This window comes from Rhinopithecus roxellana, chromosome 11 (genome assembly GCF_007565055.1).
Source record: "Rhinopithecus roxellana isolate Shanxi Qingling chromosome 11, ASM756505v1, whole genome shotgun sequence".
In the NCBI taxonomy this organism is placed as follows: domain Eukaryota; kingdom Metazoa; phylum Chordata; class Mammalia; order Primates; family Cercopithecidae; genus Rhinopithecus; species Rhinopithecus roxellana.
The window spans coordinates 76,923,314-77,166,828 of NC_044559.1; the positions used below are offsets into that span (position 1 = coordinate 76,923,314).

General features: G+C 44.8%; 3 protein-coding genes and 1 long non-coding RNA gene across 8 annotated transcripts; 3 read left to right on the plus strand and 1 right to left on the minus strand.

The window, feature by feature from the left end:
• The first annotated feature begins 231 nt into the window (after positions 1–231).
• On the plus strand, positions 232–148,877 carry TLL2 (tolloid like 2). Its single transcript, XM_010389582.2, has 21 exons — positions 232–649; positions 33,670–33,780; positions 69,101–69,178; positions 83,215–83,370; positions 87,460–87,577; positions 93,889–94,067; positions 95,402–95,507; positions 103,016–103,140; positions 105,864–105,979; positions 111,308–111,410; positions 118,327–118,443; positions 119,571–119,716; positions 120,208–120,403; positions 128,542–128,667; positions 129,411–129,571; positions 130,850–131,030; positions 136,290–136,415; positions 138,544–138,671; positions 141,577–141,790; positions 145,089–145,339; positions 147,161–148,877. The coding sequence occupies exons 1-21, from the start codon at positions 475–477 to the stop codon at positions 147,293–147,295; spliced, it is 3,048 nt and encodes a 1,015-aa protein (XP_010387884.2). The 5' UTR covers positions 232–474; the 3' UTR covers positions 147,296–148,877.
• A 7,587-nt stretch (positions 148,878–156,464) lies between these two features.
• OPALIN (oligodendrocytic myelin paranodal and inner loop protein) lies at positions 156,465–170,527 on the plus strand. 4 transcript variants are annotated; one of them, XM_010389583.2, is made up of 7 exons: positions 156,505–156,579; positions 160,222–160,257; positions 162,051–162,089; positions 164,114–164,146; positions 165,701–165,820; positions 167,212–167,268; positions 169,422–169,968. In XM_010389583.2, exons 1-7 carry the CDS (start codon positions 156,577–156,579, stop codon positions 169,596–169,598), a joined length of 465 nt encoding a protein of 154 aa, XP_010387885.1. In that variant the 5' UTR covers positions 156,505–156,576; the 3' UTR covers positions 169,599–169,968. The 4 variants fall into 4 exon arrangements, with proteins under 4 accessions (XP_010387886.1, XP_010387891.1, XP_010387885.1 ...); XM_010389587.2 differs by lacking the exon at positions 156,505–156,579 and adding an exon at positions 158,354–158,496 and having other exon boundaries at positions 169,422–170,036; XM_010389584.2 differs by lacking the exon at positions 162,051–162,089 and having other exon boundaries at positions 156,465–156,579; positions 169,422–170,308.
• Positions 170,528–175,791: 5,264 nt separating this feature from the next.
• On the minus strand, positions 175,792–211,292 carry DNTT (DNA nucleotidylexotransferase). Of its 2 annotated transcripts, none has more exons than XM_010389595.2 (11): positions 210,922–211,292; positions 197,830–198,004; positions 196,977–197,105; positions 195,575–195,745; positions 193,583–193,654; positions 191,903–192,026; positions 188,190–188,322; positions 186,952–187,060; positions 181,723–181,965; positions 178,386–178,466; positions 175,792–176,218 (listed from the first exon to the last, which is right to left on the minus strand). In XM_010389595.2, exons 1-11 carry the CDS (start codon positions 211,143–211,145, stop codon positions 176,132–176,134), a joined length of 1,548 nt encoding a protein of 515 aa, XP_010387897.2. In that variant the 5' UTR covers positions 211,146–211,292; the 3' UTR covers positions 175,792–176,131. The 2 variants fall into 2 exon arrangements, with proteins under 2 accessions (XP_010387897.2, XP_010387896.2); XM_010389594.2 differs by having other exon boundaries at positions 178,386–178,469.
• Positions 208,855–224,341, plus strand: LOC115900462. The gene is made up of 3 exons (XR_004060142.1): positions 208,855–209,027; positions 216,507–216,682; positions 223,706–224,341. It is a non-coding gene; the product is annotated as an uncharacterized LOC115900462 (long non-coding RNA).
• The last annotated feature ends 19,174 nt before the right edge of the window (positions 224,342–243,515 follow it).

Consider the following 243,515-nt stretch of genomic DNA (forward strand, 5'->3'; position numbering starts at 1 on the left):
GCCCTGGGCAGGCGCCTTTGGCTGGGTGGGCGTGGAGCTGGCCCCCGGCCCTTGGCTTCAGCATCTTCACCTCGCTCGCCTTCCTCCGAAGTTGCGGAGGTGCCGGGAGGAGGAGGGGCCTCGCCTCGGGCGCCCGAGTGATTGGCTGCCCAGGGCTCCTGGCGAAGGCTGTGTCGTCCAGCCCTAGTGGAGAGGGGCGGAGCGGCCACTGCTCCAACCACCGCCGCCACTGCCACAGTCGCAGCCGCCGCAGCCTCGGCCGCCGGGCAAGTAGCTCCGAGCAGCTGCTTCCCGGAGCCTCGACGAAGACAGGGGGCGCCGCGCTCCACTTGCTCCGCGCCCGAGCCATGCCCGGCAGCCCTGTGTAACCACGGAGTCCCAGCCGCAGCCGACCGACCTAGTGTGCGCCGTCCTTCGGCCGAGCTGAGCTTTCGTGCACGCAACTCCCTCTGCCCCCGCCGGCCCCGCGCCACCATGCCCCAGGCAACTGCACTTGGGGCCCTGGTGTCACTGCTGCTGCTGCTGCCGCTGCCTCGCGGCGCCGGGGAACTCGGGGAGCGCCCGGACGCCACCGCAGACTACTCGGCGCTGGACGGCGAGGAGGGCACGGAGCAGCAGCTGGAGCATTACCACGACCCTTGCAAAGCCGGTAGGTGCCACCGCCGCCGCCAGGGAAGTCCCGCAGAAGTTTGCCTTTGAAATGCAAATGAGGTGGTGGGCAAGCCTGCGCTACCGTCTGTGGGGCGGGTCTCCTCTCCCCTCCCCTGAGATCCCCGGCTCCCCGGGAAGACAATGCCTGCGAGGAATTGCTTAAAAACCACTCCGAGGCTGGGACGTCCCGGCCCCAGGTTTGCGGTGCGCACCGGGGGGTCGGCAGCCGGCGCGTTCCCGAAGCTAATCAGGGCGAGTGCCCGAGGCCGAGAGGGCGCTCAGGGGCAGGGTGGGTGCCAGGGCCGCCTGGCAGCGAGTGGGCAGCACTGGCCACCGCCGGACGCTCCGGGCGGTAGCAGAAGAGCCGGGCTGGGCGCGGCGCTCCCAGGCTCAGATGGAGTTCCTGGCTCCGATTTCACAGCATTTGTAAGTTTCGCGCAAAGTTTCCCAAGATCAGTGGTTACTCTTGTGAAGAGATTTTAAAAAGAAAAGCGTCACAGCGGGCAAAAGGAAAGGGGTCGCCGAGGAAGAATGAGCAAAACTTCCCTGTAGCGGTCCCGGCCTGAGGGTCGCCCTGGGCGGGTGGAGATGGAAGCCGGCAGGTGCTCTAATCCCGCCAGGAAGCGGCGCCCGGGGCGTACGGGCCTTTCGGGCGCAGTTGCCGCCCGGGTGCTGCAGCTCCCGCTTCCCCGGGCCACCGACCGGCTCGTGAGTGCCGAGGGGAGCGGCTTCCGAGCTGGAGTCGTTGAAGCCTTAGCCTCCGAAGGGCCCCGAGCGCATGTTCCAGCAAGCTGATGAGTGTGGGGCGGTTCCAGCACTGACAGAGGGGTGCTCACGCTCCCAGGGAGAGGCTGAGCTCAGAGGCTCGCACAGACGCTCCTGGCCCATGGCCAGTGGCCCGCGGGTAGTGGTGTTTATCTTTGGCTTTGTGCGGCCCCGTTTCCCTTGGCGGTCGGCAGAGAAGAATGGGGAGGGAAGAGTGCGACCTCCACCCTCGGAGGGGCAGGTGCTCCTTCCCGGGGCTGTGGCTGGCCAGGTCTATGCGGGGCCTGTGGGCCGGTGATCGCCCCTTCAAGCCCTGGAAGCCTCTATCAGTTCCAGGTTCCTCATCTCTAAACTGGTGGCAGTAATTATAGGAGGACTCAGGTGATTTATGGGAAAATTCTCTGCAAGTGAAATGATGGCATTGTCGTTATTTTTTATTGTTACTATCACTGCAGTGGCTCGGGTCTAGGCTGGGGGTTGGGAGAGTCAGGACTGGGTAAAGTCTGGGGAAGACCAGGTTACTAGGAGGCAGGAGGAGTTTGTGAGACTTGAGAATCTTGTGAAGGTTTAAGATCAAACTAGTCTTGAGGGGCCTGATCTTAGTAAGGGAAGTTTCCTGCAGTATATCCACCTACTGCTGTACCTCATGGGGCTTCTGAGTTAGGAAGGTGGGCAGAGGAGTTGGTTCCTGGACAACTGGAGAAAACCTCAGCAGGTAGCATGCCTGGCCCAGGTACCATGAGTTCCTCATGGGACCTAATTCAAGGCCAGGGAGAAGAGGCTCCAGAGCACTGTTGGAACGGCAGCCTGGGCCTGAAAAGAGGGCCACTGAAGCTGGGAAAATAGATGTGGGATAAAAGGAGTGGCTGGACCACCTCCCACACTTGTCAGACCCTAGTCCCTGCTGGGTGTGAGCTGGGGCCTCTGGGAGGCAGTGTGGGCAGCTGGAGTGGGTGAAGTGATTGATTTGCTCAGGAATGTATTGTGCATCTCCAGTATGCTGGGTGCTGGTCTGGGCATTGTGAATCCAGGTGTGAAAGAGATATCCCAGCTTCCGGTCTCAGCCTTGGAGAATAACCCTGAGGCAGGCTTGCCTGTTACAGCCTCATTTTCCCCAGTAATTTTAGAGAAAATACAAGATAACCAGGGGCATGCATATTCTGTGATTCTTCACAGACAGGATGGGATGTGCAGGCAGGGCTGGAAGGCAGAGAATCTGGCCAGTGTAGCTTCAGCCAACTTCAGGCACCCTCCTCAGACTCCTTGAAATCTCCCAACCCATTGGCCTCTCCCTGGGCTACATTGATGCTAAGAGTGGCCAGAAGAGGGCGATAATAAGGACAACCTGGGGGAAAAGGTAACATCTCAAGTCAGCCCATCCTCTCGGAAGTTGCCTGAGGTGGAGCCAAAGCTAGGTCTGGAAGCCCAGCAAGCAGTTCATCAGTGTACTGAAGTTTCAGAGAAAGGACTTGCCTCTTGGCTAGGGGGACACTGCATTTCTTGGTTGCATATTTAATGCAAACCTTTAGGGGCAGCCTCCCATTCTATCTCAGTGAAATCCTAACTCCCTGACTCTTCTGGCCAGAAGCTCTCCTTTTAGGACCTGCCTCAGGGCTGCAAAACTAAAACGCCTCCCACTCTCCCTTCTTGGTGTGGGTCTCCATCCTACTGTGGACTCAGAATGCAGAGGGGAGGATCTTGAATCTATTCCTGGCTTCTCAGGAGCTGTGTTACCTGGACGATTCCCCTCCTCTCTGGGCCCCAGTTCCTTACCTGCAGAATGAAAATGTCTGCCTTGTTAGAATTGCAAAGTGACATGTCCAGAGAGCTTGCGCTCTTGGTCCACATCAACCGTCTTGCTGTGGGCCTACTTCATACCTTGCAGGCACTTCAGTGTGAGCCTGCTGGCTGCTTCCTATCCAGTGTTCTATGAGTCTATGATCTTTGGTTCTAGCCCAGCCTCTTAGAAGCTGAACAAACTGGTAATTTTACCATTTCTAATTTTATCATTTCACTACTTTTGCAATTTTTTAATACCATTTTTACCATTTACTCTGCCACTGACAAGCTATGTATCCTTGGGTAAATCACTTCATTTCTCTGGGCATTAGCTTCCTCATTTATAAATGGGGATGATTCCTGATAAAGTACTTAGAACAGTGGTGAAATACAGTTAGATACTTTTTATAAACGGATTTTCTAGAAACTGATGGAAAGAATATATTCATGCTGACCTTAAGGCAGGTTTTAAGCTGGAAAATTTAAATTTACTAATAGACAATCTATTTGATGCTGTAAAAGGGATGACTTTTAAATCAAATGACTGGGGAGTGGGAGTTAGTCTATGAAGCCCTCCTGGCCTGGGGCTGGTGAGGGGCCTGGGGCTTCTGGGGGATGTTCTCTGTCTGGTCATCCATAGCTCTGCCAATTGTTTTTCTTCTGATACTGTTAATAGAGCTAAGGGTTCAACTGGCAGTAAATCACAAGGCATTCTTCCAACCACCGTGCCTCTGAGAGCAAAGCTTGGGAGGACTGTTCCTGCCTGCCTGCCCTCACCCACAGGTTTTAAGCTGATTTCAAGTCAGAAGGCCTAGGTTCTTATCTTGACCCTGCCCCCCTTACTCACTGTGTGGCCTTGAGCAAGTCATTTTTACCTTTCCATGTCTCAATCTCCTCATCTACAAAATGGGAGTGGGAGCAAAAATGCTTGCTTTGCAGGGTAGACAAAAGGCCAGTTTTAGTTGGATTCTTCGGAAAGAAGAGCCTTAGACAAGGACTTTGGTGTAGATAGTTCATGTGGAAGGTGATCCCAGGAAGCAGGGTTGAGGGAGCAGGAATGAGACAGGGAGGAAGGAAATCCAATGAAGGGAGTGGAATCAAGGGAGCTGCTTTAGGCAATGGGCCCCTGACCCCACTGGGAGCTCCTTTGAGGAGCTTACAGAATGCCTCCCAAATTATCTGCCCAGAGAATAGGAGGCTGCAGCATTTATCCAAAGGCTGCTGCCCTTCACTGTCTGCTCCTTGCTATAGTTTCTATTCCCATGTAAGAAAGTATTCCAGACCAGTGGGGTAGAACAACCTCTGTTTTATTATGTTCATGATTCTGTTGATTAGGAATTTAGAAAAGACACAGCAGGGGAGGCTTGTCTTTGTTCCATGATGGCTGAGCCTCAGCTAGGAAGACTTACAGGCTGGGGTGACTCAACAAGTGGGTTCTGAAGTTATCTGAAGGCTCATTCACTCACATGTCTGGCTGTTGAGGCCGTCTGTTGCCTGGGACCAGTTGGCCAGAACTCTTACAGGTGGCTTCTCCATGTGGTCTATGTGGGCTTCCTTGAAGCATGGCAGCTGGATTCTAAGTGCAGGCATCCCAAGAGAACCAAATGGAAGCTGTGTTCCCTTTGATGGCTTTGCCTCAGAATCACACATTGTCACTTCCATCACGGCCACAAGCCCTCCCAGGTTCAAGGTGGGAGAGCATAGACCCACCTCTCCCGTGGGAGGCATGTCAATATCACATTGTTAAAAGGGCACATGAAATGAGAGATGTGGTTGCAGCCAGTTTTGGAAAAGATGACTTGCCACATTCCCTGAGGCATTAACTTCCCTGAGTATCCGGGAATAGAGGGCTCTACAGATTTAGAAAAAGTTCTCGAGCAGAAAGGTGGGGAGACATGCGGCAGAAATATGGAACTGCCCAGAGGTGAGCTGAGGGTATGTGACTCAAAAACTGTCTACATGAGGCTCAAATGATATGAAAATGCTGCACAGCCTTTTGGGTTTATTAAATCTAAGGGAACTGCCTGATAGCCAGCTTCACTTTTCAGGGGATGGCTTGGTAAATACCAGGGCCTTATTCACCGCTCTGGGTCCCATGTTCGGATAGGATAAATATAGCTGGTGGTCCCTCGTGTCTTATGGCTCAGGAACCAGTAGCCCACACTTTCAGACTTCTGCCTGGAAGTTGGTGTTTCACCTCACTCTGCCATTCTCTCCAAGACATCTTACCAATCAAGTTTCATTTGGGAGCTCACCAAGAGCCCTCTCTCGGGCAGCTATTGCCAGCAGCCCTCATGGTACTGTCGGCCTAGAAACTGAAGCAGCCCTGGGCCAGTGTGCTGGGGACTCCTAAAAGTGCCCAGAGTGGCATTGGGAAGATTGTAGAGTCATGGATAGTGCTCCTCTGGAGTTGCCAGCCTTCATGGCAGGACGGGCATCCTGGTTTTTAAGCAGAGATGAGGCTCACATGGTGCCTCCTGGAAGCTTGTCTCCCTGGCATGACGCATCTCTAGAAGGTGAGCTACCATCTCTCTGGTACTCCACCTGCCCTCCATCAGACTCCCACACCATGGACCACACCTAGGTAAGGGTGGCTGATATTTTTACATCTTTATTTTCATTCTAACTTGTTATGATGTCATTGCTGATAGGCAGGTGCTGATTTGATGGAATTAAAATATTTCAGGGCCATACTGGAGTTAAGTGTTTGTCTTCTCTGTTTCTCCAGATGATACAGGAGCAGAATCTAGTCTACTTTCTCTCCACAATTTCACACTCCGCTGTGCAATGGGGCAGGGTGTGAGCCAGTTAAGAACACGGGCTCTGATGTCTGACAGACCTAGATTCCAAATCTGCCACCTAGGCAAGGCTGTGTGACCTTGAGTATGTTACTCAACTTCCCTGAGCCTCAGGGAAAAAAAGAACTAGTAATATCCACTTTTTAGGATTGCTATAAGGATTAAATAATACAATGTTTGTCAAGTGCTGAGCACAGTATCTGGCACAAGGCAAGTATATAATGATATTTACATTATCAGAGTACAGAGCAGGCGCTCACAGCACTTCTTGAACTCTTGTTGAAATGCTGTAGAGGAAATTGAATTTTTGCAATAAACAAATAATTTATTTCATCTAGTGTAGTTAGGGTTAGAGATTCTTAATTTCAGACCTGATCATTGTGGTTAAACAGAGTCTCAAAAGTAAGTGAAGGGTGAATTTTATGGCATGTGAGTTATATCTCAATAAAGATTTTAAGGAAATGCAGATGAGGACAGGGCCAGGGGCAGAGCTGGGGGAGGAAGCTCATGGCCTTACCCCCTGAGGAACAGTTGGCTGACTGGCACAGCTGCTCGAGCTGAGAATTCAGCTCAGCCAAGCACGTGTGGAGTGTGTGACCATCCAATGCCAAGCAGAACCTAGAGTTCTCAACAGTGGCCAGGTCTCACACTGGGGTGCCAGAGTCTGGGAAAGGGGGGACCGGGAAGGAAGACACATCCGGCCCCTCTTGGAGGGGGCTGCTCTGGGAGCTGAATGACAGCAAGAACACCACCCACTGACCCTCAGCACAGCCCCCAGAGCAGACAAGCTGCTGTGATGGCTGCCATTTGTATATGAGGAAACTGAGCTTCAGGCCTAGACTTTCTGCCTGACCTTGCTGGTCCTTCGATGCCTCTGTGGACAGAGCCCATATTTGGTAGACAGAAAAGTCCACAACAACATAATAAAGGTAGGTCTCCAAGTCACATCATGGAACCCATTTTTTCCTTTTCTCTCCCACCCAGTAGTGTAGTGATCAGTGTGGCACACCCTTTCCTCAGGGGAGTATGTGTTTTTGGAGAGCGTGTTTTCCTCTGCTGTCCTGCACAGTGAGAGGAGAGGAGTGGGGACAGGCATGATGCCACTGAGCCATCCACATAGCCCCAGATATGCAGTGCACCAGGCATGCGGGCCTGGCATGAGTGCTGAGGGTCTAAGTGCTGATTAGACTCAACCCTGCCCTTGGGGAGCCTCCTACCCAGGGCTGGACTCAGCCTGCACAGCAGAAGAGGCTCCCAGATGGAAGCTGATTGTAGACAGGTCAGCAGGGCATCTCAGCTCTGGCCGTCCAACTGACCACTGCTTCTCCGGTCATTCTCAGGGCACTCCCCAGCCTGGACTATGGTTGTTTGAGCACCTGGCCCCTCCCCAGACTGTAGAGAACAAAGATCTTGCTGACATGTTGTGGTTCTGTACCCATGCTTTGGAATTGGGCTGACTTAAATTTTTCTTCTCAGCTTTGTCACTTTCCTTTTTCTTCTTTTTTTTTGAGACGCGGTCACGCTCTGTCATCTAGGCCTGAGTGCAGTGGCACGATCTCAGCTTACTACAACCCCCACTTCCCACATTCAATTGATTGTCCTGCCTCAGCCTCCCTAGTAGCTGGGATTACAGATGCCCGCCACCATGCCCGGCTAATTTTTGTATTTTTAGTAGAGACAGGATTTCGCCAGGTTGGCTAAGCTGGTCTCAAACTCCTGACCTCGTGATCCACTTGCCTCAGCCTCCCAAAGTGTTAGGATTACAGGCATGAGCCACCACGCCCAGCCTCAGCTCTATCACTTTCTAGTGGTGAGACCTGGAGCAAGTCCCTCAGCCTTCAAAGCCTCAGTGTCCGAGTGTATATCATGCTGTTAACAGAAACTCTGATTAACAGGCACTTGGTACCTGATGTGAAGGCACTTGGTACTGTGCTTAGAAACAGAAGCACTCTATAAATATGAAATACACAGTGCTAGAGTTATGTCGCCCTTGAAGAACCTGTTATGCCCCAGCAAGTGTGTGGAGTGAACTGAATTGTATGAACAGCACTGTTTTCCGTACTTCTGAGACAGCCTTGGGCAAAGCAGCAGGTGCTAGAAGCAAATTTCCTGGGTTCAAATACCGGCTCTGCCACTTCACGGCTGTGGGTAAACCTGCTTAGGCTTGCTGGGACTCTGTCCTTATCTATGAATGTGGTTACTAATATCTACCCACATAGGGTTATTATGAGGATTTAATGATTAAAATAGAGGAAGCACTTAGAATCATGTCTGAACATGGTAAGCATCCAGTAAATACTATTTTTAAAATTATTATCATCCTACAGAAATCCAGCAAGGTTTCCAAGTGGTAGGAAACTAAATATCTGAACAATCAAAGTGATATGGTCTGGCTTTGTGTCCCTTCCCAAATCTCATCTGGAATTGCAATCCCCATGCATCAAGGGAGAGACCTGGTGGGAGGTGATTGAATCACGGGGGCGGTTTCCCTCATGCTGTTCTTGTGATAGTGAGTGAGCTTTCACGACACCTGATGGTTTAAAAGTGACCGTTTCCCCTGTGCACTTTTTCTCTTCTGTTGCCATGTAAGATGTGCCTGTTTCCCCTTTCTTTACCTTCCACCATGATTGTAAGTTTCCTGAGGCTTCTCCATCCATGCAGAACCGTGAGTCAATTAAACCTCTTTTGCTTATAAATTACCCTGTCTCAGGTAGTATCTTTATTGCAGTGTGAGAATGGACTAATACACACAGCCAGGTGATGTTCTAAGGGATTTATGTTTTCTGATGGTGCCAATTCTGATAGCTCCTCTATACTCAGAGATTGTGTGTGTGTGTGTGTGTGTGTGTGTGTGTGTGTGTGTGTGTGCAGTGGTGGGATCCCAGCTCACTGCAACCTCTGCCTCCTGGGTTCAAGTGATTTCTGTGCCTCAGCCTCCTGAGTAGCTGGGATTACAGTGCATGCGCCACCACACCGGGGTAATTTTTGTATTTTTAGTAGAGATGGAGTTTCGCCATATCGGCCAGGCTGGTGTCGAACTCCTGGCCTCAAGTGATCTGCCTGCCTCAGCCTTCCAGAGTGCTGGGATTACAGGCCTGAGCCACCATGCCTGGCTACACCCAGAGACTTTGACCTAAAACTTAAATCTTCCATGAATCTCAATGGCCTCACTGAGGATGGCATTAGGCTAAGGCATTTGGTGCCTGCAAGCCAACCAGATGTCTGAGCCCCACCGAAGAAACCAGTCCCTGGCTATTTGGAGACATATAAATGGCTTTGGGCCTGAGCCTCCATTCAGCTGATGGCTTCTCCCATCATTTAAAAGTGCTGATGGCCGCTTGTAAACCATCAGGTCTCGCGAAAGCTCGCTCAGTATCACGAGAAGAGCATGAGGGAAACCGCCCCCGTGATCCAATCACCTCCCACCAGGTCTCTCCCTTGACACGTGGAGATGAGATTTGGGTGGGGACACAAAGCCAGACCCTATCACTTTGGTTGTTCAGATATTTACTTTCCTGCCACTTAGAAACCTTGCTGGATTTCTGTGGGATGATAATAATTTTAAAAATAATATTTACTGGATGCTTACCATGTTCAGACATGATTCTAATGTAATGTCATCTCAGCTCTAATTAGGAGTTGATGTGAGCACTCGCAGGAGATAGCCTGGGCTCACATGATCTCAGGGGCATTACAGGCCATGGTCAGGGTGCTTGCACAGGGGAGAGCCTGGGCTAGGACCAGCACAGGATATTGAGACCTCTAATCCCTGTTTTCCCCTCTATGCCATGTGACCTCTTCAACCCTGGGGCCTCCAGCTTTGCCTGGCTGCCTCCACCCCCAGTGAATGAGCTTCTCCTTGCTGCCCAGTCTGAAGGCCACATTTGTGTATTTGTTCCCTGAGCACCAAAGCCCATGACCGTCTCCCTATCTTTTTCTTTACCCTTGTCTAGGAATCTGACAAGGATGAGAGAATTCTGGCTTTCCAAGTACTCTCTGTCCTAAAGCATGGGGAAGAATAAATGAATAATACCAGGTGTCAAAATGCAGCTGTCCCCGTCTCTGTTCCTCTACTACTCTTCCATAAGGCCCAGGGTCAGTGCATGGGTGTCAGGTCAGTTGAGGGCGATGGGTCCAGTCACTGTCCTCATCTCCAGAGGGAGAAGACTTCGATGGCCAGTCTTTCCCAAGGATGCTCAGGCTGATAAAGAGCAGAAGCAGTGAGCATCGAGTTGTAGAGATTGTTTTTGGCATCACGCAGCCCATGGCTTTAAATCTGCCTCTGCCAAGTCTCTTAATCTCTTTGAGCCTCAGTTTCCTCATTTGGAAAATAATGATATTGAAACTCATCATATAATCTTGTTTGAGGATTAAATGAGGCAGTGAACATGAAGTGTTTAGCAAGCAGTCATTAATTGTTGGCCCCTCTTGCTATTATTATTGTTACTCATAGTATTATTCCCTATTTTAGAATTTCCCTATAAGTAGCAACTTCACTGGCCTGTGAATGCCAATCTCTCCATCTCAGGGCTGCCAAGAGTTCTCCTGGGATACATAGCATGTGGCAAGTGATAATTAATTGCTCCACAGCTCACTTGCTCTCACCCATGAAGCAGGGAGAGGATGACAGATAAACCAAATGTGTAGAAGCAGGTTTCTCATGGTACCCACTCAGCCTGCTCATAATATGGTTCTGCCTGGATGCAAACATAGCAACAGGAACAGAGCTTTCCTGCTGATTGGTTACAGACCTATCTGTGATCACGCCACCTCTAACCACTTCTGCCAATTACCAATAAATATTCTCAAGCTCGCCTGCATGAGCACTTGAGTGGAGATGTTCAGCCCTGAGTCTTTGCCTGCTCTGCCAGCTGGGCCACTTATCTTCCGTCTCATCCTGCAACTTGCACCCAGCCTCTTTCCCTGCCTCTCACCCGTGTTACTGGCCTGGAGTCGATGTGAGTCCTGTGAGCTGGCTTCCCACAGCAATAGCCTCAAGCTACCTTCCTTCTTAACTCTTTTTCAGGTCTCAGGGTCGCCTCTCCTCCCTGTGAAGTCAATACTGGTTTCCTGTCCTCTCCTCCTTGGCTCACTAAGGACTGGACCCCATGGGTGCAGATACCACACTGGTACCAGAGTCCACCCAGGTGCCTAAAACAGAAACCCAGTTGCTACCTGGACACCTGACTTCCCTCCTCTTCTCACTCAGCCCAACCCAAGTGCTGTCAATTCTATTTCCAAATTGAGCCCATCCACTTCTCTCCATCCTCACTACCACTGGTCCAAGTTCACACTTGGGCTGCTGCAGTAGTGGCTGAACTGGTCTCCTGGACGCTGCTCTTGCCTCCCAAAATCTGTTTTCCGCGTTGCAGAGTGATCTTTCTCAAACTCATGTGTGATCATGTTTGCAAGATCAGACCTGCTTAGAATCCTTTAATGTCACCCCATTGCACTTGGGATAAGAGCAATCAGCAGGCCCCGGGGTGCTCTCGTCATTGCTTGTTCCTCTGACTCAGCTTCCCTTCCCTTACCTGCCAGGCTCCAGCTCACATCAGTTCTTCTTCCTGCCTGAAATGTCTCTGGACTTTATATGTGGTCAACTCTGACTCATCCTCCGGGACTGAGCTTACATTTCATTTCCCCAGTGAGGTCTTCCCAGCCCCCAATCTCAATCAGGTCCCCTTTCAGGTTTCTCATCACCTTTGTTTTTCTGGAAAGCACTCTTTACAGTTTATAACTTGGTCTATTACTGATGTATTATTGTTCAATGACTGTCTCTGCATTGGACAATGAGCTCCAAGGAGTATAAATGCGACTGATTTTGCTTCACAGTCACCAGCACAGTGCCAGCATGTGGTGGGTGCCCAACCAGTATTTGTCAAATGGAAAACTGAGTCAATGAGATACCAGAGGGACTCAGAAAGGGTAGCAGTCAACTCAAGGGAGACTTCCTGGTGAGGGAGTTGGTAAGCTCTGAGGTGGGCCTGGAAGGATGTCTTGGATTTGCGGAAGCTGAGATGTGAGATAAGCTATTTCAGGTAGAATGAACAGCGTCAGCAAAGGTGAGGAATGTTTGTGATGTGTCTGGAGTTGGAAGTTTACTCTGGTTTACTTTGCAGAATAGTAATGACAGGATTGAAATAAGCTTGGAACAGTGGAAGTCAAGCTGAGGCATTTGAAACATATGCCTAAGGAAATGGGGAGCTATTGATGGTTTCTCAGCAGAGGACTGTTACAGTGAAGACCTGTGATGCTTAGGATCTGTAGAAGCAGGAAGCAGGGGGACCTCCCAGAGTTCGAGGCCTGCAGCATGAGGATGCAGGCTATGGCCTTGGGAATGGGAAGGGAGGGAAGGTGGGAAGAGATAGTGGCTCTGTGGTTTGGCAGGGGGGTCCTGAGCTGAGTTGTGCCCCAAGGTCAGCATTGAAACGTGTGTGAGTTCATTCAAACATATTCAGCAGGCACTGGGGTGCCCTTGAAGTGGTGGAAAGGGAGATAATGGTTTAACATGAAATGTTTTCCTTAACTACACAGCTAATTCCCATCCACTGGAAAACATTTAGAAAATGTATACAGGAAGTAGAAGTAAAAATGTCCAGTAATCCCATTACCTGGAAGTAATTTTTGTGAACATTCTGTTGTATGATATTCCCACACCTTTTCTAGGCATGTTTGTAACATTTTTCTTCTCCTGAAAATGCTGTACATACTGGTTTGAACCTGCTTCTATTTCAGTTTCACTTAGTACCATGAACCTCTTTCTATGACAATAAAGATGCTTATGTAATAAACATTCTTGATACAAAACCAATTTAAGTTGTTTTATACACTGTTGTATAGATGCACCATAATTTATTTAAGCAATCTCCTATTGTTGGACATACAGATTTTTTTCTCAGTCTCTCCCCTCCCACCCTCCCTCCCTTCCTCCCTTCCTCCCTTCCTTCCTCCCTTCCTTCCTTCCTTATCTTGCTTTGTCACCCAGGCTGGAGTGCAATGGCACAATCACTACTCCCTGCAGCCTCCGCCTCCCGGGCTCAGGTGATCCTCCCACTTAACCTCCTGAGTACCTGGGACTATAGGTGCATGCACCACGTGATTTTTGTATGTTTCGTAGAGACAGGGTTTCGCCATTTTGCCCAGGCTGGACCCGAACTCCTGACCTCAGGTGATCCGCCTGCCTCGGCCTCCCAATGTGCTGGGATTACAGGCATGAACCACTGCACCTGGCCTCAATCTTTTTGTTTTGCTTTTATAAACAATGATGCTGGAGTCATCTCTGTAGCTAGATGTTTATATACATCACGAATTATCTCTTTAGAATAAATTTTTACAAGTAGAATTGCTGGGTCAAAAGTACCAATGAGTTTAGGCTTTCTGATTCTCCTTTCCAAACAACCCTTCAAAAGTTTTTTTGTTCATTTTTTGTTTTTGTGTTTTGAGACAGGGTCTCACTCTGTCACCCAGGCTAAAGTGCAGTGGTGCAATCACAGCTCACTGCAGCCTCGAACCGCAGCGCTCAAGAGATCCTCCCACCTCGGCCTTCTGAGTAGCTGGAACTATAGGTGTGCACCAGAACACCCGGCTAATTTTTTTTTTTTGTCATGTTGGCCAGGCTGGTCTCAAACTCCTGGGCTCAAGTGACCTACCTACCTCAGCCTCCCAAAGTGCTGGGATTATAGGTGTGAGGCATCGTGCCCAGCTAAAAGTCTTTTGTTCCTTTACACTCCCATTAGGATTAATAGTTTATATATTCTAGTTTTAAAAAACCGTTGCTGGTTAGAGAAAAGTATTTTTCTATTTCTTCAACTTGCACTTGTAATTTGTATTTTTTTCAGTAATTTTGAATGTTTTAAAACACATTTTGATCATTTGTATTTCTTCTGCTAATTGCAATTCCTATTCACGCACCTTTTCTTCTGTTCATGCTCATTTTTCTAATTAAATAGTTTTAAAAAACATTTAGTGGGAACCCTTTTCCTACTAAATTAAGGACTTTAATTATCTTTCTGTCATATTTGCCACAAAAAATTTTTGGAGAGAGTATTTTTAAAAAGCAGAGGGCTTATTCTGCACCATATCATTGACTTTCCCATAGAGATGTTTGTGTGGTTGTATCAGTTCAGATCAAGTTAAATTGCTAGGAACAGACCCAAGTTAATTTGCTGTGTCCATCAGGGTCCAGTTAGGAGACTGAAACCACACCAGTAATTTGAACAGTAATTAGAAAATGTAATATAATTATCAACTAGGAAAAGGGGGTTGACGACCAAATGGGGTAAAGAGAACACTGAAGAAAACAAAAATAGCAGATGCAAGGAGCAACTACTAGGGAAGGAGGAGGCCACCCCCACCTCCACCCATCCCGGGCTGAAATTCTAGCTTCTTAAGAGAGAGTAGCTCTGGCCCGCTGGAATCGGGGAGTTCACTGAAATATTGACCAACAGGGAATTACCCAGTGGAAACTGGCAAAACTCTGGAGGGTTGGTGCCAACGGTTTTCCTGAACACTGCTGGCAGCCCCTCCCATGGGTACAATGTGAGACTGCTGGAACCAGGAATAGCATGCCCCCTTCTATTTGCAGTGTCCTTCCAGTGTCTTCTACTGATAAAGCCTGACATGGTGTCAACAGGTGAAGGAGCAATGTTTATAGGGTCCAGCTGCAGCAAGTAAAGGAACAAAAGACTTTTAGCTGGGCACGATGCCTCACACCTATAATCCCAGCACTTTGGGAGGCTGAGGTAGGTAGGTCACTTGAGCCCAGGAGTTTGAGACCAGCCTGGCCAACATGACAAAAAAAAAAAAATTAGCCGGGTGTTCTGGTGCACACCTATAGTTCCAGCTACTCTTGCTTTGTCACAAAGCAAGACAAAGAAGGATAGATTTGGAGCCAAGAGGCAATATATTGATATCTGGGACATTGGCTTAAACAAGCTAGAAGTCTATTCTTTTCTCACATCAAAATCTGGAGGTCTCCATTCAGGGCTGATATGGCAGTTCTGCTTCAGGAAGTCCTTCAAGATCTAAGATCAAAGCTCCTTCCAGTCTGCCACTCCACTCTCCCTCAGTTGAGGTCCTTGTCCTCATGGTCAAGATGGTATGCAGAACTCAAACCATCACGGGCATGGTTTGGATACAGGAGGGGTGGAAAAGAAAAAAGGGACAAAGAATGTGGGAGAACCAGCTTCTTGGGAGCTGCCATTTGTTGCTTCTGCTTCATCTCCTTGGACAGAACTTAGTCACTTGGCCACAGGTAGCTATTTGGGAGTCTGGAAAAGCTTTATTTTGGAGGACCTGGAGCTAAAAATCAGAGGTTCTCTTAAAATGAAAGAAGGTAGAGAAGTATTCATGGACAATGAGCAATCTCTGCCACAATAAGCTAAATTGGCTGGACCTTTATGAAGAAAATGTAGTCAAAATGGCAACAGGCCCACTACCATGACTGAAAGTTAGCCAGCTACACCAAGCAAGGTCTTTGAGTCAAATCTTCTAGAACGTTAAAGCTGGAAGGAACCTAAAGGATTATTTATTCTAAGCTTTTAATGTTTCCTGTGAGAACCCTGAAGGCCTGGGAGGGGCAGTAACTTGTCCAAGGCCATCTGAATACCTCTTGGCATGGCCGGAGGTAGATCCCAGTCCTCCTTCCCTCTCCACCTAGTGTATCTTTCCATCCTCTGTGAGTTAGGGTCTCCCATGGCCATTGTCTTCAGAATGAGTACTGCATAATTACATTGCAACTTATGGCTCTACAAAAGATCATTTCACAGTGAAGATATTAGGGCTTATGAGATGTGCCTGGTCCTCAAATCAAGCACATAAGATGTAAAATTAGAGCCCAAGAAGCTTTGGCTTATTAGGACCTAAACTGCATCCTCTCTCCATTACCTAATGGAGTCCGTGTGAGCTCATGCTGTGAGAACGCAGCAGGCATGAGATAACAGTAAGTCATATTCTGCCCAATTAAGCAGTGAAAGGTGTCGGCATAGGCCAACGTAGTCATCTCCATTACCAGCCAGAATCCCATCTTCCTATTTGGCTATGGAAATAATGGAAAGATTTTCTTAGAAAAGCTCTATAAGTCAGAGTCCCAGCAAGAAACAGAATTTATCCCAGCTGTTTCAGATGAAGAGACCTTCACGAAGGGGCTAATTAGAGATGCAGGGTTAAGGGAACAAACAGGAGAGGTGAGACACCCAGAGATGAGCCCGTTATCCCTGTGGTGAGGGGCAGGGGAGGGAGCAGTGCTACTGGAGCTGGAACTGGGTAGGAGGGGAAGTTGTGGATGGATGTGTCTATGGCTAGACCTGTAGCATCCAGCAGGGAAGAAATGCATGGCCTCTCTCCTCTTCCCTAGGGTCTGCCAGGATCCCTTCCTAGTTGAAAGCAACCAGAAGTTGGAGGAAACCTGAGGGGAAACTGGAGGATGCCATCCACAGAAGCAGGCTTCCTGGACACAGAGCAGAGTGGAGAGGGTGAAGAATAGGTATACAAACAATGATGTTAATCTTGGTTCAAGCCTTGCCCCAGCTATTACCTGGACTGAAATATTTTTAGTATCTGTATTTTTGTTGTTGTTGTTGTTTTGTTTTTGTTTTTTGAGACAGAGTCTCACTCTGTTGCCGAGACTGGAGTGCAATCTCAGCTTACTGCAATCTCTGCCTCCCAGGTTCAAACAATTCTCCTGCCTCAGCTTCCCGAGTAGCTGGGATTACAGGCGTGCACCATGATGCCGGGCTAATTTTTGTATTTTTTTTAGTAGAAACAGGGTTTTGCTATGTTTCTCAGGCTAATCTTAAACTCCTGACCTCAAGTGATCTACCGGCCTCGGCCTCCCAAAGTGCCAGGATTACAGACATGAGCCATCGCACCCGGCCATTTTTAGTGTCCTTACAATGTAATTTGTGACTGGCAAATGTGTGGCACATGCGACCCCCTCCCCACTCCACACCCCCTGCCAATGGCATATATTACTAATTGATCATGCCTCTCTTTCCTATGGGTCCAAGAAGTCACCTTACACTGCTCAAAGAAACACCACCCATTGAGTGGGGTGGCATGTGAGATGAAACCTAGTTGGAGCTGTAAAACTTAAACAGCCTTACAGATATGGCCTGCCTGGCCAAACCAATTTGTGGCTAATTTTTCTTTTTTGGAAATTAGCTGAGCAGGTGTGTTTGTTGATTCAACTGAGCCCTGCTGGGAAAGCCAAGCTGTGACATTTCTGAAATGTAGTGGTGTAACCATATTATGATATAGATGAGGAGGCGAGGCCAGAGACTGTATCTGCTGTAAGCAAGGTGGTCGCCAGCCCAGGCACCAGCCAGATCCTCTTGGCTCATCTGTTAAGTAGGATGATGCCAGCCAAGGCAGAGGGCAGGGCTGTGTGTTCTCTTGAAGAACAGTCAGCTTTCAGAGCGGCTGTAGAGGACCTAGCTGTGTAGGGCGCTCTCCTAGGTCCTGACTGACCTTTAACATGGAGAGTTAGAAAATGGAAAATCCTTAGCTGGAAAAAATGGGTAACGGATTATGAATGTTGCCAGCATGCTGTAGGGCATAGGTGGCAAACAGGTCTCAACTCATGCGCCATATCTGTCCATTTCTGTTGGCCCTCTGTAGCACTGTGTTGAGATGGATTCAGAGACTGTGTCCAGGCTCAATGGACAGGAGAGATGTGATCAATTAGGAATATCTGTCCTGAGCAAGAGTGGGTAAGGGGAGGCACATGCTTGTCTCTTATATGCCATTTCTGGTGTAGGGAAAGCACATGGTCGAGAGTCCCAGACGTGGCTTCTAGATGCAATATTTTAAGCAAGTCATTTGACCTTCTTGGACCCCAGTTTCCTCATATGGAAAACAAGGACATCGCTTAGATGACTTTCAAATTCTCTGTCTTAGAAATTCCTCAGTTTTAAAGTTTTCCAAGTCTTCATTGTAAAACTTGCACCAAATCTGTTTGATCCTGTTAAAACATTTACAGCTCTCAACTCCTCTCTGCCATATGCTTGAGCAACTGAGCCATCTATTCCTGGAGAAGGCCATCTCCCCAGGCAGGAGCAGCTGGGGACCCTGGAGACAGGACGCTTCTCACACTAAACAGACCCTACCCTTTAATCTCAACCAAAAGATCCAGGAGGCGTGATTCACATCTCGCCTGTTTCCTCTCCTCCGAGAGCCCGAACCTCTCCCCTCCTGTTCTGCAAACGCGCCTGAATGCGGAGTCCTGAAATTTAGGGTCATGGTTTCAAAGTTCATGGTCCTGAGAATAAACAAAAAAACTATTGTGGTTGCATAGAGCTGTGGACCCCATTAACACCGTCCCATGAATATTTATAGCGTGGAACTACAAAAGAACATAGAGGCCATATTGTATTTCCTAGAACTTTCTTTCTAGGGGTCCTTTCTCTGTGGGTCACTTTAATGTAAGCTTTGCTTATTTAGTTGCACACTTTAAGCCGATTAACTTTTTACTAAAAAAACCCTCCCTGTTTGTTTGTACATACACTCCCTTAACAAAGATTCACAGAAAACTTCTTTAAACCTGTTAAATCCCTCCGCTGGAAACTTGCAATGAACTAAATGCATCTGTGGGTAGGATTTCCCTGTGACGCTCCCTGCCTCTGGCCCCTCCAGCCCACCTCAGCCTGTTTCCTGAGAGGAATTCCAATGGTTTGAATTCTACATATTTAGTTCCTCTAATAACCTGGGCTTATCTCTAGGTGACTATCTTATGGAACATCTATGAAGTCTTCCTCACTTCCTGAGTGAGGAAGTTATTGGAGTGGACAAACAGCAGGCCCCAGACAAATACCCTATATTTCTCTAAAAGAAAGTGTAGTGAAATCAAAGATTAGGTCAGAGACCATGGACTCTGTTGGTTTCCAAACTGTAGTGTCCATCTGAGTCACCTGAGTGGGTGGGGCAGGGCATGAATTAAAATGCATGTTCCTGGGTGCTGACTTCAGAGATTCTGATTTCATAGATCTGGGTTGGGGCCTGGGGATCCACGTGACAGCACTCTCCTTTGACACTTCTGATATAAGTGGTTTCTGGGTCATGCCTCCAGAAACACTGAGCTGGTTCAGCTGTCTCATTGTGTGAGTGAAGAAAACGCCTCAAAGGGGAAACACACAGCTTCCAGTACAGACCATGGAGATGCAGACCACATCTCTTCCCGTGTAGACCATGCTTCATTTCCCAAGATACAGAGCCACTGCAGAGTATTTGTGATTAGGTCCATGGGTAGGAAGCTGACTGAACAATAAACCATGCCCTAGTGTAGCCCCAAGATCTAAGTATACAAATGAAAATCAGGAAGTGTCCTGGTTGATGAGGGTGAGTTGAGGTAAGGTGGGTATCTCCTGCAGGCCACTCTCCTCGGATAAGACCCAGGTCCTCGTTGGTTTGGAGCAAGCCCTGGGACAGGGCAGGGCATATGGCCAGGATGAACCAGGAAGGTCAAGGGGCTGCCCTGGGCCTGCAATTCTCTGGGGGCCAGGGAACAGAGTCTTGGGGATAGTGCAGTTGGTGATAGAAGGTGGCAGTGGAGTGGAAGGGGTCTCCCTCCAACTGGCTGGCTGCTGCCTGGCTTGAAGTCTCCCCAGCTCTGTAGACCCCAACTCAGGGGCCATTCACCACCCATAAAATCCCCCCACCAGACTTTTGGAATCTTCAGTGTGGAGGGGTGTGAGGACTCCTCCAGGCCCAATCCCTCCTGCACTCTGTCCCTTGAAAGCAGCTGCCCGGGCTGCCCCCGGCTGGCCAGGCTGGTGGCTCCTCTGTTGGCAGAGCACTTCCTGCTGACCCTGAGGTCAGTCCCCACCTTGAATCCCAATGCTGGGACCAGTGTCCTGTTCAGGGCAGTGAACCGAGCTCTGAGTCTTGGAGCCAAAAGGTCTGAGTTCAAGCCCTGTCCCCTTCTTACGGATTGTCAATTTGGGCTGGTCATTAACTTTCCCAAGTCTCTCTTTCCCCTGTAAGATTTGGTGGCCTTCCTGCCTTCCTCTAGGACTTCTGCAAGGGGGCATTTATTTACTCACTGATTCAGGAATGAGAATGTTCTGAAGATCAGTGCCAGACCCTGTGCTGGAAGCTGGGGTTTCAGGCATGGGGAGTGTTTGCAGGAGAGAAGGATGTGTGCATGGAAGGGGTGGCATACTGTAAAGTGCTATACCGGAATGACGGACTCCTGATTACCCTCTCCACCCTGGGTGCTTTACCAGCTATAGGATCCTGTTCCCAATTCTCAGCCTCCCTTTCTGCCCCTGCTCAGCCTGTCAGATCCCCTGGCCTCCTGTCCTGCCTTACCCTTACTGTCTGCAACAGTCCGCATGGCTGGGCCCCCCGCTGTAGCTGGCTTACCCTCACTGCACCCCTCCTGCTCCTGCCCTGACAGTGCCTTGCTCTTTCTCACCCCAGGGCCTTTGCACATGCTGTCCTTTTAGCCAGCATGCCCTTTCCTCTTGCTATCCACCTGCCAAACTGCGGGTCACTCATCATCCTCCCACTCATCCCCTTTGTGAGGCTTTCCTAATTCTACATTTCCAAGGCTGTAAATTAGTCATTCCTCCTCTCCATGCTTCCATCTTACTAAGGGAGCCAAAGATACATGGCAGTTAAGAGTTAGAATTGAGAGGGGGCCTGGAGGAAGCTGCCTAAATCTCTCTGTGCCTACAGTCCTCATCTGACACTGGGTATGATGATGCTCATTGCACAGGTTTGCTGTCCTGAGGGCTAGGGGAGTGAGAGGAGCCTGCACGGTGTGGGTTCTGCAGAACCATCAGTCCCTTTCTCTTCAGCACTGGTCCTGAGAGGAGATCTAAAACACCAGATTTGGAAGAAATAGAGATTGCTGTTCAAAGATCAATGGGGTCATGATGGAAGGGCATGAGCTCCCTGTCTCTGGATGGAGTATTGGACCCGATGACCTGTATGGCCCCTACCAGTCCTAGAAGTCTGTCATTCCTGGAGGACTGTGGAACAGTACAACAGTCTCCAAAATGTGTTCCTGAGGTCAGGAGACCCAGTGAAAGGAGAGCTCAGAGGCAACTATGTTGGGAAATGCTGCATTCCCAGTCTTTCTCTTGGAGAGCCGTGATATTTGTTAGAATTTTTAAGGCTCTGGGAAGTCCTGCAGTAAACAACATGGTTTAACAGCATTTCTTAGTAACTTTTTAGAATGTGGAACTTTGGGGAAAATTGGATAAGAGATCTGATGTTTATTTGTTTGTTTGTTTAAGATGGAGTTTCACTCTTGTTGCCCAGGCTGGAGTGCAGTGGAGCCATCTTGGCTCACTGCAACCTCTGCCTCCTGGGCTCAAGCGATTTTACTGCCTCAGCCTCCTGAATAGCTGGGATTACAGGTGCTTGCCACCATGCCCAGCTAATTTTTGTATTTTTAGTAGAGACGGGTTTTCACCATGTTGGTCAGTCTAGTCTCAAACCCCTGACCTGAGGTGACCCACCCCCCTCGGTCTCCCAAAGTGCTGGGATTACAGGCATGAGCCACGGCGCCTAGCAGGGATCTGATTTTGGAATCAGAGAGACTTGTGTTGACTCAGAAAACCTGTGCAGCTTCTTCCTGCCTGCATGACCTTGGCCAATTCCTACCTCCCTCATGGCCTTTTTTTCTCTCCTTTCTATAAAAAGGAAACAAGAATGGCTTCCCCTTGAAACTGGTGAGAGGACAGATTGTGGTAGTATGTAGAGGACATTCAACCTGGTCCCAGGGACACAGTGAGTGCTGCATGCTTCTGCTGTCAATGGGGATAAGACAGCCAGGGCAAGATCTGTGCTGTGCAAATCCTGGATGGGAGCTGCAGGAATGAGCCTTTCCCTGCAAAGCTCAGATCATGGTCATCTTTTGCAGCCCCCAAAGTCAGGCACACACATGACATCAGATGGGGAACATAACAGAACTTCAGAAACTGTGAGGCACTTTACAGGCACTTACTGTCATTACTGCAGTGGCCTGGAGCTGGCTGCTACCTCCTTGTGACGCCCAACTGTGCCCACCTTTTCCCAACTCCATGTTCAGTGACCTGAAATCAGTCACAGTGGGAGCATTTACACAAGGAAATCAGCAAACAGCACAAACCAAGGCTCTCCCCAACCCCAGCCAATTATTAAATAGCAGCACATCACTGATGTCATTAGAAAGCGTGTCTTTAATAGATATCATTAGAAAGCGTGTCTTTAATGCTAGTCCTTTTACATTTCCAAATTTATTACATAACAGCTTTAAAACTGTATTTGACTAATTTATAAAGATTTCAATTTTTTGATTTCCGAAAAACATTTTTCCTATTATACTTCATAATTTATTCCTGAAACATTTACTAGCCAGAGCTTCATAAGGAAACACTACCACCTGGTGTTGAGTCCCTCAATTGCAGGTTGAAGCTCCGGTGGGGTCAGCCAAGACTGGAGCTAAGGGCATTTTCATGGATGTGCCTTTTTTTCTTTTTCTTTTTTTTTTTTAAAAAAAAAACAGAGTTTTGCTTTTGTTGCCCAGGCTAGAGTGCAATGGTGCAATCTTGGCTCACTGCAACCTCCGCCTCCCGGATTCAAGCGATTTTCCTGCCTCAGCCTCCCGAGTAGCTGGGATTACAGATGCCCACCACCACGCCCAGCTAATTTTTTGTATTTTTAGTAGAGATAAAGTTTCACCATGTTGGCCACGCTGATCTTGAACTCCTGACCTCAGGTGATCCGCCTGCCCCGGCCTCCCAAAGTGCTGGGATTACAAGCGAGAGCCACCGCGCCCAGCTGGATGTGCATTTTAAATGTTTCCTGCAGCCCACATGTTCAAGTTCTACATCCCTGTAAAGAATTGCCCTGCCTTCCCTCTTCACTACGGTCATGTCGAACAGAGAGGCGGAGGGGAGCCCATGACTCCAGGGTCATAGTTGGAAACAGAGTCCCTGGTGCCTTGGGTCAGTGCTTCTCCAACTCCAGGGTGCACCCGATTCCCTTGAGGAATGTTAACATGCAGATTTTGACTGAGCAGGTCTGAGGTGGGCTCTGAGATTCTGTATTTCTGTCCAGCTCCAAGATAATGTTGACACTGCTGGTCTATGGATTACACCTTGAATAGCTGGGATTGGTAGTGGAAGAGGTGATGGGAATACTTTGAAAGTTTTCTCTTTGCCTTTTGGTAAGAATTCAATAACTTTGTGTGTTGAATCCATAGACATAACTCATTTGCTTCTAAGTATTGTTCACTCCACTTGTTGATTTAATTTTTTATTTATTTGGCGTTAATTTTGGTGTACAGTATAAGGTTCAAAGCCAACTGATTTTTCCTCAAAGGGGTAACCCGTTTGCTTCAACATCATTGATTGCTTAGTTCCCTACTTTTCAGAAATGTGCAGGACCTGTTTTATCCCATATAAGTTTTATTAGATATAATCTAGGAACTGCTTTCAAATGATTCTCCATTGCAGACTGTCTAATGAAGCCAGTCCTCCTTTGGTACTCTTTTTCTCAGCTGTTCTCACCTGATTGTGCAGATTAACATTAATATCATCTTGCCAGTAATAAAAAAAAATTGGGATTTTGATCTAAGTGTATTAAACGCACACATTCATTTGGAAAGAGTTAATGGTTCTTTAATGGTCTTTCTTACCAGAAACATGTCTCAACTTTCATGTCAGTCACTTTTTATAGCTTTTAGTAGGATTTTACATTTCTTGACTTAGTAACACATTTTTGTCAGCAAGGTTGTTCCTAGCTATGTTATTTTAATTTTTTTTCCAATTGTTTTCATTTTTTTTGAGACAGAGTCTTACTCTGTCACCCAGGCTGGAGTGCAGTGGTACAATCTCAGCTCACTGTAACCTCCACCTCCTGGGTTCAAGTGATTCTCCTGCCTCAACCTCCCAAGTAGCTGGGACTACAGGTGCGTGCAACCACGCCTGGCTAATTTTTGTATTTTTAGTAGAGACAGGGTGTCACCATGTTGACCAGGCTGGTCTTGAACACCTGACCTCAATTGATTCGCCCACCTTGGCCTCCCAAAGTGCTAGGATTACAGGTGTGAGCCACCGTGCCCTGCTTAGATATGTTATTTTAAATAGAATTTTTATATGATTTTATTTTATAAGTAATATATAGTGGTTTGTATTGTATCATTTATAATTTATATTATTTATATTATGTTTATAATATAGCTAGCCACATGTGACAATTTAAAGTTAAATTAATTAAAAGGAAATAAAATGTAAAATTCAGTTCCTCAATCATATTAATCACATTTCAATGCCCAATAACAACATGTGGTTAGCAGGTACCATGTTGATGGGATCGCTCCCTCCCTCCCTCCCTCCTTTCTTTTCTTTTCTTTTCTTTTCTTTCTCTTTCTTTCTTTCTTTCTTCTTTCTTTCTTTCTTTTTATCTTTCTTTTTCTTTCTTTCCTTCCTTCCTTCCTTCCTTCCTTCTTTCTTTCTCTCTCTCTCTCTTTCTTTCTTTTTTTCCTTCCTTCCTTCCTTCCCTCCTTCCTTCCTTCCTTCCTTCCTTCCTTCCTTCCTTCCTTCCTTCCTTCCTTCCTTCCTTCCTTCTTTTCCCTTCCCTCCCCTTCCCTCCCCTCCCCTCCCCTCCCCTCCCCTCTTCTGACAGGGTTTCGCTCTGTTGCCCAGGCTGGAGTGCAGAGACATCATCATGGCCCACTGCAGCCTCGACCTCCTGGATTCAAGTGATCCTCCTGCCTCAGCCTCCCATGTAGCTGGGGCCACCTGTATGTGCCACCATGCCCAGCTAATGTTTTGAGTTTTTGGTAGAGACAGGGATCTCACTTCGTTGCCCAGGCTGGTCTCAAACTCCTGTGCTCAGGTGATCTTCCCACCTTGGCCTCCCAAAGTGTTGGGATTACAGGTGAGCCACTGCACCTGGCTTGGGATCACTTCAGTTTATTCTTTTAGGTTTTCTAGGAGAGCAGCTGCTTTGATACCAAACTACTGGTTTCTTTCCTGCAGCAGCATTACCCTGATTTCCTTCTTAATGAGGAAGGCAAGGATGGCAAATGTGTGCCATGAAGGTTGCCCTCTGCACTCATGCCCATGGTGCACATCATAATTAGTCACAGCGCTCTTTGCTGTTCCTGGGCTATGTTGGTTTTGAACTTACACCTTAGTGCCCTGCTCTTCTCTCTGAAAACACACATTTCACGTCATGGAAGGACCTCTGTTATGAAGAACGCATTGTGTCAGGAGTCTAGGTTCCCTCGGCAGCCTTTGGCTTATTTAGAGTATCAAGGGCAGTTTCTTCTTCCTTCCACACAGCGGTTTCCATCCTTGGCTCCCAGATGCATGTGGGCCCTTCTGGTTCAGACCCCATTGTTATGAGTGGTCCTGGACTTGAGTCTTCACTCTGCCAAATGACTCACTATGTGACCTTGAATGAATCACTCAGACCCCCTGCAGAACATGCTGCTGTCTATGGAAGGCGGTGGTGGCTTGGAGACTCCAGCTGACATTCTAGACCTGTGTCCTGGGGTGCAGCCACCACTCTGGCTTGAAGGCTGTATCTGTGAGCCTAAGGGGCAGCGCTGAGGACTCATGCCATGGGCTGTGCCCCCTCTGAGTGAAGAGCAGGTGACCTTCTTGGACTGGCTTTGAGCGGGATCTACAGGAACTGTCTGTGGGATCCCGGGGTAGGATCTGTAGAACACAAAGGAAGAGTCTGCAGGACCGCAGCATGGGAGCCTGGGCTGGCATGGGAAGGGGCTCTCTGAGCCTTGAGGTGGGCTAGGATCCCGTCCCACACCATGGGGGCTTCCTGTGGGTGCTGCAGAAGGGCCAGGCCACGCCCTCTTGCAGCTGTTGTGGGTAAGGGCTGTCCTGGGCTGGGCACGCAAGCACTAAGTCGGTGCGTCCCGAGGGGATCAAACCTGTAAAAACGTCTCTTAGTTCACTGCATATCACGTTGATGTGGGCCATGGCTGGCCACCTCAGTGGCTGCAGGGTGCAGATCTTCCATCTCATATTTGCTGAGTGGGGCCTGGTGCCAGTTCTGTGCTGAGCACGGATCCACATTATCTCAGTTGATGCTTGCAACAACCCCACGTGGAAGGTACTATGACTCTTTATTCCCACTTGGAAGATGAAGAAACTGAGACTCAGAGAGGTGAAGTTATTTGTCCAAGGCTTCCCAGGCAGGACGTGAGCTGGGGGCTATCTGATTAGGTTCTTTTACCATCAGCCGCTAGGCCCATACAGCACCGTATGATGGCTTTCCTTGGCAAGTATAAAATGGGATTTCACAAGTGAAATGTACGTGGGAGCCTGTCGTCATGGGGTTTAGAGTCTGGCACAATCTGGGAAGTTGAGTAGATGCTAAGAGTTGAGGGAGCCGCTGGGGGACTGGGAAGAACCCTGGCTTGGGGGTCCTGGCTCTGCTGCTTGCTGGCCCTTTGACCCCAAGCAAGTCCTTCTCTTTTCTGAGTCTCAGGTTCTTAACCGGTAAAACTGGAAGGAGACCAATATAGGTTGATGCAAAAACTAAAAGAAGCGATGCCTATGTATAATCCAGTGTTAACTGTAAAGCATTACAGAAAACGTGATCTCCTCTCCCTCCCCCAGCTCCACCTACTCCAACCTCCACCCCATCCCTGCCAATGCCTGGCGTGTGCTGCCTCATTAAGTGTTAGGTGAGTATAGTAGCATGATTTAGCACCCACTGTCTGGTTAATATTGTCTGGTTGAGACCATTTGTCCTAAAGGAATACAGAGAAAGGAAAGAGTGTGTCGGGGTGGGAGGGCAAATACTGATGATGGAAGCTGAGTTGAGTTTTGCAGGGTGGGGTCTTCTGGATGAGGACAGGTGGGGGAGGGGGAGAGACAGGAACCAGGAGGAGCAAAGTAGAGGTTGGAGTGGCACCACTGTTCACTGAGTGCTTGCCACAGGCCAGGCCTGGCACCAGCTGCTTAACAGACCTCATATCATTTAATTCGCTCACACTTCTACTAGCTAGGCACCTCTATTTCCAGATGAGGAAACCATGGCTCAGAGAGACCAAGTGAATTACCCGAGGTCACACAGCTCTTCAATGATGGCATTGGGATTGGAACCCCGGTCTTTCTGACTTAGAAGTACATGCTTTTAATGAGCCTGCCTCCCCAGGTGAACAATATGAAGACTGCAGGCAGAAAGTGCCTTTGTGGAGGATTCCCCTGCAAGGGAATCAGCCTGGGGCTCCCACCCTTTGGTGTCAGGAGGATGCCTGAGCACTGGGCATGAGGAGGTGGAGACCAAGCAGGCTGAGCAGGCCCAGGGGACAGTGTGGGAGGAGTTTCCCAGCAGCCCTTTGACTTTGGGAAGGGGCTGCTGCAGAGCGGCCCCCACTGCTCTGCCTTGCTTGGCCCCTCTGCCATGCTCCGCCTGCCTTCAAACTACGGTGTGCAGGGGCATTGGACTTCGCAGGGGTGCTGTCTACAGATGGTTCAAGGGAGTGAACTTCTGGGTTCTGAAGCATACATCTAGAATTCTATACTAAGACAGGTGGAGGATGCTGGCACGTGGCCCTTCCTGCACTTCACGGAAGAGAGGCTTACCTGTCACCCATCTGGAATCCCACTGTGTACAAAACCCCCAAGTGTCAAAGGAAAAATGAGAAATGGTTGGTTATAGAGCAGCCTTCTTCGATGAGGAGCCAGAGTATCTTAGACCTGCAGCTCTTCTGTCTCTTCTCATCTATAGGAATTTCTATTAAGGGAAATGCTTGAGGCAGGGGGGAATATTTTGAATTCAGAACAACTGAAGTCAGGTAGTTAATGATAGTGATTCTCTTAAGTATAACTAGAATGCTCCCTGGACCTCTAAATTTTTCAAGCTATGTGGATAAAACCCAGGATTAACATTTTTCTTGTTTTCTTTCAGTTTCAGCATGCTATTCCATGAGGTAGTTAAACCTATTTACCAAACCATATCATGAAACATTTATTCCACATATAGTCAATCCTCATCTTATAAAATATTTATTATTTTCTTCTCGTGAGCAAAATAAGTATTTAAACTTATTGTGAAAAATCTGAAGTGTCAGGTTAACAAAGGGATATGTAGCTTTTCAAAATGATTTAGGAACAGGTGAACACGGAAGTTGGAAGACCACAATATTACTTCCTCGACTTGGGTGCTTTTCCCAGTGCCTGTTCATCTGTTCCCTTCTCCCACCCTCTTGCTTCTGTCTTCTCTCAGAATGTTTGAGAAGTATTCCTGATTGCCTCCATTGCCATTGCCGTAATTGACATCGGACACTTTTTCTATGGGGGAAAAATGGTGTTGCATTGTGGACTGTCTTGTGCCAAATCTTCAGGAAAGTGGGAAGCCGAAGGGTTCAGTGCAGGCAGCTGGAAATCATCTTTGACGTAGCCAACCTTCCCACACATTTCAAGGGAGTTCTAGATGGCAGTCAGAATTCAAGGAATTGTCAGATAGACTGCCTTGTACAAAGTTTGACTCTCCAAGAAAAGCTTTAAATTGAGAGACATTTATTGCATTCAGTCAACACTTCTTATTTTCTAATTTTTATTCTAGCCATGCGAATGGCTGTGAAGTGGTACTTCATTGTGATTTTGATTTGCATATCCCTAATGACTGATGCTTTTGAGCATCTTTTCATGTGTTGGCCATTTATATCTTTTCCTTACAGGCGTGTTTTTTCAGATCCTTTGCTTATTTTTAATTGGGTTGCCTTTTTGTTGTTGAATTGTAAGAGTTCATTTTATATTCTGGATTCTAGGCTCTTATAAGATATATGACTTCCACAAATTTTCTCCCATTCTGTAAGTTGTCTTTTCACATTCTTGATAATGTCCTCCTTTTATGATAATGTCACAATGCACAAAAATTTATAAATTTGATTAAATCTAGTTTATTTTTTCTTTTGTTGCTCATGCTTTTGATGTTATATCTACGCCATTGCCAAATTAAGATAATGAAGATTTATGCCGATGTTTCTTTCTAATAGTTTTATGCTTTTAGCTCCTACATTTAGGTCATTGATTCACTTTGAGTTAAATTTTGTATATGGTGCGAAGTAGGAATTCAACTTTATTCTTTTGCACATTTGTTTCTTTTAAAAGCCTCTGGTGGCTTGTAACTAAACAAGAAAGGGGGATGGAGAGCTGGGAAACTCCGACCTAGAAATATAAAAATGAGTGCTGTGAGGAGCATGAGTCTCAATTCATAGATTTCACAGTATGGACAGCGTGGATGGATGACGCGGGTTTCAAAGTTTCGAAAGTTATATTTGGCCTCTGTGGGGAAATCCCCTACTATGTGCCAAGTACAGGGAGAAGCGTGAGCCAGTTTATAGATTTTGTAATATGGACAGCTTGGATGGATTACTTGGGTTTCAAATTTCAAGTTATGTTTGATCTCTGCAGGGAAAGCATCAATGTGTCAAGTACACATTGGTTCTTCATTGCTCCACAAATTTTATTTTTCTTCCTTCAATAGATTACATCTACTGAAGTAAGATTATATCTATTGAAGAAAAAAAGAAAGCCATGGTATGTGTGTGTGTTTACTTATGGGTATGATCTCATTCAATTTTCTCAACAGGTTTCCAGAATAGGCAATATTATCTCTATTTATAGATGAATCATTTGTGGCTCAGTGAGGTTGAGTAACATGTGCGAGGTTGCAGAGCTAATAAGTTTCAGAGCCAGAATATGAATACAGATCATTTTGCAAAGGCTGTATGTGTCAATCGTTATAATCTAAATTATGATACAGTAATAAATAATCCCTAAGTATCCGTGCTTTATAACCACAGAAGTTTTTGTCTCATGTTACATGTTCAGCCTGGATCATACCATCTTCACTCTGTGTCTCAGCCTGATAGAGCAGCCTGTTTCTGGAATATTCTTTGTCTTACGGCTTTGGGAAAAGAGAACATGGCAAACCATGTGCTGGGTCTTACAGGTTCTGCTTGGAAGTGACACATGTCACTTCCCCTCACTTTCATTAGCCAGAAAAAAATCATGGTGGGCCAGGTGCAGTGGCTCATGCCTGTAATCCCAGCACTTTGGGAGGCCGAGGCAGGAGGATCACTTGAGGTCAGGAGTTCCAGACCAGCCTGGCCAACATGGTGAAACCCCAACTCTACTAAAAATACAAAAATATTAGCCAGCATGGTGGTGCATGCCTGTAATCCCAGCTACACGGGAGGTAGAGGAATGAGAATCGCTTGAATCTGGGAGGCGGAGATTGCAGTGAGCTGAGAACATGCCATTGCACTCCAGCCTGGGCAACAGAGAGAGACTCTATCTCAAAAAATAAATAAATAAAATAAATCACATGGTGAAGCCTGACATCTGAGACAGGGGAAAGTATAATTTGTACCCAGGAGAAGCAGCAAAAATGATGAACAATAATAGACTCTGTCACAGGTCTCCTCCCCTCTTGTAACAAATACTTGCTTCCCTTCTCCTCCCATATATACAACATACTTACCTTTCCCCAAAGTCCAGTCCAGTCATGGTACCAGGCTCCAAGTCCAAGATCTTGTGATCGTCTCTATACTAAGTCAGGATGTGACTCCTCTTCATCCAGAGACTTGTGAACTTTAAAACAATCATATACTTCCCCACCCCACCCCCAAATACATACTCAATATACAATGATAGATAAGGGACAGGATAACTGAAACGAACACTTGCATTTGGAAACAGGAAGATTGGTAGGCACAACAGTCACTGATCCATAACAATTCTGAAATCAGGCTGGACACATGTTGCAAGGGGCCCCTAGGATAGGGAAGGTTCCTTCACGAGGCCCTGATGCCACCTCCTGCGAGCAGCTCTCCTTTCACTTTCCCTCCGTGGCTTTGAGCTCCACACTCTGGGAGGTCCTGCCCTTCCTTTTCCCTTATTCTTATTGACCACATCTGAAGAGGGCATCAGAGAATATGCCTTTCATGGGGGCAGCTTTTTCAGCCTGTTTCTTTCCCATACAAGGATGGGGGCCCAAGGGTCATTTTGTGTCATTTTAAGTGTCAAACATTGGCAGCCTCTTATAGGCCATGCTAATGACTTTTTTTGGTTCTATGCTTTTCTACAACATTAATCATCTTCTTATCTGTTTGGTTCAGCTGTGTGTGCCATAGCCACATACAATTATTTTCTAAACATGTCTATCCCTCTCCAGACTTAATTATTGCTACCTTGCACTTATGAAGCTTCTGAGAGAAACATATTCTTAGTTTTCTTTATCTGAACAATTCTTTCCCAACTGAAAGGATTTACCAGGTACCATCTTGGTTGGTTCTTGCTACAAGGTTGAATTTTTTTTCTTTAACAGACATCTTGAGTATAATTTACATGCTGTGTAATTCGCTTATCGTAAGTGTACATGTGATTTTAGTAGATTTATAATTGTGTAACCATAGCTACAATCCAGTTCTAGAGCATTTCCAGCAACCTCCAAATTTCTGCATGTTCAAGTCAATCCTTATTTCTGCCCCCAGTCCTAAGCAATTACAAATATTTCTACTTCTTTTTTTTTTTTTTTTTTTTTTGAGACGAAGTCTCGCTCTGTTGCCCAGGCTGGAGTGCAGTGGCACGATCTCAGCTCACTGCAAGCTCCGCCTCCTGGGTTCATGCCATTTTCCTGCCTCAGCCTCCTGAGTAGCTGGGACCACAGGAGCCCACCAACACGCCCAGCTAATTTTTTGTATTTTTAGTAGAGACGGGGTTTCACCGTGTTAGCCAGGATGGTCTCGATCTCCTGACCCCGTGATCTGCCTGCCTTGGCCTCTCAAAGTGCTGGGATTATAGGCGTGAGCCACCGCGCCCGGCCAAATATTTCTACTTCTATAAATTAGCCTTTTGTAGACATTTCATATCAAATGAATCATATAATATGCAATGATTGGCAACAGTTATTTCATTTCGCATGATGTTTTTGAGATTCATACATGTTGGAGCCTGTGTCTATAGTTTTTTCCTTTTAATTGCTACATAGTTCCGTTGTATAGATATGCCACATTGTGTTTGTCCATTTCAATAGCTAATGGACATTTAAGTTGTTTCAAGATTAGGGCTATTAGAAAGAAGGCCGCCATAAACATTTGAACATGTCTTTGTATGAACATGTTTTCATTTCTCTTGGGAAGATCCCTAAGAGTTGAATTGCTGGGTCTCATGACAAATTTAAGTTACTTTTTAGAGAACCTTCCGGTTTTCCATAAAGGCTGTTCTTGACACTACAATGCTGAATTTTCATCAACCTCTGTTACTCGAGGTTCTCAGCTTTCTTTTTTTCTGTAGTTATGAGAATAGGTTAGCTCTTCCAACTCTCTAAGACCCTGAAGTTTTGGACTCTCTATTCTTTGTCATTCTTACAAAAATTGTCATTTTTTTGAGCCCGTTTCTTTCTTGTAGTGCCTTGTCAAACATAGTTAATAACAACCAAGGCACGCTATCAACATTCTTACTCCATGTCTTCATTTGAAACCATAGCACATTCCGTTCATAATCTGCCTTCTGAGTGAAGGCAGGCAACACTTTGACTGAATGCTTCGTCACTGTCACCGCATAACATAGAGATGACTTCCTTTCAGCCTCTGGTAACAGTTTTCTTGACACCTGGCCCAAAGACAATGGATTTTTGTTACACAACATACTATTTCTGATAGCAATTTCTGTATTAGTGAGGATAAAGAGATTGTGTTCCAGTAATGAATACCCGTGAATCTCAGAAGATTATGAAAACAGCATCACACCTGTAATCCCAGTGTTTTGAGAGGCTGAGGCAGGAGAATTATTCAAGACTGCACAACATAGTGAGACCCTGTCTCTACAAAAAAATTTTAAAAATTAGCCAGGCGTGGTGTCCCATGCCTGGAGTCTTAGCTACTCAGGCAGCTGCGGTGGGAGAATTGCTTGAGCCCAGGCTTCCAAGGTTGCAGTGAGCTATGATCGTGACACTGCACTCCAGACTGGGCTACAGAGCAAGACTCTGTCTCTTTTAAAAAAAAAAAAAAAATTCCATCCTCTCCCCCAACAATAAAACAGTGTTTTCATTTTTTAATCCATGCTACATCTCTATCCTGATAAGCCACACTGTGCTATACATTATCTTTACTCCAGAACTTAGGGAGATCCTCATGAACCCAGATGAACCCCATCTGGAACACTGCTTGTCTTCTGGGACAGGGCGAAGAGGACGCAGTAAATCATATACTAGATCTTAAAGCTTCTGCTCATACTGAATTAGAGCAGGCTGTGTGGCCAATCCTGACACCAATAAGGCAGGGAACTGTCTCCCCAGGGAAGGGCAACAAAAATTATGGACAACAGTGTAATTTATCACATTATTTGTTTTCTTCTATATCCTGGGGACCATAAAGAAGAAAGAAGCAGTTGTCTTTTTGTGGTAGTTTTGCTCAGAGCTGCCTAGAGCGAGGACAAGACAGGTGACCTTTCAAAATACCTTGCAGACTTAGGATGTGGATTTTCATGGTGGTTGGCCCAGCCCCAGGGCTCTGATGCACAGAACTAATACCTGCTGTTCCTCTGCCTCCACCAGCCCTATCTCTTTGGCTCAAGGAGAAATTTTATTGGATGGGTTGTCTTTTCCAAAGTTTACTACCCAACACCCAGTGCTCTTTGGGGCATTAGAGAATCCATTTTTCTTGACTTCCAGCATAAATTCACCCACTTATGTGTTTTCTTCCCAGCTGTCTTTTGGGGAGACATTGCCTTAGATGAAGATGACCTGAAGCTATTTCACATTGACAAAGCCAGAGACTGGACCAAGCAGACAGTGGGGGCAACTGGACACAGCACAGGTAGGTACTACATCCTCCCTTCTTCTGCCCATACGGGAGGGACGAGGGACTCCAGCAGGGGGAGATGTGGACCACGAGTCATCGGTATTTGACCTGCTGGTCCAATGCCCCCCTATTTGTGGAAAATCAGAGGGGTCACTTCTCCTCCACTGGAGCCAGTGGAGCTGGGGCTTCCAAGTTTGCTGATTCTTCTAAGAAAATCTCCATTTGCCTCTTTATCAGAAGGTTCAGGCTGGAGCTTGGTGTTGGTTCTTAGGACTCTGGCCTCAGGGTTCAGCACTTTCCAGATTGGAGAGTCAAGTGAAATGGAAACAGATAACCACAACACCTCATAGCAAGTGTGTGAGAAACCACGAGCAGTGGGAAAACAGAGAGTGAGTGGAGAAGCCTGCCTGGTGTCATGTGAATGGGCACTCGTGTGTGTTGTCTTGAAGGGTGAGTAGGAGTCCTGAGTGGGAAAAAGGGCATTTCAGGTGGAATGAGAGCCTTTTGCAAAGGCAGGAAGTATGAGGGGACTCTATTTGAGGAACAGAGGTAAGGTGCAAGTCACTGGAGGGCAGCCCTTTGGGGTGGGCTGTGGCAGGAGATGCATCTGGAGAAGTTAGCTGGGGTAGACGGTGAAGGGCTTATCTGTCGAGCTTATGAGCTTGGGCTTTGCCCACTGGGTAGTAGGGGTTCTGGTGAACAGGAGCATGACTGGCTCATCTTGAAATCAGGGGTGTCTGGGTGGAGGCCCATCTCCCACTGCTCTTTGCAGCCCACCAGGTGCCGTTGGGGTGCTGGGTTCCTGGCTGGCTGCTTGGGCAGCCTCACTATGCCGATTACAGTGGGGATGGTGCTGGGGGGAGGGTTGTATCAGGCAATTCCTCTCCCAGGCTGCTCATGTACGTGGTGACATCTAGGAAGATCTCTGGAACCTGGAGGGAAGTAGGTGGGCATGTGCCTGGGGCACCTCCCACGGTTCATGAGGAACCCACGCAGCTACAGGGACCTGCCTTCAAAGCTCCCTGCAGGGGTTGGTGGATGAGGGCTGACATTGCCAAGAGGGACCTATCGCCAGTGGCTGGGAGGAAGGTGGAGCGGTTATGTACTTTAGGATTTCTTTTTGGTGTCTTGTTTCATGAGTGTCATTTCTTAGGATTTTTGAGGTCTCGTATAAGGTTTGAAAGTCTATTCACATTGTAAATGGAGTTTTCAATTATTTTTAATACCAATGTATCCAGAACTTTACTTAAACCCTAACCAAAGGAAGCATCTTTGCATAATTCTACCACTCCGTCTAATCACACTTTTCTCCCCAGTTCTTACCTGGAGGCCTAGAGAAACTGACTTGACTGTAACCTTGTGTGTGTAGTTAAAATATTTTTAAAATATTTTTGATGGTGTTACTTAAAAATAGTGAACTTCATGTATCTCAAACATACAGCGTGATGAACTTTTACATATGTACACACCCATGGGACCACCACCCAGACCAAGATAAGGAATATTCCAGACCCCAGAGACTCCTCACACCCCTCCCAGTCAATATGCAACCCAAAGTAGCCACTGGTCTGACCTCTATCACCACAGATTCCTTTTGCCTGCATGGAGTCGTACAGTCTGTATTACTCTGTGTCTGGTTTCTTTTATGCAGCCTGTGACTGAAATTCACTCATGTTGTTGTGTTGCGCTTTTTCATTGTTGTGCAGTATTCTATTGTGTGAACGGACCCTGGTTTATTTGTTCTTCAGTTGACAGACATGTGGGGAGTTTGTGGTTTGGGTTACGATAAATAAAGCTGCTGCTGTCATTCTTAGACATAGTGTTTTGGTGAACACGAGCACTCATTTCCACTGGGCCTGTGCCCAGGAGTGGGGTCGCTGGGTCATAGGGCACACACAGTTCAGCTTTAGTAGGTACTGTCGGAGAGTTCTCCAAAGTGGTTGTACCACTTTACGCTGTAAGTGGATGCATACTCATTTAGAAAACAGGAGTGGTATCTGGACAGGATCCAGTAAGGCCTTTGAGTCTTGGTCTCCCCAGTTTGGGTCTCACTGAGTTGACGCCTGCCCACCATCAAGAATGCTCAGGGTTGTCTCTCTCAGCTCTCCTGCTGTCCTTGGGGGCCTAAGGTTGGCAGATGGGAGAGAGAGACCCCAAAGAGAGGCGGGGCAATGGCCAGCCACCACGCCAGCTGCATGCCTAGCTCCTAGAGGGTTGTGTTGAGGGAAGGCTGCCTGAGGATGCTGTGGTGGAGGAAGCCCAGCAGCCCTGCCTTCTCCCTCATGCCACTTGCTCAAGGTGGACATGACCTAAGAACTCAGAGGCCTGTCTTCTCCCTTCTCTCCTGTGAGCTGATAGAGCACAGAGCTTACATCCTGCCTGGATTTAGATCCCCCAGAATCTGGGCTAGGACCTTGTACCCAGAAGGTGCTAGCCAACATCACCAGAGAGGAGGTGGAGGCAGATGAAGATGGCAGACCCTGGAGCCGTCTCCCAGGGCCTTAGAGATCCAGAGCCTCAGCAGGGCTTTGCTCCCAGAAGGGTGGTGAGAGCGTTGACCATGGTCACAGGGTTTGGGGTCAGACTGCCTGGGCTTGCATTCTTGAACTGGGCCTCAGTTTCTCCATCTGTCAAATGCAAATAGCAATAATAGTTACCTCAGAGTAACGCCGTGAGGATGAAAAGAAAGAATATGTGCAAAGTGCTTAGCACAGTGCCTGGCACATAACAAGTGCTTATAAATTTCATCTGCTTCCTCCTCATTATGATTAATATTTGCAGAGAGAAGACTGACCTGGGAGGGTTTATGATTAAAGTGGAGAGTGGGGAGCTGGGCATGTCACCTCTGTGGTCCCAGCTACTTGAGAGGCTGAAGCAGGAGGATCACTTGAGCCTGGGAGGTCGAGGCTGCGGTGAGCAATATCACACCACTGCACTCCAGCCTGGGCGACAGAGTGAAACCTTGTCTCTAAAAAAATTAAAATTAGGCCGGGCGCGGTGGCTCAAGCCTGTAATCCCAGCACTTTGGGAGGCTGAGACAGGCGGATCATGAGGTCAGGAGATCGAGTCCATCCCGGCTAACACGGTGAAACCCCGTCTCTACTAAAAAATACAAAAAACTAGCCGGGCGATGTGGCGGGCGCCTGTAGTCCCAGCTACGTGGGAGGCTGAGGCAGGAGAATGGCGTGAACCCAGGAGGCGGAGCTTGCAGTGAGCTGAGATCCGGCCACTGCACTCCAGCCTGGGCGACAGAGCGAGACTCCGTCTCAAAAAAAAAAAAAAAAAAAAATTAAAATTAAAATTAAAACAAGTGGAGAATGAGGGAAATTTGCTGGGTACAGAGGGAATGTGGGGGCTTAGGAATGAGGCCTTTGAAATATATAATACTTGGTGTTTCCTCCTTCCCAAGCTTGAAACACACTTCTCTAGTGTGTTTTTATGGCAAAGTGATTTTTATCCTGATCATTTTTCTCTGGGGGCCAATAGTACTTTGCATCTACCTAGAATAGTAGGAATAGTTATTTTATCATCAGAATGGGAATATTTTTTTATTGTTTTTGTTGATTAAACTAGTGCTGCTTGTTGTTAAAAAAAAAAAGAAAGTCCAATAGCTCATAATTGTATAAAGTGGAAAGTGAAAATCCCCTGTTATCTGAGCCCCAAAGATCCCCGGCATTACTAGTTTGCTGGATTCTTTCCAGACGTAATGTGCTCGGGCTGTGTGTGTGCATGTGTGTGTATGGGTGTGTATGTGTGTCTGTGTGTGTGTAACATAAAAGGGATTAGGGATTTTACTCAATGTGTTTTGGCGTTGTCTGTGTTTTTTACTTACCACTCTATCACGGACATCTTTTTATGCAGTACGTTGTGGTCTCTCTTATTTTAATGGCATTAGTGGTCCAATGTGCAACTCTGCCATGATTTACCTAACTAAGCCCTTATAGATAAATGTGAAGGTTGTTTCCCTTTTTTTTCTGTATTTTTTTTCCTCTTAGAAGAAATGTTTCTATAAATAACTTTCTGCATATATTTTTAAACATTTGTTTTAATTTTAAAAATCATTAAAAAGGAATCACACCTTTACCCTCTTTTCCTACATCCAAATGTGTGGGAAGATGTATTCTTAGATGCAAGTTAATCTCATTTCCAAGCTTTGGTAAGTGCCTCTGTGTATTAGTCTATTTTCACCCTGCTGATAAAGCTGTACCCGAGATTGGGCAATTTACAAAAGAGAGAGGGTTAATTGGACTCACCGTTCCACATGGCTGGGGAGTCCTCACAATCATGGCGGAAGGCAAGGAGGAACAAGTCACATCTTGTGTGGATGGGGGCAGGCAAGGAGAGCTTGTGTAGGGAAACTCCCGTTTTTAAAGCCGTCAGATCTCGTGAGACTCATTTACCATTGCAAGAACAGCATGGGAAAGACCCGCCCTATAATTCAATCATCTCGCTTTGGGTCCCTCCCACAACACTTGGAATTATAGGAGCTACAAGATGAGATTTGGGTGGGGACACAGAGCCAAACTATCATTCTGTTTCTTTTGTTGGAGGGTAGAGAGAGGGCTCAAAGGGAGAGGTCTGAGATCCCTGGAGGGGGACATGGGGGGAAGGGTCCAGAACCCTGCAGTGCAGCCCCAGAGGCCTCCTTTGCCTGTTTATTCTGTGATCTTGGAACTGCTTTTTCGGCTGCAGAAGGAAACCATGTCAGTTGCCCTAGAGGTGACCTAATCAGCCTCATTTGCTAGATGTGCCCAAATTTAGTCAGTAGCAGAATCAGAACTAGAACCCCAGTTTCTCAACTCCAAGGTTGCTGTGTCTTCTACTTTACCAACCTGCCTGTCACATTGCCAGCTAGAGGAGCTGAGAACAAGAGTGCAGGTGGTCATTCCTTTGCTGTCACTTGGAAAGCAGGCTGGAGTCTTTCTGTGCCAATGCTGAGCCAAGACCTTATGCCTGGATTGGCTTAAGAGCGCACTTCGGGTACTGCAGTGTCCACAAAAAGTCACTGACAGCTTTAGGATTCACAGCAGGGAGCATGTCTTCTGTTCATTTGGGGCCATGAGCTGTGTCAATGTCATGCCAATTTGTCTCCCTGCCTCTAGACTCTCTTACTCCATTCAGCTTCTATCTTCCTGGCAACCTTGTGACCACTGTAGTGAGTCCTCCCAAAACCCATATCTACCTGCAACCTCAGAATGTAATCTTATTTGCAAATAGAATCTTTGCAGATCTAATTAGTTAAGGATCTTGAGGTGAGATCATCCTGGATTTAGGGTAGATCCTAAATCCACTGACTGATGTGCTTATAGGAAAAGAAGAGGACACAGAGAGAAGGCCATGTGAAGACAGAGGCAGAGATTGAAGTGATGTAGCCACAAGCCAAGAACACCAGGGTTGTCAGGAGCCACCACAAGCTAAGCAGAAAACAAAGTTGGATTCTCCCTTCAAGCATTCGGGGAGAATGCTGCCAACACCTGGACTTCAGGCTTCTAGCCTCCAGGATTGTGAGAGAATAGAGTTCTGTTGTAAGCCACCCAGCTGTAATTTGTATGGCAGTCCTAGGAAACTAATACAGCTGTGCTCTTTAGAACCTTCAATAGCTCCCCCTTGCTTCTTAGAAACATTCCTTGGTCGGACTCTTAAGACCCTTCACGCTATGTCCACAATCTATCTATCCAACCTCTCTTCCCACTCCTGGTCCTCCAGCCAAATTCTATGATGTGTGCCTGTGCAGGCCCCCAGTTTCCTTCCTGACAGCCTCTGTTCTAGCTGCTCCCTCTGCTCAAAGTTCCCATTCTACACGTAAAGAAATGAAGGCCCCCAGAAAGGCTGGACGACCCATTTAAGCCTCTTTATCCATCTCTACCCAGCTGCATTCATGACGCCTCTTTACTCTGCACACCTCCCAGCTTGGGGAGATCGCCTGGGTAGATGGTGCTGTTAAAATTGGCCTCATTTTGTGCTTGGGATGGAGAGAACTGCTCTTTCTCCCCCGTTCTCCGATGGGCCCATTCCCTTGCCATGGGGCTGCTGGAGGATATGGCAGCCACATTTTGTATGTGTGTGGGGGCAAGGCGGCAAGACTGGATTCTTCAGGGAGAGAAAGTCCTTCTGTGTGCATTTTATTTGCAGTGAGAAGAATGGGAGTCCTGGGCAGGCATTGGCAATCTGTTCTATGAATGGGGCCCTTGAATTAACATTGCAGAGTTTCCTAAAGCTGCTAATCGGATTAGCTGTGTAGTGAAGGAAGTACTTAGCGGGAGACACACACAGACGCGCACACAGACGCGCACAAACTTTCTGACCCTCTTGCACCCTCTTCGATGGGACAGTGGCCGAACCTGACAGACCCATTCCTGAGTTCTTAGACACCTCTCCTGTTAGCCACGTGAGATGTGGAGGAGAAGCCTGTGTGACTGATGCTTTCAACTTTGTTTGTTCCCTTAAGAGTCCAGGAAGTCTGTGTTGGACACGTCCATCTTTGCAAAGAGGACACGTCCTCTTTGTACCTGAAGAGGAAATCTGGATCTGATTTCTTGATGTTTGTAATGAAGACTTTGAAAGGGGAAATGGCTTTAATTACTTATTGGCTCAGATGGAAGTTGATGTTTCCCGCCTCATCTATTCTGAGCCACTGGGCCATGTCCATCTCTATTTAAGAAATCAACCTTGCTCTAAATCCTCACTTCCTAAACACCTGCTGTCTGTGTAGGATGTCTGCATAACCCCAATGGTTTGGGCATCAGGTTCAAGATAATACATTAGCAAGAGAGACTCTGAGACATGTCCCCTCTCTGGGCCCTGTCTCTGAATCATGGGGATGCTTTCTTTTTTTCATTTTATTTTATTTTTTTGAGACAGAGTCTCTCTCTGTTGCCCAGGCTGGAATGCAGTGGCATGATCTCGGGTTCAAGTGATTCTCCCGCCTCAGCCTCTCGAGTAGCTGGGATTACAGGCGCCCACCACCATGCCCAGCTAATTTTTGTATTTTTAGTAGAGATGGAGTTTCACCATGTTGACCAGGCTGGTCTTGAACTCCTGATCTCAAGTGATTCACCCGCCTCAGCCTCCCAAAGTGCTGGGATTATAAGCGTGAGCCACCACGCCCAGCCTTGGATTCTTTCTTTACCCACAGACCCTTTGGTTCCTAGAGTTCCTTTCTGTATGCTGTCCATGACTTTGAGTGGCACACATTACTCTCACCTGGTCTCAGTGTTCCTATCTGATCAGCGGGGCTGATGGAACCACATTCTGACTTCCTTCAAGCCAGTTTGAGCTCTGGATTTGAGTGCTGGTGTTTCCGGCTAAAGAAAAGAGGGGAACCAAAGGCTATCAGGCATTACAGGGCTAAAGGTAGGTATTGAACACCAATGCATACCCAAGAGATACCCAATGTCCAGAATCAGAGAACTTGGATTTAGGGTTTCTGGGCTCTGCTTTCTAAGGTTTGAGGCTCTAAAAATAGATCCAACATGTTTCTGTTCCCAAAATATTTTTAACTTTGAATTTTTTTTTTTTTTTTTTTTTTTTTTTTTGGAGACAGAGTTTTGCTCTGTCACTCAGTCTGGGGTGCAGCGGTGCACTGCAGCCTCTACCTCCTGGGTTCCAACCATCTTCTCACCTCAGCCTCCTGAGTAGCTGGAACCACAGGCACACACCACCATGCCTGGCTAATTTTTGTATTTTTTGTGGAGATAAGGTGTCATGTTGTTTCCCAGGCTGGTCTTGAACTCCTGGGCTCAAGCAATCCTCCTGCCTCAGCCTCCCAAAGTATTGGGATTATAAGTGTGAGCCACTGCACTCGGCCCAACTTTGAGGCTCTTGAGAGAACTTACAGGTGGGGCTGTGGTTTTTCAGCCTCTAACCCTGTGGAAACATTCCCCAAGCTTTGTAGACATGGCTTCATCATTTCACTAGTTTCTTTGTTGGGGTAGGAGTGCTACTGACTGCCGAGTGTCCATATGAGAATGGATCAGTGGGGGGCTCCCTGTGATATCCTACAGAAGGGACAATGTCTCGATTTTGTGAATGAACGTCGGGCTGAACTCTTGCTGGGCCAGTTCATTGGATTCAACACTGTCTTCTCTCACATCGTGCACTGCCAAGTGCCATCTCTGAGAAATCGCGGGGGCCTCTGCTGCCACAGCCACAGGTTTGGAAATCTGGAGAGTCACAGGGGCCCATCAGGGAGCTCTCTTACACATCCCTATCTTTCCACTGTCTCCTTAAAAGCTAGGTGAGGAGGGGTCCAGAGAAGAAGGTCCTGGTGACTTCTTTTCTCTAAGTATGTTGTGCTTGACATTTTGAGATTCACAGACTCCTTTGAGAATCTGATGAACATTATGAACCTTCTCATAGGTAGACACACACACACACAGACACACACACACAGTTGTGCTTGCAATTTTCAGATTGAGATCCATGGATCTCAAGTTATGAAATTCTGACCCCAGTTCTGTCTTTGGTGTGCCTCCCCACTGTTGGAGCTGTGCCCATGGGCCTCAGGACCTTGGAGGGCTGCCGTGCGGGAAGACGTGGGTGTCGGAGCCCAGCAGGCCTGAGTTTGCGCCCCTGGCTCTGTACTGATTAGCTGTGGGACTTAGAGCAACTCAATCCTTATTTGTAAGATGGAATAATAATACCTGCCTCACAGCGGGGATTAAATAAATGTGATAGGTAAAGCACTTATTCCAGGGTCTGACACCAAAAATAATAACGGTAATACCCACAGGGTTGGCCCTTTGCTGGCTCTCTTGTCTTCTCTTCTCTCTGCGACCCCCAACTTCTGTCTCCCAAACCCCATGCTCCCTGAATGCCCAAGTCTCTTGGAGTTCTTCATTTTGGCGCTCTTCCGGAACCTGCAGGGGATTCTGGAGCTGGGCCTGCATCAGTATACTCTATCAGACGCTTGGATTTGGATTCCAACCAGCACAAGGGAAATCTCTGAATCAATCTCCAACATAAAGACTTCGCAAGTGGCCAGGCGCGGTGGCTCACGCCTGTAATCCTAGCACTTTGGGAGGCCAAGGCGGGTGGATTGCTTGAGGTCAGGCGTTCCAGACCAGCCTGACCAACATAGTGAAACCCCATCTCTACTGAAAATACAAGAAAAATTAGCCAGGTGTGGTGGCACACACCTGTAATCCCAGCTACTTGGGAGGCTGAGGCAGGAGAATCACTAGAACCCAGGAGGCAGAGGCTGCAGTGAGCCGAGATCACACCACTGCCCTCCAACCTGGGCAACAGAACAAGATTTCATCTCAAAAAAAAAAAAAAAAAAAAAAAAAAAAAGACTTCCCGAGTTGTCCTGAGCCACACTCTGGGGTCATCACAAAGTTGGCCTGACAAGGATCTGAGAATGGTTTCAGTGCTGATTCCTTTAGTAGTAACAATAAAAGAATGAGAACAACTACCATTTGTTGTGTCAATTATGGGCTAAATGCTTTATAGACATGATTTTATTTAATCTTCACACAACAGTTCTATGTGGTAGGTACTATTAGTACGTGTAGGTGTGGAAATGAATTTTCAGAGAGGTAAGTAAGCTGTCGGTGAGCACACAGCTAATCATTGGCAGAGCCAAGATTAGGACTTTAGTCTTTGAAGTGTCAGAGGTCCTGCTTTTAGCTCCTACACTCCATTGCTTCTAGAAACAGCCACTGGCATCACTTCTAACCCTGCTTCCTTGAGCTGCTGAAGACTTAGGCTCTCCATCACTCCCCTTGAGAGGTGCTGGGGGTGCACAAGATGTGTTCTGTAGGCTTAGGGAGGCTAAACCTCATCCTGCCTGCTATTATTTATTCAGCATCTGCCCGACCCATCAACCAGACTATCAACAGCAGTGACAGTCTGGCCCTCCTTCTTTTGTTCCAGCATCAGGCTGGGTACATCAGTGGTGCCAGACAAACACGTGTGAACTGTGGATGGGGCCAGGAGGCTCAAGACTGCCTGTTGGCCTCGCCTGCTCTCCTGCTCCCCCATGAGGCTGTCAGGGGTAGGATGGATTGTTTGAATGTGTGATGCCTCCCACCCCCTGCTGGGGATGGGTACCAGCAGCAAGAGAAACTCTCGGGCTCAGGAATGGAGCTGGGCAGGCCCACATCACCTTGCAGGGAGTGTCTGGAAAGGACACCCTTTAGCTACTTGGTCATTAGCTTCCCTTTACAGGACCCTTTGTACAGATTCTCAGATGGAAAATGTGGTCCTTATGTCTGCAAGCCAAGGAGAGCTTGCTAGGGTTCCCATGCACTTTCAGCCTTTCTTTCTCAGACCTTCGGGAGTGTCCAGCTTGCCCTCATCGTCACCCTGCCCCGCCCACAAGACTTCTTGGCCCCCACAGGTCAGAACTTGATCTTCACATGATGCCCTCCTAGCCTGTCATTCCTCACACTCTTCCCTGGAATTGACCCCACAGCTCTGCTGCCTCTCTGATGCCAATTTCATGATTATGATTGCTTTCTCTCTGTCTCTCCTTCCTTCATGTAAAATATGCTAATTGAGGACCTCTTTTGTGCTCAGCACCAAGGATACAGCAGTAACTGCTTTTTCTCCCACCATTAAGGAGATTGTGTTTTTAAGATGGGAGTGATGATTGTTGTGCTCTGGGGGCACTGGAGGGTGGGATCTGGGATCAAAGCCCCACTGGGGTGGGGGAACCACTGCCCTCCCAAGGCAGGCAGAACCCACACCTACAAGAAAGGCCCCAGGTGACAGCTGTCACCCAGGCAGGAGGCTGGTGGTGGGGGTCCAGCCTGGATGCACAGGGCCCTACCAGAGGCAGAGCAGAGGCACAGGCACAGGGAGGCTGGGGTGTGTGGGCCCGAGACCCAGGCAAATCCCATCAGAGAGGCTGTAAGCAGGCTTCTTCTTCCATGCTGGGAGCTCAGAAGAACAAGGCAAGAGCCACTGGTTCTTGCAGGAAATAAGGATTAGGGAGGAAAGCAGAGAGCTGGCCTGAGAGAACAAGATGGCAGCAAGAGTTAGAAATAACACAGAAATCCGGCCGGGCGCGGTGGCTCAAGCCTGTAATCCCAGCACTTTGGGAGGCCGAGACGGGCGGATCACGAGGTCAGGAGATCGAGACCATCCTGGCTAACACGGTGAAACCCCGTCTCTACTAAAAATACAAAAAAAAAACTAGCTGGGCGAGGTGGCGGGCGCCTCTAGTCCCAGCTACTCGGGAGGCTGAGGTAGGAGAATGGCATAAACCCGGGAGGCGGAGCTTGCAGTGAACTGAGATCCGGCCACTGCACTCCAGCCCGGGCAACACAGCGAGACTCCGCCTCAAAAAAAAAAAAAAAAAAAAAAAAAGAAATAACACAGAAATCCACAAGTCAACATTGGAGCCCAGGTCAGAGTCAGACTGGAGGGAAGGGTGGTGTGCTGCTGAGACTCTCGTGTGTTGAGTCCAAACCCCTGAAATCCCTCTGACAGAGCACAGGGTTGACCCCAGAGCCAGGGCTGGGCTCAGCCTGCAGAGAGCAATCAGCAGGTGCTAGCTGGAAAGGAGGGGGATGTCAGCACAGGAATCAGGCACAGCCTGGCAGTTATTTCACCCATAAAGTTTTGAATTTAGTAAGATGATTTGAGATGATAAGGAGGCATCTGATAACGTGCACATCTGCTCTTGGGGAAGGAAAAAGAATGCAGCATAAGGAGTTGATCATCTCATCCTCCAGGGCCTCATTCAGGGGCTGACTTATACCTTGGATTGAAGCCAGAGTTCACTGAGAACTTGAAGTGTTTGGAAAAGCAAATTCACCTTTAAGTTAATTTTTATTATGAGCGCGTTTGTCAGGATTTGGAGAAGCTGAGCTGGGAGTCCACCTGGGGCCACGATGGGGTGCAGGGCTAGGTGGGGCAGGGGTGGTGCCTCCTCTTGAGTGTCCATCCAGGGAGTGGGCATCCTCATGGGCCATGAATCTGAGAGCCTGAATCAAAACTGGGAGACGAGCTTAAGAAATTGGGACAAACAAGAGTTTAGTACCTGACGTTCTAACCAAGGCTCTTTTAGTTGTGAGATACAGAATCCCACTCAAGATAGCTCAAATAGAAGACCGTCTTTTAAGAGTATATTCTCAGCCGAGTGCAGTGAGTCACGCCTGTAATCCCAGCACTTTGGGAGGCCGAGACGGGTGGATCACGAGGTCAGGAGATCGAGACCATCCTGGCTAACACGGTGAAACCCTGTCTCTACTAAAAATACAAAAAATTAGCTGGGCGTGGTGGCGGGTGCCTGTAATCCCAGCTACTCGGGAGGCTGCGGCAGAGAATGGTGTGAGGAGGAGGAGTTTGCAGTGAGCTGAGATGGCGCCACTGCACTCCAGCCTGCGCGACAGAGCAAGACTTCATCTCCAAAAAAAAAAAAAAAAAGTATATTCTCATGGCCCTCTAAAAACAGAGTAGAATTGGCCTCTTGGGGACTGGACTAGGAATTGGAGAGAAAGGAGCAAGGCTGATCTCTCTTCTTAGGGGCCACGAAGTACCTCTCATTTTTGTTTTGTCTCCTTTTCTTGCACCTGCCCCCCATGGCCAGTCTGCTGGAGCCCCGTCATGATCCCTCGGCTGCAGTGTCCCCTACTGAATGCCTCCGGCAGCTACCTGTGTAAGGCACTGTGGGAGTTCTGAGAATGGAAGAGATCTCTAAGGGAGGGGGTTATAAAATGAGCCAAGCAGAAGGCTGACAAGGAGTGCTGGGGAGGGAGGATGTGGAAATGAAGTACTAATGAGAACAGATGGTAGCTCCATATCTGTGGCCCAAGAGAATGAATGAATGAAGGAGAAGCTTCTGGTATGGGGAGGTGATGGACGAGTGAATTGACCCCCAGGGGTAGCCCAGCTTCCTTTTGAGTTCACCTGGTTTTAAGGACCAAGCCTGGGAGTACCACCCCCACATGGCCATTTATAATGCCGTTGTCATGGGAAAATACTTTGAGTTCTCACCAGCCATCTTAATACATGGAACTTGGGGACACAGTCTCATGAGTGTTGGGGATCACGTGTATCATATGTATCGGTTGAGGATTCAGTCTTTGGCTTCTCAGCTTTGACCAACAGAAAGACTGTGTCTCAGCCTCTCAAGCGTCCCTCTTTTGGTTTTTCTTAATCTGATTCCACTCTTCCTTTTTTTAACTGTGTATATATTTTTGTTTGTATTTATTGAATGGAATTCTGTGTTTCTTATTCTTAAATAGTAGTTGATATCTAAAGCAGAACGAAATGAAATAAACCCTACTAAAGGCTTTTTACTTATGTAGCCTCCAATACATTTTTCCAGTATAGTGTCATATGTAGAAAAAATGTTTCCACCATGACATATAAGAACATTGTGGTGAATTCTTTTTGACAAAATAAAGGATCTTTTATGGCCAGGCATGGTGGCTCACAGCTGTAATCACTTTGGGAGGCTGAGGCAGAAGGATCACTTGAGTCCAGGAGTTTGAGACCAGCCTGGGGAGCATAGCAAGACTCTGTCTCCAGAAAAAGTAAAAGTAAAAATAAAAATAAATAGCCAGGTATGGTGGCATATACCTGTAATTCCAGCTACTTGAGAGGCTGAGGTGGGAGGATTGCTTGAGCCCAGGATTTCCAGGCTATGGTGAGCTATGACTGTGCTTGAGCCCGGGATTTCCAGGCTGTGGTGAGCCACTGCTCTGCAGCCTGGGTGACAGAGCAAGACCCTGTTTCTTAAAAAGAAAAAAAAAAAAAAAAAAAAAAAAAAACTTCCCTCAAATCCCTAAATTTTTAAACCTAGCATCTTAGTTTTTGTAAAGCTATATATATTTGCTCTTGTATTTCCTAGCCTCTTTTTAGATGGGTCTACTTTGTTATAGCTGGAAACTGATCTTTGTTGCAAATGCATTTGCTACTCAAACATGTTCTTACTGGGCATGATAATGAACTAATGTTTTATAAAACCAGTGCCACCATTCTTAGAGTTATCTATGACATGACAGACCTTGAAGATGTTACTTCACCTTGGGGAACCTCGATTTCCTCATCTATAAAATGGGGTGCTGGACTCTAAGCTTCCTGAGGTCCAAGAATGAGTCCTTGGGTTCTTTTGCCAAATTCCCTGAGTGTAATGGGGACTGGATACATGGCCTCTGCTGCATGCATTACTGATTAGATAACCACAGTGTCTTGGTTCTCCTTCCTTTGATGCCTTGTGGAACTTCAGAATAGTCTGCTTAGATCATATCTAACCAGGAGCCTTGCAGAGCCCCACTAGTGGGCTCCCAGAGGTGTTGGCAGTGATGTGGCTGTGAGCTTCCTTTATCCCTTCTTAGAAAACAACAGACAACAGTGGGCTGGAGAGAGGAGGTGCAGAAAGACCAGGCTGCCTGCATGAGGGTTGTGAAACTGACCACCCGACAAGTGCATCCGGCCATGAGGGCTGAGGACACAGCCTGAGGAGCCTCAGTGGGACCCTGCTGATGTGAGTCTGGGATGAGGCTCCCCTTCCTGGTACCCAGTGCATGATGGCCCAGACAAAGCTGCATTTCTGCTGAAGCTGTTTATACCAAGGTCTGTAGGTCATTATTTCTGTGGTTTCCAAAGAGATCAAGAGAGAGAAGGTGATGGTGGTAAAGTTGCCATTGGAATCTTCTTCTGTGTTCTGGTCATCCTATTTCTCTTTGGTACTCTTTAAGGAGCCTTGTTTGCCCACAAACACTGAGGAAAGGCCCAGCTGGCCTTGGCTCTGAGCTGGTGAACTTGGTCCCACCCACCTCTAGCTCCCGCCGCTCCTTGCTTTCTGCTTCCCAGGTTCTCTGTCTCCTCTTTCATCCCTGGACCTTGGCTGCCATTGCCCAAGGACTCCCTCTCTCTTCTGACATTGGCATCACCTATAGGCATGACTTTCCCATTCACCTTCAAGTGAGAGGTCCTGCGTGGTCAGCTTGCCAGCCAAATCTCGTCTGCAGATGTGTTTTGTTTGTTTTGTAGTGCTTGCATCTTTCTAATTTACTGCCAACACTTAAAAATCAGATTTCTCATAAAAATCCAGAACTCTGGCTTCTCCTGAAAAGCTGGAACATTTGGCCACACTGGTCCAGCAATCCCACATGGCAACAATCAACAGAGTTGCATAACAATGGCTTGCACTCCATGGTGAGCCGAAGTCCCCACCACTTCCTATTCATCTTCACACCCAACCCCTTTCACTCCCATGCTCCCTGCTGCCTCTCCCCCTGCCAACTCTAGGTATTTAGGTGTGTATACTGGGCCAGTGGGTAAGAGGCACCACCTTGGGTCCTAATTCAGGTCCCATGACATTGGTCAAGGCCGCTTTTTCCTTCTTCATTAAAGAAGGAGGATCCTAGAGCTTCAGCTATTGCCAGGTAGTCTGGAAGAAGATTCTTCTTCTGGAGCTTCTTTTCTTCCTTTTCTTGAGGGTTCAGTCTCTGTAACCTGTTGTAATACAGATGCTCATGTCCTGGGCACTAGATGGCACTGGGGTAGGATGGGACACAGAAAAGACAAACAGAACACACTCAGTGTTTTGCATGGGATGGTTTATGGCCCTGTACATGTGCTAGCATCAGACAGATTCTTCCTGCCCCAGTCAATCAGTGAGGGGGGACTACGTTAGTAGGTATTAACTTCTCTAAAACAAAGGGACCATTGCATTTTACTGACAAATGCCATCCCCCAAGAACGCACTGGTTACCTTAACCTCAATTTACCGACATTCTCTCTTAAAGTTAAGGTCACTGCTCTGCAGTTCTTCTTGAACAGAGCCGACATCTGTCCCACAAAGGTCGAGGACAGGGGGTGGAGTTCCTTGCTACTCTTTCTGCCCTTCTCTTCCAGTTCCCTGAGACAGGGCTGGAGTTGGTCTCTTCCTTTCTTTGACCTCCTGAGTTCCTTGCTACTCTATGACCTAATGAGTCTGGCTTGCCTTCTGAGACATCTGTAAATCTTCATTGGATCTATTGCATTTATGCAAAGACCATGTGATAAAATCCTAAGATTTTTTTGTAAGGATAAATCAGGTAGTGAGAAAGATTTAATCCCTGAGTGTAGGCAACCCTTTCTGCTTTTCAGAGCTCAGATTTAAATTCAGTGTTCAGTCCTCAAACTGCATTAACTTTGTTTTGGGGTATATTTATTTGCATTTCTGTTTACATTTAAGAATTTTTTATTTCTATTTGAAAACATGTATTATGGATATGTCTTCTCTTAAAAGGAATTGCAAGCCTGTTTGAAAGCAGGTGATGTAGACACTATTGATACAGAAGCAGTATCATGTTAAGCACTGTGCAAGTCCCTTGGTGGAATACACCATTTCTGCCTCCAGGGAGCTTAGAGTTGTTGGATTGATTGCCATCTGGCCACTCTGCTTCCTGCCCTGGGCTTGCGTGCGCTAAGTGAGCAATCCATCCCTGCCTGCACTGCTGCCGTTCACAAGGCCAACATTCTAGGGTGTAGGGGAGCTGGAGTTGTGACAGCTCACAGGTTGAATCTTTCCATGTTCTGGCAGGTGCTGCTGCTTCTTCTCCTTCTTCTCCTTCTTCTCCTTCTTCCTCCTCCTCCTCCTCTTCTTCTTCTCCTTCTTCTTCTCCTTCTTCCTATTCTCCTTCTCATTCTTCTTTTTCTCCGTCTCCTTCTCCTCCTCCTCTTATTCCTCCTCCTCCTCCTCCTCCTCCTCCTTCTTCTTCTTCTTCTTTCTTCTTCTTCTTCTTCTTTCTTCTTCTTCTTCTCCTTCTCCTTCTCCTTCTCCTCCTCCTCCTCCTCCTCCTCCTCCTCCTCCTCCTCCTCCTCCCTCTCCCTCTCCCTCTCCCTCTCCCTCTCCCACTCCCTCTCCTCCTCCTCCTCCTCCTCCTCCTCCTCCTCCTCCTCCTTCTTCCTCTTCCTCTCCTTCTCCCTCTCCTTCTCCTTCTCCTTCTTCCTCTCCTTCTTCTTATTTATTTATTTATTTTTGAGTTGGAATCTGGCTCTGTCACCCAGGCTGGAGTGCAGTGGCACAATCTCGGCTCACTGCAAACTTCACCTCCCAGGATCACATGATTCTCTTGTTCCAGCTTCCCAAGTAGCTGGGATTACAGGTGCCTACCACCACACCTGGCTAATTTTTGTATTTTTAGTGCAGATGGGGCTTCACAATGTTGGCCAGGCTGGTCTTGAACTCCTGACTCAAGCAATCCTACTCTTGACTCAAGCAATCCTCGTGCCTTGGCCTCCCAAAGTGTTGGGATTACAGGCGTCAGCCGCCGTACCTGGCCTGTTCTGGCAGCTTCTACAGAAAAGGTCTCCATTCAGCAGGCTCTGGGCTCCTGCCTCAAAGCTCTGGGCTCCTCTAGTGCCCTGAGAGAGGGCTTGGATGTTCATTTCTTTCTTTGAGTTCCTGGTTGGCTCTTCACTGCCCTGGTTCAGCCCTGACAGAACTCAGTTCTGCTGCCCTGGCTAGTCCACTTATTAGTAGATGACTGTTTTCCATCTATTAGTTTTAACTCATTTGGTCCAACTGACAAACTAATGAGGCCAGGTGACAGGTTCACTTCCCACGTGGGGCCGTGAGCTGTGCCTGCCCTGCTCGATGGCATCCTGTATGTGTAGACCAAGGTCCTGAGGGAACTGGGTGCACTGGTGGCTCAGCATGCACTTGTCACAGCCACTGAGCCTGGCAAAGGCATTTTACATTTGGGTGGTGCTTGAAGCCCCCTCACAACTCTAATTTGTGTCAGTTGTGGAACTAAACAGGCTCCTTCTGCCGTTTCACAGTTGAGGACACGGAGACCCAGAGGAGTCCTTGGCTTGCCTGAGGTCCCGAAGTCTGGTCCGTCATGCTGGGAGAACACAGGTCATGAATCTCAGCTTCAGGTTCTTTCCAGTGCCTGACTACCTGCTGCTGACGGGCTAGCACTGGCCTCTTTCTCAGGGGCTCTCCTTTATTACTCTGAAGTGAACATTGGGTCATGAGAGCTGGCTTCATTTGCTGAGTTCGTTTGCTTTCCTGCTCTGATGCAGTGGGAAGCTGCAGGCTCAATGCCTCAGATGCCATGGCCACAATGAGCACATCAGTGCTGGCTTCGGGAACTACATGGGGGTCCTTGGACCCATTAAATCGAACGCCTCTCCCTTCTGTCTTCTCTAGTGAGGTACAGTTGATCCTCACATATTTCATATTCGAGAATTTGCCTATTGCAAACATTTATTTGTAACCCTAAAAATCAATATTCATGGCACTTTTTTGGTTATTCACAGACATGTGCAAAGCAAGGAAAAATCTGAGTCTCCCAATTTGCATGTTCCCAGCTGAGTCTGGATGATCTGCCTTCTTGTTTCAACTCACATACTGTAAACAAGTGTCCCTCTTCTGCTATATTTAGTGCCATATTTTAAGCATTGTTGTGCTTTTTGTTGGTGATTTTGCTATTTAGCATGGCCCCCAAGTGTAGTGCTGAAGTGCTGACTAGCGGTGTTCCTAATTGCAAGATGGCTGTGATGTGCCTTATGGAGAAAGTCCCTCTGTTAGATAAAATTCATTCAGGCATGAGTTATAAATACCATGCTGTTGGCTGGAAATCCAATGTTAATGACCTAATGATAGATATTAAATTAGATGTCTTTAAACAGAAACACACTTAAAACAAGGTTATGTATCTATCAGTTGATGAAAATGTTGTGACCAGTGTAGTATAGAGTACTATATGTTGTGCAGTATATAGTAGACAGTACTATATTTTATACTAGATTTTATATTGATCCCCTGGGAGCAGTGGTTAGGTGTTCACTAGTTCAGTGAATTTGGACTTCCCAGCCTCCAGAACTATGAGAAATCAATTTCTGTCATTTATCATCCACTGATCTTTATTCACAGCAACTTTAGAGAACATAACTACTGCAAGTAACAATAATTGACAGTGTCTTATTTCTGCAGAACAAAAGTACCTCACTGAATATTCTGCACTGTCTGGAGGTTTTCGTTCTCCATCTCTGCTCCTATGACAACACTAGGGGAAGGAGCAATGAGGCAAAGGGCTGGGCAGGGAGGCAGACCCTCTCAGCTGTGCTCACCACCACAGTGACCACAGGCCAAGGACTACCTCACTGAGCCTCAGTCTCCTCATTTGTAAAATGGGGATAATAATAACTTACAGATAATAATACCTCACAATAACAATGGCCCACACAAATGCAGTGAGAATTAACTGAGATAATATATGCAAGTACTGGTCAATCCAATTCAGTCCACTTCACCTGGGCATATTTTGTCTGCTGTGAACACCATGTGGGTGGAGATGCAGAGGATGTTGCTCCAGTTCTTAAGAAGTAGAGCATCTCATAGAGGTGATAGATGGGGTCACAGAGAATTATACTCTGGGCCTGATATGGTGAGCATCAGGAGCTCCTTGGGGGTGATGACTGTATCTGATTTGCTTTTGTCTGTCTGGTGCCTGGGATGGTGGCTGGCACACAGAGATGCCCTATAGAAGCTTGTCAAATGAGGGAATTAATGCATGAGCACAAGGCCATGGAAGAGATGTAAAAGAAGCACAGAGGACAGAAATGGCTTCATGGAAGAGATTGAGGTGGACCTTGAAGGATTTTCATCAGGGTTGCAGTGCAGGAGGATCATTGCAGGTGGAGGGCAGAGGCTGAACAAAGGCATGGAGGTGAGAACTTGGCAGTGAGAACTGAGCAGCACAGGAAGTGTAGAGTCCAGAGTGGTTGGCAGGAGGGTGGGACATGGGAGTTGGGGAGAGAAGTTGGAAAAGCATGCTAGGATCAGACTCAGGCAGAGCTTGGGCTGAGGCCTTGTGCCTCCCCTCTGTAGGTTGCCCTCATCTCTACTTCCATGTGTGGAAGGTCTTTGCCACTCCCCTCCTGTCTTTCCATCCAGATCAGTCAACCCTTCTCCAGGCAGCCTCCGGATGCCCACATTGCTTCCTCTTTCTCCCACACTGGACCACAGGCTCTGCCTGAGGTATGTGAATTCTCATGTATTGGTGCATTCCCAGTGCCTAGTCCTGCAATGGGCACATTTTAGATGCATAACAAACTTGGTGAATAAATGACTGCTCACACAATGAAAAGTCTACTTCTACTAGACTCTTCATGATTGAGCCACACCATTAAATTTTTTATTTTGCTAATTTAACAGCTGGAAAGTGGTACCTTGTTTTTGCTTTTATCTTCATCTCCCAAGGCTAAATGTCTTCTACATGATTATCTACTCCCTTAGTTGGCTAGGGCTGCCATAATAGCATGTCATAGACTGGGTGACTGATAAATGACAGAAATTGATTTCTCACAGTTCTGGAGGCTGGGAAGTCCAAGATCAAGGTGCTGGCAGGTTCAATGTCTGTGGAGCGCCTGCTTCCTGGTTCATAGATGGTATCTTCTTGTGGTACCATGGAAGAAGGGACGAGAGAGTTCTCTGGGATCTCTTTTATAAGGGCACTGTATTAGTCTGTTCTCACATTGCTATAAGGAACTACCTGAGACTGGGTGATTTATGAAGAAAAGAGGTTTAATTGACTCATAGTTCCACAGGCTGTACAGGAAGTATGGCTGGGGAGTCCTCAGGAAACTTATAAGGAAGGCAAAGAGAAAACAGGCACATCTTCACATGGTGGCAGGAGAGAGCGAAAGAAGGTGGAAGTGCTACACACTTTTAAACAACCAGATCTTGTGAGAACTCACTCACTATCATGAGAACAGCAAGGGGGAAGTCTGCCCCCATGACCCAATCACCCCCACCAGGCCCTTCCTCCAACACTGGACATTACAATTTGACATGAGATTTGGGAAGGGACACAAAGCCAAAACATATCAGGCATGAGCCCATTCATGAGGACTGATCCCTCGTGACCTCTCAAAGGTCCCATCTCCAGATACTGTCACATTGGAGGGTTACAATTTCAACATATGAATTTTGAGGGGGCACAAAAACATTCAGTCTATATATAGCATCTACTAAATTAGAATTTCTTCTGTGATATGTTTACCAATTTCCCCTGTACATGTGTCTATTTGATACAAAGTTTTTCTCCTTGATTTGCATGGGCAAATTATATAATATGGATAGTAACCATTTATTATCTTCAACACAGATATTTTCCCTTGTATGAGTGTTTGTTTTCATTTTGGGAAATTACTCAACACATACAAAGGTTTTGAAATATTATACAAACTTTTAAGGCTTTTGAAGTTAAATATGTCAAACCAAATTTTCTTAAACTTCTAAACTTAAAAAATTATTCATACTGTAGCTTTGGGAAATAACTTATTTTTTGGTAGGGTTTTTCCATATGGTTTGTTTGTACTTGAAATTTCTTTCTTATACTTTCAATCCATTTGGGTTTTACTTTGGGGTAGGATTGACACCCCCCAGTTTCTAAATAATAATCTCAATGCCATCTATTTCATATTTTACCTGTGTCTGTGATGTCTCCCCTATCACGTGTGTGTTTGTTTTGTTTTGTTTTGAGATGGAGTCTTGCTCTGTTGCCTAGGCAGGAGTGCAGTGGTATGATTTCCGCTCACTGCAAGCTCCGCCTCCCTGGTTCACACCATTCTCCTGCTTCAGCCTCCCAAGTAGCTGGCACTACAGGTGCCTGCCACCACGCCTGGCTAATTTTTTTTGTATTTTTGGTAGAGATAGGGTTTCACCATGTTCGCCAGGATGGTCTCGATCTCCTGGCCTCGTGATCCACCTGCCTCGGCTTCCCAAAGTGCTGGGATTACAGGCATGAGCCACTGTGCCCGGCCCCCACAGTGTGTTTTTATATATAGGGTTGGCATTTATATCCAGCCATCCATGTGTTTTTTCATTTTAGCTGCTATATATTTTATATATGTATATGTATATATATATATATATATATATATATATATATATATATATTTTTTTTTTTTTTTTTTTTTTTTTTTTTTTTTTGTGACAGGATCTTGCTCTGTCACTCAGGCTGGAGTGAAGTGGCACAATTTTGGCTCACTGCAACCTCCACCTCACAGATTCAAGTGATTCTTCTTTGCCTCAGCCTCCTGAGTAGCTGGGATTACAGGGGTGTGCCGCCACGCCCAGCTGATTTTTGTATTTTCAGTGGAGACGGGGTTTCACTGTGTTGGCCAGACTGGGCTCAAACTCCTGATCTCAAGTGAGCCACCTGCCTTGACCTCCCAAAGTTCTGGGATTACAAGTGTGAGCCACTGCACCCGGCCTTGTGTGTTTTAATATTTGGTGGGTACATCCTTCTTCATTGCCCTTGCTCTTGATTTTTTGAAATTTCTTGAGGAGTCTCACTATTTATTCTTCTTGATGAATTTAAGGAACACTTTCTACAAAAACATGAGAGGATTCCAGCAAAATCCTCTTAGAATGTAGGTCATGATTGCATTAAACCCATAACTTCATTTGGGGAAAATGACACATTCATAGCATTTACCCCTTCCATTGAGGAACATGGAATCTCTCTCTGTTACTTATTTATCACTTTCATAAATTGCAATAAAAATGCATAATTCTCCTCTTGCAGTTATACACATTTCCTACTAAAGTTATTCCAAGTCTCTTATGTTGATCACTGTGACTGGGCTCTCTTTTGTCCTTGTTTTTTCCTTGTTTTTAAATTTTTTTGCAGAGACAAGGGTCTTGCAATGTTGCTCAGGCTGGTGTTGAACTCTTGGCCTCAAGTAATCCTCCCACCTTGCCCTCCCAAAGTGCTGGAATTATAGGTGTGAGCCACCGCTCCTGGCCAAATTTTCCTTTCTATTGACAGATTTCTTTTTTCTTTTTTATTCTTTGACAGAATCTTGCTGTGTTGCCCAGGCTGGAGTGCAGTAACATGATTTTGGCTCACTGCAACCTCCGCCTCCTGGGTTCAAGCAATTCTTCCACCTCAGACTCCCTAGTAGCTGGGACTACAGGTGTGTGCCACCACGCCTGGCTAATGCTTTTTTGTTGTTGTTGTTGTTTTAGACTAAGTCTCATTCTTGTCCCTCAGGCTGGAGTGCAATGCTGCAATCTCGACTCGCTGCAACCTCCTCCTCCTCCGAGGTTCAAGTGATTCTCCTGCCTCAGCCTCCTGAGTAGCTGGGATTACAGGTGCACACCACCATGCCCAGCTAATTTTTGTATTTTTAGTAGTGACCTTGTTTCTCCATGTTGGGCAGGCTGGTCTCGAACTCGTGACCTCAGGTGACCCACTCGCCTTGGCCTCCCAAAGTGCTGGGATTATAGATGTGAGCCACCATGCCTGGCGGACACATTTTAGTGTGAAGAATGGCCAAGTGGGTGCCTTTGTCAGGTCTCTGAGAGCGAAGCAAGGCTTTCCCTTCATCTCCTCCCATCCAGGAGGATAGTGGTCGTCTCATCACCTGAGCAGCTCTCCTCCCCCTCCCCACAGTGCTGCCAAACCTCGGAACATCATGGTTTCTTGCCTGGCGAGCAGCATCCACGTCCTGCTGGCCTCACATCCTATAGCCTCCCTTTTCCCCATTCCCCCATCCCCAGTACTCCCACCCCAATCCCCAGCAGCCACCACCTCCTGTAGGCCAGGCACCAGGCACCGTCCGAGAGCTGGGGAAGCACCAGCAAAGGAGATGGAGCTTGCATTTTAGAAGGTGTGGGCGAGGCAGACAATAAAAATGTAAGCAAATAAATGAGATCATGGCTGATGATGCCCAGTGGGCATGAAGGAAACAAATGGAGGCTGAGAAGTTTATTCTAGAATCTTCCTCCTAGGCTTTTAGCCTCCAGTCCAATTTTTGGCCTTCAGCATCTCTGGGAAGAATTTAACTAGTGTCCCGCTGTGTGCCCAGATCCCTGCTGCCCCTTCCTCTTCACCCTCAGCTGTGAAGGCTGTGGTCTGATCTCCCCACCCTACCCCCAAGCATTTCTATGGCTCCACAGCCACCATACCCAACTCCTTCCTGCTTCAGAAAGCACCCCACTTAGAAACTTCTGGAAGTCTACATGAACTAGAGGCCCCTTAAGAATCCCCTGAGAACCCTTGAGGAAAAGGAGTTTCCCTCTACATTTTCACTGAACCAAAAAGAGCCAGGCCCCAGTGGCTGTTCAGCTGACAGTTGTTTCTGTGAAGGAAGGAGCAGCTACTTCCTTCCTGTCTGGCTTCCCTTCCCTCTCCCTTTTCTCCGACTAAATGAAACCAGAATGTGCTCTGAACACCCTGCTAAAGTCTGGACCATGGGGTAGGACAGAGACAAGCTGTCATTCAGCCAGGTGAGTTCCGGGCAGTCCTGCATAGAGGGAGGCTGGGGTGCAGCAGGCTGGGGCCTGGGAAAAGCTTTCCCTGAGGAGGCAGGGAGGCTGGTTTCAGCTGTGGTCCTGCCCACAGCCTAGGCTGCAGTGTGGTCACCAAGATACAGGAGGTTGAGGCTTGGACAGGCGACCCAAAGAATAATCATCAGTAAGGCCATGTCTGGGTCCCTCAATGTACCAGACATAGCATCAGGTGCTGCTCACAACCTGAAAAGTTAGCACCTATTATACCGATTTGTATGGATGAGAAGATTGAGGCTCAGAGAAATTAGGTATTATGCCAAAACTACTGGGGTCAGAAAGGCTGTGCTACCAAATTGGACGTGTTGTTTCCCTTCTGTGTTCTATCCTAAATGACTCCCTCCCATCTCTGTTTGTTGAAAACCTTCTTCTCCTTAATGCTGCCTCCAGCAAGCTCCCCTGGGGACCAGGTTGGGAGTATGAGTTCCTTCACCAGGTTGCTTGCACTGTTCTTTGTGCCTTGTGGCTCCTGCAGGCGGGCAGTGCCTGGGTCACAGCTGTGTCTCTCACATACCCTGGCACATTGTGGATCTGATTTGATTTGAGGCAGGTGGTGAGCCCTGGCCAGAGGTCTGCACCTTGGATGGCTCCGAGGGCGTCCAGTGGTTCTGAGCTCAGCGGGAACTGAAGGGACCCTCCTTTATGTCTGGAGGGGACAGCTTTCTATTCCTGAGGAAGGACCTGCTCAGTCTTCAAGGACTTCTGGTCTGATTCCTGGTTTGGGGGCTGAGAGGTCTGACTGTCCGTACCCTTAGGGCAGCCCCCTGGTGGAATGGGGTTACCCTGGGGAGGCAGAGAGCGGGTTACCAGGGACAGCTTCCCTGGGGACTCAGGCCTCATTTGTCATCTGCCTTCTTCTCCTTGCCAGCTCCTCTCTTCTCTTCCTTAGAGGCCCTGCCCCGTCTCCTGGGAACTTCACACCTCAGAATACACACATGTGTCTGTGAGCCTTCAGAATCATCCCTGAGATATGCACTCTGAAAGATCTCCTTGTGAAGGTGACCTTTTGTCTTGCCCAGGGAACAAGGAGCTAGGATTTTCCTGACCTTTCCTATTGGGATATTTGCTATCGAGGATTGAGGCTGGAATCTCTAGCCTTGTATTATAAAGGCTATCGGTAGAGTCAGATGGGCCTGGGATTGAATCTGGGTTTTGCCTCTTACTACCTGTGTGCCTATTGGTGAGTTATTTAATGTTTTCTAATCCTCACTTCTCTCATTTGTAACTAAAGCTAGTGATAGACTCTACCTCACAGGACTGTGCTTAAGAACTAAATGAGGAAATGCTCATAAGGTAGCAAGCACAGTCCTTGGCACATACAAAATAACCAATAAACACGATCAGTTTCCTCAGTGAAGCCCTAGCCTGCAATTTGGAAGCCATTATGTTACTGAAAAGGGGTCCCGATCCAGACCCCAAGAGAGGGTTCTTGGATCTTGCACAAGAAAGAATTTGAGGTGAATCCGTAAAGTGAAAGCAAGTTTATTTGTAAAGTAAAGGAATAAAAGGCAGAGAAGCCCAAAAGGGTTGCTGGTTGCCCGTTCTTATGATTATTTCTTGATAATATTCTAAACAAGGGGTGGATAATCCATGCCTCCCCGTTTTAGACCATATAGGGTAACTTCCTGACGTTGCCATGGCATTTGTAAACTGTCACGGTACTGGTGGGAGTGTAGCAGTGAGGATGACCAGAGGTCACTTTCATGGCCATCTTGGTTTTGGTAGGTTTGGGCTGGCTTCTTTACCACAACCTGTTTTATCAACAAGGTCTTTATGACCTGTATCTTGTGCTGACCTCCTATCTCATCCTGTGACTAAGAATGCCTTCACCTCCTGGGAATGCAGCCAGTAGGTCTCAGCCTTATTTTACCCATCCCCTATTTGAGATGCAGTTGCTGTGATTCAAACACCTCTGACAATTACCCAGTATATCTTGGCCAATCAGCTTCACTGTCCCAGGGATAACAGGATGACTCCATATAACCTAGTCACTTGAGTCCTTTCTTAGAGTATATCTTTAATAAATTATTTATTTATTTATTTATTTATTTATTATTTTTTTGAGATGGAGTCTAGCTCTGTCACCCAGGCTGGAGTGCAGTGGCATGATCTCGGCTCACTGCAAGCTCTGCCTCCTGGGTTCACGCCATTCTCCTGCTTCAGCCTCCCGAGTAGCTGAGACTATAGGTGCCCACCACCACGCCTGGCTAATTTATCATTAGTTAATTTTTTTACTGCTATTTGATATCTCACATTGTTATGGGCAAGCACCATATGGAGAAAGGTTTACAGAAATACCATGCCTGGGGAACAGTGGGAAGCCTTCCTTTCACTATCAATGACTGTCCATGGGTTCTCAGCCTAAACTTGGTTTTGTTAAATCTGCTTTAAGAAGAACTTGAACTTCTTCCTCAGCTTGTGGTGCTTCAGGTATAAAATATGGCTTATTGTTTCAATCTATACTGCTCCTTCAGACTTCAGAACAGTTAGAGTCAATAAGGAGAATAATAATAGCTATGATCACTAACTCAATGAGTGCTGATTACAGGCCAGGCATTGTTTTCCGCCTCGGATGTATTCTGTCTCTCAATCCTCATAACAACCCTATAAGGAGGGATGGTTTGATATACAGCAATAAATAATGGGCACAGCCAAGAAGCCAAGGCCATAAAAGATGTAATAGATAATGGACCAGGTAGACAAGGATACCTGGAGTCCAGGGGCCAGGGGAGAACTGGAGGTTTGATGCCAGGTGAGCAACAGAGGTACTCTAAGAGATGCCTAAGGGGAAGGTCTGGCAGTCACTCATCCAACAACCAGAGAACAGGGAGAATGCAGATGCAGGCATGCAGGAGGAGAGGAGGGTCCAACACCAAGCAAAATGGACTTCTGGCTGAAGGCACTGGAAACAGCTCAAATTTGCATGAGGGCCTCTGCCTGGGGGCAGGAACAAATTCCCAGACCTCATCAGCCAGTGCCAGGACCCAGGCAGGAGCCAGTGATCTTGACTAGAGAATGGGAGATGGGATCTCAGAAGAGCCCTCCCAGCACTGTCTGAGAGAAAGCACCGGCAGATTCCATCTCATTCCCCCTCAAAAGCTTATCTTTCCTCCATCTTGCCAAGGTGTGGACTCGGTATTTTTTTCCAGTGATCAGAGCAGAAAAGCAGGAAAAAAAAAAGATTGGACTACAACTTTTCCATCTGCATAAACACAACTATGTTTCTTTACCATCAGAAAAAGGTTTCCCTGACAACTGTGTGTGTGTGTGTGTGTGTGTGTGTGTGTGTGTGTATGTGTGTGTGTGTGTGCAGGCGCACACTACAAAGTGCAGGCATAGCGTATAATGTAATCTAGTTCTTTTAAAAAATAAGCCTCTATTTCCCGATTATAAAGTAATATGTTGAACAAAATTTGGAAATTACAAAAGTATATAAGAAAATAAAATTCACCCCAGAGTCACGAACCAGAGATAATCACAGTGGACAGTGTGGTGATTTCCATCCAGCATTTTTTCCATATTTTTGTTGCATTTTTTTTTAAAGAAAAGATGGAATCATACTGGATTCTATTGAATTTATACTGAATTTATATTGAATTATATTACCTAACCTGTTTTTTGACTTATAATCTGAGCACTTTCCCACCTAGTAAACTTTCTTCTAAAACACTTTAAAAGGTTACATAGTGTTCTATTATATCATAATTTATTTTACCACCCCCACTGGGGGTGTGGTTGCTATAGCCTTTTTTATTATACAAAATGTTGAGATGAACATCCTTTGACTTCATTGCCAATTAATTCTTTAATACAGGTATCTAGAAGTCATGTTATTGCCTGTTTTATTTATTTTCATTTTATTTTTTTGAGACAGAGTCTCATTTTATCATCCAGGCTGGAGTGCAGTGGCGTGATCTCAGCTCACTGCCACTTTCACCTCCTGGGCTCAAATGTTTCTTGTGCCTCAGCCTCCTGAGTAGCTGTAATTACAGGTGAGCACCACCGCGCCTGGCTAATTTTTGTATTCTTAGTAGAGACTGGGTTTCGCCATGTTGGGCAGGCTGGTCTTGAACTCCTGACCTCACGTGATCCACCCACCTCAGTCTCCCAAAGTGCTGGGATTATAGACCTGAGCCACTGCACCCAGCCTTATTGCCTGTTTTAAAAGATTTTGATTAGTCCTGTGAAATTACCTCATGAAGTGTTACCAATTTATAGCCCTCCTTCACCAGAAGTGTATAAGCATTCCCATTTTATTATACACTTGCCAATATTAAATCATTTCATAAACAAAATATGGCAATGATCTTTTAACTCATTTTCCCTTTCCCTCCTGCAGCATATGAAATTTGGCGTGGATATGGAAGTTACTTGGCATTGAACTGCTTAAGATTACACATTGATTGCTTTAGTGCTGTAGTGATTGTCTTGTTCATTCCTGAATCAGCCTTTTAAAAGGGCTTTGCCTTTTCATTTTTTTTCTAATGAATAATGAAAACCTCACCTGATTGATGTGCCTTTCAGGTAATTTTCCCACAAAGTTGTGCAGATGTTTCATTCATTCATTCATTGGCCTTCCCTGGGATGCTTGCTCCCGCCACACCTGTACCCGTCTAGGGTAGAGGGCAGGCTTTGTGAGCATGGATTCTGGAGTCAGACGGACCCGCCTTGAAATGCACATTCAATCGTCGACTACCTGGGTGACCTTGAACAACTTATTCATGAGCCTCGGTTTTCTCCTCCTTAGAAGAGGAATAACAGTAATTATTTACAGGATCGCTGTGCAGATTACATGTGACCTAAGGGCCCAGCAAATTAAGAAGGCCTAAGACATGGTCAGAAAGCTAAGACTCAAGGGCCTTGCTCCAGCTGGCCCTGAGCTGGACCCATGTCCCTCTTGCTCGCAAGCCCCAGCTCCAGCCGCATTGAACTCTTACTTTCCCTCCTCAGGATTTTTTCCTTGCAGTTTTCATTTGTTTGTTTTTTGCTAGAATACTGTCCCCAGATGGATATCCACCTCTCATCACTTAGCTCAAATGTCACCGACTCTGAGAAACCCTCCCAGGACTCCCATCCATCCCCCACTGCTCTGACATACAACTGTGTTTTAGTTTCCTCAAAGTGCTTAATCCCACGAAATGATCTCATTTTTTAATTGTTAATTTCCACCCCCTCCATCAGAATGCAGGCACCAAGAGGGCAGGCACTGCCTGCAGGAACCCAGCACGGTGCTGCCCAAAGCAGGTGCTCCACCAAGGCGTACTGAATGAATGGAGTAGGAATAAAGCGATTTTTAGGATCTTGTGCTGGATATATATTTTTTCTTTTTCTTAAAGTAAAGCACTGCAGTTTTATGATAGATTTAGCTCTCATGGGTCAAAGTTGTAAATAAAGTATTAAAAAGTGAGTAAACATGAGAGCTAAGGCTGCCATCCTGCAAGGTTTCTTTAGTATGTAATGTCTATGAAGGTCTTTGATATCAGACTGATATGGAGAGAATCTCAGCTTCTCCACCCAATGGCAGTGTGTCCCTAGTGATATCTTAACTGCTCTAAGCCTCAGTTACCCTGCATATAAAATGGGAATAATACCCACCTTAGAAGGTTGGCTTGGGGATTAAATAGAGAACATATGTGAGGTACCCGCAAAGAATTGGCATTTAAAGTTAAATGCTGGCAGTTAAAAATTGGTAGGTATTCTTGTGTACAAGAGAACCAAGGACCAAGTAATGTTAGTCTTTAAGAATAAGAGATGAAAGGAATAATTAATATAGAGTTTTGGTTATGAATTATATTAATGAATATGAATTCACAGTCACTGTTGTTCAGATGGGCAATATTGATCTAATGGTACAAGGCTTTGCCCCTCGGGCTTTGGAAAAGCCCATCTCTTTCTGCCTAGATGTCTTTGGGTGTATACAGTTAATATTTCATTAATTATGGTGGAGGGGCGTTGTGTGTACATCAATGTCTCATATGATGCATCTAATTAAGGCACTTTTTGTTGAGAGCGGAAGAAAATTGGGCTTTCCCAAAGAAAAGCAGCTTGCTCCCAAAGTTGCTAACAGATTGCTTCTTAATTGAACTTGGGAGGTGAATTATATGGTGAATTAGAAAAAAGAACAACTCTGAATTTAGTGAATTGTTCCATAAAGGAAACTGTGGGATTGAATTGCAAATGCTGGACAGAAACATTTCAGCCTGGCCCATGCATCACGGGCTGCTGACCTCTGCTGTGTTTCAGTGAGAGCTTGAACAGGCCCAGAGCTCTCTTTTCAAGGCCTGGAGGGCATTCTTTCCCAGAGACCAGCTGTAAGCCTGGGTTTCTTATGCAAAGGAGACGTTTGAATAAACCTCTGTGACTAATGAAATCTGCAAGGTCTTTGCATATCCTCTCACTGAAGAGGTAATTAAGCAAAGATCAAATATGGGGATATATACGTATTTTTTTTAAGCATTTTTTTTTGTCTTGCAATCACACCCAAGGAAAAATACATCCCCATACCCTGAAAGCTCTCCCCTCCTTGCCCTCAGTCTTTGTCTGCCTCAGGCTGTTTCTGTCTTCCTCATTCTATGGTGCCTGCAGCTGCAGTTATAGCCAGAGCCACACCTGTCGTACTCGTTTGCCAGTTTTTATTGAAACAGAGAAACACTTTTCATCGATTTCGATGTGTGACATGGCTTTTCCTAGTGTTCAAAGTATGTATCTCCAAGTCCATGTCTTCCATTCCTGGTGAGCTCAGGAGGAGAGAGGTGGGGAGTAAGAAAATAGCACAAGGTGAGGCTTCCTCTTACAGGGTGCTCTGAGTGGCAAATCTAAACCTTGGCTGCACCTTAGAATCACCTGGGGAGCTCTTTAAACTTCCATTCCCAGGCCATGCCCCAGACCAATTAAATAAGAACCTTCCGGGGGGGGTGGGACCCAGGCACTAGTATTTTTTTAAAGGCTTCCCAGGTGATTCAAATTGCAGCCAAAGTTGAGAGCCATTGTTCCAAGAATAGCTGCCTCCTTCTCTCCGTAAAAGCTGATAAAGACAATTTTTTTCCAACAGTTAAGCTGAGTTAGAAATGATTGATTTCTCTTTTTAAACACTGCCTATGTGACTCGTATGTCCATCCATCCATCCATCCATCCATCCATCCATCCATCCATCCATCCATCCATCCATGCATTCATTCACCCACCTACCCATCCATCCATCCCTTCATCTATCCATTCCATATTTTACTCACTACCTGCCATGTGCCAGGCCTGGTGCTGGGTATTCATTGTCAGACAAAGCAAAATCCCTTCCTTCAAGATGTGAAAAGTTAAATCATGGGGAACTGAGTAAATGGATCCCAGTACCTTGTGGAGAGGGTGGTGAATAAGTCCAGAGGCTGTGGGAACAGAGAGAATGACTTTTACCCCAAGAGAAGCAGGGGGGCAGACGCTCAGAGGAAGTGATGTCTACATGGAGACTTGAAGGACCAGTAGGGTTTGGCCAGATGAAGAGGTGGGTGTGGTTAAGGAAGGTGTGCAATAAGAGGAAAATAGAAAGCCAAGGCACTCTAAGTCACTTAATGCAGCTGAGCACAGAGTGGCAGTGGAGGGAGTAGGAGAGGAGGCTTGAGGCACCAGGTGGAGGAGGCTGGCAGGGCCATATCACTAAGGGCCTCATCAGTGGTGTTAGGAGGTGGAATCTATCCCAAGGGCAGCAGGGAGCCATGGAAGGGTTTTCACCAGGAGAGTGGCCAAGCCACACTAACTCCAGGTAGGTCCCCGGTAGACAGTGCTAGAAGCACTGTTGATAAGGACAGAGGAGGGCTCTATATTCTTAACTGCCATGGCTCCAACCTCATCTCAAGCTGAGCTAGACCCATGACTTCATATGTCTTCTTACAGACCTCCTGGATGGGCAATCCCTTGTATCCCCTGGGAATAAGCAGCCTCTACCAGGCACCTCCCTTGTTCTCTTCGTTCTTTCTATGACTGAGGCTGGGGAGAAGGAGTACAAGCTTGGGGGTCAGACAGGACCCACCTCCAGCCATCATCTTTGCTAACTCTCTCTGCTTCCTCAAGACAAGCAAGTCATTTCACCTCTTGGAGCCTTGTTTCCTCATCTGTTCATGGTCCTTTTGTTGCTAGGTCTTCATGAGACTACAAATATAAAACTGAAGGTGAGGAAAAGCACTTGGCACTGTTCCTGGCACATGGTTTGCACCGTAATTGGGACTTAGTAAACACTAATTCTTTCCCCCCTCCATCACTGGGGGGCACTTGGTCTCCCCACTCCTATTCACTACTTATTATCCCTGGCATATACAAAACCAGTGCAGTTACAAAGCCCTTTCATGTCCTCTGGTTCCCATCTAGTTCACTCAGAATAAAAGCCAAAATTCTGAATGGCCTGCAAGGCCCCACATGAGCAGATCCTCCAAACCCTCCACTGCCTGCTGATCTCATCATCTCCTTCTCTCTTCCTCACTCATTCCATTCCGGTCGTACCCACCTCCCCCTACCAAGCACACTCCCACCCCGGGGCCTTTGCACTTGCTGTTCACATAGTTTGAAATGCTTCTCTCCAGATATCCACCTACGTCCTCCAGACCTAAATATCTGGTTCACTATTTGTTTGTCATTTGCTCCCCTACCCTTCATCAAAATATAATTTCCGTGAGGTCAGGGTACAGTTTCTTCTGCATTGTATCCCAAGCAGTAGACACAGCGTCTGGCCTGTAGCAGGTGTTGGATAAATATTTGTTGAATGAACAAATGCCTAAACAAACCATTATCTCATTTGGTCCTCGCAATAGCCCATTTGACAGATGGAAAATACTAACACCCAAGTTCCTCACCGCAGTTGCACAGCTGAGTGAAGCTGAGCTAGACCCAGAGCATCGGCCCCAGCTGGCCTCCACGCCACAGGTGGTACATTCCTCTGCTGCTGAGCGATTTCATACCATCAGGATTTCCCCTGACCTTTAGCCTGAGAGGAAATGATATCGCCGCAACTGGATGAATACCCAAAGGGCCAGGAGCTGGCAGCGAACACCCGGCAGCTGCAGGGAGTGTGTGAGTGGATTCCAGGTTGGCCCGGAGGCAGCGGAACGAGCAGGATGCAGGCGTGGAGCCTCCCATCTCCACCTGGCTGTAGCGGGACCTTCTCTACAGGAGACCTGGCAGTTGCACCCACTGCCCAGGTCACGGTCACAGAGAGGGAAAGTGGTGGCCTGCATGTGAGGAGTTGGGAGCAGGATCACGTGGCTGTCTGCAGGGTCATCCAGGCCCAGGGGTTGGGCTCGTGGTGCCACGTGAGCCTTGGTTGAGTAGTGCGGGAAGCCTTTATCTGTGGGGACAGGGAAGACCACTGGGTGTCTGAGCAGGAGACTGTGTCCTGAGCCCTCAGCTTCCCTGATGGGCTGGGCAACCCTGGGCTAAACATTTTGTGTCTCAGTTCTCTCCTCTGCAAAATGGGATTACACATGAAGTGTTCTAATCAGGGTTAAAGGGGAGACTGGGAAACTGACTTGTAAGCTATAAGTTTCTAAATAAATGCAAGGAATAATTGTTTTGTTTAAACATATTCAGTTGTTTTGATGTAGTTTTGTGTGTGTAATAGTCTCTCCTGGACATAGTCTTTGTCCTCAAATCTGCTGCCTGGTGTCACTACCCACCCAGTTATTCGAACTCCAAGGACAGGTGGCATTGGTGGCCCCTCTCTTTCCTCAGATCGAATCCACCAGCCCTACCTGCAAGCTCTGCCTATGACTCTTCCCTAATACGACAGGTCTCAGCACCTCCACTGCAGTGTCCGGCCCACACCACCACCCTGTCTCACCTGGACCCTTGCAAGGCTCCTGACTGTTCAGCCTGCTTCTGCGTTTGTCTGCCTGTGTCCCAGAGCAATCTTGGTAAAACACAGATAAAAACACATTCCTCTCCTGCTTTAAACCCTCTGCAGGGTTCCTGTGACAAAGAGAATAAAGTCACAAAACACAGCCTGGTTGGCAAGGCCCCGTGGACCTGCCTCCCTCTCTAGCCCTGTTTCTACTTGCCCACCGCGGCTGTGCCTCTCATGACAAGCTCAATCCCCATCTAGGCTCCTTCTGGATCCTTCCCCTGTGGAGGATGCTCTGGCCAGATCTCCCCATGGCCAGATCCTTCCTGCCTTTCAGATCTCACTGCCATCCCACCTCCCCGAGGCCCCTCTCCAACTATCAGATAAGCAGCTCCTCCCATCACATTCTATCACATACTGGATTTGATCTTCTTCAGAGCATTTTCCAAACCTGCAATGATCTCATTCATGAATTTACTTACCTGTGGTTTATGGTCCAACTTTACATTTAGAATGGACATGTCTTGATAGCAGGAACTCACCTGCCTCATTCACTGCTGGATCCATGGTGCCTGGAACTGCCCCTGGCCCATAGTAGGTCAAATGTATTTGGTGATTGGCCACATTCCTGGTAGAGACAAATGTTAACACAGTTTATAAATGATGGCTACTGGCAAACATGTACAAGCATCATTGTCCTTCGTGAACAGAGTGTCTATGGAGTCTAATTTATAAGGTCAACACAGTAGGTTCCTACACGGAGACTTACCCAACAGAGGAAACCCGAACGCCAAGAGAGTGCACAGGGTAACAAAGGCAGCAGTCACGGGACACATCGAGTATTCAGCAGCACTGGGCACATCTCCCTGCGTTCTGCACCACACAGACTCCAGGCCCAGAGAGGATGCTATTTGCATTTGGCCTTTCTTATGGAGGTTGAGGGGGTGAGGAAGCTGATTTTGGGGTTGCCTGGTAACTTTGTAAATTTGATTCTGGGTGCCCTTGAGCTGATCCAGCAGAGTTATTCTTTTATTAATTTGTGAATGATGTGTGTGGTTATTTAAAAAAGCAGGTTTGTTTTTGCTCTCACATCTAGAATAGTGTGGGGCCATGTGGTAAGGGCTCAGTTGATTTGTGGAACGAAGCTTACGGATCCACAGTGATTCTGCTCATCCCCAGGTGACCAGGTTTGCTCCCTCATCCCTTGGTGCTCATGCAGAGAAGGCTGATGTGTCCTCACGCCTCTTTCTTCTCCATTCCTCTAGGTGGGTTTGAAGAGCAGGCATCTGAGAGCAGCCCAAACGCCACAGCCACGGACACTGGCACCAAGAAAGCTGGAAAGGGTAATGTGAGCCCTCACCAGGTCTTTGGGTACCTTGTTTTCTCTCAGTTGTGGAAAAATACATGTGACATAAGACTTACTATTTTAAAGCATAGCCTTTAATGGCATTAAGTACATTCACAATGCTATGTAATCATTACCCCTATTGAGTTCCAGAACGTTTTCATCACCCCTAAAGCAGACTCTGTACTCATTAAGCAGTCACTCCCATTCTCCCTTCCCTAGTGCCTGGCCTTGGATAGCTCTTATGGAATCTTTTCCTATCTCAGTGGCTGAAATGGACTAGAAGCACTGAAGTCTGTGGATGTAAGCGGGGCTGGCATGCTGCCAGTGACAGGGATGGAAGGGCAGCATTTAGTGGTCAGGAACAGTATGGCTCTCAGATAAACTCTGCTCTCTTGGCTGGACTTTTCTGCCTTGTGCATGGCTCGTGAGTCGAAGCCCCTGAAGACCTGGGAGGGGCCGATTATGTGGCTTTGGGAACTGAGTGTCTGAGAGAATGAATGGGTGAGGGAGGCAAAGAAGAAAAATAAAACTGGAGTGGGGATTGCGAGGGAGGTGTAGACTAGAGACCCCATGGGCTACTAAGTGGAAAGCAGGTGAGGTGCTGGTTGACTGTGGGCAGAGAGCCAGGAGCCTGCCCGGAAGCACCGCTACTGCCTGTCTGTATGCAGATGCTCAGACCTGAGTGTGGTCTGCTGGTTGTTTAAGAGTTTCTAGCTTGGAGATCACTGGACACATCTCCTATTTTGGAGAAGCTTCTTCTGTTCAGAAGCAGTGCTGGAGGAGAGGGGCTTCTGGACTTCTGTCTGGCCTGCACCCTGTAGGAATCATGATTCACCATCAGCAGTGGTATTTCTTTCTTTTTTTTTTGAGACGGAGTCTCGCTCTGTCGCCCAGGCTGGAGTGCAGTGGCCGGATCTCAGCTCACTGCAAGCTCCGCCTCCCGGGTTTACGCCATTCTCCTGCCTCAGCCTCCCGAGAAGCTGGGACTACAGGCGGCCGCCACCTCGCCCAGCTAGTTTTTTGTATTTTTTGGTAGAGACGGGGTTTCACCATGTTAGCCAGGATGGTCTCGATCTCCTGACCTCGTGATCCGCCCGTCTCGGCCTCCCAAAGTGCTGGGATTACAGGCTTGAGCCACCGCGCCCGGCCAGCAGTGGTATTTCTTCTACACAAACTTCACAGCAAAGCAAAAGGAATAATTTTTAAATGCCAGAATCTTATGTCTCAGGGACGTCTTTGTAGGAATGAAATAGAAATCATAATTTATTTTGTGTTTCAGCTTTCATGCTATTTTACATTTTTACATATATACTTGCATATATGTAATTTTACACAAATGCATAAATGTGATAATATCATCATACTTTTAAAAGTGTTATCTTGTTTTTCTTTTCCCTTTAATGTGGCCACCTCCTTTCGGGTTCTTTTTCCACATATCAACCCTCTACGCTTTCCCAGGTTATGCATGCTAGTGACTTTGTATACAGCCTTCATATTTTTCTCCATGCACATACATTGATATATATACAGGGATAGAGGCATATAAGCATACATCTAAACATAAATACAGATACAGGCCTTGTCATCGTTTTAAAACATAGAATCACATTTGATACACACTTTTTCTGCATCATGCTTTTGTCATCAATACTTCATGGGCACAACCCCTCCAAGGCACTTGTTATAACTTAAATGTATTCTTTTGAGTAGATATTCCTGGTATGGACGGATCATAATTTATTCAGTGTTTTCCTTATCAATTAGCATTCAGTTCACTTCAAGCTTTTGCCATCATGAACAATGACTGCAGTAAACGTTTCTGAACATATATCCTTACATATTTAGTATGCTTATAATAGATGTTGCTAGGTTGTGTTTCAAAAGGTGTAACAATTCACATTTCCATAGCAACTTATAAATGTACTCCTTACCCCTTATTCTTACTAGCAGGAGGGAGAACTCATTATCAGTGTTTTAACAAGTAAGCTGTGGCTTATTGATATTTAATTTGTACTCCTCTGACGGCTGGTGACTTTGAACATTTTTTCCTATGTTTGTCAGTGGGACTCGCCTCTTCCTGTCCTGTGCCCATTTTCCTATTGGGTTGCTGATCCTCCTCTTCAATTTGACTTCTTTTAGAGAGAGGCAGATCCTTTAGTCACCCATTTGACTTATCTGCATTTGTTTCTTAGCATATATATAGGTTGCTGTTTGGACTACGTGCAGGGCTTGCTTTCAGATCCGTGTTTTTCTGCTTTGCTTATTTAAGGGTATTTTGACTTATAAATTTTTGGGTTCCCCAGACATCTGGTACTCAATGGTCCTTCTTCACTTGGCCACAAATGATCAGCACTTAGTGGTAAAAATGGAGCATGCATGAATGAATCCAGCAGGGTTTGTCATCACACTGCAGTGACAAAGATGCCACACTCATTTTTTCTTCCTTATTTATGTGATTTATTATTGCATAAAGACCACACCCAAACTTAGTGACTTCAAACAATGGTTTGTTATTTTCATGATTCTGGGGGTTGACTGGGCTCAGTGGGGTGGTTCTTTGGCTGATGCCATCTGGGTTCACTCACTTGATTGAATTTATCTAGTAGGTGGACTGGACTGGAAGGTCCAAAAAAACTTTAGCTACACCTCTGGTGCCCCAGTGTACCTCCTTGTGGCCCTGCTCTCCATGTGGACTGTCACCATTCAGTTGTCTAATCGAAACTTTTCATAGCATGGTGATTGGCTTCCCAGAGGGAGGGAGCAGAAGCTGCCAGTCCATTTAAGGCCTGGACTCGAAACATCAAGAATGCTACTTCTGCTACATTCTATTAACAAAATAAGCCAGAAGACCAGACCAGATTCAAGGAGAGAGAAATAGATTCTACTTCTTCATGGGAGAAGCAGCATGACCTCACAGGGATAAGGGGACTTGGCGGCCATATTTGGAGAATATTTGGAGACCACATTCTCCCCTTGCCTCTGCTCCCCAGCAATAGATATTGTCAGAGTTTTTGATATTTACTGGTTTGTTGGGTGTAAAATGATCCAACTATAAACTTGGACAGTCAGACACACTAGGATTTGAATCCCAGCTCACCCGCTTAGTAGCTATGACTTTGGATAAGTTGTTTAACTGCTTGTATGAGGTTTAGAGGGAATTAGAAATAATATTTATGTAAAGCACATAGCCAGGTGTCTGGAACTTAAAAGAGGCTCAAGGAATGTAGCTCTTCCATTTCCTTCTCCCCACTTCCACCTCCAGGAATGATATTATCCAGCATTGAAAGTGCATCATCTACCTCTGGACTGGGATTCCACAGCTGTGCAACAGCTGCATGGAAACACAGAGGACAGGAAGGAATACGGCTGTGGCCCATTAAAATTCTGCCTCTAGTGGGGTTGTGCACAGCACCCACACTGCAACAGAAGATCTTGGGCTTTTCGGGGATGGTGATGATAGCAGTCCCCCAGTCTGCAATTCCCCCAAATGGCCCTGGTTTGTTCGAAGAGGATAAGGAATGTGCAGGCTAGGCCAGTCCCTCCACTCTGCATTACAGCAGCAGACAAGCATGTCTTTAAGCATCCGGGGCAGTCCTGAGGAGGAAGGAGACCTCGAAGTGAGGTGAGGGCAGGCTGTTCTAGCCAGTCCCTCCATCTTTCCCATCCCATCCCATCCCTCAGGATGCTGTTGGCACCAACCCTGGATGCCTCTTGCTTTCATTTGAATGAAAGATAAGACACGTTGTGTCAATCTCGGGTTCCCTTTAATCACAACTTGCCCCCCTTCCACCACCCCCAGGAAAAGAGACCGCCCAGCCAGGAGAAAGGATCTGAGGGAAGCCCCCAGTTTCGGCAGCAGGTTTATTTCCTGGCATTATGTGGCTCCCCTCAGCCCTGACGGTGGGGATTTGTGCCTCCAGCTTTGGGGAGGGGGAAAAGGCTGAAATACTCACTCAGATCCCCTCCGGCAGACCCTTTGGTCAGAAGGCTGTCCCTCCTCTGGAGATGAGAGCTCAGCATGCATTTCAGGGCTGATAATGGGATTAATGAAATGGAGTGTGCAACGGCTCCATGAATGAAGCTGTGACTGTTTTGATAGAGCCTGATTTCCAGAACCATTTTCATGAAAGAGAATGGATCTTTCACTTTCAGTAACATTTCCTAAGGGCTTTGTGTGAAAGCAAATAATAATGGAATCTGGTTGAACCAGAGGACAGGCATCCCACAAACTTGGGTGCAAAACAGCGCTCGATGCTGGAATTCCTGACATCACTTATGTCAGTTTACTTGGGTGTAACAACTGAGCCCCACGAACTTCAGGCCCTCCTTTTTAGCCCGTCTCAAATGCAGACTTTCATAGCCGTTGTGGCAGCTCACACTGAGCCCTTACTCACTGCAGGCATTTGACATTCATTACCTGGGTCACCACCACCCTGCAGCAGGAAGTGAGGCTCCGAAGGGGAAGTGATTTGTCCAAAGCCACATAGGTAGCAAATGGCAGCATTTATCTTGAGCTTAAGTCCCCCTGACCCCAAACCCCTTGATCTTAACCTTTGGGCTGTATCAGTGGTTCCCAAACTTCACTGAGCTTTGTAATCACCTGGGGAGCTTTAGAAACTGCAGGTGCCTTGACTCCACTCTAAGGCCAATTGATTCTCAGTCTCAGAGCAGGGAGGCAGACACCAGAATTTTTTAAAAGCTCCCCAGTTGAATCTAATGTGCAGCCAGGTTTGAGAACCACTGTGCAGAATGATCTAGTCTCCCATTTACTAAGGGACCTTCAGCCTTTCGAGACTGCTGCAGGTGAGGTGCAAATTCACCCGTCACCTTTGGAGTGAGGGTTATGCAGATGGCCGGGCTGTCAGCGTGTTTACTTCCAGTGTGGGAATGACCAATTGCCTAATCTAAAAATTGCACTTCCTCACTGGAGAAGGCTGGCTCAGGCCTGGCTCTGTTTATGACACGGCTGTGCCTTCAGCTGGAAATAGAATATTGAAAAGCAGCAACCGCTCTGCTCTTTCAGAGAGGACAGGGCTCGCTCCCGGAGCCAGAGAATTTAAATGGGCTTTATCCCCCCTCAACCCCACCCCAGTGTGTTAAATCCTGTCAGACGCCCTGAGCTCCTCTTCAAATGCAGGACTCTTGGCCATAATAAATAATTACATCCTTCTATTTGGACTCCGATTCCAGATAGTAGTAATCCAAGAAAATCCAATAATGACAGTTGCATTAAGATCCTTCTTCCAGGCTCAGCAGAACATCTGTTTAGACATATTTTTAATCGGCGAATGCTTCCTGTGTTGAGTCCTTAGCAAATTAAATTTCTCACTGGACCAAAGGGGAAGCTGTCATTCAATAACCCATTTCTGGAAATTACACCCTAGCTTCTTTCCAGGTGCACTTAAGATTTTCCCATGCTGACTTGGCTGCATAAAAGCGACCCTTACAATACCAGGTCACATGTATATACAGCACAGGTTGTCAGAGAAACATGGAATATCTTAGTGTTATTTCCTTGAATAGAGAAGTATTTTTGCCCATTCTCCAAAGGAGAGTTGGCGACAGAGGAAAATTAAGAGACTTGTTGAAAACCATATGGGAAATGAGTAACAGACTTCTACTTGCTACATTGCTGCCTGTGATTACTTAAGACTGGATGATTCTCAGGATGTAAACATTAAGGGCTTCAGTGTTGCCAACATTTTGGAGAGGTTTCCAACACAGAGTTGTTTGGACTGTTGGGCTGTTTATTTTTAGAATAGCTCATCCCTTCTTTAATTCATTCATTCAAAATATAAAAATATTGAATGCTCACCACCAGTCAGGCACTGTGCAGGGTGTGGAGAATAAAGTGGGGAACAAGCTGGCAACAGTTCTTGCCCTCATGGAGCTTCCAGTCTACAAGAACAATTCACATTTGACATCTTGATGCAATTTGTAGTTTAGGGCTAGAATAGCAAATTAGAGTATCTTCCGTAGAGGGCAGGCAGGTCATCTAAAAGGTAAAGTAAGCTGAATAGGACAATGTGAGGGGGGAGAGAGATTCCAGCAAACAGAACATATGCTCTGACTATGAAGAGCAGGTGCTCCTAAACTCCAGTGGGTTGTACTATGATGGAAGATGGGCTGCTTTTGCCAAATCTTTCAGTTTTTAAAGAAAAACTAGAAAATCTGGATTCTTATGTGAAATCCCTTGATATTTAAAAGTTGGCTCCTACAGTGAGATTTTTTAAAAAACATAGTGTGGGCCAAAAGTATCCAGGCCAAACAAAAACACATCTGCGGGTTGTGTTCATCCCAACATTGCAAGTGTATGACTTCTGTTCTAGAAATTCTGGTGGTAAGACAATTATTTTCAGGTTTAACAATGTATTACATACCAACTTTCTGGGTCTGGAAATATGACCAACTAGATGAGTAGGAACCCCTTATACAAGCAGAGGAGCACTGAAAAACATACTACATTTTTCTGACCCCAAATGGAAAATATGGAGTTGAGTTCAAAGGAAAGAAAGGTGAATGGCCATGATCAGAAGAGAATAAGGAACATAAGTCACAGAAGGAAGCCTCAGATGCTGTCGATGTTAGCAGCAGCAAATCCGTACAGGTCTGCAGCAATTTGATTCTTGCCTCCTTGGAGGAAAGAATTCAGCCAAGGGGCATAAGGCAGAGTGAGAGACCCAGGAAAACTTTAGAGCAGGAGTGAAAGTTTATTGAAAAGTTTTAGACACCTGTAATCCCAGCACTTTGGGAGGCCAAATGGGGTGGATCACTTGAGGCCAGGAGTTCGAAACCAGCCTGGCCAACATAGTGAAACCCCATCTCTACTGAAAACAAAAATTAGCTGGACATGGTTGCACATGTCTGTAACCCCAGCTACTTGGGAGGCTGAGGCAGGAGAATCTCTTGAACTTGGGAGGTGGAGGTTACAATGAGCCGAGATTGCACTGCACTCCAGCCTGAGCAACAGTGTAAGACTAAAAAGCATTTCCAGGAGGGAGAAGTGAGATGTAAGAAATAGCAGTAAGCAAGGGAATGGTTGAACATGAAGGCAGATATCAATCTGTATTGCAAACAAACACAAATAAGTCATTGATAATGGTGACTAATTTGGAGTCTTGAAAGCAAGCAAATAATAACATGAAAAATTGGAGGGTATCTTACAAATGAAAATAATTTAAAAACCCTGCATTTCTTAGAATGAGGCTGTGGTTTCTGGTTGCTTCAGATCTGTCTTCTTTTTTTTTTATTTTTTTGAGATGGAGTCTCCCTCTGTGGCCCAGGCTGGAGTGCAGTGGCGCAATCTAGGCTCACTGTGAGCTCTGCCTCCCCTCCCGGGTTCACACCATTCTCCTACCTCAGCCTCCGGAGGAGCTGGGACTACAGGCACCCACCACTATGCCTGGCTAATTTTTTGTATTTTTTAGTAGAGACGGGGTTTCACCATGTTAGCCAGGATGGTCTTAGTCTCCTGACCTTGTGATCCTCCTGCCTTGGCCTCCCAAAGTGCTGGGATTACATGTGTGAGTCACCATGCCTGGCTGCCCAGATCTGTCTTCTTAGTTCACTAATTCTTTATACTTTAAAAAGTCAAGTATGAATGTGAAACATGAAAGGCAATATTAAAGAATAGAAAGCACATAATGGAAATAAAAAGTAAATATAGAAAAATCTCTTAATCTAATAGAAAGCAGGAAAGGAGAATAAAAGGAGGAAAAGAAAATAAACAAACAAAAAAGAAAGCATAAAACAAAAGGAAGGTAATAAGTCCAGATATATCAGTGATAAAATAAATGTAATTCACCTGTTAGAAGATTCTCAGGTTGAACAAGAAAAAAATCTAGCTGTTTGCTGCTTACAAGAGACACCCCTAAGGTTGGGCATGGTGGCTCATGCCTGTAATCCCAGCACTTTGGGAGGCTGAGGCGGGCAGATCACAAGGTCAGGAGATCAAGACCATCCTGGCTTACACAGTGAAACCCTGTCTTTACTAAAAATACAAAAAATTAGCAGGGCATGGTGGCGGGTGCCTGTAGTCCCAGCTATTCAGGAGGCTGAGGCAGGAGAATGGTGTGAACCTGGGAGGTGGAGCTTGCAGTGAGCTGAGATCACGCTATTGCACTCCAGCCTGGGTGACAGAGTGAAACTCCATCTCAAAAAAAAAAAAAAAAAAAAAGAGAAATCCCTAAAACCTAATTAAACTTACATGTAGAAATCCTTTAAAAAAATTCACAAATGAAATCCAACAATGTATAAAAAAGAATTATACAGTATAACCCAGTGGGATTTATTCCAGGTATGCGAGACTGATTCAACATTTGAAAATCAATCTATAGAACCTGCTACATCAACGAGCTAATAAAGAAGAATCCTGTTATCACAGCAATTGATTAAGAAAATACATTTAACAAAATCTAACACCTATTCATGATAAAACTCAATAAATTAGGAATAGAGAAGAATTATCTTAACTTGATACAGAGTGTCTAGAAAAAACCCTACAGCTTACATTATACTCAATGGTTGAAAGACCAAACACCTTTTCCCAAGACCCAGAACAAGGCAAGAATGTCCGCTCTCATACTCTCATTCAGCATAGTTCTGGAAGTTCCAGACACTGCAGTAAAGCATGAAAAACAAAGAAAAGGCAAACAAGTTGGAAAGGAAAAAATGAAACTGTCCCTATTTGTAAATGACATGTTTGTCTACATAGAAGATCCTAAGAAATCTATTAAGAAAAAAGAAAAGCCCAAAAACCTCCTAGAACCAATCAATGAGCTCAACAAAATTTCAGAAATTCAAGGTCAGCACATTTCTATATTGGAAATATAAAATTCTATAATGGCTCACATTTCTATATTCTAACAATGAACATGCAGAAACCAAAATTAAAAACGCAATGGCGTATACACAATCACTCCAAAGAAGATGAAATACTTGGATACACAGTTAACAAAATTTCTACAGGATTTGTGTGATGAAAATTAAACAATGCTGATGAAAAAAATCCAGACAGACCTAAATCAGTGGAAAGATATGCTGCATTCCTGGATTGGAAGACACATATAGTAAGAGTACCAGTTCTCTCCAGATTGTTCTATAGGTTTATTGCAATTTCTATCTCAACATAGTTTTTTTATTTTCATTTTTTGCAGGCATAGACAAGCTTATTCTAAAATTTATATGGAAAGATAACTAAAACAATTATGAAAAAGAAGACTGAAGGGGAGTAATCACTCTACCCCATATAAGGCTTACTCTATAGCTACAGTAATCAAGCCGGTATGGCACTGGCAGAGTGATAAACATGTAGACCAATGTAACAGAGAACCCAAAAATAGACCCAATTACTGTATGACCCAGTAATTCCACTCTTGGATATTTGTCCTGGATAAATGAAAACTTACCTTTATACGAAAATCTGTACATGAATGTTCATAATGGCTTTATTTGTAATAGCAGGAAACAATCCAGATATCCTTCAACAGGTGAATGGGTAAACAAACTGTGGTGCATCCATACCATGGACTACTACTCAGCAATAAAAATAAACTATTCATACAGGCAACAACTTAGATGAATCTCCAGGGAATTATGCTGAGTGAGAAGAGCATAATTATTATCCCTATTATATGCTGTATGCTTCTATTTATATAATATTCATCAAATGACAGAATTTTAGAAATGGAAACAGACTGGTAGTTGCCAGAATTTTGCTATGGATGGAGGAAAGGGGAAAGCGGGGTAGATATTGTTACAAAATAACAGTATGAGGGATACTTATGGTGTTGAAACTGTTCAGTATCATGAATGTGGTGGTGGATACATAAAACTGTAAGTGTGATAAAATTGTCTTACAGGCATACACACACAAATTAGTACAAGTAATGCTGGAGTTATCTTAGTGAAATCAGTGGTTTGTATCAATGCCCATATCCTAGTTGTGTTATTGTACTGTAGTTTTACAAAATGTTACCATTAGAGGAAATGAAATCTCTGAAAGGAAGGTACTTGAAATCTCTCTATTATTTACTACAGCTGCATGTGAATCTACAACTATCTCAATAAAAATTTCAATTTACAAAAAGCTACTTTAGATACCAAAAAAGATAATATTGAACCTCAATATTATGATAATTGCAAAGCTTATTGTATTGTTTGTTGTGGGAAATGTAATTAACTCAGAGAATAACACCCATTCAATGACTCACTAAAAAAAAGTAATTATACAAACAGATTGAAAATGGATAGAAAAAAGCTATATGAGGCAAACACTAACCAAAATAAAAAAATGTGTAGCAGGCCAGGCGTGGTGGTGCATGCCTGTAATCCCAGCATTTTGGGAGGCCAAGGTGGGCAGATCGCTTGAGCTCAGGAGTTTGAGACCAGTCTGGGCAACATGATGAAACCATGTCCCTACAAAAAATAAAAAAGTTAGCCAGAGTGGTGGTGCATGCCTGTGGTCCCAGCTACTTGGGAGGGTGAGGTGGGAGGATGGCTTGAACCCAGGAGGCAGAGGTTGCAGTGAGCTGAGATCGTGCCACTGCACTCCAGCCTGGGTGACAGAGCCAGACTCTGACTCAGAAAAAAAAAATGTATAGCAATATTTATATCAGACAAAACAATCATTATTATGAATGAATGTTATTATAAAAAGGATTATTAATGATAAAAGAAAAATTTATCTGGAATTAACAATTCTAAACTTGTCTTACTTAACCAACATAGTCTTGAACAATCTAGAGCAAAAATTAAGGATAGAGAAAATAACAATTCATAATCTTAGTTCTGGAGGTTTTGCTTAAAGCATCTTTCTTAGTAACTGATACACTAAGAAGCCAAAAATCTGTGTAAGTAGAATATTTGAACAATATATGAAACCCATCAATTAGACATCACACATTATTGTAAGAAAACATGGAACATTTATAAAAATCAGTCTTGTATTAGCTTACCAAGGAAGGCCTAAATACCAAAGAATCAATACTTTAGAGCAAGGACCAGCCATCTATGATCAGTAGGCCAAATCCAACCTCCTGTTTTGCAAATAAAGTTTTATTGGCACACAGCCATATCCATTTATTGACATATTATCTATGGCTGCTTTCACACTTCAATGGCAGAGTTAAGTAGTTGTAACAAAGAATATATGACCCACAAAGCTTAAAATATTTACTATCTGGTCTTTTATAGAAAAATTGCTGACCTCTGCCATGAAGAATAGGTTATTAGAACACAGTGCAGTGTTAGAAATCAATAATACACACACAGACAAATTTTTAGAAATTAAAACCCATACTTTGAAATAATTCAGAGGTCAAAGAAGAAAGTCTAAATGGAACTTAAAGAATGTATCAATATCTAACATTGAAAATATACATTTCAAAATGTGAGACGCAGGAAAAGAAGACATCAGAGAGAAATTTAGCCCTGAAAATTTAATATTTATAAGAAAGATATAAAATTAATGTGCCAAGTATTCAACTCAAGAAGCTAGGAAAGGATTGCCAACTGATTTTGGACAAGAGTGCCAGACAATTCCATGGAGAAAAACTAGTCTTTTCTACAAATGGTCTTAGAACAGTTAGATGTTTACATACTAAAGAGTGAAGTTGGAGCCCTACCTCACACCATATACAAATATTAACTAAAAATGGATCAAAGACCTAGATATAAGAGCTAATACTATAGAATTCTTAGAATAAAACATAGGTATAAATGTTTGTGATCTTGAATTAGGGTATGGTTTCTTAGATATGACACCAAAAGCACAAGCAACATAAGAAGATCATAGATACATTGGACTTCATTAAAAACAGCTGTGCTTCAAAGGACATTATTATAAAATTGCAAAGACAACCTACAGAATGGAAGAAAGATTTGGAAATTATATATCTGACTAGAGCCTGGTATACAGAATATATAAAGACTAATTATAACACAACAATAAAAGACAAACCAATTAAGAAATGAATAAATAATTTGAATAGATATTTCTCTGAAGAAGATATACAAATTACCACCAAGTACATGGAAGAGATGTTCAACATCATTAGTCATTGGGGAAATGAAAATCAAAACCAAAATGAGATTCTGCTTCACACCATTAGGATGACTATAATAAAAAAGATTGACAATCACAAGTGTTGATGAGGATGTGGAGACATTGGAACCCTAGTGTATTGCTGGTGGGAATGTAAAATGGTGCCACTGCTTTGAAAAACAGTCTGGTAGTTTCTCAAAATATTCAACATAGAGTTACCATATGACCCAGCAATTCCACCCCAGGCATGTACCCAAGAGAAATGAAAACACTATGTCCACAAAAATGTGTACATGAATGTTCATAGAAGCACTATTCCTAACAGCCAAAAAGTGGAAATAACCTAAATGTCCACCAACTGAAGAACAGATAAACAAACTGTGGTATGTGCATACAATGGAATATTACTCAGCCATAAAATGAAGAACTGATTCATACTACAACATGGGTGATCCTTGAAAACATGCCAAGTGAAAGAAGCCAGACACAAAAGGCCACATGTGGTCTGATTCCATCTCTAGGAAATGTCCAGAATAGGCAAATTCATAGAAACAAAGGTGATTACTGGTTGCCAAGGACTCGGGGAAGGGAGAAATAGGGAGTGACTGTTAATGGGTACATAGTTTCTCTTTGGAGTGATGAAAATACTGTAGAATTAGATAATGGTGGTGGTTTCACAACTTGGTGAAAATACTAAAAGTCACTGAATGGTACACTTTAAAAGGGTAAATATGGTGTGTGAATTCTATCTCAATTTTTTTAAATAAGAAAGAAAAGAAGCTAGAAATGAAACGTCAGGATAAAACAAATGAAAATAGAAGGAAGTAATAAAGTAAATAACATTAATGTAATAAAGAAAAGTTAAAAGAATTGACCAGGCGCGGTAGCTCATGCCTGTAATCCCAGCACTTTGGGAGGCCTAGGTGGGCGGATCACTTGAGGTCAGGAGTTCGAGACCAGCCTGGCCAACATGGTGAAACCCCATCTCTAGTAAAATACAAAAATTAGCCGGACATGGTGGCACATGCCTATAATACCAGCTACTCAGGCGGCTGAGGCAGGAGAATCACCTGAACCCAGGAGGTGGAGGTTGCAGTGAGCTGAGATCGTGCCACTGCAACCAGGGTGACAGAGTGAGACTCCATCTCAAAAAATAAATATATAAATAAACAAAAACAAAGAAAAGAGTCGGCAAAAACAAAACCTGATTTTTAGGGGAAAAAGTATAAAAACTAGAGCGAAAATGCTCCAAGTTAGAATAATGAGGGATTCTAAGCAAGCCAACTGAAAACAAAATTTTAAATTATCTGACTGGTGAATGAAATGCATGTGGATTCAGTGACTGGTGTCCATGGGTTTCAGCGTTCTGTTCCACCCACCTACCTCTGCCACTGGGGGAGGCCTAACGTGTGGACTCAGAACCTTCCATCGAACCTCCTTGTGTTTCCCACACTACTGTCTTAAGGGTCCAGATGCCAAGAGTTGGGAGTTTTCTGAGGGTCTGCTTTTTCCAGGGTTTTTCTTACAAATAATTTTTCCAGTGTCACAATCTGATCCACTCTCCTTGTTGTACTGGCCAAATTATTTCAAAATATGCAACACTGACCATATTGGATCAAGGCAAGGGATTGACCCAGTTTGTTCCCCAAATGCTTACGGCTCTGAGCAGAAAGTCCACCCCAACCTCAGCCCCACCCAAAGAGCTGTGAGGTATCCTCACCCATTTGATTCTGTGGCCCCATGTGACCTCTTTCAAGGCCTCAGACAAGCCAAACCCACTCCCATCATAGCCCTGTACGTCTATTACACGTACTCTTCCCTCATCTGGAAAACTACCACCCAGGGCTTCCAAACCCTGAACTGATGAAATAGCCCCTTTAGAACATGTTTTAACACCCCCTTTTTGGAATCGTGGATAATACAACCTCAGCCATAATTCACAGGAGGAATCAAAGGGCAAAGTCAATAGTAACCCAACTGTCTTGCAGATGGCCAGGAGAATACCACACTCCTGCACAGCCCTGGGACCTCGCATGCCACAGCTGAGACCTTCTCTCCCCGGGTCCGAAGAGCCACAACCTCAAGGACAGAGAGGATATGGCCTGGCGGAGTCATCCCCTACGTCATTGGAGGGAACTTCACTGGTCAGTAGCCACAGACAAGGCCTGCTTTGGGTCAGGGTGCTTTGTCTCCCTGGGTTGAGAGAGTCCTTCTAGGAAGGACCTGGGTGGGATGGAGCAGATGTTCAGGACCACAGCAGACCTACAGATGGTGCCCCCCTCTTGCTGGCAAGGCCTGGCCCACCAGTCCTGGGGAAATTGCAATCTCTGTTGGGGCTATGTCCTCAAAGTTGGTTACCTTGCTCCTGATGCTTCGTGTGGGGAGTGACTTGGAAGGATCTTGAAGGATAAGCGGGGTTTGCATGATGACTGTTTGAGGACAAGCCCTCCGCATAGAAGAAAGTCCATGAGCAACTGCACGTGTTGGCTTCCCTGTCCTCTGCCTGGATGAGCATCCTGGACTCAGAGGTCCCCTGCCACCACCCACAAGCAGTGTTCCACTCAGTGACCAAAGCGACCAGTGGACATGGCTCGACTCCCTGGGTCCAAATCTCAGCTCCAGTACTTGCCAGCAAAATGCCCTGAGGAAATTAGCCTCTCTGTGCCTCAGTTCCCCCTTCTGTAAATGGGGATGATAATATCTTCTACCCCATCTGGTTGTTTTGAGAATCAGATGGATTACTATAGATAAAGCACTTAGAGTGGTGCCTGGTGCACAGTAATGAGTAAGTATCTGATATTAGTATTCCCTTTAAAATATGTGAATCATTCGTGGCTTCCTGTTGCCACTAGAATGAAATTCCTGACCACGGACCTGTAAGGCCCTCCCTCAAGTACCCCGCCATCCCTCTCCTGCCTGGCCTTTGACCCTCTCTCCCCTTCTCCCATCCTTCATCCCTATGCTCTGGCCTCACCAGCCATGTGCCTATCCCAAGACATGCCCACCTCATAGGCCCCTGTGCACTCACACTTGAACTTGCCTTCTGTCTCCCTTGGATGCCCTTTCCCCAGGTCTTTGCATGGCTGTCTTCTTCTTATCATTTGAGTCTTATGTCAAGGGACACCTCACAGGAAGGCCTTCCGCCCTGCCCCCGCCAGCACCTCCCTGTCCCCAGACCCTGCTTTATAACCTTGGCAGCACTTACCATGACCTGAACTCACTTTACTTCTATTTCTGTTTCATTTATTTTTGTCTCTGCCTCAGCTCTGTGGGAGCAGCAGTCTTTTTTCTGTCTCATTTCCGCTTCCGTATCTCCAACATGGAGACCAGGGCCCGGGACATCCTAGGCAGGTAGTAAATATGCCCACTGCGTACCTGCGGCCAATGTCAGTGGAATGCCTGAGTGACAAGCCGCACTGAGAGACTTTCCCAGGCTCTCAGTGTCACTTACAAGTCCTTCCCCTCCCTGTGGCTCTGTGACCTCTACTCTGAGAGGTGGCTGATGAAGGCAGATTCCCTGAGGATTTGCCAAAGCCACTGAGAACCGCTGATGAGTAAGTTAGGGAATGGTGAAGACCTCAGCAGCAGGGCAGCGGAATTCCTGCAGTTCCCTTTTGCTCCCACAGCATTAAACCACGGCTTCCTAGTGCCAGGTGCTTAACTAGGGATTGGTGGTAAAAAAGATGACTAAGATTTCATCCTGCCCTCAAGGAGGTCTGTTCTCACAGCAGAGAGAGGTGAGTGCCTAAAGAAAAAAAAATAGAAATGATAAACCGCTACAAACTTTTGTTCCTTGGTATCCTAACTGTGTTCTTTCAGATCTGGTGTGCTTTTCTGACCAAAGATTTATATTCCTTTCATCAAAGTGAACTAATTTTATATATAAGAATTTTGTTGACACAAGTATTTCATGTTATTAGGTAATTAGTAGGGTTGCTATTTTTGGTAAGTGATTGAGCTATAAACAATTTGAGCCAAAAATGTCAAGATGTCAGAAAAGAAATGCACAGCTAAGTTAGTCTACTTTTTGTTGTTGTTTGTTTTTTCTTGCTTTCTTTTATTTTTTTTGAGACAGGGTCTTGCTCTGTTGCCCAGGCTGCAGTGCAGCGGCATGATCACGCCTCACTGCAGCCTTAACCTTTCGGGCTCAAGTGATCCTCCCACCTCAGCCTCCTGAGTAGCTGAGACTACAGGCATGTGCCACCAAGCCCCGCTAATTTTTTTTTTCTTAATTGTTTGTAGAGACAGGGTTTCACCACGTTGCCCAGGCTGGTCTCAAACTCCTGAGCTTAAGGGATCCACCTGCCTTGGCCTTCCAAAATGCTGGGATTACAGGCATGAATCACCATGCCCAGCTGTATTCTTTATTCTATATGAATGTTTTTGGGGACAACAATGTGATACTATCCCCACATCCTGTAGGCAATGATGGGAGCCTCCCTGAGTGCTGTTGCGCTAGTCCATTTGTGTTGCTCTAAAGGAATACCTGAGGCTGGGTAGTTTCTAAGGAAAAGAAGTCTGTTTAGGCTCACGGCTCTGCAGGCTATCTGAGAAGCATGGTGGCAGCATCTGCTCCTGGTGAGGCCTCAGGAAGCTTGCAATCATGGTGGAAGGCAACAGGAAACCAGAACATCACATGGTGGGAGGGAGGAAGAGAGAGGTCGGGGAGGTGCCACACACTTTTAAACAACCAAATCTCACATGAACTCAGAGCGAGAGTTCACTCACCAAGGGAATGGTGCTAAGCCCTTCTTGAGGGATCCACTCCCATGACCCAGACATCTCCCACCAGGCCCACTCCAACACTGGGAATTACGTTTCAAAATGAGATTTGAAGGGGACAAACATCCAAGTGATGTCAGCTGTTTTGTTTTGCTTGTAATTTTTGTTTTTGTTTTGCAATGAGGGCCCTGGAGAACTCATACCTCCGACTCCCACCATCCTTCGTACTTCCCAGACAACTGTTTTTTCCTAGATCCTTCTCATTGCTTCTAGGAAAATTTAAACAGTCTTCCTTCTAGATTTTGAAAAGAACTGATTGACTATACATAACTGTCAGCCTGGAGTTTTACTATTTAGCAAATTTCCACTCAAGGAAATACCAAGACAGGTTCAGAGAAAGTATGAAATTCACCTATTTTCAAAGGCCTGGAAGAAAAATTAGGCTCAAGGATTCCCCACAAGACACTGAAACTCCGTGCAAAAACACACAGATGTATATGCAAATAGAAATTTTAGAGTGCATAGGAGCACCCTCCTACAAGTCTAAAAGAAAAGGAGGGGGTGAAGTGCAGCGCTGGTGAGCTGGAGTTGACTCCCCCACTACTTCAAAAGCCTGCAGTTTCCAAATGGAAAAACCTGGATAAGGTTTTGTAAAAGTTTGGAAAATACTTTCAATACAAAGGAAAATTTGGGAAGCCCAGGATATTTTGAAAATCTATTTTTACCCTCCCCTCCAATCCACAGACTCCTACTCTCTAGGTTTTGGCAACTGAGAAAAGTTATGTTGTGTTTTCAGCAAGGGAAATCCTGATTCCTGGAAATTCCTGGAATATTTCTATTCTGGGTCACCAGAACAAGCTTTTTTTTTCTCTCTCTCTGTCTTTTTTTTTTTGAAAATATTTAATTGACAAATAAAAATTGTATATATTCAAGGTATACAACATGAAGATTTGATATATTATGTCTTGATCACCATAATCAAATTAATTAACACATCCATCACCACTCATGCTTACACTGGAGGGCTGGTGAGAACACAAAATCTGTTCTTTTATCAAATTCCAAGTAAACGATACAGTATTATTAACAATCTCTCTCTTTTTTTTAATTGTTGGAACATCCTTTGTCTTAACTCAGCATGCTTTAAAGCATCTAAGGAGGCTGGGTGCCGTGGCTCACGCCTGTAATCCCAATACTTTGGGAGGCCAAGGCTGGTGGATCACCCAAGGTCAGGAGTTGAGACCAACCTGACCAACATGGAGAAACCCCGTCTCTACTAAAAATACAAAATTAGCTGGACGTGGTGGCGCATGTCTGTAATCCCAGCTACTCGGGAGGCCGAGGCAGGAGAATCGCTTGAACCCGGGAGGCAGAAGTTGCAGTGAGCCGAGATCGTGCCATTGCACTCCAGCCTGGGCAACAAAGGCAAAACTCCATCTCAAAAAAAAAAAAAGCATCTAAAGAAAGTATGGACCCATCATTGAAGCTGAGTGCTTGCCCTGTTGTTTCAGGGAGCCAGAGGGCCATTTTTAAGCAGGCCATGAGACACTGGGAGAAGCACACCTGTGTGACCTTCATAGAAAGGACCGACGAGGAAAGCTTTATTGTATTCAGTTACAGAACCTGTGGGTAAGTAAGCGAAAGTGAGGCCACCTCTGCAGAATCAGTCAGATGGCTCATGAGTCTTGAGTTTTCTCTGTAGACCTAAGTATTTCCAATGAGCTGTTATTTAGAGGAGTCCAGGGTTTGCTAGAAACTTTCTGCCCTTGGTGAAATTACAATCCATTGGCAAAGCTGGTGGGTCAAGAGGAAGATTCCAGGAGACTCCATGAAGACCAGGGGTCCTGCCACTAGGAGAGCAACAGAAGGAAACTGGTGGTGTGTCACATGAAGACTTAAGGCAGTGGTTCTTAACCTCTTGGGTTTGGTGTCCCCATTTAGAATCTTATGAGCCGGTGCGCTTTCCTTCTTCAAGAACAGATGAATATGTATGTAAAATTTTGCATTTAATTTGAGGGACTCTACAGATTTACAGACTTCCTTCAGAAAACAATATATAATAAATGACTGGCTTATGACTGAAGTTATCTGTTATGTCAATAAATATGTGTGATATACTTTCCTAGTGAAAGAAAAAGGTTCTCATGTTGGATCAAAAACCCAAACCCGGCTGGGAGTGGTGGCTCATGCCTGTAATCCCAGCAGTTTGGGAGGCTGAGGTGGGAGGATCACCTGAGGTCGGGAGTTCCAGACCAGCCTGGTGGTCCAGACCATGGTGAAACCCTGTCTCTACTAAAAATACAAAATTAGCCAGGTGTGGTGGCACATGCCTGTAATCCCAGCTACTTGGGAGGCTGAGGCAGGAGAATCACTCGGAGCTGGGAGGCAGAAGTTGCAGTGAGCCGAGATCCTGCCATTGCACTTCAGCCTGGGCAACAAAGCAAAACTCCATCTCAGAACAAAACAAAACAAAACAAACAACAAAACAAAACAAAACCCAACTACGTGTTCTATACCTAAGACGATTACTGAAGAAAACAACCTAGAGAGATTTAAAAGTAAAAGGAAAGAAGCCATACAGGTAAATGCTAACAAAGAGAAAGCTGGGATCACAATTGTAGTCATTGACTACGTTTTCACTGTTTTGTTGTTTTTAAAAGTCAGAAAATGTTAAACAAAACCAAAGCCGAGACACTTTATAATGAGAAAGGGCATAAGCGACGGTGAGAATATAACTGTCATAAATCTTCATGCACCAAATAGCATAGCATCAAGACTCATAAAACAAGCCCCAGGGAATTCAAGGGGAAATTGACAGCAATGCTCAGTAGCACAAGACTTAATTTATTTCTGTCAACCCAAGTAAGTCAGTGTCACGTTGACCAAAACATAAGTAGAGATTCACAGAGGATTTGAAAAATACAGTTAATAGAGTTGATTCTACAGGTCTATCAGATTCTATAACCTCATAACACATTTTTTTAAATGGCCCATCTATTAAGCATTAAGAACATAGTAACGAATTCTAAAAGGCAGAAATAGCACCAAGATATTTTCGGATTGCAAAGCAGTGAAACTGGACATAATATAATAACAAAAATAGAATAAACATTAGCTGGTAAGTTGAAAGTCCCCCCATGCTTCCCTTTTTATGGCTCTTAGATCATAAAAACAGCAAGATTAAAATTGCAGAATGTCTAGATGATGAAAGTCCTATGGTTCAAAATAAAAGATATAGCTAAAGCTATATCCAGACAAAAACCCACAGACTTAAATATCCACATCACCCATTGACAATAGTGACAATGAAACATTCAATTTAAGGAAGCTAGCAAAAATAAATACTTACAACCCACCACCATCACCACAACAAAATAAACTTAAGGAGAGCACAAGGAAACAGACAAGGTGAAATATTACAGGGCTAACAAATTCAAGAGTAAATTATTTGAATAAACAAGCAGAAAACAGTAGACAAACCACTTGTTAGTTTAACTGAGACAAAATATGATCATACAGAAATACATAGAGTTAGAAATGAAAATGGGAGAAATAGCCACAGATTCAGCAGAGTCACAAAAGAGTAGTTTGCAAAACTGTAGGGCAAAGAGTGTGAAAATGTGGATAATGTGAAAGTCTTCAAGATAAATATAAAGTACTGGTACAGACCAAGAACTATGAATGAAGTTGAAGAACGGAGGGAAAAAGCCATCTCCCACAAAGCACCAGACCCAGAGTTTCACAAGTGAATTCTTTCAAAACTTCAAAAACAGATTATTCTGGTATACTAAAACTTTTTAGAGCATGTAGAAAGATGAATGCTTTCAAATTACTTTTGAGGAACTGTTATGACATTACTACCTTGAAATGAAAAGGATGGCACCAAATAAATAGAGAAAGAAAGGAAAACATGATAAAAAAAAGATAAGAAAGAAAAAATTATAGACTCATCTCACATGTGAATAGCCATGCAAAATCCTAAATAAAATGTTAGCACATAGAATTCAGCAGCAGAAGAAAAGAAGAGGAGGCTGCCAAATACATTTATCTAGGGAATACAAGATTAGTTCAACAGTAGGAAATCTATTCTCAAGTTTGATTGGTCAAAGAAGAGAAGCTATATTCACATCTCAATAGATGCTAAAAGGCACCTGTACAATACAACATGCAGTTTTTATTTTTAAAAAGTAACCAAGGTAGCACAGAAATAGATGTCAAGGATAGGTTCTTGCATTACAAACATATACATATATAAAAATATACATTTATATAAATAACTTCCAACCAAAAGCCAATATCATGTTTATCGATGATACTTCTAGAAGCATTTAATTTTAGTTAAAATCAGGAACCAGTTTAAGATGTTTAGGGATACCACAATTATTTAGCATTGTTTTAGAAATACTAATTAATATAAATTAGACAAGAGAAAGAAAGAAACACTGTGAATATTGGCAGGAACAAAGAGGCAATGTTTGCACTGATGGGAGGTAATGTGATTGTGTTTCTAGAAACCCCAGAATATCAGTTGAAAAGCTGTTAGAAACACAAGGAGACTCTATTAAGTGACCACAAAATTAATTAATTAACAAAACTAGGTGACTGATTTTCTTTATACATGAAATAGTTGGATACATTTTTATCATGGAAAAAAAATCACAACTTTAATAGAAACATAATAGATACTATATCTAAGATTAAACATAAATGTGCCAGACCTATAGGAAGAAAATGCTAACACTCCCAGGAACCTAACAAAAAAAAGTAAAAATAGAAAACATATTGCTTCCTGGTATAGGAATACTCAACATAGTAAAGATGTCAGAACTCCCTAAAATAAGCTGTAAATTCATGCCTTTCTGATTTAAACACCAACATATATATATATATATATATATATATATGTACATGTGTATGTATGCATACATATTTTTAGAGCTTGAACGAATGATACTAGAGTTTATCTGGAGGAACAACCATGTGGAAATAACTAGAGAGAGAGAGGAGAGAGAGAGAGAGAGGAGAGAGAGAGAGAGAGAGAGAGAGAGAAAACAGTAATGACAGAGGTAGCTATCTAATGGTCTAACCAAACATGCAGAATATTAAAATGCAAAGGGAAGATAATAACAAAACAAAAATAGATTTCCCTTAAAATCTATTTTTAAGGGAAAAATAGATATATAGAAAAAAGGGTCCAAAATGAATATACCTATACACAAATTTGGGTAACAGTTTAAATGAGTGAGAGAAAGTCAATAGTGATATTTGAATATTGGGATAATTTAGATAGCTCTCTGTGAAAAAAAGAAAAAAAGCTGGACTCCTACCTCACTTCCTTATACCAAAAACTATTCTAGCTAGATCAAAGATGTAAGTATTGAAGAAAAAGAAATGGAAGAAAGAAAGAAAAAATCCAAAAGAGTATAAGAAGGAAACAAGAGTAGATTTTATTTGTAATCTTGAAATATGGATGACCTTTCTAAGCAGCACATAAGAAAATGAAGACATTTTATAATACTAACATTAAAAACTCTTATAATGCAAAAAGAAAACAAAACAATACATAAACAAAAACAAAGTCAAATGAGAACTCACAAAGTGAGCAAAATACTTGCAACACTCTTGACTAGTTTCTCTAATTTACAAAGGGTTCTTAAATATCAATCGTGGCCGGGCCCGGTGACTCAAGCCTGTAATCCCAGCACTTTGGGAGGCCGAGACGGGCGGATCACAAGGTCAGGAGATCGAGACCATCTTGGCTAACATGGTGAAACCCCGTCTCTACTAAAAAATACAAAAAAAAACTAGCCGGGCGAGGTGGCGGGCGCCTGTAGTCCCAGCTACTCGGGAGGCTGAGGCAGGAGAATGGCATAAACCAGGGAGGCAGAGCTTGCAGTGAGCTGAGATCCAGCCACTGCACTCCAGCCTGGGCGACAGAGCGAGACTCCGTCTCAAAAAAAAAAAATAAATAAATAAATAAATAAATAAATAAGTATCAATCGTAAGAAAATGGACAACCCGAAAGAAAACAGGGGTAAGAGGTGCTCACATAGTTCACAGAAAAAAAAAAAAGAGTCACATAAAATATGTGAAAAACTATCCAGCCTCAATGCAGTGAAATCCCATTTTTTACCTATCCAATTGGCAAAAATAGTTTGATAAAACCAGTGTTGGCCAGGATAAGGGAAATAGGACTTAAATATTTTTTAAGCTTCTGTGAGTAAACAGTAGGTGTATATATTTGTTGGGTACCCGAGATGTTTTGATACAGGCATGCAATGTGAAATAATCACATCATGGAGAATGGGGTATCCTCCCCTCCAGCATTTATCCTTTGTGTTACAAACAATTCAGTTACACTCTTTTAGTTATTTTTAAATGTACAATTAAGTTATTATTAACTATAGTCACCCTGTTTTTTTGTCAAATAGTATATCTTATTCATGCTTTCATTTTTTTTTTTTTTTACCCATTAACCATCTCCACCTTCCCCACCAGTCCCCTACTACCCTTCCAGCCTCCTAGTAACCATCCTTCTAGTCTCTATCTGCATGAGTTCAATTGTTTTAATTTTTAGCTCCCACAAATAAGTGAGAACATATGATGTTTGTCTTTCCGTGCCTGGCTTATTTTAATTAACATAATGATCTTCAGTTCCATTCCTGTTGTTGAAAATGACAGGATCTCATTCTTTTTTATGGCTGAATAGTACTTCATTGTGTACTTGTACATATGTTCTGTGCATACACATTTTCTTTATCCATTCATCTGCTGATGGACACCTAGGTTGCTTCCAAATCTTAGCTATCATGAACAGTGCTGCAACAAACACGAGAGTGCAGATATCTCTTCAATAGACTGATTTCCTTTCTTTCAGGTAAAGAGAAAGGGGCTTTTAATATCTTATTAGTGAGTATATAAACAGACAACATTTTGGGAGTGCAATTTGACAGTATCTGTTAAAATTTCAAATGTACATATCCTTTTATCCATGAATCCCATTGGTAGAAATGGACCCTACCATTTCTTCGTTTCATTTGCTGTTGTTTTTGTTTGTTTTGCTTGTCATCCTCTCCCCCGAGGCCTTGTTAAAATAGCAAAAACTGGAGTTACAGCCCAGATGTACATTAATGGAAGACTGATGAAATAAATTTTAGTATTACGAAAATGTATATAAATATTATTTGAAAAAAAATGATTGTGCCCAGAAGGGAGTCATCTCTAAGCCTCCTCTGATAATGACACCAAGTTGCATGCATTATAGACATTCATCTGCCTCCTTCCCCTGACTCCTCCTTTTCATTAAAAATGGCCCAGCAGGGACTCAAGCACCTTGCGGGTGGAGGGCGGAGTATGGTATACACTTTATGTCAGGCAGAGACCATATCTTTCGTCAGCTTTTCAAGACGATTCATAACCACAAAAAGGTTAAGAACCATTTTTGGAGGGAATTTCTGCATTGGGTCATTGGGTGGGAAGTCGGACACTGAAATTCTGTTTCTTTTCTTTTCTTTTTGAGACGGTGTTAAGCTCTTGTTTCCTAGGCTGGAGTGCAGTGGCGTGATCTTGGCTCACTGCAACCTCTGCCTCCTGGGTTCAAGCAATTCTCCTGCCTCAACCTCCCAAGTAGCTGGGATTACAGGCACACACCACCACACCTGGCTAATTTTTGTATTTTCAGTAGAGACAGGATTTCACCATGTTGGCCAGGCAGGTCTCAAACTCCTGACCTCAGGTGATCCTCCCACCTCAGCCTCCCAAAGTTCTGGGATTACAGGCGTAAGCCACTGCACCCAGCCTGAAATTCTGTTTCTTTTACATGCACACACACGCACACACACATGCACACACGCGCACACATACAGAGTGGGAGGGGGGACTTGCCTCTTGCTCTGAATGTCTTCTGACCTGCTGACCTGGGTATTCCCGCAATTGTCCAGCTGTTGCTCCTATGTTGGGCGCCGAGGAGGAGGACCACAGGCCATATCCATTGGGAAGAACTGTGACAAGTTTGGCATTGTGGCTCACGAGCTGGGCCATGTGGTTGGGTTTTGGCATGAACACACCCGGCCAGACAGAGACCAACATGTCACGATCATCAGGGAAAACATCCAGCCAGGTAAGGAGGCCTGTGTGCAGTCTGGAAGGCACTAGTCGAGAAGGTGGCAACCTCAGGGACAGGAGGGAGGGAAGGAGAGGACTTGCCAGGAGCTGAGCAATGCTAATTGCTGAATATGGAGCAATGACTCTGTTGTGCAGGCCCTTCTCACCAGTATGACCACTGTCCATCTGTGGCTTCCTGGGAGATCATCTGCTATAGCTTGGAGGTTGGAGCAGAAGCAAAATTATTTTCTATGTTTTATAGGATAATGAAATCAAACTCCATTTCCTGAAAGGAACACAGTCGACCAGAACACTGTTGCAGCATCAGAGCTGATAAGCAAAAAAAAAAAAAAAAAAAAAAAAGAGTTCTCCTGGCTGCTTTTATGAGTTATTTTTGCTGACTTAGGCAACATGTTTTCTGAAACTGAAATACAATTAGGACATGAACACATGTAAAAACAGTGTTACTGCCTAGAAACATTCTGCCCCAAGGCAGATAAAGTGTCTAGAATTTAAAAAAAAAAAAACCTTTCTTATGTCAAATAATTTTATATGGAAGTTAATAGTAAGCATGAAAGTAGCTAGTTGAAGAATGTGATCGCCTTACAAATACTTCAGAGAATCTGAATTGTGAGCTATTTAGGATTGAACTTCACTTTCTGATTCGTTTTCTTTCGTTTCTTCAAATTGCAAGATCAGGTTTTTGTTTGATTATTTGTCTTGTTTTTTGTTTGTTTGTTTTTTTGAGACAGAGTCTCGCTCTCGCTGCCCACACTGGAGTGCAGTGGCGTGATCTTGGCTCACTGTAACTTCCGCCTCCCGGGTTCAAACGATTCTCCTGCCTCAGCCTCCTGAGTAGCTGGGATTACAGGTGCCCGCCACCACGCCTGGCTAATTTTTGTACTTTTAGTAGAGATGGGGTTTCGCTATGTTGGCCAGGCTGGTCTCGAACACCTGACCTCAGGTGATCCACCCGCCTCAGCCTCCCAAAGTGCTGGGATTACAGGCGTGAGCCACAGCACCCGGCCCAGAGCTTTTTATTTTTACTTTTTATTTTTTTGCAGGGGCAAGTGAGTTGATAACTAATCTGTCTGCAAACTTACTTTAAGAGGTTTGAGTGGCATTTGGGGATAGGTCTCGGGTGGTGGAGTTGGGAGAACACAGGGCTTGCTGGAAGTTTCAAATATCTAATTATTCAAAACAACAAGAACCACTACAAGCCCTGTTATTTGACTGATTGGGCCAAGAGAGCCCTGGGAAGTTGCTATGGGCCCTCCTTCTCCTTCCTCTGCCTCCTTTCAGGTGTCCTGACTTGGTTTTCCAAGGCCTTAACACAGTGTTGTGTCACAGGTCAGGAGTATAATTTCTTAAAAATGGAAGCTGGGGAAGTGAGCTCTCTGGGAGAGACATACGACTTTGACAGCATCATGCACTACGCCCGGAACACCTTCTCAAGGTCGGAATCTATGCTTATGCCTCGTCTGTGTTTCACTGTGCCTGCCGCAGGCTTGGGTCGGATTCCTGGAGGTCTGCGGAGAGTGGGTCTCTGCATGCTCCTAGCATGGCTGGCCTGTCTGTCCTTGAAATACAGTGGCCTCTGGGCTGCAGTGAAATATAATCTAATCAGGTTCCCGTTAATAAGATTGAATCCCATTGTGAAGCTGACATTCCATCATGCCCTAATGTCACAAGCAGCAAACTGGAAAAGGGAAATTATCGAGAGGTTGGCTGGGATAATAACTTAGAGGCTCTGTGTCAAATTTCCAGTGGGTGGGGGGAGTCTTTTGTAGAAGCATGGTGGTGCTCACCAATTCTCCTAGTAGAGGTTTGGTTTATTGGAAACTAGGCAGTGTCAGGGCTGGGAGGGCTGTAAATCATCGATTCATTTTAGAGGTGAAGACAATGAGGTTCCAGCCGGCTCTCAGATGCACAGGTAACTGAGGACTGGAGTGAGAGCAAGGACCCAGGTTCCCACCTGCAGGTCACAGATGATGGAAGCTGCTGTATTCAAATAGGGCTGGGCCGTTTATTTATGGCTGGCATGGCAGGGTCTGTTCTGATGAGCTGTTCCGATGTGCTGTGCCTGGCAGACGTTTAAAGATTTTCAGTATTGTCCTTGCTTCTAGACCCTGTAAGTGCTTTGCGTGCAGAAGTTTTTCCCTACTTGTCCCAGTTTTGTAGGTCTTTCTACCCTTGAGTTAAAGGAGGCACAGAGAACAAATATTTTCTCTCTTGGTGTTTTCTCTTCAGTCTCCTGTTAAAACCAGTTGTTTGCTTTTTTATTTATTTATTTCCCCCAAAATGGGGGAAATAAAACACAGGTTTATTTATTTATTTCCCCCAAAAAGATCTGTGGTAACTTCCAATATACACATGGGATAACAAAGATAAATAATAGGTGAGAAAACGGGGGGAAAGGAGAAGGAAAAAATAAGGCTAGAAAGCTAAGTTGAGTCCCAGAATAAGTTTAGTGCTCAGAATATATGCTGTGAGGTCATGTACACTTGGTTAAAGTTGACAGCAAATACTGCCCTGTGCTCCCTAGCAGTCACAGCAAAGAGGGAAATAATCCATTCCGTGAGTCTCCATGTCCATAAAGATTTGCTCAGAAAACATATGGCTCTTGGGAGTGAAAGGGAAACTGTTTGCAAAGGGCTCCTTGGCTCTTGGGTAAGGCTGCCAAAAGCATCCTGTTGATGAGTTTGTTGTTAGGACTATGGGAGAAATCATCTAAATCTCAGCATCCCAAGTTCTCAGGGGGCGCTATTCCTCTGGCCACACAGCTGCTTTAGTCATGATCTCTATCCTGCACCCAGACATGAGATCTAATGGGTGGAGTTGTGTTGAAGCTGGCATCTTTGACAGCACTTGGGAGTGGCATGAAATTGAGCCTTCCTGGCCTCTTTGATCTTCTCCTGGCTCTTTTCCAAAGATAGTAGAAGAAACGCGGTGTGATGAAGAGACCACCGAACTGAGAGGCAGAAGCTGGGTTCTAGTCCTAGTTCTCATGTGACCCTTGCCTTTGAGGGAGGCAGACAGTAATTAGGGGCAGCTGTGTGATGGTTAAATCTCCACCTCCATGGGCCTTGGTTTCCTTGTGAGAGGGTTGGACTAGATGTTCTCTGAGCCCCTTCCAGCTCCAACCTTTCATGTTGCAGTTTCTCAGTCTGGTGCAGATGGGTGAGGGGTTGACAGATATGATCTCATTTACTGCCATACAGGAAATCTGAAGCTGGAAGGGCCTCCTCTTCCAGATTGGGAAGCTGAGACATTGAGGGATCCACCCTGAGGCTGTGTGCAGGGAGTCTCAGGATGCCAGTGCAGTGTGCAGATATCCATGGGGGAGGCGATGCTTGGGTCTTGGGGTGGGCTGATTCACCTGTTTGGGAAATGGTGCAGGGAATACCCAAAGGCCAAGCCCATCATCCAGGAGTTACAGGCTGCTACTAGAGACCAAGTATCAATTTTGTCAGGGAATCTATGTCAAGTGGGCCCAAGGGAGAAGCTTTTTCCTTGGGTCTTGTTTCTGTAGCTGCCATAACTCTTCATATTGCTTTTTAATTTATCTATTACTAATTATTAATTTATATATTCATATTTATCTGTTGTATTCCCTTCTCTGGCAGTAGACTGAGATCCTTGAGGACAGAGACTATCTCATTCTCTTCTAGTCCCCAACACCCAACATAGTGCCTGCCACTTAGTAGGTATTCAATAGATATTTGCTAAATGAATAAATTAATGAATGAGTTCAAAGGGGCCAGGGGGACCTGGCAATGTTGGGGAATAGGTGAGGGTAGAAATTTCCATTATGCTCTTTGCAGTTTTTCCATGTGCTCACCAATGCGATGGCTACTTTATTAAGGTGAATCTACAAGTCTGTACCATGTAGGGCATTTGTGTGCTGTGGGAACTGCACTGCCTTCTCACCGCCTGCTCCATGCCAGGCGCCGCACAAGCCCTGGACCCAGAGGCCAGGACAGGATGCAGGCAGAGGATCTTCCAGTCCCGGCATTTCTTTTCTTGTCTTTCTTTTTGAAATATATATATATAGTTTTCTAGGATTGCTAGCTCATAATGCCATGCCTGTTGTACCTCAGGGGATAACCATTTCTAACGCCCTTGTCAATGTGAACCATCAGCCCAGACCAGTGGAAATCCATGGGCCAAACCCATGAAATAAAAATTCCTCATCAAAAGTCCCCAGAGTATCTAGGAGGGAGATCAGCAGGGCCAGCACACGGGAGGATGGGCAGCTAGGAGCAGAGCAGCTCGCCGAGGGCAGGTGGATCCTCCTGCTACTGTTACATTAGCTACTGCTGCAGAGCAATTGACCCCCAAGCTTAGTGACTTAAAACAGCAGCTTATTATTTTTGATGATACTGTGGGTTAGTTAGTCAGGCTTGTTCTTTTCTGGTCTTTCCTGGGATCACTCACAGCAGCAGTCATCTGACAGACTGGGCTGGGGAGTCCAGGATGACCAGTCACATGCCTGGCACTTGGTGCTGCTTGTTCATGCCCCTCCGTTCTCTCTGGGAGCCCCTTGGTTCTCCTTCACATGGCCTCTCATCCTCCAGTAGGCTAGACCAGACTTTTCACTGCATGGGGACTCAGAGTTCCAAGAGGGCAAGCAGGGAAGCTGCAAGCCTCTTAAGGCCCCAGCTCTGGAACTTGCATGACATCACTTCTGCCACATTCTATTGGTAAAAGCAAGCCACAAGGCCAGCCCCAAACTCAAGCGAGTGGAGAAATAGACTCCACCTCTTACTGGGAGGTATGGCAGCTTCACGTTGCAGTAGGATATGCCTATTAGGAGGAGTGACTTTTTATTTAACAATCTGCCACTGCTACCCTCTCACCTCTGCCCCAGAGTTGAGAATGGTTTCAGCAAATCTGTTTTGTTGCAGGTGGATAACTGCATTGTCCTTTCTGCCAACGTTTTACACGGATTTTCAGAAAACGATCTTGTTCAGTGGGTTTTTACTGGGGGCTTTTCTATTGGCATTTTGTCAATAGTTTCCCCACTCCCAACTCCATGGCATTATTTCTGGTCACAAAGACCCTGAAGCTGGCCTGTACCTCATGTTGGATTCTGTAAAAGAGCAGAATAGAGCCCGTAGAACATATGCTGATCTGGGGAGGCGGGCAAATGCTATACCCTGCTGATGGGAAACTCAATCTTTGTGTCTCTTTACGATTGAGCTGTCTCCTTCCAACTTTATTCCCTCTAGTTTATTGCAGTTCTTCTCCCCTCCCCTTTGGTTGGACCCAGGCTGAGGGGAGCAGTCTCTTTGGAGGTTTTGCTGGGCAAAGATCCAGGAGATGAGGAGACAGTTCTCTTGTACAGGGGCCTCTTTGTTTCAGAACTCAGAGCTGACAGTTTTATTCCCTGAGGCATCTGCTGAACTCTGTCTTAGTTTAGCAGAATGTCAATGCTTAGTCCTACATGAAAGAGGGAAGGAACGTCACTGCTGTGGTTTACACAGGGGACGGCTCTTGTAGTAAACATCTTCCAGAGCTGGAAGCTCTTGCTGGCAGCTTAGGATATGCAAGGGAGGACGTCCAGCACCAAAGAGCGGTCTGAGTGTGAGCCAATGTTGTTCCTGATGTTTTGGTTTTTGAAGTCTGCAATGTTCTTAGCTCTATAATTTAATGCATCGTAAGGCCTACTGTTCCTTGGGCAGCAGGAAACACTGGTTGGAAGGAGGAGGATTCCCAGAGGTGAGCTCCAGGCCCGCCTCTCCATGACCAGCTCTGTGCCCTGGGAAAGTCACTTAAGCTCTGCAGGCTCAGTCTTCTCCCCTGTAGAGTGAGAGCTCTTGTGATAATGGCACCTGACTCCTAGGGTGTTATGAAGATGAAATGAGGTGGTGCAGGGAAAGGGCCCAGTGCAGGGCCTGGCACATCGGAAAGTCCTATGAACGATGAGTAAGTGCAAGAACATGGCCTCTATGCACCAGGCCCACTGGAGAAGTCATCTACGTGATGTGGCCAGGTAGCGTGGGGTGCTTAGAGACTGTAGTGATCCTTATGTTTGTGCTGCAGAATTCCTTTCTGCAAGGGAACCAAGAAAATAATTACAAAAGGACACACCTTTCATTAGGGCAGAAGTGGCTGTTTCTGGAGTAGCTGATGATTGAATTTAGGATTTTCCGCGGAGTCAACACTTGTGGTTTAAAATGTAGTAAAGTCAGTGAGTGAGGCCACGGATTCCACTAAACTTTCTCTACAGGAGTCCAGACCCAGAGATGAGGCTATGGGCACTAGAGAAAGACAGGTCAAGGGTTACATATTGGGTACGGAGATGCTGAAAAGGAAATCAGCAGATGATCTAGACTCCCACAGGCTAAGATTGGAAAGTGAGCTTAAAATCTGCTTTAGGAAAAAAAAGAAAAGTCTACACAAAAACAAAAAGATAACAAAGTGATGTAACCAGGAAGAACCAGGAATAATAGTTATTTTCCAACGTGTTACAGAATTTAGGGAAATAGAAACAGTGCTTAAAAGAGACAGAGAGAGAAAGAGAGAGAGCACGAGCATGCACAGCTAATAGCTAGGTGACATGTACATTTTCGCTTCCATTTGGAATGTAAATAACTATTTTGCAAAGTTTTTAAAAGACAGTGCTTTATCCTGGTTGCATAATTTAATTCAAGAAGCGTTTTTTGAGGCCTGCTGTGCTCTAGTTTCTAAGGACAGAGATAAAACACCCAGTCTCTCTGCTTGAGGAACTTACTTTTAGCAAGGAAGACGAATACCACCACTCCTTAAAAAAGAATACAGTATGATAAGAAGAGACTACACAAATGATTAAGACCTAGAGCAGGGAATGATAAACTCCAGATGGGGGGAGTAGAAAAGGCTTGGGGAAGTCTTTTAATAGAGAAAGACATCTGATGGGGTTTTGGAGAATGAATAGGAGTTTACAAGTAGACAAAAAAATAGAGGGCATGGGCAGCCTAGGGAGCGGATAGTATGTGCGAGGACATATTTGGGGCCTACAAGGAGCTTAGTGTTGCTTAAAATAATGACATATGCTTTATTCTTGTTGAGTATTATTTTGGTTATGGGATTAACGAGTCAGGCTGGAGAGGAAGGCAGAAGTCAGTGAGCAAACAGCCTAGAGATCCGAGTGGTGACTGGAAGTTGGTGAAGGGTTCTAAGCGAAGAAGGCACGTGCTTCCCCTTGCATTTTGGGATGATTCCATTGCAGCATTGTGGCCAAGGGGAGCAGTAGAGTAGAAGTGGCTGAGTCTACAGGGAGGGAGGCCAGTTAAGAAGCTACTGTAAAGAGTTCAGGAAGGGGATATTGATCACTTGAGCTATGGCAATAGTCTGGGAACAAGGCGGAGGGTATGAGTTCCAGGGGTGGAAAAAAGGTATAGTGGACAGGACCTGGCTCCTGGTTTGGTAGGAGAGTATGAGGGAAAGGGAGGAGCTGAGAATGCCCTCAGATTCTGGCTCAGAAGACGAGGATCATGGAGTGAGCAGAAGGATGGAACTGTGATAAATTTGGTTTTGAGCATGTTGGATATAAGAGGCCCATAGGACAGCCCAGGGGAGGTGTTACGAGGCATCTGGGGCTCAGCAGAGCATCCTGGGCTGGAAACAGAGGATTAGCTGTGAGGCTGCAGATGTTGGTTAAAAGCCATAGGAGTAGATGGAACATGGAGAGAGAGGACAGAGGGAGAGGGCAGAAACCCAAGGGACATCATTGAAGGGGAAGCAGAAGTGGTTCTTGTCTCACTGCTCAGAGAGAGCTGTGGCCTGCACCCAGGGAGAAGACAGTGAGGAGGGAGGGGGCATCGGAGGTCCCAGTGCTGGAGAGAGGGCAGACAGAGATTGGAAGGTGTCCACTGGCAGACGAGTGGTGACAGTTGCTGATGGGGTCAGATCATCGTTGGACTGAGGAGTGAAAGAGAGTCGAGTACTCGGGGAATGGAGACAATACTTTCTAGAAACTTGGTTAAGAAGGGAAGAAAAAAAACAAGGTGGTGACTGGAGGAGGCGTGGATTCAAGGACAGGCCTAACATCCAGGAGAGGCCCCAGGTCTGGAAGCAGAGGAGGAGGCTCAGAGCTTGCAGCAGACAAGGCAGCAGGCGGGGTGTAAACCATGCCTACAACAGGGCCAGCACTCAGCTGGCAACCTGGTTTCCACTTGTCTAGTTTAGAAATGAAGCTGTCATTTTAGATTTCAGTCAAGTAGGAGTAGAATAAATGTTAGAGATAAAAGGGACTGCCATGACCATCTCAGCAAATTTCTTATTGTTTAGTAGGGTAAACTGATGCTTAGAGAGGCTCAGAGAGGGGAATGATCTTGTCCAAGCACACACAGGCCTAGTGTAGAAATGTCTAGTCCAGGGCTCTTTTCACTACTTCTTGTTCTCTGCCTTTATCTCATTTTCCATCTGATTTCCCTCTTACCAGCAGGGCCTCCAAACTCTGACCACTCATTCACCAACCTGCACTTGCTGACCAGCCCCTGAGAGTCTCACACTGGACCAGTTCCCAAGCTCTCCCGGGGTGGCTCCAGGACTTAACTACACACAGTACTTCCTAATGCACAGCTGCAGGGGGCGCCACTCACGCCGCGGTCTCTCTGAGTGGAGCTCCCTGCAGTTGTGCAGCAGGGTGGCTCTGGGGCCTGGACCTGTCGGGGCTTCATGGAAATGCTCAGGACACATTCCTAAGGAAGCCCCTGGGCTACTGCACTAGGGCATATTTTTACACTTGGCAGAGTCATCTTCCCACTGGAAAGCAAGTAGGCAGCTGATGAGATGGAATGTGAAATTGCCAGCACGAGCGAAGGAAACCTCTTCAGTCATGCCAGCCCGGGACAGGCAGGCCCGGAGGCAGGAATGTTGATGGGGTTGTGGGCAAGGGAATAAAGCCCGGAAATCCCAGCACGGACAGACTGATGGCCTTGACTTTTCTTTCTCTCTCCCTTTTTTTCCTTCTTGTAGAGGAGTTTTCTTGGACACCATCCTCCCCCGTCGAGATGACAATGGCGTCAGGCCAACCATTGGCCAGCGCGTGCGGCTCAGTCAGGGAGACATAGCTCAAGCCCGGAAGCTGTACAAATGCCCAGGTAACTATGAGCCGAGGGGACTGCCAGCACCTCCCTAGCATCTCCAAAGCACAGTCTCTGTGCTGGGAAAACAACTTGGGGGACCTAAAGGGACTATTCCTTGGCAGCTTTAATTATTTCTGGTGTCCTTCTGGTAGGAGGTGCTAGGCAGTATAGAAAGGCGAAATGTATGGTGACATGGTGGCAGGCAGTGAAGAGAATAATAGGTCTTAGAGTTCATAGGCAATTTCATGAGAGGCTTCAGACTTCTCTGGCAAAGCCTTTGTGTCCAGAAGGGGAAGAAGGCATAACAGAACAACAGTAAATAGGGGCACACTGCAGTGTGTGCCCCATAACAGTAAGAGCACCTCTCCTTTCTGTGGAACTAGGGGATGTGGGTTTGGAAAAACAAGAACCAAGCAGAATTTTGCAGGAAGACAAAGAGTGAGGGAGAATGCTTTTGGGAGTATGGGGGTCAGTTTCCCAAATGCTACAAGGTGGAGGGAGTCTCAGTGCTATTAATGAGCTTGTTGCTTTGGTCTTGGGGCTTTCCCGGCCATCCAAGGTGCTGGTCAGTGGCCAGGAGTCTGCCATTGAAGATGGGACAATACACGGGGATTGGAGCAAATGCCTGTTCCCTGGCCCATTTGGAAGCGTTCCTTCCCCTTGGATTTGTCCCGTTTGTCTTCCATCCCCTTGGCATCATCATCATACACACACCGTCTGAGTTCTTCTAGACCCCTTTCAGCTCTTGAGCCTCAACATAAAGCATTGGTTGTGGCAGCTGAGTTTTTACCACTGATGGGTGAGAATCCATTTCAGTGGTTTTAGAAGGATAGAAGGAAGTTCCATTACCAATAGCCTTTCCCAGACTTTCAAACCAGACACAGAGTTTGATCATGAGATGAAGTATTTGAAGTGAGGACCATCTTAGAAAATCTGAGCTGTCACATTACCTTACTAAGCAGGACCCCAGGGCATGCAAAGTGCTGTGTGGGGCTTGCTTCCTCAAGAAACTCTAGAAAATATGTCCATCCAGCTATTAGTCATCTGGGGGCATGTTAGGGCTGAAATGCAGGACACACATATCATATAACCTTGCTGAATTGAACGGGAAACCTTACAGCATTCCCTGGGAAATGCCATTGTATTTATTCAGTTATAATATTTATGCTGCTTACTTCCCAAAATGATTTGCAGCAAAATACCGTGGAGCCACACAGTAATGTATTTGTTCTTGCAGAATGTTTATGATTATTCTAAGATAATTTCCATGGAACCCTTGGGGGGTGTTGACTGCCAGGCGTAATCCTCATGATGCCTGGCAGTTGTTCAGTAATGTGATATTGAAGCCCCGACATCCAGGATTTCCTGAGGCCGATAATGGGCGGTTCTCCACATATCTCTTCCTGCAGCTCCAAAAAATATGGAGCTTCCAGTAGTTCCGAGTAGTAACTGAAAGCTCAGTCAGTCGCCATGCAGAGGTTGAACTGCATGTAAGGAAAAGATGCCTAAGGATGCTGGATCTCCACATGTTAGGGTTGGCCACGTAAGAGGAGGGGGTCTCAGCAAACCAGTGTCTTTGTCTTTGGAGTCTGAATCCCCAGGCATTAGAGAAATGCAAAACCTGTAGTTTCCAAAGATTCATACAGGTACCCTTCTTTTGTGAGGACAAATTAGGGGAAATACTTTTCACGTACATAAAGACTAGGTTCTAGACTCATAACCAACCCTGAAACATTCAAGGGCAGAATAGCCTGCTATAGAAGATTCCAGCTCCCTGTGCCCCTGCATTTTTTTGTTTTCTTGACTGCTTGATAGTTCTTTCAGAAGTGAGTAGCAGAAAAAGAAGAGGAAAGATTTAAACTAACAACTGAAATAAGTTTCAAAGCATTTTTTTCTTTTTGTCTTACCTACTTGCACTTTCTTTCTTTTCTTTTCCTTTTTTTTTTTTTTTTTTTTTTTTTTTTTTTTTTGAGACAGGGTCTCACTCTGTCACCCAGACTGGAGTGCAGTGGTGCAATCTTAGCACACTGCAATCTCTGCCTCCAAAGCTCAAGCGATTCTCCTGCCTCAACCTCCCAAGTAGCTGGGATTACAGGTGCACACCACTACCACCCAACTAATTTTTCTTTTTTTAGTAGAGATGGGATTTCACCATGTTGGTCAGGCTGGTCTCGAACTCCTGACCTCAAATAATCCACCCACCTTGGCCTCCCAAAGTGCTGAGATTACAGGTGTGAGCCACCGTGCCTGGCCCCTACTTGCACTTTCATGTTCTCTCTGCCACCGATATTATTATTAGCAATAATAATGTCTATTATATATGAAGCACTCACTGTGTTCCAAGCACTGAGCTGATCCATTTCATATAATGCACACAATTTCACTAGCCCTCTCAGGTAGGTCCTGACCATTTTACAAATAAGAAAACTAAGGTCCAGCAAGTCTAGGAAACTTGCCCAAGCCACACAGCTGGCCAGAGAGCTGAGATTCATGAGCTCTAGGCCATGCTCAGTCCTGAGAGCCTCAGAAGAAATTCCTGGGCATTCCTTTTTGGCTCCCAGATCCTACTTGTGCTTTTGTTAGCCAGAAAGCGTCAATCTGCTTGCTACACTCTCACCAACCTGTTCCGAGGGCTTTGGCTGGTAAAGGGGTATGTTTGCTCTGCTGCCCTGTGTGGGAGCTGCTTGGGCGGGGAGAGGTGCATATGCCACATCACAGTTGTGATTTTGCTTGTGCAGCATGTGGGGAGACCCTGCAGGACACAACGGGAAACTTTTCTGCACCTGGTTTCCCAAATGGGTACCCATCTTACTCCCACTGCGTCTGGAGGATCTCAGTCACCCCAGGGGAAAAGGTAGGTGGGAAACTCCCTTGGCAAATGGGATGGCACTCCTTGAGTTGGGTGAGGTGGGAGGAATTCTTATTGTTAATAGTAAAAATAACAGCTGTTTTGTTATGAGCACCCACCGTGTGCTAGGCATGGTGCTGCTTGCTCTACGTGCATTATTTCTGGACTTCTCAACCAGTCTCACCCATACAAATGAAGGCTGGCATGTACTAAATATCCGCTTAGTTGTAAATCAAGCTCACAGTTCCCCCCAACTTTAATAAATACACTATTATAATATCCTGGAATTTAGAATTCTGTGACACCTCGGATTGCTGCTCTGGAAGATGGTGACACGGGAAGCCCACAGCTGTCTTTTCTTCCCTCCAACCTCCGTCTCACTATTTGGGCTTAAAGAACATCCCTGTTGACAACCCAGTCCACTTCCCTAGGCATCTTCCACTCCTCTTTTGCAAACAGCCACTCCTTGGCTGCCCCTCCAGTGGGATGGACTGGCCAGGCGTGTAGTCTACACTCAAGAAGATGGATCCAGGGAAGAGACCCTTGCATGTCCTGGCAGTGGGCTCAGAGCTGTGAGGACAGGGAATTCCTGGGTTCCTGGAGTGTGGCGTAGGAGCTAGGCAAGCCCTGGGTGGACACATTCCTTTGGTCTTAAAGATTCCATGGCCCCCTAGAGCTGAACCCAGGGCAAGGATCTCTTTCACTCTGGTCTAAGGGTGGGATGTTTTCAACCCTACTGCATGGCACATACTCTTGTATCCATTATATGGATGAGGAATTTGAGGCTTGAACATTAAGGAAAGTGCCAAAAGTCAAGGTAAGTTACAGAACTAGGAACTGAGAACTGAGGTTTTGCACTCCAAAGTTTATCTTTTTGCTACATATCTCTACAAATCTGAGTGTTCTTCAAGTTGTCTCAGACTAGATACAACTATCTTGGAGAAACTCTGTTCCCTAGGTCTAGGTTAGGGGATACCCCCAGTGTCCCCAGAGCTGTCTACAATCGTACCTGTTGTAGCATGTCTCATGGTATTGTTACTACTGGTTTATCTGTCCCACTTCCAAATCTTAAGCTTTTTAAGGTTGGAGATGGTTCACCCCCAGGGCCCCGGCACTCCACACAGTCTGTGGCACAGACTGGTCACATGATAAGTATTTGTTGAATGGATGTGTAGACGGATGAGGGGCTGAGTGAAAAACCTGCAGCTAGGGGTGGCAGTGGGGTGTGATGGAATTTTTCAGGCACCTGTAGCCAACCTTCAGGTATTTCTAATTCATAACTTTTTAAAATGTCCATCTAAATGTCAAGTTAAGCATAGTGTGCTAACTAGAGACAAATGGCTAGGAACCATTGTGAGCATTTTCTGTGGACTAGATACTATCCTTAGCATATCATGTGGATCATCTAATTTAGTCCTCACATCGACTTCGTGAAATAGGTGCTGTTGCCATACTTATTTACAGGTAAGGAATTAGACTTGCCCAAGGCTTCTAAGTTTGTTGCAGAGTTGGGATTTGAACCCAGGCAACTGGACTCTAAGAGCCTGAATGCTTGACCATCATCTTATATTATTACACAAAGGGGCCAGGCTAGTAGATAGACATTTGAACATGCATTTATACACATACATGAATGCACATGTGTGCGCACACATGTATGCATACTTCCTTTGGCTCTAAGCATCTAAGACATTAAGTATGGCTGTCATCTTGTGTCTGAGACCCCAGACCTGTCTGCCTTAGGTAGATGTGAAAACTATGTGCTTGCTGGAGGCTAACAGGAGGGAGGCAGAAAGGGGGAAGAGGAAGAGGTCTGATAATTTCCAAATTATTGAATTGCCCTGCACAGCAGAGAGTGTGTGATATGTTTGAACTGTGTAAACTTCATCAAGCCTTAATTATTAGTGCTAACTGGGGACAGAGAATATACATCATTGAAATTTCTGCACCAATTATTTCCATTTCTGCTTTACCCAGCCTTCCCTAGAGCTGCTAGTAATTAGCAAACTTGATTGATTTGAGTATCACCTCTTGTTCCCCACCTCTTTCCCCTATGGTCTTTATGGTTCACTAACATACTTAAAGTAATTAGCCTGAATAATTATCCCATTCATTCAGATCATGAATGTGTTACCAAGGAAGTTGTACTAACATTTCCTTTCTGTAATTTTAAAAAAGCAAAGGCTAAAGAATTATTGTGCAAACCAGCCTACAGGTGTTACTAAGCTCTACCACCTGAATATGAGCACGGTGTGGGATAGGACAGAAATCTAAGGCACACCCCTGTCTTTGAGAGACTTAGTGTTTATTTTGGGTCCCCCTCCCCCAACTCCCAGGGAATCTGATTTAATGGAAGGAAGGGTGTTTGCTTGGTAAGAGCTTTTTTTAAAGCTTCAAAGGTGATTCTAATGTGCAAGTAGTGTTGAAAAACACAGTCTAGTTTGAAAGAGGAGTGACAGTGTCGCACACACGTACACACAAGTGCGCACACACATGCATATGCGCACACACACATGCATGCATGCACGCGTGCACACACACACACACATGACAGAAGGTGAACGGAACTGTTTTTTTCCTGGCACTGACTCTTCATTTCCTAGGAGATCACAGGGCTTTGTGGAAGACGTGATTTGTCCTGAGACGAAACATTGGGATGGGGCCAAGGGAAGGGACGGGCACTCAACACTAATCAAGAGGGGCAGCCTGCGAGGTGTGGTTAGTGTTAGTTGTGGTATGCTAAGTGTACACTCAGTGTGGCCTGCCTGGTATTTTAAGTTGCTATTTGTCGAGTGCCTATGACGTGCCAGGCATAGCAATATACACTGTACATATGGTTTCTCGCACAGTCCCCTCAACAGCACAGTGATGTGCGTGTTGTGCCACAGATGAGGAAACTAGAGAACAAGTATTTCCCCAAGACTCCAGAGCTAGTAGATGGAGCTGAGAAGCAAATCCAGATCTAGGCAGATCTAAAGACACCAGCTCTAGAATCATTATAAGACAGAGGGTGGGGCATTCCAAAGAGGCAAAGATCTATCATGTTCATCAGGGCAATCAGACCCAGGCTCGAGGAGGGGGACACTTGAGCAGGCCTGGGGAGGGTTTCTCTGACATGGGACTATCAGGGAACACTGGGAAATAGGTTGCACAGGATAGGCTCTGGGGGCGTGGAAAGTAAGCAGAATTTAATTTATGAGATGGGGACACGGGAGCCACTGAGGTTTCCTGAGGGGTTTGATCAACATGATATATGAGTGGAAGATTGGGAGGAGTCTGGTAAACATGAGATATGAGTGGAAGATTGATCTAGAAGCCCTAGTGTGTAGAACAAATGGGGCCACAGCAGGGAGGAGTCCAGGAATCGTGTGGGAGCAATCCAGGAGGGGGTGAGGCAGGGGGAGCGAGATGGGGTTGGAGGGGAGGGATGCGGATATCTTAAAAGAAAAAGAGCTACAGCATGGATGCTGAACAGACATGAGGGATCAACAGTCAGGATGAAGGAAAGATAATACCAAAGCTTGGCTCCTTGGCCATCGGGGCAGTGGCGTCTCCTACAGTGGAGGAGGCTAGAAAGGAAATGCTTTGTTTGGAGGTGCTCTCACCTAGTGGGGAGCGGGAACGGCAGAGGAGCAAGAGCAGTGGGGAGAAGATAGGCCAGTGTGGTGGAAACCAGAAAGGATAAGCTCTGGGCAGAAGGGTCATGGGACACAAGGACAAATAACAGTCCTTTAGATTTGGTGGGGAGGGAATGGGAACCTTTGAGGAAGCCTTCCAGCCTAAGAGTTTACTTAAAGCTAGAGGGCCCCTGGGGCTGTTTGAATATAAAGAAGTTGGCCGGGCGTGGTGGCTCAAGCCTGTAATCCCAGCACTTTGGGAGGCTAGATGGGCGGATCACAAGGTCAGGAGGTGGAGACCATCCTGGCTAACACGGTGAAACCCCGTCTCTACTAAAAAAAATACAAAAAAAAAAAAACTAGCCGGGCGAGGTGGCGGGCGCCTGTAGTCCCAGCTACTCGGGAGGCTGAGGCAGGAGAATGGCGTAAACCCCAGAGGTGGAGCTTGCAGTGAGCTGAGATCCGGCCACTGCACTCCAGCCTGGGCGACAGAGCGAGACTCCGTCTCAAAAAAAAAAAAAAAGAAGTGGCTAGTGGAGGGGCAGTGAGTGGAGACGCTGGAGAGAGAGGAACTGCTGAGAGCAAGGTTCCCCGGGATTGGAAAAGGAATAGAGTCAGGGGCGCAGGGGCTGGGGCAGGGCTGGAGATCAGGAAGAGTGGAGACGTGGTGGAGCAGAGGTATGTGGGGCATGAGGAAAGGTGAGCCTGGGCCAGACAAGCCACTGTGCCTCAGGACAGTGGGAGGAGCCACAGGCACCTGCTTTAGTGGAGCTTGCATGGGGGTGAAAGGCCAGGGAAAATCTGAACTCTGCTCTGGGCCATCTGCCAGGGAAACCCCAGGCTGGCGAGCTGCGAGGGGACCAGAGCCAGTTCATGGGTACAGCACCTGTGTGCTGAGGCCCAGTCCATGGGGCTACCCAGCCCTCCCCTTCCCCCTACTAAGTAATCACCTGTTTGGCCATGGGAGCATCCGATACCTGACCTCAGGGATGTCCAGACAGGGCTGCCAAGATGCTCATCATGACAATCCCTCTCTTTTCAGTGTTTATACCATAGTGTTCCCATTGGTTTGGCCCATCTGCCTTTCCCCTCTTCCCTGGGCTCCCCAAAGGCAGAGGACCCTGTCTTATTGATCTTTCTATCTCAATTGGCCAGCACAGGCTGGCACTCAGAAGGGGGTCAACAAACAATGGTGGAGTGAATGAATGAATGGACTAACTGTAGGAAGGTCTTTAGACACACCACACCTCAGGACAGTGAGGTCATGGCTGAGGGGAGGTTGATCACAGAGATGTTCAGATGCACTCGGGCTAACCCCAGACCCTTTGGAATGATTGATGATGTTATAAGATCTTCTTGTATCTCTGAACTTCGCTGACCCCTTACCTCCTTCCAAATCCTTAGTCTCCATGTGCCCTGGCCAGTCTTTTTAATGCATCTTGCTTTCTGTAAACCACCTAGTGACTTCAAAAGCTCAAGTAATTCCCCAGACAGAACCGAAGGACCCACCTCCTTCTGTTTACTCCCCATCCTGCTTAAGGTTTATTATTTAATGTCCTTAGATTTCCTGTGAGCGTGCTTTTGAGACAACACTCCTACTGCGGTCTGAGAGTTCTGCATGCTAAAGGGTAACGTGAGAACACAGGAATGCAAGATATATCTTCCCAAACTCCTCAGGCTTTGCTGCCAAAACTCACTTTATGGTAATTCTTTGCAGATCGTCTTAAACTTCACATCCATGGATTTGTTTAAAAGCCGGCTGTGCTGGTACGATTACGTGGAAGTCCGAGATGGTTACTGGAGAAAAGCTCCCCTTTTGGGTAAGTTGACTTTAGACACCGTTAAGAGGGGAGTGATGGGATGTTCCCCAGGATGCTGTTAATGTCTGGAAGGTCCACCTTGACAGCGGTCACAGGAAACTCTCAAGGGCCTCTGTCATTGTAAAACTCGGAGCACTCCATTTGGCCACACAAGTTAAAAGCCTTTAAAACTGCAAATACCCTTTGACCCAGCAATTCCACTTTTTGGAATTCATCCTAGGGAACTAATTAAGGAAGTGTGCAAAGCTCTAACTACAGGGATGTTCACTGAAGCAGGAAAAATTGCAAACAATTTCAATGTTCAACAGTAGAGTTTGGCTGAATAAATTATGATCCATCTTTTCAATGGAAAACTTCCCAGCCATTAAAAATGAAGTTGGAGTTGACTACTGATACGGAAAGGTGTTCATGGTACACCATTACACACAAAAAATATGTGACAAAACTAGAATAAGCAGTGGGATTGCATTTTAATTAAAAAATACATTTACGTATTAAATACATATATACACACACATATATATATAATGCAGGTGTTGCAAATGTAGATGGCTTCAAGGATAACATGTAAATGAAGGAGATGGGATTTGTGTAATAAAATAAGGAGGGGTGGGGGGAGTGTGGTGAACTGAACACCAAATATCCTGTCCAAAATTATTCAAAGCAAAATGACTTAAAACACGCGTACAGGCTGAGTTAACTAGAAGACACCACTTTGTGGCCTGCAATACAAATCTCAAGTGAAATTATAAATATACATAAATAATTTCAGGGTGATAGAGTATTTTTTAAATGTGTTCTGTTGTTCTTGGTTTAGCTATATTTTCCACTTTTTCTGTGATGAGCGTGTATTGTTTTTGTGAGATGAATACAGCATGAACTCACCCATGCAAAGTTAGCTTGGAGCTTTGAGTGAGACACAGTGGGCAGGTGGTATAACCAGAAAGGTTAGTTCACCCCAGAGAGATCTCTCATGGATGACAGGGGAGGTTAGCCTTGCCCAGAGGACCGATGGCTCCAGTGTCTCGGGAGTAGACACTGGGACTCATTCAGCCCAGCAATGGCCGCCGTGGTGGAGCTGGAGAGAGAGGCAGAAGTGACGAGGAGCCAGATGGGAGGGTCTCAGCTGAGAGTGTATTGTCCTCACCCGTAGAGGGGTCTGCAGGGTGGCCTCTGGCTTGGACAAGTCTAAGCGCTCAGTGAGGACTTTGTCTCTGGCGCATATTCACGTGAGCAGAAAGCTCAGCTTGTTATGCTGCAACTGACGAGCCTGAGAGTGAGCTGGTGTCGGGTGGTTGGCCAAGATGGAGATAGGAAAGAAGGGAGAGGGCTAAGCTGGGAGGTGTCACTGCTAGACTAAGCCCTGACTTCATGCCAGATTTTAGGGAGCCAAGGCTGGGGTAGGTCAGAAGAGGCTGGACAGAGGGGTTGGTTGGAGTCGAGGTAGCCTGGCAGACATTAATCTTTCATATGACCGAGGGGTCCCAGGCTGCCACCACTAGAAGTCAGTCAAGTAGTCAGCTGTGCAGGTAGACAAGCCAGGAAAGTGATCCCCATGCCAAGCACGGACAGGAGTGCGTCTACTGCAGGACCAGTGGAGTCCACCCCTCAGTGTCAGGGCGGAGGCCGCAGGCCTGGATTTCTGTTTCCTGCCTACCATGAGCAGGCATGGCACTCTCTAGCAGCCAAAAGGAGGGTCTGGCTTTACAGGTAGCACTGTTTGCTTGTGGCAAAAGACAGAGGGCTGCATTCCCAGTAGCAGAGGTTCCCAAAACTGGCTGGACATGAGAACCTCCTGGGAAGATTTCTGTGAATACGGATTCCTGGGAGACCCTGAATTGGAATCCCCACAAGTTGGGTCAGAGAATGATCCTATTTACCTTTATATAAAAGGGCATGTGCCCAAATCTAGTACCACATACGTAGAAAGGACCACAAAGATGCCCATCCATCTGGTTGAAGGTGATTACCTCTGAGGAAGGAAGTGCACAGGTGGTGAGCAGCTTCATGAAGTTTTGTTTTGTATACTTCTCCATTGTTTGAATCTTTTGTAAGAACACATTCAGGTGTCATTCTGTAATGAAATAATAAAAAGAGCTATGTGGGAGGAGTTTCCTGAGAACATCGGATCACAGACCCCGCAACCTGGCAGAGACCTTGCAGTCACTGAATCCCACACTTTTATGAGAAAGCCAGGCTCCCCAAGTGTGGACTAACTCAAAGGCCACACAGCTAGTGGCTGAGATCAGACCAGAGTTCTGATGTCCTGGTGAAGGGGAGAGGTGACTGCTGAACCCAAGGGTGCCAGATAAAATACATTATTTGTTGTTTATCTGAAATTCAAATGTACTGGGCTTCCTTGCGTTTTGTTTGCTAAATCTGGCAACTCTCTACCCCCACCTCCCCGGAATGGGATAGATTTAAAGGCTTAAGAGGAGGAAGTTCTCTGTTACTGAAGTTCCCCAGAGAGGGCCAAGGCACGTTCCTGAGAATGGGCACAGGCAGAGCGATTTCCAGGAGTTCCTTTTTCTTGAACTTGAAACAAGAATTTTCTCATTATAGATCCTGGTATCTCTGGCTACATTTCATTAATGAAATGGGACTTTTGCCGTTTGTTGGTGGTGGTGATGTTTTTTTGTTGTTGTTTTGTTTTTTGTTTTGAGGTTTTTTTTTTTTGGCTCATGTTTTACCCACTTTTAATGTGTGTGTGTGTGTGTGTGTGTGTGTGTGTGTGTGTGTGTGTGTAGAGTGCCAGTGCCTGTAACCATCATTCTTCATTTGCAGTTCTCCTTTGCCAACTATTTGGCCTGCTCTGATGTTTCCAAATGCAGTTGTTAGTGAACTTTTGTGTTTGGAACAAGTGCATTGTGTCAGCCGAGCTGGTCCCTGGGAGGGGTCAGTGCCATGAAATCTGCTGGGAGGAGGCAGGTCAATGCCCCTTTGGCAGGAGGGAGAGCGGATTAGGGCGGATTGTGAAAGTATGCATCTTGCTCTGAAAACTGTGCATCGCATTTTTTCCCAGGGCAGTGTGTGAAAATCCAGGCATAATGGACGCATAACTTTTTATGAATGAACCCTTTATGACTCCCCATGGAGCCCACTTGTAGTATCCTCATCTGCATTTCCTCTTCTTGATATCCTTATTAAACTCCTCCTCTAAATCCAGGAACCGGATTTCAGTGCAGGAATCTGATACCTTTTCTCTAGTCCAGTTTCTCTCCAGCCTGCTTAGTCTCCTTGGAAGGAGGCTACTTTTTGAGACCCAGGTTTTCACATAGTGATTAAGGGAAAAGTCAACTGAGAACACTTCATGGCTGGCTAAAGATATCAAATTGGTTTATCAGTTTTGGGGGTCACTTATGATACTGCACCTAAAGCGGGGAGGAAGTTGGCTGCAGAGAGAATTCATCCAGTGATCTTAAATTCTGTCCGGTAAATTGGATTCCCTCCCTTATTTCTGTTAGAGGAATTACTCTAACAATGCACTTTTGTATGCAGAACTGTCTTTGGGCATTCTGTATCACCACAATGCACACAAAAGCCCTTTTCCCCTCTTTCCCTGAAATGGGGAGAGGGAAGTTCAGAAAGGCCAGGCTGGCCAATCAGTGTCGTGTGGCCCGGCTACTCAGGCTCCCTAGCCAGGGGCAGCCTCCCAAATGAGCAGAAATGATGGAGTGAGTCAAACAGCCAAGCCTGGCATTTCCACAGAATTGCTTTATGGTTTGAGGCTTTGATCTTCATTCCTACTTGTCTGTTTCCAAACTGGGAAATGGGGATGACATCTATATTACTAGAGAGTAGATTTCATGTCATTTATCCAAAATTATACAATGTTCAGAACTGTACTTCAGTCAGTGAAGGTTTTCTTTTTGATGGTAGTGGTGGTGATGATGAAGAAGGTGATACCAATAATGAAGGTCTCAGACTGCTCTGGTTTAAATCCTGCTCTTCCTTACAGCTTTGAGACTTAAATTCTCTGACCCACAGTTTTCTTGTCTGTGAAATGGGATTAATAATAGTACCTTGAAAATTCAGAGAGTATCGGGATGAAATGAGATAATCCATGTAAAGTGCTTAGGACAGTCTCTGGTACAGACAGAGTCAATAAAAAAGGGACTTTTATGAGAACCACTACGGTGAAGATGAGAACATTGAGACATCAGTTAAGGGACAAAGTAGAGGATTCTAGTTAAGAGTTACAACCTGATTTGGGGAGAGTGCTTAAGAATAATTTGTAATTTGTTCTACCAAGTCTAGTTTTGCCAACGTAGTAAAATATACCTTACGCTGCAATTCCTGCCTCCTGTTGAGTACTCAGCAGAGACAGGCTGTCTAATGGCCCTTGGGTGGTGGGTGGTTCATCTCATCTGCCTAGGTCTTTAGGAGGCAAGGCAGTGAAAGTCCCCCCTCTCTTTTGGAAATATGCCTCAGTGGCTGTGACAGCTGGGTTTTAAAAGGAGAAACTTGGATCTGAAACTTGGGCTAGGCTAAGAAGGAATTCCTTTCGTGAACCAGCACTGTCTAATTGCTCCGTGCCCTCATTGGTAAGCAGTACTTCCCCAGGCTTGCCTGTCATTTTCCAAAAAATCACTTAGCACTAATTGGCCATGCCAGAGAAACCATTACTGAAAATTTAGAGGCTTCTGGTGGATTTTTTTTCTTGCCAAATTATTGGCAGGAGTTTCATCTCATCTCACTTAATATTAATCTCCCCAAATCCAAAAGGCTACAGGTGGTCAGAATTGGAAGGAAGCAGAGGAGATTAGCAGCCTTTACCCCCATGTTTCCCCAAAACATGTACAACACAGATGGCCATTAGGAGATGCCCACAGTGGCCTTTACTCCTGCCCTAACCTCACCTGCTCATGGCCTCAAGTGGCTTGTCCACTGCCTAACATAGCACTGGCAATAAGAGTACCCACGACATACCTGCTTTAAAAATACTCAGATAAAATTTCTGGACCATACAATTCACCACTTAAAATATACCAGTCAATGGTTTTTAGCATGCTCAGAGTTGTGTTCCACAATCAATTTTAGAATATTTTCATTACAGCAGGGCGCGGTGGCTCATGCCTGTACTCCCAGCACTTTGGGAAGCTGAGGCGGGCAGATCATGAGGTCAGGCGATTGAGACCATCCTGGCTAACATAGTGAAACCCCTAAAAATACAAAAAATTAGCTGGGCATGGTGGCATGCGCCTATAGTCCCAGCTACTTGGGAGGGCGAGGCAGGAGAATCCCTTGAACCTGGGAGGCAGAGGTTGCAGTGAGCTGAGATCACATCATTGCACTCCAGCCTGGGTGAGAGAGTGAGACTCTGTCTCAAAAAAAAAAAAAAAAAAAAAAAAATTTCGTCCTCCCAAAGAAGACCCATACTCATAAGCAGCCACTCCCCATTCCCCATTGCCCCCCCACAGCTAAATACGTTCTCTGAGTGACTCACACAGTAGGTGCTTGGTAGAACCATGATCTTCCAGTCCAAATGGACTGTGACTGGTCTGTGTTCTGAACCAATCAGTAAAGATGAACCCATCTCCCGCCTTGCCCTGGGCTGCCATCCTGACGTGGCAGTAGTGATTAGATGGCCAAGAATGACCAGATACTGGGAAGACCAGGCTTCTGTGGAGGCTCCAGATTTCAGACCATGCACCCAAGTGTCTAAGAAATACAAATGTGTTAATTTTTTTTCCCAATAACAAAAGTTTGTCTATGATGAGCCCCCTTTCCATCAGGTAGTAGGGACTTGATTTTGGTTAATTTGTGTTTTCAGCTTTGGTCAATTTGTATGTCCTGGTGGGGGGGCATAGTTTGTGCCAAGGCATGGTGGTGGTGGGGGAGCATCTATCCTGCCACCCTGACTGGCATTGCTGGGATGTCCTCATCCCCAACCAATGAGTCCTCTGTCCAGATAGAGGCTGCTGGGCTTCCTCCTTGTATCAACCCTAGGCCAGTTCAGAATGGTGCAGGCTTACATTCCCCTAGAAGCTTGGGAGACATTCTATGGCTCCCCTAATCCTCTTGGCAATGGGAAAGTCACTTCCATCACCCTCTCGGACTGGAATCATGTTGCTGCCATCCTGTCACACTTTGCCTGAAGAGCTCTGCATGCCTGTCTCATGGCCAAGTGTCTGGACAATCACATAGACACTTCTCTGCTGATCTTGGGAGGTAGGCACAGCAGGGGAGTCCAGGGTCTTGCTGCCACTCTGGATTCTGCCCAGGGACTGAGGAAACAGTTTTCTGTTTCTCTTAGATCCTTAAACCTACCTGGGATCTCTTTTTCAAGGTGAGATGGGGAATGGGTCCTTTTAGGGGCTCCCTGCATGCTGTCCCACTAGTCCTCTCACTCCTCAATCCTAGGAACCCTCCTACGGCTACCAGGATGGGGGAAAATATGGTGCATCCTTCCAGATCTTTGCTATTGCAACTAGGCTTGTGAAAGGTAAATGCCAAGGTGGTTTTATTTCTTTGCTGTGTATTCCCTGGCATCCCTTCCCAAGGCAAGGAAAGCAGAATGTCTAATGCCCCCAAAAGGGAAGGGCATACATGCAACAAGAAATACCAGGAAAGGAAATCTGCGCTACTATCTCACCATTCTTCCCCTGCCACACCTTCAGAGCCTCAGCAACACCCACTCGGCAGGGGAGAGGCTGCCTTGGCTCTTCTCTGGATACCTTGATGGGAATCTGGAATTCCCCTGAAGTCATCCTGAATAAGAATTAAGTCACACATTGTTGTGTAACTCTTCCAATCCCATCTTTTGATCCTGTGTGTGCTACAGGATAAGTTGTCCCAGCCAGGGTTATTGCTCACTTCAAACCATGTGTGAAGAACCTCGGCTTCCTCCTAGCCTGAAGCCAGTGCCTTCTTACTGTCCCCAGGTCTCCTAACTGCTTCTTTTTCCACTTTCCAGGCAGGTTTTGCGGCGATAAGGTCCCGGAGCCCCTCGTCTCCACAGACAGCCGGCTCTGGGTGGAGTTTCGCAGCAGCAGCAACATCTTGGGCAAGGGTTTCTTTGCAGTGTACGAAGGTTCGTGTGTGGTGAAAGCAGCCACTCGGTGGACCCTCATAAGCTCTGTCCTTCCCAGGCAGCCCACTGTCCCTCTCCCAGCCCAGGCACTCCAAGCAGAGCCACGGGGGTGGGGGCAGCCACCGCAGGGGGCAAGCTGAGGATTCCACAGCCCCTCTGGCAACATTCTGGAAGCAGAGGCCAGCTGTGCCCACTTCAGAAGTGGTGCCATCCTCCTGATGCCATCCCGCTCAACCCTCATTCCAGGCCAGCTGAGGAATCGGCTTCCCCCATACAGGATGGTACTGGGGGATTTAGAACCCTGTGGAAATGATAGCAGCCTCTGAATTGCTGTGTGAGCCTAAGCAAAGCATCTGATCTCGCTGGGCCTCTGTTTGTTTCCTTTGTGAAAAGAAGGCTTTGGGCAACATCAAGGAATTTCCAACTGCGTTTCTTAGAAGGGCCTCTGAGGCCACCCTGGTGACTGAGTAGAGGGAATAAATAGGTCTGGGCTCTAGGCAGCTGCCACCAGGCGATGCTGCTTCTATTTCTTCTATGTCTTGAGCTTCTCTGGCTCACTCCCCACCCCACGGTACCCTCTGCCAAAAAAAAAAAAAAAAAGGGGGGGGAAACTACGAGAAAATTACCAAGAGTCCTTTGGCCTTAAATTATTGCAATTTTATAGAGGCCAAAGTTTTGTCTTTGTGAAATAAGTAATGTGCATGTATACACATGTGTGCACGTGTGTGCGCACGGGTCCCTTCCTACCAGCGATCCTGTACCCTCTACCTTGAATCACCTGGAGAACTTCGCGGCTCCTCAGGGCTCCCCCGCACCCACTGGAATCAGAACCTCTGGTGGGTGTGGCCCCAGCTTCCACAGTTTGCAAACTCCCCCAGGCGATTTTGATGCACAGCGAAGGTAGAGAACCACTGCTTTACGTGGTTTTTTCTTTATATGAAAAAAAAAATCAGAGTTAAAGACAAACGCAATCGTGCCTTTCTGGAGGCACCGTGTTTGTGGGGTGGAGATGAAAATGTTGGCGAGTGGAGCCACCTAGTGGTGGCAAGCGGCCCCCGCCACCTTCCTTCCTAATATCTGACTGACCAGGGCCCCCCATCTTCCTCTCCTGCTGTCTCTTTCTAAAGCTACCTGCGGGGGAGACATTAACAAAGATGCCGGTCAGATTCAATCTCCCAACTATCCGGATGACTACAGACCTTCCAAGGAATGTGTCTGGAGGATTACGGTTTCGGAGGGGTTCCACGTGGGACTTACCTTCCAAGCTTTTGAGGTGAGTGCTGCTCAGACCGGCTTCCCAAGGAAACGCAACTTTTGCTAGACACTCTCCACTCTGTAAAGATGGATTTTCATTTTTGGCTGAAAACAGGAACCTAAGAGGCCATTCTCAAGCCCATTGTGAATTGTGCCCGGACATCTGACATCAACATCTATGCAGGCTTTGAAATGGGGTTCGCCACCTTTCTGAGGGCCCTAAGAGAGACTGAGAATAATAATCAAAGTGAAAATTTAGGATGGGATCCAGGGAAGTTTGGTAGAATTGCTCTTCTCTGTTTATCCTCTTAGACTCTTCTCAGCTTGATTCACTCTTGACTTCTGCAAGTAAGGAGCGAACTAGGAAGCAGCATGGAGAGACCTGGGACACACTTGGGTCCTTTGGCCTCTTGGTTAGATTTTGAGAGTGATATTTGGGTTCTGTTCTTAAATCAAAAACCTTAAAGCGGAACCATCTGCCATCCACCTTGTCTCTGTTTCTTCCTTTAGATTGAAAGGCACGACAGCTGTGCATATGACTACCTGGAAATCCGGGATGGCCCCACGGAAGAGAATGCCTTGATCGGCCACTTTTGTGGCTATGAGAAGCCGGAGGATGTGAAATCGAGCTCCAACAGACTGTGGATGAAGTTTGTGTCCGATGGCTCTATCAATAAAGCAGGCTTTGCGGCCAATTTTTTCAAGGGTATGAATTAGCAGTTTGTTCCCACTTTTAGGCACAAGAAGAAATATTGCTCCCTCTGGCTTAAGACACACAAAACCATGTGGAAGCTTACCACCAAACAAGGCTCCCTGCGGAGAAAAGGCAGCGACACATTTCAGAGCTGGGTGTGGGCCCCCAACAGAGTTCCCAACTGATCAGGAGCAGGCTCAACCTTGGCTTCCACACGATAGAAAGTTCTATACTTGGAAATTAGGTCTAATAAGTTTACAAGGGCAAACTACACGGTAGTGAAACTGAGTATGGAATGACAGCAAATATTTGGATAGCAGCTATCATTAATTGATCACCTACTGTGTACCAAGAACTGTGTAAGGTACTTAATTTACATAATGTCATTTAATTCCCCAAATAACCCTGTGAGTTAGGTTTGGATCAGGGCTGGGAAGGGCTTCTCAGGATCGTGCAGGTAGTCAAGTGGCAGATCAGGGATCTAATTCAGTTGGCCTAATTCCTAAGTTCAAACTCTTTCTACGACATTGCCACTATTCCTTGATGTGGTCCAGAGAGGCAACCCCGGTGTTCAGCTCCTGGAACGTCAGTGCCTCCAGACTACATGCTTACCCCCACGTGATGGGGGTCGGGAGGAGAAGGGGTGGCACTCTGGGAACAAATTTCCATGTGGCCCTGGGGACCTGCTGCTCTGTAGGGTCCTGATGGAAACAGGCCCAGAACGGCACGAGCAGACCCAGCTTTCCTGGCCCCAGAAGAGCCAGCTTCCAAGCCTCCTTTGAATGGGCAGGTCCTCATTCTCTGCCATCAGGCCCCTGAAAGCCCTGAAGACCACACCCTAAGAGGGAAGCATGGCTGCTCCCCGCTGCATTGGGCCTGGGCGCCCAGGAGCACAGCAGCGGCCCTTGAGTAGAGACATTCAGTCCTCTGCTGCTGTTGCCCCTTAAGCAGTGACCCCACTTCCCCAGCCCCCCACCACCACTTGTGCTTGCCCAGAGGCTGCTTTCTCCTCTTCCCCGCTCTCCTAGGACTCCTGGCTGAGCCAGCACAGAAATCCCAGTCCCTCCCTTGCTCCCCTTCTCCCTTTCTGCCCCATCTTAGGCCTTCTCCCAGGTTCTACATGAACAGCCTGGGTGTCAGAAGAACCCACTTCTGCAATGTCACCCAGAGCAGGCAGCCATTCGTCCTTACTAAAGCCTCAGTTTTCCTCTCTGTGAAATAGAAAGGACATCTGCCTATTGTACCTAAGCAATTATTGTGAAGCCCCAAAGAAAGGATGGCTGTGGAGGCACTTTAAAAGCTGGCAAGTGACAAACAAGGGGTGGGGCTGTTATTTTTTCCTATTTTGAAGCATCGGGGAAGAGTAAAACCCAAACAGTAGCAGAGGAAGAATCATGATGGTGCTGAAGGATTGGAGACAAAACTTGAGTTTCTTCTTTCTCAAGCCAAAACAAACCCAAAAAAAAGCCAGACCATGGCAAGTGTATTTTGAAAGCAGGTCAGCTTGTGATTGCACAGGGAAGATATGACAACCTTGACTGAGATGCCTGGAAATTCACAGCCCCCACCCCTCCCTGGCCCAGCCTGCACACGCCTGCTGTCTCCCAGCCTGGGGCAGCCTCTGTCTGACTTGGCAGCAGTGACACCGGCTGGGTGGCCTCAAGCAAGTTGCATGATTTCTCCAGCTGCATAGCTTCTGTTGCCCAAGCTCCAGTCTCTCTACCTGGAGAGACAATGCTGCCGGATGATTGCAAGGTTGTCATCAGAAGAAAATGGAATCGTGCAAGTGAATACACCCAGTGTAATATTTAGTCCCATTAATTGTCTTTGCTAGGGAAGGAATCTTTGAGGTGGTTATTCTTTCTGAAAAAGCCAATGCGACAATTTCTTCTTGCTGTTGTGATGGACTGGTTTCCTATTCCAGCTGCAGCAATTTACCACAGGCTTGGTGGCTTAAAACAAGGCACACTTATTATGCTACAGTTGTGGAGGTCAGAAGCCTAACATGGGTCTCATTGGGATAAAATCAAGGGGATGACAGGGCTGCATTCCTTCTTGAGGCGCTAAGGGAGAATCTATTTCCTTGCCTTTTCCAGCTTCTAGGAGCTGCCTGAATTCCTTGGCTCATGGTCCTCTTCCACAGTCAAAGCCAGACAGAAATGGCCAGTGTGTCATTCTCATGCCACATTCTCTCTGCTGCATCTCAGATCTCTGCTCCTGTCCGCACATCTCCTCCTTCTGACCTTATCTTCCTTCCACCTCTTTCCCTTACACGGACCTGGTGTGGACATTGGGCCCACCCAGATAATCCAGGAGAATCTCCTCGTCTCCAAGATCCTTCATTTAACCACACTGGCAGAGTCCTTCTTTCACCTAATTAAGATCCTTAATTTAACCACACTTGCAGAATCTTACATTAAGGTAACAGATTCACAGGTTGCAGAGGCCAAGCTGTAGACAGCTTTGGAAGGCCTTATTCTGCCTACTACATGTCATGAATGATTATGAGATTGTCATTCTAATTCTATTTATTCTAGTCCTCTTGGCCTTCTCTTCCACTGACTTCCACCCCCGGTTCTGTAAGTTGGGTGCTGGAACTCCATTCCAGGGGGATAACTGGTAACCACTGACCATCCATACCTCATTGCTGATGCTGCTGGTGGTCAGCAATGCACAGTTTTGAGAGTACCAGCTAAAGCTGGAGATTAGGCTTGTCAGGTTTAGAAAATTAAAAAAAAAAAAAAAAAGCAGGATGCCCAGTTACATTTGAATTTTAGATAAAGAATGATTTTTTTTTTCAGTATATGTCCCAAAGATCACATACTGTGCTGAGAAGTGATTGATGGTTTATCTGAAAGTCAAATTTAACTGGACCTCCTGAATTTTTTATGGAAAACTTGCTGGAGATGCCAGTCAGGGCAATGGAAGGTATTTCTGTGATGCTAAACTGGTTTGTAAGAGACCGAGGAAGTGCCTGGACCTGCTCAAGTAACCATGATAGCCGGCTCCATTTGCTGGTTAGAAGATGCCACCTTCTCCCTCCTCCCCATCTAGCATGCATTCAACATTCATCAGTTAATGTGTTGGTGCTGGGACTGGAGACGCCGAGGAAAGCACATAGTGGTTGTCTTCAAGTGCTCAAAGTGGTGAAGGAGATCAGCAGCAAATGCGCGATGACATTGCCATGTGGGTGTGGACCTCGGTGGAGGCTGTGAGACTCAGTCTGCCACAGGGCCCAGGTTACTCAGTGTGCTACTTGGAGGACATTTCAATTTGCAAACATCTTTTCAGATGCCTGTCAAAGTGTGGATTGAGGCCCACCCAAAGTAACTTAGTGCACAGACTCAGCTTGACTTTTTTATGGTAAAGACAACTGCAGAGAACAACATTTACAAAAGAAGAAATATACACCATTGACCTTGACCATGAATCTTAAAGTAGGAATCAGGATTAACGGAAACCTCATCTAGACCTATTAAATCGGGGAAAGGACATCTAGGTTATCTCACTTTTCTTCATTACAGTTCCCTGGTAGGAATTATTACTGCCCCCGTTTTCCAGTTGAGGAAGCTGAATTCCTAACATGGCTGGGCTAGAACTAGAATCTAGATCTGTAGGATTCCACAGTCCACTCGCTTTCCAATAAGGAGACCTGAAAGCCACAGGGAAGGAATGTGAAGGGGGTGGAATTTTTCCTTAGTGTTTGTGATTCGATTCTGACACTGATCACCTTTCCACCTTCCCAGTACCACAGGGGTGTAGGCAAAAGGGCTCTGGACGTGGCAAGTGGAGTTTGGAGCGCTGGTCCCTTGTTGCCTGCTCGCTATCCACTCTTTTGCAGATCAGCTTTCCTTTCTGCGACTGGCTCATACCTGCTCTGCTCCTCACTGTGGTCCCAGTGCTTGGCACACAGTAGGCTCAGTAAATACCTAGTGAGTGATGAAAGAATGGATAGATCAATAAATGAATGGGCTCTGTTGCCCTGTTGGTGGAGTGGGCATCCTGCTGCCTACTCTGCCTCCTTTGCAAGGCTCTCCGGAAGAAGAGTGGGTGAGAGACCACAGCCTTGTGCAACACTGTCCAACAGAAATGGGATGTGAGGCACAACCAGGAGCCACACAGGTGGCCTTGAATTTGCTGGCAGCTGCCTTATAAGAAAGTAGAAACCAGTGACATTAATTTCAATGATATTTTTATTTACTCTAAGGTACAAAATAATATCATTTTAATATGTAATCAATATACATAATATTAATGAGAGATCTTATGTTTTTCATACTAAGTCTTAGAAATCCAGCATGTGTTTTATGCTCATGGCACATCTCCACTTGGACCAGCTGCATTTCAGGTGCTCAGTAGCCATGTGTGGCTGGTGGCTGGCGTATCAGACAGCGAAGGTCAGGAGACTGTACCCAGCCAGCTTCCCCAGCCCAGCCTTTTCCCAGCAAGTCCATCAGTCAGATGTCCTGTGAACACAAAGTTCCTAGCACGTGTGTCAGAACTTCTCCAGTGAAAGAAGCTTGGAGAGGAGCTCAAAGGCCCAGCAGAAGAGCTGGAGCAAGCCAAAGAAGCTCTTGCCTTGGTGCCAGTTGGCAGGCGCTCTGCCCAGGGCCCAGCTGGCGCCTGACGCTGGCCAGGGTGCCAGTTGGCCTCTGCACCCCCTTCTGGTGCCAGACGGCAGCCCCTCTCAGAGCCTACTGGCCGGCAGCAAGCAGAGCACCTTACAATTCTGGTTTTTTTGGGAGAAGGCAGCAGCGCTCAAGGGATGGCAGGGCCATTTTGGTCCTATGCCCCCACATAAAGAATTAAAGGATTCCCACCTTGATCCCTCCATCCCCTATCCCAGTGCTGATAGGTTACCATGAAGGGTTTGGTAAGGGGACTGGCTTCCTTCGAGGGATTTCTTCAAAAGCCTAAGAATGTGCTCTGCCTTCCCTTTCCTTAACTTTCCTTGAAACAATTTTTGGGATCCTACCTGAGCCATCTCATCATCTAACTACTTCCTTCTTTCACTAATTCCACCTGGACCATGAGAAGACTCCAGAGCTCCTGCTATGCTAAGCTGAGCCCTGCTTCCAGTCTCTTCTACTCCCACGCTCTCCCAGATTTTTCTGGGGGGCTTGGCCTTGGCCTTCGCCTCTGCAGCCCAGAGCAAGCACGAGCCTGCGGGCTTGGAGCAGGTGCTGCTTTACCACAGTGGGAGGCCCCATGCACCTCTGTGCCATCCAGCCAGGCTGAAGCAGGGCTGCAACTGGCCAAACATCTCATGCCTCTTGCTAGAGAGAGCTCAGGTGTAAAAGCATGCCTTTCATCTACCTCCCAAGGCCAAGCACCTTACCTTTTAGTCTCTGGAGGAATTACATTTTCTTTGCTTTTGGCCCAAGTCCATCCACTGGGCTCTCTCCTTTCACCTGGCTAAGATGGCGCCAAGACACTTGCTCCTCTGTGCGCCTCTTTCTTGCCTATGTGTCCTGCCCAGAACCACAACGTCTTCTGGTATCAGAGTCTCCTTCTGTCCCTAGCCTTGGTCCTTTGTCTATCTGTCTCTCCCGATGGGCTCTTTCCTCTGTTTCCTTCTGCCCCTGGCCTTGGTCCTTTGTCTATCTGTCTCTCCCAATGGGCTCTTTCCTTGGTTTCCTTCTGCCTCCTCACTAGGTCCCCCAGCCAGTGTCTTGAGTTCTGCTGTGCTGCCCTCCTGCCCATCCATCTTCCTCCACTGGCTCATCCTTGAAGCATTTTCCTTCTTTCTGTTCTTGCCTTGTCTCCCTTCCCTCCTCAGGCCTGCACTGCTCCACTCCCACCTGGTCCAGGTATGCCCAGATAACCTTATCTTTTCACTGCCCCATCACTGTGTCTCTCTACTCACTGGAAATTTGAAAGCAACCCTGCTGCTGTCTATCATGATGGCTTCTGTGTGTCGATGGTCTGTATGCTGGGTACTTCACATGCATCATTTTCAGTCGTCACAACCCTAAAAGTAAATATTATCATTCTCACTTTAAAGCAGGAGGGAGCCTCAGTGAGGCTAAATCACAAACAGTCATCCCATTTATTGGAGGAAGATCTGCTGGAGGATCCACCCCAGGTCTGACTCACTTTAAAGCCTGGACTCTTTCCGCTACTTTTTGTCAACTATTTTCTTCTTTCTATGCTTTTTCGCAAATGTCTATGAAAGCACTTCAATATGGTAAGGTGATAAAAAAAAAAGTAACTGCACATTGTTACTATTTTAGCATACTTAAGACTTACATTTATTTGAGGCGATGGGCAACTTCAACTCCCTGCCTGGATTGTCTCTCTAAACCCAATCTCCCCTAATAGGCAATTAATTTATATAAGCTTTTATTGAGCCCAAGAATACATCACCATTAGAGTTACCTAAGTTCACTGTCCACTATGTGAAATGATGGGATATTTACAAACACTCCTTTACTCAGTGAAGTGCAGCCAGGTTGATGAAGACTCTATGCATCGCAGACAAGGAAGATTGGAAGGAAAGGGGTATATTTGAGTTGGAAAAGGGCAGGGTAGAGGGAAGCTGGATGATTGGAGCGTTTGTGTTTTCTGAGGACCAGTGGATTGGAAGTTGTAAGGAGTGAGACTTTTAACCCAAAAAATATCTTTGAAAACTGGTGAGAGTCCTGTCTCTGGGAGTTTTCAAGCAGGGTCTGAAGAGCCATCTCTCCAGAACATTATTGAAGGGATTCCTGCCTGAGAGGGCAAGACTGGGTATCTTTCCAGGTCTTTACCAACTCACAGATGTTCTTAATTTCTTTTAGTTTATGTATAATGAGTTATTTCAAGATTTAGTGAACAACTTTTTTGTTGTTGTTGAGACAGAGTCTTGTTCTGTTGCCTAGGCTGGAGCGCAATGGCACAATCTCAACTCACTGCAACTTCTGCCTCCCGGGTTCAAGCTATTCTCCTGCCTCAGCTTCCCGAGTAACTGGGATTACGGGCATGCGCCACCATGCCCGGCTAATTTTGTATTTTTGGTAGAGACAAGGTTTCACCATATTGGCCAGGCTGGTCTCAAACTTGTGACCTTGTGATCCACCCACTTCAGCCTCCCAAAGTACTGTGATTACAGGCGTGAGCCACCGTATCTGGCCAACAACTTTATACTTACTGTGTTTCTATCTTCTGTGGTGCTGTGGACCAGAACTCTCCTTCCCACTTCTCCCCACGTCCTTTCTTCTTCCTAGGTTCAACTTTTTTGAAAAAGATGTCTCAGTGTTTAGTCATCCCTTCACTAGACTCCTCTCTAGCTCTGCTAGGCCACATCCCACATGCTGTCTTTCAGGACTAGATGTACTGTGGCTGGCAACAGATAATCATATTTTTCCTTTTATTTCTAATATTTGTTTTGGTTTTTCTTTTCTTCAGTGCACGTGGGTTAATGTGTCTGGGGAGCGTCTCTAATGACTTCCAGGTTCTCCCTTGAACAGCAACGATGGCATGCTATGGGCTGTTACTTAGTCGCCCCAAACGCATCACTAGGCACTTGGTGCCAAATCCCATCCAAAGCACCTGCTAACTCAGCCTCATTATGGCCTCTTCCTGCAGGTTTTCCTGGCAGCACTGGCTAACCTAAGAGCCCGTGTTTTCTGTAACCTTGAATATCTCCCTGTGCATACCTCTCTTAAGAGTATTTCTAAAACTGCTAAATAACACATTCTGTCTCTAATGTCTAAAGAATACTGACACATCTTCATCTAGCAACGTGTTCTTTGTCTTCACCCTTTATTTAATGTCTCTGAGAAGTTGCATATTTATGGGGGTAGGGAAAGTCCTCAATTCCATGGCTTTAAAATGGATGAAGTCTTTGGTATGGAACGCTGTGAGATTTTTTGAAGTCTCAAATGACCAATGACTGAACACCTCAAAGAATTCACTTCTCCAGGCCTGACCTCCTCTTGGCAGAGCCCACCCCGGCTAACAAGGTTCCTGCTTGTGTTGTCAGTGTCCTGCCTTCACTGTCCCTGGTGCCTGGTTTTTAGAGGTGGACATAGCACTCTTTGGGAGGTGGTCACCAGGAGTGGCTCCTGTTTCTTAGAGGACACTTGCTGGTGAAACTGGGATGCAGAAGGGTTGGGAACAGCCAGGAGGCTTCATGACGATGTAACCGGGGTCACCTTCCTTCCCACCAGAGGTGGATGAGTGTTCCTGGCCAGATCACGGAGGGTGCGAGCATCGCTGCGTGAACACACTGGGCAGCTACAAGTGTGCCTGTGACCCTGGCTACGAGCTGGCTGCTGATAAGAAGATGTGTGAAGGTTGGTGTGGGACCTGCCAAGCTGGAATGAGAGGGGATATGGGACAAGTCTTTCGGGAACGGGGGCAGAGATGGGGCAACTGGCTGGCTGTGTAGGAACGATGGACAATGGGCAGACATGGTGGAAGACCCACCTACCTCCCAGAAGGAGAAACAGCCTGACAGCTGTCACAAATGTCAAAAAACTGCCCAAATTACATATACCCTGCCCTAAAGACTGAAATCGAGGCCATGCTTTATTTTCTTCTATGATTGTGTGAAATTGACATGATTATTAAAGTAGGAAACAAAAGCAAAGAAAAACCGTGAGCACTCCAGTGACTCAACCAATAGCACTTTTCATCCATCCTATTTCTACCTGGCTTGTGTTTCGTCTTCCTTGTCCACATGCATGAATCTGCTTGTTCATGCAAGCTTGGTATGGTGAGTAGCTTGCTGCAAACATTTCTAATTCTCCTTTGGCCCAAGCCATAGGGAGCCCCCAGCTCTGTCACTGGGTGAAAGGAAAGCACAAATGCATTCATTGTTTTTAAAAGCAGTAAAGATTTATCCCCAATTTTTTTCTTTCAAATATTCAGTTGAAACCATAGTTTTGAACAAAGGACGCTGAATTAATCAGTTCAAATTGTCTAACATTTAAAAATTATTATTACAGAACAGCAGGGCTCTATTGCTCCTGGTGGGAAATCACAGTCACTTGGAGCCAAAGCTAAATGAAATCCTGTTTCTGTTTCCCCCGTGCAGTGGCCTGTGGCGGTTTCATTACCAAGCTGAATGGAACCATCACCAGCCCTGGGTGGCCGAAGGAGTATCCCACAAACAAAAACTGTGTCTGGCAGGTGGTGGCCCCCGCTCAGTACCGGATCTCCCTTCAGTTTGAAGTGTTTGAACTGGAAGGCAATGACGTATGTCTCTGTGCTCTAATTGATTGGGGAGTGTATTGAGGGGTGACTTGGAGCTGGAAACCAGTGAGGGGCTGGGAGGGCAGGGAGATGGCTCGTGTGGGAACTGGAGCTTTGGACAGTCATAGGGCCTGCACTAGCAGAATCTGGGGGAAGGTTTTCTCCAGCAGTTTCAGCCACATGCCCTCTGCAGATAGAGCACCTGCGGCCCTCTTGTCGCTGATACATCCAAGGAGAATCAGGACAAGAGTGGAGGAGGCAGGTATTGGGGTGGGAGGTGTCAGGACTGGGCTGTGAATCTGGGGAGCTGGTGTGCAGCTGAGGTGAATAAAGGGGGTGAGGATCAGCTAGGGACAAGGACGCTACAGACAGCCTGTTTCCTCTTTCGGGCAATGATCATGGATGATCAAGTCAGTTGAGGTCCAGGCAGTGCCCTACAGCTGGAGTGCTAGTCACGCATGCTTACATCTGCACTTTAGGCTGGAGGGACACCCTGGGGCACACAAGCCATTCCTGAGACCCCCCTCCCCACCCCAGCTGAGCTGGGGGTCTCACCTCGAGAATAGTACTGGTGTAGCTCTCACCTGAGAGTCAGGCCTTTGGGGTACTGGAAGGAGACCTCAATGCTGATGACCCCAATGCATGGAGGCCATGGTGCCCATGAGGGTGTCACCCCAAAGTGAATATTGTGCAGAAAAAAATAATCCTTGAAAGCAATTGATAAGACCCCTTAGCAGTGAAGTTCTTTTTGAGAAAAATCATTGCTATAGCAGGGAACATGAATTCTAGTCCTAGCTCCACCACTGCTGAGCTGTGTGACTTCAGACAAATGTCTTTCCCCCTCTGAGCTTGTTTCCCTGCCTGAAAAGGGAGTCAGATTCTGTCGGTGGTTTGCAGCTTTTTCCTCCTCCTCTTCCTCTTGCTTCTCCCTAGCTCTTCTTCTTTTTCTTCTCCTTCTAGCAGTGGGACCCTTTCTTCAAGTAAAATTTCGTGTGGAAGCCTAATGTATACAATAAATTAAAGCAAGGCTACAGTTATGGGGATGCAGGTTTGGGAGCCCTGTGCTCTCGTGCCAGGCGGTGGCGCCCCCACAGAGCCTCAGTGGGAAAGCCAGGGGTCCCCCTGTGCCCTCTGGAGCTCATTCAAATAACCAGCATAGCAAGAGTCAAGGGGCCCCCCACATGACAGGGTGAGGTGCTCAGGAAGCAGGTGCAGCAGTGTGCTGGGGGTCTGGGGGGGGGACAGGGACTCTGGGCAGCTCCCCATCATACTCCCTTGCAGGTCTGTAAGTACGACTTTGTGGAGGTGCGCAGCGGCCTGTCCCCTGACGCCAAGCTGCACGGCAAGTTCTGTGGCTCTGAGACACCCGAGGTCATCACCTCGCAGAGCAACAACATGCGTGTGGAGTTCAAGTCCGACAACACTGTCTCCAAGCGCGGCTTCAGGGCCCACTTCTTCTCAGGTACGTGGGTTCGGAGGTCAGGCTGATGCAATGCAGGTGAGGCGGCTTTGCAGACTCCAGGCTCTGGGGTCCCTGGCTCCCTCCTCTCTCTCTCTGCCTGCTCCTGTAGCCCTCCAGGTATGGCTGCCTTGGAGGGGGCGTGCCTGGATCCAGGGCTTTTAAAATATATCTGTTGGTGGCTGTGTTAGTTTCTTAGGGCTGCCATAACAAATTACCACAAACTGGTTGGCTTAACACAACAGAATCTTATTCTTGCAGTTCTGGGGGCCAGAATTCCAAAATCTAGGTGTTCGCAGGGCCATGCTGCCTCGGAAGATTCTAGGGCAGAATTCCTCCCTGCCTCTTCCTAGTCTGTGGTGGCTCCCAGCAGTCCTCGGCGTTCCTTGCCTTGTAGCTGCATCATCCTGATCTCTGTCTCCATCTTCACATGCCCTTCCTTCTTCTCTGGGTCTCTGTGTCCCCTCCTTTTCCTAGAAGGATTCCAGTCATTGGATTTAGGGTTGATCCTAAATCCAAGATGATTTCATCTCAAGATTCTTAACTAATACTTCTGCAGAAACCCTACTTCCAAGTAAGATCACATTCTAAGGTTCCACATCGTATTAGTCTGTTTTCACAACATACCTGAGACTGGGTAATTGACAAAGAAAAAGAGGTTTAGGCTGGGCGTGGTGGCTCACGCCTGTAATCCGAACACTTTGGGAGGCCTGGGCAGGTAGATCATGATGTCAGGAGTTCTAGACCAGCCTGGCCAACATGTTGAAACCCCGTCTCTACTAAAAATACAAAAAAAAAAAAAAAAAAAAAAAATTAGCCGGGGGTGGTGGTGTGTGCATGTAATCCCAGCTACTTGGGAGGCTGAGGCAGGAGAATCGCTTGAACCCAGGAGACAGAGGTTGCAGTGAGCCGTGATCGCACCACGGCACTCCAGCCTGGGCTACAGAACAAGACTCCATCTTGGAGCAAAAAAAAAAAAAAGAAAAAGAGGTTTAATGGACTCATAGTTCCACATGGCTGGGGAGGCCTCACAATCATGGTGGAAGGCAAAGGTATGTCTTACATAGCTGCAGACAATAGAGAATGAGAGCCAAGTGAAAGGGGAAACCCCTTAAAAAATCATCAGATCTTGTGAGACTTATTCACTACCACAAGAACAGTATGGGGGAAACCGCCTCCATGATTCAATTCTCTTCCACTGGGTTCCTCCCACAACACGTGGGAGGTATGGGAGCTACAATTCAAGATGAGATTTGGGTGGGGACACAGCAAAACCATATTGCACATGAACAGAAATTTTGGGAAGACAGTACTAAACCCACTACAGCAGCACATTGGACCCTACTTCTCAAACTGAAGGCCATGAACCCTCAGGGCCAGTACAGCAGCTGTAGAAAAAGCCCATTCTCCTTAGTGCAGCATCTGATGCTGGACACTGCCTTGGCCCACCTGTCCTACCAGCTACCTTCCCTCTGTAGGTGCCCTGTGCTGTGATCACGAATAAACCCCCCACTGTTCCCCCATGCCATCACCCTCTACTCCTAAACCCCCATCCCATTCTCTCTTCATACCTCCTGCCTGTGGCCTTCCCTCTCTCTGGAATATCCTTCTTCCTTCCCTACTTAGGAAACTCCTACTTCAACCTGAAGACCCACAATGCCACTTTCTGTAACATTCTCTGGCTTCGTCTTATTCCTCTATCTTAGTCCATTTTGTGCTGCTATCACAGAATACCACAAACTGGGTAATTTATAGTGAACAGAAATGTATTTTGTTCATGAGTCTGGAGGCCGGGAAGTCCAAAATCAAGGGGGAACATCTGTCTGACAAATGCCTTCTTGCTGTGTCATAACAGGGTGAAAGGCACCACATGGGTGAGAAAGAGCAGCAAGGGGGTCAAACTCATCCTCTATCAGGACCCCACTGCTGCAATAATGAGCTCTCATGACCTAATCACATGTAAGGGCCTCATCTCTCAACACTGTTGCATTGGGGATTAAGTTTACAACACATGAACTTTGGGGGACCCACTCAAGCCGTAGCACCCTCTTAGCATATTGATTGTTCGTTTACCAGTGTTCCCACAGCACTCTCTCCTTCCCTTCCATTAGGGCTCTTGTCACCAGGGCCAGCTCCATGGGTCTGTGGCCTGTGCAATAGCACAGAGCCTGTTCTCAGAAGGGCCCACACTGGTTTAAGGTTCTGTTGTCATCATCTTGAAACTCATGGCCAGGAGCGGTGGCTCACTCCTGTAATTCCAGCACTTTGGGAGGCCGAGGCGGGTGGATCACGAGGTCAAGAGATCGAGACCATCCTGCCCAACATGGTGAAACCCTGTCTCTACTAAAAATAAAAAAAATTAGCTGGGCGTTGTGGTGGGCGCCTGTAGTCCCAGCTACTCAGGGGGCTGAGGCAGGAGAATCGCTTGAACCAGGGAGGCAGAGGCTGCAATGAGCCGAGATTGTGCCACTGCACTCCAGCCTGGGCAACAGAGCAAGACTCCATCTCAAAAAAAAGAAACTCATAATAGTGTTTAAACAAAGTTCAAATCTTGTGCTGAGGCTTGTAAATTGTATAGCAGGTCCTGCATGTCACGTCATATTAGAGTGTGAACTGTTTACAAGCAGGAACTGTATTTTGGTTATCTTTATAGTCTTAATGCTTGGCATAGAAACGACCAAATTATTTGTTGATTTTATAGATACCCAGAGTTCCGTCTCCATGGGTGTTTTTGGCAGCCTCTCATTGAGCAAGTCACGTTTTTTGTTTTGAGTGTCTGCTCTGGGCACAGTACACTACTAGGCTCAGAGCTGTTTCCAGGGAAGTGCCCCCAACCCTGGACAAGCTTACATGCCAGCTAGGGAGGCCAGGGATACACACCCTGCTGAGTCCCAGCCTGGAGCACTGTGGGGTGGGCCGGTGCAACAAGGGCTAATGTTTGAAGAAGAGAAGCCCATGGCTGCCTGGAGCAGTGGGTGAAGCCTTTTTGCAGGATTTGGGGTGGTCTAAGCCAAGTTTTAAGGGATGGAAGACATGGAGGTGGAGATAGGATGATTAGAGAGAAAGTACAGGGTCCCCAGTAGGGGAAGCAGTGTGAGCACAGGTTAAGGTCTCAACAGAGCACAGAGACAGAGATGAGATGGGCCTGCATAGAGCCCTGACCCATGCTGGGAAGCCAAGGGCATGAGATCGGCCAAGCTGGGGAAGGCCAGGTAATGAAGGACCCTAAACGCTGGGCTAAAGAGTAGGGACCTGATGAAACAGGAAGGGGACTGTTTGCAGGTTCCTGAGCAGGGGAAGCCTAAACTTGTCATCTGACCAAGCCATGCCAGGCAGTGTGGAGCTGGGAGGGCCAGGCGGCTGGAGGACCAGGGCAGCAGGGCGGGCAGGAGCCACCTCAGCGGAGGATGTAGCAGAGCATCACAGGCAGGGCAGCTCCATGTTTGCAATAGGACACCAGAGCACAGGGGAGAGGGTCAGAGCAGGAGTGAGGACCTGTGAGTCATCTGCAGAAGGACTCAGAAGAAGGAAGGGAGAGAGGTGGGTCAGTGCTGGGTGTTCGGCAACTTCATCTCTTCTGCATTCTTTTTTTTTTTTTTAGACAGAGTGTTGCTCTTGTTGCCCAGGCTGGAGTGCAATGGCGCGATCTCAGCTCACTGCAACCTCCGCCTCCTGGCTTCAAGCGATTCTCCTGCCTCAGCCTCCTGAGTAGCTGGGATTACAGGAATGTGCCACCACGCCCAGCTAATTTTCTATTTTTAGTAGAGACGGGGTTTCTCCACGGTCAGGCTGGTCTTGAACTCCGGACCTCAGGTGATCTGTCCGCCTCGGCCTCCCAAAGTGCTGGGATTATAGGCGTGAGCCACGGCACCGGACCTCTCTTCTACATTCTTAAAGGGTCTTACAAGGGCTCTTACTTGTCCTGATGACATAAGCAGGTGAAATACAGTGTTCACGGAGACATTAACCATGGTGAACAAGAGGGTGTAGAGAGTGGAGGAAGACAGGGCTGACCCCTAAAGTCATTCCGGTGATGGCAAGGAAACAGGGGAGGGAGGCTGATCTTCGGTAAATGTAGGAACAAGCTGGGTTAGGATAGGGCTGCATACAAGGACCACAAGTTTAACAAGGGCCAGCACTTGAGTTCTCACATAATAATTACGCAGCTAACACTGTGGGCCGAGTGCTGCTCTAATTAATTCACCCCTCCCAACAACCTGTGAAGTGAGGCTACCATTACTGTCTCCATTTTACAGGCGAGGCAACTGAGGCACAGAGGGCAGGAACTGCCTGTGGCCACCAGAGCTGGAAGTGGTGGGGTAGGGCTGGCCCTCTGCCATGTGTCCCCAACACTCAGCTCCTCCATGTGCAGAGGGCGGTGTGGAGTCACGGCACTTGAGCCCAGGCCTCGGGGTCAGCCACAGAGGATGCTTGCTCACTGAGTGACCTTGGTCACATTAGCCATTCTCAGAGTCAGTTTCCTTACTTGTTTTTGTTTTGTTTTGTTTTGTTTTTGAGATGGAGTTTTGCTCTTGTTGCCCAGGCTGGAGTGCACTGGCGCGATCTCGGCTCACTGCACCCTCCGGCTCCCAGGGTCAAGCAATTTTCCTACTTCAGCCTCCCAAGTAGCTGGGATTACAGGCATGCGCCACCACGCCCGGCTAATTTTTGTATTTTTAGTAGAGACAGGGTTTCTCCATGTTGGCCAGGCTGGTCTTGAACTCCCGACTTCAGGTGATCTACCCACCTCGGCCTCCCAAAGTGCTGGGATTACAGGCGTGAGCCACCATGCCCGGCCAGTTTCCTTACTTGTAAAGACTGGTGGATAGAGAGCTCCCTCCTAAGGTTGGATGAGAATTAACTTAGATAATGCATAGAGTGCTTGGGGCTGTGCCTGTTCCATAGTAAACATTCAGTAAGTAGGAATTACTGTCATTATTGTTACTACTGTGATTAATACTAGCCTGTCCTTCAGGGAGCTCCTTGTTTTGAGCAGGGAGCAGGGCCAGAGAAGATAGAAAAAGTACTTGGAGAATCCAACACATACCAGGGCCAAGTGCTTGGAAAATGAAACAAGTAGATATGCAAGAAATCTGAGGTGAAGATGTTCCCGCGTCACTCCCCCAGTGAGGGGACAGTCAGAGGGGAAGGGAGCAATCAGAGAAGCTTCTTGGAGGAGGCTGTTTTTAAGTGGGATTCTGAGCCCTGAGGGACGTTCACAAGTTGGTGTTTCCTCTTAGAAGAGTTCATTGATCTCCCCAGACAAGGACGAGTGTGCCAAAGACAATGGCGGGTGTCAGCACGAGTGCGTCAACACCTTCGGGAGCTACCTGTGCAGGTGCAGAAACGGCTACCGGCTCCACGAGAACGGGCATGACTGCAAAGAGGGTGAGGCTGGACCTCCGGTTGTTGGGGGGTGGGCTGACCTTCGCCACACCCCAAACCCCTGTGAGCATGTGCATGAATGAGGGGCTGGGGTGAGGAGCTCTTCCACTTTCGGAGCTGAGGCCCAGCCACTGCTGTCCTTGTGGGAGAGAAGTTTTCCCCAGGGCATCTCACTCCTTCAGGGAGCACCTGGGGGCCTCAGGTGCTGTAGGCTGAGTTATTTTTACAAATGATTAAGCCTGCATGCTCTGGAATCTGAATACCTAGGTCTAAATCCTGGCTCTGCCGTTCCCTAGCTGTGTGACCTTGGGCAAGCTATTTAATCTATCTGAGCCTCAGTTTTTTCTTTGGTTAAAAGGGTCTAAACATAACCTCCTTCTTAAAGCTTTTGTGAGGATTAAAACAAAGTATTTCAGACTCTCTGACACATATTATGCCCTCAAACATCAATAAAGATAAGCCATTTATGTCTTTGTCATATATTAATTACCATATGCAGGTCCCATAGGAAAATAGGATTTGAAAAGCTTTGCTCTGTTCTCCATTCACTGTAGGAAATTCTTCAGGACCAGGTGGCTTTTACTGTCCAGTCATTCTGGAAAAAGCCTTCCTTCTGTTCTTACCCTGCCCAGTGAAGGGAGTTTGAACATTTATGACAAACACACAGGCTTCCAGGCCTTGGCCCCAGCCATGAAGCCCTGCAAAGGAAGTCAAGGATGGAGGAAGATGTGGAAGACACACAGCCCGATCTCTGGAATAAACAGTCTGGAGTTAGGAGATTTGGCTGGGTGCCGCAGAGTCTGGTCAGGATCTGCCTAGAATGTTACAGGAGGCGCTGACATGTCTTCAGGAGGAGGCGGCCACCCTCCAAGCCCAGCCCTAGGGCATGGTCACAGGTGGTGGAGGGGCTGGGTGGGAGGCTGGTGAAAGAACCGAACAGGGAAGGAACAGTCAAGCCCCTGTGAGGCGGGCCCGGGCTAGGGCCAGGCTTGCCTCCTGCAGTGTGGGAGAGGACAGGAGGGAGGTCAACTCTCCCAAGTTCCCACCCCTGAATAGTGGGTGCGTTTGTGTGGGTTGACCCCAAGGGCAGAGGGTGTCAGAACAAATATCCCAGGAGCTGAGCACATGTCTCAGGAGCCGAGCCACTCTCCCTTTGGGCGCCTGTTCTCTGTGTGGCTGCAGAGCAGATGTAGCACTGAGCAGAGACAAATCTCTTTGGACCGTCTTCAAAGCTGCCTCCTCCCCTTCCTCCCCACCGGCCCTCCTCACCTGCCTGTCCAGCTTCTTCAGCGTGGAGCCTCTGTGTTTGTGATACAGTCCGCCGTGCTTTCTAAGCAGTGGTAGCACTGGCCTTAAAGCCAGCCAGGCCCAATTTGAGTCCCAGCTCCGCCCCCTATCAGCAAAGCACTGTCCCTCTCCAAACCTATTTTCTTATTTGGGAGGTGAGAAGGACTCAAGGAGATGATGCATGGAAAATGCTGTCCACAGTGCCCAACACAGAAGAAGAGAAACTGCCAGTTATTGGCCAAGATGCCAGGCATCGAATGAGTTGTGGGATCACTCTTGGCAAATAGCACTGTAACCAGGACACACTTGGTAGACTCCAAATAAAACCACTTAGAAAAACTAAAAGAAGCTTATGGATGGATGGTGCAATGATGAAGCAGACCTCTGTTAGCCAAGATGCACTGAGCACGCCCTAAGCCTTTCCCATGCATTATCTCATTTGATCACATATCACCCCGACTAGGGTGGCACCCTTTTACAAATAAGGACACCGAAGCTTACATAAGAGCCCCAAGTCCCACAGATGGCGGAACCAAGATGGGTCAAGGTCCACCCGACCCCACTGCCAGTGCTTTTAACATATTTGCAGGGATAACTGCAATGTGGATAGGAATAGAAAGATAGCCTCGCCCCCGAGCCACAGCCAGGAAGGCAGAAAAGCCAGTGCAAGTAAACCAACACATCCCTGAGCCAGGATACACCTGATTCAGGACACCCCACCCCCACATTTGATAAAGACCTTGAGACAATTAGGAGAGAAGGGAGGAGAACCCTCTAGAATCCTTCTCGTGCTGCCCACAGTGAATGACTTCTCTCTCTGTATGTGTCCCCCCGCCACCCCCAGCTGGCTGTGCACACAAGATCAGCAGTGCAGAGGGGACCCTGGCGAGCCCCAACTGGCCTGACAAATACCCCAGCCGGAGGGAGTGTACCTGGAACATCTCTTCGACTGCAGGCCACAGGGTGAAACTCGTGAGTCATTTTTGTAGTTTATTGAGAACATGGACTTGGGTATCAGGCAGATGTGCGGTTTGAATCTCTGCTCTGCCACTTCCTAGCTCTGTAACTGGGGGGAGGTTACTCAACATTTCCAGATCTCAGTTTCATTATCTGCAAAACATGGATACTAATGAAGCTTACTTCATCAGGCTGTTGTGCAGATTAAAAGAAACAACACACAAAAGCTCTATAGATCACTCCTGGGCACAGTGGGACCAGCAGGAGGCGGCATCCACCACCCACATCTGCAGTGCTGTTTGAGATTCACTTGTTTCCAGTTTTAATTATTTTACAAGACAATATAGTCTCACGATTAAAAACAAGATAAATCAGTACAGGAGGTTGGAAATAGAAATCAAAAGACCCCAGAGCCCCCATTTCCACTCTAGAAATGACCACTCTGAACACATTCTTATGGATCCTTCCAGAAATTTTCTGTGGACAATCATGACTGTCAGTGCACAGGGAAATATATATGTTTTTGTTACTCAAATTCCTCTAATAAAATCCTATTCGTATTTTTCTACAACTTAATTTTTTTTCCATTAGTAATAGGAGACTAAGTTCTTTATGCAAATTCCCTCTTGAATTAAAATTTTTTCCCCAAGCCTTTATTTAAAGTCTTTTTCATATATATGATGTGTGGTTTGCACAGTTATTTCAAAGGGGAGTTGAATCTCCTAGGAGTCTCATTTCTCAACCCCCAGGGACTCCCGCATTTTGGAGAATAAAGAAACCCTTTGCCAGCTGGAGAATGTATTGTACTTCAGGCAGATGGACATTTTTAAAATGGGTTTTTCTGACTGTAGAGGTAAGTAGGATTGACCCTATGAACTGTGGACGAATAACTCAGGGAGAATGGAGGAGAACAGAGAGGGAGAAGTCCATGATCAATGGACTATGGCACAGGGACTTGCAGGATGTTTATTGGTGAGAGCCATGAGTGAGGAGCAGAAGAGGCGAATGGGCCCCCAGGGCGTCAAGGGCTGAAGACAGGGCCTCTGACCACAGGGTGCTCCCAGCGGACAGCTCACATGCTGGGCCGCCCGTGGGGAAACTGCTGCTCTGCTAAGAGCGGCTGTCACGGGTCAGCCTTGAATCTGGGTGAGGATCAACTGGAGAGCGCCTTAGGGAAAGGCACTGCTTCTCCAAGACCGCCATCTGCTGGGAAATGTTCGCAATGGCAACATAGAGCCCCGAGGACCGCGGGGGAGACGCTCTCTGGCGTTGGGAGCGCGCAAACGCACAACGGGAAGCGTTTGCCCGAGGCTCATACACACACTTGGTAGTTTCCAAAAGGCATTTCCTCGGGAAACGGATGGTGGATATATTGACTGAGCTCTTTTCGCTACTGTAGAATGTGAGTTGAATACTTCTCAAGGAAGCTGGTGGTGTTCGCTGCATGGGGATGGCGACAGGGCGCCCCATGGACCTCCTGGGAGCTCCCTGCCTGCTGAGCTTAAGGCTCCCTTCCACTGCATGGCCGTCCTGGTGCCACTGCTCCCCTGTCCAGTGTCTCTACCCACCACCTTTGCCCCAGCGCCCCCTATCTCACAGGCGGGAGAGCTTTGCCCACGTGCGTTAGTGTGTGGGAGTCATTCTTCTGAAAGCCTGCATTGCAGTGCTGGTCCTGTTTCCCCCTCCCAATCTCCATCTCTGTGCTGCCAGGCCAGAGATGAATTGAGCACCGCCCCCCCGCCCCGCCCCGCCCCAGCTAATGTCCTGTGTCCCTGCTCTGTCGTTTGGTCCAGGTCTTCATCTAACACCGTTCCCACTCACCTTATCCCATCTCCCTTGACGCTGGGGCTGCCATCAGTCGACCACCTACCCAGCACCTGAGGAGCCTGCATTCCGGTCTGAAAAGCAGGCTGGAATGGTGGGGCGCCCCTGGCCAGCGTTAGGGGACAGTCCTTAGGGGGAACAGGGTCAAATGAGGCAGCATAACCTGGTGATTGGTAGCAGTGGGGGTTGGAGAAGGCTAGCTGGGGTCAAGTTCAGCTTCACCTGTCTCCAGCTGCGTGAGCTTGGGCAGGTCAGCCAGCTTCTCTAAGACTCATTTTCCCCTTCTGCATGTTGGAAATAATAATAGCTCTTCCTTCCCAGCATCACCAGAAGTAAGTGAGAAAATGCCCACAAATGCTTGGCATGGAATAAAGACTCAGTGAGTGTCAGCCACCATGAGGGTGCTGCACGGAGCAGCGTGCACCTCATACAACCTCACCAGTGTCATTTGTACTGAAGGATCATGCAGTGGAGTGCACAGGTCAACAGCAGGGTCTCTGAGGCCAGAGTGCCAGATCATGGCCCAGTTCTACCAGTGTGAGACCTTGGACAACTCATCTGGCAGCTCTGAGCCTCATTTTCCTCATCTGTAAAGTGGGGATTAGACACATCACAGGGTTGTAAAGATTGAATGAGGTGATACTTGTAAAGCATTTAGAACAGTTGCCAACACAGAGAGTGGGCCCTCAGCCCTTGCTGGCTCTTGGCCCTAAGTGAGAGAGAAGGTGTGTGATGGGATGGAAGGAAGACAGATTTGGGCTGTGGAAAGCCTGGCTCTGTCGCTTAATAGCTGTCAAAATGTAAAGCATTTAAACTCTCTGAACCCCTGCTCTCTCATCTGCAGTGTGGTCACTGTAGCAATAGCTCATGTAACTACCTCATAGGGCCGCCTGCTGGACCAAAAGCAAGGCAGAGGTTGAGACCCTCTCTACAGATGTCCCCAAGCATCATCATGGCCACACACCCCCTGCACAGCCAACTGGAAGTCTCCCCACACTGCCTCACCCCTTCCTCTCCTGGAACTGGAGAGGAGGCCCCCCCCCGCCGCCGGCTGAATGTCAGGCCCTTGCCTTACTTTCTGCTCTTCTGTCCCCAGACCTTCAATGAATTTGAGATCGAGCAGCACCAGGAATGTGCCTATGATCACCTGGAAATGTACGACGGGCCTGACAGCCTGGCCCCCATCCTGGGCCGTTTCTGCGGCAGCAAGAAACCAGACCCCATGGTGGCTTCGGGCAGCAGTATGTTTCTCAGGTTTTATTCGGATGCCTCAGTGCAGAGGAAAGGCTTCCAGGCAGTGCACAGCACAGGTACCTGGGGTGGGACACTGGCTTCCGGCTGATGAGCACTTGGACAGGAGACAGAGATATGGTGAAGGCAGGACAAGGACTGCCTTTTATTCTGACCGGGGGAGGGCTAGGGGAGGAAGGTACGTGATAAAATGTCCTATTAAAATGAAGCATCAGGCTAGGCACGCTGGCTCATGCCTGTAATCCCAGCACTTTGGGAGGCTGAGGCAAGTGGATCACCTGAGGTCAGGAGTTCGAGACCAGCCTGGGCAACATGGTGAAATCCCGTCTCTACTAAAAATGCAAAATTAACTGGGCGTGGTGGTGGGTGCCTATAATTCCAGCTACTCAGGAGGTTGAGGCAGGAGAATTGCTTGAACCCTGGAGGCAGAGATTGCAGTGAGCCAAGATTGTGCCATTGCACTCCAGCCTGGGTGATAGAGTGAGACTCTGTCTCTTAAAAAATAAAAAAATAAAATGAAGCCTCAGCAGCCATAGGAAAATGGCTGTTTTCTTTCAGTGCCCTTAATTGACACAATTTGAAATGGACAACCTTTTGTTAGTGCCCCATTTTTTCCTCCCTCCTTCTTTCCTTCCTTTCTTCCTGTCTTTTTAAAAATATATTTTGGCCAGGCACGGTGGCTCACACCTATAATCCTAGAACTTTGGGAGGCTGAGTGGGGAGGATTGCTTGAGCCCAGGAGTTCAAGACCTGCCAGGGCAAGATGGTGAGACCCCCGCCCCCCACTGCAATCTCTACAAAATAAAAACTAGGAAATACAGTGAAGCGTGGTGGTCCCAGCTACCCCGGAGGCTGAAGCAGGAGAATTGCTGGAGCTCAGGAGTTCAAAGCTGCAGTGAGCTCTGATCATGCCACTGCACTCCAGCCCGGGTATTTTGCTGGTGTATGAAGTCCAGAAGTTGGGTAACTGAGTGGTGAAAGCAGACTTTTATCCCTGTAAGGACCAGTTCTGGAAAGTGAAAAATGTTTCTGTTCCCCATGATTTTTTCTTCCACTCAAAATGTAAACAGCTGTATTAGGTGCTTTGGTGGGAAATGTATGTGCTTATAACTTATATTATCTACTTCGTTAAGTAGAAGAATGTCAATAGGAAATTTGGCTCTGCTCTTTAGCCATTAAAATGTTACCACCTGGGACTAGTGCCCACGGAAGCAAATCTGACCCTTTGATCCTGATGTACAATTGTGTCCTTTGTCAGAGCCGGTGGCCACCCGAAGCCCACTCTGCTTCTGTAATGCTGAGTCTGAGCTCATGATCATGCGACCCTGTGATCCTTTTAACAGCTCCTACCCCCAGTTTTTTTTCAGTACCAGAAAATATAAATTAGGTCAAAAAAATGGCAACCAGCATCCTGAGGCAGTTCGGCCTCCCCTTGTGCAGCAGAAAACACTGCATGGTTTGTGGAACCCTGTCAAACTCCCTGAGGAGTTCTAGCTTCTAGTTCTAGCTTCCCCCAGGGAAGTTTAAAAGCCCTCTTGTCCCTGCAGATAGAGACTAGGAAGAATAGAGGTGCTTCAGGGTCCTAGCAGGAAATGGGGGCACATTCAGAGTCATTATTTGAGGAGAAGTTAATAAAGGGACAGGTTACAAAGGGGTGAGAGGGTATGGGACACTGTAGGACAGTAAAGCCACCAGAGCAAGGAACTGCAATCCCAGACCCAGAGGATGAGAGGAGGCAGCAGCTCCTGGAAGCTGGCGACAGAGAGGGCTGCATGCAGAGACCCTGTGGCTGCAGCTGTGACCTAAGTGGAAGAACAGCTGTGGCAATCAGGGGACTAAATACCCTGGCCTCTCTCTCCTCCCTCCATCTGATCTGCTGGTGCTCCCATGGCTGAACCTGCAGCAGAGGGCACGGGGGTCACCGATGCAGGCCAGGGGTCCACCTCCCGGGGCCCAGGCAGGTGGGGAGGGAGGGGGCGTCCGGCAGGATGGGGGGGGGGGTGTCCCGCCCTGCTCTGTGCTCATTTCATGACCACCCAGCTCTCAGGAATTTGAAATTTCCCCAAAACGGGTTAGACCTGTAAGACATTCTAAGCCAGAGCCAACACAGGACTCAGAATGGGCAGTCAGACAGGACTGGGCCAGGCGGGGCGTGGAGCTCCAGGGGGGCCTAGGAGTGTTAGGAGCCAGGTGGCCCAGAATCTACAACAGTGTTTGCCTGGGCCCCTTGGGGGCATGGAGCACAAAGGGGAGGGGCTGTGCAAGAATTTGCCTCCAGAATTTCTGGTGCTTGCTAATCTAGACCAATCTTGTCTATCTATTTAATTTATTTATTTACTTTTTTTTTTTTTTTTGAGATGGAGTTTTGCTCTGTGGCCCAGGCTGGAGTGCAGTGGCACAATCTCAGTTCGTTGCAAGCTCCGCCTCCCAGGTTCAAGTGATTCTCCTGCCTCAGCCTCCCGAGTAGGTGGGATTACAGGCGCCCACGACCACACCCTGCTAATGTTGTATTTTTAGTAAAGACAGGGTTTCACCATGTTGGCCAGGCAGGTCGCAAACTCCTGACCTCAAGTGATCCACCCGTCTCAGCCTTCCAAAATGCTGGGATTACAGGCGTGAGCCACCGCACCCGGCCAATATCCATTTTACTTTATGTGGGCTTAAGTGTCCAAGACACAAGGTACTGTATATAGGACCAGGGCCAACAAGAGTTACTGTCCTTGTATAATAAAAAACCCAGAAACAAAGGCTACAGAATACAAGCCCAGAACCTGAGGGGCAGCTCACCTGTGACACCTACGGGGACCTCAAAGTTGGCCTATGGTCAATGCCCTCAGTTGCAAGAACCAGTCATGTAGGGTCTGAAGTTTCCAGGGTTGAGCGCTTACCCGCGGTTCTGATGTGCTTTTATCGCCCTCTGTTGGTAGAAATGACAAATTACAGTCAGTCCGTGGAGCGAGCGTGAGCTCTTCTCAGATGCATCCAACTCTTCCAGGGAATAAAGTGGCAAATAGGTCCACCCACATCCCAGCGACCAGTGAGCGAACCATCCATTGGCTCCATGTCTCTATAACTGGAAAAAGCAAAAAGCAGCCAGCTCTTTTCAATGGCATGCTCACGTATTCTCAAGCTGGGAACAGGCGACCTTGGCTTGTAAGGGCCACTTTGCACCCCCGAGGGAGCCCTGACCTGGGAGTCAGGGGCCTCTGTGTACTCCTCCATCAGATGGGGTGACAAGACTACCTGGCCTCTCCTGCCAGGCACGCACCAGGCTCTGTAGAGAAAACTGAGCAGACGCAGGCGGGAGGCACGAGGGTGTCTTGTGCTGAGGGGACATCTCACTTCTCTCTGCTCCAGAGTGCGGGGGCAGGCTGAAGGCTGAAGTGCAGACCAAAGAGCTCTATTCCCATGCCCAGTTTGGGGACAACAACTACCCGAGCCAGGCCCACTGCGACTGGGTGATCGTGGCAGAGGACGGCTACGGCGTGGAGCTGACTTTCCAGAGCTTTGAGGTTGAGGAGGAGGCCGACTGCGGCTACGACTACATGGAAGCCTACGACGGCTACGACAGCTCAGCGCCCAGGCTCGGCCGCTTCTGTGGCTCCGGGGTAAGTCCCGGAGACGCTGGGGCCGGGGCAGAGTGTGATGAATCACAGCATGAGTTGTGGAGTGAGACACACCTGGGTTTCAGTCCTGGCCACCTCCTCCACTTAGGAGCAACGGCGAGTAGGCACGTTTTGCTGAAGTGGAGTGGGAAGCGGGAGAAATGTCAGGAGGCTGGGAGGCAGCCAAGGGACCAGTCCTTGAAGGCCCCTTACTGAGGCAGCCATGGAAGAGCACTTTTCCTTTTGGGACTTTCCCCCTATTTTTGCAAAGTCTTTCCCTCTCCCCCCACTTTTTTTTTCCCCCGAGACGGAGTCTTGCTCTGTCGCCCAGGTTGGATTTCGGCTCTCTGCAACCTTTGCCTCCTGAGTTCATGCAATTCTCCTGCCTCAGCCTCCCAAGCGGCTGGGATTACAGGCATGTGCCACCACGCCCACCTAATTTTTGTATTTTCAGTAGAGACAGGGTTTCACCATGTTGGTCAGGCTGGTCTTGCACTCCTGACCTCAAGTGATCCACCTGCCTTGGCCTCCCAAAGTGCTGGGACGACAGGTGTGAGCCACCACTCACAGCCGTTCTCCTCCATTTTTATTTGGCCCCCAGGCTTTAAAAATATTTAATTATGCTTTTATATATTTCTTATATTCACATTTCTCTCCTCAAGCAAAACCAAATGCCTATGAAAGTTACAAGTCACTCACTATACACAACAATAGTTGTACTCAAGGTCATCATCAGTGTTCTCATTGTTCACTTTTTCAGTGGGCCTGTTGTGTTTGCTGTTTCTCCAGCACCCGACATAGGGCTTGGCATATAGTTGGTGCTTGGTGGGAGTTTGTGCACTGGCCAGTACAGTGTCCCAGTCACTCCCCTGGCTGCACCACACTGGACACTCCCCATACTGGGCACCAGCCCCCTCCTTTCTGTTGCCTCCAGGCCTGGTCGCTCAAGCTTCTTTGCTATTGGCTGGACTTAAATCACATCATTTTGGAGTCACTAGTGCTCCTGTGCTGAACAGAAATTCAAATTGTCATTTATATTTTTTGAATAATTCCCTTCATCTTCTTTCACCCTCTAGAAAAGAAAGAATGACAAAGTGGCACTTAGCCAATGCACTGCCTTTGATAAAGTCTTTCCAACTGTGGGGTCTGTGGAAAGGAACCTCTTGGAGAGTCCTGAGCGGTTAACCGTGGGGGAAGCTCACTTTGGCTCCACTAGAACCTCGCAGGCAACAGCCTTGGAATGTGGCTCCCATTCACAGACCACCTGGCAAAACCTTTCTGACAAATGTGGTGGCTCCATCCCAGTTTTTGTCCTTGGAAGGGACAGAGGCCTGAACAATGGTCTTTGTTTCAGGTCTCCTGGGAGACACATCACAATGATGACCCTGGAGTTCGGTGATGCATGGTGCATCCTTTACAATCAGAAGGGCCGGAGCTTGGGTCCCGCCTACCTGGGAGAACTTGAGTCTCAGTTTCTTGAAGTGAAAAATGGGGATAGTACCTGCCTTACAAGGTTGCTGTAAAGTTTACATAAGATCTGGAAGTGCCTAGCGCAGCACCTGACCCACCTGCGTACTTAATAAATAATAGATTCTATATGAGCTATGCACCTAGCATCATCTTTGGAAGAGCAGAGCCTGCAAAGCTCTCTGGAGCAGAATTTGCAATGTTTTCTTTTGGAAAGAAGCTTGTTTGGATGCTCTTCAGAGTCTCTGGTACCAGGGACACATCCTGTGTCCTTGCATAAGATCCTCTCCCGTCCTCCTAATTTTCAACTCCAATCACAGCTAAAGTCCTTCTCCTTTCCCTTTCTCCTTTCCTCAGCCATTAGAAGAAATCTACTCCGCGGGAGATTCCCTGATGATTCGATTCCACACAGATGACACCATCAGCAAGAAAGGCTTTCATGCCCGATACACCAGCACCAAGTTCCAAGATGCCCTGCACATGAAGAAATAGTGCTGATGTTCTTGAAAGACAGAAACTGAGAATGTTTTGTTTTTGTTTTTACAACAATAGCACCTTGAAAAATCTGCCCTAAAACAGTGTGCAGTATTTTTCTCAAACAAAAACTCAGAATCCAGTCTTGGAGGTATATATTTGAATGAAAGTCATGTAAGCTTGGCCAACAAGGTGGAGAGAAAATGTTCTTTTGATTCTGTCTGCAATGTTATCACTTATGAACTGTTAAAGATTAGGACTGAAGTCACTGACCATTCAAGCTATGTTTGTTCATACCCATTCTCCTTGTCCCTTCCTCCTATGTGGCAAAAGGCCAGCCTTGGGGTTGGCCGTTCCTCTAATCTGGACTTGGTTGCAAAGGTGCTGGCCTGTCTTCTGTCTATGTTGGGCATAAGGGATGAAAGCTTGGCTGTGACTAACATATGGCTCACAGCTTTGGCTGGAATCATTTTCTTTCTCTCTGCCAGGGACACGTCAACCAAGAAACCTGAAAATACGGATGGATGTCAGGACTAAAAAAGGCATCACAGTAAGCAGTGTGCACAGAGAAAGTTTCGAGTATGAACATCATTGTCATGAAGTTAGGAGACCACGAAGCCATTTCTCAGTCATTCACACTCCTTGTCCCTTTGGTTTTCCCCACTCCCTAATTGCATTGGGGGCTAAGGCATCCATTATGAATACAGCAGAACATTTGCTGGCGAGAGTCCCGTCTGCTGAGAAGACAATATTGTGGCTCGTCCTGAAATTTTTTCATTCATTGACTTTGAGAAGACTACACCTGTGCTTGGAATTCCACGGGCTTCGAAGAACATTTCTTCTTTTAGCTTTGGAGGCACTTGCCGTAGCACACCTGGACTCCTTGACATCCAATTCAAACTGCATTTGCAAAATGTGCAAAGACATCTTATGAGGGACCAATTCAGGTCCCTTGTGGGGTGAACACTGTTGAGGACTGGTTAATTATAAGTTATGTAAGAATCATCGCCTTGTGGAACAAGTCAATCAGTGACTAGCTTCCTGTAGCCAATCAGGTTAAAGAATGCTTTGGTAACTTTGTTCTGATTAACTAATATTCAATCACCAACTTGCAATCAGAATTCACAAAACTTGGCACTTGTTCTAGAGAAGCGTAGAGGATGATGTTTACATAATTTTAGCACCTCAAGGTATAATTTAAACAGTGAGGTAGTTTTGAATGGCATTTCATTAAGGCATCTATGGGCATTATGAGCTAAAAGCTGTGGTATGTTAGCTTTAAAAGAGTATTTATGTTGGAATAATTTTTAAATAATGTTTACATAACTGTAAGTCCTGTTTGGTTGGTGTTGAACGCAGGGCGGCACACGAGTGATTTTGGTTAGAGCCAAGAGAAGAGCTCCCATGCGCCAGAATTCCTTTGGGATGAATCAGCATCGTTTTAGACAAAGTATTTGTAAAAAGGTGAAAGGTTATATTTTTTACAGATCAGAATATGGCACTAGAGGACTGTGTCTCATTAAAGTGATTGCTGGGAGCAAAAACTAGAATAATACAAGGAAAGGTCAGAGAAATGCATGGGAATATTTTTTCCTTAAAATAGAAAAAAATTAAAGTATTCTTATTAATAATATATGTCTGTATATATGTATGTATGTAAAAGATCAGCTGTCAAAGCCTTAATCAATGCAGTGTGGAAAATGCCAATCCCTGGTCCTCACTTTACTGTGGGCCCTGCGGGATTGGCTCTCCATTTCCTGCCTCTCCTTTCACCAAACTCTGTTTTCGCCTTTCTCGGCACTGGACTGAGGCTCCGCCTACACGCTCATATTGTGCATGTGGCAGACCCTGCCCCACGTGCGCTTTGATACAGCAAATGGAGCAGCTGACCTCATGGCTCCAATCCCACCTGCCTGTTAGGGTAGATTCCATTTCTCTGATTTTTGTATTTTCTGAGGTTTTATGTGGTCTCATCTTGTCTATGAGAGTTGAAACTGGAACTGGGATACCTAAGATGGCTGTTAAGGTTCTTTCTCCAAGAAAATAAAAATTCTGCAGTTTTAACCTTTAGAAGTCTAAGCAAGATTAACAAATTTCATAGAAAAGTGGGAGGGAGTCAGAAACAGAGTTGGTGCTGCTCAGCAGGACGGTGAAACAATGATACTTCTTTTTATCTCCTTAGTATGAACATTTTCAAAAACACACAGCTTCAACAATTGTCACCATATGGCCAATTTGCAACAATGGGACTCTTATGAAAAACCTTTATTTAGGCCTTCTGTGTGACGTATCCGCAGAAAAGACAAGCTCTGATTCAGCTGGGGCTAGCTGGGCCGCTCCTCTGGAAGCCCACACTTGTGGGGACTTGGGGCATGACACGGGTTCTTGCAAAGAAACTCGAGGCTGGCTTCACTAGACAGAGTCCATTCAGCAGAAGGACCCAGGCCTCTGTCTTGGTGCTTCCAATTGCTCAGTGACCTGCCTGCGAGCATCCCCAGAAGCAAACAGTAGAGGCAGAAGATACCGCTGCAGCCTGCTTTGTGCTTTAATTGGGTACCAAGCTTTGGGATGACACTGAGTTGCAAAAATAGTTTTAGTTCAGAGAATTGTCTTAGGACAACAGGCTAATGAAGGATTCGGGGTCTGGGTTTTTAGCCTGGCTCAGTTCTGGTGTAATCTGGTCTAGCAAAACCTAAGCCTGGATTGCAGGGCAGGAAAAAGTCTGGAATTAACTTTAGCCAGTGGAATTTCTTCAGAGAAAGAGAGGCTGTTCATTGATCCACTATTTCCTCTATTTTCCTCTAAGGTAAATATTTAGAGGCATTTACCTGTAAGGTGAAGTTTCCCCTCTACTTCTATTTTACAATTTCTCTCTAAAGCAAGCTTGTCCAACCCATGGCCCAGGACAGCTTTGAATGTGGCCTGACACAAATTTGTAAACTTTTTTAGAAACATTGTGAGATTCTTATTGTGACTTTTTTTCTCATCAGCTATCGTTAGTGTTAGTCTATTTTATGCATGGCCCAAGATAATTCTTCTTCCAGTGTGGCCCAGGGAAGCCAAAAGATTGGACACCCCTGCTGTAAAGTTTCATATCACTCACGAATTGCTCAGCTGATTGAAATAATTCGTAAAATCCTGCTAACTAGCAAATTCACAGTGAGTTGTCCTGTTGATTGGGTCCCTTTGATAACTTCCAGATTGATATTGTTAGCGTTCCATTTGTGAGTGAATGTTCCTTGGGCTTTAGCAGATGTTTTTAAAGTTTCTTTTGTAGACTGAACTTCTGAACATCAATCCCAAATGCCTAAAAGTTTTCTTTTTAAAAAGGAAAACTGTTTAAAGTATTATATGTAAACATATGGGTATTTTTTATTTTGTGTAATTTTACATTTCATGAAATGATGTCAGTTTCAAAGAGAAAGTGGAGAGGACCTAACATATGTCTCTACCTAGAAAGGATGGTTTCATTAAAGAATGTGGATTTATTGATGTGTCTTGGGTTTGTATTGCTAATTCAGACCAGATAGGTTCTTTCAGTGATAATTTTCTCCAATATCACAAGAGCTTGGGAGAGAGTACTAAAAGGGGGCCCTTCTCTACAGCCTTCCACTGTCTGGTGAGTACCCAACTGCCTAGCTCCAGAACAGAGTTCACTAATGGACCCAGAAAGTCACCAGCAAAGCTAAAGATGGTTTTCAAATTTATTCCCTTTCTTACACCAAAACAAGCTGAAAATCTGACAACCTGATTGTGAAGATGTCTGCTGCCAAAACCATCCAGATGTGGTAGACATCTTCCATTTGCCCCTCAGCTCCCCTCGCCACCCTCCTCTATCTGGACATGCGTCTGAGGACTGTATCTGACACCCGAGACTGAAGGTTATGGCTCCCAGTAGGTGAGCCCCCACTCCCCGTTGGGGGCCCTGGAAGTCCCTCCTCCCACTTGCCACTTCAGGCTTAGGGGTGGTAATGACACCCTGCTTGTCTAACCTTGGGGTACTGCACTTCCCCCAAGGGGAATGTTTATAGGTAGTCATTTGAATAAACCCATTTCAAATGTAGTAATGAGTGTATATTACTTGTCTCCTGCAGGGAACCTGACTGATACAGGGTCATTTCTTTTTTTTGTTTTGTGTGTGTGTGTTTTTTTTTTTTTTTTTTTTTTTTGAGCCGGAGTCTCGCTCTGTCACCCAGGTTGGAGTGCACTGGCCGGATCTCAGCTCACTGCAAGCTCCGCCTCCTGGGTTTACGCCATTCTCCTGCCTCAGCCTCCCGAGTAGCTGGGATTACAGGCGCCTGCCACCTCGCCCGGCTAGTTTTTTGTATTTTTTTAGTAGAGACGGGGTTTCACCGTGTTCGCCAGGATGGTCTCGATCTCCTGACCTCATGATCTGCCCGTCTCAGCCTCCCAAAGTGCTGGGATTACAGGCTTGAGCCACTACGCCTGGCCTACAGGGTCATTTCTAACACAAAGACAGGGACTCCATCTGATAAAGGACATCTTCTTCAGGTTGATTAGATGAAGAGGCTTTGGGGTATGTTTGGAGTTTTGTGGGTTATATTACAGAAGGGTAATTATACAGTTGTGTTTGTAGAAGCACTCAGATTGCTCTCAATGCAAAATTCTTTAACTCAGGCAGTTGTTTTGTGCTATACATAGTCTCAAGATTTTATGACTTTTCTGCCCGTTTGCAGTCACCAATTACATAGAGATAGATAGGTGATTGATAGATGATAAATAGATGATATAGGTAGATAGGTGGATAGATAGATGATAGAAAGAAAAAGAAAAAGAAAGCTAAAGAAAATCAAAGAACAAAAGAAGAAAGAGAAAGAAGAAAGATGAAAGAAAGAAAGAAAAAGAAAGAAAGAAAGAAAGAAAGAAAGAAAAAAGAAAGAAAGAAAGAAAGAAAGAAAGAAAGAAAGAAAGAAAAGAAAAGAAAGAAAGGTGATATATAGCTATAGATTTTCAGCAAGGTTTATCTTCTAGACCCAACAATGAGTCCCATTGGTGCAAGGGTATGAATGCTGGTATATCAGTCAGCATAGGCTAGCTTATGCTGCAACAACTATCCCCCAAATCTCAGGGGCTTTACATAAGATTTATTTCTTGTCCACACTACACATTCATTTCTGGTCATCTGGAAACTCTTCCATATCATCCTCAGTCAGGACCAGGCTGATGGAGCAGCAGCATCAGAACATCGCTGGGCTTTATAATACAGGGAAAGAAAGGGTGACACATGACACACTGGCTTTTAAAACTGCCTGGCAATGATATATTACTTCTACTCATTTCATTGATCACAGCAAGTCACATGAATGTCCTTAACTTCATGACAAGAACAAGGCAAACCAGCAACATTGGTGGGCAGCAGTAATGACTCTCACGTGTGACATTTGTCGACACGAAAATGACTATAATTCTTCTGTTTGTTCTAAAATTTCACTTTATCCCTACCTTATTCTTAATATTTTAGATAAAGATTTCTAAAAATTAGAACAAGACCACTGCAACAATGTTTGTATACCCACAAAATTCATATACTGAAACCCCAGCCCCCACGTGATAGTATTGAGGGGTGGGGTCTTTGGGACGTGATTAGGTTATGAGGCTCCAGAGAGATCCCTCAGCCTTCATGTGAGGACACAAAGAGAGGACAGCTGCCTAGGAACCAGAAAGCAGGCCGTCCCCAGACACTGAATCTCCTGGCACCTTGATCTTGGACTTCCCAGCCCCCAGAACTGTGAGAAATAACTTTCTGTTGTTTATAAGCCACTCAATCTGTGGTGCTCTGTTTTAGCATCCCAAACGGACTAAGACAGCCACCTGTCATTTAGAATGGTTCAGTTTTTTAAGCTGACCAGTTGTTGCAGAGAAGACCATCCATGTGATTGGACTTGTACAAATTTAAATGGTGACAAAATATAAATGATCCGAGATTCTCAGAGTTGGTGGCCCCAACCTTTCACCCACTAAGGGCATTCCATCTGTGGTTTCTAAGGAGATGATTTCCAGGCCTAACTTGCAAAGAAGGAGAACTTACTCACTTTATCCATTCCTTCTCCTTTAGGTAACAATGCCAAATTCATTTTGCAGAACCACCTCTTCTTCCATTGGAGGGACCCTCATTCGGGGGACTGTTAGCCAGGTGGTACCTCATCCTTGGCCATATGAACCAAGCCAGACCAACCAAGTCCTCTTCCTGGGACTGGAGTCCTGATCAAAAGGGCTGAGATATTTTGGAGCTCACTTTCCCTGGAAAGACACCTCCAAAAGACTGTCTGGTAGTTGCTGATCCTGAAGGCTTGGGAGCAATCTCACTCTTTTTTTTTTTTTTTTTTTTTTGAGAGGGAGTCTCACTGTGTCTCCCAGACTGGAGTGCAGTGGCACGATCTTGGCTCACTGCAAGCTCCACCTCCCGGGTTCACGCCATTCTCCTGCCTCAGCCTCCCGAGTAGCTGGGACTACAGGCGCCCACCACCACGCCCAGCTAATTTTTTGTATTTTTAGTAGAGACAGGGTTTCACCATGTTAGCCAGGATGGTCTCGATCTCTTGACCTCGTGATCCACCCGCCTCGGCCTCCCAAAGTGCTGGGATTACAGGCGTGAGCCACCACGCCAGGGCCAAATTCTTCTTTTTAAAAAATTAAGCACAATCTGGTTTTGTTGCTTGTGACCAGGCGATCATTACTGATGGACACTTAGGTAGGGCCACCATTTGCCTGAAGATGTCAACAATTCTTCTAAAGAGATAATGTGTCAGAAGGGAGAGTTATGGATCAGTGGATGGACAGCAAAAAAAGGGCCAAAAAGGACCTCACTGGCCCTCCCCATCCACAAACAGCCTTGCCAGAGAGTGCTGGGGCCATGAACTGGAGTTCTGTGGTCCAGGCTGATTCTATGCCAGTCAAGGAAAATTAAAAGCATCATTTGTACAAGCTGTGCTGATTTAAGTAGTCTAATTGCTGTAAATTGTATCATCCCCGCTTTGCAGATTAAAAGACTCAGATGGAAGAAGTTATTTCACTTGCCTAAGACCATGCAGCTTCCAGTAGGGCAGCTGTGGCTCCAAACATAGGTCTCTCCAGACCATGTTGTCTCCAGTAGGTTCAGTTTAGGCCGTCACTGTGGAGTCTTGGAAACTGGAAGCCCACGAGGCAGAGGCGGCACTGGTCTTGTTGAGGATAGCATCAGTGTCTGCCATGTTGCAGGTGGCTGATTACCACAGTCCAAGAACTGATTAGAACAGCAGCTGTCACCCCTGACTGCTCATTAGCGTCCCCTGAGGATGCCCCTGCCTCACTCCGATCAATTAAGTCAGAGTCTCTGAGGGCAGGTTCTAGGCATCAAGAGTTTTTATAACCAGCCCCCCTACTGCCTCCTAGGTGATTCAGGTATGCAACCAGGATGGAAAAACCCCCTGATTAAAGGCAATCTGGTCTCCACTGTGCCACTAAACTGCTCTTGTCAAGGCCACCAGCAACCCCCATACTGGGAATCAGAAGGCTCTTCTGACCTCTTCGGAGGCTACCTCTCAGCAGCAGTTGATACAATTAACCAACATCCATTCCCCTTCTTGAATCAAATTTCTTTCCTGTGACCCCCAAACTTCTCTGATTTTCCTGCCTCACTGAACTCTCCTTGCTGGCGACACCCCCTCTTCCAGGCTGCTAAATATCTGTCAACCCCTGGCAGCTGTCCTGGTCCTCTGCCCTGTCTACCTGCTCATGCACACCTGTGGCTTTAAAACCATCCACAGACTGGCCACTTCCAAACGGACGTCTTCAGCCCCAGACCCCCTTTATCCAATTGCCTGCTTGGCACCTCCACTTGGACAGCCCCTAGGCTACTCAGGTATAAGGGTAATCTGTTTCTCCAGTATTACCTGCCTAAGCCAATAGTGTCTCCATTTTTGTTAGTCAAGCCCCAAACCCAGGAATTGGCTTTATTCTTCTCTTTCCCTCACCTCTCCCTTCCCCTGCCCCATATTTTTTTCATCATCAAATGCCAGTGGCTCCACCTCCGCAGTAAGTCACACACTCATTCACTGCTCTCTTCCTACAGCAGCCACCTTCATTGCTCACCTGAACTCCACTAGCCAGCCACCTGCTTCCACTCTCTTCCCCTGTAATCTTCACTCCACAGAGAAGCCCTAGCAATCTCGGTCACCAGCAGTTATATCATGCATCTCTCCCACTGAAAAACCCTTGGGAAAGGCCCTAAGGATGAAAATCTTACCATGCCCTCCCATGCTGCATCAGAAGGGCTAAAACTCACTCCTTCGGGTTCTGCGAGTGCACCAAGCTTGCAGGGCTTAGCATTTGCTGTGGTTTCTGCCTGGGACTGTCCTCCCTCAACCCTTCACATGTCTGCCCTCTTCTCATCTTTCATGCACAGCTTCAGTGCCATCTCCCAGAGTCATCTAAAGCAATGGCCTCCTCTCTCACTTGAGTCGCTCTCTCCTTACACTCCTGTCTGCTCCTTTCACAGCGGTTTTCATTTCAATGGTCAAATTATTGGTTTAATTCTGTGGTTTTATTGGCAACTCATTCACCATTTTAAAGAGGCAAATCCCTAACAGGGAAATTGTAAGTTAAAAGCAGCCCAAGTCCATGGCTTCCTCCAGGTCTAGAGAGCTTCTCACCCAAAATGCAAAAACAGAGAGGGAGTGAGGCCAAACTCACATCAGGCAGCTCATTGTCCAGTGAGTGCAGCACCCTGAGGCGGCTGGAGCCCCCAGCAGTGCTACTCCTGCAACAGAATGGGCCCCCACCCCTCCTCCAGACATCCTGAACGTCCATGCTGTTGTCCATGTAACACATTGACTCCATCATGAGCAGTAACATGGTTAATGTGGGCTCCTGTTAGCTGGGGATGGAGTGGCCAGCCTCAGCCTTGTGTAACCCATTGTTTCCAAAGCGCTGCAGGCTGCAGAAGGCCCCAAGCTCTCAGGCCAGCTGTGGCTTCTTTGCTGAGATGGAGGTATAGCCAAGAAAGCAGCCTGAAAAGTAAGAAGGACAAAACATCAAGGCAAAGAGGGTGGGTGAACCAGGCCATACACAGTGGCCATGGAGCAGCAGCTCATCTTTCCCGAGGGATGGACTGAGGGCTTGGCTACTCCCCTGACCATAAATGGCTTGACTAGGGTTCTCTTGGAGCCACCTCTCAGCCTGCCTCTGCAGCTTTGTGAGTTAACTGTTCCTACAAATGAAAGACACAAGCCAATAACGCCAGTGAGAAAGGAGCTTGCCAAAGGCAGTGTACGAAGAAGGTTCTTGGGAGACTGTCAGAAATGGTGAGTGAGAGCTGGCATCTCTTCTCAATCAAACTTTCATTGCTTACTATAAAAAACAATTTCCAGGCTTCTAAAGCTCACATCTCCTAATTCAATTAAATGTACAATGAAGCAAACGGACTTGATTTTAAATTATTTTCGTATATGCAAAATACTAATACTTTTTTAAACTTCTCACTGAATATTTGCTGATCTTGTCTGTCTTTTATTTTGATATTAAGGTTTGTTTTTAAACCCCCACCCCCACATACAAGAGTGCAGAGTAGATGTTTCATTTATGTTCACTTTCTAGTTGAAGCAATGGATCTGATCAGCGATTTTATCTGTCTTACCTGTTTAATCTGGCTTTTTGTTCCATTATCAGCGACATGGATGGTCATCATTGATCAGAAATTTTCCATCTTTCTTGTTTACTTGTGATACATGTTTGGTTGTGACTCAATCAAATGAAGTTTGCTAAGTTAGAAGAGAAAACAGAAGAGGGTTCTGTGATTTACTAAAGAATTATGGAAACAACGTAGGTGTCCATCAGTGGATGAATGGGTAAAGGGACTGTGGTTTATATGTATACATACAACTGAATATTAGCTTCAGAACAGGAGGAGCCCCTGCCATTTGCCATGTTTGTCCTATTTGGACCTGGAGGACATTATGCTAAGTGAAATCAGCCAGACACAAAAAGAAAAATATTGCATGATCTCACTTTCTTTCTTGTGGAATCTTTTTTTTTTTTCTCACAAAAAGGATTATTAAAAGGAGTAGAACTCAGTCTTTGGAGTTAAGAAGATCTGTAATCTAACCTGATCTCTACCACTTATAAGCTGGTGAGCAAAAACCTATCTTGGTCTCAGTTTCCACAGGTATAATATAGGAATAATAGTGCTCCCTTCATGGGGAGGTTGTGAGTACGGGGTCTTATACCCGGCATACCTTCAACAGCAGTAAGTTTTTATCCTGTCTCTTCCTCCTTTCTCTCACAAACTGCAAACTTATAATGAAGGATGTTCAGCCACTGAGATCCCAAAGCGCCTTCAAAATCATTGTGTGGATATTGCATAGTGCTCAGAATAGCAGTAAGCAATAATTGTATTATATCAAATTTTAGTACTTTGATTATTGCTAACTCATGCTTGCAATTCCATTCCACAAGAACTTTCCTATCCTTAGCTCTGTGCTGGCCAGGCCATAAAGAATATGCTACCACATGATCCCTAAGCCACAGAGAGCATTTTACAGTTTGGGAGAAAGGAACTGCCACAGATGATATTATGGTATTCCCTTGGGTCTTATCTTGTGAAGTGGGCAAGGCAAGTTAATAGCATCCCATTTTGAGAATGGGAAAACTGAGCCTTGGAGAATAGATTTTTTGTGAGAAAATGGAGACCAGAGAGTTTGAGTGACTTATTCAAGACTACACAGCTCCTAAGTGGCTAAGTCTGGACTCGAATCTAGATCAGGTGGCTCCAAGCCCAGGGTTGCATCACCCTACTCAACTGTGTCTCTGAAGGGCACTGCATCAGATTCTTCTCCACCCCAATTTGTGCGATGTTTTTCTCTCCATGAGAGCACTGTACTGTGTTTCTACAAAATATGAGTGTCTTTCTAAAATTGGCCCAAATCTCCGTCATCCAAATGTTGATAAACAACGCATGCATGGCCCACTTGTTGCTGCACGCCCTCTTCTGCTGTCCTCCCCAAGGAAGCTTTGTCTTAGGGCTGCTGACATCAGTCCTCAGTGCCCACTGATGAGATAAGGCTCTGGGCAGCTGCATTCAGTGCAGCGACCATCCAGTGTCCTTGCAGCACCTGTTGGTTTAGTGCTAGTGTGAAGAGAGGTGGTTAGGTCCCTCAAGCAAGAGGCCCCTGACCTAAGAGGCCCAGACGTCCCTGTGTTCCAACATCATCCCAGAAGCAGAGGTGCACAGTGCTGTCGGCCTGGGTGCTCTGATTCATCCACAGAGACTATTGGAGTTGCTTGGAAGCCCTACAGAGTGGTAGAAAGAGGTTGTCACCAGGACTCTCAGGTTCTGGTGACGGCTAAGTAGTTGTTTGGACTTGGGAAAACTGTTCAAATTCTTGAGGCCTGGTTTATTTTCTATAAAATGTGGGTGTCCTATTGCCAAGAGGCAGAGAAGTGAGCAGAGTCACCACTGAAGCGTGCTAGCTGAGCAGGGCCATCTTGATTGAAGGACATAATATATAGGGCAAAAGCTAGGGGGACTTACACATTCTATGTGCTTAAAACACTTCTGGTTCACAAAAGATTTTCTCGTTCATTAACCCATCTGAATTCCAACCCATCAGTAAGTCAGCTGAAATAGGTGTTTTGTCAGTTTGCCTGTGTTGGGGTGAGCTCCTCTGTTACTGTCTTTCAGGTTGGGGTTGAGTCACATAGACCAGAGCCCATTGACTGGTTTTGAGACATAGGCTCTAACTGTTCTCATTTGTCCATGAGGTGATTTTTGATGAGTCCCTGGGTTTCAGTTTCCTCTGCTGGAAAATGAGGATTTTGAGAGAGATGATCTTTCAGGTAATTCAGGTGTGAAACACGATTCTTTTGGATTCTTTAATGTTTCACAACATTCCTCTTGTTGGATAACATTTAATTTTAAAACTTAGTAAATGCATTGTTTCTAGAATGACAGAATCTGGTCTTGGGATGCTGGAAAGATGGGGAGCTGTGGTATAGGCCAAGCCCAGGGAAATCTCTGGGGGTCAGGGAGGCCAAGGCTGAAGGAGGGCCCAGCCAGGAGGCATTCATCCAGGGCAGCTGGACCCAAAGGGCTGAGAGTGCAGAAAGTGGGAACAAGACCACTTCCACCCAGGGAAAGAGGGGAAAATAGTTTCACCGGCTGAGTCAGAACAGATCCACCCATCATTCCAACCTAGGTACGGAAGGGACTTGGTAAGGAGCAGCCTGGAAAGGCTGGAGTAACAGGGGCTGGGGACAGGGAGAAGAAAGGAGCCACCTGAGCCCCTGGGTAGGCTATTTGGTGCTCCATTGAGCCCACGATCTTTAAATTTGGACTCCATATTTGCGGGAGAGATGAGACCAGCTACTAAGTGAGGGGAGGAAAGAGAAGGGTTTGCTGCTCCCCTGTCCTCCTGGCCACTTCAGCTCCAGCAGCCTAGAACCTCTGCCTCAGATGCAGCAAAAACAGAAGCCTTGCCTTCCCCAGGTAAGGATCAGGTGTTCTTGTCAGACCATGCCCTTTGAGGGTCTTACCTTCTACTCCAAGGAGAAAACACAAAGTACTTTAAATTCACCAGTTTTCTCTCTCAAAGGAGTTCTAGGGGAATAAACATAATTTTAGCATTTTGCTGAATTTCTAGTAAGTGTTTGGGGCCCTTATGAATGGGACCCCTCAGGCAATAGCCTTGCAGGCTGCCTCTTCATCTGATCCTGGTTCAGGACCTGGTTGAGGGTGGTGGCAAGACTGACTTGATGCTGAGGGAGGAATTCATGACAGGCTTCTTTCCTCCCCTTCCTTCTTTTGGGGCCCAGATTGGACATGATGATGGGGGCTGGCTGAGTCTATAGGATCAATGACCTCTCGGAATCCACCAGGGTCAGTGAGTTTGAGGAAGTCAGGGGCTTGCTGACCATCCCTGAGAGCTTTAATATTTACTTCTATCTTGCAGAGTTTTTCACTGAACTTCACCTTGCCGGCGAACACAGTAAGTATAGCAGCCCCCATTCACCAGGCAACGCAGAGAAGACCAGTGCAGAATTTACAGTAGCTCTCCAGAGCTCACATAAACCTCACACATGGAGATAAGTTACACAGACTTTCTTTTTTTTCTTTCTTTCTTTCTCTTTCTTTCTTTCTTTCTTTTTTTTTTTTTTTTTTTTTTTTTGGAGACAAGGTCTTGCTCTGTCACCCTGGCTGGAGTGCAGTGGCATGATCTTGACTCACTGCAACTTCCACCTCTTGGGTTCAAGCGATTTTCTTGCCTCAACCTCCCAAGTAGCTGGGATTATGGGCGCTCAGCACCATGCCCGGCTAATTTTTGCACTTTTTTAGTAGAGATGGGGTTTTGCCATGTTGGCCAGGCTGGTCTCAAACTCCTGACCTCAGGTGATCTGCCCACCTCAGCCTCCCAAAGTGCTGGGATGATAGGTGTGAGCCACCGTGCCCAGCCATTTACATAGACTTTCAAAACGCACTCAGGAATAGTTGAGAGATGCTGAGATAATTTATTTCCATTATAAAATTTATAAATACACATTTTGAAAATGAAAATAGGAAAACAACAACAGCAATAAAACATCTAAACTCTCATCAGCAGAAAACTGGTATAACCCCTTCCTGTCCTGCTTGACGTTACATAAATTTTGACTTTTGTTGCTTTGTACTATTGTTTCCTTACTCTGTATATAATTTTATATCTAAATGTCCTCCACTAGTCATTATAACCATAACTGTTATATGGTTGATCACATAATCATGTGATCATATTATGATCGCATAATATTTTTTCAAGTTAATTATTTCTTTAGTTGATTAACTATCATTAGGAATAACTTTGTGATACATGGCATTATAGAGAATCCTCATCTGCATTTAAGATAATTTCCTTGTATGTATTCTAAAATGAGAGTGATTGGGTCAACAAGAATGAACATTTTATGGCTCTTGATTATGGCATTTAGTTGCAATTCAAAATTGAGGTTTTCAACTGTCAGTGGTAGAGTTTTGGTCCACAGCTGATCCTCCATCTTCTGTTTGCACATTGCATGTAGATAACACTAACAGCCAAGGTTGTTATCTGATCAGCAGTGCTGCTATGGTTGAGCAAGGCATTTTTCTGGCCCAGTTTTTTAGTGGGCTTGGCTGTGCCACATTTTTCTGATAAGTTGTATGATTATTCAAAGAGAATAAACTGATTCTTACTCGTAAGAGGACTCCTAAGCCAGTGCTCATTTTACTGAAACATGGGGGCACAGTTCTAGAGAGTAGCATCAGGTTAGAACCTGGTGACTTATTGCTGGACCTGTGGTGCCCACCACTGTCTGCCCAGACCTCTGTGAACTGAATACACTGGCACCTGCTCCAGCCTTTGGTAGGGGGCACTTCTGAACTTCCCCAACTTGCTCTGCTTCCCTGCTTCAGCTTCTGCCTGTTGGCTTCAGGCAAATTCCCTAATTCTTCCTCCTTTTCCTGTTAAAACCTTTCCCTTCCATCACTGCTGGAACTTTCCCCTGGCTGTCGGAACCCAGCAGGTCCATAGACACTCCAGATTCTGTGTTATCTTGGCCTGTCACATCAAGAGAATGCAGAGAAGCAAGAAGCCATTTCTTGGGGAGTGGGGGTGAGTAGGATGGAAGAGGGCCCTTATGTGGCCAGTCATCACCCTTTGGAGTACTTTCGTGGTTAACAGCTCATTTCTCTGAGAACTGTCTCTTCACCCCTTTGATCCCGTGTAGAGCAACCAACCATCTTGCTTTGCCTGTTGTTGTCTGTTTTTAGCACCGAAAGTCCTGGGCAGCGCTCTGGACAATGGGGATGGTAGGTCATCCTGCCTGGAAGTCACATTTCTCCTGCATAACCCTTCCACTTCAGTGCAGCTGGGTAGCCTGGGAATGCCAGTGCCCTGGGAAGTGGGACAGAGGTGGACACCTGGATCTCTGTGGGGAGTTTGGAACAGGGCTCCCTGCTGGCCAGTCCCTGCTGAGGACTGAAATGTCAAGTTCAGTCAGTTTGTCAGTTCAGTCTATACTGAACTGTCAAGTATGAAAAATGGGGCTAAGACACTGCGTTAGGCCATAGAGGCCATGTAGCACAGTGGTTAAGAGCATGGATCCCAGAGCCAGACTGCTTGAGGAGGGGTGTCACCTAGGGCTGTGTGACCTTACACAAGTTGCTTCACTTCTCTGTGCCTCGCTCCTCTCATCTGTACAATGAGATTGTCATAGTCCCATTAGTGTTCACTGGCAGTTGTATAGAATAAATAAGTCAATATGGGAAAAATTCTTGAACAGCCTGGCACATCCTAAGTGCTCCATGGCATTAGCTGGTACAATTAGCAGAAGTTTATGAGGGCAGAAAAATCCATCTGAAGAGAAAGAGAGAAGCAACATCAGAGAACAGTATAGGCAGAAGGCCATGCTGCTCCGGAGTGAAGGAGAAAGGAGGGTGCCTTCAGTTCACACAAGTTCCCCGTTCCCAGCTCCAGTCCCTGGAGAAACCAGCTTCCCACCTGTCCTTGGGCTCCATGGGACACTACTATATTCTTAGAGTTAACACTTTCCTTTTTTTTTTTCTTTTTGGTCAAAGCCACCCTAAATATATTTCTGTACTCTGAAGACAGGAACTCTTACCTGAAACAATGGCTGATTCTTCCTACTACCCCTAGAAACAGAACACCTCAGGGAAATGCAGGATTAAAGTAATGTGGGGATGGGGGAGATTGTGATTAGGTCAAAGTACAACCATCTAAGTACCATGTGTCAGTGCCTGATCATCAAAACCTTCTTTTGATGGGAGCTCTCTGGGAAAGAGGTCTGGGCTTGGAAGTCAAACACCCAAGTTTAGATTAGAGTTATGATTATCTGTGAAACCTTGGACAAATCCCGTAACTTCTCTGAGATCTATTACTTTTTTTTGTAAAATGGAGTTAATAATTTTCAAAAGTCCAAGCCCCAGGACTCCAATATACTCGATGAGATTGCTGAGAGTATTAAATAAATAACAGATCTGGACAGAGCTTTGCAAAGTGTAAAGGGATAACAAGAGTTCATACTTCTGCTCCTCATTTGATCCTCCTAATAACCCTAGAGGCAGCTACTACTATCCCTGTAGATATTGTATAGATGGAGACAGGCAGCCCCTTATCTTGTGAATGGAGAAATGACTGTTCTATGGCAGGCAGTGTGAGCCCAGGACCTGTGCTCTTAATCCCATAGCATACCACTTAGTGTGGTTTACATAGTTTCTCATGCAGAACTTTGTTCCTTTAGATTTCTTAATCAAGGTAAACTCTCGCCTGAAATATCTTATAGATGAGTGAAATCCAATAACCTTGCTTAAGAGGTGAACCAGAAGCATGTAATGCATTCGTTTCATGTGGAATTATCCCCAGGAGCATGGATATTTGACAACTTCTGCCATTTGCTTCATCACATACTTACTTGAAAACAAGCAAGGCTTCCTTAAAGAGCCTTGCTTCCACCAGTATTTATATGTGTTTCCCTTCTAGCAATGGGGACAAGTAGGCCCAAAGTGTGCCAGGTGTGCTGACTGGGACACAAGGAAGCCTTTTTGAGTTGTAAAATGTGTCACGGCACATCCGCAGGGTGAATAATGAAGGCATTGCCTGAATTTCCTAATTCTTTTCTCCTGGTAGCCAAATTTTATTCCAGTTCTTACCTGGGAAGCAATCAAGTTAGGTTCTGTTTGGTAGTTGTTAACAGAAAGTTTAGCAAAGGGATAAACTTTAGGCTTTACGGCCTAACTTTTGGCAGATTGTCTTATATAATGTGTATTCTATAGACTTTTTGTTATTTTACAATATATGTTCTTTTTCCATACAGACATCCTCTCCTGTTACAAGTGGGAAAGAAATGGTAACTATAACACTTAAATTTATAAAATGGGGATAATAATAATGCTCCATCCGTCTTGTGTATTTGTTTTGAGCTTTAAAGTTTGATAGGTGAACTGTCACTTAAGCACAGAATCTGGCTCAACAATTATTCTTGACCAGCTCAGCTCAAAAGTGAGGGAGAACGTGCAAAATCACAGATGGATTTCACAAAGTATTGAGCAAAAGAAGCCAGACACAAGGAGTGTATATCTTATATTTGCATCTCTATCATGCTGAAAAACAGACAAAACTACTCTATGGCAATAGATTTCAGAATAGTGGTCATGTACAAGGAGGCTGGAAGCGATTTGAGGGAGATCCTGAGATGCTGCTAATGTTCTGTTTCTTGATCTGGGTGTTGGCCTTATGGATGTATTCCTCATGTGAAAAGTCATCAGCTTATATATTTATGATTCATATACTTTTATTATTCTTCAATAAAATCAATTCCCCCCAAAAGTGAAGGTGAATCCATTATTAAATCAGTTGCACTTTTATAGGGATTCTGCAGATTATCTTCAATATTTCCGGATAGTCTGCAAATCTGAAAACTTATGCGACTAAAAGCATGACTATTTCCACTCCAATCAAAGCAAAATAGGAATTTGAAAATTAATTGGTTAATGCATTTAGTGCAAATAAATTTTTTTGAAAGGCTAAAGGTCACTTTTATTTATTTATTTTTTTATTATACTTTAAGTTCTAGGGTAGATGTGGACAACCTGCAGGTTTGTTACACATATAAATGTGTGCCATGTTGGTGTGCCGCACCCATTAACTCGTCCTTTACATTAAGTGCAAATAAATTTTTTAAAATTCATATTAAAATATTGTGGTATGGCTGGGCACAGTGGCTCACGCCTGTAATCCCAGCACTTTGGGAGGCCAAGGCGGGCAGATCACGAGGTCAGGAGTTAGAGATCAGCCTGGCCAATATAGTGAAACCTCATCTCTACTAAAAATACAAAAATTAGCTGGGTGTGGTGGCACGTGCCTGTAGTCCCAGCTACTTGGGAGACTGAAGAAGAAGAATCATTTGAATCCAGGAGGTGGAGGATGCAGTGAGCCGAGACTGTGCCGTTGCACTCCAGCCTGGGCGACAGAGCGAGACTCAATCTCAAAAAAAAAACAAAAAAAAAAAGTGTGGTATATAATAAAAGCGTTTATTTTTAGCCAAACAGGTGAAAATGGCATCTAATTGTTGCTCTGAATTGTATCTCAGCTTTTCCTATATTGAGGAGACATTTGTATTTCTGTTCTAAAGAATACCTGTTCGTATCCTTTGCCCATTTTTCTGCTTGATCATTACCCTTTCCAATAGATTTAAACTGTTTAAATTAAGTCCTATAAAAGTAAGTCATTTCTCATGTGTGTTACAAACATTTTTGCACAGTATTTCATTACCCTTTTGATTTTGTAGATGATGTTTGTGATCCATGCAGATTTTTTGTTTTATTTTTATTCTATTGAATTTTTCCTTTATTCTTGAAGACTCTGGGCTTCCCCTGACCCTGTGCTTTTCATTCTGTGCCAGAACTGCGGGCCCTCTCTTGGATTAGCGGCGAGCATCCCATCCCTGGTGGCCACAGCCCTGCTGGTGGCTTTACTATTTACTTTGATTCACCGAAGAAGAAGCAGCATTGAGGCCATGGAGGTGATTACCAGCTTCTTTGGGTCCAGATGTGTAGGCAGGCAGTATTTCAGTGAACTGGCTTTTGGACTAAGGGTGTCAGAATTCAGGGCCCATGTCTATTTCCTGAGCACAGGATGCTGGAAGTTTCTGGGCCATAATTTCCACTGCAGACACGACATTAGGCACCAAACAGAGCTGATTTGTCATAAGACCTTCAGGTCAGTTGAGGAATTCCTGGCAAGGATAGTATTTGGGGTAACAAAAAGTAGCAGTGGAGAGGGATGTCTGTTGCCATGGCAAACACATGTCTGTACAGTGGGTGTGCTTTCTAAAGTTGAGAAACAAAAGCACACAAGCTTCACAAAGAGAGGATGGAGATAATGTTAGGAAAGATAGGAGACAAAGAGGGGCTGAGGTGTCCATGGTAGGAATGTATCCAGAAGTACGTGGCTCTATCTATCTTTGCCTTTTTCACGCATCTGAACATGTATAATTCACAAGGGAATCTATATCCTCCCCATCCAATCCATGCCCCCAATGCCAGACTGTTCTGGGGACTGTGTTTAGAATTCAAAGGCCACCTAGACCCATATCCAACAAGGTTCCATGGTTGTGACAGAACTGCGTCACGTGGACTCTGGGTTCTAACTCCATTCTCTATTTATTCGCATTCACAGTTGTTATCATATGGGTAAGCATTAATTAAGAGATGGAAAATTCAGGTTCTAAACCAGACTCTGCCCCTTTATGATTTATATGATCCTGGACAACTTGGTTAGTTCAACTCCAAAACAGGAGTCATAGAAACTATTCTCCCTATTTTAAGAGGTAGGGAAAGTTCTAAGGATGAAATGAGATAATGGATGATGAACATCTTTACATGTGAAGATGAGTGGACAAGCTGTAAATCTGAAACACATTAAGAAGTGTTGTGGTTAGTGGTGGTATTGTTTAAGTAATAGTTTCTCAACCTCTAGTGCACTTTAAAATTATTTAGGAAGCTCAAAATTTCCAATCACCAAAGCCAATTAAATCAGAATTTCTGGATGACAAAACTGTGGCACTGATCTTGAAAAAACAAAAACAACTTTTTAATTATAATTTCAAACTTATACTAAAATAGAGAGGAGAGTATAATGAAGCCAGTTATTAACTCATGGCCAATATTGCTTCATCTCTACTCTCACCCGGGATTATTTTGGATAACTCACAATGATATTTCTTGGCTTGGGTATGGGTTTGGTTTGGTTTGAGGTGGGGATGTTATTAGATGTCTCTGTGTTTGTTTTGTTTGTTCTAATGCACACTCAGATTTAAAAACCACTGATTTTAATCATAGTTATGGTCAAATGCTATGCCCCTTCACTTCTTTTTCTTTCTTTCTTTTATTATTATTATTTTTTCCAATTTAGGAAAGTGACAGACCATGTGAAATTTCAGAAATTGATGACAATCCCAAGATATCTGAGGTAAGAACTCTTGGTTATACTCTCTATATACCATTCACACAGTAAACAAGCTAAGTGTTTTAAAGCCTTTCACGCACAAAAGAAGCACAGTATGAGCACATGTGGAAAGGAGATGACCAGGAGGAAGTTCAAGCACAAAGGAGATTCTCAGTGCATTTTTATTGGCTGAACAGAAATTCAAGCTTCCTTTAATGTTAGAAAATCAATTTAATATAATTTATTTTACTGACAAACTAAAATGGAAAACTCACATGACGATCTCAAAAAAATGTAACAGTGATATGAACTCTCAGCAAACTAAAAATAGAATGGGAACTTCCTTCACTTGAAAGAAGATGTCTTTTTAAAAAAAATACAGCTAACGTCATACCTAACAGTAAAATGTAGAAAACATTCTCTTTAGATCTTAAAACAAGGATGTTCACTAACACCACTTCTATTCAATATTATACTTTAGATCCTAGTCAATGAAGTAGGATTTTAAAAAATTAGACAGTATAAGCCTGGTGCAGTGGCTCATGCCTGTAATCCCAGCACTTTGGGAGACTGAAGCTGGTGGATCACCTGAGGTCAGGAGTTTGAGACCAGCCTGGCCAATATGGTGAAACCCCGTGTCTACTAAAAATACAAAAAATTAGCTGGGTGTGGTGGCAGGCGACTGTAATCCCAGCTACTCGGGAGGCTGAGGGAAGAGAATTGCTTGAATCCAGGAGGTGGAGGTTGCAGTGAGCTGAGATCGCACCATTGCACTCTAGCCTGGTGACAAGAGTGAGACTCCATCTCAAAAACAAAAAATTAGAAAATATAACACTGAAAAGGAAGAAACAAAATTGTGATTATTTGCAGATGATATGATTGTTGACATATAAAAGCTAAATCTGGCTGCATGCAGTGGCTCACGCCTGTAATCTCAGCACTTTGGGAGGCCAAGGCGGGTGGATCACCGAGGTCAGGAGTTCTAGACCAGCCTGGCCAACATGGTGACACTCCATCTCTACTAAAAACACAAAAATTAGCCAGGTGTGGTGGCAAGTGCCTGCAATCCTAGCTACTCAGAGGGGCTGAGGCAGGAGAATCGCTTGAACCTGGGAGGCGGAGGTTGCAGTGAGCCGAGATCGCACCATTGTACTCCAGCCTGGGGGACAAGAGTGAGACTTCGTCTCAAAAAAAAAAAAAAAAAAAAAAAAAGAAAGAAAGAAAAGAAAAGCTAAATCTACGGAAAAATTACTTGAATTAACGAGAAATTTTAACAAATTTACTGAATACAAAAATCAATATACAAAAGTAATTTACACTTTCAACATCAACAATAATTAGAAAAAGCGATTTTAAAAATTACCATTTTGTGATGGTAATTGGTAATAAAAATATGTAGAATGCTATGGAATAAATCTAACAAAAATATGTAATACCTTTATGGAAAATAATAAAACTTTGGTTAAAAAAACTATTAAATAATACCTAAATAATGGGGGTTATATACCATGCTCCTGGATAGAAAGTGTTAATAATATTACAATGTCAAACAATGCTAATCTATATAATAAATGTAATTTCAATACAAATCCCAATCAATTTTTTTCATGGAACTTAATGAGGTCCTTCTAAAATCTATATGAAATAAAGTAGAAAAAGAGTTAAAAAGACACAACAAACAGATAGGTAGAACAAACAGAAAATAAATAGCAAGATGGTAGATTTAAACCCAACCATATCAATGATCACATTAAATGTAAATAGTCTAGATACCCGAATTAACAGGAAGAGATATTCAGATTGGTTATAAAAACAAGGTGCAACCATATGATGCCTACAAAACTCACTTTAAATATAAATTCACAAATAGATTAAAAGTTAAAAGACAAAAAATGAGATACTTTGTTAACAATAAACAAAAGATAGTTGAGTGGCCTGAAAGCTCTCCCAAAGCAGTAAGATCAGGCAATCATGGGTCTCTCCTCATTTGTTTTCTGTCTCTCAAGGACCATTGTCCTTCCTTGCCTGTTGTCTAATGTCTTGAAAAGTATTGCTTCAAATGTTGTGTCTGATTTTGGTTATTTCAGGTGGGAGGGTAAATGTGGTTGCTGTTAGTCCATCTTGTATGGAAGAATTCTCTGCAGTCATTTTTAAAAAAACGTATATGTTTCCTTAAGAATCCTAGGAGATCACCCACACATGAGAAGAATACGATGGGAGCACAAGAAGCCCACATATATGTGAAGACTGTAGCAGGAAGCGAGGAACCTGTGCATGACCCTTACCGTCCTACTATAGAAATGGAAAGAAGGAGGGGATTGTGGTGGCTTGTGCCGAGACTGAGCCTGGAATGATGCAGCTCAGTCAAGGAGCAGACCTGGCACTGGAACAGGGTTGAAAACCCAGGGTTTTGTACTTGGAGAGGAGAGATGCCAAGCTGCTTCTTAATCAATCCAAATTTCATTTACAGATCTGGAACACTTTGGGGCTGATTTATCTCCTTAGGGGACATCCCCAATATGGTTAATTCCAACTCTCAGACCTTGTGCTTTAGTTAGTACATGTGACTCACCAGATGGGGTCCTTAGATCCTGTTCCTGCTCCCAATGGGAATTTGCTTTTCTTTGTCATTTTGGGAAAGGGGCTTGGTTTCTGAGTGTCTTGCCTTCTCATCTTTTTTTTCATATCCTTTTTCTCAAAAAAGCCATCAGCTCTGACTTCCATGGAAGTGTTGCCAAGGTCAGCCTGGTGCAAGTTGGGATATAAATGAAACTTATGCAGGATGTATGAGAGGAATCAGTTAATTGTTTCTGAATAACTCAGGGTAGAAATCACGTGAAGCCACACATTCCCTGACCACAGGGAAGCACATGGCTCAGTCATGTCATACTGCAGTGGAAAGAATATGGATTCTTAAGTCACACCTACCACTGAGCAGCTGTACGACTTTGGAGAAGTTTTTTAACATTTCTAAGCCTCAGTTTTTGCTTTTTTAAAGGAGGGGAAATATTTGCCTCATGTCATAATTGAAAAGATTAAATAAGAAATAAAGGGAAGTGTCTGCTACTTAGTTGCCAGTCAAAATGTTAGTTCTCTCTCTCTGCCCTCTTCCTCCTACCTCTTCCCATATTGCTTGCCTGATAAAATAGCTAGTCACCAGCATTTGTTCCCCATAGTCACAGGGTCACACAAGGGAACATTTAGGGCAAACTTTCTGCAAGGCCTGTGGTCCAAACTGTTATCTAAAGATGATTCTAGGTGTTGCTGGTAGTATGTGAATCTTCCAATCTAGGTGTGATCATGTCCTCATATGAATCAGGAAAAGCCAGGTTCTTACAAGTTCCAAATTCCAAATACAGAGACTGGTGGTGTTACATTTAACCTTAAAGATGTTAATGTTGATGGAAATTCATGTTTCATATTAAAACAACACTTCATCTTTACAATGAAACATTTTGCTTAATTTTTAAAGTAAGACATTATGATACCTCTGATGGCAACTCCTCAAATAACTTTAACTTTTGTGCTTTAGGGATAGTTGTTAAACTTACAGTTTCTTTTATGTTATTTTTTAAAGGCTTCAGATTAAACAAGAGCCCTTAAGCCCATGCATAGCATTGCCGCTTCAGCTTGCTGAGGACTGTCTCCAAGGAGGCCAAATGGAAAAGGAGAGGCCACTTCAAGTGGTGTTGGCTCATTGAGCCTATTGGGCAAACTATAACCAGGTTGCCTTATTCTGTGTGGATTACTCCAGGATAGGCCACCCTCCAGCATTCTCTTATCCCAGTAACTCCTCTTCCCATTTTCCAATCCCTCACTAGCCTTTTTTTTTTCTCCCTACTGTACTCTTCTTTTGCCTTCAATACAAATTTCATTTCCTCTGTGACTTTGGGCAGACTTCCTTCTAGCATGTGTCAGCCAACCCACCACCCAGCTGGCCTAGGAGACACATCATTCATTGCTCCTACTTGTGTCTGTAATCAGAGAGTATTTAAGGAGGGCAGTTCTGTGATGGACTGTGTGTGTGTGTGTGTGTGTGTGTGTGTGTGTGTGTGTGTGTGTGTGTTGAAAGTAAAGATGGCTGGGGGAAGGCAAGAGTTTCTCCAAGATATTATTAGAAATGAGGGCTGTATCTATTCTGTGGGAATGGAGAAAAGATCCAAGTCCTTGGATATCATGGGGAAAAGCTGTGTGGCAGAAAGAAAAATCAAGAGGACCCAAGTGGATGGAGACAGGACCACAGGAATGGGCCAAGGAGCAACATCCTGCCATTCAGCCAGCTTGGGACAGGCTTTCACTTTCACTCCCATGAGGAGGCTTCCAGGCAGCCTGGCTCCTCCTAGTGGGAAGGCCTGGGTCCAGGGCATCTTAAGTTCATCCACCAGCTCTGTGAGCCACACAGATATCCTAGAAAATATTCCTTTCTCACACAAGGCTTCTGATTGCTCAGAAACATGCCCCTCTTCCCTGAATAACCAAGAACATGTTCTATAAACCCAATCTCTGCCACATGTCAACACCTGCTCTTCAAAGCCCCTTTTGAAACTAGTTTTGTGCTGAGTCTTCTGGATCTAATTACCTTAAACAAGCAGAGTTAGCCATTTTTAAAGAGACGTGCCCAGTCATCCTGGTGCTTGTATTTCTCTTGCATGTCATGAAGGACCTTGGATTTACTGAGAACTCAGCCGTGGCCTTGGCTTTGATACTTACAGGTGTCAGCCCTTGGGCTGATTGTTGATCATCCAGAGCCTCAGTTCTGTACTTGTGAAGTGGAGACAGCAGTTCTCATCCCCCTAGCCCATGGAGTGGTTGTGAAGCTGGATTGAAATATGCATGTGACTAAGCCATGTAGCTATAAAGTGAGGGATGACTTGTATTTTGTATCACTTATTTTAATTCTACTTATAATCCATGGCTTAGAATCTTTATTTAAACATTGTTTCTATTAAACTAGAAAGGTTCAGCATTTCTGTCATTTACTTCTGCTATGATACCCAAGCACTTATGTTGGAATGAAGTGAAAAGTAAAATGGCCATTCTTGTGAACCTACAAAATGTTTGTGGCTTTTCTTTGTCTATATTAGAGAACACTGGCCCTGCCCTTGGAGCCAAGATTATCCCAGGGATGTTCCCGATATTGGCACTTTCTCTGCCAGGCTAGAAGATGTTCAGTCTTTCATGGAGGGCAGCCCTGTGTGGTGAGCAAAATGATGAGACCCAAAGTCAGAAGCTCTGCTTCCCTAACCCAGGGCTGCTGGTAAGTTGAGAGTCACCTTAGGCAGATTGCATGATGTGTGTGGGTCTCATTTCCTCCTGTATCATCTGGTGTTTGAATTGGTCTGTCTCTAAAGTGACATCCATCCAGTCCAAACATTCTGCTTTGATTTTCCGCAAACCCTGCAAAGCACTCCTTCTGCCTGCCTGTTCCTCACTCCCATCAGCATAGCCTTCTATACCCTCTATGATTCTTCTCAGTTTCTGACTGCTGGTGGAGAGAGAGAGTTACTTATTTATTTTGCCAAGAAATAACAATTATTAGTTTTGCTTAAGGCATTTCTCCCTGCAACATTGCGATGTTAATTGAAGACAAAAAAGTGATAACTAATTTTTGAAAGAATGCGAAGTCATATAATCTTTGCACTCCCACCATCCTGATGAGAATTATTGCTTAATGCATGAATTGATTTAACAAATGTGCACTGGCTTCCTTCCAATGTCAGACAACCTGCCAGGTCCTAAGACAATGTTGGGGGCATAACGAAAATGCTAAACATTTGTGGAAACCTTTCTCCACCCAATTGAATGTGAATCTCCATCCAAGGAAATAATATCAGGAAAGCTTTTATACAGGTGCTTTGCTTCTAAGCTCAAAGACATAAAACTAGCTCTCTCAGGCTCAAATGAGATAAGAATCTATACTCTCTTTCTTTTTCCTTTATCTGAAGTTAGAGGAGAAGGAGAAATGGGCATAACACTTCAATCCTCTGAGAATTCCAAATGACTGAAAAATCTGGTTATGTCAGGGCATACATTAAAGTGCTGTACCTCCAAGTAAAACTCTCTCCTCCATTCTCTAGAGAGGCTGCCTGAACTCCAACAAGTTAAGGGGTGAAAAATACAAAAACTGGACAGGTGAGACTGGGGAACATTTTGGAAGTTGGCTGAGTCTGTCCAATAGGCTGTAGAACTATTTCTAAAATGGATGGGGGCCTCTGAAGGACAGGCTTAGTGTACCCTGGGGCTTAAAATCTGATTTGTAATGACAGAGAATCAATGTATCATAGACTTTCATTTCCAGGCTAAAATGATTTGAGAGATTTGATTGTGAGCGAGAACAAACCATGTTGATAAAATTCTACCATAAATGTGACTGATTTTGTCATGAAGAGTCAAACAGTGATTACTGTTGACTCACCTGGCCAGGGATTACCCACTTATGAAAGCCAAGGTAAGGAGATGGGTCTTTGTTTTGAGAGCTGGGGAAAGCCTAGCCTTGTGTCCCAGCCCTTCTAGTTTCTCTGCCCCAACCACTTAGGCCTCCTCTCTGCCCTTCAGATGCCATGGTCTGTCCACAAACATAGGCTTTCTCTCTGCAACTCAGACACATGGGAACCTCCAGCTGCAAGAGCTTTGTCTCTGCTCATTTTATGCCATGGCCCTCCTGCCATGTGGGCCTTTTCTCTGACACCGTGGTCCTTGTACCACATGGCCTTTGCACACGCTGTTAGTGAGATAGAGCTGGAAGTTCATGGAGGTCAAGGTGAATAGAATTTGCAGCGTAGAGTACTGGAGACAGAGTTGCACAGAAACAGAGGAGACCCTTTGATTATTCTATTGATCAGCATATGCATGTGAGAAAACTACCCAAGGCTGGAGAAAGAACCACACAAAGGGATTAGAGGGAGCAATACTCTAAGCTCTAATGGGCCAGGTCTCTCAGTGCGAGGCCAGAAACAGTCCCTGTTCCCAAACAGCCAGAGTAGAAAACATCATAATTCACCAGGCATCAGGTAGAACACTGAGAAAAGTATTGCCTCAGTAGTGGGGAAGAATATTAACCCTGGATTAGACTATGTTAGTGCTGCCTAACAAAGCTCAAAAGCAAGATGAGGACACATTAAACTGTTTCCAAGTAAATTAACCACATCCTGGAACAAAATTTAAGAATATTAACAGGAATACAAAAATATTCAGGAAAAAATTCACAATGTTCACAATGTCTAGAATCCAATATAAAATTACCAAGCTTGCAAAGAGGGAGGAACATGTGACCCATAATGAGGAGAATACTCAGTTAATAGAAACTGACTCAATATTGACACAGATGATATCATTAGTAGACAAGGACATTGAAACAGTTACACTATATTCCAGGTATTTAATAAGCCAGAGGAAAAATTGAATATGTTAAATAGAAGCATGGAAGATAGTTTTTAAATCCTAACTCATAAATCTAAAGATGAAAACTATAATGTGTGAGATAAAATACTGGAGAGGATTAATGAAACTAGACATTGCAGAAGAAAAGATGAGTAAACATGAAGATACAGCAATAAAAATTACCCCAAATAAAACACAGATTTTAAAGACTGGGAAAAAAGTGAACAAATAGAGCATCGGTGATCCATGGCTTCTTACATATAGTTGCAATGTTTTTAACAGATGATCAATCGACTTCCTACTTTATGTGCTATATCATACTGTGCTTGCCTCCAAGAGTTCTTCTGTCAGCCATCAGAGGGCGCTCTGCTCCCAAAGTAGGAGGCACTGACGAAGGCTGAGTTCTGATAACTAGGCACCACAATAATTGAAAAAAATTCTGGCCTACAGCAAGAAAAAAAAAAAATGTCCAGAACTGATAAAAAAATTCTGGCTTACAGAAAAAAAAAAAAGAAAGAAAGAAAGAAAGAAAAACAAAGACATGGGCATTTGTGAAATATCCAACAGGCCTTTTCAAATAAGGAAAGTAGCATTTAGAATCTGTGAGGTTCTCTGATAGGGGAACTCCTCTGGCATGGACCTCCTGGGGTTATTGTGTGGTGGGGACCTCCAGAAAAGGCGACAAGGCCACCTGCACATTTCCCAAATGTCAGCCACCTCCCTCCCTTCCCTTGGGTACCCTCAGATGAAGAAGCCAAGAGAGATTGACTTCCTGAGAGAGACTAAGCCATAGGTGTAGACAGAAGCTCCAAGATGGAAAAAAGAGGGAGATATTTCTTTGGTGGTTGAGGACATTGTTTTTCTTTCAGCATGATGGCAGGGAGAATACATCCTTTACGTGGTGTTGTGCTGGGATGTTTAGGGAACCAGCTGTACGATGGCCAGGAAGAAGCAGGCACTGAGCCGAGCTGAGCCAGTCCAGAGGCAGCACCCCTCCTCCACAGGCTCTAGAAGGGACCCAAATCCCCTCTGGAATCTCTGCATCTTCTAATTAAGCCTGTTTGTCCCCTTAAGAGAAACTGTAAGCTCTTCATTCTTCTGCTTGGTTACACTTGTGTTTTAAAATAGTTTATAATATTTGAGTGAAGAAAAACAGATTCCATCATCTTGTTTCCTTCTGTTTTTATTAGAGATAGACAGTATTTCAGCTACACTGTGAACAAAGTGGGCTTTGATGAGCTTCCCTGAATCAGCCACCAATGACAACATCGTTTCTCTTGAAAAATGCATTGTGAATTCTACGCAACAGTCATAAACATGGCCTATTAGAACCTTACCCATTACCAGCGGTGCCTTCCCATGTTTCCAAAGCTATATATTTCTAGTAGCGATCTGCATTTCACTAAGACCTAAATAACCCCGAACTTTCCTATGGCATCTTTTACTAATATGAAGCATAATTTATTTAACTTGAAAACAATAGAGAAAAAAGGTTGACAACATTTTCCTAGGCATTTCTTTCCCATGGTTCAATATAATCCAATCCCAGATGCGCAAAAATTTCTTCTTCACTTTCTGCTTTGAGGAATATCCTCTGAAAACATAACAAGAAATATGTGCATTCAGATATTTTTCATAAGCGCCATGGTGTGGACACCGTGAAAATGTTACTTACAAAACTGCCTTGTCAGAATGAATTATAGCCCAAACAGGAGCCCTGCTTCTGAGTATAAATGTCATTTTAAATGACTTTCCAAAATATGATCCTAAATGAATTAAGGTAAAATCATAACAGCTTTAACATATTCAGCAAAAGCTATTTGTATATTTTTTCCTATGGGCTGTAGTTCTGAACCACAGCTATTTATTAGAACAACCTGATGGAGTTTAAAAGATAAACATTGAAGCTTGAGCCATACCCCAGTCCAACGAAATCAGAAGCTCAGCAGAGGTCTTGTAATCAATCTATTTGAACGCACTGGGTAATTCTAACATGCAGTCATAATTATGTACTGCTGGTAATTATAGGATACTTGTATGTGTTGGGTTTTCCTCTAGCTTTCCATGCTTGCCTCTAACCCCAGCAGGATCCCACCCTGTTATCTCTTTAAGACCAAGCAGCTCTTCTCCTCCGTCCCTTCTTGTACATAGCCCAGTGCTAGGCACATAGAAGGTACTTGCTTACATTGAACTATTTAGAATGTATTAATTGGTAAGTGTTCCTTCATTGTACTATGTGAATCTGCCTTCACCCACATGCTTAGTGTCCGAGGCTTTCCTGCCAGCATCCACAGCCCCCTCTTCTCTGAGCAGCACCTGGATTTTTCCATGGGAAACCGCTCCTCTTGACTCTCAGTCCAGGAGGGTTAGGTGGAGCTGCTCCCAAATCCAAGAAGAAGCACATGACCCAAGTCTGGCCAATCAGAGCCACAGTAATGGGTTCAGGGATAGGCGCATGACCCAGTCCTGGCCAATGAGCACCAGGTAGGATTCTTGGGGAAACTATTAGGAAACAGGCTCTTCTCTGTTGAAGTAACTGGAAGAGTGGGACTTATGGGAAAACCTGCCTGCGAATAAAGGCAATACTGAGGGAAGCCTGCCTGAACACCCATATTTGGCTGCCCCTGAACCCTTAGATATTGTGGTATATAACCCAAGTTCCCTTTTCCCTTTATGTCACTTTAGATTTGATTTCTGACACTTGTAACTGAGACAACTCTAACTGAGTACACCTCATTTAGACTATAAGCTCCTAGAGGGAAAGGACCATTACTTTTTTTTTTTTTTTTTTCCTGACACAGAGTCTGACTCTGTTGCCCAGGCTGGAGTGCAGTGGTGTGATCTCGGCTCACTGCAGCCTCCTGCCTCCCGTGTTCAAATGATTCTCCTGCCTCAGCCTCCCAAGTAGTTGGGATTACTGGTGCGAGCCGCCACACCTGGTTATTTTTTGTATTTTTAGTAGAGACGGGGTTTCACCATGTTGGCTGATCTTGAACCCCTGCCCTCAAGTGATCCACCCGCCTCAGCCTCCCAAAGTGCTGGGATTACAGACGTGAGCCACTGTACCTGGCTAGTACCATTACTCCTAGTTATTTTGAGTTTTCTTTCCCCTGGAGCCTATTTTGGTGTCCTTGATCACTGTAAGAAGAGTAGCCCTTAGTACTGTGGATTTAACAGTTGGATATTTAACTCTTCATAACTTCTCCAGTCATCTATCGTTTTGCTGAGGGCTGAATTGGATCATGACCACAGTAAGACTAGCACGTCAAATGAGTGACATGGCTGGTGAGTGAGACTGGCTGGCTGCTCATTTATGTCTCAGGGCAGCTCTGTTGCTCTCTTTCTTGCAGCAGACTGTTGTTAATGGCCTACGTGGCCACTCAGAATGCCACTGCTCCTGCATTTGAGGGGTACACAAGTAGTATTTGTGATTTCTGGGGATCCCTGGTTTACTTTGGAGTTACTCATTGCCAACACCAAGAATATACCAAACCCGTTAATATTCACTGCTGGACTGGTTCTGGAAGCCCAATTAGCTCATCATCTTTCAGCCAAAAGCTCTCGAAGTGCATTCTGGGCCAGGTGGAAACTGTGAGTCTGTGGAAATCTTTCCTGCTGCCCTCAACTCTCATCAACTGGAAATAGAACACGCATAACAAAGGAAACCATACTTGGATACTAAAATCAGTTCATGAAAAGAGCTTGGGGGCCAGCCTTGGGGATGAGGATCAAAGTAGCCCATTTTAGGAAGAGAACTGTACCTTGGTCTTGTCATATAAAGCATGGTTATCCAGAATCATCTTCCGTTCATGTGTGGCATAGCGCCGGAGGTCTCTCTCAAACTGCTGGACAGGAGATAGTTAAAATAAATTATTAACACATCTAGAATGTCTTCAGTATTAGGTGGCTACATCCCTCTAGTGAAATATCTAACTCCACTAAACATTCTCAAAGTGATTTTCCTTCCCCATGGCCAAGTTCTCTGGTGACAGAGGTCTGTGCTCCCATAAGCACACTAGAATGTAAGCTCTGTGAGAGCAGGAACCTGGTTTGTTCTGTCCACAACCATATTCCCTCAAATAGTGCCTCACATGTAGAAGATGTATAGCAAATGTTTTATTGAATGAATAAATGAATAGCGTGAGCATTGTAGCAGAATAATGCCTGGTCCAGAGTGAATGCTGGATAAATACTAGTTTGGTGGGTTTTAAATGATTTGGAATATTGTTATTGTAAAAGAGGATTGAGGAGTCAGGGAACCCATTCCAGCTTGGATTTTGTCCCTTCCTGGCTGTGCATCTCCTGACAAGTCATCCAGACTCCCTGAATCTTGGTTGAGTGAATGAAAGGATGGAGGAAAGACATGATTAAGGCTCCCTCTGGCTTTAACATCCTTTCACACGGAGATGCCATGAAACTGATGTTCTAAGTCATCCTGCTCCTGGATGACATCTCCCACGTCAGGAATGGGCTCTGAGACTGAAGAGAGCAACACATGAAGCCTAAGACAGAGGACAGGAACACCTTGGCAAAAGAGGGCAACGAATTGCCATGGAGACTAGTTATCCTGAGAGAAACGCAATCTAGAAATTTTGTCCTCTTCATGTGGGATTAGGGAGCAAGCCTGGGATACTGGTGCCCTCTAGTGGTAAGGAACAATTTGCTATTTTAGGAAAGCTAACCTGGGATGGGTGAGGAGATGGACTTTGCAATCAGAAGTCCTTTATTCACCCCGCTAACAAGCAAAAGAGTTTAGTGCTCTGCCAGTGCCTTGCAGAACCAACAGCAACAATTTCTGAGAACTCTGAGAAAAGAGACTAGAATGTGCTGAAAACATGTCCATATTAAAAATAAAATGGGCAAAGGTCAACCACTTCAGTCAGTGATGCTTAACTGGCATTACATTGCATAACCAAGGACTTCTTTCTGGAACTTTCCCCTTTTTTAATCAACTATGTGTTCCCAAAGATTTATGTCTATCAGACAAATTGCGTTTATGGTATATTTTTTCTTTTCTTCCCCCTTTTTTAAGAATGAAAGGAGCATTTAGTTGTCAGTCAACATTTGTGATTAGAGTAAGAAATCCCACTGCTAAGATGCTGTGCTGAGTTAATTCCAGTCCAAAGCAAAGACACCTGATATTTAACCCAAGGCTGAGAACAATTAATTTCTGTTGTGTCATTCATCTGTATAAAACCCTCTACGAACTCATTTCACTCAAAGCAACAGCCAGCTACCTGGGAAAACAGGAGAAACAGTGTGAGGTGTTTAGTTGGGAGGGTGGAACACATGCAAGTGGGACTCAAATCACAGGTGTCCTCTCCTGTGAGTGAGAGGAGATGGGAACTACTGCTTATCCAGTACTGGCCACGTGCTGGCTTGGTGCTGAGGCATCACCTAATGTCTCTGCAACCCAAGGAAGTAGCTAAGGTCATCGTCCTCATTTTCCTGATGGGAAAATTGAGTTTTACAGGATATAGGGAACTTGTCCAAGATCACCCAACAGTAAGAAACAGAGCAGGAGCTTGCAACCAGGTCTGGGATCAAATGGTACTCTTTCAAAAAATTTTTATAGCTCGATTTTATTTTTAATTAACATATAATAATTGTATGTATTTGTGGATTATATGATATTTTGATACATGTATATACATTGCAGAATGATAAAATCAGACTAATTAGCATGCCCATCACCTCAAACATCTACCATTTCTTTGTGCTAAGAACATTAAAAATCCTCTCTTTTAGGTACTTTGAAATATACATTTTTATTAACTATAGTCACCATACTGTGCAATAGAACAGAGCTTCTTCCACCTAACTGACTGTGTACTTCTTGACCCTTTTCCCTCTCCATTTTCTGCCCTCAACACCCAGCCTCTGCTAACCACCATTCTACATTCTATTCTCTACTTCTACGCATTTGACTGTTTTCGATTCTACATATACAGAAACGAGATCATACAGTATTTGTCTCTCTGTGCCTGACTTATTCCACTTAACATAATGTCCTCTAGGTTCAACCATCTTGTCTCAAATGACACAATGTCCTGTTTTCAAAAGGCTGTGTCATACTCCACTGTGCATATACCACATTTTAAAAATCCATTCATCTGTTGTGGATGCTTAGGTTGTTTTCATATAATATCTTGGCTATTGTGTATCATGCTGCAGTGAACACAGGAGTGCAGACCTCTCTTTGACACACTGAGTTCGTTTCCTTTGGATATATACCCAGAAGTAAGATTGCTGGATCATATGGTAGCCCTATTTTTAGTTTTTTGAGGAACTTCCATACTATTTTCCAAAATGTGTAATTTACAACACCACCAACAATATAAGAGGGTTCCCTTTTCTCCCCAGCCTCACCAACACTTGCTGTCTTTCATGTTTTTGGTAATAGCCAATCTGAGAGATGTGAGATAACATCTTATTGTGGTTTTAATTTGCAATTCTCTGATGATTAGAGATGTTAAGCAAGATGGCAATATCTACTTGCCATTTATATGTCTTCTTTCGAGAAATATCTATTCAAGTCCTTTGCCCATTTTACACAGGGTTATTTGTTTTCTTGTTATTGAGTCTTTTGGTTTCCTTGTATATTCTGGATAATGCCCCCTTATCTGATGTATGATGTGCAGATATTTTTTCCCAATCTGTGAGTTGCCTCTTCACTTTATTAATTGCTTCCTATTTCAACCCCCTTGCTGGTTTCTGTACTTCAGTGGTTCTCCCACTTGAGCTGCATCAGAAACACCTGGAGGCCTTTTCCAAACACAAATTTCCGGGCGGAACTCTCCAGAGATGCTGATTTGATTCCATAGGTTTGGAGTGGGGTAAAGAATTTCCATGTCTAACCTGTTCTTGGGTAAGGCTGCTGCTGCTGGTGTTGGGGACCACACACTGGGAATAACTGTTTTAAATTAAATTTAAATTGACCATGTGTGGACAGGATGCCTTGATTTAGAGGTTTCTGGGTACTGCCCCCTCCCCTGTCACCCGGCCCCTGTTGCCATCATCTCTCCCCTGGGCCCAGGTAGACTCGACCTACGTCTTTCGGAAAGCTAACATCATCCCATGGGTCCATGTAGCGCTTACCCGTGAGCCAGTCCATCCCAACAGGGCGAAGGCACGACGCTCGTAGGGGCACATGACTAAATCCACACGGATGGCCTTCCAGGTCTTTCCCTGCCAGCTGGACTGGTCACTGTCCACTCTTTGAAGAGGCAATTTGAAAATCAAAAAGCACTTTTGAAAATGATCCAAAGCATCAACCTTCCTGCTAGGCACCCTGAGCTTTTCAAATGTTGACTCCACAAGGTCATAATATAAAAGTAATCCCTGAAAAGAAACAGAATGGTGTCAGGAAAAGGCCCTGACGAAGAGGAGCCATGATTTTATACTGGATTCTTAACGAAATCTTCACAGATCTGAGCAGAACGTGACATGTGTTTGATCTTTCATTAAAGGTCTACCCGCAAACACTAGGAGAAAACACTAAGAAAGTGGTTACATTATGTTCCCTTTACAGAAAAGGAATTTAGCGATGAGAGAGGCTGAGGCAAAGCCACTTAATGGCCAAACTGCAAGAAAATCTCCGTCTCCACTTCTGAACCTCAGCTAGTGCTCTGGGCTCTTCTTAGTCCTTTAAAAACAAACCAACCATAAACAAAAAGCCATGCTGCAGGAATTTGAGACCAGCCTGGATGACATAATGAGACCTCATCTCTACATAAAATTTAAAAATTAGCCAGGTATGATGGCATGTGTCTGTAGTCCCAGCTACTCAGGAGGCTGAGGTGGAAGGATCCCTGGAGCCTGGGAGGTTGAGGTTTCAGTGAGCTATAATCACACCACTGCACACTAGCCTGGGAGACAGAGCAAAACCCTATCTCAAAAATAAATAAATAATAAAATAAAAATTCATATTGTTTCTGGGGAGGGCAGCTTTGAGTTAGTGTCTGCTACAGTTTGGATATTTGTCCCTCTAAACCTTATGTAGAAATCTGATCCCCAGTGTTGGAGGTGGAGCCTAACGGGAGGTCTTTAGGTCATAGGGGAAGATCTCTCATGAATGACTCATCCTCATGGTAATGAGTGAGTTCTCACTTTGTCAGCTCCCATGAAAGCTGGGAGTTACAAAGAACCTGGCTCCTCCCCACTCTCTCTTGCTTTCTCACTCACCCTGTGACCTCTGCATCTGCCAGTTCCTCCTTGCCTTCTGCCATGAGTGTAAGCCCTGTGAGGCCTCACCAGAAGCAGATGCTTGGTGTCATGCTTCTTATACAGCCTGCAGAACCATGGGCCAAGTAAACGTCTTTTCTTTATAAATTACCCAGCCTCAGGTATTCCTTTATAGCAATGTAAATGGACAAAGACAGTGTCCCTTTATATTATACCGATGACTAGGTTTAACCCGCCCAAAGCGTTGTGGCTGGAGGCTGAGTCTAACTTTGGGGCAGGATGACTTGCTATTTCTAGGTAGCACTTCGGAGGCTCTTTCTCATGACAGTGTTACTCCACCTGCCTTGGAGAAAGTGGGATAAAGTTAATGACACATGTCATCTAAAGTTGCCTATCCAGAAAGTGGACAAGTGATTCTAAGGTGTGACCAATCTAGTTGCCATTCTTGGTGGGAGCTCCTGATGGCACAGGGCAGATGTGGGAACGGGAGAGAGAAACATGCTGTCAATCGCTAAATCTGGCAACAAAAACAGCAAGTAACCCTCAAATAATGTCATCAAGTTACTGGGATGTGTGATTTGTTACTATGTACTCCTTAGGTTCAATGTTTAAAAGCTTTATCTTCAGAAGCATTTGGAAGGTTTGCTGAAGCGCAGTTTGCCGGGCTTTGTCCCCAGAGTGATGCAGGAGGGGGAGGGAGGCATTTCGGACAGGTTCCCAGGCAATGCTGGTGTTCCCGGGCCAGGACTACACTTTGAGCATCATTGGTAAATTGATTATTGTTAGGAGTCATGCTTTGCCTTTCTTCTACAAACCTGCACAAGACATTATTTCAATTCAAAACGATACTTTTTATTTTGTTGACTTCAATAGAGGGAATTCTTCACCCTTTAACTGCCTTGAAGAACAAACACTATTTGAAGGGGGAAGCACTAATGCTAGGGAGGCCCTCTGGAGGAGGTGGGAGATGTTGCCCTAGTTAACCTCTAATCACCAGCTCAGGAAAACACATTTCTACTTTTTTAAGGAAACTTGCTAAAATTAGTACAGAATAGCAGCCTTTTGTGTAAATTTCAATCATGTAAATTTGAAAAAGGAGATATAAAAAATATGAAGAAGTCTCACATGAAAGCCAAATTTGTAATAACACACCTTCCCTTAAAAAAAAAAAAAAGGCCACAAAGCTGGATTCCTAATAGTAAACTGTGCTTGTCCTGTTGCCACATGGTGGAGTCACTTGGTGAGTGAGAGAAAAATGGGCCATTCTTTATTGGGCTTTTGTCTTGAATTTTGCAAGGTGTTTGAGAACGCATCCTTGAACGTAATGCTCCTGTCTGTGTGTTCAGAAGGTTATCTGCAGCAGGCCACAACTGTCAAACATGCACACAATCCCTGATGCCACCTCTAGAACTCCAGCCCCGGCTATCTACGGGGCAGCCCGTCTGGGCTCAGGCTTCCCCATCAATACCCCCTGGTTGACTGAATATTTACATCAGCATGTTCTTTTATTTTTTCCTACCAGACACTGAGAAACTCCTGACTAGGAGGAGGCATTTCCCTGCCTCTCCGTCCCTCCTGTCCTCCCCAGGGTACAGAGCGGCCAGTTCTCAGGAAGAGAGCTGTGGGGCAGGAGGGAGATGCACTCAGCTTGACCTCCCACAGGAAGGATCCATCCGAATTTAGTCTCAGATGCCTTCCGAGGAGGGTCACATGGCTGAGTGTGAGGCTCTCTAGCCAGGATCCCTTCCCTGCCCTTTGCTTCCAATTCCCTCCAACTCCTTCTGGGAAGACTCGACGCCCAGTATTCAAACTCATGTCAGTTTCTCAAAGTGAATATGTTCTTTACCCTCCAATGTCTGTCAATACATTCCACCTCCCAGCAGTTCCATGAACTGGGGATGTGGCCACACGGAACAGTTAGGGTCCCGTACCCAAGGTCTCACCCACCAGGCAGGAACCAAAACCAAAGTCATTTAACCTCCCCTCTTTGGGTTGAACCACTGGTGCCATTGAGAACTCAGGCTAATGGAGTCTTTGGGGATGGCAGCCCTCCCCCCAAGATCAATATTTCCAAGATTTTTGCTTCCCTGTCTCCCACCCCTGACCAAGGGGTTTCCTGCAAAGATCACATTTAGAGTCATCTGATGGGTGACTCGACCGGATACCATTGGTTATTCACTATGCTCTGCAGGTGTTTTGAAACACTGGATGCGTATGTTGTGCATGTTGTGAGAGAATGTGCATGTGTGTACCTGCACAGACTTTATAACCTGGAAAGCGCAGCTTTTGGTCGGCATGGCAGGGCATGGGAGTGAGGTAGAGGGGGAAATTAAATATGAAGAAGTCATCTGCCGATTTCACAACCGAGGTGTTGTGGGCAGGCCTGGAGCTGCAGGGGTCTAATCAGGGCTGAGACACCAAATTGCAAACTGCCCCACAGCTTCTCCCTGCTGTCAATGTTTGTCAGTGAGTGAAGGGGAAGAGTAAGCCCCTACCCAGTCCTGAGTCCCTCACCTAGCCCAGTGCCAGGCTCTCAGGCAGAGTTCAACAAAGAATTGTGCACAAGAGATAATGATAATAGTCAGCACCATTTGTTAGGCTTTTACCATTCATCAGATACTGCACCAGGTGCTCTATCTGATTCTTTCATTTAATCTGCTCCTTTAATGAATGAGAGAAGCTTGTTGTTACCCCTGTTTTATAGACGGGGAAAGTGAAACTTGGAAAGATTAAGTAACCCATCCCAAGTCATATAGCTAGTGAACAGGGGGGCTGTGCTTTTAAAATCCCAAATCTAAAACCCACGTGCTTACATTAACATCAGCCTCTGCGCAGCGCCTGCATATAAAATGCCCATCCCTGCTTGGGGACCAGCAGTGTGACTTCCTTGAAACTAGGGAAAGACCAATGGAAAGAGGACTCTCTGCTGCTATCTCCCTACCCCATTCCAGTCTTTAATAGTGTTGGCATGGGGAGGGGAGGGTGCCTGTAGGACAAGGTCAGATAGGTTCATTTTTGCAGGGCCTCCAGGTACGGAGCCAGACAGCCCACTCTCCACCAGGCCTCAGTTAGCAGGGTCCACAAGCCATGCTCCCTTGTCTATCAGTGAGAATCTTTCGTTGGTAAGAAAGATTGTCAACAAAATCTTGAGCAGACCAGTGGGCCACTTCGCTGACTCTTCCTTGTGCTGCCATCCCCTGGCTTTGTCTATTATGTTCACTCTTAGGGCCACTGGCTGCCCTGTGTTCATTCCCCTGAGAGGGACAGAGGGGGTTGGAATGGCTTCAGAGAAGAATTTGGATCTGGTTCTAAAGTTGAGTCTTCATTTCCAGTGCCCCTGGCCCTAGGGTTGTGTTTCTAGCTTTTATTTTCACTTTATCTGAGGTCTTCCTTTTCTGGGATATCAGTAAGCTTGGTCCACACCCAAGAGAAGCAAACTACTCAGGAAAGATGAAGCTGTGAGGAGAAACACCAGCCTATCTACAGGTCCCAAGAGTAGGACCCTCTGGTCTCTCTAGGAAGTGAGGCTCTCACTAGAGTCGGACAGGAGTCAGGGCCTGCATGTGGCTCTGGCTGCAGGGTTAGTTCAGCTTACTTTGGTTTCCTCCACCAGGCAATAGGCCTGTCACAAGTCTGATCTCTGCAATACATGGGGGCTTCTGAACCATGACCTCTGCAGGGCTCAGCTTGCCCTCATTAGTTTCCTTCATTCCATCTCAGTACAAAGTCAAGATGGTAATTGACCAGCATAGAATTCAAGGCACTATCAACACCTCTTAGACTGATTTTATCCCAGTCTTTGCATTCCTGCACCCAGAAATGCAGCTTTCTGGCTCACATTTCCCAGGTCTTTAGAGTGCATGCTTTTCACTTTGTTTGGGTGCCTCTGTATGTCAAACACAAATGCATAGCCACCCTTGGCCCTGTTGGCCAAGATACAGGACATATTCATAACATGTACTCTAGGACCCAAACAGGAAAGTCTTATTGTAGGTCATATGGCTTTGTATAAGCTGCTGCAAATAATTGAGAATTGAGAATGGATTAGACAGGTCATTACACAATTATAAGGCAAGTAATGTGCAAAATTCAAGTGTTAACATAATGTATGAGTGTGCATGTATTTTTCATCTTTCTTCTCACCTTCTTTTCCCATAAGTTCATCACTTTCTGTAAAAGTTGTTGCTCTTCATCCTCTGTTGATCCTGGGCTGGTAATTAAAAAATCTACATCATGTCCCATCTTCTTACCCCTAATTTTCAAAAGCAGTATAAAATGGAAATCAATTAGATTTTAGTCTTCATTTTAAAAAAATAACCTTGTTTCTATACCCTATATTTAAGATTTGCAAGCATAGAAGGTTCTTGACATTTTTTTCAAGAAACAAAATATCCTTGGTTATACATCTTTATTCCTTACAAAATAAATTTATGACACAGAAAAAGTCATATATAGCATGTATGTGATTATGTATATCTGGGCAAAAAATAACAAAAAATTATTTATTCTACACACTCACACAAACCTACATGCACCCACACATACACACATAGAGACAAGCATGACAGCAAGCAAACCAAGAATTGTTATCACATAATACAAGGTAGCACTCTTGGAAGTATGACATGGAGTAAAGCCATTATCTTAGATTTGATCTTCTCTTACTTTCTTCCCTTGCCCAAACCTATTTTGTTAGAATGGCCAACAGCCACCAGGTAAGAGGGCTGGAGAAAGAGGTGGCGGAGGCTGTGGGAGGAAAGAAATCCCTTTCTGAAATGTAGGCCTCAATATCCAACAACCACACACATCTGTGTGAAGCATTCACTCATTCATGAATTCATTCAGTCAGTCATTTATTGACTCAACCAAGATTTCTTGAGCACCTACTTTGTGCTAGGCATCATGCAATAGTCTTGCTGAGAACTAAGCTCTACAAACTTAGTGGAGAAACCACACACAGGAACAAATCACTGTAACTCTGTGGATCAAGGGCTTTGCAGGTATTCAGGGAGCATGGAAGAGGGGGCTCTAATCCAGCATGGAGAAGGAGGGAGTCAAGGAAAGCTTTCTGTAGGAGGTGCCATCTAAATTGAGTATTAAGAAATGAGGGGAAGTCAGCCAAGTGACAATTTGAGGAATGGCAGTCAAAGCAGAAAAGTCTGAGTAAGCAAAGCAACAAGGCAAGAAACAGCTCTGAGTGTGTAGAGGATGACAAGCCATTTGGGGTTGCTGAAATGAAATGTGAGGGGCAGGAGACAAAGCTGCAGCAAGAAGCTGGCACCAGATCACAAAAGGCCTTTGTGCCATTTCAGATGCCTGTCCGAGTCAGGGAGCCACTGAAGTGTTAGGGCAGAGGAGGCAAAGCCACCCAAGTTATTTACCTCCGGAACCCTCCTGTCATGGTGACGAAAGCATCCGGAAGAAATGCCCAGACAGCCTCTTTAACCAGCGCACTGACAGCCTCTGCTTCTGCCCTGGTCACACAGCTGACAAGGTCTTCATAATACAGAAATCCTGAGAGGCCATTTGACAGGTCAATGAAGAGAGTGACGCGCGTGTGAAACAACCAGCCCTCAGTGGAAGGGGATTCTGTCCCCACAATAGAGCTAACATGACTACAGGCATCAACACCAAAATCCATTTCCATGGAGACAGAGCAACCCATGTGGTTCTCCTGGTTGTGAATTTTGCAGGGTAACATTGGTTCTTTGCTTTCTAACTGAGAGGCTTACAATTTCCTAAGAAGGAGACAATATTTCACATCCCTCTGGAATCCAAACTGTTCAGATCTGACTTCCTACCGAAGAACCAGCCTTCTTGATCAATAAGCTGTGTCCTGCTGTTTTTTAAAAGGTAACACATAAAGATCTGGAGTTGGAAGGTGATGGATCCATTAAAAAATTAAGGTCAAGAATAGGAGCAGGGTAGATGTGTGTCTGAAGCAAGGCAGGAAATATCTTAGGTGGTTTAGCTTGTTGCTTCTTTGCCTGACCAGCATGAATTAATGGAAGTTCAGAGTTGCTATGATGAAAAGCTAACAACTTGGTTCCCACAGAGCGGTGTGGAGGGAGATTTGGAGGGGAAGAGCAAAGGAGAAGGGAGGCTTATCTCCAAGGACTGGGGTGAAGTATTGGCGAGGAGATGAGCCCGGTGATTAGATCCATAGAGCCTGAGGGACATAAAATCATGCTTCCGTATCACTGCTCTCCTATCTAGGGTCTCCAAGAGGGGGCCATTCAAACTCTGTTTGACTCTAATAATGGGGAACTCTGATACCTCCAGAGGAGCCTGTTTCCTAATTGTAAACTCTGTTGCGCCAGTTCTTTCTTTTGAAAAGCCTAAGTCTACTTCTGTGTGATTTCACCTACCACTGGCCCTCTGAAATGACAAGAGTAAATCTATTGGTCCTTGTTTCTCACCGTGGGATTGTGGAAGGGAGGCAGCAGGGTGGCCATTTGGCTTGCACACCCTGCCAAACTTCCCATGTTATCTCTAATGGAGACAGTCACAGAAATATGCTGGCAAGACCAAGAGAAAATGGCATTCATATGAACACACCTATAAACTGTGTCCAATACCAAACCACACCACTTGTGGAACACTGCTTTCTTTATATCAATACGGATACTTATTTTTTATTTTTATAAAAAGCCACATTTCTAAAATTATTGCAACATGGCCATTTTTGTGAGCATGAGGAGTTTGATCTAAGAAGTAATGCTCTGTTAGGCTCTAATGCAGAAACCTGTCATCATGACTAAGATTCAAAGCACAACTCACTGGGTAACCACAAACACCTGTGCTTATGCAGTGATTATACATGATCCAAAAGTCATGATTCATAACTATTTCTTTAAGAAGATGTGCAGATATCAGGAATGAACGTGTAAGACTATGATGATTTGTTGACATCCATGAAAGTTATTTAATTGACTTTCCTTTTTGGTATGGCAGGGTGACTAACTTATCACAGGAAACTTATCACACAGCATAAGGTTAAATATGTGCTGCTATAGTTCATAAATTGACTTTTCAAGGCAAATGTGGCATGTGCATGCTCAAGCCTCAGGGAACTGCAATCAAGTGCAAATATAAGTAAAACTTAATCAGGTTATCCATCTGACCCGTGAACTGTCCTTTCAATGTGTTCAATTAGCTTACCCTTCACAGTATTCTAAGCTATTCCCATTGACAATTCCATTCAGTGTAGTGCTGCTCCAAGGGGTGCCTATAACCACTTGTGGGGGTATAAGTATAGTGGGAGGGCATTCCTTGATTTCTGCATAGAACTGGTAGCATTAAACAGTACGATGGAAATCACTGATTGACTAAATGAATAAAGCTGCTTCATTCAAAGGGTTGGAAAAGCTCAATAGGAAGAGAAAAAATCCAGTTTACAAAGCTGGGGAATTGAAAGCCCTTAGATCCTGAGAGCACTGGACATCATTTGATAAGGGTTTCATCCAAGTGAAACACTATATTGCTTCCCAATTTCTCTCTAAGCATTGAGAGTCTTTACTCATCATTCCAAACCACTTACTTGCTACTTATGTTTAATACTTATTTAAATTTATTTTGAATGGCATCTTGAGAACTGGTGTAAATCATGCTTATTAAACGTGTGCTTTCAGGGTCCTGGAATATAAATACTAGGATCTTTTTTTCTTAGACTCTTTTATTTCCTATGTGGCATTGTATGATCAGCAATCTTTCAAAGATGAGCAACTTTACAAAAAAATGAGTAGGGGTCTTCTGTAGTATCACTGATAGGACCTACCACGATTTGATTTGCTTCCTCTACCATTGCTTGCTTTTGTTTATTTGTTTGTTTTTGTCAGTTACTTAAACAGAAAATCTCTGTCTACCTTTTTTTCCTGGTCTTCTCTGGCAACAGATTTTCTTACTTTCACATCATTAAAAATCTGGGGCCAGGTGTGGTGGGTCACACCTGTAATCTGGGCACTTTGGGAGGCCAAGGCAGGTGGATGGCTTGAGCCCAGGAATTCAGGACCAGCCTGGGCAACATGGTGAAGCCCCATTTCTACAAAAAATTAGCTGGGTGTAGTGGTGCACACCTGTGGTCCTAGCTACTTGGGAGGCTGAGGTAGGAGGATCACTTGAACCCAAGAGGCAGAGGTTATAGTGAGCCTTGATAACGCCACTGTACTTCAGCCTGGGCAAAAGAGTGAGAACCTGTCTCAAAAAAATAAAATTAAAAAAAAAATAATGACTTCATTCTCTATAACTCCAGGAGCCATGGTGCTGGGGACTGTGGCTGTGACTCCTTTTGAATCACAACTGTGTTGTATTTTTATTGCCTGTTAAAAGTAAACATTTTTTTTAAACACAATATTTTTGACACTGTATTGTCATCCCTTCATTTTTAAAAAACTTACTGGGAGCCTCATAAATGGAAGTGACTAGGCTACCTTCAACCTCTGAGAGGCCCTGCCAGGCTTTCAGGTGGGTGATGACAGCACTCATGTCCCACCACAGTCTTCACTTAGGCTAAAGAGTCTTGGTTGGGTACATCAACCCTGTGCCTAGATTTCTACCACTTCCCTTCTATTTTCCTGGTGTTTTACAGTTTCTAGAGCATCTTCACATTTGTGCCAGGCAACAGCTCTAGTTTGTTCAAGCAGCCAACCCTTCTGTCTTTGACCCTTCACCCACAACTCTTACCCAGGGAGAAAGCCAGGACCCAATGTCCAGAAGAGTCAGTAAGGACCAGATCAGCAGCACAACCTGGCTTGACATTTGGATGAAGGACCACCAACAGCCACCATGTAGGGTGCCTTTGTTTTGTGCCAGACACAGTGCTGGGGCATTGCCTGCATTATCTGATTGACTTCCCAGCTAAGTATCAATGTTATCTCCCTTTTATAGATTAGGTAACTAAGGTTCAAAGATTTTAACTAACTTGCTTAAGATCACACAACTGGAAACTGCTGGAGCTAGGATTTAGATCCAAGCATCAACGGACATCAGAGAAGTGTCCCAGCTCTCCCAGATTGGAGTTGCCGTGTAATTGACTTAGAGCTCCACCACAACCCGACCAGCCCATAGCAACAATGACTTTTAGGAGAGAATTTACCTGCTCTCTGCATTCGTGTAAATTTCAGGCTTTCGTCCGACCTTACTTTACTCAGAGTTCTGAAACCCATCCTGAACCACTTCTCAGAAGTCTTCAACCCCACTCCAAATACAGAAGTAAAGAGCTAAAATGGAGGGAAGGTATGCTATCAGTCTCTAAAATAATCATTATAACATCCGAGTCATGACCCTTTCTAGGTCTCACGCAACGAAGAAAAAGTATAAGCACTCTTTGACCTAGTTCCTCCTGAATATGACAAGCAGGTGGGTGATGGTCATTTTTAAGGGCATTTTTGTTTCAGATGAGTCCTTTCTTGACATGTGGCATTACAAAATGAAACAGAAGTAACAAGCAGGTTCTGGCACTTGTGCAGGGCTTAGGTATAGTCTAATGGATGGCCTGCCTGTGCTGTCCATGAGTGATACGGTATCTCTATAGGGCTCTCCACTTTGCTGGGTCTTTGACCGACACTCGTGCTCTGCATAGGTACCCTCGCATTTTGAAAAGAGATGCTCCTATAGGTTATATAGTTTCTCCACCATCACACAGGTGAGAAGTGGCACAGCCCAAACTTAAACCCCGGTCTATTTACACTCCAAGCCTGTGCTCCTGCTCATGGCCATATTTTAGGCCTGTACATCACCTTTGCAATGAAGGGACTGGTGGAAGTCCCTTCCACCTGCAACTCTAAGGCAGGGAAAATTGGGAGGTAATAAACCCTGCTTCCAACTAAATGGAGAGGCAGTAAGGAGATTTTCAGACACAAATCTGCTCTTTAAGAGCAGTTCTGTCCTGTCCCCACCAACCCCCCGTGATCCTCATGTCCCATGATGTTTGTACCCATGAGTGACAGACTCTTGGAGGGTAAGGCAATTTGTACATCACCATAGCATGGCAATTATCTGGGCACCTGAATTTATTTAGGCATTTTCTTCCTAGACCAAAGCTATGGACTGAATTCCCCCTCCCAACCCAGTTTGTAGGTTGAAGTCCTAATCCCCAGTATGATGGTATTTAAGACAGAGCCTTTGGGGTCATGAGAGTGGGGCTCTCATGATGGGATTAGTGTCTTTTTGTTTGTTTTGTTTTTGAGACAGTCTCACTCTGTCACCCAGCCTGGAGTACAGTGGCGCTATCTCAGCTCACTGCAACCTCTGCCTCCCAGACTCAAGCTTTTTTCATGTCTCAGTCTCCCAAGTAGCTGGAGTTACAGGCATGCCCCACCACACCTGGCTAATTTTCATATTTTTTAGTAAAGATGGGGTTTCACCATGTTGGCCAAGCTGGTCTTAAATTCCTGTCTTCAAGTGCACCCCCCTTGGCCTCCCAAAGTGCTTGGATTAAAGACATGAGCTATGGTGCCCGGCCCAGGATTAGTATCTTTATGACACCAGAAAGATTGCTTGTTCTTGCTCTCTCTCTCTTGCCATGTGAGCAGGGGAGCATGTGAGGACACAGCAAGAAGCCAGAAAGAGAACCCTCACCAGAAACTGACCCTGCTGACATCTTGATCCAGAACTTTCAGCCTCCAGAATGGTGAGAAAATAAATTTCTGTTGTTTAAGCCAACCCATCTCTGTATTTTGTTATCACAGCCCAAGCTGACTAATACAACCAGCCAGAATAAGTAATAAGATTAACTGAAAAGCCATTTGCAATAAATATATGTAAAATCACTTACTTTGAAGGATTGATATCGTTCATCATTTAACACAGCTTTAACTTCAGAACTTTCTCCATCTTCAATAATCTCCTAGTGGATAGTTGAAAAATACTTTAAATTAGTGATGTTGGACAATTACTGTCTAAGACTCTCAAATTCATGGATCTAGTTGCTTGGTTTCTCATGAAATGTGCATGCATCGCATCCTGGGGTATTTCCTTAACTGATCTGGAGAAAACAAGACAGTTCTCTATAATCTTGAAAATGCTAGCTCATCATATACCCAAGGACCCCTTTACGATCCTTAGAAACAAAGATACAAATGGTTAGGGTCCAGATCTACAGAATTCCAAACCAAAATCTTCGCTGAAAAATGTATGTCCAAATATTGGTAATAATTTTCTCTTAAATGAATATGACCACTGAAATAAGAAGACTTTTCCATTGAGAAGGTTAATTTTGGACCCATCAAAAAGCCAATCTACATTCAAGCCCTTGTAATATCTAGCTCAGAGCCCCTCTCCTCTGAGTAGAGTTGGGATAATTGTTCTTGAATAATATACCTTGCACTTGACTATATAGAAACTTACTACCAGATGACCTACTTGCTTTGCTGGGGAATCCCTAAACACCGTTCAATAAATAAGCACAACCTCCAGCGCTCTCCCTGGAGAGATGTAGAACCAACTCCACTTGATGTCAAATGCACCGCTGCTCTAAGGTGGCGCCCCCAGGTGGAACTGAGGTCCTCCACGCAGCCTCTGTTTGAAATCAGACCATTACCCTGCTGTCAAGCTTGTAAGTCACTTGAGTCTTTCACTGTGATTAATAACAATATGGGAGAGTTCTGTTTCTACTAACTGGCTCCATGTAACTCCAGCTGTGATAATATTAGGGTATGGATTATACATAACATGCCTCTATCTATCTATATGTTATAGTAGGTAGCTAGTTAGGCATGAGCAGAGCAGGAGAGGGCTCCCCGCTCCAAACCAGGAATGTCAGGCGACCATCAGGTGATGGTCCAGCAGTTATCACACTATGGCTCTAAAATGATAATTGGTTGCAGCTGGTGCTAGAGAGAGGCAATTCCCTGACGGTCTGGCAGTTATCACACTATAAAATGATAATTGGTCACAGCTGGTGCCAGGGAGAAGCAATTTCCCAATAGATAAAAACACTTGAAATTGGTAATCAGCAGCTTCCAATAAAATCTCAGGAATTGGGTGAGTGGGCATGAACATGCACATTAAGAGACAAAATGGCAGAGTATGATTTTCTGGGGCATTCCACCGGAAAAGGGAAGAATGCCTCAGGTGAGCATGCATACAACTCCAGTAGACACACTGCGCATGCACCCCTCCCAAGCACAAGGAGGGCACTGTGCACGCGGGTGACTCACCCTAAGGGAAGAATCATGGGAAAAGGGATGCAGGACCCCGGAAGTAAGCCAGCGTATAAAACCCCAAGTCAAAAGGTCAAACGCTGCACTTGCCTTCCAAGTTGCCCACTTGGGTCTCTTCCAAGTGTACTTTCCTTTCTTTCCTGCTCTAAAGCTTTTTAATGAACTTCCACTCCTGCTCTGAAACTTGCCTCAGTCTCTTTTTCTGCCTTATGCCCCTCAGTCGAATTCTTTCTTCTGCAGAAGCAATAATTGGGGCTGCTGCAGACCCGAACGGATTCACTATCAGTAACTCTGACACCTGCCACCACTAACGTATTTTGGTGCCATGTGACTAGGATATTCACAACCCCTAATACATACATACATACATATATATATACACACATACATACATATGTATATATATACACACACATATATATATAGTCTAAATAAACACACACACCACACACAGAAACAGGAGAGAGAGAGGAATGTGTATAAAGGAAGATTTGTGATGTACACCACATCTACATAGTTGACAGGAAAATCTGTTAGCTACATCTCTCTCTCCCCCATCCCCACCTACCAATTGGGAAGTGGGACAAATCCCATTTCACCCTTACCTCTATGATACACTTCACCTTGGACCCCAGGCAGGGAATTCCTTCTGTGTCCTTCATACTGATGATTGTGAATGGCAGAGATTTCAATACAGAAGCTGCTCTCATAAATGTCACACAGGAGTCTTCATTTTCTCTAAACTCACAATTTTCAGCCAGTATATCAAAGGCGTCCTAAAGGATAAAACCAGATAAGCAAGAGATCTGCTTCCAAGCCCCTGAGTCAGTGATCACTCACAAAGGCCTCTTGCTCTCCTTTAAATATTGGAATACCACTTGAGTGTTTCCTTCTAGGTCAGGATGGGGTCTCCCATACCCTTGTATTCCTCTCTTGTGTCATGGAGTAAAGTTGAATTGAAAACACAGGTACCAGAATGCATTATACAGAGACTTGGAATACACTGCCATTAAACACTCACAGATGATTTAACTAAAGAGTGCTTTGGTGCTCACAGCATCTTGCTAGTCATGACTCAGCATAATCCCTCCTTCTGTACTATCTTCCCACTAGCCTGTGGCTAGAATTCTGCCTTGATCACTGAGCATCCCTGTAAAACACAGCGCTTAACACAGGCTTGTTGAATGAATGAGTTTAGTCATAGGCACACTGACCCAGAGCCAGGATTATTTAAGGTAGGGCATGTTTGCATTTCTAGCAGGGGAGAAAGCCGCTGCAGATGTGTGATATCATGCTCAGCATATCCAGTAACTACAATTTCCTGGTCTTTCCAACACAGACATAGAGCTGGAAGTCTAGAAATGAAAAGCTCTGTATTGATCTACTACTACATGTTTCATCCAGCTAACCACTGACTCTAGGTTAACAGACAAGCAGTTGTGAGCTTTTAGGGCCAGGGCCGTTCAAAACACCATGACCAATCTGAGGGCTGAGTGGAGCTTTAGATATGATCTATCCAATTTCTTTTTGAATAGATGAGGAAACAGGCTCAGAGAGAGAAATTGACTTGCCCAAACTAGTGAATATCAGAAAGGCTGGAATCTAGGTTTGCTCAATTTTTTGGTTTCCCAGCAAAGGCTGTTGATGCATTGTTACCATTTCTATGTAATTTACTCTTACTATGTTTTGGACTAATTCCAATATTTGGTTTTTCAGAATATTTGCCTTTGACAAGTGTTGTGCCCATTAATGACAACTCTCTGTAAATAGCAATCTACTGTCTCTAAAGAATATAACCTAAATGTATTTGTCCATTTCCAGGAAGGAAGGAGACCCATTCTTGATAGAAAGAAGGATAGAAGGATCAGAGATGAGGCTAGGGCTGTGGGTAGGTGGGAGGAAAACTTCCCCAGGTTTTCAGAAAAATTTATAATTTAATTTGTGGCTCCATGGAAAGAAGCTGCAAGCCCTTCGTTTGCCCTGGGTATTGATGTAAAGTCCTGTTACCGTGAATATCTGGTTATAGTTGTTTAAAGTGGTTCTTCTCTGACACGCATACTGGGAGATCTTTTGTACAGCAGTTGGTGGAGTCTTCGGGAGGCCTGGATTGGTGCTATCTGAATAGTCTCTTCTCACCTAAACAAATGCATAAGCATCCATTTTCAATACAAATTAATAGTAATAATAGATATGTATGAAAAATTTGGAAGTAGATGTCTGTGGTTGGAGGATAAAATTATAGGAGACTCAAAATTTATGTTATATACATCTCTAATATTTGAACTTGCTATTATCAACATGTATTATTTTTGAAATCTGAAAAAAAACATGAAAAGACCTATCAATTAAATATCATCTTCCTTTTCTATGAACTTACGTACTTATGGTTCAACCCCTCTTCCCAAAGATTCTAGCACAATTGCTTAAATATTTGGAATTGAGAGCTTAATTTTTGTTTTGTTTTCTTTTGTTTTCTGAATAATCACAGTAAGAGAAAAAAAGGAATCTCCTGCTTTTCTGGCTGCCAGAATATCAAGGTTTAAATGTTTTGAAATATTTGTTTATAAATGTGTTCAGGAAAATAGCTACCACTCATAAGGTGCCTACTATACTTAACACACTGTATTAAGTGCTTTACATGTATATTATTCTAATCTTCATGACCATTTTGTGAGGCTGGCATTATTGTTATGTCATGTTATAAAGGAAGAAACTGAAGCTTAGTAAAGCTAAGTGACTTGCCCAAGGTCACACAGGAAGTAAGCAGAGAATCTAGGGTTTACCCCAACTCTGTTGATTCTAAGCTTATGTTCTTAACCATCAAGCAAAGAACAGTGAAAATCACACTCATGACACTTACAACAAGCTGGTGTTTTCCTGTCATCTCCACCGGTTTCCCTGCTCCTATACATTCTATCAGCCAGGAGACATCAAGGAGTTCTGGTTGTGAGCTGACTTGTATTTTCTGTACTTGAAGCCACTCCAGAACGTCTGAACCTGAGTTGTTCTCTGCTACAATGTGGGTGACAGAATCACTGCAAAATGCAAGACAGAGTTACCAGTTGAAGCATCTTTCAAAAATTGGAAGCTCTCCTCTTTCCTCAAGGTTTCTGAGCATTCCATCTGCTGGAGAAAGACACATGCTAGACCTAACCATAGATATGGAGAATTTAGGCCTGCATGCAAGTGAATTCTCTCTACGTTAATTAGTGTGGCAACAGTGGTCTGGATTACATGTCAGATGCATGAAAAATAAAGACAACATTAGCAGGACTGAGGTGTTGATGGAAAACCAAGGTCCAGAGAAGATGGAAGATGAAATTACTCTTAAAGTAGCACCTAGCATTCCACATGAGGTTTTGGCATGCTGCTCCATTTTTACTAGTGGAGGACTTTAATAATCCAAAGGCTTTCAAACTTGTTTTACTGTGACCCACAGTTAGAAATACGTTTTATATCATGATCCAAAGTAAACATAGAAATAGGTGCAGATGTAGCTATTCTTACATGGATTAAGCAACTGTCTTAATCCATTTAGGCTGCTTTAACAAAATACCTTAGACTGAGTAATTTATAAACAACAGAAACTTATTGCTCATAGTTCTGGAGGCTGGGATGTCCGCGATCAAGGGGTTGGCAGATTTGGTGTCCAGTGAAGGGCCATTCTTCATACATGGCACCCACTATGTGTCCTCACATAGCAGAAGGGGAAGGCAGCTCTCTAGGGCCTCGTTTTTAAGGACATTAATCTCATCCACTAGGTGGAGCCCTCATAACCTACTCACCTCCCAAAGGCCCCACCTTCTAATATCATCGCCTTGGGGATTAGGTTTCAATTTATGAATTTTGGGGTGACACAAATATTGAGACCATAGAAATATCCCATTAAATGTTCTCACAGTTTATTATTAATAATAACTTAATTATTTATAACCAGCCTTCAAGAAATTTTGCTCTACATGTTTTCAAAGTCTGGACAGGGATCTTCTTAGCAGGTACTTAGCACTTACCATGTTTAAGGCATTGGCCAAGTGCTTTACCTACAGCATCTCATTTAGCTCCTCAATAAGTGTTACATCATTCACACTTCAAAAATGAGGAAACTGAGGAACAGAGAGGTCAAGTGACATTCTAAAGGTCACACAGCTGGCAAATGATACTCATCTTTTTTATTGTTTTTTCTGGGCCAGATACGTTATTTCTAGTTTTTAATAAGTCTTCATGGTCAGCCTTATATTATTGCACTCAGTGATTTTTAAGATCGTTTCAGTTCAAATAGTCTATAAATCTGAGCAATAGCATGAGCACACAGCATACCCAGGCATCAAAGAGAAAACACAGCAATATTTTCTCTTCCTCCTCCTATTTTGTTTCCTTGATTTCCTCTTTCTCTATCTTCTTTTTTTGATAGAATCTGATTCATGAGGTATTTTTTTATTTACTATTATACACACAACCCTAGATTCCTTGTGATAGTGGTGGTGGTGATGGTAGTAGGAGGAGGTTGGGTACCAAAGAAGACAAAGGAAGTTCCTGGACATTAGTATGTTATGTGAAACAGATGGCTTATGGTGTGAATTACGACAAGACATGAGGCATGAAGATCTGCCGTGTTCAGAGAAGGAAAAGAACATGGTGTGAGCTGGGAGAGGCAGCTGGTTGGTGGAAGAGCTGTTTCATGTCTAGTCCTGAATGATACACCTAACAGGCAGAACTTAGGGTTCTCCTGGAAGAAAAGGGTCAGGGACCAGAAGGACAGGGAGGAGAATGGCCTGGGTTGGAGTGGAGAGTTTATATTGGGAAGTAATTGTGGATGCAGCTGAATTGGTAGGGACAACTACATTCTAGAGGGTCTTAGAAGCCTGTTGAGGTTTGATCTTATTTTCTGGGGTTGTGGAGCCAGTGAAGGTTTTTGTGAGCAGAATATTGATGGCACTACAGTGTTATTTTAAAAGATGAGTCTGGTACATAACAGTGATTTGGAGGGGAGCATAATGGGGTAGGGAGGGTTGGGGAGCTACTTAGGAAGATGAAACGATAGTGTAAGTGTGAGATGATTTTAACCCAGTCTGGCACAGGAAGGCAGAGGAGAAATATGGTGGACATCTGCATCAGCTTACCTATGAAAAATGAAGTCGGGGAGGGAGTTAAATAGTACTCCAGCATATTCATCACAGTAAGGTAATGGCACTTTTGGTAGAAATCGAGATTTAGGAAGTTGCGTCTCTTTGGGGGAAGGGGTGGAGCAGTGGAATTGAGGTTTATTTCAGGCATGCTGCATTTGAAGGACAGCAGGAGATCCAAATTAAAATATCTGGTTGACAGTTGGGATCTGAGGTTGGTGCTCAGAGAGAGGTGGGGGCTGGGGTCAGAGCTGAGACCATCTGGACTGCAGGATGTGCAGCAGGCCCAAGCAGAAATAAGTCGTGGCAAAGCAATGCTCTACAAGAATTAAAGGAAGATGGATAACTGCTTCCCTATTCTAGATCCACATTGTTCCAAAATTTATGTATAATAAAATTCCTGAAGGATTCTTTGGATCAAGGATTAGTAGGAATTGTTATTCCATCTATATTCCTTTGGAGGAAAACATTATTATTATATTCTTATACTTATGATATATTCTTATTTATTATAATATTATTACAATAAATAGAGTTTTGCCTAACCCTAGAGGGAGAAGTGTATGCTAAAGAGGACCCCTCACCACCTACGCTCTTACCACTCCCCCTACTGCCTCTTCTTCTGGGATTCTCCGAGACAGTGTGGAAATGTCCACGCTCACATTGTTGGGTGAGAACCATATGCATTTCTTAATTAATACAAGCAAATTTGCGGATGACAGGCTGTACATCATATGAAGGAAGACTCTGATTGAAACTCCCAATTCCTGTTCATTAAGAACTAGCAAACCAAACAAAACAGCAACAATAATCTTAAGCCTACACAAAAACCAAAAACTCGGGCCAGGTGTGGTGGCTCATGCCTGTAATCCCAGCACTTTGGGAGGCCAAGGCGGGCGGATCACGAGGTCAGGAGATCGAGACCATGCTGGCTAACACAGTGAAACCCTGTCTCTACTAAAAATATAAAAAATTAGCCGGGTGTGCTGGAACACACCTGTAGTCCCAGCTACTTGGGAGGCTGAGGCAGAAGAATCACTTGAACCCGAGAGGCAGAGGTTGCAGTGAGCTGAGATCATGCCACTGCACTCCAGCCTGGGTGACAGAGCGAAACTCTGTCTCAGAAAAAAAAAAAAAAAATTGGAAGAGATAAACTTGGGGACGTTAAAAATTTCTTCCAGCGAATAATTAGTTGATGGAGCAGGGATTTGATCTTATAGCTGTTGTCATCAAAGTCTGTGTGTTTGGCCATCCATTACTTTGTGTTATTTGGAAAAGGAGGGAGCTGCTCACTTCCTCCTGTTGCAGAGGGACAACATCTGGATGAGTATCATAATAATAAGAAAACTGATTTCCTCCCAAGGGCAGAAATACAGATGGAATAGCACCTCTTATATAACACCAGTAAATGTATTGCCTTGCTGCTGTCACATAGAATTTATGTTTTGCTATTTTATGTACAATATTATATGGACTAAACTAGACTACAGGACATGTAGCACTGCCCCAGAAAATCTGAAAGAACAGCTGCCATAACCACACATCAAGACGGAGCAGCCATAGGGAAGCTGTCAGGCTCTCTGGGCTCTGGGTTTTCCCTAAACCTCCGATGGAGTTGGATGTGTCAAGGGGGAGCCCTGGACTCATCGTCCAAATTCAGGCCTCTCATCATCCACTCCTACCCCCCTGCTCCATCACCACCATCTCTTCACCTAGGATTCCTTTGGACACAGCCCTGCCTCTGATGGGGACATTCGAAAGCTGGGGGGTACAGAGGGGAGGGAGCTCAAGGCACTATTAAGTAACCAACAATAAATACTGACATATAAAGAGAATCAGACTAGAAAGAAATACTCCCCTATTAGCAAAGATAATGGTAATGACATACCCACGTGCAGATATTCCTATTTAATCCTCACAACAGCCTTGCACAGCAGGCAATATAATCACAGAGGAGAAAACCAAGCCTGGGGAGCTCACATGAAGCCGGGGTTCAAACCCAGGTGTACCTGACTCAAGCAGCCTCTTAACGTTCTGCTAGACTGTGGTTAGATGCCTGAGGGGGGCTTTGTTTGCTTGTTTGAAATGCTTTTCTGTATTTTCTCATTTTCTGTAATGAACTATCTATGGTCACTTTTCTACTTGGGGGAAAATATACATGAATGTCATTTTCAAGGACAAATAAATCTGTGATTGGGGCTGAAGTTGTTTCTACCTTGCCCATAGAGACCTTGGCTTCCTTCTTATCATAAAAGGTGACAGAAACCCTCAGGTAGCCAACCTCAACCTCAGAGATCCCAAGGTTCTGCTGAGACGGCTATTCCTGAAATATCAGTGAATTCAATCTTCTCCTAATTCTTTGGCCACGACCAATTGTTAATGCATTGGACTGAGTTTGGGAGGTCTTGAACCAATTATAGCAATACTGAGGGAACTGGGATTGGTCCCTCAGCCTCCTACAGGGAAGAAGATTCAGGGTCTCCTCCTTCAACTAGTGCTTGACTGTCAGGTGCCCAGCTTGGTCCTTGGTGTCCCTGAGGGCAGAGACAGTGGCATGGTCTCTGGGTTATCCCTGGAGCCCAGCACATGGCCAGGTTTGTAGTAATGGTAAAAAGATGATGGTAGACTGGATAAATGAATGAATGAATTAATAGCTCTAAAGGAATGTCTCTCAAACTCTAGTGTCTACCAGAGACATCCAGGAAGCTAGGTTAAAATCAGATTACTGAGTCCCGTTACCAGACTTCAGAATCCCTGGGGAATTGCACCTGGGGCCCAGGAATATGCGTTTTGACAAGCTCCATTGGTGATTCTGATATAGTCAGTCTGTTTTCGTTATCTACTGTTGCATAACCAATGATCCCAAAATATAATGGCTTAAAAAGGCAACTATTTTATTATATCTCACAATTTTGTGGGTCAGGACTTCAGGCAGGCTTGGCTGGGTGATCCCTCTGTCCTGTATTGTTCTGCTGAGGTGCTGATGTTCCCTGTGGTTCTACATTCTGCAACCTTGGTGAGGATGGCTGGAAAGCTGGGTTCAGTGCAACTAGGGACTGGGGATCTAAGCAACTTTATGTGGTCTAAGACGAGGCTCCAATGTCTTATATGAGGCTCTGGGGTCCCAGAGCTTGTGTTCCAGGGAAAGTCACGCAGTGTCACTTCCACTGTACCTTACTGGTTGAATCAGTCACCAGCCCTCTCAGATGCAAAGGACAGGGAAATCGCCCCTCTCTCTCCACGGGAGGACCTATGTTTTAAAACCAACCCACAATTCTACTTTGAGAAACACCACTGTAGAGAAAGATCTTTTCTATTGAACTGCCAGAGCCTAGATTTGATTCCCACTTGAGCCTTTGGCCTCAATGACAGCAATGTTTTCCAACATGGTACTTGTTTCTCTGCAGAGACATGACATAATTTTAGGAGGTACACAACTGAATATTTAAAAGGCCTACGTGTTCATTTATATCTATATTTTAAATTATGCATCTCAGATCATAGTTTTTATAGATATTATTCCTTAGAAAAAGGCTAATTTTATTTTAAATGAGTCAGTTTAGGAACAATTAAAAGAAACACACTGGCCAGGCGTGGTGGCTTATGCCTGTAATCCCAGCACTCTGGGAGGCCCAACTGAGTGGATCACTGGAGGTCAACACCAACCTGGCTAACATGGTGAAACCCCATATCTACTAAAAATACAAAAATTAACTGGGTGTGGTGGCACGCACCTGTAATCCTAGCTACTCAGGAGGCTGAGGCACGAGAATCGCTTGAACCCAGGAGGTGGAGGTTGTAGTGGGCTGAGATCGCGCCATTGCACTCCAGCCTGAGTGACAGAGCAAGGCACTGTCTCCCCCCCAAAAAAACAAAGAAAAGAAACAGATGACGTATATTATAATAATAGATGTGGTAAAAGATATGACAAGAATCGTGACTGTGGCACTCAGATGTCTGAAAAGCCCTGGGTTATGGAATTGACTCACAGACTTTAGTTCTGCATTTTTTTCCTCAGGTAACAATTTTTCTGTTCTCCCTGTCTTTCTTTTCCTAGTTAGTCCTGCCTTTCACGAAGTATAATTAGAAAAACCCTCCATGAGGAAAGTGGCAGCTATTTTTGTTTGCCTAGGCATAGACTCCTTCCCACCCTCTGTCTGACTTTCTGGATCCTCACGGATGGTCACCTGCTGTTTTCTTTCCAGGGAGAGGTCATTCCTGATTCTTCCCAAAGTAGGACTTACTTTGTAAACAATGACTTAAATAGTCATTTACAGTTAAACTGAACTGTTTACAGTTTAAAAACCCTTCTACCAATTTCACTTAGCAACTAATCTGTTTCAGGATCCTTGGAACAGAAAGATCAGGCGGTTATGTTTGGTTTTATCGCAAACTCTTACTAGCACCACAAAGGACAGGATTCTGTTTCCAGTCCTGCTGTACTTATGACTGAGACGATCTTGCCTTGATTTTTTTTGGTCCACCTTAAATGGGATTAAGAAAATTTTTATTAATTTAAAGCCGCAAATTTTGAAATACAAAGTAATTTGGATTGGAGCAAGAGTAAAGTTTACATCCCATGTTCATGCTCTTGAAGTTATAAAAATAAAATATTTATTATGTTGCTGATTACAAAAGTAATACTCATGCATTGCAGAAAAAAATTTCATTACAAAAATTACTCTTGGTAAACACAAGTTCCTTGGGCTGGTTTTATATTAACCAGATAAATCATTCTCTGAGCAAATATCTCTTGAGGCCTCCTATTTGAAAGAAAATTGTCTAAGTCTGTAGATGAAGTCTACACGTGGCCTCGTGGAGTCAGAGAGGGGTAATTGGATGAGATTAAGAGCCTTTGCTCATCAAAAGGGAAAGCTGGGAGCCCACCCTAGGCAGTGACTCCCACCAGCATTCTAGGGAGGAAGTGTCAGGCCTTGAGCCCAAGCTAAGCCATCATATTCCCTGTGACCTGCATGTACACATCCAGAGGGCCTGAAGCAACTGAAGATCCACAAAAGAAGTGAAAATAGCCTCAAATGATGACATTCCACCACTGTGATTTGTTCCTGCCCTACCCTAACTGATCAATTGACTTTGTGACAACACACCCTCGCCACTCTTAAGAAGATACTTTTTAATATTCTCCCCCACCATTAAGAAGATACTTTGTAATATTCTCCCCACCCTCGAGAATGTACTTTGTAAGAAGATCTACCCTCTGCCCACAAAAAATTGCTCCTAACCCCACCGCCTATCCCAAACCTATAAGAACTAATGATAATCTCACCACCCTTTGCTGACTCCTTTTTCGGACTCAGCCCGCTTGCACCCTGGTGAAATAAACAGCCTTGTTGCTCACACAAAGCCTGTTGGTGGTGCCTTTGCACGGACACGCATGACAGGAAGGCTTCTCTCTGGGGGCTTTCAGGAGTCTAAGGTCTTGGAAGCAGAGAGGTAAAGGGAGAAGGCACTCAAGGTAGTGGGGAAAGAGCGAGAAAAACTGTAAAGAAAACCAGATAAGCGGTGTTTGGATTCTGGACCTGGAAGAGGCCTGGGGAGTGGCCAGTTCAACTTTTATTTTCTAAAGCAGGTAACTGACCTCCTTCAACTGGTGTTCTGCTTATTTTGCAAACAATGACTTTGAATATTTTGATTTCAGACACCATAAATTTGAAGTGTAGAATAGAACATTGCTAAAGACAAACAAACCTGGGTACTAGTTAAAGTGGGAAGGATGGTTTTGTCCAGTCATAATGATGGCAATAGGAAAGAGGTTCCAGTGTGAAGTGAATTCAACTTTATGGGAACAAAAGGCATGAGACTTTTAAAAAACTGGGGTGTGCTGCTAGGGGAAAGCCCTGAGGGGTAGTAGGGGTGTTGGTCCCTGTGACTAGGCCATCTGGGTTTGTTAATTGGAGCTTATCTGGAGGAGAAGCAAACTTTTGTGGTGTAAATTAGAGCATGGTCCTCTGAAGTTAGGCCCTCACCCTCCCACAGAATCTGAAACTCGGAGTTGTCTCCTTGAAGAGTTGCTTTTCTCAGATCCTTGGAAGACAGTTCTGGATGGTTAGAAGATTTATGTCTCAAAGGGACAGGGAAAGGATTTATCATTGCAACTTTCTAAGTAACTGCTTTAAGAGAGGGTTCACGGGGCCAGCTGCCTATTGCCAGGGTTTAACTGGAATAAACAGGACATTCTCCTGGCAGTGATGAACTTTCTCAGGCAGGCATTTTAAAGGGGGTCATCCTGGGGACATGGATAACTGCTAGAAGCCATGCTACAGTTTGGTCAAGGAGAGAGTCTTTACCAACATTGAGGTGGGAAAAAATCATGCATTTTACTACCATGAGATTGACAAGGACTTTTAGAGGCAATGGTTTTGGGATAATGAGTGAGACAGAATCCACATGTCAAACATTATATAGTGTCTGGATGGAAAGTGCAAGCAGCCAGTTTAGATAAAACTAGACCAAAATAATACTAGAAGACTAAAAGTAAAAAAATGAGCAGGCAAATGCTAGTTTTTTTTTCTAAAGAAAACTCGTTCAAACTTGAAATATGCTATGCTACTTTTCTAATTCCAGGTGGCAACAAAGGTACAATTCCTGACTTTCCTGTCTGACTGTAAGCTGCTTGTTTGCAGGACTCATGCCTTCCACTCTTTTGTGTCTCCACAACCTGACAAATACTGCACAGAGTGGGTACTAACAAAGCCCTTTATTGGTGATGACATGATGCTGCATCTTGCTTTCATTGAAGACAATGCCTTCCAGTGGCACCCTTGTAGATAAACTATGGAAGTCTACGAAAGATGACAGTATCCTCTGGTCATGTCAAGCTGCTTGAATAATGGAACTTGGCAAGTGTTAAACTGCTAGGGAGATGCAAAGATGGAGAACCAACCTTCCTGGCCGTGCATTTTCTTCCTCAACACCAATGATTTGGGTCAAGACACAGAGAGCTTAACTAATGTGTTTATGGAGGAGGATTGGTGACAGAATGAAATTTTAAAATAGCTCTATGTATTGGAACCCAGGATGAAATAAAGTGACAAGTAGTAGGTTCTGATCCTTCTCCAGCTCGACCTGGGTGACAAGTTGCTCTAAAATTTAGGAAGTTAGCCATGGAATAAAATTCAGTATTCTTTTAATAAATATGCAAAAATACCTCAAGAGTTTTAATACTTTCCCTGATCTACGTTTTAAAACCAGCTTCCTATGGCACACTGAATGGCACGTATTTTGCAATATAGCATAAACGTTAGCGAAACCCCACCCAGATATGTTGCATGCATGTTGGAGAATGAAATAGCTCCAGACAGTGCAACACTTTGAGGTACACCATTTCTAATTTGTGTGTTCAGGCCCAGGTAAAGCAGGAATCAGGTTTTTCCTCTAATTTAATCCTCCTGGCAGCAAAAGAATGTGTTAGGAGCAATGAAATTGTTGCCTATCAGCTGAAAAAACAGATTTCTTTGTTATTTTTATTTTTAAAATACATGCTTATTGTAGCCTGGGCATGCTGGCTCACACCTGTAATCCTTTGGGAGGTCAAGGCAGGAGGATCACTTGAGCCAGGAGTCCGAGACTAGCCTGGGCAACATGGTGGAACCCCATCTCTACAAAAATTAGCCGGGCACAGTGGCCTGCGTCTGTAGTCCCAGCTACTTGGGAGGCTGTGGTGGGAGGATCCCTTGAGTCTGGGAGATGGAGGTTGCAGTGAGCCCAGATGGCACCACTGCACTCCAGCCTGGGTGACAAAATAAGACTTTGTCTCAAAAAAAATACATATATGTATATATATACACTTATATATACATATTTTTTATATATGCATATGTGAACATATATATATATATATGCTTATTGTAAAAAATATATTGGAGGCCAGGCACAGTGCTCCTGTAATCCCAGCATTTTGGGAGGCCAAGGCGGGAGGATCACGAGGTCAAGAGACAGAGACTATCCTGGCCAACATGGTGAAACCCCATCTCTACTAAAAATAAAAAAAATTATCTGGGCATAGTGATGCACGCCTGTAGTCCCAGCTGTTCGGGAGGCTTAGGCAGGAGAATTGCTTGAACCTTGGGAGGTGGAGGTTGCAGTGAGCTGAGATCGCGCCACTGTACTCCAGCCTGGGAGACAGCGAGACTCCGTATCAAAAAAATAAATAAATATATTGGAAAACACAGAAAATAAAAACAGCCATAATCTCTCCCTACTAACCCCCACCCCCAAAAAACCACTTATAACATGTTGATGGGTTTCCTTCCTGTCTTTGTTCTATTAGTTTATATCATTTGACCTAGTTCATATTGTGGAGGGAGAGCCCGTTCCTTAGGGTTTTGCTGTAAAGGTCAATGGATCCAGCAATTCACAAGAAAATAATGACACTTTACATCTGTCTAACTGTTTTAGTTTATCAAAGCACATTGACATGCATTATCTCATTTGGTGATCACATCAGACAGGCCATTTATCAGGATACTAAGATCAATGGGAAGAGAGGGGACCGTGCCCCATACCCCATGGCTGGGGAGGCTCAGAGCCAGGATTTGAGGTTTCTAAATTTCTTATCTAGAGATTTTTACCCTACAATAATTTTTATTTTTCTATCCAATTAAAGTCTATATATCTATGTACAGAAATTCCGTTTGAGACCTAGAACTTCTACTTCCTGTGGTTTATTTTTGCGCCATAGAGCACATTTGTATTTAACGTGTCTTCTGAGCTACCAGCCTGGGAACTTTGCCATCATCACATGCACAGCAGCAGTTTGCTCACCATGCACCAGTTAGCTTCCTCTGCCTCCTGAGCAGCTGGGCTTGGTCTCTGGCAGCAGGCATCTGGGGCATGTAGCTGCCTCTTCAGCTGTCCTGCCAACAGAAGAAACTTACCTCCCATCATCTTCCTGAGTGCCTGCCTCAGCTGCCACGTATGTATTCATTGCTGTGTCTATAATAAATCAGTGGGTCCTTGCTGGAAGCTTGGACGTTTCAATGGAGAGCTTTCCAGTAAGTGGCACTTCTGGCTCTTTCCTTCCTGCCTAACCCTTGCCAAATTTCTTTACCATGAAAAGCAGTTCCATATTTGCAAAGGCTTTTAATTTCTTTTTTAAAAAATCTATTTGTGGCCAGACATGGTGGCTCATGCCTGTAATCCCAGCACTTTGGGAGGCCAAGGCGGGCAGATCACGAAGTCAGGAGATAGAGACCATCCCGGTCAACATAGTGAAACCCTGCCTCTACTAAAAACACAAAAATTAGCCGGGTGTGGTGGCACGTGCCTGTAGTCTCAGCTACTCGGGAGGCTGAGGCAGAAGAATTACTTGCACCTGGGAGGCGGAGTGAGCCGAGATTGTGCCACTGCACTCCAGCCCGGGCAACACAGCGAGACTCCGTCACAAAAAAAAAAAAAAAAAAAAAGGAAAAGAAATCTTTTTTTTTTGGCTTCTTTACCTATATAATCTTCCTGTCTTCTCCAACTCTAACCTTCTATGTAAGTCCATAAGATTAGGCAGGCTTAACAGTTAGATGAAATGTAGGATTTTCTTGGAACAGATGTTAGAAAATGAGATTCAGAGTGGCTGTAGGAGGTTAAAAAGAGGCAGCAAGAGAGAAAAGGAGACCTTGCAAAGAGAGAAATCAGGCGGAAGAAAGGCCATGGGAAACTCAGGAATTTCTGAATGGGGCATTTTAGCAAAAAATGAATGAAAAGTCAATATCATATGAATCATAGTGCTGTGAACGTGAATATATCTAAAAATTGACTTTTGAAATATGTCCTCAACACTTGAAAGCTGACATTTCTTCTGCATGACATGGTTGTCAGTTTTATTTTCAAATATCAAAGACTACTTTTACAATCAAAATGTCTTTTCATATAAAATTTTTATAGTTTTTCTGAAAATTTGTGGTCAATTTATTCCCTGCACAGTCAAAGTAGTCAATTGCATAAACCATTACTCCTTCATTGCAAGCCCCTTAACAGTTTAATCCAGAACCATCACTTATGTAAAGGTTATAATACCATTTGTTTCTGGATTTTGTTTTGTTTTCTCTTCATCTATTTGAGACCAGTGAAAAGTTTATACAGCAGTTAGAAAAACAACAAGAATAATTGCTGTTCAAAGTGAGTGGATTAGTGAGTGAACCAATCTATGTGGTCCAAATGCTTCCATTACCTCCTTGCCTGGGCTCTGATTACATCTAACTCAGTGTGGTGTCTGTCACCCCTGGACAGAGCTGTCTTAACAGTGAATACATCTTTACCCAGCATCTCTCTTTCTAAGAACCCCACTGGGACCGCTCTTTGGAAAAACTTGATCAAGGCCACATCTGGGTGCCTGTGGTAAGCTGGCTAGTCATCCTAGCCCACCACAGATGCTAGTTGCCTTAGCACGCCCAGATGTATAGGTAAGAGCCAAGCAACCAAATCATACTTTCTGCATCAAAGTAGCCAAAACTTTTTTTATTGAACTCAGTGATACTTTGTTCAATTTGGTCAAGAATAAAATTGAGTAGTTCAGCATTACATTTACCAATTAGTGTTCTGCTTATCATCCCTAAATAACGCATCTCATAGGAGTGAAGAGCAAAAAATAAAAAATTTATCTCATCTTTTGGTGTCAACTAGTTTCAATATAATTGTATTCAGTCCCCACTTATCTCGTTTTCCTTAACTAGTTGTTCCTTGATTTCAAATCTGCTATTCTCCAGTGGGAAGATCGCCTCTTCCACATGTGGAAGAAAAAACAGGTCCCTTGGGTTCCCAAGAAGTTATTCACAAAGCCCCTGCCTATTTACAAAGCAAGATCGATGCTGTCCTACCTGAGCTCATTTTCAACCCTGAACCCTTTCCTGCGGGCCAGCTCCATGAGGAACGCTCTGCGAGTGGTTCCCATTTTCTTCTCCAAAATGAAGACGACCAAATCTTGAAATTTGATGTCTTGAGGAGAGGAGGCCATCAAGGCGCCCGTCTGCCGGGGTCTCTTCTTCCGAGGGCTCAAGTGGGATGCTCGTGGTGGATCCATGGGAAGAGGCTGCTGCTGCATCTGGCTGGCCCGTCAGGTGGTGTCTCCAGAAGGGAAGGAGACTGCCACCCTCCTACATGAAGGGTTTTGATGTCATCTCAGCAGCAGACTCTGAAGCCAGGGCAGGGCTTCACGGGTGCTGCCCTGGCAACAGCTTCCTGCCAAAGTATGATGGGGAATTTTTATCTCTGTTCAGTTCATTTGTCCAATATGGAGATCATAATGAAGACAGTCAATTAACCTTTGTTTTCATACGCACAATCTCATTAGCTCCTCAGAGTAACCTTGTGAGGAAGGTAGGGAAGCATGGTTTGCATGTTATTTGTTTCTAAATGTACTGAGGCCCCTCTGTGGTCTTTATTTATTCATCCCTTTTAAACCTCCCAACTCACTTGCATTCTCCTCCTTTTGTAGACAATCATGACACTGTACTAGATGTCTGTAATTTGCATGGGTGTTCTATTCTGCTTGTGGTTGTTTTGATTTTACATAAATGACATTGTCACATTTCTCATTCTGCCAATCACCTTTTTATTTCACTAGGAACTATGTTTTCCAGGTCTGTGTTCTAATTGCTCTGCTGCTTCTAACTGCTCCATAGTATTTCACGGTGGGCATTTACCACCTGTTCACTTACATAGGTACATTTTATAAACAAGAGAACCAAGGCTCAATTATTCAAGATCACAGAATAAGGGGCCAAACCAGATCTTGAATTCAGTTCTTTGGATTGCAAATGCTGTATACATTTATTCGTTTTTTTAAGTGGATTAAGTTTGTCCAGAGTGTAGTCTGTTATAAACCCTAAAATAGGTCTTCTTCAGTGGGATGGTATGACTTTTAGATCAGAATCACTGCCATAAGGAGACATTTCATAACTTTATGTGCAAAATTAAATTTGTCTTTCATTAATACACGCTATAGATCTCATTTCCTGAGCATCTGCTACATGGCCAAGGTAAGCACCTACCAGCCTTAGCTGACTGGATCCTCACAATACCACTGTCAGGTGGTCCTACCTTTCTCATTTGGCTAAACAATTTGCCCAAGGTCACAGAGCTACTGAATTGTCACAACTGAGAAATGATTGAGCTAGGATTTGGACTCAGATCTGTCTGATTTTAAAAGACACACTCTTAACCACCAAGGAGCCTTCCTCTGTACTTGTCTTCTCCAACACCCTTTGTCCCTCTTTTTTTTTTTTTTTTTTGAGATGGAGTTTCACTCTGTTGCCCAGGCTAGAGTGCAGTGGCACAATCTCGGCTCACTGCAACCTTCGCCTCCTGGGTTCAAGCGATCCTCTTACTTCAGCCTCCTGAATAGCTGGGATTACAGGTGCATGCCACCACGCCTGGCTAATTTTGGTATTTTTAGTAGAGATGGGGTTTCACCATGTTGGTCAGGCTGGTCTCGAACTCCTGACCTCAGGTGATCATCCCACTTCGGCCTCCCAAAGTGCTGGGATTACAGGTGTGAGCCACCATGGCTGTCTGTCTGTGCCATGTTATTTGAGACTTTTGCTATCTCCAAAAGCACATGAGCACCTCACAACCCTGCTAGGGGAAGAGTGACGTGACAGCTGCCTTAAGTCATGGGCAAAGCACTCTGTGTTGCTCAAGAAAGCAAAATCGGAAATCTTCAGGTGGAACTTGTAGAGTAATAGATTCCAGTTCTCCTCAAGTAAGAACTGTTTAGTCACTCAGCTGTCTAAAAATATACAGAGAGCAGCTTTATACAGTTGTATGTTACATGTCATGAAAAGTATTCAAACAGGTGCTGGATAACTGTTTATCGAGCTGTAACAGAAGGGAATTCAGACATCTGGTAAGGGCCTATAATACAGCTCTGAAATTCCCAGATGCTATGACTGTTTGCTAGAGATCAACTGGGAGATGAGAGTCCATTTTGATCCTCACTATTAGGTGTTTGGTTACTGAAGAGCTGAATGCTTCATGTTAGAATGCAGTCGTAGCTGCCAAATGGTGCTGCAGCAGGGAGTATGTAAATCATTCTAGCAAGAATCTGGGGTTGTTGTGTTTGTTTCCAAGGTATAGCCACCTAATGGTAATGGCGCGCCACCTAAGCAGTAAAGAGAATGTGGAGGTAGTACTGAGATGTGGCTAACAGCTCAGGCTTCGTCAGGCTGCCCATAAAAATTCTGTCTCTATTGCTTTGAAGCTTCAAAACAAGTTGCTTAACTTCTTTAAGCCTCAGCTTTACCTTATCTGTAAAATGAGGACTGAGATAGCCCACATAACCTGCTGGGCAGAGTGCATGACACAAAGGTAGCCCTTTCAATAAATGTCACTTCATAGTAATTTATGTTTTGTTTTCAGAGACATTCCAGTTCAATCTGAAATCAGATATATATGTTTTGTAAAACTATTAAATCATCCAATGTCATATTTAATTTGCTTTGAGTCACTGGTATTGAAAAGATTACCAACAAAAATTTCAAATGTACCGATGCCTGTCTGGTTATCAGGCTATCATCTCTCGGCTGCAAATCTACCTTTTTTTGTGGTGGATTCCATGAGGTTGAGGCCAGGACTTAGCAAATTCTCTTTCTCATTTGCCAGCTGACTTTATGTCAGGCTCTGCCAATGGCGATACCAGAGGGAGACTAAAAGTCTGGACAAGAGGAAAGAGATGACCTTTTTTGTTTGCTTGCTGCTACTGTCAGGGTCTTCACAGTAATGGTTCTCTACTCGGACAGCAGTGATTGGTTCGAGTCTTTAGCTTTTTTCTTTTTCTTTTTGTCTTTTCTGCACAACCAGACCCAGCCTTACTGTACCCTTCAGAGGTATCAATACGAGCTAAGCAACATCTCAAAGGTCCCAGCTCGGCAGAGGTTTCCCTATGAACGTCTATGGCACCAGGGGTGACAAGCAGCACTTCCTCGTTAAAGATCTGTGTTCCAGCTCCATGGGAGCCCTGCTCCAAACTTCCAGTTTTCAACAATCCCGGTTCCATCCCTTTGTTGCTCTAGCCCAGTGGTGTAGTGTGCTTCTTGCAGTTTCTTTCTCTGAGTTACCTCAATGTCCTCTTTTTGCTTTTTCAGCCATTAATGTAGTGAAACCAATCCCCTGTGGTGAAGGGAGGTGTGAAATAAGGTCTGAGAACACAGATGTCTCATTGCCTTTTCAGGAACTCAGTTAAATCGTGCTCATGAAGTGCCTCGAAAATAATAAAACACTATACAGAGTTCCCTTATCCTCTTTGGCATTGCTGCCAATAGCAGGAATTGATTTCTTCCTACTATACAACAATTTTCCGAAGCTCTTTGCATCAGATGTTGAGCACTCTCCTTGATCTACTAGATTGGTCAGTAATCTCCAAATCTCAGTGTCTTAAGAAAAGTTTATTTGCTTATGCTACTTGGTGGAGAATTCTGCTCCATTCAAGACTCAGGCTGATGGAGGTTTCACATTTGTGTACCTGTACCACCTGAGCTATGAGCCCATCTCAGTCACCAGTGGCAGGGAGGAGAGCACTGAGATGAGGATGTCTTGCATCAGCAATTAAAAGCTTTGTCTCAGAAATGATAGACATTCTTGCTGGTCATAGCCCACAGGCCAGAACTAGTCATGCAGTCCCACCTAACTGCAGCAGGGCTTGGAAATGCAAGGGAGCACATGGGATTTGGAAGGAAGTATTCCTACTCTTGCCACACCCAGGATTACATGATGTGCTGGTTGATGGTTGTGGAGACTCCCAGTTAAAGGGTTGTTACTACATCTGCACTAAGCCTGGGGCAGAGAGCAGGGAGGCCCCAGAGCCCTGCACTTCCTGGAGAAGAACCTTCAAAAGGAGGACCACAGTGTGCAGTGGTCAGGCCATTCTGGGGCCTTTCTACAATTCCAAGCTATTAGTGTGGATCTGTGGACAAAAAGGTGTGGTCCTTCTGAAACATCTCCATACCATCCATTCCTTCTTTTGAGCAGCATCTAGAGTGAAAAATCCTTAATACAGCATCAAAGGGCTATCCTAAGTGTGAGTCAGGTGCCTTTCCTGATTCCACAGTCTTCTGTGCCTCTCTGCCCATGAAAGCATGTGCCATCCTGTGTTGTAATGATTTAATCCTTTGTGTACACCCCACGCTGGACTATAAGTCTTGCTGTATTCACAGCTGAATCCCCAGCACCATAGTACAGTACCTGGTAAGTTAGGCTGACTAGTAAGTGTTTGAAGAACAAATTCAAATTCAAATGTAGTTGATTTTATTTATTTATTTATTTATTTATTTATTTATTTATTTATTTATTTTTGGGATGGAGTCTCACTCTTTCGCCCAGGCTGAAGTGGCATGATCTTCGCTCACTGCAACCTCCAACCCCCAGGTTCAAGTGATTCTTCTGCCTCAGCCTCCTGAGTAGCTGGGATTACAGGTCCACGCCACCACACCCGACTAATTTTTGTATTTTTAGTAGAGACGGGGTTACTCCATGTTGGCGAGGCTGGTCTCAAACTCCCGACCTCAGGTGATCCACCTGCCTTGACCTCCCAAAGTGCTAGGATTATAGACATGAGCCACTGCACCTGGCCGTTGATATTGTTATTAAGCTTTTACACTGCTTGGGCAACTGTGATATAAATCTTCTGCCACGACCACCTTTCTCCATCTTAAACATTCCCAATTAAATGTCCCTTCAATATGAGCAAGTAGAATACATGTGTTAAGGAACCAGATGACCTGAAATCAAAACCCAGACATTTATGAGCTGTGTGACCTTGGGCAAGTTACCAAACCTTTCTGTGCTTCATTTCTCTTATCTCTGCAATGGAAGTTAGAATGATTTCTATCTTACAGGTGCCTATGAGGACTAAAGCACTTCAAAGAGCACTGGCATGCAAGTTCCCACAGCTGTCCATTGCTATTGTAATAGCCCAGGTTTCTCCTTGTTCCCCCTTCCCTTCCCTGTGTTCCCATATACTTTGTAGGTAACCCTGTCACAGTCCTTCCCAATGGCCTTTTGCTTTCCCTAGACTCTTCCAAAAGTGGTGCCAGGCCCGCTTAGGAACAGCTGACACAGGAGGATCACTTGAGCCCAGTAGGTCGAGGCTGCAGAGAGCCCTGTTCATGACACTGAACTCCAGCCTGGGTAACAGAGTGAGACCCTGTCTCAAAAAAGAAAATAAAACAAGACAAAAAAATAAAACAGACCTAGGATTCTAATGAGACCAGAGGGGTGTCCTGCAATGATTCATGGGAACACTGGTCCCATGAAGTGTTCCAGGCAAAACAAAAATTCTGTAGTGAATTAAGTGTAGGGAAACCAGAGAAACTCTATACAATGTGTGTTAGAACATTAAAGGTTTGTAATAAACTGTGTTCACCCATTATATTCTCAGCATGCTTACCTTTTGTTTGTTTGTTTTTAGAGCACCTACAGCACCCTTCTCAACGCAACTGGAAGTGTTGGTGCCTAAGGAGCTGCACAAGCCTGAACCTCCTGCTACTTGCCAGATGTGTGAGCTTGAGCCATTCTCTTACCCCGTGGGGGGATCACAGCTTCCAACATGTAAAATAGCAGTCATAGTGCCAACTTCTTCACAATGTAAGTGATGAATAAGATAGCATGACAACTGCCTGCCTGGTCCACATGGGAGCTGGGCCACTGTTCTGTCCTCCCCTCCACGCTGCCAACACCATGATGCTGGCAGATGTGACCAATGCTCCTGCCTGTTCGGGTGATGATGGCTATGAGGAAACAAAGAACACAGCAGCTCACTGGCCTCGGTGCTGATACTCCCAGGTAGCCGCTGCTCCTCTTAGTTTGGGATTGTTCTTAAATTTTTTCCATTTTGGGTAATATTTAGTCTCCACATGATCATTCTTACAGATCTTTATTGAGTACAAGTGTATGGGGCAAGAAACAATGGGGAGGATTTTAGGTTTTCTATGGTTCAGTGGAGAAGCAGTCCTCTCCCCATCAGCAAACGTTATTTTTATCCTTAGGAGTCCTGTTGTTATTCTCTGGGCACAGTGGAGGAAGTCAGTTTGAGAGAGAAAACTTCTGTTTCCGGCATTTTTATTTTCTTTTATATCAAATATCTTGTATCATCTATTCATTTCAAGGTGTAGATCTGGGACCTGTGCCATCCTCAAATGTGCGGGCAGGGTTTTGTTTTGGTTTGGTTTTTCACCGAGCACCAGCTTCCTCTGTTGCCTGAACAGCTGTGTTTGGTTCTTGGCAGCAAGTGTCTTCTGGAGCTTAGAACTGCCTTGCCAGGAACATGTGCAGAGTGTCTTGAATGAAAAATAAAGCTTGGAAAATTTGTTTCTTGCCATTAAGAAGCATTCGGTAGCTATACATGTTGGGTGTCTAACAAGAACGAGAAATTTTAGTTATAACAGGGGTTCACCTTCATCTACAAGGTAAGAAGTGATAGTTAGAACAATGGAATTGATGTACAACAGCAGCTTATTTGTGACTTCTAGTCTTTATTCCAAAATGTGTATTAAACTTAGCTGTATACAAAATTATGGGTGACAGCATGAATATCAGGCATGGAGGGGAGAAAGTACAGGGATTTGCTTCAAGGACAAATTTGAATAGGAGAGTTGAGATTTTATTTGTAAAGAGTTAGGAGCTGTGGAAGGTGTTTAAGCAAACACTGAAGGTGACCAAAATGGTGCCTTAGGGAAATTAATCAGGCAATAATGAATGGGGTGAATTGGTGAGGGAGAAAGAAGGGAAGCAATCAGGAGACAATTACCATAAGATGTGACTTGGGGCCACTGGAGAGAATGAGAACAGAGCCTGGGCGAGATGATAGACCTTGTGCTGTGGATCAGTGGTTGGGGCCATGGCTCCTGGGTATCTGGGGGTAAAATCCTCTAGTCCTGCCAATATCCCATAACTTCCAAATCTTTATCTCTAGCCCATTTCTCTCTCTTGAGCACCAGACCCATTTATATTCCACTGAAAAATATTATTCAAAATTCCCAAAACAGAACTACTCATTATCACTCCCCAAACTGCTCCTTCACTTCTTTCACCACATCCTTTTAATTCTTGTTCTTGACTGATAATGTCTCTAAGGTAAGCAGTTAAACACATCTTTCTCTCCTGGGGCTTACGAACTGAGTGCGAAACAAGCATGGGTCTGTTGGTAGTGGGGTGCATGTGAATGTTTAGCAGCCGGCTTGCAAAATTCCAGAACATTTGACCATGGGTTCTTGTGAACTGGCATCAGCTGACTGCAGCACACCACTGTGACCAGAGTCACAAGATCAGCTTTATTACTGGTAAACTGGAGAATCTGGCTTGATGCTTTAGCTCCAACCTTCCAGACATATATAACTGAATTGAGAAGTTTATGATACAATAATATTATCAAACATACGGGTAATAATAGTCATCTCTAAAGACGTTAGGCTTTGTGAAGTGCTTTACCATTTATCCTCACATTCCTCAGAAGGCCCTGGAAGATGTTTAACTTGTCCCCTTACACTCATCTGCTGGAGGAATTCAGAGGAGGGCGGGAAAAGGTGGCAGGAAGGGCACTCACAGGGGAGGGAGCCTGTCATGGGCCGGGAGGGCTGGAAGGATTTGAGCAGATGGGGGAAACGGAGAGAAGCCAGGTTTGGAGCAGACCTCACAGACCGCCCAGAGCCTGAGTTGGCACTGAGAAGTCATGGGAGCTTCCGAGCAGGACAGTGGCAGGCCTGAGGCAGGGCCACAGAGGGGCAGCCCTGCAGTGATGTGTATGTACCATGGTCCAGAACGGGACTCCTTGAAGGTACAGAGATCTGAAGCTGCTACTCCAGCTGGGTCACTATTGCAAATGGCCAGAAGAGAACCGTGGAAGCTTCAACTGGTACCATTCATTCATTCAACTCATATTGACTACGTGCCTACTATGTGCCAGGCACTTCTAGGCATTAGTAATACAGAGTGAATACAACAATCCCTGCTTCATGAGATTTACATACTTGTCTGTTACTGGAAGGAAACAAACAATAAATAAAATTATTCAAGAATCTCAAGCAGGCCAGATGGTGATAAATGCTGTAGAGAGAAATAAAGGGGACAGGGCATGCCAGGATCGGGTTGGGGTGGCAGTCTAAGATTATTCAGTTAGGCTTAATTGAGGAGGTGACATTTTAGCAAGATCTGAAAGAAACTAATGATGGTAGTGATCGAAACAGGCATAAATGTGCCAGACCAAGGAGGCAGATCATAAAGAAATCATTTTAAAAGGAGAGAGGATGGGCACATCAAAATCTCAGAAATCACACCTAAAAAACTTATCCACGTAACCAAACACCACTTGTTCCCCAAAAACTACTGGAAAAAAAAGTCTACCTTAAAAAAAAAATTGAGGCCAGGCTCATGCCTGTAATCCCAGCATTCTGGGAGGTTGAGGTAGGAGAATCATTTGAGACCAGGAGCTCAAGACCAACCTGGGCAACAAAGCAGGACCCTGTCTCTACAAAAATAAAAGTAAAAAAATTAGTTGAGTGTGGTGGTGCAGGAGGATTGCTTGAACCCAGGAGGTTGAGGCTATAGTGAGCCATGACTGTGCCACTGCACTCCAGCCTGGGCAACAGAGCCAGATCCTATTTCATAAATAAATAAATAAAGAGAGAGAGAGACAGAGAGAATCTCACAATTATTTAGGCAGTGAACTGGAAAACAATAGTTTTGGGTTATAAAACCAAAATTGTAAAATAGAATTAAACCAAACTTGAAATGTGTTTGACCTTTATGGTTTGAAAAGAGTCAGTTAAATATTTCAGTTATTGTTTACTGGATCTTATGGAGGGCATTTTATGCTATAGTAGTATTTGTAGTGTTTATAACACTAGGGGATTGAGACAGTCTTATCAGAGTGAAAAGAATAGCAAATAGAGACTGATCATAACAATATGCTTCAGATTCCCCAGTTACTCCCAGCTGCCTTAGTAATGTACCTTTTTTACCTCGTGCTATAAACATTTATCCTTGGCCCAGGCACGGTGGCTCATGCCTGCAACCCCAGCACTTTGGGAGGCCGAGGAAGGAGAATTAGTTGAGGTCAGGAGTTTGAGACCAGCCTGGCCAAGATGATGAAACCCTGTCTCTACTAAAAATACAAAAATTAGCTGAGCATGGTGGCACACAACTATAATCCCAGCTACTCAGGAGGCTGAGGCAGGAGAATCACTTGAACCCAGGAGGCGGAGTTGCACTGAGCCAAGATCACACTGCTGTACTCCAGCCTGAGCAACAGAGCAAGACTCCATCTTGTAACTGGTTTCTCTGGATGGAAGAGGAATGGTGTTCACAGTCTATAATTTGGGCCTGTCATCTATGTACAAAGACATGTGCCAGGTCCTCTAAGGCATACGAAGAAGGTTACAGAGAATAGAATAAAGAACAAAGAATAAAAAACAAAACGACAACAACAACAAAAACACATTTATCCTCAAGGTCGCAGATCCCCCGCTGTAGTGGATGCTGTGGTGAGCTGCCCAGAGCCCTCTTCAGGAGGGAGGCACCATTCCTTCTGCCACTGACAATGGCAGAGCTGATGGCTTAGTGTTAGGAGGTGATAGCTCACTGACAAAGACAGACACCTGCCTAAGGACAGGCCCCTCCACTTGTTGGTTAACGATCGGGGGAAGATTACAAAGGCCAGGTCATCTCGTTTCAAGGGGTGACAACTCTGAAAGACCAGCCTAACTCTAGAGCATCTTATTAGATTGGCTGAGATCTGTACTGTAACCAAATCGTGGTTCAACTCTTTCTCTGCCCAATCTACTCCTTCATGCCCCCATAGGTGATGATCCCAAGGGCATCCCCAATAGACTTCTGCACACAAATTCCCATCTCAGGTCTGGTTTCCTGGGAACTCACCCTAAGAACACATTGTCGATACTTACCCTATTTTAGTTACCTTCTGCCCCTGACCGCCTTCCTTTATATACACAAGTATGGCTTGTCTTCCCATTTAGAGTGTAACCTTCTTTGTATGCCTTAGAGGGCTTAGCACATGTCTTTGTACATAGAGGACAGGCCCAAATCATAGGCTGTGAACACCATTCCTCTTCCATCCAGAGAGACCAGTGACAATTCTGTCAATGATACACCCTTAAGGCATAGAAGGGGAGAGCTCAGACCCACAAGTATTTGTGCCAAACCATTTATCGAAAGCTGGTTTTGCTGGGGATGCAGCCAAAACCCTCTTTTATTCTTTGCCAGGAAGTGAAAGTCTTTCATCACCACCTGGGAGGAAAAAGGGGTTCAACGGCCCAGCAGAAACAAAGTCACATTGTGAATTTGGTACCAAACTCAGCTCTCAATGCAATGAATTTGAGACATTTATTTTAAACATGTGTTTTTCAGTCAGGATAATTTGATGGGGGTAGGGGGAAGTGGGGACTCACTTTCAACATAGTAATCTTTTTTATAAAGGTCTGTGAGTAATTGTTTACCTTTTAAAAATAACAGAAAATCTCATATTCAATATTTTTAAGTTGTGGGGGTAATAGTTTATAATTAGGTGCCAAATGGTGTGATTATATTTAACCAAAATGTTTTAACTTGGTGAAAAAGGGCCTAGCTCCTTTCCAAAGCTTTCTGAGAGAGCAGGTTACTTAGTCTCAGAGGAAGTAAACCTATGTCCTACTAGTAAATCTCAGCTCTATTAGAAAGGGCAGAAGAGTGTCCAACAGCAAAAACATCTACTGGAGGAAGAGGTTTGCCTCAGACAACTTAGGAGAAGGGCACAGGGAGAGAAGGGGAAGAGTGCCAGGAAAATCCAAGAGGAGGCTGGCAGCTCTTACAGGAAAACTAGGTAAATTCCACACATTAGAGTCTCCCAGATCACCAGGGTGTCTTAGTCACTTTGGGATGCTATAACAAAATTACCATAGAAATGTATTTCTCTCCATTCTAAAGTCTGGGAAATCCAATATCAAGGTGCCAGCTGATAAGTTTCCTGGTGAGGGCTCTCGCTCTGGTTTTGCAGATGGTCACCTTCTTGCTGTATCCTCACATGGTGGAGAAAGAGATCATCTCTCTTGTGTTTCTTCCTTTCAGGGCACTAATCCCGTTCAGGAGGGCTCCACACTCATGTCCTAATTACTCCCAAAGGCATAACTCCGAATACTCCTAATCTCACATGGGGGATTACGGCAACAACATGTGAATTTGTGGATGAAACAAACATTCAGTCCAGAGCAATGGATACAAAGCAAAAACAAACAAAAAAACAGTTTGCCTGTTACATGAATACATTGTTACATACATGTTTGTTCTCTACATAGAACTTTGGTTCACAATCCTGGCTACACAATAAACTACCTGAGTTTTTAAAATATCAGTAACCAGGCTCCACTGCACACTAATAGAATCTGAATCCCAAAGGGTGGGGGTGGGGGTGGGGGTGGCGGTGGGGGTGAGTATCCATGTTTTTTACAAACTCCATAGTTATCCTCCTGTGCCACCAACCTTGAAAAACCAGTGGTTTAGAATATTTGTTGAGCACGGCTGAGATGGATAACTCCACTTGTCCTCCTTCATGTAAAGCTAAAAAGATAGAAAGGCATAGACTCTTTCCCTACTCTCTATTGATATTTGGGTTTGCTAAATGAAATAACTACTTTTAATTGGTGGGTCATTTTCCTCTATAGTCTAGACAACTCAAACTTGCACCACTAAGCCCTTGCCAGGTGGCAGAAAGCAGGACGTTGGAAGGTATTGCCTTCCCATTGAGTACCAGCTCCACTTCACCAGCCAACCTACGAGACAGTGTTCCACAATGCCACAATGACAAATAGCCACATGCTTCTCCCATATCCTGGGTACCATCTTGAAGGGAGGAGACAGAACTTTGAAAGATATTACATTTCCTGGAGTTATCCAAGCAGAGAAAACTGAGTTACCTGATGGGACAGTTAAAATTATTGAATTGGACTGAAATGGCAAGATGGAACTAAGCTTTAGTTCTTTTCCCACATCCCAGCAAGAAGAAAGAAAATCAGCTCTTCTATAGACAAAATAACAAAGCTCACATTTTCTCTGTACACATAAGGAAAGGTAAGGGATTTTGGACCCTGAAACACGAGCTTATGAATATACACATGCACATATCCATTTGCATGTGCATATGTGGATATGCACATCCACCCACTGTAGACCAAGGCAGAGAAAACTAGCACTTAGGGAGTGCAGCCAACAGTGGGCCACACCTGGCATGTTCTGGGATTCTGGTGGCAGAGAAGGAATGCCGGCTTCTTGGGAGCAAATCCTGACATACACGTGTGGGAAATGTTGCAAAATGAAACTCACTGGGCGCTGTTGACAAGACAATGTTTCTGGGAACTAGTGCAGCCATTCAGTGAGCTGGCCAGACACAGCAGAGTTCATTTCAGATGTTTCTATTGTCCCAGACATGGGAGTTCTACTTGTCACCATTTGGTGTCAGCATTTTCTATCCTAAAAGGCCTCTGGGTTATAAAGCAAAGGCCCTGTTGGAGAAAGTCTGGAGTATTTTATTGTGAATAAATAACTTTATTTCAGAAGACTTTAATATTCCTTTTAGCCTTCACTGCTTTCTTTTTTGCTTTGTAATTGTTTTTCTTTTTGCAGAAAAAAGGCAGCATTCTCTTCATCTGCAAAGGCGAACATCAGAATTACACCTTTCATTCATTGACCAACAAATCTTGAGGACCAGCATCTTGTAACGCAGGTCCCTCCTTCTACAGAGCTTTTCGGATTCTAGAGGGCAGCATGCACAGGGCAGAGGCAGCTGTTGGAGGCAGCAGTTCTGTAGAAAGAAAGGCTAACCCTGGCTTTGAGCCTGGTTTTACCACTTAGCAGCTATATGGCTGTGGGCAATAAACCTCTCTGAGCTGCAGTCTCTTCACACATAAGACATACATAATAAACACGTTTCTTCCAGTTTTATCATGAAAATTAAAGATGTTGAGGGATGCATAGGCAGAGCACAGAGGATGTTTAGGGCAGTGAAGCTACTCTGTATGACACTTATAATGGTCATTATATGTTTACCCAAACCCGTAGAGTGTACAACACCAAAAGCGAACCCTCCTGCGTAAACTACGGACTTTGGGTGACAATGATGTATCGGTGTAGGTTCATCGATTGTAACAAATGTACCACTCTGGTGGGGGTGTTCAGAATAGAGGAGGCTATGCATTTGTGAGGGCACAAGGTGTATGAGATATCTCTTTACCTCTGCTCAATTTTGCTGTGAACCTAAAACTGCTCTAAAAAATAAATCTGTTTTAAAAAATGGAAGGTGTTACAATGGTATGTTTCTTGCAGAACTATTCACAATAGGAAAGATATGAAATCAACCTAAGTGTTCATCAATGGATGATTGGATGAAGAAAATGTGATATATATAATATATACAATGGAATACTACTCAGCCATGAAAAAAGAATGAAATTATGTCTCTTGCAGCAACATGGATGGAACTGGAAGCCATTATCTTAAACGAATAACTCAGAAACAGAAAGTCAGATGCTGCATGTTCTCACTTATACGTGGGAGCTGAATCATGTGTACACATGGACCTAAAGAGTGGAATAATAGACACTGGAGACTAGGAGGCGTGTGGGACAGAGGGGGAGATATTATAAAATTACTGAATGAGTACAATGTGTACTATTCAGGTAATGGCTACACTAAAAGCTTGGACTTTTTATAACTATGCATTAGACCCATGTAACAAAACAACACTTATACCCCCTAAGTCTATAAAAACTTTAAATATTAAAAATGGAAAATATTACTTGCATTCATAGGTACAAATTAAATAGCTGTTTAACGTGTAGGTAGGGGCTGCTCTGGTTGTGTAGTCTTCCAGCTCTGGGCTGTGCCAATAGCATGGGGTTTGGAGTCAAATCCAAGTTCCATCATTTACGCTTAATGGCACTTTGATGACAGATAATTTGCCTAAATCCTCTATATGTGCATTTAAATTTGTATAGCTATTGCCAATCTGCAAATTGCTCTCCATTGACAATATACCAGTTTGCACTCAGATTACACACCGGAGAGGTGATGGGTCCGTTGTCTCACATTCAACACACACGGTGTACTGTCAAACTTTGGGATGTTTGCAAATACGAAACTGTAGAAGAAGCTATCCCAATGGAGTTTTCATTTGCTTTTTATTCAATATAAGTGAGGTTGTGCATCTTTTTGTCTGTTTAAGGGCTAAGTGTATTTCTATAAATCATCCTTTCTGTCTTTTGCATATTTTTTATTGGGTGTGTGGTGTTTCCTTATTGATTTGTGTGCTTTGCTTATATATGACAAAATTAGTCTTCTTCCTGCGTATAGGTTTCAAATACTTCCCCCAATCTGATTTCTGACTTCTGACTTGGTTAATGGTGGTGGCTTTTAAACGTGCAGATTTTTTAAGTGTAGTCAAATATATCAATCTTGTTCTTTATGGCTTCTCCGTTTGTGTCATTACTTAGCCCTTTCCCACTCAGAGATTCTAAACCCTAGGCAGCAGCGGGTGGGATGGGGTGGAGTGGGATGGTGAGGGGTGGGAATAATGTTCTCTTCTAGGTTTTTTAGGGATTTATTTTCACATTTGAATCTTTAATCCACTGGAATTTATTTTTGTGTATCAAGTGAGGTATTGGATCCAAGTTTCTCTTCCCCCAAGTAGCTTCCTACTTGTCCTAGATTCTTTTATTAAATAATCCATATTTTCTCCACTTATTTAAAACCAAGTTCACTTTTGAAAGAATACACAAAGGCCCATGACTTCTAAATTTGGCAGCAGGAGGATGTCTAAGCTGCAGAATGTTAGACGAGGCTCTTAGCTCTTTCTGAATTGTATCTCTTGCTATTTGGAAAAAGAAGAAATAAAAGTGCATTGATCTGAAAATTTAATTCAACAAATAGCTGTGTGGGAGAGTGGAAAGAACACAGGCTCTTAAGTTAGAAAACCTGACTTCACTTCTCATATTGACTAATTGTAGGGAAGTTATGCAACTGCTGTGTGCCTCAGCTTTTGCCTTTGTAAAAATGGACCTAATAATGGCATCTATGCCGTAATATGCTGTGCAGTTAAAGTGCATTAGTGCTTTATAAACTATACAGGACTACAGGCACATGGGTTGTTACATGAATTTTTACAAGGTGGTACACCATTGCCAGTTAACTCGTACAACACAATTCTAGATCTGTGAATGTTTCACCATTCTTGAAATCCTTTCACCTTCTTTGAAGATGGTTAGCTTATTTCTCCTTGCTGGAGAATATTCTGGATTTGCTATTTTTAGTTTGGTTAAATGTGTTTTCTGACAGCATCTGAGTGGCAGTGAGGGGTTGGTAGGAAAGAAAGAGGTGACTGGGAAGTTAGAATCATCCACTGGGTTGCCAGGGAGAGGGAGCTGAGGCCGCACTTGGAAGAATGACCTGGAAGGAGGTAGAAAATGGGAAACCACAGGGAGAATGAATGAGCTTATTCAGAATCTTGTACATATAATGATTACCTAGTTAAAGTTTTGTTTTATGATTTACTTTATAGCAAGGTTTTGTGGACTGTACAGAACAATGGTGAGAGTCAGTTAATGCAGTGATCGAATCACAATCCCTCCTCTTATTAATAGTTATTTAACCTCTCCAAAGCCTTCTTCTCATCTGTGCCCAAGGTATTATAAAGATTGAATGAGACAACATTCATTTCTCATGCTCATGTGACTCTAGATAGGAGGTTGGAGTGGGCAATTGAGAACAAACTGTAAATTCATGATGGTGACTTGTGTTTGCCCTTGGGAGATGCAGTAGAAACCATTTGCAATCAAGAGGTGCAACTGGAATCTGGACACTCGTTCTTCTCCATCCCATAGACAAATGCTCCACCCCACTTTGAAAGCAACAGAAGCCTGGGAGGAAGAAGATGCCTCTAATACCCTGTCAAGTTTGCAAGAAAGGACATGGGATAATGACTCTATTATCACAGGGGAAGGAAAAGTGTCCAGATAACAAGGGGTGGGGACAATGAGTAGGGGCTAAAGGGGGAGGGGGAATCCATGGAACCAGCAGCAGAAGGTCCAGGAGAAAGTGAAAACAGATATGGGTCACTAATTGAAGAAAAATGTGACTGTGATTTAATTTGTTGGAACCAGAAAAACTTGCTCTTCAGAGTTCTCTTCTGCAAACCTGGCCTTATCAATCCATCAGTCTGGTCATCAGTCGATCACATGGTGGCTGCTGTCAATCATGGTTCCCAGCACTAGAACCCTCCACACACAGTATTACAAATGCTCACAGTCCTGAGGGAAAGGTGGCTCTAAAATTCCTTTTCTGTTCAGCACATTTTGTGTATGCTTATTAAGTTTTAAAAATTTGTAAACAAGTTATACCCAAAACACCCCACTCATCAGTTGGTCCAGGTGCTGTAACGAATTACAACAATATTTTCTCTCTGTCAGTGATGGTAAGTGAACTCTCAGGAAGTATACTGGAAACCAGCACAGGATACTTTGGCCTTTTTGATGGGGGTCACGTGATTTAATTTTCACGGTGAATTTTGGTTAATTCTGTACTAGTCTAGAGAATTGTCCGTGTGTCCATGTGTGTGTGCTCTCATGAATAAAAACCCACCCGCAGAGCCCACTCCATGGACCTGGACCTGTGCAGTCACACAGGGCCCTACATTCAGAAGACTCTCACCTTGTCTCACAATTTGAAGAAGGGGACTCTCATCTTCATTCTGCACTGGATCTCACAACACATGTAGCCGGTCCTGCTCTCCATGAAATATTGGATGTTGTTCAAAAGCACAAGCAGGTTTTTATGTTTTAATTAAACTAATTAATTAATTTAGAGATGAAGTTTCACTGTGGAGTGAGGTGGCCTGATCTCGGCTCACTGCAACCTCTGCCTCCCAGGTTTGAGTGATTCTCCTGCCTCAGCCTCCCAAGTAGCTGGGATTATAGGTGCCTGCCACCAGGCCCAGCTTATTTTTTGTATTTTTAGTAAAGATGGGGTTTCATCATGTTGGCCAGGCTGGTCTCGAACTCCTAACCTCAGGTGATCCACCCACCTCGGCCTCCCAAAGTGCTGGGATTACAGGCGTGAGCCACCATGCCTGGCCACAAGCAAGTTTTTAAAAGTTTGATAGTTATCAGTATTATTAAAATACCTACGATTCCAGGATATAGAAAAATAATATACCAATGCATACAGGGAAAAACGCTTCATCATGCCAGTATACACAAAGGTCAAGAATCTTCAAAGAACAGCAGTAAAGAAGTGGTTTTGTTTTGAAAGGAAAAAAACTATAGTTAATTTTTTTTGGTTTGGGAGTACTAATCCTCACTATATCATACGCTGTTGTTAGAGGAAGTGAGAGAGAAATGAAAAGGCTGAGAACAGAAGATCAGTCAAGGGTGTAGAAAAGAGATAGAGAGGAATCAAGGAGTGGGAGACTGAAATGAATGAAGCACTAAGCCCTGTCGCTTTCTTTTGATGCAAAAAAGCAATTTGCATGGTCACTCCTTCTGATGGGGTCACCCTGATACTGATTTATCAGGGACATAGTTTATGTACTATCTTCACTGCGTGCTTTTAAATTTTTGTTCATCTGGGCTTGCTTTGAAAGAGACTAGAAACCTCATCGTGGAGATATATTTGGGTTGCTGGACTCAAAGTAAAACCAAGCTGTGCAAGAGGCTTTGATCTCTGAACTTTCCCTATGCTTGGAGGCTTACCTTAATCTGTAATAATAAAGTTTTAAAAATAAGTTAACCTCTTTTCTTATATTGTGCAAATATATCTTTCTCCACTAAAGTTTCAGTGTGGCTTTTCTTTTGTGGCCCCTGCCGTTTCTTTCACCTTTCCTTTTAAACAGATACATGTTCACTAAAAAAACGACTCTGTTGCTTTAAGAAGAAAAAAGTTAGACTCGGTCACTCTGAAAATGCAACACCTGGCGCCCATATTTAGAAATGTTAAACACACACACACACACACACACACACACACACACACACACACACACACATTAGCCTTTGGCACTGAACTGTGCAAAACATTACAGGAAGCTCATTGCTTAAGGGCAGTTGAGTTTAATCATTTATTTGTAAGTCAGTTGTTTGGTTGTTTGGTACTTAAAAGCACTTTTTCCCATAGAAGCAAAGCTATAAATGGTGCTTTGGTCCCCAGGCTCAAAAGACTGTTGGAGAAACGTCTGCCCTGGCTATGAAAATAGAAAATGATTCTGTGCTGATACAGTGATTGAGCCAAAAAGAAAAGCTAACAAAGCAAGGAATGGTTGGCCTTGAATGCTTATGCTCAAAGAGGAATGGATTTCACCTGATGTCGTGGTGGAGGCAGCTGGAGACTTCCAAGGTGCCTGTGGGTCTTTCCAATGGCCCAGGCTCTTTGTGTGTTCAGTTTAAAGCCTGAGTGTGTTCTTCATCCTCCACGCCAGTCTGCATCCAGCAGTGCTTTTGTGTGACTCCCATGTTTGGGTTCTATTTTTGGCTTAGAATGGTAAAGAGAGTGAGAGAGGAAGGGAAATCTTTCTGGGGTGTCTAGGGTGTTGAAAGAAAGGTGGTGTAAAGGAATGCAGGTGACCTTGTGGTGCCTTAGCTCTCTGTGTTCCTTTGGAATGGAACATCTTCTCTAGCCACACAGGAAACCTCCTATTTGGATGTAAAGGTCCAGTTCACACATGTCCTCTTCTCTGGGAGTCTGTCCCCAATTTTCTGAACTTCCCCACTAGCTCTCAGTGCAGCTTTTCCACATGTCTATGAAAGCACACTTTTCATCATGTGGTCATGATTTATTTGTATATGTCTCCTCCACTTGACTAGGAACCCCTCAAAAGGAAGAAATACATTCATTTTTTAAAAAATCTCAGGGCAGGAACCTACACAACCTATAAATGTATGCTCCATTCATCTAAGTTGGAGCCAAGCTGTGAGCATTAAAAAAACAGGCCTGATCAGGCCTGTAATCCCAGCACTTTGGAAGGCTGAGGCGGGCGGATCACGAGGTCAGGAGATCGAGACCATCCTGGCAAACACGGTGAAACCCCGTCTCTATTAAAAACACAAAAAATTAGACGGGCGTGGTGGCGGGCCCTTGTAGTGCCAGCTACTCAGGAGGCTGAGGCAGGAAAATGGCGTGAACTCGGGAGGTGGAGCTTGCAGTGAGCCGAGATCGCCCCGCTGCACTCCAGCCTGGGCGATAGAGCGAGACTCCGTCTCAAGAAAAAAACAAAACAAACAAACAAACAAAAAAACAGGCCTGAGGGAGAAGAGAGTGGGGACATCATTCCACCAAAAAGAGAGGTCTGGGGGTTATCGGGAAGAGATCTTGCACCAGAACCTGCCCATCTCACCCCATTTACCAGAGCTTCATTGGTCCAGAACCATGTGCCTCTTATCAATGAGGAATGAAAGAAGGAGACATTGAGACCATGTGTAAGCTACTGCTTGACAACTATGGCGGGTATACTTTGACGTTTCCCCAGCAGCCATTTTTCCCTTCTTCCAGTGACATCTCCTGATAGTCATGGAGTGATCACCCTAAATATACAGGCTTGGGTGTGTGCTAACCTAGCTCCAGGATGGAGGACAGGGTATCACTTTCCCTTTGTCTTTGGTCTTTGGCTCAGAGATGGAAAGATGGGCAAAATATCCAATCAGGGTGAATCTCATTACTTTTGAGGGTGCCATCTTTATCCTGCTGTACTTGAACCTGAGGGGCTGTGAGTCTGGGGCAGCTGGAATGGTGGTGTGGTGGTGAATGTTTAACAACTGGCTCTCAAAAAACAGCTCTGATTCGTAGCGTTTGCCAATTCCTGTGGTGGAAACACCTCCACCATGCTGATTTCAAGCTCTAACATAATGTTGCCGACCATTATAGTCTTTCCACCGTAGATATAAGTGCAACAGATGAAACTCACCTCAAGAGCATAGACAATAGTAAAATGTAAAATAGGAAGACACGAATGTTAAATATTTATTACATTTTGAAAATATAATTTATTGAATTGCAATCTTACATACTTTATTGTTTTCAAATAATGGCTGTGTTAGCAATAGATTCACAAAACTTCTGAAAATTTAACAATTTTCTCTGAATAGTTGATATGAGCTAGATCCAGCAGCCCACTGAGCCAGAGCCAGCTGGCCATCTTTAAGGAATAAATTTGCTAAGACTCACAGAGAGTGCAAAAAATGGTCCTAGCCATAGTGTTTGGTTCCTAAACTCTGCAGCCTGCTCAGATGCAGCATATTTGGATATACCAACAATTTCCTTTCTTTTTAAATCCAGCCTGAGTCGGGTTTTCTGTTACTTGCAGTTAAAAGAGTCAAATGAAACACAAATACTTTTTATGTATTTGACATTTGTAAGTAAAACCACCATGTTATGGTATATAGTGGGTTTGATGCAAGACAGGCAAGCCCCCAAACTGGGACTTAGCCTGGAAGCTTTCTTGGCATCACCTAGGAAAGAATTCAAGGGTGAGCCAGTGGTGTTAAACTGCAACTGTTACTGAAGCAGCAGTGTACAGCAGCAGCAGAGGTTCTACCCCATAGGCAATGTGCCCAGAGCATCAGCTCAGAGATAGTGAAGCATTCATATTTATGCCCACTTTTAGGGTTGGTTTATGCAGAAATTTCTAGGTTGAGAGAGGTAACTTCCAGGTTGTCAGGTCATTGCCATGGAAAGGGGCAGTAACCTCTGAGTGTTGCCATGGCAGTGATAAACTGACACAGTACACTGTTGGGCGTGCCTTAGGGGGAGGTGCTTCTGCCACGGACCTATTTTTGCTAGTTCCTCAATTTGGTCGGTGTCAGAGCCCCGCCTCCAGAGTCCAGTCCCACTTCCTACCCCAGGTTGAATGGGAGTCCTCCAAAAGATAAGTCTACTGCCTAACCCTTAGAACCTGTGAATGTGACATTTTTTGGAAAGAGTGTCTTTGCAGATTTAATTATATTAAGGATGCCAATTTGAGATTATCCTGGATTAAGTGAGCCGGCCCTAGATTCAATAACAAGTGTCCCCATAAGCGACACAGAGGAGAGACTTGGAGAGAAGCGAGAAGACCATGGGAAGACAATGGTGGGGATTTGAGCTATGCAGCCGCAAGCCAAGGAGTGGCTGGAGCCACAAGGAGCTGGAAGAGACAAAGAAGGATTCTTCCCGAGAGCCTTTGGAGGAAGCATGGCCCTACTGGCACCTTGATTTCAGATTTCTGGTCTCCAGAACTTCGAGACAATAAATTTCTGTTGTTTTAAGTCACCAAGTTTGTCGTCATTTGTTATGGCAGCTGTAAGGAACTTATACAAAGCGGTTATATTTTACCTGTACACAAAGTATGTTTCAAATTTGTACTGTAATTTAAAAATAAATCCAAAGATCTTAAGATTTTAAGATTCTTTAAATTTAGGAACATTTTTTAAGTGGATATGATAATCACTTAGAGAGAATCACACTTACACTTAATATATCAGTGTGTTTTCCTTTGTATTGGTGTGTGAGATTATAAAACCTGAATCAAACTATATGGACAGTTTCGGGCCCTGCCCTTTTTTTTTGGTCCATTGTGAAGATTTTCCTATATAGTTATAGATTATTTGAAAACACTGTTTTTAATGGCTGCAGAGCATTCCACTCATGGCTATATCATAATTTATGAAGTTATATTATTGTTGAATGTTTACATCGTTTCTAATTCTATACTGGTATAAACAATTCTACACTTAGGAAAAATTAATAACATTTTATATTTTTCTTTTAAACATATGAACATTTTAAGAATCCTAATACCTAGAACCAAACTGCCTTCTAGGAAGTTCTATCAATTTGTTGCCCTATCAGTGGCGAGAGCACCCATTTAACAATGCCTTTGCCAAACCTGAATTTTATAACGTTTCGAAAGCTTACTTTGGTAGGTTAAAAAATCAGTGGTATTTTATACTTGATTTAATTTGTGTTTCTTTGGTTTAGCGGATTGTGAGCTGGTTTATATTTTTATCAGCCATCTGGATGTCTTCTCTTGTGAATTAACCTTTTGTGTTCTTTGCACATTTTCCTATTGGAATATTAGCCAGTTATGTATTGATTTGAAAGATAGTAATGTTATAGAATATCTAAAAAGATTTCTTCCTAAAAAGTGGCTTTCTATAAATATTTGTTACGCTTTATATCCAGGGTCTTCTCTTTTGTAAAAAAGCAGAACATTGAAACCACGCAGATTGGCAGTCGTGGTCCGAGAGGATGGTAGTGACGCATTCAGCTCCCTCAGTCCAGCTCCACATACATTCTTTGATATTCCAGTCTGTCCAGTCTTTGGTTTGCCATTTGTTAAGAAGGAATTTGAATTATTCCACTCAGATAGTGTCAGGTTGGAGATCTGAGAATTTCCTTAAGCCATTTCACCCTAGGGGCCCAAATTATTTGGTTAAATAATTGATAGAAAAGCAAGTACAAATTTTTTTTTCATGAGAAATTTGCTTCCTTGTACTGATTCAACACATCTTGACCACAGACATTGTTGTTTTTATACACACACACAAAAAAACATTATACATGGGTCAGGAGTAAGGAGATCTTAGTTCTTTCTGCTCTTGTTTTTTTCTGGCTTGGGGTTTTTCTCTAAAATGGACTTTTGCAAGTCAGTTCACTCTCTAGGCCTTGGTTTCCTCATCTCAGATTTGCCAGATAAAAAACAGGACACTATGCAATATTTGGGATGTGCTCTTGCTGAAAAAGCATTATCTATCTAAAGTGTAACTGGGCATCCTGTATTCTTATTTGCTAAATCTGGCAGCTTTCTCTCAAGGGCTTATTCCAGATCTGGCAAATTATGACTAATGCAGTGCATAAAATGTAGTCCAATATCACAGCACTTTGAAGAAAAGGGAATCCAGGTCCCATAGTGCAGGGGCTACCATTGTCCAGTGGAGACTGTTTCGGGGATGATAGTAAAGGAAATGCAAAGGAAGCCTGGAGAGTCCAGGGATCCCTTTGGACAGTTAGGGAACTAAAAGTAGAGTTTGGAGGTAGGTAAGATGTGCAAGTGGAATCGGAGAGACAATATGAAAGAGACTATAGTACTGGTGTTAATGACAGATGGAAGTTTGATTCCTTACTCTTCTCTTTGGACAGTCTGACATATACATTTCTGGTGGAGCGTCTGCTCTGAGTACTTAGCAGTGACTTCCTGAACACGTTTTGAAAAGGACTCTTAGTTTATGACCAGGCTCCGTTGAAAGAAATACTGTGATTGGAAAGCAGGGCTTCCATGGCCATATAGTTCCCCATTCGGCATAGGTAAACAATTAGAATATCAATGATTTTCAACATCAATTCAGTTCCTGAGTTTGAAAAGTAGTTGCATCTCACTATGTTTTTTGTCGATGTCTTCTAACAACTTCCACATTTAACTCAGAAAATATTTATTATGTACAAAGAATGGTCTAGTTTTGTGCTTGCCATAGAGAAAGACCAAAGAAATAGAATATAGTCATTTTGCTGGGATGTTTATAATTTTATCATGGTAACAGCATATATACTTATGAAAAATAAGTCAAAACTATGGTCAAAAGACAGGGAGATAGAGGAGATCAGAGTAGAGGCCCAAGTGGACTAGAAGGAAATAGGACAAGCTTCCAAAAGAAAGTGGCCATTGATGGTGAGTAAGATTTGGACAGGCCATGAGAAATAAGAAAATGGTCAAGATTGGAACAATATTTGGAAGATGAGATGACTATGCCAGGAGAGCCCCAGGTAGGATTTCTCCTTGATGGAGACAGCATTGATGAGGAGGCCTGGGATACCAGGCAGTTCCAATATCCTAGATGGCTCTCTAGAAAGGGTTGAGGGTTAGAGACATTTCAAGTCCTGCCATTTTTAAAACTCTTACATGAAATTTTCAAATATGTAGCAAAGTTGAAAGACTGGTACAATGAATACCCATACACTCATCACCCAATTTTGATCATTGCTAACATTTTTTTGAACCAATTGAAAATAAGTTATAGACATCATGACACTTAAAACTTACATTCATCAGTGTACCTCCCAAAAATATCCAAATAAGGATCTTCCTCTACATTACCACAGTACCATTACCATACCTAAGAACATTAACAATTCCCTCATACCATCTAGCATCCTTGGTCTTTAACATTAAGAAGACCAAGTGGTAGTCTTGTAAAATTTCTACATCTGGATTTTTAAATTATTATAATTGTTTTCTCTTAATGCTGTTCAGCCTGTTCCTGTATCCCCTTTATTTCCTCTAAACTTAGCAGGATCTCACATTCCAGTTTGCCTGGGAATGTCTTCCCTGATTACACCTGCAGTCCTGGCATAATTGTTGGTTGAGTCTTCTTTCCCTCCCAGAGATGCCCTACTTTGGATGATTCATTATGTGTTCACTCTGTATAAGCTGGAAGTTAGATTTAAAAGTTGATTAAATTGAGATATTTCATAGGTGAGATGTACTTCATCTTGCATCGGAAGCAAAATGGATAATGCTGAATTTGATCACGTGAGTAGAGTCAGTTGTCAACTCTGTAAAGGTCAGCCTTGCAATCAGCCAGCAGCCTCGGGCGTGGGAATTTGATACCTTGTGATGTCATAGGGATATGATGCTCCCCAACAACATTTTACCTACTGGTTTTAGCATTAATTGATGACCCTTACCTAAATACATTCTTCATTTGGGGTTGCAAAATGGTAGTTTTCTAATTCTATCATTCATTCTACATTTATTAGCTAATATTCTGTGAAAATTGAGGATTTTTGATACCTCCTAAACACATCAGGGTAATTGCTTTATTATTCTTTAATTTCCAACTGATTTAATTTTTTAAATTTTCAATTAAAAAGTTGATGGAATATTTACCTTCAGTGTTGGCAAATGACTTTGTTTTTTGGTTATGTTTTTATGGACTGGTGGATTTTTATTTGTTTCATGTTTTAAAATAAATTACAGTTATTTTTTTATAAATGCTCAAATTGTCCCAAAATTGTCTACTGGACCCTCTTTCAAGGATCTGCTCCTATGTGCCTCTTTCAAAGATCTGTGCCACATTAGCTGGGCATGGTGCTGTGTGCCTGTGGTCCCAGCTACTCAGGTGCTGAGGTGGGAGGATTGCTTGAGCCTAGGGGATTGAGATTGAGGCTGCAGTGAGTCATGATGGTGCCACTGCACTCCAGCCAGAGTGACAAGTGAGAACTTGTCTTTAAAAAAAAAAAAAAAAAAAACCAGGGAATCTATCTAATCCCTATCACTTCTCCACCATTTTCAGCTCCCTTCTCCCTCCCATGAGTGAGTACTTTTATGGCACAAGGTAGTCCAGGTTCACCTTTTATTTTCCCTGAAATCAACCCTTTCTTCAAGGAGAACCTGGTTCCTTTTAGTGGAGAATTCTTTTCTTATTATATTTTTAATTGAGCATCTTTGATGTATGTAAAATTTGGACCATCATTGCTTCTGGGACTTTTCAGTGTCTAGTGCTAGAAAAATCATGAGTTCAGATTGATATTTTCCATTAAATTTAAAATTATCAAATTTTTTTCTTCTTTGATTTTATATTTTTACTTTCTTCTCCTGTACTAAAAATCTTCATTCCTACTAATTTTTCATACAATATACAAAATTTCACTTTGAACAGCAAAATCCACAGTTTTACTACTAAAAATAAAAATACTGAGTAAAGTTCAAGATTTCTTTGCAATTATTTTTATTCTTAGAATAAGTTTCACAGAGAATGCTCAGAGGACTGTGTTAAAGAGTCATTTGAAATAATTCTCTCCTCTGTGATATGTTAACATCTAAATTCATTTGTTTCTGTTTATTTTTGTCTTTAAGATTTGCTTTTTTTTGTTTGCCTTAATTTTTTTTTTTTTTTTAGTTTATGTCAAATGGTTACCTAGTTTAAAAGTCAAAACTTCATAAAAAGATAGATCCAGGCCGGGCACGGTGGCTCACGCCTGTAATTGCACCTTTGGGAGGCCAAGGCTGGCAGATCACTTGAGCCCAGGAATTTGAGACCAGCCTGGGCAGCATGGTGAGACCCAATCCCTACAAAAATCACAAACTATTAGCTGGGCATGGTGGTGTCTGCCTGTGGTCCCAGCTACTCGGGCACTGAGGTAGGAAGATCACTTGAACCCAGGAGGTTGAGGCTGCAGGGAGCCTGATGCACTGAGTGACAAATGGGACTCTATCTCAAAAAAAAAAAAAAAAAAAAAAAAAAAATAGATCCAGATAGATCCAAGGAATCTATCTAATCCCTATCATTTTCCCACTATTTCCAGCTCCCTTCTGCCTCCCATGGGTGACTACTTTTATTAGCTTCTGATTTACCCTTCTGGTGTTTCTTGTTGCAATAACAAGTGCCTATGTATGTGTGTGTGTGAATACACAAAATGTATTCAACCAGTTTCCCATTGATAGACATTTAGATGTCTCTGATTTTTTGCAATTGCCAATAAAATTGCAATAAATGTGTGCAGATGTTGCATATGTACATATGTGAAGGTGTATCTTCAGGATAGGTTCCTAGAATTGAGGTTGCTTGGGTCATAAGGTAAATTCTAGTAATTTTATTAGGTACTACTGATGTAGGATGGACAAGCCCCAAATTGGGGCTTAGCTCCAGAGGGTCCTTGGCTTTGTCCCGGAAAGAATTCAAGGGCCAGCAAGTGTTAAACAGCAACTTTTATTGTAGCGGCAGCCTACAGCAGCAGCAGCAGTACTGCTCCTTGCAGAGCAGGACTGCTCATAGACGGTGTGCACAGAGTAGCAGCTGAGAGGCAGAGCTACACTCATATTTATATCCACTTTTAATTATATGCAAATTAAGGGGGAGTTTATGCAGCAATTTCTAGGAAAAGGGTGGTAACTTACAGGTTGTCAGGTCATTGCCACGGAAAAGGGTGGTAACTTCTGGGTGTTGCCATGGCAATGGTAAACTGACATGGCACACTGGTGGGTGTGTCTTATGGGGAGGTGCTTCCAGCTGGACTTGTTTTAGATAGTTCTCAATTTGGTCTAGTGTCCAAGCCCCACCTCCTACCTCATTGCCATATCCCCTCCTAGGGGAGTATAACACTTTGCAAGCAAAGGGTGTCTTTTCCTCAGAGCCTTAACAACAGACACCATCATCAGACTTTTAGATTTTTGCTTATCTGAACTATTTCTTCAGTATGATTATAATAATCTTTCTCTTAATAGGAGTGTAGTTAAGCATACTTTTCATCCATTTAAAGGCCTCCTGCCTTTCATGTTCATGGTTTTGCCCACTTTTTATCTAGTCGGGTTTTTTTTTTCTATCTCAAATTTTAGGATCTCTACCTATTAAGGAGATATTAACCTTCGGTTCTGTGATATATAATGCAACTCTTGACTCCCAATTTATCTTTTATCTTTTGATACTGCTTATGGTGTTTTTGCTATGAAAAATATTTTTATGTTTTTCCAGTTAAATTTATTAAGATTTTCTTTTATTAGTTCTAGATTTTAAATCATGGATAAGGTTATAAAGAAATTTAACTCTGTTTTCTTCAGGTATATTATGGCTTCATGTCTTACATTTAGATTTTTGATCCATTGGGAGTTCACTCTGGCAAGTGATTTGAGGTATGAATCTAAATTTTGTACTTTTCCCAATGGCTGTGCAATTGTACTGTTTATTGAAAAGCCTATTTTTCCCCATTAGATATGCCACATTCATAATATACTTAATTTGTTTATAATCTTATATTTATCTACATATTTTCTCATTACTTCCATTGGTCATGCAGCAATACCATGCTGTTTTTATTAGAGAGGCTTCATACTGTACTTTAATGTCTAGGAAGGCTAGTCCCTTCCCATTCCTTGATTTTCTTTTTCAAGGGTTTCTTGGCTATTCTTGCTTGTTTATTTTCATACAGAAATGTTAGAGTCAAGTTGTCTAGATCTGGCATGGGAGGAGGGAGAGGATCCTCTTGGTGTTTTTATTGGGATCACATTAAATTTATACATTGAATTGGAGATAATGGAAATCTTTATGATATCTTTATGATGGGACTGGGATCACAAACATATATTGAATTGGAGACAATGAAATCTTTAAGAACATAAAATATTTGCTCAAGTCTGCTCTGCTTTTGTTTGGGGACCCTTTGAATCCAGATGGACTGCCTAAGTAGAAAGACTGGGAGACTAGTCAAACTTCATCAGATAAAAGGTAACAGAAAATGATAATCAACAGCCACAGCATTTCCTACTGAGGACACAGGGCAGATAGAGTGTATTAGTCCATTTTTACACTGCTGATAAAGACATACCCCAGACTGGGAAGAAAAGGAGGTTTAATTTAACTTACAGTTCCACATGGCTGGGGAGGTCTCATAATAATTGTGGAGGGTGAAAGGCACTTCTTACATGGCAGCAGCAAGAGAAAATGAGGAAGAAGCAAAAGTGGAAACCCCTGATAAACCCATCAAATCTAATGAGACTTATTCCCTACCACAAGAATAGCACAGGAAAGACTAGCTCCCATGATTCAGTTACCTCCCCCGGGTCCCACCCACAACACGTGGGAATTCTGGGAGATACAATTCAAGTTGAGATTTTGGTGGAGACACAGACAAACCATATCATAGACCCTCACCTCCTGGAGGTCATGAGTGTTATCTCAGCTTTCCACATCTCTGATACACCCATTCCTTGGATAGAAAACTGCCTCTCCACCCTTGCCTGCTCTTTGGCTCCATAATGGCCCTGACTGATGGAAACTACCTGGTCTCCTGATTTCCTAGGGCCTTGTGTATCTGCTTCTTCACTTCTGGGTGGTGGTTCTGACTAGTGGCTGGGTCATGTGACTGATGAGGAGAAAGGAGTGTTTGATGACCTGTCTGACTAAAAGGATGGTCACCTGCTGGGAATTAGTGAGGAATAAGACAGACTGTCGAGGAGATTCAGTCACAGTGAGGCATGAATGACATTGGTAGTTGGTTCTAGAAGAAAGGAAATTCCTCTGAGGTCCTTAAGAAGGGTCAGCAGCTGGAGGCATGGGGATGAGATTGGGGCTGGATCTCACTACCGAGAAATAGTAAGAGGCTGATCAGTGAACCAAGTGGGGGCCTGGGCTATAGTGAGAGCAGGGTAAACGTGGAAATACTTCCAAGGAGAATCTTGTTGGCAGATTGGCTCTGAGGACAGAAAGCAAAGGAGGAGGTAAAGATGAAGCACAGGCCAGGAGCTGTACATCCCAATATTAGGCTATTGTAATGTTCTTGCCAATAGAGGCTTGGCTGGATGCAATGAGTAAACGGTGTTTTCATCTGAGCCATTCTCCTAATAAAACAGATACGCACTCCATGCCAATCTAATGTATAGAATGTTGAGTTTACTGAAAAGATAAAATAGGGAACCAATTTGTCTCACAGAAAGTAAAACCTTGAGCCTAAAAGGGCCTTTGCCTATTTGCTCAAGTCTCAGATGTCTTCTCTTCTTCCTTCTTTCTCCCTTCCTACAACTTGTCTCCACAAAAAAGAAGAACAGAAAAACCACTGCCAGCATCTGCCATGCTTCCTTGTCTGTCTTTGCCTTCCGCTAGTCTCTTCTGCTGTTTCCTCCACTAGTTTACCCAGGCTTCTTAGCTTCCTCCCAACCTTTTTCCCTCTGGCCCTTCACTGGCACTGGCTGAGAAAACCAGGCCTGGGCCTGTCCATCCACAAGCTCCTGCCACTTTGGCCCGCATGTGTGAGAAAGCTACTGGGTCTGTGGTTGATGCAGGATGCATCCCTGTCCCAACCCTGAGAAAGGGGGCCAGCACAAGAAAGAAAAGGTAGGTGAATGGTTTGGGGGCTAAAGGCCCTAGCTCAGATGTCAAGAAGATGGGCAGCCTTGAGTAAGTTTTGTCACCCTTCTGAGGATCAGATTTCACATCATAAAATGGGAATGACCATAGTACCCTTTGCCCCCATGGAGTTGTGAAGCTGAGCCTCTTGGAAATAGGTTATAGTTCTGCATAGAACCAGATTGCATGGCACCAACATCACACCTTGCAAACTTCCTGTGACAGTTTGCCTCAACTGGCCCTGGCAAGGGAAAAGCCATCAGTGGGTGGGTAGCAGACAAGAGAGTGAATTGTGCCTGACTTTCCAGTTCCAGTGAGGACTTGGACTCCCTCCAAGACACTATAAACTGCCACAGCCACTGAGCCCTTCTTTGGGAAGCAGTCTAGTAAAGAGAAGTCAAGACTTCTCTTCTAAAAATTCTGTGAATGTTTCCACTGGCACTAACCAGTTTCTGTGCACGTTGGCAGTGTCCAGATTCCAAGTCAGATGGAGCCCAAGCCCCTCTTTGAATCTCTTGCTCTAGAGGTAAGAAGTTGAGGTGAGTGAGACTAAAAGACTTGCCCAAGGTCATGGTTAAGTTGGTGCCTAATGCCAGAGCAGGGCTGTCTGCTGAATAACAGAAAATCTGTCTTGCAATGGCAGAGTCTATGATTAGTAGCTTAGACTATGGAAACAGACCGGGGTTTGAATCCCAGCTTTTCCGTTGATGAGTGGTGTAACTTTAGACCAGTTTACTTAGCCTCTCTCAGAATCAGTTTTTTCACATGTAAAATGAATGTCGTCATAGCACAGGAAACACAGAAAGCGTTCAATAAACATGGTGTTGTAGTTGTCATCCACAGATGCAAGGCAAAGAGCCCAAGAAAAACCAGGGCTGGTTGGGTCTCAACCCCAAGAAGCAGTACAATCCGTCTTCTTGTTCTCAAGTCTCATCATCTCACAGAGATAGTGGATCATCACCATCTGACTTAGGTTTAGGCATGCTATCTTGACTTTGCCCCATAATTCTAGACCAGATATTTTTCCTTTTTTTTTCTTTTTCTTTTTTTTTTTGTTTGTTGTTATTACAACACAAGTTCAAAGATAGATCAGATCTTTTAAAATTTATTTGTGTTAAATATATAATACCTACAATATTCATAAGATATAAAGAATAACAATAAAATGAACATTTATACCCACCATTCAACTTAAGAAATATACTACAATTGCTTGGAAACCCTGCATGTCCCTTCGCTCCAATCCTGCTCCCTGGTGACTTATTCATTTTTCATTCCCTTCCTTGGTTTTACCATAGATGTATGTATCCTAAATAACATATTACTTAGTTTTACATGTCTTTAACCTTAATATAAATGGAATCATGCTGTATACACTTCTTTAGCTTGCTTTTATTGCTCAAGTTATTTTTGTTATTTATCCATACTGATGCAATTGGAGTTCACTCATTTTCACTGTTGAATAGTATTCCATTATGAAAAGATGTCACAATTAATTTATTTGTTCTCCAGTTGATGGACAATTGGATTATTTCCAGGGCCATTTTTCCCCCATTAGACATGGTGGCTGGGCACAGTGACTAGGCCGGACGCAGTGGCTCATGCCTATAATCCCAGCACTTTAGGAGGTTGAGGCAGGTGGATTACCTGAGGTCAGGAGTTCGAGACCACCCTGACCAATATGGTGAAACCCCATTTCTACTAAAAATACAAAAAGTAGCCAGGCATGGTGGCGTGCAACTGTATTCCCAGCTACTAGGGAGGCTGAGACAGGAGAATTGCTTGGACCTGGGAGGCGGAGGTTGCAGTGAGCCAAGATCACTCCATTGCACTCCAGCCTGGGCAACAGAGTGAGACTCCATCTAAAAAAAAAAAAAAGAAGAAGAAGAAAAGAAAAGAAATGGTGCTTCAGTGAAAATTCTAGCACATGCCTTTGATATACACAGTTAGAAGTGCTCCGCAACATCTGTGATCCATGCTGGGTCATAGGTATGTATGCCATCAAATTTATTGGAAAATATCAAACTGTTTCCAAAGTGATTGCACCTTATACTTTTAGCCACAGTGCATAGGCACTCCAAATTTTCTTTAAGTTTGGGATTGTCAATTTCTCATCTGTGAATCTAGTGATTCATTAATTTCCATGTCCACTGTGCTGTGTAGACTGATCTTGAAGGCTTATCATGGTATATTGTTCTGTGTGTGCTGTGGAACCACGTTGTGTGGTCTTATTCCTTTTATAAGTTACCAACCAAGACTTGGTATCATCAGTTTCCACCTTTGCTTTAACCTTCTTGGTTATCCAGTTATGGGGGCCTGTCATTTGTATTTTAACTTTCATTTATGGTGCCATTGTCACATAAAAGCTTAAATTTATATGTATCTAGATTTATTACGGTTTTCCTTTTTGTGTTTTGCTTAAAAAGGTTTTCCCTGGCCAGGCGCGGTGGCTCACGCCTGTAATCCTAGCACTTTGGGAGGCCGAGGCAGATGGATCACGAGGTCAGGAGATCGAGACCATCATGGCTAACCTGGTGAAATCCCGTCTCTACTAAAAAATACAAAAAATTAGCCAGGTGTGG

What these genes read in the sequence shown, in the direction of transcription:
- DNTT (XM_010389594.2), bottom strand. Translation starts at nt 211,145, where the DNA reads ATGCAGCAGCAGCCTCTTCCCATGGATCCACCACGAGCATCCCACTTG. An exon ending in AGGTGAAGTGTATCATAGAG is followed by an intron (nt 193,655 to 195,574) that starts GTAAGGGTGAAA and finishes ACTATCCACTAG; the next exon opens with GAGATTATTGAAGATGGAGA. An exon ending in CTTTATATGACAAGACCAAG is followed by an intron (nt 176,219 to 178,385) that starts GTACAGTTCTCT and finishes TTATGTTTTCAG; the next exon opens with AGGATATTCCTCAAAGCAGA.
- OPALIN (XM_010389583.2), top strand. An exon ending in TTACAAGTGGGAAAGAAATG is followed by an intron (nt 164,147 to 165,700) that starts GTAACTATAACA and finishes ATTCTGTGCCAG; the next exon opens with AACTGCGGGCCCTCTCTTGG. An exon ending in ACAATCCCAAGATATCTGAG is followed by an intron (nt 167,269 to 169,421) that starts GTAAGAACTCTT and finishes TGTTTCCTTAAG; the next exon opens with AATCCTAGGAGATCACCCAC.
- TLL2 (XM_010389582.2), top strand. Translation starts at nt 475, where the DNA reads ATGCCCCAGGCAACTGCACTTGGGGCCCTGGTGTCACTGCTGCTGCTG. An exon ending in TTACCTTCCAAGCTTTTGAG is followed by an intron (nt 119,717 to 120,207) that starts GTGAGTGCTGCT and finishes TTCTTCCTTTAG; the next exon opens with ATTGAAAGGCACGACAGCTG. An exon ending in CAGGGCCCACTTCTTCTCAG is followed by an intron (nt 131,031 to 136,289) that starts GTACGTGGGTTC and finishes TGATCTCCCCAG; the next exon opens with ACAAGGACGAGTGTGCCAAA.